At 44.5% G+C, this 288358-nt stretch overlaps 10 protein-coding genes, 1 long non-coding RNA gene and 1 pseudogene across 13 annotated transcripts; 4 read left to right on the plus strand and 8 right to left on the minus strand.

Moving 5' to 3' along the window:
- Nucleotides 1-24765: 24765 nt before the first annotated feature.
- Nucleotides 24766-88222, plus strand: LOC139377404 (dynein, axonemal, heavy polypeptide 9 like). Its single transcript, XM_071120433.1, has 85 exons — nt 24766-24873; nt 24966-25065; nt 25160-25371; nt 25454-25687; nt 25788-25955; nt 26054-26170; nt 27004-27141; nt 27289-27413; nt 27493-27688; nt 28149-28253; nt 28376-28567; nt 28869-29069; nt 29264-29599; nt 29728-29861; nt 29953-30073; nt 34811-34980; nt 35139-35361; nt 35554-35670; nt 35961-36047; nt 36244-36402; nt 36494-36577; nt 36741-36899; nt 37079-37324; nt 37584-37808; nt 38793-38884; nt 38967-39093; nt 40364-40546; nt 40658-40783; nt 40871-40978; nt 41097-41228; nt 41593-41753; nt 41901-42057; nt 42169-42314; nt 42401-42517; nt 42628-42766; nt 42839-42931; nt 44588-44782; nt 44857-44934; nt 45076-45208; nt 45359-45489; nt 45767-45915; nt 46003-46153; nt 46460-46591; nt 46736-46909; nt 47178-47382; nt 50147-50312; nt 50957-51059; nt 51136-51273; nt 51405-51506; nt 51615-51776; nt 53393-53586; nt 53813-53975; nt 54148-54271; nt 61343-61485; nt 61738-61899; nt 62006-62065; nt 62212-62385; nt 62575-62721; nt 62889-63002; nt 65593-65736; nt 65924-66106; nt 69672-69773; nt 69875-70009; nt 70125-70298; nt 70457-70589; nt 70897-70999; nt 71144-71266; nt 71354-71558; nt 71989-72153; nt 72251-72391; nt 72548-72718; nt 72791-72913; nt 73069-73262; nt 74104-74252; nt 74350-74477; nt 74638-74775; nt 74908-74997; nt 85804-85995; nt 86112-86231; nt 86333-86575; nt 86772-86954; nt 87282-87397; nt 87488-87600; nt 87755-87895; nt 87975-88222. Exons 1-85 carry the CDS (start codon nt 24781-24783, stop codon nt 88220-88222), a joined length of 12780 nt encoding a protein of 4259 aa, XP_070976534.1. The 5' UTR covers nt 24766-24780.
- LOC139377405 (cyclin-dependent kinase 5 activator 1-like) lies at nt 76824-77783 on the minus strand. The gene has a single exon (XM_071120434.1). The coding sequence runs from the start codon at nt 77781-77783 to the stop codon at nt 76824-76826; it is 960 nt and encodes a 319-aa protein (XP_070976535.1).
- LOC139377402 (cyclin-dependent kinase 5 activator 1-like) lies at nt 80225-81184 on the minus strand. Its single transcript, XM_071120431.1, has one exon. The coding sequence runs from the start codon at nt 81182-81184 to the stop codon at nt 80225-80227; it is 960 nt and encodes a 319-aa protein (XP_070976532.1).
- LOC139377403 (cyclin-dependent kinase 5 activator 1-like) lies at nt 83632-84588 on the minus strand. Its single transcript, XM_071120432.1, has one exon. It carries the CDS (start codon nt 84586-84588, stop codon nt 83632-83634), a length of 957 nt encoding a protein of 318 aa, XP_070976533.1.
- Nucleotides 88223-88521: 299 nt separating the features above from the next.
- On the minus strand, nt 88522-98550 carry LOC139376281 (mitogen-activated protein kinase kinase kinase 20-like). Its single transcript, XM_071118643.1, has 11 exons — nt 98226-98550; nt 96345-96432; nt 95358-95459; nt 95045-95110; nt 94829-94857; nt 94586-94723; nt 94399-94485; nt 92337-92411; nt 91429-91535; nt 90146-90284; nt 88522-89918 (listed from the first exon to the last, which is right to left on the minus strand). Exons 1-11 carry the CDS (start codon nt 98382-98384, stop codon nt 89061-89063), a joined length of 1848 nt encoding a protein of 615 aa, XP_070974744.1. The 5' UTR covers nt 98385-98550; the 3' UTR covers nt 88522-89060.
- Nucleotides 98551-98953: 403 nt separating this feature from the next.
- On the minus strand, nt 98954-141657 carry LOC139377406 (rap guanine nucleotide exchange factor 4-like). The gene is made up of 30 exons (XM_071120435.1): nt 141528-141657; nt 123191-123333; nt 122927-123015; nt 121331-121477; nt 111267-111339; nt 111110-111174; nt 110378-110484; nt 107636-107757; nt 107210-107393; nt 107001-107085; nt 106853-106913; nt 106694-106770; nt 106207-106353; nt 105558-105738; nt 105292-105370; nt 104445-104595; nt 104288-104376; nt 103783-103807; nt 103606-103684; nt 103351-103497; nt 102417-102514; nt 101762-101887; nt 101571-101647; nt 101345-101446; nt 101125-101215; nt 100969-101019; nt 100734-100821; nt 100554-100618; nt 100093-100147; nt 98954-99991 (listed from the first exon to the last, which is right to left on the minus strand). Exons 1-30 carry the CDS (start codon nt 141593-141595, stop codon nt 99864-99866), a joined length of 3000 nt encoding a protein of 999 aa, XP_070976536.1. The 5' UTR covers nt 141596-141657; the 3' UTR covers nt 98954-99863.
- A 5387-nt stretch (nt 141658-147044) lies between these two features.
- LOC139376282 (neurabin-1-like) lies at nt 147045-162552 on the plus strand. The gene is made up of 19 exons (XM_071118645.1): nt 147045-147431; nt 147755-149933; nt 152679-152811; nt 152978-153098; nt 153201-153305; nt 153430-153526; nt 157934-158071; nt 158300-158353; nt 158831-158931; nt 159065-159193; nt 159315-159411; nt 159491-159563; nt 159658-159794; nt 159873-160123; nt 160609-160677; nt 160851-161052; nt 161260-161370; nt 161644-161832; nt 162087-162552. Exons 2-19 carry the CDS (start codon nt 147903-147905, stop codon nt 162303-162305), a joined length of 4257 nt encoding a protein of 1418 aa, XP_070974746.1. The 5' UTR covers nt 147045-147431; nt 147755-147902; the 3' UTR covers nt 162306-162552.
- Nucleotides 162553-162633: 81 nt separating this feature from the next.
- Nucleotides 162634-180896, minus strand: LOC139376283 (integrin alpha-6-like). 2 transcript variants are annotated; one of them, XM_071118647.1, is made up of 25 exons: nt 180382-180849; nt 171954-172081; nt 171749-171828; nt 171384-171645; nt 170776-170907; nt 169975-170188; nt 169545-169738; nt 169225-169447; nt 169003-169092; nt 168853-168914; nt 168548-168717; nt 168170-168307; nt 167961-168076; nt 167717-167876; nt 167526-167609; nt 167368-167447; nt 167201-167278; nt 166951-167053; nt 166656-166832; nt 166411-166512; nt 166183-166293; nt 164945-165043; nt 164734-164859; nt 164540-164639; nt 162634-163788 (listed from the first exon to the last, which is right to left on the minus strand). In XM_071118647.1, exons 1-24 carry the CDS (start codon nt 180561-180563, stop codon nt 164565-164567), a joined length of 3186 nt encoding a protein of 1061 aa, XP_070974748.1. In that variant the 5' UTR covers nt 180564-180849; the 3' UTR covers nt 162634-163788; nt 164540-164564. The 2 variants fall into 2 exon arrangements, with proteins under 2 accessions (XP_070974748.1, XP_070974747.1); XM_071118646.1 differs by lacking the exon at nt 164540-164639 and having other exon boundaries at nt 180382-180896.
- Nucleotides 180897-199529: 18633 nt separating this feature from the next.
- LOC139377407 (uncharacterized) lies at nt 199530-210413 on the plus strand. The gene is made up of 3 exons (XR_011628003.1): nt 199530-199602; nt 207266-207387; nt 209509-210413. It is a non-coding gene; the product is annotated as an uncharacterized lncRNA (long non-coding RNA).
- Nucleotides 210414-237564: 27151 nt separating this feature from the next.
- Nucleotides 237565-245259, plus strand: LOC139377408 (electrogenic aspartate/glutamate antiporter SLC25A12, mitochondrial-like). The gene is made up of 18 exons (XM_071120436.1): nt 237565-237687; nt 238577-238630; nt 239345-239490; nt 240612-240727; nt 241320-241459; nt 241756-241902; nt 241989-242127; nt 242387-242480; nt 242563-242647; nt 242724-242808; nt 242942-243100; nt 243543-243595; nt 243748-243828; nt 243984-244124; nt 244229-244367; nt 244470-244628; nt 244717-244807; nt 244898-245259. Exons 1-18 carry the CDS (start codon nt 237676-237678, stop codon nt 245139-245141), a joined length of 2085 nt encoding a protein of 694 aa, XP_070976537.1. The 5' UTR covers nt 237565-237675; the 3' UTR covers nt 245142-245259.
- A 2610-nt stretch (nt 245260-247869) lies between these two features.
- LOC139376284 (dynein, cytoplasmic 1, intermediate chain 2a-like) lies at nt 247870-256235 on the minus strand. Of its 2 annotated transcripts, XM_071118648.1 has the most exons (16): nt 255966-256235; nt 252982-253099; nt 252684-252738; nt 252468-252530; nt 252081-252205; nt 251865-251969; nt 251617-251779; nt 251429-251528; nt 251097-251222; nt 250875-251021; nt 249256-249369; nt 249018-249151; nt 248786-248930; nt 248386-248526; nt 248185-248310; nt 247870-248088 (listed from the first exon to the last, which is right to left on the minus strand). In XM_071118648.1, exons 1-16 carry the CDS (start codon nt 256083-256085, stop codon nt 247975-247977), a joined length of 1896 nt encoding a protein of 631 aa, XP_070974749.1. In that variant the 5' UTR covers nt 256086-256235; the 3' UTR covers nt 247870-247974. The 2 variants fall into 2 exon arrangements, with proteins under 2 accessions (XP_070974749.1, XP_070974750.1); XM_071118649.1 differs by lacking the exon at nt 252468-252530.
- Nucleotides 256236-264009: 7774 nt separating this feature from the next.
- LOC139377064 (piggyBac transposable element-derived protein 4-like) lies at nt 264010-268953 on the minus strand (annotated as a pseudogene).
- Between the last annotated feature and the right edge of the window lie 19405 nt (nt 268954-288358).

The following is a 288358-nucleotide window of genomic DNA, read 5'->3' on the forward strand; positions in this document are numbered from 1 at the left end:
GTGAGCATTACAGAGGGCAAGCTGGAGCTGTAACCATCCATACCAACTATCACATCTACATGAAGTGCCCAGGGGCTGGGGGTTGGTTTGGGATTGGGGCAACGGAGATGACAGGCTGATAGAGAAAGAGCTCCACTGTCTGGTGAGGAGTGTAACTGCAGCTGTGCTCCGTAATAAAGGCCCCCACATAAACTCCATGCGCTCAATAATACAGTCAGTTCCATTTACATTACGAGTCTATTGTCACAGGCTTCACAACCCCTAAAACAGCAAGCCTAGGGGAAGGTGGTAATGGAGAACCACTTATGCATTGATTCACAGCATAGAACAACGCTGTCACTTTTTCTTGAAGAGGAAAACACTATCTGCAGTATTTGGTGCAACTGCACCTTTTGTCAGTGGGAAAGGTGCAACGTGTTCATGTCTCCCGATACAGGACTACTTCCAGGAAGCTGTCAGCAGGAACTCAGCGATTCGGGGGAGCGGTTCTCGACTCAACCCCGGCGAGTCTGCACTGTAATCACCCCTGCTCTCTAACCCCGTCCTGTGTAGTCAGGCAGGGCTCTCAAATATCACTGACTATACAAGAGGGAGACCTTTACAGGTACAAAGCACTGGTTTGATAAGGAACAGCTTACATTGACTTTCCTGCTTTTGTGTCCTCCCACAAAGACACACAAAGGCACACTCTAACCCCCTGTGTTTGAAGTGTCCCTTCCTTTGACCTGCCGGCTGAGTGAGAGGTGGAATGAAAGAGACGGAGAGGTGAAGAAGTTGAACGTGGATGTGACAGCGAAGAGGTTACACTGCAAATACACGAAAGAGGCCAGAATAACAGAGAAGAATGAGAGAGATAGTGCTACTGACAGCTTAATAAATTGATTGAACCAATGACTAAACTCTGTGGGCTCTATTTTTTGGCTGTCGCTAAGGCAGCGCAAGTGTCAAACACACGTTAGTTGGCGATTTTGTTATGTAAAAGACCCCTTGACTTTTTCCAAATGTTGTTACGTTATAGACTTATTCTAAAATTGATTAAATTAATATACACACAATACCCCAAAATGACAAAGCGAAAATAGTTTTTTTTTACATTTTTGATAATTTATTAAAATAAAAAAACAGAAATACCTTATTTACATAAGTATTCAGACCTCCAAGCCCCGGGACAGAATTGTGTCGAGGCACAGATCTGGGGATGGCTTCCAAAAAATGTCTGCACCAGTGTAGGTCCCCAAGAACACAGTGGCCTCAATCATTCTTAAATGGAAGAAGTCTGGAACCACCAAGACTCATCTAGAGCTGGCCGCCGGGCAAACTGAGCATTCGAGGGAGAAAGGCATTGGTCAGGGAGGTGACCAAGAACCCGATGGTCACTCTGACAGAGCTCCAAATTCCTCTGTGGAGATGGGAGAAACTTCCAGGACAACCATCTCTGCAGCACTCTACCAATCAGGCCTTTTAAGTTAGAGTGGCCAGACGGAAGCCACTCCTCAGTAAAAGGCACATGACAGCCCGCTTGGAGTTTGCCAAAAGGCACCTAAACAACTCAGACCATGAGAAACAACATTCTCTGGTCTGATGAAATCAAGATTGAACTTTTTGGTCTGAATGCCAAGTGTCACATCTGTAAGAAACCTGGCACCATCCTTACAGTGAAGCATACAGTGAAGGGATGTTTTTCAGCGACAGGTCCTGGAAGACTAGTCAGGATCGAGGGAAAGATGAACGGAACAATGTACAGAGAGATACTTAATGAAAACCTGCTCCAGAGCGCTCAGGACCTAAGACTAGGGTGAAGGTTCTACTTCCAGCAGGACAACGACTCTAAGCACACAGCCAAGACAATGCAGGAGTGGTTTCGGGACAAGTCTCTGAAAGTCCTTGAGTGGCCCAGCCAGAATCCGGACTTGAACCCAATCTAACATCTCTGGAGAGACCTGAAAATAGCTGTGCAGAGACGCTCCCCATCCAACCTGACAGAGCTTGGGAGGATCTGCAAAAAAATGGGAGAAACTCCCGAAATACAGGTGTGCCAAGCTTATAGCGTCGTACCCAAGAAGACTCGAAGCTGTAATCGCTGCCAACGGTGCTTCAACAAATTACTGAGTGAAGGGTCGTTTGCATGTAACAAAATGTAAAATGCAACAGTTTTTGCTTTGTCATTATGGGGTATTGTGTGTAGAATGATGAGGGAAAAACAATATATTTAATTAATATTTTAGAATAAAGCTGTAAGGTCACAAAATGTGGAAAAAGTTAAGAGGTCTGAATAATTTCCCGAATGCACTGTATATGAGTTAACATACACATGGCCACGTTCATAGTTGCATGTTCAAGTGACATTGTTTACATCATTACCTAGCAACCCACTACCACTACTACTTTCACAACTACTAGTCTTAGCACCTGTAACTCGTCATGGATGATTTTAAAGTTACTCTTGATTTGTTTTATCCACTAGCGTTTGAAGAATGCTCAAACAAGAAGAGGAAGAGGATATGAAAGAAATTAAACAAAGAAGAAGAGCAAGTAGACCAGCAACCTGAGCCTAGCGTTAACGTTAGACATGCAGAAATCTGTAGCACTGCTATAGATGACATAAAAAAGGAGAGAAATTAAAAACACGACATCAAGACAAACCAACTGGGCAGTGAAGTGGAATGTCTGTCAGAAAAGGGGATAAACATCAATCTGGCAACTGTTTCGAAACAGGTCATATTTTCTGGAATTCCTACGCCACCTTCGCTGGACTGTGCTCAGGCCTAAACCGCCTCTTAAATGGGCCTCCACGGAGCCGTTCTTGGCGCCTGATGAGAGATACTGTGTTTCTGAACGCAAACAATGTCTTTGCTGGTACAAATAAACAGCCAAGAAGGGACGGCAGGGACAGAACCAACCACCTCCCAGCTATAACACAGCAGAACCTAAAAATCCTCCGCAAGTCCAATGCCTTGAGCCCCGCCACCCCTAGATGATTACTGAATAAGGTGTAGTTTGATTTCCAGTTGCACTTTGGCCGAAGAGGCAACAAAGGAAATCGCAAACTGAAGCCAGACTCATTCGTAATAAAAGAGTACAAAGATGGATTGAGCTACGTAACACTGAGTTTCAATGAAAAAAACAAGAACCACAAAAGTCCAATTGAAAGGGACCAAGGGAACGGGCTTTGCCCCTTGGCATAGCTCGAAAAATAACTCAAATTTACCCAAACATTTTCTTTTCACCTTTATTTAACCAGGTCGGCTAGTTGAGAACAAGTTCTCATTTGCAACTGCGACCTGGCCAAAATAAAGCAAAGCAATGTGACACAGATAACAACACAGAGTTACACATGGAGTAAGCAATAAACAACCCAATAACACAATAAACAAGTCAATGACACAGTAGAAAAAAATAAAGTCTATATACAGTGTGTGCAAAAGGCATGAGTAGGTAAGGCAAAAAATAGGCCATAGGAGCAAATAATTACAATTTAGCAGATTAACACTGGAGTGATAAATGAGCAGATGATGATGTGCAAGTAGAGATACTGGTGTGCAAAATAGTAGAAAAGTAAATAAAATAAAAACAGTATGGGGATGAGGTAGGTAGATTGGGTGGGCTATTTACAGATGGACTATGTACAGCTGCAGCGTTCGGTTAGCTGCTCAGATAGTTGATGTTTAAAGTTGGTGAGGGAAATAAAAGTCTCCAACTTCAGCTAACTGGAAGGAAAGGTGGCCAAATGAGGTGTTGGCTTTGGGGATAATAAGTGAGATATACCTGCTGGAACGTGTACTACGGGTGGGTGTTGTTATCGTGACCAGTGAACTGAGATAAGGCAGAGCTTTACAGAGCATACAGGTCGCAGTGATGGGTGGTATAAGGTGATTTGGTAACAAAACGGATGGCACCGTGATAGACTGCATCCAGTTTGCTGAGTAGAGTGTTGGAAGCTATTTTGTAGATGACATGGCCGAAGTCGAGGATCGGTACAATATTCCGTTTTACGAGGGTAAGTTTGGTGGCGTGACTGAAGGAGGCTTTGTTGCGAAATAGAAAGACGATTCTAGATTTGATTTTGGATTGGAGATGTTTAATATGAGTCTGGAAGGAGAGTTTACAGTCTAGCCAGACACCAAGGTATTTATAGTTGTCCACATATTCTAGGTCGGAACCGTCCAGGGTGGTGATGCTAGTCGGGCAGGCGGGTGCGAGCAGCAAACGGTTGAAAAGAATGCACTTGGTTTTACTAGCGTTTAAGAGCAGTTGGAGGCCCCGGAAGGAGTGTTGTATGGCATTGAAGCTCGTTTGGAGGTTAGTTAGCACAGTGTCCCAGCCTTTTATATACACCCCAGACTAAAGCTCTCAGATGATTACAACTTGTGGTATACCATGGAGCCAATGTGACTCAACACCCTTTCATCAATGCTGCCTCGTCTGTGCAAGGTATAACATTTTGTTAAAATAGGTAGGCTGCTATACAGTATTAATTGCTCTCTCTCTCTGTCTCTGTCTCTCTGTCTCTGTCTCTCTGTCTGCGTATGAGGCTGGCTCATCCCGTTAGGTATACCAACCACTGCATCAGGACACCTACCATCCAGCAGGTCTGGATGCCAGAGGACGATGAGTGTAAGCGGGCACATGGCTGTTATTCCCGAGAAATGGTACCCATTAGACAGCTACTTCACTGAATGGAAATATGTAATTCAAAGAAATAGCTGTCGATGCTGTAACCCTACGAAAAAAATGTGTCATTGTGGTTTCTATAATGGTCTGCTGTATCAATGTCTTTGCTACAATGTTTTTGCGCTTGGGTAGTTTTGCTTTACATGGCCTTCAATACGAATAGAACTAACGACCATAGAACGCCTAAAATGTTACTTGTGTTAGTGCATCATGTTTTGTTGAAAAATTGATGGTTTGGGAAATAATCTAGATGTTTTATGCTGGTAACCTGTTGTATAAAAGCAATAATACACTTGAGTCCATGTGTTATGACATTTTTGCTTATATATATTAGAGGTCGACCGATTATGATTTTTCAACGCCAATACCGATTATTGGAGGACCAAAAAAGCCGATACCGATTAATAGGCCATTTAAAAAAAAGTATTTGTAATAATGACAATTACAACAATACTGAATTAACACTTATTTTAACTTAATATAATATATCAATAAAATCTATTTAGCCTCAAGTAGATAATGAAACATGTTCAATTTGGTTGAAATAATGCAAAAACAAAGTGTTGGAGAAGAAAGTAAAAGTGTAATATGTGCCATGTAAGAAAGCTAACGTTTCAGTTCCTTGCTCAGAACATGAGAAAGCTGGTGGTTCCTTTTAACATGAGTCTTCAATATTCCCAGGTAAGAAGTTTTAGGTTGTAGTTATTATAGGACTATTTCCCTCTATACCATTTGTATTTCATTAACCTTTGACTATTGGATGTTCTTATAGGCACTTTAGTATTGCCAGTGTAACAGTATAGCCTCCGTCCTTCTCCTCGCTCCTCCCTGGGCTCGAACCAGCAACACAACGACAACAGCCACCACATCGACAGAGTTACCCATGCAGAACAAGGGGAACAACCACTCCAAGGCTCAGAGGAGTGAAGTTTGAAACGCTATTAGCGCACGCTAACTAGCCAGCCATTTCACTTCGGTCACACCAGCCTCATCTCGGGAGTTGATAGGTTTGAAGTCATAAACAGTGCAATGCTTGACGCACAACGAAGATCTGCTGACAAAACGCACGAAAGTGCTGTTTGAATGGATGTTTACGCGCCTGCTTCAGCCTACCACTGCTCAGTCAGATACTTGTATGCTCAGTCAGATTATATGCAACACAGGACACGCAAGATAATATCTAGTAATATCATCAACCATGTGTAGTTAACTAGTGATTATGATTGATTGTTTTTTATAAGATAAGTTTAATGCTAGCTAGCAACTTACAGTGCATTGCGAAAGTATTCGGCCCCCTTGAACTTTGCAACCTTTTGCCACATTTCAGGCTTCAAACATAAAGATATAAAACTGTATTTTTTTGTGAAGAATCAACAACAAGTGGGACACAATCATGAAGTGGAACGATATTTCAAACTTTTTTAACAAATCAAAAACTTAAAAATTGGGCGTGCAAAATTATTCAGCCCCCTTAAGTTAATACTTTGTAGCGCCACCTTTTGCTGCGATTACAGCTGTAAGTCGCTTGGGGTATGTCTCTATCAGTTTTGCACATCGAGAGACTGACATTTTTTCCCATTCCTCCTTGCAAAACAGCTCGAGCTCAGTGAGGTTGGATGGAGAGCATTTGTGAACAGCAGTTTTCAGTTCTTTCCACAGATTCTCGATTGGATTCAGGTCTGGACTTTGACTTGGCCATTCTAACACCTGGATATGTTTATTTTTGAACCATTCCATTGTAGATTTTGCTTTATGTTTTGGATCATTGTCTTGTTGCAAGACAAATCTCCGTCCCAGTCTCAGGTCTTTTGCAGACTCCATCAGGTTTTCTTCCAGAATGGTCCTGCATTTGGCTCCATCCATCTTCCCATCAATTTTAACCATCTTCCCTGTCCCTGCTGAAGAAAAGCAGGCCCAAACCATGATGCTGCCACCACCATGTTTGACAGTGGGGATGGTGTGTTCAGGGTGATGAGCTGTGTTGCTTTTACGCCAAAACATAACATCTTGCATTGTTGTTGGTTTCATCTGACCAGAGCACCTTCTTCCACATGTTTGGTGTGGCTTGTGGCAAACTTTAAACAACACTTTTTATGGATATCTTTAAGAAATGGCTTTCTTCTTGCCACTCTTCCATAAAGGCCAGATTTGTGCAATATACGACTGATTGTTGTCCTATGGACAGAGTCTCCCACCTCAGCTGTAGATCTCTGCAGTTCATCCAGAGTGATCATGGGCCTCTTGGCTGCATCTCTGATCAGTCTTCTCCTTGTATGAGCTGAAGGTTTAGAGGGACGGCCAAGTCTTGGTAGATTTGCAGTGGTCTGATACTCCTTCCATTTCAATATTATCACTTGCACAGTGCTCCTTGGGATGTTTAAAACTTGGGAAATCTTTTTGTATCCAAATCCGGCTTTAAACTTCTTCACAACAGTATCTCGGACCTGCCTGGTGTGTTCCTTGTTCTTCATGATGCTCTCTGCGCTTTTAACGGACCTCTGAGACTATCACAGTGCAGGTGCATTTATACGGAGACTTGATTACACACAGTTGGATTGTATTTATCATCATTAGTCATTTAGGTCAACATTGGATCATTCAGAGATCCTCACTGAACTTCTGGAGAGAGTTTGCTGCACTGAAAGTAAAGGGGCTGAATAATTTTGCACGCCCAATTTTTCAGTTTTTGATTTGTTAAAAAGTTTGAAATATCCAATAAATGTCGTTCCACTTCATGATTGTGTCCCACTTGTTGTTGATTCTTCACAAAAAAATACAGTTTTATATCTGTATGTTTGAAGCCTGAAATGTTGCAAAAGGTCGCAAAGTTCAAGGGGGCCGAATACTTTCGCAATGCACTGTACCTTGGCTTACTGCATTTGTGTAACAGGCAGTCTCCTTGTGGAGTGCAACGAGAGAGAGGCAGGTCGTTATTGCGTTGGACTAGTTAACTATAAGGTTGCAAGGTTGGATCCCCCGAGCTGACAAGGTGAAAATCTGTCTTTCCCCTGAACGAGGCAGTTAACCCACCTTTCCTAGGCCGTCATTGAAAATAAGAATGTGTTCTTAACTGACTTGCCTAGTTAAATAAAGATTAAATAAAGGTGTAAAAAAAATACAGATTTCCGATTGTTATGAAAACTTGAAATCGCCCCTAATTAATCGGCCATTCCGATTAATCGGTCGACCTCTAATATATATACACATTCACTGAACTAAAATATAAAAGCAACATGCAGCAACTTCTATCTATAATGACACAAGGCGAGACCCAAATGCAGACACAGGAGCCAGATGGTTCGAGTCTGTGATACTTATTGAACCACGAGAGGCAGGCAAGAGGCAGGTCGAGGACAGGCAAGAGTTCATAACAAGGTTGGAGTCCAAACGCTACAGGGCGGTAGGAAGGCTAAAAGTCAGGGGCAGGCAAAAGGTCAGAACCGCGAGGACTAGAAAAGAGAGACTAGGAAAAATAGGAGCTTGGATAAACGCTTGTTGACTTGGCAAGACATGACAAACTGGCAACAGACAAACAGAGAACACAGGTATAAATACACTGAGGGTAATAGTTAGATGGATGATATTGGAGGGGGGGTAGAGACAATCACAAGGACAGATTAAACAGATCACCCCTCCCCCTAGGGGTGCCAAATAGCGTCCTATCTGGGTGCATACCTGGTTGACCGGGGTGCCGGCGGTGAAAGTCAGCAATGAGACCCGGGTCCAGGATGTCCTTAGCAGGGACCCAGCACCTCTCCTCCAGGCCATAACCTTCACAGTCAACCAGGTACTGGAAACACCTGTCCCGTGGTAGAACACTCAGGAGGCGTCTCACCGTGTAACAGAAGACAAACAGCAGTGGGACTAAGGACTCTATAAATGGGGAAGGGACCAATGAAACAGGAGGAAAGTTTGCGGGACTCCACCAGGAGAGGCAGGTCCCGTGTTGATAGCCATACCCTTTGCCCAAGATTATAGCGGGGAGCCGGAGTATGGCGGCGGTCCGCTTGTCGGCGATACCTGGAGATGGTCTTGAGAAGAACCATCCAAGCTCTTTTCCAGGTATGCCGACAGCGGCGGATGAACATCTGGGCAAAGGGTGTGTTAACTCCCTGTTCTTGCTCCGGAAAGAGAGGGAGCTGATACCCCATGGAGCACTCGAAAGGGGAGAGCCCAGTGGCCGAGCAGGGAAGAGGGTTCCGGGCATATTCCACCCAAACCAGTTGGTTGGTCGAGACGAGGCACCGTGGTGTCGTTTGCAGGTCTTGGTTCGCTACTCAGACTGGCCGTTGGACTGGGGATGAAATCCGGAGGACAGGCTAGCCTACGACCCAATAAGGGTGCAGAACACCTTCCAGAACCGTGACGAGAACTGATGTCCACCATCATAGTGGCCCACCCAAAGCGTTGATGGAGGAAGGACATGGTTCAACGGGAGCCCGGATGACCGGTAAGCCTGGAGGAATGAGCTCATTCCAGGACCTGGGACCAGGCCGAATCAGGGACGAACATCCGGTTATCCGGGCCCCCTCCAGGGTCCGGCTGGGACAGTTGTGCCTTGCGGACCAGGGTCTCAATACCCCAGACAACTGAAGCCACAAGGCATGGGGTTGGGAGGATGGTCTCAGAGTCAGAGAATCTGGCAGCGTAGCATCTAGGTTCACATTCTTAGACTCTTGGCAGTAGGAGATGGTGAAGTTGAACCTGGTGAATAACAGAACCCAATGGGCCTACCTAGAGTTAAGGCGCTTGGCTGTGCAGAGATATTCCAAATTCTTATGGTCGGTCGAAACCAAAAATTAATGTTCCACTCCTTCCAGCCAGTGCCTTCACTCCTCCAGTGCCATCTTGACTGCCAGAAGTTCCATGTTACTTACATCATAGTTTCTCTCAGCGAGGTTCAGACGATGGGACAGGAAGGCACAAGGATGGAGATTTTGGTCCTGGGCAGATCGCTGGGACAGGATGGCCCCCACTCCAATGTCAGAAGCATCGACCTCAACCACAAACTGACGGTACGGATCCGGATGGAGGAGGATGGGGGCCGTAGTGAACTGATGCTTCAGATCCACAAAAGCCCTGTTAACAGCTCGGGACCATGTGAACGGTACCTTGGGAGATGTGAATGCAGAGAGGGGAGCCGCCAGGGTGCTGTAGCCCCAGATGATGCATCGGTAGAAATGAGCAAATCCCAGGAAACATTGCAATTGCACTCTGGATGTGGGTTGGGGCCAATCCACCACCGCTCTCACTTTTTCAGGATCCATCTGGACATTTCCCTCAGCGATGACATTTCACCGAAAGGAGATAGTAGAGCAGTGAAACTCACACTTCTCAGATTTCACAAACAACTGGTTCTCTAGGAGGCGCTGAAGGACGTGTTCTTGGGCAGTCCAGGAGAACACAAGGATGTTGTCAAGGTAGACAAACACAAACGATTCATGCATGTCATGGAGCACATTGCCGACCAGGGCCTGGAAAACAGCGGGAGTGTTGGTGAGTCCAAACAGCATGACCAGATGTTCAGTGTTCACTGGCCGTGTTGAAAGCAGTCTTCCACTCATCCCCCTCGTGTATCCGAACAAGATGGTAGGCATTCCGAAGGATGGTAGCCCCCTGGAGAGTTTTGAAAGCAGAGGAGAGGTGTGGCAGGGGGTAACGATTCTTAATCATGATGTCAATGAGGCCCTGGTAGTCGATGAATGGAATTGTCCTTCTTTTCCACAAAGAAAACCCCTGCTCCAGCAAAGGGATGCAGAAGGACGAATGCTCCCAGCAGCCAGAGAGTCCTCATGTAAATGGCATGCTGTACTCTTCCATGGCCTTGGTCTCGTGGCCGGATAGGGGATATAGCCAACCTCGAGGCGGTGCGGTGACCGGGAGGAGGTCAATGGCACAATTGTAGGGGCGATGCAGAGGAAGAGAGGTAGCACAAGCCTTGTGGAATACCTCCGGAGATCATAGTACCCTGCAGGAATAATAGAGAAATCCAAGGCTTTACTTAAACCCAGAGGAGGATGTCTCGGGGGCAGCTGCCCCACTTTAAGGCAGTGGGAAAGACAGAACGGGCTCCAACCCAGGTTTGAACCCGTGGTCCAGTCAATAACGGGATTGTGCTTTTGGAGCCAAGAAAATCCCAATACAACAGGGATGTGAGGGGATTCAATTAAGAGCTTCTGTATAGACTCAATGTGATTGCGAGATACCTGTAAATGAATGGTAACTGTGCATGACTCTTTCAATGGAGCGGCCGTCCTGCGCTCTAGCGTCCATGGGAACGGAGAGGAGTTGAGTGGGATACCTAGTTCTGATACCAGGGTAGCGTCCATAAAACTCTCATCTGCCCCAGTCAATGAGCACCCAGGGAGACTTAGACTGGTCTCCCCACAGCAGGATCACAAAACGATTTGTAGGGGTAATGAGTCTGGCTCACCAGTGCCCTCCTTCCTACTAATGAGTCAGGTCTCTTTTACTAGGCTGGTGGCTATGTAATGACACAATACAGAAAACAGTTGGAGCTCAGCCTACATAAACATTCCCTAGGTGATAATCTAGCTCTGCCCAGTTGCATAGGCTCCAGTGTGTCCGACTCACCCATTGCTGATGATTCTCGAGGGAACTCAGGTGGCTTCGGATCTTCTCGGAAATGCAGCCTTTGGGAACTTCCAGATTCCTTAGGAGGTGAGCAAGCAGCAGCGGATGAACGAGTGTAACCGAGACCCGACCTCCTCTCACTCCTGTGTTCCCATAGACGCCATCAATTCTAATGGTAATGGTGATGAGGTCGAGGTCAACGGTGGCTCCCGAGCTGCTAGCTCATCTTTTATCTCCTCTGATAGTTTGTGAAGGAAGGTATCGAACAGGGCCTCTGGATTCCAGGCACTCTCAGTGGCCAATGTGCGGGGTCTGCCACACTATGGGAGTTCTGATGTCATTTTTGTGGTTTTCGGGCCGCGTCTCTCCCGATCACCGGAGAATCGAACACCTTCCTCACCTTCGCCATAATCTTCCTGATTACAGGAAATGGCGGATTGTTGCTCCCAAACAGCCGTAGCCCAGGAGAGCAGTAATAAGATACGCTATCTTTGACCGATCCGAAGGGAACGAAGATGGCTGTAGCTCAAAAATAAGGGAGCACTTGGAAAGAAATGCCCGGCAGGTTCCAGGATCCGGCAGGTTCCAGGATCCCCAGCATAGGAGATAAGCAGGGTTCTCTGGGAGAAGGGATAGGCTGAACAAACCCACCACTGGTAGGGGGGTTACTGAGCGACTGGGAGGTATCAGATGTGACATGCTGCCTGTGAGACAATTCACGGAACTGCTCCATTAACGTCTTGAACCCCTGGTCGTGGCGTTCCGCCAGAGATTGGAACCTTTCCATAAGGTTCTGAAGTAGCTCCTTGTGTCTTTTAATGGTGGCTCCCTGCAGGGAGACAGCGTGACGGAGCTAGTCCGAGTCTTATGGGTTGGCCATGGCCAGTTTGTACTATAAAAACACAAGGCGAGACCCAGACGCAGACACAGGAGGGAGATGGTTAGAGTCTCTGATACTTAATTGAACAACGAGGAGCAGGCAAGAGGCAGGTCGAGGACAGGCAAGAGTGCATAACAAGGTCAGGGAGGCAGGCAGGCTCGAGGTCAGGGGCAGGTAGAACGGTCAGGCAGGCCGGCTCAGTGTCAGGGCAGGAAAAAGGTCAGAACTGGGAGGACTAGAAAAGAGAGACTAGGAAAAAACAGGAGCTTGGAAAAACGCTGGTTGACTTGGCAAAACAAGACGAACTGGCGAATAGACAAACAGAGAACACAGGTATAAATCCACTGAGGGTAATTTGAGAGAAAAACGTTTTTTTTGTGTGTATGGAAAATCTCTGGGATCTTTTATTTTAGCTCAGGAAACATGGGAGCAACACTTTACATGTTGCGTTTATATTTTTGTTCAGTGTAGTATCAATCCACAATGGACTTGGATGAGAATATCCCCCGCCCCCCTCAATAACCGACAGAACTTGAGCCAACCACACGCAGTATTAAGCCATGGAACATTTGATTAGCCTATGAGTGATCAAGCCCTCGTTACACCTACAACTTATTTCTTCATCAAAACCCAGCCCTTTCGCGCCACCAGCTATTGTGCCCCTAATTCCCGCTGTTAACATAGCAACAACATTTCAGACACACCCCTAGACCCATAGCACTACCACCAGCTCTAGGATTTACCATTGGTTAGGTTTGTTAAAATAGAGCCCTCTATGTCTATCACTGAGAGTGACTGAGGACACACCAGGATGAAAGAGTAGCATAAATGAATAAATGCTATGCTAACAACATTCATTTAGCACTATAGGTGTGTAATATAAACATTCACGACAACATCTATCTGCATCCCTGTGGTGTACGGACAATGGAGTGGCAGTGTCATCACTCTGAGTTGAAAAGGCTGGAAACAGCCCTAGCCTGTTGATGCCAGTATGGGCTGGATGTTGCCAAGTTGAGGACATAGAACTGTGGTGTGAATGCCTGAAGGCATGGCACGGCATGATGGGACAGGTTGGGGACAGATGTGTGTGTCGGTCATTACTGTAATCGTTCCATTTACTCTGTTCACTCAGTGAGGGACGGCTGGTCAGCACCATCTGGACACACACACACACAAATATGCACAGCAGACACAAACACACACACACACAGGCATGCAAAAAAGGTTACACACATGCACATACACACACTCTCTCTCACACACACACACCATTTCCAAACCAGCTCTCTGCGGATAGGGGTGTCCAACTGGCTAGCCTCACCATGGCAACTTAGCCAGCAACAGGAGGAAAGCCTGCTTGGTGCATGTGTATGCCTGGGTGTGTGACCATCATTCTCCCTGTCTCCCTCCCTCAGTTCCTCCCGTAATCCCGCTCTCTCTGTATCTCTCCCTGTCACCATTTCTCTCTCTCTCTCTCTTTCCTTCTCTGAGTACCTCTTTCTCCCTTAGAGTATATTCCCAATGTAGGTTTTCCCTGGAGTGCCAAGGTGCGCTGATAAAAAATGGCCCTGGAGTGGACAGAGTAAACAGAAGTTCAAGGGAGCCATAGACCAAGTGTGTGAGAGACAGAGAAGGTGAAGGAGAGAGAGAGAGAGAAAATCCCAAAATGAATCTGCATATACATTTCTCCTCACTCTAAAGGAGGAGAGGAGTGGTGGAGTGAAGAGGAGAGGGAAGAATGCTAGGGAGGCCAGGGGCTCAGGGCTGAAGAGGAGCAGTCCACACGTGAGGCGCCACGTAGCCATGGCAACTGCGAAGAGAGAGCGTTGAGAGGGGTAGAGAGAAGAAGAGAGAAGAGGAGAGAGGAGAGAAAGGTGGCAGGCTAAGACTAACATCCACATGGAAATGATGGCCTGCCCAGCTCCGCTACTCTGCTCTGCTACTCACAGAGAGCAGCTAACCCACACATTGTTGGTTTTGGTCTTGAAGTCAAAATCAGCCTTGCTGGCCCGGTTTAGAAGGGCTATTGTGATGCTGTAGTGTGCGTGTGTGTAGTGGTGGTACCTTAAGCAGCCAGGTCACCCGTCACACAAGTCAGTGTTCAACGTCCATCCACGTCTGAAGACGTCGGGAGATGACGTGGAAACTGGCCACTAGGGGCAACAGTGGGCGTTGTCACATTAGGTGGTTTGGGTTTTGCTAGGGCGTTGTGGACATGGATGGCGGCTGTGCGTAAGCATCTGCCCCTGATTCCAAACGTTTGAAGTTGAAATCCAGCGATAGAACGTTATTTGTTTTAAGCCTATCCAAAAACCTTATCCCTTAAACCTTAAAAATGTGGAGTTAATGCCTTAACTTAACCTTAAACACTTCAAAATTTGACGCTTGCAACAACTTCTACATTTCACATTTGAGAAACATGGATGGGCACCTTATTCTGACGTGAAACTCTGAGAGCTAGTTGTCCTTAAGATAACGACGATGATGACGACGATGATGATGACGATGATGACCAAGGACGACTACGACGGACTTGATTTTCGGCGGCAGGCAGCCTAGCGGTTAGAGGGTTGTTGCTGGTTCGAATATCTGAGCCGACGATGTAAAAAAATAAATTGATGTCCACCTGAGCAATGCGCTTAACACTAATTTGCTCCGGGGGTGCAGAACTACTATGGCTGACCCTGTAACACAACAGATTTCACTGCACCTGTCTGGTGTATGTGACAATAGAAACATATTTTTCGATGAATCACGAGGCACTTGCTGAGTTTGGGGCTAGCAGATCCTCTATTGACACCACTGGTGATAACTGTTGAGAGAAGCCAAATGTGAGAGAAAAACGTTGGTCAAAGTTATTAATTATAGCCACAGCATATCTAAGTCCTTCATTCCTATCCTCTTTTGTTTTCCTCTGCTCCCTCTCTCTCCATCTCTCTGGACCCTGTCTCATCTGTATGCTGAGAGATAGCTAGCTATCTTTTTTCCCCCCCCTTCACCGTCCTCCCTCCATCCCCCTCCATCTCCTCTCTCTCTCCTCTCTCTCTTTCTCTCTTCTCTACAGTAGTCCCAGTGGAGACGGTGTGACATTGGGTGTGAGGTCAGAGGGATGGGCTGCAGTGGTCTGTCTCTCAGCACTGTGAAATGGCTTTAGCTAGAGCACAGCTCAGGGGACAGAGACTGGGCTACAACGCAGGCAGACAGAGAGACGCAGAGAATTTACATGTAACACACAAAAATATTTTTGGATAGCACATTGAATATGATGATGTGGTCATTGGTAAAACACAGAGCAGAGAGAAAGGCGCAGTTCTGATGTCATCAAAAGTATCAATTAATATATGTTTTATTGGTTTATAAAATATGGACGCAAGTTTTTGTACTTACCTGAACCTCTGTGAGTTGAGAGACTATAAACTGATCCAATAGAAGCTTGAACTATAAGGCCACATGTCCATCCAATAAAAGTTGTCCTTAACCAATATTTCACATTTTATCCAGAAATATATGGACATGAATCCTGATAAACACTGTGTTTCTGTGGAGACCCAGAGGTTCAAAACATTACATTGCTTTAGTACTAATGAGCTACATTTAGTCTGACTCAAATGCCAATGATCACTGATATCATCATCATCCCTAAATTGTCCAATCTGATATGTCATTATTATATCTGTGCATTACAGTTAGAGGCAACATGTTTGTTTTTTTAAAAGGTTAATCAGTATCGTGCTATTTTAAGTAACACAGTTATACATATGTCCAGTTTTGAGATGTTTTTACATAAATGCTGTATCATGTTTAATAGGATGTCATGGTTCTGGTAATTTTGGATTAGAGCGGATGTCACTTCTACCAAAAGTTATCCCACACTGCCCTCAAGTGGTGAGAAAGTGGATCTGTTAGTAGGTGTCACTATCAGGACAAGGGCTCCCCTGAAGGCTCCTGTTTCACCTGGCTGTGGCAGGTGAGATATGTCGCCTTCTGTTGCTATGGTGTAAGGTGACAGTCTCTCTAGGTGTGGTATAAGCTTACCTCCTCACCTGTCTTCAGAGCTGGGATAGAGGGGCCTCCGATCGGCTGACTACCGCATTCATTAGATAGATAGAGAGATATTCAGCTTTGTGCATGTCTATAGCAGCTTTTCCCAAATCTTGGAACAGGGTCCTGGCTGGAAGATTTGGTTTTGTTAACTTTAACATTCAGCTTCAAGGTGAGTTGATGTTGACCCTTGTTTTCTTCCTGTCAATGGGTTAGGTCCCACTCTATCCTTCTCCCTCTATTCTCCATGTCAGAATGCAAACCTCTGCTCTTTAAAACCAAATGTCCCTCGCCCCTTCTTCCAGCGCCATGGCCGAGGGCGGCAGCAGCACTAGTGGAGGGGTGCGTGTTCCCCAGGACACCAAGACAGGGGCTGCGTTGGCAGATGAGAGGGTTGACTTTCTCCGGGAGCAGGTAGGACTATCCCACTGGGCACACACTGGTTGAATCAACGTTGTTGCCACGTCATTTCAATTCAATTACTTAGGAGCAACGTGGAGTAGCAACGTTGGATTGAATTGACTGGGATATTAGCATCACAAACACAAAAAACACTGAACTCTATACTCTTTATATTCATCACATTATAGCAGGAATGATCTTTTAACATTTATTCAACGATGTCTGTCAGGAGAAGGCACGCGGAGGATTACATGTCGCGTTCAAAACCAAGGAGAACTTGGAACTCGGATATCTCAGACATCCGACTTCAGTGCACTCAAGACAACTTTGTACTCAGAAAAAAAAATAATAATTAAAAGGTCATCCAACTCGTAAACTACAGAATGTTTGTATGCATGGAAGAAGTGTGATTTATCAAACAATCCTACAAAGTAAGAAAAAACAACTTTTCCTCGACGGAAATGGTGCTGGTGTCAGAGGTTGAGTACAACCAAAATGTTTGATTTGGATCTCTCAGTTGTGGCTTGAGCAGAAGACAACAACAAAAAACACAGCTACAAAGAGAGAACCATTAGGACAAGTCAAGCTGCTTTAGCAATGTGAAAATATACTTCATATGAGTAGGCAACACTCACCAATAAGCCATCCATCCTCAACAGCTCCCTCTTGTGAGCGAAGGCCATCATTGCTGTTCTGCAGAAGGAACGAGTCGTGTTCCACCTGGCCACCGTACCACCACATTCATCAGCGTCTATTGCGCATCGCATAATCTTATCACCTGCACATTAAGTGGGTGGAAGCATTTTCTGTTCACATTGTTGAACTCGTTTTGGGATTGTGCTTTTATGGCCGTGTGGGTGCTGTCTATTGCTCTGTTAGTTTAGAGAACACACTGATCTAAAAAATAAAAAAATAAAAAAAACATAATTTCAATTTAAAGTTTTAATGTCATGTGCACAAATAGGCCTACAGTGAAACATGCCTTTTTTGCAAGCTCCAAACCCAACAATGCAGTGATCAATATCAATGTAGCACAATGACTAACACAAGGTAGAACAAAAACACGAGAAATATAAGAAGAACACGAGAAAGTAAGAAGCTACTCTATATAGAGGGTCAGTTCCAATACCATATTTACAATGTGCAGGGACACTGGAGTGATCGAGGTAGATATGTATACGTGTAAAGTGACTAGGCATCAGGATATACAGTTGAAGTCAGATGTTTACATACACCTTAGCCAAATATATTTAAACTCAGTTTTTCACAATTCCTGACATTTAATACTAGTAAAAATACCCTGTTTTGGGTCATTTAGGATCACCACTTTATTTTAAGAATATGAAATGTCTGAATAATAGCAGAGAGAATTATTTATTTGAGCTTTTATTCCCAGTGGGTCAGAAGTTTACATACACTCAATTAGTATTTGGTAGCATTGCCTTTCAATTGTTTAACTTGGGTCAAACGTTTTGGATAGCCTTCCACAAGCTTCCCACAATATGTTGGGTGAATTTTTTGCCCATTCCTCCTGTAACTGAGTCAGGTTTGTAGGCCTTCTTGCTCGCACACACTTTAACAGCTCTAACCACACATTTTCTATAGGATTGAGGTCAGGTTCTTTGTGATGTCCATTCCAATACCTTGACCTTAACTTCTTGGTGACGGGGCAGTATTTTCACGTCCGGATTAAATGGATGCGCAAATTCAACTGCCTGCTACTCATCCCCAGAAGATAATATATGCATATTATTAATAGATTTGGATATAAAACACTCTGAAGTTTCTAAAACTGTTTGAATCATGTCTGTGAGTATAACATAACTTATTTAGCAGGCAAAACCCTGAGGACAAAGCATTCAGATTTTATTTTATTGAGGTCACTCTCTTTTCAATGGGTTTTTCATTGGGGATCCAGATTTTTAAGGGACCTTCTTGCAGTTCCTACCGCTTCCACTGGATGTCACCAGTCTTTAGAAATTGGTTGAGGTTTTTCCTTTGTGTAATGAAGAAGTAGCCCTGTTCAGAACGAGGGTCACTTGTTGTATGCTGTTGGATAGAGGCGAGGGACCAGAAAGCTAGCTACAGTTTGTTTTTCTCCTGTATTGAACACAGAATATCCCGTCTTAAATTGTACCGATTATTTACGTAAAAAAATACCTAAAGTTGTATTACAAAAGTAGTTTGAAATATTTTGGCAAAGTTTACAGGTAACTTTTGAGATATTTTGTAGTCACGTTTGCGCAAGTTGGAACCGGTGTTTTTCTGGATCAAACAAGCCAAATAAATGGACATTTTGGATATATATCGACGGAATAAATAGAACAAAAGGACCTTTGTGATGTTTATGGGACATATTGGAGTGCCAACAAAAGAAGCTCGTCAAAGGTAAGGCATGATTTATATTTTATTTCTGCATTTGGTGTTGCGCCTGCAGGGTTGAAATATGCTTTTCTCCTTGTTTACGGAGGTGCTATCCTCAGATAATAGCATCGTTTGCTTTCGCCGACAATCCCTTTTGAAATCTGACATGTTGGCTGGATCCACAACAAGTGTAGCTTTAATTTGCTATCTTGCATGTGTGATTTAATCAAAGTTAGATTTTTATAGTAATTTATTTGAATTTGGCGCTCTGCATTTCCCTGGCTTTTGGCCAGGTAGGACACTAGCGTCCCACATTTCCCAGAGAGGTTAAGCCACAAATTTGGAGGTATGCTTGGGGTCCTTGTCCATTTGGAAGACCCATTTGCGACAAAGCTTTAACTTCCTGACTGACGTCTTGCTTCAATATAGCCACATTATCTTCTTTTCTCATGATGCCATCTATTTTGTGAAGTGCAAAATCAGATGAGGGGACATTTCTCCAAAAAGTATGATCTTTGTCCCCATGTGCAGTTGCAAACCGTAGTCTGGCTTTTTTAATGCCCTTTCAGGTTATGTCGATAAAGGACTTGTTTTACTGTGGATATAGATACTTTGTACTTGTTTCCTCCAGCATCTTCACGAGGTCCTTTGCTGTTGCTGTGGGATTGATTTGCACTTTTCGCACCAAAGTACGTTCATCTCTAGGAGACAGAAAGCGTTTCCTTCCTGAGCGGCATGACGGATGCGTTGTCCCATGGTGTTTATACTTGGGTACAGATAAACGTGGTACCTTCCTTCATTTGGAAATTGCTCCCAAGGATGAACCAGACTTGTGGAGGTCTGATTTCTTTTGATTTTCCCATGTCAACCAAAGAGGCACTGAGTTTGAAGGTAGGCCTTGAAATACATCCACAGGTGCACCTCCAATTGACTCAAATTATGTCAATTAGCCTATCAGAAGCTTCTAAAGCCATTATATTATTTTCTGGAATTTTCCAAGCTTTTTAAAGGCACAGTCAACATAGTGCATGTAAACGTCTGACCCACTGGAATTGTGATACAGTGAAATAATAAGTGAAATAATCTGTCTGTAAACAATTGTTGTAAAAATGACTTGTGTCATGCACAAAGTAGATGTACTTACTGACTTGCCAAAACTATAGTTTTTTTAACAAGAAATTTGTTTTAATGACTCCAACCTAAGTGTATGTAAACTTCCGACTTCAACTGTATGATAAACAGAGTAGCAGCAGCATAAAATTATGATTGTAAGTGTCTGTGCGTGTGAGTAGAGTCGGTATAGATTTGTGTGCATGTTATGTGTGTGTTGGAGTCCTGTGAGTGTGCATAGAGACAGTGTAGATGCGTGTGCATGTTATGTGTGTGTTGGAGTCCTGTGAGTGTGCATAGAGACAGTGTAGATGTGTGTGCATGTTATGTGTGTGTTGGAGTCCTGTGAGTGTGCATAGAGACAGTGTAGATGTGTGTGCATGTTATGTGTGTGTTGGAGTCCTGTGAGTGTGCATAGAGACAGTGTAGATGTGTGTGCATGTTATGTGTGTGTTGGAGTCCAGTGAGTGTGCATAGAGACAGTGTAGATGTGTGTGCATGTTATGTGTGTGTTGGAGTCCTGTGAGTGTGCATAGAGACAGTGTAGATGTGTGTGCATGTTATGTGTGTGTTGGAGTCCTGTGAGTGTGCATAGAGACAGTGTAGATGTGTGTGCATGTTATGTGTGTGTTGGAGTCCTGTGAGTGTGCATAGAGATAGTATAGATGTGTGTGCATGTTATGTGTGTGTTGGAGTCATGTGAGTGTGCATAGAGACAGTGTAGATGTGTGTGCATGTTATGTGTGTGTTGGAGTCCTGTGAGTGTGCATAGAGACAGTATAGATGTGTGTGCATGTTATGTGTGTGTTGGAGTCCTGTGAGTGTGCATAGAGACAGTATATATGCGTGTGCATGTTATGTGTGTGTTGGAGTCCTGTGAGTGTGCATAGAGACAGTGTAGATGTGTGTGCATGTTATGTGTGTGTTGGAGTCCTGTGAGTGTGCATAGAGACAGTGTAGATGTGTGTGCATGTTATGTGTGTGTTGGAGTCCTGTGAGTGTGCATAGAGACAGTGTAGATGTGTGTGCATGTTATGTGTGTGTTGGAGTCCTGTGAGTGTGCATAGAGACAGTATAGATGTGTGTGCATGTTATGTGTGTGTTGGATTCATGTGAGTGTGCATAGAGACAGTGTAGATGTGTGTGCATGTTATGTGTGTGTTGGAGTCCTGTGAGTGTGCATAGAGACAGTATAGATGTGTGTGCATGTTATGTGTGTGTTGGAGTCCTGTGAGTGTGCATAGAGACAGTATAGATGTGTGTGCATGTTATGTGTGTGTTGGAGTCCTGTGAGTGTGCATAGAGACAGTGTAGATGTGGGTGCATGTTATGTGTGTGTTGGAGTCCTGTGAGTGTGCATAGAGACAGTGTAGATGTGTGTGCATGTTATGTGTGTGTTGGAGTCCTGTGAGTGTGCATAGAGACAAAAATCAAATACAAGGGTTAACTCAAATAGTCAGTGTAGTCAGTCTTATGACTTGGGGATCGATGCTGTTCAGGAGCCTGTTGGTGTCAGAATTGATGCATAGGTTCGGCTTGCTGTGCGGAAGCAGAGAGAGCAGTCTAAGGCTTGGGTAACTGGAGAGGTGATAGCGGAGGTGATGTTAGGCTTTATGGTTATTTGGGGAGATCTGTTTTGCAGACAAAAAATGTTGCACGTCTCATCAGTCCAATAATTGCAGTAGACTTTAGCTCGCTTCAATACAAATATGTATGACATTATATCACAGCATACAACAGCCTGAGCGGTGTCCTATGTAGGGCTAAAGCAGAGAGCAGATACAAAGGTGATCAACAAATGACACGTCTAATGCACCATGTTTCCAGGCGTTTTGCGTTCTCCGGGTGAAGACTGACAAGTGGAATCGTTTCATTGGGGCGGAGGAGAACCAGAGGATTCTACTGGATTTCCTGGACCATGTCTGGAGTGACCGACTACTACTCTTCACTGGTCCTGGGGGGACACTACACGCTGGAGACGCACAGGTGAGCGACACACACACACACACACACGCACACACACACAGCTACACATTGTACTGCTGATATGAAAATGCTACCATACAGCCGTTACACCTTAGCTTCTGGAAAGCCCCGGCAGCCATTTTTCAACTAACCTTTTCTTTGGCAATACATTGACATTTTAGTAATTAAGCAGATGCTCTTATCCAGAGCGACAACACTTTCGTCATTCTTGATTCATAAGAAACTTGTCTCTTATAAACTTCTGTCCAGTTACAGGTGGAAGTAGAGAACATTCCGAAAAAATATTCAATCCACTTTTTGATCGAGAAAGACATCTCGCTTGCGTGTGTGGATATCTTTGATCTATTTTTTTTTTTTGCATGTGTCCACGGCAGCGACTAGCTCCTGCAAAGATGTTGGGAAATGCAACATGTTGGCGAGGGAACTCCTCACTTGGTGGGAAAAGTGCATTTAATATCTTTTTGAATATGACCGCATTTTTTGGAGTACCACCTGCAACTGAACAGGTTCGTAAAAAAGACAAGTTTCTTCCGAATCGACAACGAAGAAAGTATCGGCAAGAAAAGGTTAGTTGAAAAATGGCTGCCGGGGCTTTCCACTGGCTAAGGCAGCGTTTCCCAAACTCAGTCCTGGGGATCCCAAGGGGTGCACGTTTTTCTTTTCTTGTCTAGCACCACACAGCTGTTTCAAATAATCAAGCTTTGTCATGTCTTGACATGGGTTCAATACCCAGCTGGTTAGGCATCACACACAGTCTGTCTTTTTTCCTACATGAATCGTATAAATGTTCTGATGAATGATTATAGGCTATAGATGGGGTTATTGCAGTTGCTTTCACAATTAAGTAACGGAATCTAACAACCCAGCTAGCACATTTGGTTCCTTGGAAGTTGTGGGAATGTATGTTTTTGGTTTCACATTGGTTGTGGGAACGAAGCTTTACGTTTCCTGACTGGTAAAACTGAAGGTTTTTTAAACGTTCTGAGAACAAAAGTGAAAATGTAGCCTTTTCTGGGAAAGTTTATTTTTAGGTTACAGGAATGTTCTGAGAACGTTGTACTCTGGTTCCTAGGAGGTTTTATTAACGAAAATTGTAGGATATTTGGAGATTTTTGAATAACTTCCTTAACTTTCAATAACACTGCTAGCTTATTTTAGGTTTTAAAAAAATGACTCCAAGCACACATGGAAATTCATATCCTTAGGCATTAATCATGCAAACACATTTATCGTGACACAGCATCAGTGGGTTCTGAACCTATAATGTTCTGTTCTTTATTCATGTCCTTAGTCCAGTGCACCATTAGGACTGAGCTAGCGTGCCATATTTGTTTTCTCATGCAAAGCTGTTCATTTTAGTCTATTCAAACAGACCCTATTTCAAAGGAAACAAGCACTCATTAAGTTCAGGTGTGACCAAATACTTGGCGCTGCCTACACACCTGAACACACTGAACAAGAAAAAGGACGTTTTGTTGACTCTGAGAACGGAATGTACATGTTTTTAAATAACATTTTTAGAATGTTCACGGAAGGTTACAAAGGGAGGTTTTAAGGGAAAATAATTTTTTGGAACAATTGAGAACATTACTTTAAATAGAACAATGAGGAAAACCTGTTGGAAACCTTATGCTGAAGTTCTAAAATTCCTACAGAAAAACTTTCTTCATGTTCTTTGAACTACAGTATTTGAGAATATTCCCAATGTCAAACCAGTGGAGAACGTTCCTAGAACATTACCAAAATGTCAATGGATTGTAACCGTTTGAACTTTTAGGAGACATTCTGTTAAAGTAATGAAATACAAAGAAAAGAATGTTCTATCTTTTTTGGGCCAAGATCCTTAAATATGCTCAGAATGTTCCAAAGCCAAGCAACTATCCTGCACCATTCCTTGAAAGTTGTGGGAAAGTTGTATGCAAAATAACCACAGGACAACCACGCTGTAACCAAGCTCTTAAAAAAAATGTAAAAGCAAATGGTTCTCAGAACGTTGTGTGTTAGCTGGGAAGTACCTTGTTGAAATAAGGTTTGACTTATTTCTAGTGCTTTCAATACAAATAGAAAGCATTTCAACTATGTTTACATCTTTAAAGACGTCAGCCCCCTGGAAGACCAAGCTGATGTGCGTGCTGAAGAAGGGGGTCCTGAGGATCACCGTGCAGGGCTTCAGGACTCAGATGTGGCTGGGGGAGGTCTCCGGACACCCCATGGAGCACATGCCGCTCCTCATCTCCGAGGTAAGTAAAAGGGGAGAGGTGTTTGTTTGGGGTTGGGGTTGGGGGGAGAGGGTATGTGTGGACGTGCTGATACCCGTTCTTTATATCTAACTCTGAATTACCATGGGGGTAAGGTTCTGGTGTCAGTGTTATCTAACTCTCTGAACCACGGCGGTTGGCCTCGTGTGGTGTCTGAGGACATACACAGACACCTGGAGCAGCTGAGGAGCAAAGTGGTCACTCTGAGAGGCAGGGCAGAGGGACGCACCCTGCTGCCCCTACCACTGTGTGTGGAGAGATCTCAGCCGCAGGACATATTGCTCAGGTCAGTTGTGTGTGGGAATGTGGGGTGGAGCTGTGTGTGTGTGTGTGAGAGTGTGTGACTTCTCTCTCTCTCTCCCCCCTAGCTCTAATGGCTGGCCGATAGACCGGGCTCTGCTGTATTCCATAGAGACCCTGGTAATCCAGTGGTCCGGTCAGGTCTGGACCGTCCTGAAGAGGGATTCCAGCATGGTGCTGCAGCAGGGAGACCACCCGGGCCCCAGCGCGGAGCTCCACTTCTGGGCCTGTCAGAGAGGCAACCTGCTAGGCGTCCATTCACAGGTAGGCTGGAGTAGAGTCAGGTCAGTGTGTATGCTTGCGTTTGCTCAGAGTAAAAAAATCTAAATAATAATCTATGTTCCGTGCTGTCTCAGATCATGAACCCTAAGGTGGAACAGATCATGGAGATTCTGAGGAGGATCAAGAGCAGTTACTACGCCTCCTTCCACGACATCTGCCTCAAAGTCAACCAGGGTAGTGCGAGAGGCCTTGTTCCCATCACAAGCACCATCCTTCAAGTATCTCCTTTCCCTTAATCATCACCGACCACAATGTTTCTCTCCCACAGCGGTTTTAGAGGCTGAGGATATAGACCTCTACCTGAGACCACTGAGGAGACTGATCAGTTGTCTGGAGGAGGGGAGTTTTAACAAGCTAGAGATGCTGTTACCTCCTCTCTTCCACACGCTGTGTCTCATCTGGAGTCGCTCCCAATACTACTGCCGCCCTCCACGCATGGTGCTCCTACTGCAGGAGTTCTGCAATTTACTCATCGAGAAGGTGGGTGTGTGGTGTCTGCGCGTGTGTGTGTGCACGTGTTGTGTGTGTGTTACGTATAACGCCTCTCTGTTCGGGTCTCCAGGCGTTTGCGTATCTGATCCCAGAGGAGCTGTTTAAGATGGAACTGGAAGAAGGAGTGGAGAGGGTGCAGGTGACCATCAGTGTCCTGCGGAGCTTCAAGCGCCTGTTCCACACACACCGCCAGCGCATCCCTCAGTACTACCGCAGCGGGGAGACTGTCAAACAATGGGACTTCCCTTCCACACTGGTCTTCCACAGGGCTGACCACATACTGGACCGGCTGCTCATGATCGAGGTGTGTGTCTGGCACGAGTTTGCGTGTGGCTCCGGGCACAGGTAGTGTACTGTATAGGGATCCATCCATCCATCTATGCTTTAATGCATCTATCTACCAGGAGCTGTTTGCGTCTGCGCTGGTCTTCCTGAAGCTGGAGAAGGTTGAGCTGGGAGGGTCGAGGGGGAAGATCCTCAGTGAGATGGTGTTCAGTATGAACGAGGAGTTCCACGACAGCTGGAGAACTCTGAGGGAGAGCAAACACGACCCGCTGGACTACACTAAAGAGGTGAAGCTGGTGGCACCTCTGTTCGAACTTTTACAAATGCTTTATTTGACCATTGTCAAATGGCCACTAACATGACGTTTGTTTGCTGGTGTGTTTAGGACTTCCTAGTGGACTACAGGCGTTTCATGGAGCAGAACAGAGACTTTGACCAGAGGCTGGGGACCGTTCTTAACCTGGCCTTCCAACACTCTAAAGGCCTGGAGTCTGCATTCAAGGTGAGACACACCTGAAAATAACCCTACCCTCTGACCCTTTACCCTAACCATAGCCCTGAATCGTTACCCTAACCATAGCCTTGACCCTTTACCCTAACCATAGCCCTGAATCTTTACCCTAACCCTAACCATAGCCCTGAATCTTTACCCTAACCATAGCCCTGAATCTTTACCCTAACCATAGCCCTGAATCTTTACCCTAACCCTAACCATAGCCCTGAATCTTTACCCTAACCATAGCCCTGAATCTTTACCCTAACCATAGCCCTGAATCTTTACCCTAACCATAGCCCTGACCCTTTACCCTAACCATAGCCCTGAATCTTTACCCTAATCCTAACCATAGCCCTGAATCTTTACCCTAATCCTAAACATAGCCCTGAATCTTTACCCTAACCCTAACCATAGCCCTGAATCTTTACCCTAACCCTAACCATAGCCCTGACCCTTTACCCTAAACATAGACACCCCTGACCCTAACCATAGCCCTGACCCTTTACCCTAAACATAGCCCCTCAAACCCTAACCATAGCCCTGACCCTTTACCCTAAACACAGCCCCTCAAACCCTAACCATAGCTCTGACCCTTTACCCTAAACATAGCCCATCAAACCTAACCATAGCTCTGACCCTTTACCCTAAACATAGCCCATCAAACCCTAACCATAGCCCTGACCCGTTACCCTAAACATAGCCCCTCAAACCCTAACCCTGACCCTTTACCCTTAACATAGCCCATCAAACCCGAACCATAGCCCTGACTCAGTGGTTTCTGTTTGTTTGTGTGATTGTAAGAGCATAGTTTTCTACTCACTGTGCCTATGCTCCTCCAGCTCCTCCAGATCTTTGGCACCCTCTTAGAGAGACCCAGGATCAACCAGCTGTTCTCCCCAAACTACAGCACCCTGCTGGGCATGTTCAACACTGAGATAGACCACTGCCAGATTATACTGGACCAGCAGAGAGAGCGGGTGAGAGACCAGGGAGGGAGGGAGAGTGGTGGAGGGAGAGGAGAGAGGGAGGGAGGGAGAGAATGAGAGGAGAGAGAGGGAGTGAGAGGTTTTGAGAGTTTGCGGGTCTCTTCAGTCACACAGAGTTTCATTGTGGTTGTGTTCCAGTTGCGGTCGGGCTGTGTGGTCCTGAGTAAGAACATGCCACCGGTCGCTGGCAACCTGAAGTGGTCGCAGGAGCTACGAGACCGCATCCTGACTAACCGCAGCAACCTCAACCATCTCATACGCATGTAGGTCTGGTCTACACACATATACACACACACAGACACACTCGTTCTCTCTCTCATCCCGCCTCCCCCTCTGTCCCAGGCCACTGGGTTCTGCTGAGGCGGAGCAGGTTCTCCAGAAGTGTGAGAGGGTTCTAGAGGTTCTAGACCAGCACGATGAGGAGCTGTTCTCCGTGTGGACGGAGGGGTTGGAGGAACTGTGCAACACACACCTCCAGGAACCACTACTCACCTTGGATCAAGAGACAGGGCTGTTCCAGGTCAACTTCAGCCCTGCAGTAAGGTTCCCTAACCCCCTGACCCTTACCCTGTGGTAGGACCTCAAGACCCTAACACCTGACCCCTGACCCTAACTCCCAACCATGAACCCTAATTGTAACCTCTAGCTGTAAACCTCTATTCCTTGATCATTAACCTCCATCTATAATCATAACCCTAACCTTAACCACATTTCTCAACTCCCAAGCCCAAGTACTACTGCTGCCAGAGTAATGCTCTAGTCCAGGGGTAGACAACCATAGGCAACTGTAGGCCACCGATTGTTGTCAGAGCAGATGTTCGGGTGGCCAGAACATAATTATAATAAATTGTACACTGCAAATTGACCGTGACTAAGCCTAAAAAGAGATTGTATTTGAAAATAACAATAATTTCATACCTTGAATTACATTGAGAGGTGATCACTTCTCTTTTTTTAATTTGTGGGAATACTTGGGAACCTGACTCCTTCTCTTCTAGCTGACTTCAGTGCTGAGGGAGGTGAAGTATCTGAGCATGTTGAAGAACCACAGCATCCCTAAAGCTGCTCTACACCTCTACTCCAAACGAGAGACACTCTATATGGTGGGTCTGTCTCCTAAACACACACACACACACACACACACACACACACACACACACACACACACATACACACTGTGTTGTGTTAGCGTATTGTGATGTTGTACTGTATGTGTTTATTGCAGTACACCCAGACCTTGGCCCTGATAGCCCAGTGGTACAATCGGCTGCATAGCACCATCCTGGCTGTGGAGCTGGGATTGGTTAAGGAGGAGATGGGCGGGACCAGACGGCAGCTGAAGCCCGCTCTCCTAGAACTGACCTGGAGTAGGGATGACCTGTTGGACTACATCCAGACCACACGAGACCTGGTGCAGGTAACACACAAACACACACACACACCCATCTCTCTATCTCTCCTCCCGCTCTCCTCTCCTCACTATCCAGGATGTGTCCAGCAGGGTCCAGTCTAGTAAGGATAACATTGAGGGCTTCCAATCTCTATTTCTCCTCTTCATGCCTCTATCACTCCTCTCTTCATCCATTTATCCCTCTCATCTTCATCCCTCTCTCCTCCCTTCATCCATCTATCCTTCCCTTCTTATCCATTTATCCCTTTCCTCCCTTCGTCCATCTCTCCTCCCTTCATCCCTCTCTCCTCACCTCCCTTCCATATAGGACGTGTCCAGTAGAGTCCAGTCCAGTAAGGCTAATGTTGAGGCCATTCAGGCTCTGATGGGGAAGTTCAGTCACCAGGCCTTCATCACCAGGAAGACCAGGGGTTCTACCCTCCTCATCCTCACTGACATGGAGGAGAGCATCAGCAAACAGTACACACTCATCACCAACACAGGGGAGCAGATACACACACTGCTAAAGGTACACTCACTGAAGATACACACACACTGTACACATGCATAATCGTATAGAGACACAGACAAGTACACAAGAACACATCGCATGACATCCCTCTATTTCCCAATCCTCCCTCTATCTCTCTTTGTCTCTCCCTCTATCTTTCTCCCTCTCTCTCTCTCTCTCTCTCTCTCTCTCTCTCTCTCTCTCTCTCTCAGGAGAACCTTGCTCTGTTAGGAGTGTCAGCCCCAGACTGTGCCGAGTGGAGGTCCTACACTGACTATGTTGACCGCATGGTTTTAGCAGGGTTCTCCAGTGCGGTACGCTGTTCCCTACAATACCTGATCGAGAACACTGACCCCGCCCTTCGCATCGCACCGCTCTTCGAGGTCCAGCTGGTCCTCGACGCCAACGAGATGACCTTTGAACCCTCGCTGGACATCAGTCACCAGGGAAACTTCTATGACATCATCGACAAGATGGTGGGCGATATCACTAAGATGGCATCGTTCATACCTCGCGTGGCCAAGCATAAACAGATGGACAACTATCAGGTAGAATAGATCACACACACACACACACACACACACACACACACACACACACACACACACACACACTATCCAAATAATTTGATTAGCCTTTGAACCTTTCTCTTTTGGCCTTTGACCTCTCCCTCCAGTCTGACATAGACAGGATGGCCGACCTGTCAGAGCTGGGCCAGGTCATCAGAGGCCGTGCCCGATCGACCATTTCTAAGGTCAGAGAGTACCAGGTGTCATTTTCCAGCTACCGCTACCTCTGGACAGATGACAGGTGAGTGTGTGAATAAATGTTGTGATCAAATGTGTGTCCTTCACAATGAAGCTTATTGTGGATCCTAATAAAGTATTTGGAATGTGTGCAGGTCAGAGTTCATGAGACAGTTCCTGCTGTATGGTCATGTCCTGAGCACAGAGGAGGCTGAGCTCTACGCAGACTATGAACTGGCCAAGAACCCACCCACACTGGACAACTTTAAAGAACAGGTAAGAGGCAGCCCCAGAGAGCTACACAGCTTTTAAGAGTTCCTCTTAATTAGCAGTAGGGGAGAGTGAGATAAGCCATTCTTTTACATTCAGCATCACTCCGTCAAGGGAAATGTAGTATTATTTTTATCAAAGACATCTACATATATTTCAGGATGTTGTGTATCCTTGGAAATAATCAGAATTCATGTAAACATGACAGTTTTGAAAACATAGCTTGTCCAAAATAAAGTGGTATTTTGGCACAACTTACATAGGTTATAGGGTAAGTTGAGGCGAGGGACAGGGTATGTTGAGGCGGGGGACAGGGTAAGTTGAGGCGGGGGACAGGGTAAGTTGAGGCGGGGGACAGGGTAAGTTGAGGCGGGGGACAGGGTAAGTTGAGGCGAGGGACAGGGTAAGTTGAGGCGGGGGACAGGGTAAGTTGAGGCGAGGGACAGGGTAAGTTGAGGCGAGGGACAGGGTAAGTTGAGGCGAGGGACAGGGTAAGTTGAGGCGAGGGACAGGGTAAGTTGAGGCGAGGGACAGGGTAAGTTGAGGCGGGGGTACAGGGTAAGTTGAGGCGGGGGACAGGGTAAGTTGAGGCGGGGGACAGGGTAAGTTGAGGCGGGGGACAGGGTAAGTTGAGGCGAGGGACAGGGTAAGTTGAGGCGAGGGACAAGGTAAGTTGAGGTAAGTTGAGGCAGGGTAAGTTGAGGCGAGGGACAGGGTAAGTTGAGGCGAGGGACAGGGTAAGTTGAGGCGGGGGACAGGGTAAGTTGAGGCGAGGGACAGGGTAAGTTGAGGCGAGGGACAGGGTAAGTTGAGGCGAGGGACAGGGTAAGTTGAGGCGAGGGACAGGGTATGTTGAGGCGGGGGACAGGGTAAGTTGAGGCGAGGGACAGGGTAAGTTGAGGCGAGGGACAGGGTAAGTTGAGGCGAGGGACAGGGTAGGTTGAGGCGGGGGACAGGGTAAGTTGAGGCGAGGGACAGGGTAGGTTGAGGCGAGGGACAGGGTAGGTTGAGGCGGGGGACAGGGTAAGTTGAGGCGGGGGACAGGGTAAGTTGAGGCGAGGGACAGGGTAAGTTGAGGCGAGGGACAGGGTAAGTTGAGGCGAGGGACAGGGTAAGTTGAGCCACCTACACATTTCTATACTGAATGAAATATTACCACTACCTTTTTAAAACCGTTACGAGGTTTCCATCCAACCTTTTTATGCGAGTAAAGTACGTTAGATAAAAAATGTCATGACCAGCATGATGGAAACAGCTAAACTTTCCCAATCTTGACCAAACAAAAATATTCTAGACAAGGCGGGATCTTTTTGTTCCAGTAAAATGTGTTATGCAAGAAAAGCCAGAGGAAACGCTTTAATGCGCAAATATTATCGAAGTGAACTTGGACATGACGATATGTTGTGTGGTTCTTCTACTACGACTCGGGAAAGCATACGTAGCATTAGCATTAGGCTACAGATGAAATAAGTTATGGTGAACTTCAGAGGTTGGTGAATGTGCACGGTGATGAGCTTGATGTTCCTTTCCGATAAATGTTTAGGATCTTCGCTCATGAAGTGATGATTGATGCTTGGCTGCCATTTGACAAATAAAAATAATCTTGCTCTTTTGTCCATAATGTTCTCATAATTTAGGCTATACCCACCCTGTATCTGCAAGATGTTGGCTAGAGTGCATGTGGGAATTTAACCGTAAAAGGGATTGTTATGTGTATTACGTCATCACACACATCCACAAGTCAATTTGATAGAAACATCTCTGGTGGGAAAATGCATATCGTTTTTTTTAATGCAGATTTTTGAATATTCCCATGAAAATCTGTCGCCAATTGGATGGAAACCTAGCTTGTCTATCTTTATTTCCCAAACACAATTTTTGGTCTTTTAATCGTTTTGAGCATATTTTAACACGGGCTTAACATCTATTCAAATACTGTACTTTTTAAAAACACTTTTAACATAGGCCATGCCCTGTTGTTACCTCACATACCAGCAATAATGCCTTTCATTACGCTTGGGAAGAAAACACTTCAATTTGTTCAACTTGGCATTTACTCAACCATTGGCTCAACCTTTGGCTGAATTTAGCCCGTGGCCATTGGTTCAGCTCACCCCAAGTCAAACACGTTGGCTATATTAGCCCACAGCTACAAGGATGCACTTTCATGCTAGGTTTAGGACCTCATATTGAAGCTTATAGAGACCCCAACTGAGGTATATAACAGTAGAACAATCTTACAATTATCTACTTTGGTTTAGATACTAGCATCAAGAAACCTCTAGCACAATAATTGTTTTAATTTTTTTAATTTTTTACCTAACTTACTTACCACTTCCCTTACAGACTCCATGGTATGGTACCTCTTCCTAAATATTTGGTAATATGATTAATTTTGTGTATGGTTTCCTAGAAACAAGGGTGGATCAACTTATCCCACTATCCCCATACTCTACTTTCTTCTAGATCCATACATGTAATGTCTGTCTGAGTCTCTGTATGTGCGGGTCAGTAAACTGGAGGACAGGAGAGTGCTCTGTGTTCTAGATCAATCAGTGGGTGTGGTTCTATGTTCTAGATCAGTCTGTTTGAGTCTCTGTATGTGCGGGTCAGTAAGCTGGAGGACAGTAGAGTGCTCTGTGTTCTAGATCAGCCTGTTTGAGTCTCTGTTTGGTTCTGTTCTACAGTGCATTAAGAAAGAATTCAGACCACTTGACTTTTTCCACATTTTGTTACTTTACAGCCTTATTCTAAAATATATATTTTTAATGATATCAACAATCTACACACAATACCCCATAATGAAAAAGCTAAAACAGAGTTTTAGACATTTTTGCAAATGTATAATTTTAAAAAAAAACATATTTTCATAAGTATTCAGACCCTTTGCTATGAGACTTGAAATTGACCTCAGGTGCATCCTGTTTACATCTACAAGTTGATTGGAGTTAGCCAAAAAGCACCTAAAGGACTCTCAGACCATGAGAAACAAGATTCTCTGGTCTGATGAGACCAAGATTGAACTCTTTGGCCTGAATGCCAAGCATCACGCCTGGAGGAAACCTGGCACCATCCCTACGGTGAAGCATGGTGGTGGCAGTATCATGCTGTGGGGTTGTTTTTCAGGGACTGGGAGACTAGTCAGGATCGAGGGAAAGATGAACTGAGCAAAGTACAGAGAGATCCTTGATGAAAACCTGCCCAGAGCGCATAGGACCTCAGACTGGGGCGAATGTTCCCCTTCCAACAGGACAACAACCTTAAGCACACAGCCAAGGTACAAGTCTCTGAATGTCCTTGAGTGGCCCAGCCAGAGCCCAGACTTGAACCCAATCAAACATCTCTGGAGAGACCTGAAAATAGCTCCCCATCGAACCTGACAGAGCTTGAGAGGATCTGCAGAGAAGAATGCGAGAAACTCCCCAAATACAGGTGTGCCAAGCTTGTAGCGTCATACCCAAGAAGACTAAAGGCTGTAATCGCTGCCAAAGGTGCTTCAACAAAGTACTGAGTAAACGGTCTGAATACTTATGTAAATGTAATATTTCCGTTTTTATTACATTTGATAAATTTGCAAAAATGTCTAAATAACTGTTTTTGCTTTGCCATTGTGTATTGTTTGTAGATTGATGAGGGGGGGGAAAAACAATTTAAGCAATTTTATACGTTACGTAACAAAATGTGGAAAAAGTCAAGGTGGTCTGAATACTTTCCGAATGCACTGTGGATCAGCCTGTTTGAATCTTTGTTTGATTCTGTGTTTTAGATCAGCCTGTGAAGGATTCCTCACCAAATCCAGACTGAAATGACCATGATTTGGGGGATTTTCATGAAATGTAATCCATAGAAGAGTCCTTTGGAGAAAGGATTGTTGACATATGTATATTTGACATTTGTACCTAAAAGCAGAATTGAGAAATAATTTACATTTTTGCCTTACCCAGCCCTCCTTTAATAAGACTCCATGGTGTTTCATCTGTAGGAGCTATATATCACCAGCAGTGAATGTGAAAATGGATTCAAAATAGTTGACCTCTGCTGGTGATTTGTGGTTCTGACTAGCGGGATTACAGCTACGACCAGAAGGGACTTTTTTTCCGTAGCAGGCTAGTAGAATTTATGCAGCAGGTTAGGATAATTAACGCGGTATGTTAGGAGACAGGTTACGGTTAGGAAAAGGGTTAGGGTTTGCTAAAATACTCTCCTAACCTGTTATGAAAAGTAACTTCCAGTTGTAGCTGTGCTCCCTCTAGTCACAACCGTGATTTGCAGGATGTGGAATGATACAAGTAAAAGAGGGCAGTGATTGGTTACATGATCTACTATGCCAATTTCTGTATAAAATTGGCCATAACTTTAAAACTAGCAGAGATCCCACTCTGGGACTTTGATTTACCCGTAGAGTGTATGTTAAATAATATATTGAATTTTTGCATTCATAAATTCATGTTTAAAAAAAGCATCAAAGCCTCTTATGATACCAATGTTTTGCTTTGTAGAATCTACAGGTGAAACATCATGGAGTCTTAAAAGAGGCCTGAGTAAAGCCAAAATGTCAGAAATATGCCAACTTTGATGAATTAGTTCTCAATTATGCTTTTAGATGCATATGTCAACAATCGTTGTGCCAATTGTATGGATAACATTTCATGAAAATAACATTTCCCCCAAATCATAGTATTTTTTTTGTCTGGGTTTTTTGAGGAATCACTGTTTGAGTCTGTTTGGTACTTTCTGTTCTAGATCAGCCTGTTTGAGTCTCTATACGTTCGGGTCAGTAAGCTGGAGGACAGGAGAGTGTTCTGTGGCTGGCTGCAGCTGGACATCAAGCCCTTCAAACTGGCCCTGATGAACATCATCAAGAGGTGGAGCTGGATGTTCAAAGAGCACCTACTCAACCATGTCAATCAGAGGTGACACACACACACACACACACACACTTTTGTGATGTGCACTCAATTAAACACACACACATAAATCTAAACATACACACACACATCTATCTATTTACTGTCTCCCTCTTCTAATACACTGCATATCCCCTTTTCAACGTTCTCTCTCTCTCCCCCAGTGTGAGCGACCTGGCGATGTTTGTCCAGAACACATCTTGTGGTCTGTCTAATAAGGTCTCAGACGGGGACTACGCTGGTCTGGTGGACATTATGGGTCATCTGATGGCCATACGGGACAGACAGATCAGTGCCGATCAACACTTCAAACCACTCAAGTCCACCACTGATCTACTCAAGACCTATGGACAGCAGCTACCTGGAAGTGTCTATACACAGCTGGAGGTAGACTACAGACACACGCACACACACACACACACACACACACACACACACACACACACACACACACACACACACACACACACACACACACACACACACACACGCACGCACGCAAATGGAAGTACACACATCCCACCCATTGATCATCCTATGATGCCTATGATGCCTTATAATGCCTTATAACCTGTGTAGGAGCTGCCTGAGAAGTGGAAGAGTCTGAAAAAGGTCGCATTTACAGTGAAACACGAGGTGGCCCCACTGCAGTCCAACGAGGTCTCCGTCATACGTAGGAAGTGTGTCCGCTTTGAGGTGAGGCGCGCGCGTGTGTGTGGGTGTCCAGTGTGAGGCTGTGTGTGTGATGGGTGTAGTGTATCAGACACACACGATACCATCATGGAGGACCCTTGCAGAGAGCTTAGCATATGCTGTGCAAACTGATCCGTCTGCTTTTCTGAATTATAGATGTTAGATAAATCTACCCGACTCTCACCCGACCTGACCACCACTTATATGCATCTAGCTAAATGTACTGCACATTGTAGCCTAGTCTAGCTAAACTGTATGTTTGAAGAATTCTATGTACCTATATCATCTTACAGATCAAGCAGCATGAGTTCAGAGAGCAGTTTCGCTCGGAGGTCATCTTCAGAATAGACGTGGAGGAGCCTTATAAGCTGATTGACAAGGTTACCATCTCATATTCACGTAGTAGGAGGCTGAAGGAGGCAGGGGTTGAGGGGATTATGGGAGATGTAGTTTATTGAGTGGGGGAAAAGGCAGCCATTTCTTTACTTAGTCTATTGATATGCGAGGGCTGTTTGATATAGCTAGGTATGCACAAGAGTTTTTTAAACAACTGTGTATCTTGGCTTGTGTGTGTAGTCTAACCGTGTTGTAGCAGTGTTGGAGGCAGAGATGCGTAAGCTCCAGGACACAGCTGATCTGTTCGAGGTCAGTTTCCCTGACTACAAGCAGCTCCGCCAGTGTCGCTCTGACATCATCCTGGTCAAAGCCGTCTGGGACATGGTCATCTTCGTCAAGGTAAAAACCTCACTCTGATTGTAGCTGAAGTGAATGAGTTGTTTCTGTCTTTCTCTGATTGTCACTGTATTGTACGTGATGTGTAACCCAGACCAGTATAGAGGACTGGACTAAGACCCCGTGGAAAGAGATTAACGTGGAGCAGATGGACATGGAGCTGAGGAGATTTGCTAAGGTGCTACATCCGTCACACATGCACACACACACTTCCATCTGACAGATTTAAGGGAAATACCACACCTTTATCTGAGTGTATGCTATCTGATGCTATTATATTTGTTGTGTGTGTGTGACTATAATGCCTGTGTACATTGTATATCATGTGAATGTGTGTGTAGGAGATGAAGACCCTGGATAAGGAGGTGCGTGTGTGGGATGTGTATCTGGGTCTGGAGTCGACGGTGAAGAACCTGCTGACGTCTCTTAGAGCGGTCAATGAGCTGCAGAACCCTGCTGTCAGAGAGAGACACTGGCAACAACTCATGAACACCACAGGGGTACAACACTCTCTCTCTCGTTATATACTTCCCTCCGATTTGTTATCTCTCTCATGTTGTCCATCTCTTACCATCTACAGTCGGGGAGAGGTCAATGGCCACTGGTCAGGAACCTCACCGGGGTACCACACTCTCTCTCTCTCTCTCACTGACCTTTGACCTCTCACCTCTGACCCCAGGTGCGGTTTGTGATGTGGGAGGGGACCACTCTGGGAGACCTACTGGAGCTGCAGCTCCACAGAGTGGAGGACGAGGTCAAAAACATAGTGGACAAGGCAGTCAAAGAGATGGCCATAGAGAAGGTGCTAGCTGAGATTACTCAGACGTGGAGTGTGATGGCGTTGTCTTATGAGAAGCACCCAAGTATAGAAACTCCACTGCTCAAGTCGGACGAAAACCTGATTGAGACGCTGGAAGACAACCAGGTTCCTCTCTTCGCTCACTCAGTTCCACTCCAGGGAATACTCATTGAATTTAGCAACAACAACAAAAAGTGCAGTGCATGTCCTATTATTGTAGCCCGTTATCTCCTGAAGGGAAGAAAGTAAAACACTTCAGAGCAAAAACAACGGGAGAAAATTCCATAGATGTGAAAGGCCTCAAACTCCTTTGAAACCCCTTACTGTCTAACTACAGTACTATTTCATTGGCCTAATTCATATTTTCTTACCCGACCCCTCCTAGGTGCAGCTGCAAAACATCCTGATGAGTAAGTATGTGGAGTACTTCCAGGCGGAGGTGAGTGGCTGGCAGAGGAGGCTAATGGTGGCAGACCTGGTCATCTCCGCCTGGATGTCTGTCCAGAGGACCTGGGCCCACCTCAACAGCATCTTCACCAACAGCCACGACATACGCTCTCAACTAGCCCGCGATGCCGAGCGCTTCCAGGGCATACACTCCGACTTCCAGGTAGACATACTGCATAAAACGCAACACACTAATCCTTGTGAGTCTGTTGACACACACGTGCGTCAATCTAAGTAACGTGACACAAAAATTCCCATCAAAATCCATCGTTTTTTTGGTTGTTGTTGTTGTTGTATGGGCTGCGTCTCAATCCACCACGTCCGCTTATGTCGGCCTTCCGCATCAGCGGTGGAAGGTGGCCGAGATACAGCGGTGTTTGTCACACCATGAGACATCCCGAGCATTGTTCTTCTATCGTCCCGAAAAACGTCTGTAGCGTCCGCGGGGTTTTGGCCTATTATGACCACTCTATGGAAAGACGAGCCATTTTGCTATATGACCCCCAGAGGTGTCACAGGACTCGTCTGAAGGTAACTGAAGGTAACTCGTCTGAAGCAAATGGAAGTATGGAAGTCGATTTGTCCCCCTCCCCCCCGAAAAAAAATCCTGAGCTTTCTTATACCTTCTAGATATAGGACATTTCAAACTCTTTATTTTTTGACTTTTTTTGTGAATGTTTTATTCACTATGGGCTATAGTGTAATAAATGCCAAATTCTATATTTGATAAAATGCATTTTAAATATTTGTTGTATGCCTAAAGGGGTCCTAAAATTCAAAATCAAATATCTAAATGATCCATGGTGTGACCATCTTAAAACAATTCCATATGTTAGCTTAGTACACACACACACACACACACACACACACACACACACACACACACACACACACACACACACACACACACACACACACACACACACACACACACACACAGCAACAACAGACGGTCTCAACTAGCGCACAACACAGAGATGTCCCAGCAGGCATACACTCTGACTTCCAGGTAACACATGCACACTTCTGCACCCACACACTACCAGAACAAACGTTCCTCAAACACAAATCAACCATTCTGTTGTACAATGGTGACAGTGAATAAGACTTGTAATGACTTGATTCTGTATGTGATGTGATGAAACAGAACATGATGACAGAGGTTGTCCAGACCCGTAACGTGGTGGAGGTCACCAACCAACCTGGCTTCCTGGAGAAACTAGAGGCTCTGCAGCAAAGGTGTGTGTGTGTGTGCGTGAATGCAGTTGGATTTGCATGTGTGTGTGTGTGTCTGTACTAACTCTACTGTCTCTCCCCCCAGGCTGTCAGTGTGTGAGAAGGCCCTGGCTGAGTATCTGGAAACCAAAAGACTGACGTTCCCTCGGTTCTACTTTGTCTCTGCTACAGACCTACTGGAGATCGTCTCCAAGGGAACACAGCCCAAACAGGTGAACATCACTCACCTGCTTTTTAATTTGAATATACAGTATACTGCATGAAATACACTAGATGGCCAAAGTCATGGGCATTAATATGGAATTGGTCCCCCCTTTGCTACTATAACAGCCTCCACTCTTCTGGGAAGGCTTAGCCTCCACTCTTCTGGGAAGGCTTTCCACTACATGTTGGAACATTGCTGTGGGACTTGCTTCCATTCAGCCACAAGAGCGTTAGTAAAGTCGGGCACTGATGCTGGGCGATTTAGGCCTGGCTCGCAGTCTGCGTTCCAATTCATCCCAAAGGTATTGGATGGGGTTGAGGTCAGGGCTCTGTTCAGGCCAGTCAATTTCTTCCACACCAATCTTATACAAATCATTTCAGTATGGACCTTGTTTTGTTCACAAGGGCATTCTCATGGTGAAACAGGAAAGGGCATTCCCAAACTGTTGCCACAAAGTTGGAAGCATAGAATCATCTATAATGTTCAATATTGTATGCTGTAGAGTTAAAATTTCCCTTCATTGAAACTAAGGGGCCTAGCCCGGACCATGGAAAACAGCCCCAGACCATTATTCCTTTACAATTGGCACTATGCATTGGGGCAGGTAGTGTTCTACTGGCATCCGCCAAACCCAGATTTGTCTGTCAGACTGCCAGTTGAAGCGTTATTCATCACTCCAGAGAACCCGTTTCCACTGCTCCAGAGTCCGAGCGGTTTGGGGAGCTTTACACTACTCCAGCCAACGCTTGGCATTGCGCATGATGATCTTAGGCTTGTGTGCTTCCGCTCAGCCATGGGAACCTATTTCATGAAGCTCACGACTAACAGTTACTGTGCTGCCGTTGCTTCCAGAGGCCGTTTGGAACTAGGTAGTGAGTGTTGTAACGAAGACAGACGATTCTCACGTGCTACGCACTTCAGCACTCTTCGAGGGCTGAGCTATTGTTGCTCCTAGACATTTCCACTTCGCAATAACAGCACTTACAGTTGACTGGGACAGGTCTAGCAGGGACGAAATTTGACAAACTGACTTGAAACGGGGGTATCCTGTGACGGTGCAACGTTGAACGTCACTGAGCTCTTCAGTACGGGCCATTCTACTGCCAATGTTTCCCTATGGGGATGGCATGGCTGTGTGCTCGATTGTATACACCTGTCAGCAACGGGTGTGGCTGAAATGGCACAATCCACAAATTTGAAGGGGTGTCCACACACCTACTTTTTGCCATTTTGTGTACGATGATGATGGTGGTGGTGTGTTTTGATGTGTGACCCAGGTTACCAGGCACCTGTTGAAGCTGTTTGATAACGTGGCGGACCTTCGCTTCCGAGAGAAAGAGGGAGAGGAGGGAGAAAAGAAACAGGGAGAGGAGGATGAGGGGGAGGCAGTTGCCATAGGAATGTACAGTAGAGAAGGGGAGTACGTACCCTTCTCCGAACCCTGCATCTGCCAAGGACAGGTAGGAACACCTTTGTGTGTGTGTGTGTGTGTGTGTGTGTGTGTGTGTGTGTGTGTGTGTGTGTGTGTGTGTGTATATGTCTGACACGTATATATGTCTGTGTATCTGTAGGCAGAGTGCTGGCTGAGTGAACTTGAGCGGACTATGCGCTCTACTGTCCAGAGGGAGATCCAAGAAGCTGTCGCTGCTTATGAGGACAAACCCAGAGACCAGTGGCTGTTTGACTATCCAGCACAGGTGTGTGTGTGCGTCGTCCCCAAACTCACCACTGCACTCAAAAGCATTGCTGCCAAACAAAAATGTGTGTTGTCCTCCTCTGCCAAGGTTGGTCTGACTGGCAGCCAGGTGTGGTGGGCAACAGACGTGGGTATCGCCTTTGAGAGGGTGGAGGAGGGCTTTGAGACTGCCCTGAAGGACTACAACAGAAAGCAGGTACACACACACACACACACACGTCTGTGATATATCGCCCAGTTGAACTAAGTCTCTTATACACAAAATTGTTATTTTGTGGTTATGTGATGGTTATCTGATGGTTGTACGTTGGTAGATCACCCAGCTGAACTCCCTGATCCACATGCTCCTGGGAGACCTGACTCCAGGTGACAGACAGAAGATCATGACCTTGTGCACCATCGACGTGCACGCTCGCGACGTGGTCGCCAAACTCATAGCACAGAAGGTAATATAACCACTGCCCTCAGATCACAATTCACTTTTATAAAAGGTGAATAAACATAAAAATGACATAACCACTGCTCTGAGATCAGATTTACATGCTCTAATCATTTAACGTTTACATTTTAGTCATTTAGCAGACACTCTTATCCAGAGAGACTTAAAGGAGCAATTAGGGTTAAGTGCCTTGCTCAACGGCTCATTACTTTGTCAGCTCTGGGATTTGAACCAGCAACCTTTCAGTTACTGGCCCAACGCTCTAACCGCTAGGCTACCTGCCTCTTTCACAGGACTATGAAAGAGTCACTCTTAGATGCTGTTTAGGCTGGGTTAATAACAAATTGACTCTTGGGGGTTTGGTTTCCTAGGTGACAACGGGGCAGGCGTTTGCATGGCTGTCCCAGCTGCGCCATCGTTGGGATGACGTGACGAGACACTGTTACATCAACATCTGTGATGCTCAGTTCCAGTTCTCATATGAGTACCTGGGCAATACCAACCGACTGGTCATCACTCCACTCACTGACAGGTACTCACACATGCAGGCATCAACTCTTCATACACATGCTATAACACTCTAAACTAGTTTACCCACCTTTTGCGGGAAAAATGCATTTAAAGTATAAGGAGCGTTACTTTACCCACCTCTCTCTCTCTCTCTCTCTTTTCTCCCCAGGTGTTACATCACTCTGACCCAGTCTCTCCACCTGACGATGAGTGGCGCCCCCTCTGGTCCAGCAGGCACTGGGAAGACTGAAACCACCAAGGACCTGGGCCGCTCCTTAGGCATCATGGTCTATGTATTCAACTGCTCCGAACAGATGGACTACAAGGTAGGTATTCACAAACTGGTTTAGCCGCGTGGATACACTGTTTTTGGTTCTAACATAATCTGCGTTTGTGTGCTTCCGAATCCCCAGTTTCTTTCACCACCTCTTCTGTAGTCCATAGGGAACATCTATAAAGGCCTGGCCCAGACGGGTGTGTGGGGCTGTTTTGATGAGTTCAACAGGATCTCCGTGGAGGTGCTATCTGTGGTGGCAGTACAGGTCAAAACCATACAGGACGCCATCAGGAACAAGAGACAGAGGTGAGGGACTCCTAGCTAACTAATGGAATGAAACAAATCCAAGAGGCTTTGTGTCTTTCGCTAAGATTTGTGTTCCTGCTTGTCAGGTTCCATTTCCTGGGTGAGGAGATCGAGCTGAGGCCGACCGTAGGGATTTTTATCACTCTGAACCCAGGCTACGCTGGGAGAACTGAACTACCAGAGAACCTCAAGGCCTTGTTCAGGTGACACACACAACACACACACACACACACACACACACACACAGGCTGAATTGCAAATCGACCCACTCCATCTCTCCCTTCAGTCTGAATGTTCACACTCTCCAATCTAGGCCGTGTGCGATGGTGATTCCTGACTACGAGTTGATCTGTGAGATCATGCTGGTTGCTGAGGGATTCATCGATGCTCGCCTGCTCGCACGCAAGTTCATCAGCCTGTACACACTCTGCAAGGAGCTGCTCTCTAAACAGGTACAAACAAGCAAACAAACAAATACACAAAGAAACACTCTAATACTGTGTAATACTGCTTATGTGTTGTAGGACCACTATGACTGGGGCCTCAGGGCCATCAAGTCAGTGCTGGTGGTGGCTGGATCACTGAAGAGAGAAGACAGAAGCAGACCAGAAGAACAGGTAACACAGTGTTTATCAATCAGGGCGTCTTCCCCTAATGACCATACTATAGACGCTATATTGGTGTCCCTATATTCTTGTCTGTCTCTGTAGGTCTTCATGATGTCCCTATCTTTCTGTCTGGGTCTATAGGTCTTCATGATGTCCCTATCTTTCTGTCTGGGTCTATAGGTCTTCATGATGTCCCTATCTTTCTGTCTGTCTCTATAGGTCTTCATGATGTCCGTATCTTTCTGTCTGTCTCTATAGGTCTTCATGATGTCCCTATCTTTCTGTCTGTCTCTATAGGTCTTCATGATGTCCCTATCTTTCTGTCTGGGTCTATAGGTCTTCATGACGTCCCTATCTGTCTCTATAGATCCCGATACAGTATGTCCCTATATTCCTGTCTGTCTCTATAGATCCTGATACAGTATGTCCCTATATTCCTGTCTGTCTCTATAGATCATGATACAGTATGTCCCTATATGCCTGTTTGTCTCTATAGATCCTGATACAGTATTTTCCCTATATTCCTGTCTGTCTCTATAGATCCTGATACAGTATGTCCCTATATTCCTGTCTGCCTCTATAGATCCTGATACAGTATGTCCCTATATTCCTGTCTGTCTCTATAGATCCTGATACAGTATGTCCCTATATTCCTGTCTGTCTCTATAGGTATTCATGATGTCCCTATATTCCTGTCTGTCTCTATAGGTATTCATGATGTCCCTATATTCTTGTCTGTCTCTATAGGTATTCATGATGTCCCTATATTCTTGTCTGTCTCTATAGGTATTCATGGTGTCCCTATATTCCTGTCTGTCTCTATAGGTATTCATGATGTCCCTATATTCTTGTCTGTCTCTATAGGTATTCATGGTGTCCCTATATTCCTGTCTGTCTCTATAGGTATTCATGATGTCCCTATATTCCTGTCTGTCTCTATAGGTCTTCATGATGTCCCTATATTCTTGTCTGTCTCTATAGGTCTTCATGATGTCCCTATATTCTTGTCTGTCTCTATAGATCCTGATACAGTATGTCCCTATATTCCTGTCTGTCTCTATAGATCCTGATACAGTATGTCCCTATATTCCTGTCTGTCTGTATAGATCCTGATACAGTATGTCCCTATATTCCTGTTTGTCTGTATAGATCCTGATACAGTATGTCCCTATATTCCTGTCTGTCTCTATAGATCCTGATACAGTATGTCCCTATATTCCTGTCTGTCTCTATAGATCCTGATACAGTATGTCCCTATATTTCTGTCTGTCTCTATAGATCATGATACAGTATGTCCCTATATTCCTGTTTGTCTGTATAGATCCTGATACAGTATGCCCCTATATTCCTGTCTGTCTCTATAGATCCTGATACAGTATGTCCCTATATTCCTGTCTGTCTCTATAGATCCTGATACAGTATGTCCCTATATTCCTGTCTGTCTCTATAGATCCGGATACAGTATGTCCCTATATTCTTGTCTGTCTCTATAGATCCTGATACAGTATGTCCCTATATTCCTGTCTGTCTCTATAGATCCTGATACAGTATGTCCCTATATTCCTGTCTGCCTCTATAGATCCTGATATAGTATGTCCCTATATTCCTGTCTGTCTCTATAGATCCTGATACAGTATGTCCCTATATTCCTGTTTGTCACTATAGGTCCTGATGCGAGCATTGAGGGACTTTAACCTTCCCAAAATAGTGACCAGTGACGTCCCTATATTCCTGGGTCTGATCAGTGACCTGTTTCCCCAGCTGGATGTCCCCAGGAAGAGAGACCCAGAGCTGGAGACAGCTGTACGACAGTCAGTCAGCGAACTACACCTGCAGCCTGAGGAAAACTTTATACTCAAGGTATAGCAATGAAATGAAATGTACCGTCTGCACACTGTTTGCCTTAACTCCCCCCTCCCCCTTTTTCTCAATAGGTGACTCAGTTGGAGGAGCTGCTGGCTGTCAGACACTCCGTGTTTGTAGTAGGGGGACCTGGGACGGGGAAGAGCCAGGTAGACTCACTAACAAACACATTCACACAAATGAATCGAAGCCAACCGTATTCGAATGTCCTCCATGTAACTCCAAAGCATTTCGTACGTCAACGTTATGTCTTTGAGGTTTTTAACGTGTGGTCATTTGTGGTTGGACAGATTTTGAAGACCCTCCACAGAACGTATGCTAATCTGAGGATGAAGCCTGTGTGGCACGACATCAACCCTAAAGCTGTGACCACAGACGAACTGTTTGGCTATCTACACCCTGCTACCAGAGAATGGAAGGACGGTCTGTGGTCTGCACACACACACACACACACACACACACACACACACACACACACACACACACACACACACACACACACACACAGACAGTGTGGAGACTTGCTGTTCGGGTTTGGTCAATGTTGATTACATTTATTTTTTGTCGTATTAGGCCTGTTCTCCTCCACTATGAGGGAGCTGACACGACAGGTGGGCCATGACGGGCCCAAGTGGATTGTTCTGGATGGAGACATAGACCCCATGTGGATAGAATCCCTCAACACTGTCATGGATGACAACAAGGTACGTGTGTGTGTGTGTGTGTGTGTGTGTGTGTGTGTGTGTGTGTGTGTGTGTGTCTCTCTGTCTCGTTCCTTTCTCTTTCTCTCCATCTGTCGGTGCTGACCTATCTTTCTCCTGCTCTCTCACTGCCACCTCTCTCTCCCCGTGTCTTTCTTTTATGGTGCTGAATACTCTCTCCCCTCTCTTTCTCTCTCTCCCCCGATCTCTCTCTCTCTCTCTCTCTCTCTCTCTCTCTCTCTCTCTCTCTCTCTCTCTCTCTCTCTCGCTTTCGCTCTAGGTGTTAACCTTGGCCAGTAATGAGCGTATCAGTCTATCTTCCTCCATGCGCCTGCTTTTTGAGATCAGCCATTTGAGAGCGGCAACCCCAGCCACAGTCTCCCGCGCCGGGATACTATACGTCAATCCACAAGACCTGGGCTGGAGCTCGTCAGTACACACACCCATGCAGGGACACGCACTCACACACACACACACGTATGAATGCCCACTCTCACAATGTATTCTGGCCCTCAGGTACGTGACAAGTTGGATTGACACCAGGCTGGCCCAATCAGAGCGAGCCAACTTGACCATCCTGTTTGACAAGTATGTCCCCTACTGCCTGGAGCAGGTCCGCTGTAACCTCAAGACCATCACTCCTATACCTGAGAACAGCATGGTGCAGGTAACACACACGCTGCTGTCCAATCAGACACTGTGTTCTCTGTCTGCTGTCCAATCAGACACTGTGTTCTCTGTCTGCTGTCCAATCTGACACTGTGTTCTCTTTCCGCTGTCCAATCAGACACTGTGTTCTCTATCCGCTGTCCAATCAGACACTCTGTTCTCTGTCTGCTGTCCAATCAGACACTGTGTTCTCTGTCTGCTGTCCAATCAGACACTCTGTTCTCTGTCCACTGTCCAATCAGACACTGGGTTCTCTGTCTGCTGTCCAATCAGACACTGTGTTTTCTGTCCGTTGTCCAATCAGACGCTCTGTTCCTTGTTGGACTGCCTGCTGACAGAAGACAACACTCCTCCTGACTCTCCCAGGGAACTCTATGAGATCTACTTTGTCTTCGCCTGCGTCTGGGCCTTTGGAGGAGCTCTGTTCCAGGACCACGTGAGTGTTTGTGTTCCGTGTGTGTGTGTGTGTGTGTGTGTGTGTGTGTGTGTGTGTGTGTGTGTGTGTGTGTGTGTCAGTGCCAGCAACCCATGTAACTCTACCTCAGCTAATATTTCTCTGCTCATTCATTGTCTTTTCCAGTTGATCGACTATCGCGCCGAGTTCAGTCGCTGGTGGTCGAAAGAGATGAGAGCGGTGAAGTTCCCCTCGCAGGGCACAGTGTTCGACTACTTCATAGACTCCGACACTAAGAAGTTCAGTCCCTGGATTGAGAGGACCCCCCGGTTTGAGCTGGAGCCTGATGTCCCCTTACAGGTCTGTACTTGTTTTGGCTCCCTTTAGCGAAGTGTACTTATTCTAAGTCTCTCTGCATGAGAATGTGTTCTGACTGACTAAGTTTCACTGGTGTGCCTTTCGTAACTGCAGTATGTACATGTGTGTGTGTGCGTGTGAATTTGTGACGTGAGTGTATGTAATGTCTGCATGTCTATTTCTGTGTGTGTGTGTGTGTGTGTGTGTGTGTGTGTGTGTGTGTGTGTGTGTGTGTGTGTGTGTGTGTGTGTGTGTGTGTGTGTGTTTCCAGACGGTGCTAGTCCACTCGGCAGAGACCATCTGTCTGACGTACTTCATAGACCTTCTCCTGCAGAGAGGCAAGCCTGTGATGTTGGTGGGGAACGCTGGAGTAGGGAAGACCATCCTGGTCTCTGATAAAGTAGCCAAGCTACAGGAGGACTACATGGTGGCTAAAGTCCCCTTCAACTACTACACCACCTCGGCTATGCTACAGCGTGAGTCACCAGTGGCCATTGTTCGCCACTGTATGCCGTAGTTGGAGTTATACCGGCCTGGTTCCATTTCAATTACTAGACCCACTTATTGGAGGGCAACCCAGGGATGGAACCAAACCAATCTCTGCCCTCAAGAACTGATTCAGTATCAGCCCTCGTACTTCACTGGTGATTCTAGTGTGCCATATTTTAATGGATTTTATGTTTAAAAGCCCCTAGAGTTGATGTCCAAAAATCCAATTAGCATAAAACAAAAATCCCCATCAAAATACATCCGTTTAAGCATCGAGTCGATGGATTACATGCGCTGACCAACTGGCAAGTTTCTTCACTGCCATTTTCAACCTCTCCCTGTCTGAGTCTGTAATACCAACATGTTTCAAGCCGACCACCATAGTCCCTGTGCCCAAGAACACTAAGGTAACCTGCCTAAGTGACTACTGACCCGTAGCACTCACGTCTGTAGCCACGAAGGGCTTTGAAAGGCTGGTAATGGCTCACATCGACACCATTGTCCCACTCCAATTTACATACCGCCCCAACAGATCCACAGATCATGCAATCTCTATTGCACTCCACACTGCCCTTTCACACCTGGACAAATGGAACACCTATGTGAGAATGCTGTTCATTGACTACAGCTCAGCGTATAACACCATAGTGACCTCAAAGCTCATCACTAAGCTAAGGACCCTGGGACTGAACACCTCCCTCTGCAACTGGATTCTGAACTTCCTGATGGGCCGCCCTCGTGGTAAGGGTAGGTAACAACATATCTGCCACACTGATCCTTAACATGGGGGCCCCTCAGGGGTACGTGCTCAGTCCCCTCATGTACTAACTCCTTCACTCATAACTGCACGGCCAGGCACAACTCCAAAACCATCATTTAAGTTTGCTGATGACACAACAGTGGTAGGCCTGATCACCAACAGCAGCGAGACAGCATATAGGGAGGAGGTCAGAGACCTGGCCATGTGGTGCCAGGACAACAACCTCTCCCTCAACGTGATCAAGACGATTGTGGACTACAGGAAAAGGAGGACCGAGCACGCCCCCAATCTCATCGACTGGGCCGTAGTGGAGCAGGTTGAGAGCTTCAAGTTCCTTGGTTTCCACATAACCAACAAACTAACATGGTTCAAGCACACCAAGACAGTCATGAAGAGGGCATGACAAAACCTATTCCCCTACAGGAGACTGAAACGACTTGTCATGGGTCCCCAGATCCTCAAACGGTTCTGCAGCTGCACCATCGAGAGACTGACTGGTTCTTTCACTGCCTGGTATGGCTACTGCTCAGCCTCCAACCGTAAGGCACTACAGAGGGTAGTGCATATGGCGCGGTACATCACTGGGGCCAAGCTTCCTGCCATCCAGGATCTCTATACTAGGATGTGTCAGAGGAAGGTCCTAAAAATTGTCAAAGACTCCAGCCTCCCTAGTCATAGACTGTTCTCTCTGCTAGCGCAAGGCAAGCGGTACCGGAGCGCCAAGTCCAGGTCCAAGAGGCTTCTAAACAGTTTCTACCCCCAAGCCATAAGATTACTGAACATCTAATCAAATGGTTACCCTGACTACTTGAAACCTGGCACCATCCCTACGGTGAAGCATGGTGGTTGGTGGCTGTATCATATTGTGGGGATGTTTTTCAGCGGCAGGGACTGGGAGATTAGTCAGGATCGATGGAAAGATGAACCGAGCAAAGTGTAAGAGAGATCTTTGATGAAAACTTGCTCCAGAGCGCTCAGGACCTCAGACTTGGGCGAAGGTTCACCTGTCAACAGGACAACGACCCTAAGCACACAGCCAAGACAATGCAGGAGTGGCTTCAGGACAAGTCTCTGAATGTCCTTGAGTGGCCCAGCCAGAGCTCAGACTTGAGCCCGATCGAAAATCTCTGGAGAGACCTGAAAATAGCTGTGCAGCGATGCACCCATCCAACCTGACAGAGCTTGAGAGATTCTGCAGAGAAGAATGGGAGAAACTCCCCAAGTACAGGTGTGCCAAGCTTGTAGCGTAATACCCAAGAAGACTCGATGTTGTAATTGCTGCAAAGGTGCTTTAACAAAGTACTGAATAAAGGGTCTGAATACTTACTTAAATGTGATATTTCAGGTTTTTGCAAACATTTCTACAAACCTTTTTTTGCTTTGACGTTATGGGATATTGTGTGTAGATTGAGGTTGATAAAAAAAAAATATATATATATAATCCATTTAGAATAAGGCTGTAACGTAACAAAATGTGGAACAAGTCAGGAGGTCTGAATACTTTCCGAATGCACCGTACATGGAAGTAGTATGTGCCCCCCCAAAATACGAGTAAAAATAGATGATCATTTCTTATCTCTCAGATATAGGACAGACACTTCAAAACACTTCCTTTTGATACATTTTTTACTCTGATTTATCATGTATGAATGGAGTGACAGGTAGCCTGGTGGTTAGAGCGTTGGGTGGATCGAAAAAAATATATATATATGTTATTCATACGTTTCTATGGGCTAGAACCAGTAAGACCAAATTCAATGTTTAATCAAATATATGTTTTTATATATTTTGCTTGTTATACCTACAGTACAAGGGTCCTACCATTCAAAATCAAACAGCAGAAGTATCCATGGTCCGACCATTTTAAAACAATTCCGTATGTTAGCGTAGTAGAACGCCCACCTGAACGGCTATAATTCTGCTGCCTATAAGTGGCATAATGTGATGTGTGTGTGTGTGTGTGTGTGTGTGTGTGTGTGTGTGCACTGCAGGTGTGTTAGAGAAGCCTCTAGAGAAGAAGGCAGGGCGTAACTATGCTCCTCCTGGAACCAAGAAACTCATCTACTTCATAGATGACCTCAACATGCCTGAGGTGGATGTGTATGGTACTGTCCAGCCACACACACTCATACGCCAGCACCTGGACTACAGCCACTGGTGAGAGGACACACACATACATACACGCACGCACGCACACTCAAACATCATCATGTGCTGTTAAGGGAATTTTTGTCTATAATGACTAATTATGTATACATTTCAATCAGGATGTACTAATCAGAATACAATTATGGTACTGTATATGTACTAATCAAAATACTAAATATTACTGTATATGTATGAATTTTGTGGGAAGGCTTGAGAACACAGCCTTGGTACTGGAACGGAGGTGTGCGAACGTGGGCAAAAGTTGGAACAATGATGGTCTGTTCCTTTGTACAAATGAATGAACTATCTCCAGATGGCAGGGACGGACTATCTCCAGACTGTCTAGAATGCTTATCTACACTGACTGACCTTGGCTTTAGGCGAGGAGGGAAGGCTCGAGAACTATAGGGCCTTTCTACCAGTGTCAAGAATAGACGGAACATTAGAAAACGCCGACGTCATTTTCAGTTTATAACCTGTGGTAAAATGTGCATGCACCGAGTACTCTCTTGAATTAAACGCTGTTACCTGACTTTTAAGACCGGGGCTCTGTCCATTCTTATAAATTAAGGGTCTTCTGATATTCTGATTGGGAAATAATACAGAGGAATTTAGAATTCCTTCAACATGTGCGTGTTTATGTGGTCTTTCAGGTACGACAGACAGAGGCTGGTGCTGAAAGAGATCCATAACTGTCAGTACATCACCTGTATGAACCCTACAGCAGGGAGCTTCTCAGTCAACCCCAGACTACAGGTAACACACATATACAGTCGACTCTAGACAACAGCAACACACACACAGGCTAACCTCTCTCTCCTCGCTCTCTCAGAGGCATTTCTCAGTGTTTGCGGTTCATTTCCCTAGCGCTGAGGCGCTAGCCACCATCTTCACTAGCATCCTGTCAGCCCATTTCCTCCAGGGGGGCTTCAGCTATGGCGTCTCGCGCTCGGTAGGAACACTAATACAGGTATGCGTCAGTCTGTCTGTCTATCTGATTATCTGTCTGCCAAGTCTGTCTGTGTCTCTTTCAGTCTGTCTGTCTGTCAATCAATCTACTTTCCTCCTCCCTCCATCCATTTAGTCTTTCTCCTCCTGCAGGCAGCCATCTGTCTCCATCAGAAGGTCAGTCAGAACTTCCTCCCCACAGCCATACGCTTTCACTATATCTTCAACCTGAGGGACCTCTCCAACATCTTCCAGGTAGCACACACACACATTGAAAAAACATCATCGTCATCATCAATCTTCATCAATGTGCATTCATGCCTCTCTATCTCGCTCTTTATCTACGTCTCCCTCTCTGTGTAGGGTATTCTGTTTGCCCTGCCAGATTGTGTGCGTTACCCCATAGACCTTGTCCATCTGTGGCTCCATGAGTCGTCCCGGGTTTACTCTGACAAACTGATGGAGGAGAAGGATGTGGAACTCTTCAACAAGATTCTACTGGACACTGGCAAGAGATACTTTGAGGTGAGAGACATGTGGCAGCCATCTGATGGGGTTGTTACAAACAAGACTGCTTGACGTACGACTTGCTACTCTCTTTACTTCATTCACTCATATTTACATATTGTGTCTCTCTGAAATTGCTTATAGTAAAGTGATCCATATGGCCTTTACACATCCAGTGCATTCGGGAAGTATTCAGACCCCTTCACTTTTTCCACATTTTGTCACGTTACAGCCCTTTTCTAAAATAGTTTAACCTCGTAATGACTAAGTACTGAGTAAAGGGTCTGAATACGTACGTAAATGTGATATTTCAGTTAAATGTTTTATACATTTGCAAAAAAATCATAAAAAACTTTTTTTTTGCATTGTCATTATCAGTGGCGATTTTAGCATGTAAATCTTGGTGGAGCAAAAAAAGTGGGATGCATGCCAGCAAAGTCACTACACAATATATGAATTAAAACGGTGACAAACTGTGCCCACAAACTGTTCGGGCCTACATAAAGATGTCCCCGACAGCAGAGTCCCAACAGCAGTCCCAAAACCTTACCACTGCTACACCTGACAGCGAAACAGTTCATTCAGCCTCATTTACTGCCTTTAAAAAAACATAGCTGATATGGATGGCTTGCTTAAACAAACGTGGTTTCTACTGACAATTGAGATGTGCAAGCTATCAAATCAAATCAAATTTTATTTGTCACATACACATGGTTAGCAGATGTTAATGCGAGTGTAGTGAAATGCTTGTGCTTCTAGTTCCGACAATGCAGTAATAACCAACGAGTAATCTAACTAACAATTCCAAAACTACTACCTTATACACACACACAAGTGTAAAGGGATAAAGAATATGTACATAAAGATATATGAATGAGTGATGGTACAGAACGGCATAGGCAAGATGCAGTAGATGGTATCGAGTACAGTATATACATATGAGATGAGTATGTAAACAAAGTGGCATAGTTTAAAGTGGCTAGTGATACATGTATTACATAAAGATGCAGTAGATGATATAGAGTACAGTATATACGTAGACATATGAGATGAATAATGTAGGGTATGTAAACATTATATTAAGTAGCATTGTTTAAAGTGGCTAGTGATATATTTTACATCAAATCCCATTATTAAACAGCCACCACTCAATGTTAGTGGTGGCTGTTTAACAGTCTGATGGCCTTGAGATAGAAGCTGTTTTTCAGTCTCTCGGTTCCAGCTTTGATGCACCTGTACTGACCTCGCCTTCTGGATGATAGCGGGGTGAACAGGCAGTGGCTCGGGTGGTTGTTGTCCTTGATGATCTTTATGGCCTTCCTGTGACATCGGGTGGTGTAGGTGTCCTGGGGCTCTGCCCAAACTTCCCTGAATGGCAGGTCGCTGCTGGTCATTATGGGGTATTGTGTGTAGATTGATGAGGAGGGGAAACGATTTAATCCATTTTAGAATAAGGCTATAATGTAACAAAATGTGGAAAAGGTCAAGGGGTCTGAATACTTCCCGAATGCACTGTACACTTACTGTAAGTGATCTACTGTTCTGTTCAAGTTCTCCCTCTGGCTTTCTCTTTTTTCCTGCTCTCTCGCTCTCTCGCTCTCGCTCTCTCCCTCCTCTCCCCCCTCTCTGTGCAGGGTATAGATGAGTCTAGTTTCATCCACCAGCCCCTGGTGTACTGTCACTTTGCCCATGGGGTGGGGGAGCCCAGGTACCACCAGGCATCAGACTGGGAAAAGCTCCAGAAAACCCTGACTGATGCTCTGGAACACTACAACGAGCTGCATGCTGTCATGAACCTGGTGCTCTTTGAGGAGGCAATGCAGCATGTGTGAGAGTCACACACACACACTGCCCTGTCTGTCACAATCTCCACTCGCTCAGCCAATCACTAACCTCACTCTGCTCGGTGCGCCACTCACACACACACACACACACACACACACACACTTACTTTGCTTATTTTCCTGCTGTAGACTGCAGGGTAATGCACATACGATCTCTCATCACACTGAAATAAGCACACACTCACACCAAGTTGATATGTCTGTGTCCAGGTGTCGTATCAGTCGTATCCTGGAGGCCCCCCATGGTAATGCTCTGCTGGTGGGGGTGGGAGGCAGTGGGAAGCAGAGTCTGTGTCGCCTCGCTGCCTTCCTCAGTACCCTGGAGGTGTTCCAGATTACACTGAGGAAGGGCTACGGGATACATGACCTACGGGTACGGACTATCAACCAAATAATGGCTAAATACAACAGAATTTCTGGAAGGTTGAAAGCAAGAGCTCTAGATATCTAGATCCTGCTCATCTACACAAATCCCCCCCTTCCCTCATCTCTCTCACCCCCCCTCCCCCCCCCCCCTCCCTCTCTCCCTCGCTCTCTCTCTGTAGAGTGATATAGCAGCGCTGTACATCAAGGTGGGGGTGAAGAATATTGGGACAGTCTTCCTCCACACAGATGCCCAGATCCCAGACGAACGCTTCCTGGTCCTCATCAACGACATGCTGGCGTCAGGTACGCACCAACACCACATCTCAACCATTCAAAGACATGCCGGCATCTAACCTGGACTCAGGGGTAGACGTAACATAGTAAATGTAAATCCGGGACACAAAAATGATGACATGTTACCTTCCGTATGGTATGTATTCATTTCTGGATGTCCGTCATCCATTTAGTGTGATATGTAACGAATTGCAAACGTGCAATATTTAATTTATTTGTAAAATGCACGATATGTTCTGAATTCCATTTTGCTGTGTCTAATGTTAGCTATGTGGCTAGGCTCCTAACGTTAGCTAAGTGGCTCGGTGGCTAAGTTTAGCTAGGCTAGGGGTTAAAAGTTAAGGCCAGGGTTAAGGTTAGGTTGAAGGTAAGGGGAAGGGTAGCTACCATGCCAAGTAGTTGCAAAGTAGCTAAAAAGTAGTATGTAGTTGCAAAGTAACTAAAAAGTAGTAAGTAGTTGCTAATTAGCTAAAAGGAAGCCCGTGATGAGATTAGAACTCGCAACCTTTGGGTTGCTAGACATTCGCGTTATACGCAAACACATCCACCCCGACCAACCACCCTACTGTTTTTTGGCCTTAAATAACCTTCTGTCTTTTGTAACCACACCAAACGTAACATAACGTATCGTACTAATTTCAGTGTCCCGGATTTACGTTTACTATGTTATGTCTAATCTATAAGACCAGAATGAGGCATCAGGTACGCACCTACACCACACCACACCTCAACCATCAACGACATGCTGGCATCAGGTACGCACCAACACCACACCTCAACCATCAACAACATGCTGGCATCAGGTACGCACCAACACCACACCTCAACCATCAACAACATGCTGGCATCAGGTACGCACCAACACCACACCTCAACTCAACAACATGCTGGCATCAAACACGCACTAACAGCACACCTTAACCATCAACAACATGCTGGCATCAGGTACGCACCTACACCACACCACACTTCAACTATCAACAACATGCTGGCATCAGGTACGCACCAACACCACACCTCAACCATCAACGACATGCTGGCATCAGGTACGCACCTACACCACACCACACCACACCTCAACTATCAACAACATGCTGGCATCAGGTACGCACCAACACCACACCTCAACTCAACAACATGCTGGCATCAAACACGCACTAACAGCACATCTTAACCATCAACAACATGCTGGCATCAGGTACGCACCTACACCACACCACACCTCAACTATCAACAACATGCTGGCATCAGGTACGCACCTACACCACACCTCAACCATCAACGACATGCTGGCATCAGGTACGCACCAACACCACACCACACCTCAATCATCAACAACATGCTGGCAACAGGTACGCACCAACACCAACACCACACCTCAACCATCAACGACATGCTGGCAACAGGTACGCACCAACACCACACCTCAACCATCAACGACATGCTGGCATCAGGTACGCACCTACACCACACCACACCACACCTCAACCATCAATGACATGCTGGCATCAGATACGCACCAACACCACACCTCAACCATCAACGAAATGCTGGCATCAGGTACGCACCAGCACCACACCTCAATCATCAATGAAGTGCTGGCATCAGGTACGCACCGACACCAACACCGCAACTCAACCATCAACGACATGCTGGCATCAGGTACGCACCAACACCACACCTCAACTATCAATGACATGCTGGCATCAGGTACGCACCAGCACCAACACCACACCTCAACTATCAACGACATGCTGGCATCAGGTACGCACCAGCACCAACACCACACCTCAACCATTAACGACATGCTGGCATCAGGTACGCACCAACACCACACCTCAACTATCAATGACATGCTGGCATCAGGTACGCACCAGTACCAACACCACACCTCAACTATCAACGACATGCTGGCATCAGGTACGTACCAGCACCAACACCACACCTCAACTATCAACGACATGCTGGCATCAGGTACGCACCAGCACCAACACCACACCTCAACTATCAACGACATGCTGGCATCATGTACGCACCAACACCGCACCTCAACCATCAACGACATGCTGGCATCAGGTACGCACCAACACCAACACCACACCTCAACTATCAACGACATGCTGGCATCAGGTACGCACCAACACCAACACAGCAACTCAACCATCAACGACATGCTGCCATCAGGTACGCACCAACACCGCACCTCAACTATCAACGACATGCTGGCATCAGGTACGCACCAGCACCAACACCTCAACTATCAACGACATGCTGGCATCAGGTACGCACCAACACCACACCTCAACCATCAAGACATGCTGGCATCAGGTACGCACCAACACCACACCTCAACTATCAACGACATGCTGGCATCAGGTAGGCACCAACACCAACACCACACCTCAACTATCAACGATATGCTGGCATCAGGTATGCACCAACACCAACACCACACCTCAACCATCAACAACATGCTGCCATCAGGTACGCACCAACACCGCACCTCAACCATCAACGACATGCTGGCATCAGGTACGCACCAACACCACACCTCAACTATCAACGACATGCTGGCATCAGGTACGCACCAACACCAACACCACACCTCAACTATCAACGACATGCTGGCATCAGGTACGCACCAACACCAACACCGCACCTCAAACATCAACGACATGCTGGCATCAGGTACGCACCAACACCAACACCGCACCTCAACCATCAATGACATGCTGGCATCAGGTACACACCAACACCGCACCTCAACCATCAATGACATATTTGTATCAGGTACGCACCAACACCAACACCACACCTCAACCATCAACAACATGCTGCCATCAGGTACGCACCAACACCGCACCTCAACCATCAACGACATGCTGGCATCAGGTACGCACCAACACCACACCTCAACTATCAACGACATGCTGGCATCAGGTACGCACCAACACCAACACCACACCTCAACTATCAACGACATGCTGGCATCAGGTACGCACCAACACCAACACCGCACCTCAAACATCAACGACATGCTGGCATCAGGTACGCACCAACACCAACACCGCACCTCAACCATCAATGACATGCTGGCATCAGGTACACACCAACACCGCACCTCAACCATCAATGACATATTGGTATCAGGTACGCACCAACACCAACACCGCACCTCAATTATCAACGACATGCTGGCATCAGGTATGCACCAACACCAACACCGCAACTCAACCATCAACGACATGCTGGCATCAGGTACGCACCAGCACCAACACCTCAACTATCAACGACATGCTGGCATCAGGTACGCACCAACACCACACCTCAACCATCAACGACATGCTGGCATCAGGTACGCACCAACACCAACACCACACCTCAACCATCAACGACATGCTGGCATCAGGTACGCACCAACACCACACCTCAACTATCAACGACATGCTGGCATCAGGTATGCACCAACACCAACACCAAACCTCAACTATCAACGACATGCTGGCATCAGGTACGCACCAACACCAACACCACACCTCAACTATCAACGACATGCTGGCATCAGGTACGCACCAACACCAACACCACACCTCAACTATCAACGACATGCTGGCATCAGGTACGCACCAACACCAACACCACACCTCAACTATCAACGACATGCTGGCATCAGGTACGCACCAACACCAACACCACACCTCAACCATCAACAACATGCTGCCATCAGGTACGCACCAACACCGCACCTCAACCATCAACGACATGCTGGCATCAGGTACGCACCAACACCACACCTCAACTATCAACGACATGCTGGCATCAGGTACGCACCAACACCAACACCACACCTCAACTATCAACGACATGCTGGCATCAGGTACGCACCAGCACCAACACCAACACCGCACCTCAACCATCAACGACATGCTGGCATCAGGTACGCACCAACACCACACCTCAACTATCAACGACATGCTGGCATCAGGTACGCACCAACACCAACACCACACCTCAACTATCAACGACATGCTGGCATCAGGTACGCACCAGCACCAACACCAACACCGCACCTCAACCATCAATGACATGTTGGCATCAGGTATGCACCAACACCAACACCAAACCTCAACTATCAACGACATGCTGGCATCAGGTACGCACCAACACCAACACCACACCTCAACCATCAACGACATGCTGGCATCAGGTACACACCAACACCAACACCACACCTCAACTATCAACGACATGCTGGCATCAGGTACGCACCAACACCAACACCACACCTCAACTATCAACAACATGCTGGCATCAGGTACGCACCAACACCAACACCACACCTCAACTATCAACGACATGCTGGCATCAGGTACGCACCAACACCAACACCACACCTCAACTATCAACGACATGCTGGCATCAGGTACGCACCAACACCAACACCACACCTCAACCATCAACAACATGCTGCCATCAGGTACGCACCAACACCGCACCTCAACCATCAACGACATGCTGGCATCAGGTACGCACCAACACCACACCTCAACTATCAACGACATGCTGGCATCAGGTACGCACCAACACCAACACCACACCTCAACTATCAACGACATGCTGGCATCAGGTACACACCAACACCGCACCTCAACCATCAACGACATGCTGGCATCAGGTACGAACCAAAACCAACACCGCACCTCAACCATCAATGACATGCTGGCATCAGGTACGCACCAACACCGCACCTCAACCATCAATGACATGCTGGCATCAGGTACGCACCAACACCAACACCACACCTGAACTATCAACGACATGCTGGCATCAGGTAAACACCAACACCGCACCTCAACCATCAACGACATGCTGGCATCAGGTACGCACCAGCACCAACACCAACACCACACCTCAACTATCAACGACATGCTGGCATCAGGTACGCACCAACACCACACCTCAACTATCAACGACATGCTGGCATCAGGTACGCACCAACACCACACCTCAACTATCAACGACATGCTGGCATCAGGTACGCACCTACACCACACCTCAACTATCAATGACATGCTGGCATCAGGTACGCACCAGCACCAACACCACACCTCAACTATCAACGACATGCTGGCATCAGGTACGCACCAACACCACACCTCAACCATCAAGACATGCTGGCATCAGGTACGCACCAACACCGCACCTCAACCATCAACGACATGCTGGCATCAGGTACGCACCAACACCACACCTCAACTATCAACGACATGCTGGCATCAGGTACGTACCAGCACCAACACCACACCTCAACCATCAACAACATGCTGCCATCAGGTACGCACCAACACCGCACCTCAACTATTAACGACATGCTGGCATCAGGTACGCACCAACACCACACCTCAACTATCAACGACATGCTGGCATCAGGTACGCACCAACACCAACACCACACCTCAACTATCAACGACATGCTGGCATCAGGTACGCACCAACACCAACACCACACCTGAACTATCAACGACATGCTGGCATCAGGTACGCACCAACACCAACACCTGAACTATCAACGACATGCTGGCATCAGGTACGCACCAACACCAACACCACACCTCAACCATCAACAACATGCTGCCATCAGGTACACACCAACACCACACCTGAACTATCAACGACATGCTGGCATCAGGTACGCACCAACACCAACACCTGAACTATCAACGACATGCTGGCATCAGGTACGCACCAACACCAACACCACACCTCAACCATCAACAACATGCTGGCATCAGGTACGCACCAACACCAACACCTGAACTATCAACGACATGCTGGCATCAGGTACGCACCAACACCAACACCACACCTCAACTATCAACGACATGTTGGCATCAGGTACGCACCAACACCAACACCACACCTGAACTATCAACGACATGCTGGCATCAGGTACGCACCAACACCAACACCACACCTCAACCATCAACAACATGCTGCCATCAGGTACACACCAACACCGCACCTCAACCATCAACGACATGCTGGCATCAGGTACGCACCAACACCACACCTCAACTATCAACGACATGCTGGCATCAGGTACGCACCAGCACCAACACCACACCTCAACTATCAACGACATGCTGGCATCATGTACGCACCAACACCGCACCTCAACCATCAACGACATGCTGGCATCAGGTACGCACCAACACCAACACCACACCTCAACTATCAACGACATGCTGGCATCAGGTACGCACCAACACCAACACAGCAACTCAACCATCAACGACATGCTGGCATCAGGTACGCACCAACACCGCACCTCAACTATCAACGACATGCTGGCATCAGGTACGCACCAGCACCAACACCTCAACTATCAACGACATGCTGGCATCAGGTACGCACCAACACCACACCTCAACCATCAAGACATGCTGGCATCAGTACGCACCAACACCACACCTCAACTATCAACGACATGCTGGCATCAGGTACGCACCAACACCAACACCACACCTCAACTATCAACGACATGCTGGCATCAGGTATGCACCAACACCAACACCACACCTCAACCATCAACAACATGCTGCCATCAGGTACGCACCAACACCGCACCTCAACCATCAACGACATGCTGGCATCAGGTACGCACCAACACCACACCTCAACTATCAACGACATGCTGGCATCAGGTACGCACCAACACCAACACCACACCTCAACTATCAACGACATGCTGGCATCAGGTACGCACCAACACCAACACCGCACCTCAAACATCAACGACATGCTGGCATCAGGTACGCACCAACACCAACACCGCACCTCAACCAGTACGCACCAGCACCAACACCAACACCGCACCTCAACCATCAACGACATGCTGTAAGGAAATAGTGGACATGACCAACACCAACACCACACCTCAACTATCAACGACATGCTGGCATCAGGTACGCACCAACACCAACACCGCACCTCAACCATCAACGACATGCGGGTCATCATGCTAGTGTGTTAGTATGCTAGTGTGTGTGTTAGTATGCTAGTGTGTGCCCTATCTCCTAGGGGACATCCCAGACCTGTTCAGTGAGGAGGAAGTGGATATGATCGTGACGTCCATCCGTATGGAGCTAAGAGGACTGGGCCTGATTGACAACAGAGACAACTGCTGGGCCTTCTTCATCGAGAGGATACGGAGGCAGCTCAAGGTCTGTCTACTGGGCTCAATGAGATCAATCAATTAAAGTCCGCTCTATAACAGGAAATGTAATAGGTGGAAGGTGGAAACTGTGTGCTACGTTTACAACAAAGTATGCGCAATTTATTTCCTGAAGAGGGAAATGTCAACAGTGACAAATAGTTGATTTGTCTCTCTCCTCTTTTCCCTCTCCCGTCTCTCTCCTCTTTTCCCTCTCCCGTCTCCCCCCTCCCCTGTTCTTCTTCCCTCCATCTCGCTACAGGTGGTCCTGTGTTTTTCCCCGGTAGGGTTCACCCTGCGTACCCGTGCTCGTAAGTTCCCGGCCCTGGTCAACTGTACGGCCATAGACTGGTTCCACTCCTGGCCTCAGCTGGCCCTTCAGTCTGTCAGCACCACCTTCATAGAGAAGATACCGGATCTGGAGGTTAACACCAGTCCGACGACACATCACAATCACATAGACGGTGGATGATATATATGGAGAACAGTCATTTGTTTGCATATCCATGTTTTCTCTCTAACCTCTCTAGCCGGATGTCCGTGCGTCCATCAGTGAGTTTATCTCCTACGCCCACACCAGTGTTAACGAGGTGAGAGGCTGAGAAATAATTTAACTTTACAACATAAAGGACTTCATTTCAGTGACAGTTGAGTGGGTCGTCATAGTTATATAAATCAAGTGACAGATCATTTGAACATAATATTGAAAGTACTTTATTGTCTAAATGTGTTCCAGGTGAGTGTGAAGTACCAGCAGAATGAGAAGCACTTCAACTACACCACTCCCAAGAGCTTCCTAGAGTTTATGAAGCTGTACGGTAACCTACTGGGGACAAAACGTAGAGAGCTCACTCAGAAGATGGAGAGACTGGAGAACGGCTTGCAGAAACTACAGACCACGGCCTCACAGGTCAGTCAGACTCATAGTCCGTCCCCCCCCCCCCCCCCCACACACACACACACACACACAGGAACACACTTCGCCTCTTCCCTCTCTCCCTCTCTCTCTCTCTCTCTCTCTCTCTCTCTCTCTCTCTCTCTCTCTCTCTGAGCCATCTCTCTACCGACCCTCCATCCATATCTACTTCGCCCTTCTCAGGTGGAGGATCTTAAGGCTAAGTTAGCAGTCCAGGAAGTAGAGCTGTGGCAGAGGAACACAGACACAGAGGCTCTCATCTCTAAGATCGGCCAGCAGACAGACAAACTCAACCAGGAGAGGACTGTGGCAGACGCGGAGGAACAGAGGGTAAGAGTGAGCACGTGAGCCTTGATCAGTTTCAAGGAATCCTCAAAAAATCGAAATGGTGTTGGTAGTAATTATTAGGTAATTACCATTTTGTTGTGCCATTTCTAAGTTGAAATGTGCAATGTATAAGTGTTTAGTGTGTGGTGCTGTGTGTTGTTGTCCTTTAGGTAGGAACCATCCAGGCTGAGGTGACCACACAGCAACAGCAGAGTGAAGAGGACCTGGCGAAGGCTGAACCTGCCTTACAGGCAGCTGACGCAGCCCTCAACACACTCAACAGGGTAACACACAGCTCTACAGGCAGCTGACACAGCCCTCAACACACTCAACAGGGTAACACACAGCTCTACAGGCAGCTGACGCAGCCCTCAACTCACTCAACAGGGTAACACACAGCTCTACAGGCAGCTGACGCAGCCCTCAACACACTCAACAGGGTAACACACAGCTCTACAGGCAGCTGACACAGCCCTCAACACATTCAACAGGGTAACACACAGCTCTACAGGCAGCTGACGCAGCCCTCAACACACTCAACAGGGTAACACACAGCTCTACAGGCAGCTGACGCAGCCCTCAACACACTCAACAGGGTAACACACAGCTCTACAGGCAGCTGACGCAGCCATCAACACACTCAACAGGGTAACACACAGCTCTACATGCAGCTGACACAGCCCTCAACACACTCAACAGGGTAACACACAGCTCTACAGGCAGCTGACGCAGCCCTCAACACACTCAACAGGGTAACACACAGCTCTACAGGCAGCTGACGCAGCCCTCAACACACTCAACAGGGTAACACACAGCTCTACAGGCAGCTGACGCAGCCCTCAACAAACTCAACAGGGTAACACATAGCTCTACAGGCAGCTGACGCAGCCCTCAACACACTCAACAGGGTAACACACAGCTCTACAGGCAGCTGACGCAGCCCTCAACACACTCAACAGGGTAACACACATGTCTACATGCAGCTGACACAGCCCTCAACACACTCAACAGGGTAACACACAGCTCTACAGGCAGCTGACGCAGCCCTCAACACACTCAACAGGGTAACACACAGCTCTACAGGCAGCTGACGCAGCCCTCAACAAACTCAACAGGGTAACACATAGCTCTACAGGCAGCTGACGCAGCCCTCAACACACTCAACAGGGTAACACACAGCTCTACAGGCAGCTGACGCAGCCCTCAACACACTCAACAGGGTAACACACAGCTCTACAGGCAGCTGACACAGCCCTCAACACACGCAACAGGGTAACACACAGCTCTACAGGCAGCTGACGCAGCCCTCAACACACTCAACAGGGTAACACACAGCTCTACAGGCAGCTGACGCAGCCCTCAACACACTCAACAGGGTAACACACAGCCTTACAGGCAGCTGATGCAGCCCTCAACACACTCAACAGGGTAACACACAGCTCTATAGGCAGCTGACGCAGCCCTCAACACACTCAACAGGGTAACACACAGCTCTACAGGCAGCTGACGTAGCACTCAACACACTCAACAGGGTAACACACAGCTCTACAGGCAGCTGACGCAGCCCTCAACACACTCAACAGGGTAACACACAGCTCTACATGCAGCTAACGCAGCCCTCAACACACTCAACAAGGTAACACACAGCTCTACAGGCAGCTAACGCAGCCCTCAACACACTCAACAGGGTAACACACAGCTCTACAGGCAGCTGACGTAGCACTCAACACACTCAACAGGGTAACACACAGCTCTACAGGCAGCTGACGCAGCCCTCAACACACTCAACAGGGTAACACACAGCTCTACAGGCAGCTAACGCAGCCCTCAACACACTCAACAGGGTAACACACAGCTCTACAGGCAGCTAACGCAGCCCTCAACACACTCAACACACTGTTTGAAAAGACTGCCTGAAATGTCAGCCCGTTGTGTTGGAAGGGAGTATTGGCCTGCCTGGTGACATCACCAGGTAACTGAGTTAATAGACCAATAAGAAAGAGAATTCCAAACCTCTCTTCCAATAGCGGCTCATTTTCATTTTTCCCCTCCCCAGTTAGACCACTCCCTGACAGTCCTAGCAAAATTCTTATTGAGAAATTGCTCTTTGCTAATAAGCAATTTTTTTTACCATTTTAATTTAAAACAATAGCAATAAGGTACATAATTGCTACCCGTTAAAAAACTAAAAGCCGGCCTCCCGGGTGGCGCAGTGGTTAAGGGCGCTGTACTGCAGCGCCAGCTGTCCCTGGGTTCGCGCCCAGGCTCTGTCGTAACCGGCCACGACCGGGAGGTTCGTGGGGCGACTCACAATTGGCCTAGCGTCGTCCGGGTCAGTGACTCCTGTGGCGGGCCGGGCGCAGTGCGCGCTAACCAAGGTTGCCCGACACATTGGTGCGGCTGGCTTCCGGGTTGGATGCGCGCTGTGTTGCAGTGCGGCTGGTTGGGTTGTGTATCGGAGGATGCCTGACTTTCAACCTTTGTCTCTCCCGAGCCCGTACGGGAGTTGTAGCGATGAGACAAGATAGTAGCTACTACAACAATTGGATACCATGAAATTGGGGAGAAAAAGGGGTAAAAAAAATAATAAAATAAATAAAAAATAAACTAAAATCCTCAAGACGAAGGCCCTGAGGCCAATACGTAAAGCTTAAGATACTAGCAAGAGCAGTTTGCAGGTTTCTTCTTTTTTTCTCATGTTATTCAATTGTTACCATGCACCTGCAACAAAGATAGCTCAGATGTGCGAGTGCCTTTTGAATTTGACTTAATTGCTACCCATAAATGATTTGATATGGAGATATATTGGACCTTTAATACAGGATGTTTTTTTTTATATCATGCGATTCCTAATAATGTGTGTCCTCCCACTAGCTGAACCTGACAGAGTTGAAGACGTTCCCTAACCCCCCAGCCATAGTGACTAACGTGTCTGCTGCTGTCATGGTGCTACTGGCTCCTCATGGTAAATTACCCAAAGACCGCAGCTGGAAGGCAGCCAAAGTAGTCATGAGCAAGGTCAGTCTTGGTGTGTCTTGTCTTGTCTTGTCTGTGTGACCATGTGTGTAAGGAGCATATATCCCATAGGTGACAGTTTGTCTCTCTGGCCGTCCGTGTATCTGTTTCACTTTGTGTTAACGGCAGTGTTTCAGAGTGTTTCAGAGTGTTTCAGAGTGTGCACGCCCATGTGTGTGTCTATGCCCAGGTGGATGACTTCCTACAGGCGTTGGTGAACTTTGACAAGGAACACATCCCGGAATCGACAGTGAGGTGCGTGAGAGATGAGTACCTCAGTGACCCAGAGTTTAACCCTGAGTTTGTCAGACTCAAATCATCCGCCGCCGCCGGTCTCTGTGCCTGGGTCCTCAACATCATACGCTTCCACGAGGTACACTCCACACACACTAATACACAATACTGTATACACCCCACACACACTAATACACAATAATGTATACACCCCACACAGTAATACACAATACTGTATACACCCCACACACACTAATACACAATACTGTATACACCCCACACACACTAATACACAATACTGTATACACCCCACACACTAATACACAATGCTGTATACACTCCACACACACTAATACACAATACTGTATACACCCCACACAGTAATACACACTACTGTATACACCCCACACAGTAATACACAATGCTGAATACACCCCACACACTAATACACAATACTGTATACACCCCACACACTAATACACAATACTGTATACACCCCACACAGTAATACACACTACTGTATACACCCCACACAGTAATACACAATACTGTATACACCCCACACAGTAATACACAATACTGTATACACCCCACACAGTAATACACAATACTGTATACACCCCACACAGTAATACACAATACTGTATACACCCCACACAGTAATACACAATACTGTATACACCCCACACAGTAATACACAATGCTGAATACACCCCACACAGTAATACACAATGCTGTATACACTCCCCACACACTAATACACAATACTGTATACACCCCACACAGTAATACACAATGCTGTATACACCCCACACAGTAATACACAATACTGTATACACCCCACACAGTAATACACAATACTGTATACACCCCACACAGTAATACACAATGCTGAATACACCCCACACAGTAATACACAATGCTGTATACACTCCCCACACACTAATACACAATGCTGTATACACCCCACACAGTAATACACAATGCTGTATACACCCCACACAGTAATACACAATACTGTATACACCCCACACAGTAATACACAATACTGTATACACCACACACAGTAATGCACAATACTGTATACACCCCACACAGTAATACACAATGCTGAATACACCCCACACAGTAATACACAATGCTGTATACTATCCACACACACTAATACACAATGCTGTATACACCCCACACACTAATACACAATACTGTATACACTCCACACACTAATACACAATACTGTATACACTCCACACACACTAATACACAATACTGTATACACCCCACACACTAATACACAATACTGTATACACTCCACACACACTAATACACAATACTGTATACACCCCACACACACTAATACACAATGCTGTATACACTCCACACACACTAATACACAATGCTATATAAACCCTACACACACAAAATACTCAATACTGTATACACCCCACACACACTAATACACAATGGTGTATACACCCCACACACACGAAATACACAATACTGTATACACCCTACACACACTAATACACAATACTGTATACACCCCACACACACTAATACACAATGTTGTATACACCCCACACACACTAATACACAATACTGTATACACCCCACACACTAATACACAATGCTGTATACACTCCACACACACTAATACACAATGCTGTGTACACTCCACACTCCACACACACTAATACACAATACTGTATACACCCTACACACACTAATACACAATACTGTATACACCCTACACACACTAATACACCATACTTTATACACCCTACACACACTAATACACCATACTGTATACACCACACATACTCTAATACACCATACTCTGTATAGATGCACACACACAAACTGAACACGAACATTTGAAGTCAGAAGTTTACATACACCTTAGCCAAATAAATTTAAAATCAGTTTTTCACAATTCCTGACATTTAATCCTAGTAAAAATTCCCTATCTTAGGTCAGTTAGGATCACCACTTTATTTTAAGAATGTGAAATAATAGTAGAGAGAATAATAGTAGAATAATAGTAGAGAGAATGATTTATTTCAGCTTTTACTTCTTTCATCACATTCCCAGTGGGTCAGAAGTTTACATACACTCAATTAATATTTGGTAGCATTGCCTTTAAATTGTTTAACTTGGGTCAAACGTTTTGGGTAGCCTTCCACAAGCTGGAATGTTCTATAGGATTGAGGTCAGGGCTTTGTGATGGGCCAATACCTTGATTTTGTTGTCCTTAAATCATTTTGCCACAACTTTGGAAGTATGTAGTAGCTTGGGGTCATTGTCCATTTGGAAGACCCATTTGCGACCAAGCTTTGACTTCCTGACTGATGTCTTGAGATGTTGATTCAATATATCCACATCATTTTCTTTCCTCATGGTGCCATCTATTTTGTGAAGTGCACCAGTCCCTCCTGCAGCAAAACACGCCCACAACATGATGCGGCCACCCCAGTGCTTCACGGTTGGGATGGTGTTCTTCGGCTTGCAAGCCTCCCCCTTTTTCCTCCAAACATAACGATGGTCATTATGACCAAACAGTTCTATTTTTGTTTCATCAGACAAGTGGACATTTCTCCAAAAACTACAATCTTTGTCCCCATGTGCAGTTGCAAACCGTAGTCTGGCTTTTTTATGGCGGTTTTGGAGCAGTGGCTTCTTCCTTGCTGAGCGGCCTTTCAGGTTATGTCGATATAGGACTTGTTTAACTGTGGATATAGATACTTTTGTACCTGTTTCCTCCAGCATCTTCACAAGGTCCTTTGCTGTTGTTCTGGGATTGATTTGCATTTAGTACTTTCATCTCTAGGAGACAGAACACGTCTCCTTCCTGAGTGGTATGACGGCTGCATTGTCCCATGGTGTTTATACATGTGTACTGTTGTTTGTACAGATGAAAGTGGTACCTTCAGTCATTTGGAAATTGCTCCCAAGGATGAACCAGACATGTGGAGGTCTACAATTTTTTACAATTACAATTTCAAGGTCTTGGCTGGTTTCTTTTGATTTTCCCATGATGTCAAGCAAAGAGGCACTGAGTTTGAAGGTAGGCCTTGAAATACATCCTCAGGTACACCTCCAAGTGACCCAAATGATGTCAATTAGCCTATCAGAAGTTTCTAAAGCCAGGACATAATTTTCGGGAAGGCACAGTCAACTTAGTGTATGTAAACTTCTGACCCACTGGAATTGTGATACTGAGAATTATAAGTGAAATATTCTGTCTGTTAACAATTGACTTGTGAAATTACTTGTGTCACGCACAAAGTAGATGTTCTTACCGACTTGCCAAAACTATAGTTTGTTAACAAGATATTTGTGGAGTGGTTGAAAAACAAGTTTTAATGACTCCAACCTAAGTGTATGTCAACTTCCTTCTTCAGCTGTGACTGCATGTACAATGACCAAATGCAGTCTTACCTCTGGTTCATTTCATATGCAGCACCTGATCAACGCTATGGAAGAATACTGTTCTTTAGCGTGTCATCTTTTTCTCACATTGTTCTTTTTCCTTTCTCTCCTACTGCTATTCATAGATGTATGTAAGTATCTCTCTCACCTAATAGCCCGAGGTTGGCTACCACACCCACACGTCTTTTAAGACACTGTATTACCCTTGTGGATGTTTGCAACTTAAACTGATGTTATGGAATGTGTATATGTGAGCGTGCTTGTTTCCTCCCCAGGTGTTCTGTGAGGTGGAGGTGAAGAAGCTGTGTCTGTCTCAGGCTAATGCTGACCTGGCTGAGGCCGCAGACAAACTAGAAGCCATTAGGAAGAAACTAGCTGTGGGTCTCTCTCTCTCTCTCTCTCTCTCTCTCTCTCTCTCTCTCTCTCTCTCCCTCCCACATTTTCCCTTAACTGTGTGTGTGTGCGTGCGCGTGTGTAGGAGTTGGACTGTAGTCTGGACACCTTGACTGCTGCGTTTGAGAAGGCTACCTCTGAGAAGCTTCGCTGTCAGGACGAGGTCAACCACACCAACAAAACCATCGAACTGGCCAATCGCCTCGTCAAAGGACTCGAGGTGAGGAGATGGCTGACCAATAACAGCTCGGTTAGTTTGTCGTCATGCTACTTGGGAAAGTTTCCCAACATTAACAGTACGTTTTATGCACTGGTGGATAATGTGTGTGTTTCAGTCGGAGAATGTGCGTTGGGCCCACTCTGTAGCCGGGTACCATGAGCAGGAGGAGACTCTGTGTGGAGACATTCTGCTGACTGCAGCCTTCATCTCCTATGCCGGATCCTTCTCTAAGAAGTACCGCAGAGAACTACTGGAGAACCTCTGGATGCCCTTCCTACGTGGCCAGAAGGTCCTTCTCTCCTCTCATCTCTTACTCTCTCTCTCTCTCTTATGCTCCCCCTCTCCTATTCCCCTCCCCCTCTCAGATCCCCATCCCCATGACAGAGGGGTTAGATCCAGTGTGTATGCTAACACACCTCTCCTCCTCTCGTCTCCTCCCTTTCTCAGATCCCCATCCCCATGACGGAGGGGTTAGATCCAGTGTGTATGCTGACTGATGATGCTACCGTGGCTCAGTGGAACAATGAGGGGTTGCCGGGAGACAAGATGTCCACTCAGAACGCCACCATCCTCACCAACTGTGAGCGTAGAGAATGTTTTATACTTTCTACACCTTTATGTCCATGTTACAGATGTAAGATCTTAATTTGATCACACTGTGGCAGGAGAACATTCCTGCAATTTGAGGTTTAACAGGGCTTCTGAAGTTTGTAATTTCCACTTAGAAATTTCAGACTTGATTCTCCCTTACAGAAATGTCCATGAATTATGTTAACTCACATATCCTGTTGCCGCAGGATTATGCTGTAGCAAACTGGCTCAAATTAAGATCCTACATCTGTAAACGTATTGCAATTGTAACATGTTCCTCCTTTGTGTGCGCCCAGGTGAACGCTGGCCACTGCTTATTGACCCCCAACTGCAGGGCATCAAATGGATCAAGATTCGTTATGGCAACACCCTCAAGGTGGTCAGCCTGGGAGAGAAAGGGTGAGATTGCTCTCCTCTCCTCTGTGTCATCCCTCCATCATACTCTCCCCTCTCCTGAATGGATCTCCCTAATAGGTGTATCTGTTAAGCTTGCTCTCTCTTCAGGTATGTTTGATGTGTTCTACCTAAAGCCCATTTCCCCAGGTATGTGGATGTGATAGAGCAGGCTGTTGTGACTGGAGACACTGTCCTCATAGAGAATCTGGAGGAGTCCATCGACCCTGTCATAGACCCTCTACTGGGACGACACACGATCAAGAAGGGCAGGTAACACACACACACACACACACACCACATCATCATCAAAAAAGGCAGGTATAATGCGCACTCCTCCTCTCTCCCTCTCTCTCCCAGTTGTATAAAGGTGGGGGATAAAGAGTGTTTCTTCCACCCAGCGTTCAGGCTGATCCTCCACACTAAGCTGGCTAACCCCCACTATAAGCCTGAGATCCAGGCCCAGACCACCCTCATCAACTTCACTGTTACAAGAGACGGCCTGGAGGACCAGCTGCTGGCTCAGGTGGTCAATCTGGAGAGGCCCGACCTCGAGCACCTCAAGGTGGGATAGATGGCTATGTCCCCTGTCCTTCCTGGATCTCTCAGCCTCTTCCTTCTTGACCTCACATGGTCACAAAATGACACTTGAAGTTTGGTTGTGTTCGGTTCCTGCATAGTCGTGGTCTTGTATAGCTCAGACAGAGAGTAGGGTGTTTGTAACACCAGGGTCGTGGGTTTGATTCCCGGGGCCACCCACATGTTGCGAAATGATTTATTTTAGTAAAGTTTGTTTGTTGTGTTGCGGTTGTATTGTGGTTGTATAACGTTTGCATAACAGCTGTGTAACGGTTGTGTTGTGTTGTGGTTGTATAACAGTTGTATAGCGGTTGTGTTGTGGTTGTATAACGGTTGTGTTGTGGTTGCATAACGGTTGTGTTGTGGTTACATAACGGTTGTGTTGTGGTTGCATAACGGTTGTGTCGCGGTTGCAGAGTGACCTGACCAAGCAGCAGAACCTGTTCAAGATAGAGCTGAAGCTGTTGGAGGACGAGCTGCTGGGCCGTCTCTCTGCTGCTGAGAGCAACTTCCTAGGAGACAACGTCCTGGTGGAGAAACTAGAGACCACCAAACACACGGCCGCGGAGATCGAGATGAAGGTGAGACAGAGGTTTAAGGATAAAGGAAGAGAACTTAGACAGACTGCATAGCCAAATCGCTTGGTCCTGATTGCCAATATGCTGTTTTGGGACGTAGGTTCTGGAGGCGAAGGTGAACGAGGTGAAGATCAACGAGGCCCGAGAACACTACCGTCCCGTAGCAGTCAGATCCTCTCTGCTCTACTTCATCATGAACGACCTCAACAAGATCAACCCCATGTACCAGTTCAGCCTCAAGGTTACCAACAGCACTTTTTTATTTCATTTAACCTTTATTTCTACAGGTAAATCAAGACCTGTCCAAATGGACCAGTACAGACCAGTTAATGACCAGATTACAGCGTTCTAGCTTATCTAGGCTTGTCTTTGTCTTTCACTGTCTCCCTCCCTGTAGGCGTTTAATGTGGTGTTCCACAAGGCGGTGGAGCAGGCAGAGGTGTGTGAGGACGTGAGGAGCAGAGTCAACACTCTAATAGACGGCATCACCTACTCCACCTTCAACTACATCAGCAGAGGCCTGTTTGAGAGAGACAAACTCACCTTCACCGCTCAACTCGCCTTCCAGGTGTGTCTGTGGGGGGGGTCTCTCTGTGTGAGTCTGTGTGTTAGTTCTAATAGTGTGTTCCCTGTTCCCCAGTTGCTACTGATGAGTAAGGAGATAGACGTACGAGAACTAGACTTCCTGCTCCGCTTCAACATCGACCACAGCTACATCTGTCCTGTAGACTTCCTCTCCAACCAGGCCTGGAGCGCCATCAAGGTACACACACACACACACACACACACACACACACACACACACACACACACACACACACACACACACACACACACACACACACACACACACACAGTATCAAACACAAACACACACACACACACTTACAAACATGTATTTCCCCTCTTCTCCTCTAGACAATGAGTTTCACTGATGAGTTTCGTGGTTTGGACCGGGACATCGAGGGCTCCCCTAAACGCTGGAAAAAGGTGGTAGAGTCCGAGTGTCCGGAGAAAGAGAAGTTTCCTCAGGAGTGGAAAGCAAAAAGTTCCCTGCAGAAACTCATTATGATGAGAGCCCTGAGACCTGATAGGATGACTTACGCTGTCAGGTGACCGCACGCCAACAATACCCACCACCTCCAAACACACAGTGGATAGTTGAGGGACATACAATGTACCTTAGCTGGCCTCCTGTCCTTTTTACTCCTTACTGCCGCTTTCTCTCCCTCTCCTCTTCTCTACCTCTCCTCTCCCTCTCCTCTCCCTCTCCCTCCCTCTCCCTCTCCTCTTCTCTACCTCTCCTCTCCCTCTCCTCTCCCTCTCCTCTCCCTCTCCCTCTCCTCTTCTCTACCTCTTCTCTCCCTCTCCTCTCCCTCTCCTCTCCCTCTCCTCTCCTCTCCCTCTCCCTCTCCTCTTCTACCTCTCCTCTCCCTCTCCTCTCCCTCTCCTCTTCTCTACCTCTCCTCTCCCTCTCCTCTCCCTCTCCTCTCCTCTCCCTCTCCCTCTCCTCTTCTCTACCTCTCCTCTCCCTCTCCTCTCCCTCTTCCTCTCCTCTCCCTCTCCTATCCCTATCCTCTTCTCTACCTCCTATCCCTCTCCTCTCCCTCTTCCTCTCTCTCCTATCCCTCTCCTCTCCCTTTTATCTCCCTCTCCTATCCCTCTCCTCTTCTCTACCTCTCCTCTCCCTCTCCTCTCCCTCTCCTCTTCTCTAGCTCTCCTCTCCCTCTCCTCTCCTCTTCTCTACCTCTCCTCTCCCTCTCCTCTTCTCTCCCCTTCTCTACCCCTTCTCTACCTCTCCTCTCCCTCTCCTCTCCTCTTCTCTACCTCTCCTCTTCTCTCCCTCTCCTCTTCTCTCCCTCTCCTCAAATTATAATGAAATTATAATGACGATCATTCTCCCTCCCCATACCCCCCCTCTCACTCTATCTCCCTCTCTCTTTCTGTGTGTAGGAACTTTGTGGAGGAGAAGTTGGGGGTGAAGTATACAGAGAGGAGGAAGACCGAGTTTGCTAAGTCCTTCAGAGAGAGTGGACCCGCCTCGCCTGTCTTCTTCATCCTGTCTCCCGGAGTAGACCCTCTCAAAGACGTGGAGTCACTGGGTAACACTAAGACAACTGATTTTGTAATGTAAATATGACTGTAAATCTGAATGAACATGATACACACACTGAGAAACTCTTGTTCCCATGGTAACAGGCAGGAAGTTAGGATTCACCATAGACCTGGGGAAGCTCCACAATGTGTCTTTGGGTCAGGGCCAGGAGGCTGTGGCTGAGGTTGCCATGGAGATGGCTGCTAAGGAGGGACACTGGGTCATCCTACAGGTATGGCAATCTTGCTATATACTGTGCATAAGATATAGTTCAATCCTTCATTCATCATTGCATCCATCCATTCACTGTTTCATTAATCAATGTAGTCGTTTGTTCACGCAAACATCTGTTCATCCATCAATCAATCCATTCATTCATTTATCTCTGTCAGAATATCCACCTGGTGGCTCGCTGGCTGGGGTCGTTGGAGAAGCTTCTGGAACGCTGCTGTGAGGGCAGTCACCAGGACTACAGAGTGTTTATGAGTGCTGAGCCTGCCCCTACACCACAGGAGCACATCATCCCTCAGGTAAACACACACACACACACACACACACACACACACACACACACACACACACACACACAGACACATGCATTTATAATAACACTGTGTGTTTTCCTAATTGAAAAGTGTGTTTGTTCTCCTCTCCTGACTCAGGGCATCCTGGAGAATGCCATCAAGATCACTAACGAGCCTCCCACTGGCATGCATGCCAACCTCCACGCTGCTCTGGACAACTTTGACCAGGTAAAGGAATGTGTGTGTGCATGTCTGTCTGTCCATTGGTGTTAGGGATGGGCAATTGAAATCAAATGTTTGATTCTCGCTTCATAACAGCATCCAGTAATAGATCATTTACAGTTTGTTCACTATTTACTAATTGTTGTTTGTACATTTGTAAATGTTAGCAAGCTATACATAGTTATTTACTAAACTTTCAAATTGATTACTGGATCATTTATTAGATGTTAATATATACATTTATAATCCATTTAATAATCATTAGAAAAACTACAGCGGTGTTAAGTAACTAGGTAAAAATACTTTAAAGTACTACTTTGGAGTATCCGTACTTTACTTGAATATTTATATATTTTTTAAACTTTTACTTGACTACGATCCGAAAGAAAATATGTGTTTGTGACATTTCGAATGTCACGGATCCCTCCGGAACATTCACTACGCACACCTGACCCCTATTCCAAGTGATTCATATTTGAATAAGTGTGTCCTTGGTTTAACAGTGTCCTGTCGATTATTGTTACAATGTCCGTTGGTGCGTGTGAGTACCTGTGCTGTGTGTTTTTGGATTTCGTGCCATTGTGGATTGAAGAAATGATTACAGGTCTAGTCCCGTGTGTTAATCATTGTGAGAGTCTGTCATTTATTCAAGGTACTCCTGACTCTTTTGTTTTGGATTTCTAGCGTGTGTTTTGGAACGTGTTTGTTTGGTCTTCGTCCCCGAAGCGTTTACAACGCACGCTGTAATTTGGGTAAACTAAAACCCCTGTTACGCATTCCTGCGCCTGTCTCCCGACCCTTTATACCATCGCGACATCGATTGCTCAGGCAGGACAGCAAAACGGTCAAATTCATACACTTATTAAGAGAACTCATCACTACTGCCCCTGATCTGGTTTGTAAAATATTGTTAGACTGTGCCCCTGGCTTTCCATAAATAAATCAAAACAAGAACATCTGCATAATATAAGGAATTTGATATATAGACTTTGCTTTCCCTTTTGATACTTAAGTACATTTAAAACCAGATACCTTTAGACTTTTACTCAAGTCATATTTTACTGGGTGACTTTTACTTGAGTCATTTTCTATTAAGTATCTTTACTTTTACTCAAGTATGACAATTGGGTTCTTTTTCCACCACTCGTAAAGTATTATCTCCACCAAGATCTCAAAATCACAAGGAAAATATATATTTGTAAAATAATAAGGACACAACGTGATGTTTTTAAGAAATTATTTAAAGCATTTTATTTAAAAACAGTCATACTGTTTGTTCAAATTTATCAGAACCAATGGTCCTCAAACAAACCCCTGTCCCCCAGAACTGTCCCGTTTCGTGCTGAGGGGGAACATTGGTGTTCACTTCACTGTCTAAAGCACCAGGGTCGCAGCTTGTCTGTTCAACCATGATCTGAGCACTAGTCCAGTCACTCAAGGGTGTCTCCTTCCCTCCAGTGGTAGGAAGTACACATCTCCCAGAGTCAGAACAATAGGCTGGTGGGCTGCAGCCTCAGTGTGATGTGAGCACTAGTCCAGTCACTCAAAGGTGCCTCCAATCCTCCCGTAGTAGGAAGTGCACACATCAGACAGTCAGCTGGTATAGTAGATCGTAAGCTAAAGCCTCAGTTCTCCACACATTCATAGCTACCGATTTGTGTTCTCTTTCAAGTCAAATTTACCCTCACATTAACCCTTAAAATCTATGAATCATCTTTTCCCATCAAAGCTCACCCTCTTCCCCCCCGCCAACCAATCCTCCTCCCTCCCATTTTGAAATGTCAGACTGTAGTTGACACCCGCCCTCCCCTGGCCCCAATACCCTAGGTCCCTCACTGAGTACTGTACACACCGCTGAGCAGGCGGCTCTTCTTCTCCTCCTTCTGGCTCTCGTTCTTCAGGTCAGCAAACACCTGGCAGAAGAAGTTAGGGTCTGTGTTCATCTGGAGCATCTTGACACTCATCAGCTTGGTGATGGTCATGCAGCGGATCCAGAAGGTCTGCCTGCAGGTGTCCACCAGGAAGGGTTTCAGGGGGTAGGCGATCTCGTTGCCCATGTAGGAGCAGGTCGTATAGAGGCAGGTGAGCAGCACGGCATGTAGCTCGTGCAAGGTAGCCACCTCGTAGGAAACCGCCTCGCGGCACAGCATGTAGAGGAAGACCACAGCGGCCGGATTGATGCAGCTCTGGTTCTGATAGCAGTTGTCCAGCAGATAACGGTCCACCACCCGCAGCCACAGCACCGGGTCCATGGAAGACATGTCCTGGAGCCGGTAGCAGCGCCGGCACAGGAACTCACCCAGACAGCGCAGCAGCTCGCCGGTTGTAGCTTGGACCATCACCAGCCTCCTGGGAGTGTCAAGGTCCTGGACGGTCACCATCTGGGGTGTGTCGGGGGCCGTGTTTGAGTTGGATAAGGGGGCCGTCTCAACCGACGAGACGGAGTTGTTGGAGCTGTTGGAGATGGCTGGAGTGCCTTGGTCTTGGGTGGACAGCTTGTCACAGGACTGAGACTTCTCCAGGGTGAGGGTGGACAGGTTGGAGAAGGACTGAGACTTCTCCAGGTTCTCATTACTCAGATGGGCAATGTTGTTTTGGTTGGTGTTCTCGTGGGCCTGCACCTTCTTGGAGTTCTTCTTCTTCACAATCCACCTCCATGGTGAGTAGCGCTTCAGAGTCTTGTCTTTTGCGTTCTTACCGGTCTGGACTTCCATCAAGTGGCCCACAGTGTCCGGCCCATCCTTGAAGAGGACTGCCTTCTTGCGGAGTGAAATAGACATTGCGGATCCCATGGTCAATAGTGCCTGTGGAAAACAAAATGCTTCAATATTAGCAAAATGAAATGCATGGCATCAGTTCAGTTGGCCTAGCTAGCTCAGCTCTGGCTGTCTCTGAAATGGCAACCTATTCCCTATAAAGTGCACTGCTTTTGACCATGGCCCAAAGGGGTCTGGTGAAAAGCAGTGCTTTATATAGGAAACAGGGTTCCATTTGGGACAGATTCTAAATCACAGTATTAAGCATAGACATTAGTGCTCTGTGTTCATAAACATGAGCAATATAACATTCCAAAGCGAAACTAAAATATTACTCACTGATTTCAAGTTGATATGTGAAAAAGTTATAAAGATATTTCTACATTTACTTTGTTAATTGAAAGGTAAAGACGGGTTGTCCAGTGCTTTGAGTTCAAGGCTGTTATGGTTGTGAACATCAGAATTGTCCAAGGTTCTGAAATCGAGTTTCCACGTCGTAATAATGAAGTATGTCATAGAGGCGATTTTGAGAAAGATTATAAGTTTGATGTTGGCAAAAGTAAACAAATAAATAAAGTCTGATGTTCCCCGTGATAGAATTTGCCTCATATTTGATACAGCCTAGCTCAATAAATTGAAAACGAAATAACCTCTGAGTGTCTGTTACGTCACGGCGTTACATTTCTGTCCTCAGTGGCTGAATAACATGTATCTGGCGAGTGTTTTGCATGGATGTCAATGGTCTGTCAAATTATATTGGCAGCTCTGTCAGGCTCCCGCTTATCTCGTTCACCAGCAGACTATTCTTCCCCCTAAATTGTGCGTTAGTAAATTTACTTTAGCAATCTACTCCAATAATGCGCATTTAGCCTGGGGACGAATATGTGCGCGCCTATAATCGCTATTTGAAGTGGGGAGCATACAGACCTACTTCTATGTCAGGACTGACTGGAGGGCTAGCTTAAAATGCGCTATAAAAGTAGGCTAAATTGCATTTTCATGTAAAACGCAACATAAGAACCAACAGTAGCTGAAATAAAAAATTATGCAACTTAATTCAAACGTTTTTTTAAAGAATTTTAAAAATCATACAACAGTTGATCCTATACTAGACTAAGCTCGGTTTGAATATTCAAGTACCTCCCCATCCCTAATTGTTGTCCCAATATATTATCAATATCTCACAAACTCAAATCTCTCTCCCTGTGTGTGTCTGTCTGTAGGAGATATTGGGTCAGTGCAGTAGAGAGCAGGCGTTTAAGACCATCCTGTTCTCTGGGTAATACTAAGACAACTGATGTTGTAATGTAAATATCACTGTAAATCTACATGTACATGACACACACACTGAAAAGCTCTTGTTTCCATGGTTACTGGTACTTTACTTGAGAATGTATATATTTTTTAAACTTTTACTTCTACTTGACAACATTCAGAAAGAAAAGATGTGCTCCTTACATTTCCAATGCTCAGGCAGGACAGCAAAACGGTCAAATTCATACACTTATTAAGAGAACTCATCACTACTGCCCCTGATCTGGTTTGTAAAATATTGTTAGACTGTGCCCCTGGCTTTCCATAAATAAATCAAAACAAGAACATCTGCATAATATAAGGAATTTGATATATGGACTTTGCTTTCCCTTTTGATACTTAAGTACATTTAAAACCAGATACCTTTAGACTTTTACTCAAGTCATATTTTACTGGGTGACTTTTACTTGAGTCATTTTCTATTAAGTATCTTTACTTTTACTCAAGTATGACAATTGGGTTCTTTTTCCACCACTCGTAAAGTATTATCTCCACCAAGATCTCAAAATCACAAGGAAAATATATATTTGTAAAATAATAAGGACACAACGTGATGTTTTTAAGAAATTAATTAAAGCATTTTATTTAAAAACAGTCATACTGTTTGTTCAAATTTATCAGAACCAATGGTCCTCAAACAAACCCCTGTCCCCCAGAACTGTCCCGTTTCGTGCTGAGGGGGAACATTGGTGTTCACTTCACTGTCTAAAGCACCAGGGTCGCAGCTTGTCTGTTCAACCATGATCTGAGCACTAGTCCAGTCACTCAAGGGTGTCTCCTTCCCTCCAGTGGTAGGAAGTACACATCTCCCAGAGTCAGAACAATAGGCTGGTGGGCTGCAGCCTCAGTGTGATGTGAGCACTAGTCCAGTCACTCAAAGGTGCCTCCAATCCTCCCGTAGTAGGAAGTGCACACATCAGACAGTCAGCTGGTATAGTAGATCGTAAGCTAAAGCCTCAGTTCTCCACACATTCATAGCTACCGATTTGTGTTCTCTTTCAAGTCAAATTTACCCTCACATTAACCCTTAAAATCTATGAATCATCTTTTCCCATCAAAGCTCACCCTCTTCCCCCCCGCCAACCAATCCTCCTCCCTCCCATTTTGAAATGTCAGACTGTAGTTGACACCCGCCCTCCCCTGGCCCCAATACCCTAGGTCCCTCACTGAGTACTGTACACACCGCTGAGCAGGCGGCTCTTCTTCTCCTCCTTCTGGCTCTCGTTCTTCAGGTCAGCAAACACCTGGCAGAAGAAGTTAGGGTCTGTGTTCATCTGGAGCATCTTGACACTCATCAGCTTGGTGATGGTCATGCAGCGGATCCAGAAGGTCTGCCTGCAGGTGTCCACCAGGAAGGGTTTCAGGGGGTAGGCGATCTCGTTGCCCATGTAGGAGCAGGTCGTATAGAGGCAGGTGAGCAGCACGGCATGTAGCTCGTGCAAGGTAGCCACCTCGTAGGAAACCGCCTCGCGGCACAGCATGTAGAGGAAGACCACAGCGGCCGGATTGATGCAGCTCTGGTTCTGATAGCAGTTGTCCAGCAGATAACGGTCCACCACCCGCAGCCACAGCACCGGGTCCATGGAAGACATGTCCTGGAGCCGGTAGCAGCGCCGGCACAGGAACTCACCCAGACAGCGCAGCAGCTCGCCGGTTGTAGCTTGGACCATCACCAGCCTCCTGGGAGTGTCGAGGTCCTGGACGGTCACCATCTGGGGTGTGTCGGGGGCCGTGTTTGAGTTGGATAAGGGGGCCGTCTCAACCGACGAGACGGAGTTGTTGGAGCTGTTGGAGATGGCTGGAGTGCCTTGGTCTTGGGTGGACAGCTTGTCACAGGACTGAGACTTCTCCAGGGTGAGGGTGGACAGGTTGGAGAAGGACTGAGACTTCTCCAGGTTCTCATTACTCAGATGGGCAATGTTGTTTTGGTTGGTGTTCTCGTGGGCCTGCACCTTCTTGGAGTTCTTCTTCTTCACAATCCACCTCCATGGTGAGTAGCGCTTCAGAGTCTTGTCTTTTGCGTTCTTACCGGTCTGGACTTCCATCAAGTGGCCCACAGTGTCCGGCCCATCCTTGAAGAGGACTGCCTTCTTGCGGAGTGAAATAGACATTGCGGATCCCATGGTCAATAGTGCCTGTGGAAAACAAAATGCTTCAATATTAGCAAAATGAAATGCATGGCATCAGTTCAGTTGGCCTAGCTAGCTCAGCTCTGGCTGTCTCTGAAATGGCAACCTATTCCCTATAAAGTGCACTGCTTTTGACCATGGCCCAAAGGGGTCTGGTGAAAAGCAGTGCTTTATATAGGAAACAGGGTTCCATTTGGGACAGATTCTAAATCACAGTATTAAGCATAGACATTAGTGCTCTGTGTTCATAAACATGAGCAATATAACATTCCAAAGCGAAACTAAAATATTACTCACTGATTTCAAGTTGATATGTGAAAAAGTTATAAAGATATTTCTACATTTACTTTGTTAATTGAAAGGTAAAGACGGGTTGTCCAGTGCTTTGAGTTCAAGGCTGTTATGGTTGTGAACATCAGAATTGTCCAAGGTTCTGAAATCGAGTTTCCACGTCGTAATAAAGAAGTATGTCATAGAGGCGATTTTGAGAAAGATTATAAGTTTGATGTTGGCAAAAGTAAACAAATAAATAAAGTCTGATGTTCCCCGTGATAGAATTTGCCTCATATTTGATACAGCCTAGCTCAATAAATTGAAAACGAAATAACCTCTGAGTGTCTGTTACGTCACGGCGTTACATTTCTGTCCTCAGTGGCTGAATAACATGTATCTGGCGAGTGTTTTGCATGGATGTCAATGGTCTGTCAAATTATATTGGCAGCTCTGTCAGGCTCCCGCTTATCTCGTTCACCAGCAGACTATTCTTCCCCCTAAATTGTGCGTTAGTAAATTTACTTTAGCAATCTACTCCAATAATGCGCATTTAGCCTGGGGACGAATATGTGCGCGCCTATAATCGCTATTTGAAGTGGGGAGCATACAGACCTACTTCTATGTCAGGACTGACTGGAGGGCTAGCTTAAAATGCGCTATAAAAGTAGGCTAAATTGCATTTTCATGTAAAACGCAACATAAGAACCAACAGTAGCTGAAATAAAAAATTATGCAACTTAATTCAAACGTTTTTTTAAAGAATTTTAAAAATCATACAACAGTTGATCCTATACTAGACTAAGCTCGGTTTGAATATTCAAGTACCTCCCCATCCCTAATTGTTGTCCCAATATATTATCAATATCTCACAAACTCAAATCTCTCTCCCTGTGTGTGTCTGTCTGTAGGAGATATTGGGTCAGTGCAGTAGAGAGCAGGCGTTTAAGACCATCCTGTTCTCTGGGTAATACTAAGACAACTGATGTTGTAATGTAAATATCACTGTAAATCTACATGTACATGACACACACACTGAAAAGCTCTTGTTTCCATGGTTACTGGTACTTTACTTGAGAATGTATATATTTTTTAAACTTTTACTTCTACTTGACAACATTCAGAAAGAAAAGATGTGCTCCTTACATTTCCAATGCTCAGGCAGGACAGCAAAACGGTCAAATTCATACACTTATTAAGAGAACTCATCACTACTGCCCCTGATCTGGTTTGTAAAATATTGTTAGACTGTGCCCCTGGCTTTCCATAAATAAATCAAAACAAGAACATCTGCATAATATAAGGAATTTGATATATGGACTTTGCTTTCCCTTTTGATACTTAAGTACATTTAAAACCAGATACCTTTAGACTTTTACTCAAGTCATATTTTACTGGGTGACTTTCACTTTTACTTGAGTCATTTTCTATTAAGTATCTTTACTTTTACTCAAGTATGACAATTGGGTTCTTTTTCCACCACTCGTAAAGTATTATCTCCACCAAGATCTCAAAATGATAAAGAAAATATATATTTGTAAAATAATAAGGACACAACGTGATGTTTTTAAGAAATTATTTAAAGCATTTTATTTAAAAACAGTCATACTGTTCGTTCAAATTCATCAGAACCAATGGTCCTCAAACAAACCCCTGTCCCCCAGAACTGTCCCGTTCTTGCTGAGCGGGAACATTGGTTTTTACTTCAATGTCTAAAGCGCCAGGGTCGCAGCTTGTCTGTTCAACCATGATCTGAGCACTAGTCCAGTCACTCAAGGGTGTCTCCTTCCCTCCCGTGGTAGGAAGTACACATCTCCCAGAGTCAGAACAATAGGCTGATGGGCTGCAGCCTCAGTGTGATGTGAGCACTAGTCCAGTCACTCAAAGGTGCCTCCAATCCTCCCGTAGTAGGAAGTGCACACATCAGACAGTCAGCTGGTATAGTAGATCGTAAGCTAAAGCCTCAGTCCTCCACACATTCATAGCTACCGAGTTATGTTCTCTTTCAAGTCAAATTTACCCTCGCATTAACCCTTAAAATCTATAAATCATCTTTTCCCATCAAAGCTCACCCTCTTCCCCCCCCGCCAACCAATCCTCCTCCCTCCCATTTTGAATTGTCAGACTGTAGTTGACACCCGCCCTCCCCTGGCCCCTATACCCTAGGTCCCTCACTGAGTGCTGTACACACCGCTGAGCAGGCGGCTCTTCTCCTCCTTCTGGCTCTCGTTCTTCAGGTCAGCAAACACCTGGCAGAAGAAGTTAGGGTCTGTGTTCATCTGGAGCATCTTGACACTCATCAGCTTGGTGATGGTCATGCAGCGGATCCAGAAGGTCTGCCTGCAGGTGTCCACCAGGAAGGGTTTCAGGGGGTAGGCGATCTCGTTGCCCATGTAGGAGCAGGTCGTATAGAGGCAGGTGAGCAGCACGGCATGTAGCTCGTGCAAGGTAGCCACCTCGTAGGAAACCGCCTCGCGGCACAGCATGTAGAGGAAGACCACAGCGGCCGGATTGACGCAGCTCTGGTTCTGATAGCAGTTGTCCAGCAGATAACGGTCCACCACCCGCAGCCACAGCACCGGGTCCATGGAAGACATGTCCTGGAGACGGTAGCAGCGCCGGCACAGGAACTCACCCAGGCAGCGCAGCAGCTCGCCGGTTGTAGCGTGGACCATCACCAGCCTCCTGGGAGTGTCGAGGTCCTGGACGGTCACGTTCTGGGGCGTGTCGGGGGCCGTGTTTGAGTTGGATAAGGGGGCCGTCTCGACCGACGAGGCGGCGTTGTTGGAGCTGTTGGAGATGGCTGGAGTTCCTTGATCCTGGGTGGACAGCTTGTCACAGGACTGAGACTTCTCCAGGGTGAGGGTGGACAGGTTGGAGAAGGACTGAGACTTCTCCAGGTTCTCATTACTCAGATGGGCAATGTTGTTTTGGTTGGTTTTCTCATGGGCCTGCACCTTCTTGGAGCTCTTCTTCTTCACAATCCACCTCCATGGTGAGTAGCGCTTCAGAGTCTTGTCTTTTGCGTTCTTACCGGTCTGGACTTCCATCAAGTGGCCCACAGTGTCCGGCCCATCTTTGAAGAGGACTGCCTTCTTGCGGAGTGAAATAGACATTACGGTTCCCATGGTCAATAGTGCCTGTGGAAAACAAAATGCTTCAATATTAGCAAAATGAAATGCATGGCATCAGTTCAGTTGGCCTAGCTAGCTCAGCTCTGGCTGTTTCTGAAATGGCAACCTATTTCCTATAAAGTGCACTGCTTTTGACCATGGCCCAAAGGGGTCTGGTGAAAAGCAGTGCTTTATATAGGAAACAGGGTTCCATTTGGGACAGATTCTAAATCACAGTATTAAGCATAGACATTAGTGCTCTGTGTTCATAAACATGAGCAATATAACATTCCAAAGCGAAACTAAAATATTACTCACTGATTTCAAGTTGATATGTGAAAAAGTTATAAAGATATTTCTACATTTACTTTGTTAATTCAAAGGTAAAGACGGGTTGTCCAGTGCTTTGAGTTCAAGGCTGTTATGGTTGTGAACATCAGAATTGTCCAAGGTTCTGAAATCGAGTTTCCACGTCGAAATAAAGAAGTATGTCATAGAAGCGATTTTGTGAAAGATTATAAGTTTGATTTTGGCGAAAATAAATAAATAAACAAATAAATAAAGTCTGATGTTCCCCGTGATAGAATTTGCCTCATATTTGATACAGCCTAGCTCAATAAATTGAAAACGAAATAACCTCTGAGTGTCTGTTACGTCACGGCGTTACATTTCTGTCCTCAGTGGCTGAATAACATGTATCTGGCGAGTGTTTTGCATGGATGTCAATGGTCTGCCAAATTATATTGGCAGCTCTGTCAGGCTCCCGCTTATCTCGTTCACCAGCAGACTATTCTTCCCCCTAAATTGTGCGTTAGTAAATTTACTTTAGCAATCTACTCCAATAATGCGCATTTAGCCTGGGGACGAATATGTGCGCGCCTATAATCGCTATTTGAAGTGGGGAGCATACAGGCCTACTTCTATGTCAGGACTGACTGGAGGGCTAGCTTAAAATGCGCTATAAAAGTAGGCTAAATTGCATTTTCATGTAAAACGCAACATAAGAACCAGCAGTAGCTCAGATAATAGCTTGTACAGCTACATTTCAGTGTTTTTTTTTTAAGAAATAAAAAAATCATACAACAGTTGATCCAATACTAGACTAAGCTCGGTTAGAAAATTCAAGTACCTCCCCATCCCTAATTGCTGTCCCAATATATTATCAACATCTCACAAACTCAAATATCTCTCTCTCTTTCTCTCTCTCTCTATCACTCTCTCTCTCTCTAGGATATATTGGATCAGTGCAGTAGAGAGCAGGAGTTTAAGACCATCCTGTTCTCTCTGTGTTATTTTCATGCCTGTGTGGCTGAGAGGCGCAAGTTCGGTCCTCAGGGTTGGAACAGGAAATACCCCTTTAACACTGGAGACCTCACCATCTCTGTCAATGTGCTCTACAACTACCTGGAGGCCAACTCACAGGTCACCGTTTACCGTGTTATAGTGATCAGGATGGTGATAGTGATGATGATTGATGATGATGTTGAGTCATTGTTCATGTATGTGGCGTGTGTGTGTGTGTGTGTGTGTGTGTTCAGGTGCCGTGGGAGGACTTGCGCTATCTGTTTGGAGAGATCATGTACGGAGGTCACATCACAGACGACTGGGACAGAAGACTCTGTAGAACCTACCTGGAGGAATACATGCAGCCCAACCAGGTGTGTGTGTGTGTGTGTGTGTGTGTGTGTGTGCGTGTGTGCGTGTGTGGTTTGTGATTGTGATGATAATGTTACAAAGAAACCCACAACCTTTCCACCAGTCTGACAGGAAGTTGGCTCTGGCTCCGGGCTTTGTGGTTCCCTCCAACTTGGACTACCAGGGTTACCATGGTTACATAGATGAGATGCTGCCCCATGAGAGCCCGGTGCATTATGGGCTACACCCCAACGCAGAGATAGAGTTTCTGACGGTGACCTCTGATAACCTCTTCCACACACTGCTGGAGCTGCAGTCACCTGACTCTGTGATGGGAGAGGGGGCTTCACAGACCGTAGAGGAGAAGGTATATGAGAGACACACACACACACACACACATTTAAACACACACGCACACACACATTTAAACACGCACGCGCGCACACACACACACACACACACACACACACACACACACACACATATTCATACCAGACACACACATTTAAAAACACACACATACACTGGACCCCACACACACTCATCTCTCATCCTCTCTGCAGGTGAAGACCATCCTAGACGAGGTGTTGGAGAAGCTTCCAGAAGAGTACAACATGTCAGACATCACGTCTAAGACAGCTGAGAGATCACCATACATCCTGGTCTGCTTCCAGGAGTGTGAGCGTATGAACACGCTCGTCTACGAGATACGACGCTCACTGAAGGAGCTGGACCTGGGGCTGAAGGTGGGTTAGGGGCTATGTTTTTTAAAAATGTATTTATATTTAACCTTCATTTAACTAGGCAAGTCAGATAAGAACAAATTCTTATTCACAACCCGGACGACGCTGGGCAATTGTGTGCCGCAATAAGGACTCCCAATCACGGTGATACAGCCTGGATTCTAACCAGGTTATTGTAGTGATGCCTCTTGCACTGAGATGCAGTGCCTTAGACCGCTGCGCCACTCGGGAGCCCATGATCAGCTGGTAAATTAGACTAGGACTGATGGAAGACATAAGGGCGAATGGGTAGTTTTGGCTCATGACAGCGCTGTGTTCTTCTCCGTTCAGGGTGAGCTGGCGATCTCCTCAGAGATGGAGCAGATCCAGGCAGCTCTGTTCTTTGATAACGTCCCAGACACCTGGACCAAACTGGCCTACCCCTCCACTTACAGCCTTGCCCAGTGGTGAGTCATTGGGTGTACTCTCCCACTGCCCCAACGTGTACGTAAGATGATGTGTTGCTATGTGTGTGTGTGTGCATGTGTGTTTACCAGGTATAATGACGTGTTGCTGCGCTGTAGAGAGCTGGACAGCTGGACACAGGACCTGGCTCTTCCCACCGTCATCTGGCTGTCTGGACTCTTTAACCCACAGTCCTTCTTAACAGGCAACATACACACACACACACACACATCCCCCTAGAAACAACATACCCAACCACTTCTAATTATATTACCGACTTATGATGTGAATGTCAGTTGCCCCGTTGGTATTCTCTGTTCAGTGGAATGATTTCCTCAATTTCCCTCTCTCACCTCCAGCGGTGATGCAGTCTCTGGCTCGTAAGAACGAGTGGCCGTTAGATAAGATGAACCTGACTGTGGATGTGACTAAGAAATTTAAGGAAGAGTTCAACCAGCCAGCCAGAGAGGGAGTATACGTATACGGACTATACATGGAAGGTATACACTCGTCTCCCCTTCTCATGAACACCTACATCCTAGTTCATTTATCTTCACCCTTCCCCTCTTTCTCCCCCAGGTGCAAGATGGGACACTCAGGGTGGGGTGATCGCGGAGGCTCGTCTGAAGGAGTTAACCCCCTCCATGCCCGTCATCTCAGTCCGAGCAGTACCGAACGACAGACAGGAGACGCGTAACATCTACGAGTGTCCCCTGTACAAGACCAAGCTGAGAGGAACCACTTATGTCTGGACCTTCAGCCTCAAGACCAGAGAGAGACCAGCCAAGTGGGTACTGGCTGGGGTGGCCCTGCTGCTCAGTGTGTAGAGGTAAGGGTTAGGGGGTGAGGAGGGAGACCAGCCAAGTGGTTACTGGCTGGAAAGAAGCAAGGTCGTTTTTCCATTAGCTATTTGTAGGGTGTGTATTTTCTGTGAGAGAAGGTATTTTATGTAAAATACATGTGTTACTACATAATCCCTCAAACCAGGTTTGATGTTGCAATTGAAATATAAAATACATTTGTATTGTACTGTTTTAGCACCTGAAAGCTATATGAAAATGTATAAAGCATTTGGACATTTTATTCATATGACTTAAGTAAGAATATAAATAAAAATGAAAATCTGTACTTTTTCTGAATTTATTGAAAAACAATACAGTATAAGCTGCAAAATAGTTTCACACATTTGATCACAGTAAGAACCCATTAATTCAAAGCTTAGTATTTTGAACAAATCAACTGTATCGTCTAACAAGTGTACAAGTCGAAAAGCAGAAAACATTGGATGGTACCCTTTACCTAGGCCTAGCCTCAACTAATGAGTGGTGTTCAAGTGCTCTATGGTCTATGTAACACTTGTTAATATGGCACATCATTTACATGTCACTTTAAAAGCTTCAATGGGCACGATTTCCCCAAAAAAGCAGCTTCAGGCTAAGTTCATCATTACAACCATAGGATCCCATAGTTCTAACGATGAACTTGGTTAAACAATGAGCTTATTACGATGCTTTTGGGAAACCGGGCCCAGAACAACATGACAGTTAGCAGCAGGAAATCCACACTGCTCATAATTCTTCACTATTATGCCCCACAGTCCTCACACACAGGGGCGTGTATACATTTGGCTTCATTTAAAAAATACAATTGTGTTTGTGTGTTCCCCTAGTCACTGTCGTCGTCAGACCAGCCCAGGTCCATCATGTTCATGTCCAGCGTTGCGGCGGCCATATTGATTTTGGTTCCATGTCGCACGCTACAGGTCTTAGAAGAGTTCTGATTGGATGTGGTCCGCATGCTCACCTGTACCCCCGACCGCACCCCCTGACCTCTGACCCCTAACTCACTCCTGACCTTATGACTTATGACCCCAACATTAGCCATGTCACCCCTGACCCCTACCCCCCCAAGGTCACATATCTCCCCCATGTTCATATTCATATCCATGTCCCCTATCCTCTCTATCCCCCCAATCTCATCCAGAGAGAGCATATCCCCAAACCCAACCATACTCCCCCCACTCAGCTCCCTAAACATGGACTGTATCCTCCCTCCCTCCATACTCCCTCCCTCCACCACCCTCTCCTCCTTTGTTACCTCCCTCCATCCCTCTTGTCTCCCAGTCTCCCCCCATCCCCTCTCTTCCCTCTCAGTCTCCCCATCTATCTCTCCAATCCCACCCTGGAAGCCCTTTAGCATGATTTGTAGCCGACCCCCTTCCCCTAGCTCCAGCCGACTCCCTTCTATCCCTCCCTCCGTCCCCCTCTCCTTCTCTCTCTCCCCCCAGGTTACCTCTATCCCTCCATCCCCATCCGTCTCCCCAAGACTGCTTGAGAAGCCCCTAATCATGGACTGGAACCCCCCTATCCCCCTGTCTATCCCTCCCTCCACACCCCTCTCCCTCTCCCTCTCTCCGTTGCTGAGGGTTCTGATAAGGCAGGATATCTTGGCGCTGTTGGACTCCTGAGATTGAGAACGGAAGAACGACTCCGAGCTAATGCCTGATGCTATGGGGGAGAAGAACTGAAAGAGAGAAAGAGATGGTGACTAGGGGGGGACGGGGCAGTTGAACACAACCCAGATGTCATCCCTCACCACTCTTTATGAATTCATCGTTACTCTAGGGATGCGGGGCTTTGACACCATACAACATGACTGTTTCTAACATTTAAATCGCATAAGGTTGTAAAACAAATAGAAAACGAAGCGTCATGGTCTTTGAAACCCGGCCAAACATGTAGACTACTCACAGGGGTGACATTGGACCTCTCCATCAGTCTCTCCTCCCACAGTCTCAGCCTCAGCTCTCTCTCCTCCAGCTCCTTCTCTTTGCTACTCAGGTCTCTCTCCAGCCTCCGCAACCTCTCCAACGTGGCATCTATCTCACACCTACAGAGAGGAGAGCTACTGTTACTCGTATGCCCATGTCCCTTCACTTCCATTGATATCTGGTCATCAATGCTCATGTTGGAATCTGGGGGCAGTGGCTTAGTAAACTATTATCAAGGTAAGCAGTACGGGGATCTAGTTTCTGTTTTGGAAGCCCTGTAATCTGAAACCTAGCAGTTGTCTAGTACTGCCTGTTTATTCCAGCATGTGGCACTGTTTAGTCTATGATTTGAAGGGCCATAATGGAATGTTCTTCCTCCCTCTCGCTCACACACGCAAGCACCAGCAGCTCTCACAGCACCTAAATAAACACAGACATCTGACGCAAGGACATATCTCCCTCCCCCTAAACTTTTCCCTCTCTTTAAACTCCTCCCCCTCTTCAACCCCCAGTCCCACTTCTTACCTCTCTCTCCCTCTATCCCGACTTCTCTCCACCTCTTAAAGCCCTCAATGTTTCCCCTCCCTCGGTCACTAACCCTCCCTTTTCCCCTCGATTCCCCCTCCATCCCCCTCTCTCTCTCTCTCTCTCTCTCTCCCTCTCTCTCACCCAGATCTTTCCACCCATTCTCCATACCTCCCTCATAATTAATTAGCTTGCCACACTCATGTCAAACACAAACAGAATCTGTCACCCCCCCCCCCCCCCCACCCACCCTCCTCCTCCTCGTCTCTCTTCGGTCCCTCTTCCCTCCTGCTCAGTTTTTATATTTCAAGTGCGCTCTTTACATTTCTGCCTCTCTCTACACAGCGCCTCCTCCCCTGTTTTTCCCATACTTGGCTTCTAGCTGCCCCCCTATATGCTTCTTTTGTGAACTCTCTCTCTGGTGGAAACAGGCTAAGTAGAGGAATCTCCTACATGGATAGCTTCCAGAGTCTTATTATAGACTAAAGCCAACGAGCCAGCAGGGTCATGCATTCAGCTTCTCTCCTGAGACACACACACACACACACACACACTGGGGCCTCTTGTTAGGTTGTGAGTGTATACAGTGAGAGCTGCTCTTTGTCCCGTGTCTGGCTGCAGAAAGATGGAGCTTAAACAATCCAGACTGTGCTTACTGTACCACCTGCATATCACATACATTACACACACACACACACGTTTGAAACAGAGTCCCACACACACAAATGTTAATAGTACCTCCACTGGTCCTTGTTGTGTAGGAAGGAGTTACACTGTTCTGGTAGTCTGCTGTCTTTAGACATGGTCTCCAGAGTCCCCAACACCTGCTTAAACACTGGACGCTCCTAGAAAACACACACACACACACTTTTGATATCTTTCAGATATGCCTCAAATTGAATTGTAGTATGACCACTGTCAAGTTAGCACATTAGGACTTTATCGACAGTTCAGGCTTCTGTAACAGTTCATAATGAGCTAGCCTTGAGAGCACAGGGTCTTACGTTCAAGACCAGCTGCTGGGGTGTTCAACTCTGGCCCTGGAGAACTACACTGCTCTTTCCATGATATGGACTGTCCGTTTGAATCCAGGTGAAATCTATGATCCCTTATTGATGTCCCCTATTAAATTCACTTCAATCAGTGTAAATGAAGGGGAGGAGAAGGGTTAAAGAAGGATTTCTAAGCCTTGAGACAACTGAGACATGGATTGTGTATGTGTGCCATTCAGAGGGTGAATGGGCAAGGCAATAGATTTAAGTGCCTTTGAACAGGGTATGGTAGTAGATGTCAGGCGCACCAGTTTGAGTGTGTCAAGAACTGCAACATTGCTGGGTTTTTATGCTCAACAGTTTCCCTGTGTATCAATAATGGTCCACCACCCTAAGGACATCCAGCCAACTCAACATAACTGTGGGAAGCATTGGAGTCAACATGGGCCAGCATCCCTGTGGAACGCTTTCAACACCTTGTAGAGTCCATGCCCCGATGAATTGAAGCTGTTCTGAGGGCAAAAAGGGGTGGAATTCAATATTAGGAGGTTGTTCCTAATGTTTTATACACTCAGTGTATCGGGTGTGCAGGATTTGGAGTCTCCAGAGCCAGATATGGAGATTGTGTGGTAGCCCTGACCTTTGCCCTCTCACCTTTGGTTCGGCCTGCCAGCACTTCCTCATCAGGTCAGCGAAGCTAGGCGGACAACTGGTGGGGATGGTCAGCCTCTGGAACACACACACACACACACACATACACTCAGAGGAATCTTACATTCATAGGAACACACTCACAATATAAAGTAGGAAATGTGGCGGCTCCCCCATTTAAAATGTTGTCTTAGAGGGGACACAGTCCCTGATCAGCAGGGAGTTTAACCAGTGACCCATCAGTTACAGCATAATGCTAACTGTGCCATTACATTCCAGTAAGAGGCAGGGGGGTGGGGAGGGGCAGTACATAGTAACAGGTTATAGCAGCGTTTCCAGTACCCCCAGCAGTATATACCTTTTTTTTGTAACCCTGGAAAAAAGCACACCTGATTCAACTAGTCAAATAATCATCAAGCCCCCAAAGAGTTGAATGTGGTGTGTTTGTCAAGGACTACAATGAAACGGTCCACTGTTGGGGGTTACTGGAGGACCAGGGTTGGACCAGGGTTACAGGATACATCCACTGAGAAGGGCAGGGGGATATGGAAACAGTTTACTCTGGGGAGGGTTTAAAACGGAAATAAATCTCTCTCAGTAACGGTTAGTATAATAGTCACCCCCTCTCTGGTTATTTAGGGCCTACTATTGGACCTCATCCAAAAGCACGCTGGGATACTCAGGAGTCATGTTCTCAGATCTCTATGGGTGACAGGGCAGCACACTATTACTGGAATACAGACACAGTTCGAAGCCCCTTCCACACTTGCGCACGCACAAACACACAGTATAACCAGGGCTTCATTTGAGGAACATGATCTGGCACTTCTCAGTTTTGGACTGTTTTCATTCCGGGAACCTATTTGCTCGGATCTGGTACCTCTCCTGGCATGAAGAATCATTTTCGCTATTTGCAATGTTAAAAACTCCAATAAAAGCAACCAGTGTTAATTGGAGTTGCCTTCTCTGTAATTCTGCTGCCACCTAAAAAAAAACGTAATGTGAAAACATGCCTGATATTCCAAGAAGTGATTGGCGTTGGGTCGGCCCGGGTGGATGGTTCGAGCAACATGGTAGCCTAGAGACAGATCAAATCGTGGCCGTTGCGGTGGTGAGAGACAGAAGCGGGCCTGAATCTCTCACGCAACTAGAGTGAGATCCACTGAAATAATTCAGAATACAACACCAAGAGTAGGTCTATAATTTAGCCACAGCCGATCAATAGCTTATTAAAAGAAATATGAAAAGCCTGGCTGTGGATTGTGTGCAGCCCAATAACAAGGCATAGCCTACAGTCGGTAACACACTGCAAATCTGTCAGTGAACAGCATGCAGACAAAACAGGCCTTCCACAATATTTCAGATACAATTGTGGGAAAACACAGGTTGGAAAGCAAATGGCTCCTGCTGAAAAGAGAAGACTAATCTGTCTGTAGGCTAGCAAAATATTGTATCAACTTCCAAATAGGACTATTGAGTGAATAGCATTGTTTAACAGCAATGCTGTATCATAAAGGTCATTTGTTATCATGCGTTCCGGTAATTCAGAGCTCCCCAGCCACCCCCCCATACACTTTTAGTTACTGCACCTTCCGATTTACAAATTAAGCATGGAGTATAACCCGCCCAAACACACACACACACACACACACACACACACACACACACACACACACACACACACACACACACACACACACACACACACACACACACACACACACACACACACACACAGTAAAACTACAGGTCCTGGCCTAGCTCCACAGCAGAGTATCCATGCCTTACAAGAGCAGAGAGCTGACATCAACCCTAAAAATACCCCTTACCCTCCTCACAGCGGAAAGCATGAGAGAATCACGTTGTTACTCCAGCTCTGTGCGTGTTGCTCGTTCAGTGCTTGCGTGTTTGTTTTATGTTCGGTAGTGCATATGACCGACCGTCTTTTATTTTATGAGTGAAACTGAGCCCCTTTGAAGCTCTCAACTAATCCTAAATCAGAACAATGTGTCTTTGGGCATGTGTGTGTGTGTGTGTGTTTGTGTGTGAGAATGAGTGTGTGTACCTCTTGTTTCTCCACCACCAGCCAAGCCACCTGCAGCCCCTCGAAGCCTTTAAATGGAACCTCCCGTGTCAGCATCTCCCATAGTACCTGGTAACACACACACACACACACAATGATACAGGACATATTCTCCTGAAAAGCCACTTGACATAGAAAATATTAGATGCTTCCCCTCCCGCACACACACCACGCCGTAGGAGTAGGTATCACAGGTCTCTGACACAGGTAGGCTCTGTATGACTTCTGGGGCCATCCAGGGGAAGGTGCCCACCACTGTCATGTGGGTGGTGTGGGACTGGAACTTAGACGCTCCAAAATCACAGATCTGACAACAGACCGGGGAGAGAGACAGCATTGGGACACTTGGTTTCAAAATAATCAAGGATGGATGAGTGGAGCATACAATAATTGTTAGTTATCCCTACTGTACCTTGAGCACTTTGTCTGTCGTCAGCACCACTGTATTGAGACAGAAAGAGTTGAGTGAGTTCACAAGTGGGGGGGTTCTTCTTGTGATTTTTGTATGAAGCTGTAGCCATTAGTTCACGTCTCAAAATGATTAAGTAGCAGCAGTAGTGCGTGCAATGTTGGATGTCCTGGTGGGTAGATATACGTTTGGTTGCGGAGTGCGTGTGCATTTGGTTACCGTTTCGCGACTTGAGGTCTCTGTGAATGACTTTGACTGGGGCTTCCGAGTGAAGATAGTGCATTCCTATTGGACAGAAACATTAAACATCCTCAGCCACGAACCAATAACAGACCAGCAAACTGTTAACAACTCGGCTAAACAATGGCTACCAGTCTCCAAACAAGTCACTGATCCTCACACCAGATGAGAACATGCCCCCTATTGCCTTTAGGGAAGACAAAACTGTACCAAAGGGCTTAATTAGCATGCTAAGGTTTCTCTAGGTACGGGCAAACATAAAACATGGGTCGATCTATCTCTCTAGCCTTACCTTTAGCTATCTCCATGGCCCAGGTCATGATTTGCTCCATGTCCATCTCCTCACTCTGTTCACTGGAGAGGTACTCATACAGAGAACCTCCGCCCGCATACTCTGAAAGAGGAGATCACAACACACTGTAACCCAGGGTTCTCCGACTGGAGAGAACGTGATGTCATCGGCCTCTCTCTTTTTTGGTGGACCCTTCCTGTTATGTTCTCTATTGTTCCTCAAGCGAGATGGAGGCCGATGACATCACACCAGACCATCTCCTTGAAGATTGCAGTTGTTTAAAAACACATATATATATATATATATATATTTTATTCAAAACGTTTTATTATTTTTTTTACCCTTAAGTGTGTATATATTACTGTATTTACATTACTGTATTTATTACTGTGTATATATTACTGTATTTATACTTAGGATATTGTTTTTCGACAGGAAAAGCTAAATAATAACTGGAGTGTGTCTAACATAATGTCTCTAAAACCCAAGGACAGTTTACATTAAATATACAGCACCGTGTAGTGCATAATAAACACACACACACACACACACACACACACACACACACACACACACACACACACACACACACACACACACACACACACACACACACACACACACACAGAGACAGAGAGAGAGAGAGAACAGGGTTCTTTCTGCAGCCTCCTGTCACTACCAACCTGAACTCATTTATCACAACGACTTGAGAAACATCAAACACAGCTTAGCACATCAGGCTCATACACACACAGACACACACTGGGTAGTTTGTTCTGTAAGTCATATGGGCAGTGCTGTCACAGAGCTGATATCAACCATATGACCACATGGAGTGAACACACATAAAAACATCCTGGGTTAAGTTACAAATGTCCTGCCAGGAAACTCAGCACACACACACACTCAGTAGCCTAAATGTTGATCCTAGACCTGCGGTTCCATGTCCATCAGAATGTGTATAAGGAAACACACACACACACTGACCTGTGACGATGCCATAGTTGGGGGACTCCAGTACGGCGCCATAGAACTGAATAATGTTCTTATGACTGAGGCTACTCAGTATCTCAGCCTGGAGAGAGAGGGGGGGGGTGAAGAGTTGGTAGGGAGGAGAGAGAGTAAGAATGTATGCACAGTATTTAACTTACAGTAAGAGCACTACCCACCACTGCGACCTGTACGCTCTCGTTGGATGGCCCTCACTTCATACTCGTCGACAAACCCACTGGCTCCAGGTCATCTACAAGTCTTTGCTAGGTAAAGCCCCGCCTTATCTCAGCTCACTGGTCACCAGAGCATCACCCACCCGTAGCACGCAGTCCAGCAGGTATATTTCACTGGTCACCCCAAAAGCCAATTACTTCTTTGGCCGCCTTTCCTTCCAGTTCTCTGCTGCCAATGACTGGAACGAACTCACTGAAGCTGGAGACTCTTACCTCCCTCACTAACTTTAAGCACCAGCTGTCAGAGCAGGTCACAGATCACTGCACCTGTACATAGCCCATCTGTAAATAGCCCATCCAACTACCTCATCCCCCACACTGTATTTATTTATTTATCTTGCTCCTTTGCACCCCACTATCTCTCCTTGCACAGTCATCTTCTGCACATCTATCACTCATTTTTAATTGCTATATTGTAATTACTTTGCCACCATGGCCTATTTATTGCCTTACCTCCCTTATCCTGCCTCATTTGCACACACTATATATAGACTTTTCCTACTGTTATTGACTGTATGTTTGTTTATTCCATGTGTAACTCTGTGTTGTTGTTTGTGTCGCACTGCTTTGCTTTATCTTGGCCAGTTGTAAATGAGAACTTGTTCTCAACTAGCCTACCTGGTTAAATAAAGTTGAAATAATAAAAAATAAAATAAAAAGTAGAAGTCCTACTAAATGGCAGTGTCTAACTCTTAATTCTACGACATGCGTACTGTTACATTTTATTTAAGCAATCTGAGGGCTGTACAGAAAGGTCCCTTCTGCTCCGCGTCTGTGCAGTGTATGAACTTCTTCACACTAAAAAGGTTCGGGTCAGAGCACCTAGGAACACAACGACGACACGGCAAACACGCAATCAATCCACTCCCTAACAGGCCACGTCTCAAACACAAAACAACTTAGAAAATCAGCCCCTTACTGGATAGTCATGAAGGACGATCATGTGACACGATCCAGACGTTTTTTGTGTGTTTTTTTAAAATCAAACATCAACGCTAGAGTTTCTCATACATGTGTCTGTTTTTCAGGCACGCGTTTGTGCATGGGCATGTGATCGGCAGCACCCCAGCCAGCATATATATATATACTAACAGTTATTCAGCCCTCGAGGGAAGAAGTCAGTGACAGTGTCACTGCCAGGCCAGGTCGCTATAACATGGTTTTCTGCCGGGTCGGGAACCAATTTATACTGGGTCACAACTTCAGACTGGGATGTGGCAGGATAGAGTGTTTTGTTCATTGTGAGGGCCAACGGGGAAAAAGAAAAGGAGGGCCATGTCCATCACCCAGAATATGGTCAGGAATCACTGAACTTTAGTATTTACACAAGAGGGTAAAATACACACACCTAAGAGACAGCTAGCCCATACCTTATCTCACACAATGGGACTAGCCTGTGTTATAAACCAATACTGTACTCCACAATGAGAGGAAGAGGAGAGGTATGTTGAAACCAAGATCAACACACAGGCAACTGGAGAGAAAACAGGAGAGCTCTCAAATCAAAACGGCTGGCATGGAGGAAAGGCATACCAAATCGCTTGAGGGTGTGCGTGTGTGTGTGTGTGAGACTGTGCGTGTGTGTGTGTGTGTGTGTGTGTGTGTGTGTGTGTGTGTGTGACTGTGCGTGTGTGTGTCTTACCTCAGTCTCGATCTTCAGTAGTTTCTTCACAGCGACCTCTTTATCCTGAGATATCCAGTGTGCTCGGTAGACACTCCCAAAGCTGCCCCCTCCACAGTTCTCATAGAACCGCAGGTCCTCATGTTTTATCTGGACAAACGACGAACTCAGAGACGACATGGCATACTGGCGCGCACACACACTCGACGACAGCCGCTCTGAGTAAACAGAGCAAACTGAGATACGGAACGGAGAGAAAGAGAGAAAAGGTAGGAGGGAGAACACGTTTGATCACACACACCCGATAGCAGAATGGACTCTGGGAGCGAGAGAATGAAAAGAGAGACCGCAGAGAGCCTCTCTGTAAATGTAGTAAGAGCTCATTCACTCCCTCGGTCAGGCCAGGTGCTGAGGCGACACCCTGTGGTGAGACTACAGAACACACACACTTGGATCGAGAAAGAGAGCGAGAGATTAGAGTGTGTGAGTGTGCGTTAATCACATTCTGCTCGTCTGCCTGTTCTCTTCTTTCCCAGTGTATGTACGGGTGGATGCTCTGTGTGCGACCTCTTGCTGTCAGGTCAAATAAGGCTGCTGGCATCCAGAGAATGCATGGGATCATTGCTTCTATACAAAACACACACACACAGGTCAGACACACACGCGCACACACACACACGTCAGACACACACACAGGTCAGACACAGGTCAGACACAGGGCTAGAGAACGATTATTCTCTAGCCTGACAACCAACCCTATCTCTTACTCACTCAGCAACTAAAAACACACTCCCACCACATACACCAGGAATGAGGGGGACAGTCACATCACCAGTCTGGAATGACCATGGTGACACGGCCAAAAAGGAACGACATCATCAACTGGGGACAGAGAGGGTGACATCACTTTCACGGACAAAAACAGTGACCAAATCAGCAATAACCACCGCCAGTATCAAATGTTTTGATTATTATATTAGATAATTTTTTATTTAAAGATCAGACAGACTAGACACTCAACACACTGACATCATAATGAGGTCCTGAGGTAAAACAAGAGACACAAGTCAAATATACTGTATCTACATATACAAAAGTACATGACGAGAACACAACTGAGAAGGATGACTGATTAAACAGAAATAACAATATGCTACATGAGTTGTGCTTTAACGCAAGAATTTGAGGACAGATTTCAGAACGATGCTTAACAATGCTAGGGGTTTTGCTTCTCTATAACACTATGTAAAATATCTTGGTATTTGTGAAACTGGTACAATATACTTTCTTCATATTTTTCACATCTGCTTTCACATTATCAGTAAGGGATACTGATAATCACTCAAAAAGACCTCAAATCTATAGTTGTTCATTTTTAAATCAGATTTTTTTTTCAGTCACTTTAAGTACTTTCAGTTTTCTATCTAGATGTACAGTAACCTTACACTTAACAAGAGTCTCGGATCTCTAATCACCGCTCTTCTATGTGATGTCGCAAAGGCTGATGGTTCTGTGTGATGTCATAGAGGGCTAAGAATTCCATGTGATGTCAGAGGTCTGAGTTTTCCAGATGCAGTCATAGCAGCCCGATGAAGCCATGTCACAGTGATGAAGGTTACCTGTGATCTCTACATGTAACTACCGTGATGGTGGGCGGGCTCAGGTCCTGCGGGGCTCCAGCCTATAGGAGAGCGTTGTCAGGGTCCGCTGGTTGTCAATCACACACAGCTTTCTGACGTAACCCCTCACCTCCGCGTGGTTCTTATTGGGCTGACACACCTCAGGGTCTGAGAGGCAGAGAGAGGCAGAGAGAGTGTTGTATTATTAATGCCTATTGTTATGGGTCCAGTTGAAAGGATCACTTGTTAGTGATAGATCAGAGACTTACTGAACGGCTGACTCCTGCAGTGTCTCACTGCCCGGATGGTGTTTGCTATCATCCGCTGGAAATCACAACAACAAGCAGTGTTACATGTAGTGTTACATGTAGTGTTACATGTAGTGGCGTAACCACTACATAACAGCTAATTCCCTGCAATTCTACACATTTTACCATGGGGCAGAGAGGGAAATGTGCATTTTTATAACTAATCTCATGCTATTCTAGACAATTTTTCCAGGGTTTATATCGAGTTCGTATGCTTGTTTTTTGCATTGGGCCCCCACAGAACCACTGGGGAGGGGGGGGGGGGGGGGTAGGGGTGTGGTAAACCAGTGGTCACATGTCATATATAAGTTGCATTAATGTTTTATGAAGGTTGTTGATACTGAAAACCTAATTCTATGACTACAGCATTCAAGTGGAATGAAGAGTTTATAAGCATCTTATGAATGCCTGTGTATACTCACTATCTTCTCAAAGTTGACCATGTTGTCTATGAATGTCTTGTTGCCCTCGTGACTGAAAGTCATGTCTGGGAAGAGAACAGAAAAAGCACAGTTTGAAACAGAGGAGTTCACTTTCTCACCTCGATCTCCGTTTGAAAACGGTTGCCCGTTGCTTGCCTACTGATCGTAACCGGGGCTTACCTTTGAGGAGGAGGGGCATGAAGGGGATGATTGGCGGCTCGATTTTGGTGACGGTCAGCCGGTAGGCCCGGTGGTTCCTGGACGGGTCCTGTTAACACACACACACACACACACACACACACACACACACACACACACACACACACACACACACACACACCACGGTTCAAAAGGTCAATAACTTTATTGTCCACTTAGGGGTCAAATGGAAATTGTTCTTTGAAGAGCAACTCACCATCATGCTTTCAAATTCAGCGTAGAACTTCTTGAACTTGCTGGGGAGTTTCTGCCAACAGAAAGAGAAAGGTTTAATGGCTTTAGTTTTTAGTGGACGAATAGAGAAGCTGTAATTTGTCAGTAGTTTAACACTATAGTAGTAGTCATGGTTCACCTCCCAGGTCTGGGTGAGTCGGCTGACTGCAGGGTTGCTCATACCCATGATGATGGCAAAGAACGAGTTCAGATTCTTGAACTCCCGGCAGCTGGAGAAAGCAACATCAACAAGTTCAGTGAGAGACTGAAGCAGCGTTTCTGTACACTCAACTCTCCACGAAGCGCGCGCATCTACAGAACGAGTGAGTGTTTGACTGTTTCGCGTGCGCAACACTCACTGAGCAGCGATCTTGATGAACTTCTTGAGCAGCTGAACCCGTTTGCTGAGCTGACCACACAGACACACCTCTGTCACAACCCACAGCTGCACCTGGTTGAACCTGACCACGACCACACAATCCCACGAGGGTCAAATAACACACTGTAACATGTACCAACAACCTGCCTAGGGGAAAAAAATGTCATAGAAGTTACTTCGAAATCATGTTTGATTCAAAATCAGACCTGCGTAAGAAGAGGTCCAGGTTGGCGGTGGTTCTCCTGAAGCTCTGACGGCCAAACGTGTGGTACAACAGCTCATGCTGCAGCAGGGAGGAGACGGGACACATATTATAGAGTTCAGGTGTACAGAAAGAAATAGAGCAGGTTGGTTCTCTCGTCTCAGAAAGGGTGTGTGTGTGTGTGTGTGTGTCTACCTCGTGCACGCAGCTGAAGAGTTCCCAGTCATACAGGGTCATCTGGTAGGCCAGGTCTTTAGAACTCATCAGCTCAAAACTGGACATGGACCCCGCTGAGGGCCCCTCCTGGTCTGGGAGAGGGGTCTGACACACACAAACACACACACATTAGGTTATTGTCTACACGACACTAGGAAGTTAAGCAGGGTTCCCCAACTGGTGGCCCGCAGGCCCGAATTTGGCACGCCGCTGACTTTATTTGACCCCTCAAGTTCTGAGCAAATGATTGTATTTATTGTTGGACATAAAATACTGTTAAAAACACCAGCAAATCAGCTCCAAGTGATGTTCATTTTGTAAATCTGTTCCAAAGTATTCCCACGCATAATAGAGAAGTACTGTATATGTGATCGTATACAAGCAAGGATTGAAATGATTATGTTTTAGTCAAATATTACATCTGTTTGGGCTTCTTGCGGTCAATTTGCAGTCTACAAATGATTTGTAATTATGTTCTGGCCAAGTGACCATCCGCTCAAGAATAAAACTTTATTTTTTATTTATTTTTTAAAATCGGCCCACGGCTGAATCTAGTTGATGCTCCCTGATGTACAGTATGGTTGTGGCTCAAAGACAACATATTGCCATATTTATAGTCCCCATTCTCTCTCACCAGAGCATTCAGCTGGTCCCTGGGACAGGCGAACATACGCCCGTTGATGCTCAGAGTGGAGAATACGGACACATCATTGGGCTTCAGCATCTGCTTCTCTGTACAGGAGAACACACACGTTGGAATATAAAATGACAGTAATAAATGATACGTACACTGAACAAAAATATTAAACGCAACATGTAAAGTGTTGGTCCCATGTTTCGTGAGCTGGAATAAATGATCCCAGAAATGTTCCATAGATACAAAAACACATTTCTCTCAAATGCTGTGCAGTAATTTGTTTACATCCCAGTTAGTGAGCATTTCTACTTTGCCAGGATAATCAATCCATCTGACAGATGAGGCATATCAAGAATCTGATTAAACAGCATGATCATTACACAGGTGCACCTTGAGCTGTGGACAGCAACAGAACACTCTAAAATGTGCAGTTGTGTCACACAACACAATGCCACAGATGTCTCAAGTTTTCAGGGAGCGTGCAATTGGCATGCAGACTGTAGGAATGTCCACCAGAGTTGTTGCCAGAGAATGTAATGTTAATTTCTCTACCATAAGCTGCCTCCAACATCGTTTTAGAGAATTTGGCAGTATGTCCAACCTGCCTCACAACCGCAGACCATGTGTAACCACGCCAGCCCAGGGCCTCCACATCCGGCTTCTTCACTTGTGGAATGGTCTGAGTATTTTTTTTTCTGATTGGCCCACTGGCTCCCCAGCGGGTGGGCATATACCCTCCCAGGCCCACCCATGGCTGCGCCCCAGCCCAGTCATGTGAAATCCATAGATTTGGGCCCAATGAATTAATTTAAATTGACTGATTTCCTTCTATGAACTGTAACTCAGTAAAAAAAAATCGCTGAAATTGTTGCATGTTGCATTTATATTTTTTGTTCACTATGAATGAAGTTAGATGTGATTGGCTCCTCACCGCCTGCGGAGCTGAGGTGGACCAATAGTAGGTCATCGTTTGAGGCCAGTTTGTCAGCCACAGCACTGGTCACCTCTCTCCCTGTGGCTGCCACGGCAACCCGGATGGTGGTATAGGTATGGTCACTGCAGTACACCTTCAACAGGACTACACACACACACACACACACACACACACACACACACACACGTTTTTAACATGTTTTTAATAAAAATGTGCAGAAAGACGCATTCTTTTACACAAACACACACTCACTTTCGTCACAGTTCCTGATGGGTTGTTTCTTCGCTAGTCTCTCGTCTCCGTTGCTGAACTCTCTAAGAAGGACCTTCTGCTGAAACAGGCCACAGAGATAAAAACGACACATCACACACTTTTACAGACACACACACACACACACAGACACCACCAGCAAACATAGTCTGTGTGTACCTTTTTCAATTTGGCCTCTTCTGAACTGAAGAACAGAAACAAGAGAACAGACGTATTAATGCATTGTCTTGATATGGATGGGTTTGCCGACGTCACAAAAACAAAGCGCACGCTTCAATGGGGCAGGAACCTGTGTGTTGTCGTGATTGTCGTGATTCCTGGCAACAACGACAAGACGCTGCCACGTGGGGAATCGTAAGTGACTCATTTCAGCTCGTTTCAGCTTGTTCTTGATACCATGTCTTGTTTTGAGGTGTTTTGACTGATTTCATGTCAATGCTAATATGGCTAAAACTCGCTAGCTAGCTAACCAACAACTGTCACGATGCATTTGAGACAACACGTGCACATTGTGCAAATGTATTTCATTTTTCAATAAACATTTGGAGACTAAATATCGTTGACATGCTGTCAACAATCTAAGCCAACCCTGTCTGTTTTACGCACGCTTCGGTTTTGTTGCTAAACAAACAAGGTTTGGGGTTAGAGGTCAGGGTTTACATACTGTAGTTTGACGACCTTCTCCAAGTCGGGTACAAAGTCTTTCAGAGCTCTGAGGATCCGTGAGTCACTGGACACACTCCCATACAGCTCCTACAGAGAGAAATACACAGACTCAGACAACTCCTCAGGTGTGTGTGTGGGTGTGTGTGTGTGTGTACCTCCAGGAATGTGAGTGCTGCTTGCTCCTCCTGTAGATGGTGTGCGTGTACTGCCGCCCAGCGCAGGGCCAGATTGAGGACTCGTCTTTTAGAGGTCACAGCGTACTCCAACCTCTCCTGCTCCGAACCCGGGGGAGCCACCGCATGGTAGGTACACACAAGGTTAAAGATATAGCACAACTACAGTGAGTGTACCCACACATTAGAAACACCTTCCTAATATTGAGTTGCACCCCTCTCCCTTTGCCCTCAGAACAGTCTCAATTCTTCGGGGGCATGGAGTCTACAAGGGTGCTCGAAAGCGTTCCACAGGGATGCTAGCCGTGTTGACTCCAATGCTTGCCACAGCTGTGTCAAGTTGGCTGGATGTCCTTTGGGTGGTGGACCATTCTTGATACAGACAGGAAACTGTTGAGTGTGAAAAACACAACAGCGTTGCATTTCTTGACACAAACCGGTATACCTGGCACCTAATACCATATTTAACTAGGCAAGTTAGTTAAGAACAAATTCTTATTTACAATAACTACACCAGGCAAACCCGGACAACGCTGGGCCAATTGTGCGCCGCCCTATGGCACTCCCAATCACAGCCGGTTGTAATACAGCCTGGATTCGAAGCAGGGTGTCTGTAGTGACGCCTCAAGCACTGAGATGCAGCGCCTTAGACCGCTGCGCCACTCGGGAGCCCCGAGACAAAAGGGCAATGTATAACATTACTGTAACCTATATGTAGTCTACTGAATATGCCAAGAAGAGAAACGGGAGGGAAAGAGAAAGAGGGAGAAAACGAGAGGAGAGAAGAATGGAGTGAAAGAGAAGAGAGTTGGAAGGAGAAAAAGGATATTGTGCCATGAGCAGCTGGCAGAACTGGCTGTTAGGCATGAAGACACAGTGCATGAGGACAAAGTCATCTACCGCAGGATCTGAGAGGAGGGGAGGGGGGAGAGAAAAAGAGAGAAAGAGAAAAGAGGAAGAAAGGGAATAATATTAGAAAACAGATATTCATTCATATCCACCAACCCATCATCCAGTCCTGTACCGGCCCCTCAACCCTGGCAACTCACAGTGTATCTCTACCTTGTTGTGTGGAAGCTAGGTGTGTGTGTGTACCTGGGTCAGCGTGGTGTGTGTCCATCCTCATGGTCTCCAGGAAGTGGTCTAGGATCTTCTCAGGGGTTCCAGACATCACAGTGTACTTGATGTTTCCCAGAGTAGAGGCTCTGGGACTCTTCTCCAGGATCAGCACAGCCTGCTCATGCTCCTTCAGGCGCACTGTATTCGCCTCCACGTCCTAAAGTCAATGACAGTACGGTCCAGTATTGCACACTGTAGCAAACAGTACAGTCACAGAACAACTAGACCGGACGTATAAATCTGGAGCATCCAGTTGGCATTTCCACTCACCACCAAAAAGGTTGATGACTCATTTTCTCATCAATGAAACATTTGATCTCAATTGAGTTTTCTGTTCCCAAAACTGCAAACAGAGTGGACTACGTTTTGTAGTTTTGTACCCTTTGCCAAAGTCTCAAAACACTTAGTTGTTTAGGAGTGCAAGGGCGCATTTAGTTATTCCTAATGGAAATATGCAAAACACATAGAACACGCCATGAGGGTCTGACTAGCTCGTGCTTGGCTATGCCCAACGCCTTTCTTGTTCTGCCCACTATGATGAATTTGCTCCCACTGGAAACGACAGGCTGTGGTCTGTCTTGGGTTAGTTTATAAAACAAATATTTGGTACAGTATTAAACTCTACCCTGAGTATCCTGTTGAAGTCTTCCTTGTCCACTCGGAGGAAGTGACAGTTGTCTTCTCTGAGGACGATGGAGGCAGCTCGAGCGGAGTCTGTCACCAGTGCCAGCTTCCCAAAGTCATCTCCCTCGTGCAGGGTACACACCACACCCTGGTGAGAAACACACGTGGTTAAAAAACAGACGATTCAGACAGCTAGAGAAGTGCTCGCATGAATGAATATTCTGACCAATCGAACTGTGTGTGTGTGTGTGTGTGTGTGTGTAATCTGAGACCCTTAAACTAGTCATTCACTGTGACGACTTATGATGAGCAGAGTCAGTTTCCAAAACTGTGACACAGGTCTCCCCAGGGGTATACAAGCCAGCTGTTGTATGTAGCAGCATTATTGTTGGTCAGAACCAGTTTTCTAAGTATCATCTGGTGTAGGCCCATAAATCATGTGAAAATATTTCCATAGACAAAAATACATGAACACACACAAGTCCTACCTTGCCGTAGATGACCACATTGACAGAGCCCTTCTGGATGATGTACCAGGATGTGCCCTCCTCACCCTGGTTAAACACTGGAAGGAGAAGAGACAACTTAACGTGTGTCCCTAAAACACACACACACACACACAGTATGGACGTGAGAGCAGGACTTACACACGGTTCCTGCAGTGGCGTGGGACTCAAATATCAGAACACTGGCCAGCTCCCTCTTCACCTGCAAAATAAATAAAGACAGTTAATTTTAGCATTTGGGACTACTACTATGAGCTCGTCAGAGCAACATGGCTTTGCCTAGACTCACAGTGTTGGAGAGGTGGGATAAGGCCTTGATGTGAAGCAGCTCATCATAGATGATCTCCAGATCATCACCTGTCCTCTGACCAGGACTAGAGAGACAGAGAGAGAGAGGAGATTTACATTACATTTCAAATTCAATTTATTAGATCAAACGCATGTTTGAGTGTTTAGCGTGTGTGTGTGTGTGTGTGTGTGTCTGTGTGTGGTACTGACGGTTTGCGGAGGATCATGCGCAGCAGGGCGTCAGGTCCTATCTGGGCAAGGAAGAGGATGGTCTCAGGAAGCTCTTCCTCACTCTCTCTCTTCTCCTCCTCGCTAGGCAACGGTGTGTCCTCCTCCTCGTCGTCAAGGAAACGGTAGAACAGGTACTTGTCCTGGAAACCCAACTCTTGGTCCACTGGGGGGGAGGCACACACACACACACACACAAACGGTAAGTAAATCACTGACCCAACATAGTGGGAAAGCTGGAAAAAGTCCAAGGGGAGGGAACTAACTTTTTCATCCAATGGGTTTTGAGAAGGAGGTCGAGAAGAGAGGATGTGAGGAGGGAATGCAATTGAGATTCTCCCTACATGTCATGAACTGGTTAAATAACTTTGAAAGTGCTGTGTCCAGCAGAGGGCAGTGTAGTCTCACCGTGGTTCAGTACTCCCTCCTCCAGCAGAGCCTGCCACATCCCTACAGCATGAGAGCGAGTGTGTACACAGGTACTCTGCTGCACCAGCCAGTCTACCAGCTCTGTACCTACACAACACTGCCTGCAAGACAAACACACACACACACACAGCGTGACAATAAAGTAACACAAGCATGCATACTGTACTGTATGTATGTGCACAAGCACTTAAGGCCACTGCTAACCTAACGTAGCAGGTGTTTACTTTTTTCTTTCTTTAGGGGAAATGTAAGTTTGGTTGAAAATACGGTATCCCTGAAAACCAGAAACATCTGCTTTTTGCCATCACCGGGGGAGGGCGACTGCAGACTAGGTTCTAGCAGAACTAGGTTCTAGCAGAACTAGGTTCTAGCAGAACTCGGCAAGGCGTAAGCACACGACTGTGCTCGCATACTCCCTGTGTGTTAACAATAGCTAGCTAGCTGGGCCTTGCTACCAAACCTTTTACTTCAGTTTTATTATGCTTTTTGATTAAAAAGTTGTACAGGTCTTTAGGTCAGTTGGTTGGCTTGCTTGCTTGCTTTCTCTGCACGAGTAAGCCTATGCTGCTAGTCTAGCTAGCCAGCCAAGCAGCTGGCGCTAACAAACACTTAATTGAAAAATCCCATTCATAGTTCCCACCTTTACAGTTGACCAATCCCCAACGAAGAGGCTTAGACTTCAGCTACCAAACTTCAACTTGCCTCGTGTATTTTTTATGTGCGAGCGAACAATTGGAGAGAAAAAAAAAACAGCTGAACACCGAAATGAACAACAAAGGCACAAAATGTTGTTATAGTAGCACAGCGCCATGTTTCGACTAGAATCAGAATGGCGCTGGAAGGTATATTTTGTTGCGCTGACTGACTTTTTTTGTACATATAGCGATCACTAAACTTGATTTAGATGAAGGGGAAGAAGTGAACCTTTACTGTGGGGACAACGTCGCCAAATACGTTTCCTAATGAAGCTGGTGACGTAGGGGGTTATGCTCTCCTCCTTTCGATTTCACTGACTCCACTGTCCTGTCCACTTGGCAGGGATGTAAAAAGTACTAAGTTGTCATACTTGTGTAAAAGTAAAGATACCTTAAAAAAATGACTCACGTAAAATACTTCATTATGAAAAGTAAATGGAATTGCTAAAATGTACTTAAGTATCAAAAGTAAAATTATAAATCATTTCAAATTCCTTATATTAAGCAAACCAGACAGCCCAATTTTCTTTTTTTAAGTTAACGGCTAGCCAGGGTCACACTCCAACACATTTACAAATGAAGCATTTGTGTTTAGTGAGTCTGCCAGATCAGAGGCAGTAGGGATGACCAGGGATGTTCTCTTGATAAGTGTGTGAATTGGACTATTCAATGGAACTGGGGCAATAACCGTTTGGCCCTCTTCTATCAGAAAAAACCTCAATAAACTTCGGTATACTAAATGTATGTGTCGATAGGTGACAACTTGTCATCCCCATTTGTCAATTTACACAGTATCTGTGAGAAAATTATTTAGGTAAATGGCCAATCCTGAAAAGGAAACCACACTTTTTTGACTGGATCATTTCAACGAATCACCACCTCACGTTGATTTCTAAATAACGACAGGGGTTGACTTTCATTTGAATGATAGCTTAACCCTCAAAACCATGAATTCGAGCCACAATGGTCTGAAAATGACAGCTACGTTCCAAGTCCCACTACGAACTGGCGCGGACGACAAAAACACTTGTACTAAACCAAAGATATTGGCCGGTTTTAAGCAATTGATTTTGTAAGATCGCGATGACTATAAACTCTAATACTAACATCACCAATATGGGGTAGAAAGGATGTGTATTTCCTGTCATTCTTGTGTGGTAAAAACATTTGTAATGTAGTAACACGTTCTGTCCACCATAGGGAAATTAGTGTAATTACATAATTAAATATGTCAATATTTTTATATATAATGATAGCAATCACACACTTCCATCTATTTCTCCCTTCTTTAACCATGAAAATGCTCATAGGCACACTTAACCAGGCACTAAAGCGTCCATAGGGGCTGAAGTTTGACATCCCTACATTCACTTTTGCTTTGTGGCCGTAGTGGGAAAGGGGCTTCTCCCGCCATTCAATTCAGACCCGAGCCTTGGCTTCTGCAAGACGAATGCGACCAACTACACTACAACCACGAAGGCAGAAAAGTCAAGTAACGGACATGGAGTTCTGCTGGGACTTCCCCAACGCTGTCACCGAGAGGTTCGCCAGACGAACTGACTTTGTTTCAAAGTGAAGGTAGGCCTAAGTGCATTTTCCTTTACAATTTAAGGGTTAGGCTGCTGTTGAGGGTGAGGCTACTTCCTGAGAATAGAATCCCTTTCAATGCATTTGATTTATTTGTTTTGATGACACTGACGTTTTGAGTCGTTTTTTTGGTGCCACCTATCAGATGTAACGGTGGAAACCACATCGATCTATGGCTTGAGCGGAGCTGAGCAGTGTGCCCTTTTCTCGGCTGATATGAGATATACCACCATCAGAGCTATCGCTTGTGTATCTTGGTTACAATGGTATTTACATTTGGAGACCATTTTTGTCCATTTCGGGATAATAGTCTGTGTTACTCTGGTTGTTGGGGAACTTCATCAAGGTTTATTTGAGTAAATCTGGCTTTCATAACAGCCTGTGCTCACCCAGCCACCGACCTTGACCGCACGCCATTGAAACACACGCACACCCACACCTGTATGTCTTGAGGTGGTACTTCCTGTCTCTGATCATGTGGGGTGCTCTGGAGAGGATGGCGTTCCGCATCACCTTCCCCCCTCGCTGCAGCCTCTCTGACTGAACCTAGAGACGTCACACAGGAACACCATACTTCCGTCAGCACTAGCTAGACAGTAACAATCATAGTGAGAGTCTCAGCCTCCAGGTTTTAATCATTTAAAGGATGTGCTGAGAAATCCAGGGGGCTTTCATTTCATGCCCCTGGCAACAAAAGCCCCGCCCATCCCCCTCACATTTACTATATACCCGCTAAGACGTGAATCACAACCACCCAACCTATCGTAACACTCCCAGTTTCCATAGCAACCACACAACTGCTGTCTGCGATGGTGGAGCCATGAATGAAAGGTGAGAAAATAGGAGAAAAACCCAAATCACACCCACACAGAGAGCTACTTCTACCACAGCTCAGAACTACAAAAGAGGGCATCATAATTGGGCAGATGGTACCTTTTGTTCTGTGTACATGAATTACCTTTCATTAGCATAACTACAGAGGTAGCGGTGTGTGTGTGTGTGTGTGCCTGCTTGTTTGGTTGTGTGAACACTTTTAGAATACACACACACACACACTGCAGCTGAAAGTCTTACACTGTATACAGATTTTAAAAGACAGTAGTTTGGGTTTAGTTGAGCACGATAAGGGATATTACCGTCACGGTATAACATTGACACGGGCCCATCTTACCTTGTTGAGAGACTTGTTCATGAGGCTGAGAGTATTGGAACCTAGACTGTCTTTGTCTGCCAGCCCTGAGGGCGAAGGGAGACAGAGTTATCACCATGGTGATATGTGTAATATGCTATCTTTAGATTATACAGTCAACTGCATTGTAGTTACTCACGATCATTGTTGGATCCACTCTCCATGGCTCCATATGGAGGGGCCAGAAGTCCAGCCATACACTGACGGTACTTCTACAACACAACGCACGCAGGATTAGTCATCGTAATCGATAAACACACACACACACACTCACCTCGTCTGTCTGACCCTCCATTACCATTAATCTGAACAGGGCTCTAGAGCCTTACTCACCACTTCACAAAAACACATGTGTATGTACACGCTGTATGTATATGAATATGTTGTATGTATATGCTGAATGTATATGAATATGTTGTATGTGTATGAATAATGTTGTATGTGTATGCAGTACAGGACCTTAAGTTGTATTTTTCTTATTTTACATTTGCGTTGGCGTTCTCGTCTATTAGTGTTATGTATTTTGTCATGTTTTATGTTTCGTGTGGAACCCAGGAAGAGTAGCTACCGCCACTGCAACAGCTAATGGGGATCCAAATAAAATGGCAAAAAGCCACGCTCTGGTCATTAGATCAATATATGACCCTGAGTAGCTCCACCCCCCTTACCCACACATTCCATTAAGGCAGCCCCCCCCCCCCCCGATTCAGAGGGGTTGGGTTAAATGCGGAAGACACATTTCAGTTGAAGGCATTCAGTTGTACAACTGACTAGGTATCCCCCCCCGCCTTCCCTTTCCCCTTTCGAACGAGCACGCGCACGTACGCCGGCACACACAGCCTACAACCTTCCCTCAAAACAAAGCCCCGTTGTCACCTAGGGACCGTTTACATGTGGAACATCTCAGATGACCTAACAAACACACACATGCACGAGGCTGTATTCTAATCAGGGTCAATGAGTACAGCAAGGACGACAGAGTGCAGTGGAGTGTTTAGCAAGTGTGTGTCAGCGCCTAGGGCTGCTGCCGCCATTCATTTTTGTCAGTCGGTAACTGTCATGCAAATAACTGTCGGTCTCGCGGTAATCGCCCGTTAATTAACATAAAACACGTTTAGCATTTCAGGCCTTCCACACATAAACTATAAGCCACTGATGCAGACCTTTGGAACATCTAAACTTTAAAATGTGAAATAAATCCATGTAATATATCCAACACCGTCACAATAAATCCATGTAATATATCCAACACCGTCACAATAAATCCATGTAATATATCCAACACCGTCACAATAAATCCATGTAATATATCCAACACCGTCACAATAAATCCATGTAATATATCCAACACCGTCACAATAAATCCATGTAATATATCCAACACCGTCACAATAAATCCATGTAATATATCCAACACCGTCACAATAAATCCATGTAATATATCCAACACCGTCACAATAAATCCATGTAATATATCCAACACCGTCACAATAAATCCATGTAATATATCCAACACCGTCACAATAAATCCATTATTTATTTTAGGCAGGTCTAAAGAAACAACAACATGACATGAAGAAAAATCTTGCCTATTTCAGTAGAATAGCATAGCATATTCTGTCGTCCTTATGTTAGGCCATGATCTGGCTATGCCATATGGCTGTGGGCTACACTAGTTGATTTAGCAGACAAGATTTGCTTATATTTCCCATGGCATTATTTTACATATGCCAGGTTGGTAGCCTGGTTGTAAAGCGGATTCATGTGCTTAACTTTCAAATATAGCAGCATGAGAAAGCTGGGATCCTCTTTCATATAGTGGCCAGTCAACACTCAAATACATATTTTTGGTCACACACACCTAGCCATCAATCTACAGTTGAAGTCGGAAGTTTACATACACCTTAGCCAAATACATTGAAACTTAGTTTTTCATAATTCCTTAAATTTAAACCTAGTATAAATTCCCTGTCTCAGGTCAGTTAGGATCACCACTTTATGAATGTGAAATGTCAGAATAATAGTAGACAGAATAATACATTTCAGCTTTTATTTCTTTCATCACATTCCCAGTGGGTCACTCAATTAGTATTTGGTAGCTTTGCCTTTAAATTGTTTAACTTGGTTCAAACGTTTCGGGTAGCCTTCCACAAGCTTCCATAAGTTGGGTGAATTTTGTCCCATTCCTCCTGACAGAGCTGGTGTAACTGAGTCAGGTTTGTAGACCTTCTGGCTCACACATGCTTTTTCAGTTCTGCCCACAAATGTTCTATAGGATTGAGGTCAGGGCTTTGTGATGGCCACTCCAATACCTTGACTTTGTTGTTCTTAAGCCATTTTGTCACAACTTTGGGGTCATTGGGGTCAACAAGCTTGGGGTTATTGTCCATTTAGAAGAACCATTTGCAACCAAGCTTTAACTTCCTGACTGATGTCTTGAGATGTTGCTTCAATATATCCACATCATTTTCTTTTTTTATGAAGCCATCTATTTTGTGAAGTGCACCAGTCCCTCCTGTAGCAAAACACCCCCACAACATGATGCTGCCACCCCAGTGCTTCACGGTTGGGATAGTGTTCTTTGGCTTGCAAGCCTCCCCATTTATCCTCCAAACATAACAATGGTCATTATGGTCAAACCGTTCTATTTTTGTTTCATCAGACCAGAGGACATTTTTCCAAAAAGTATGATCTTTGTACCCATGTGCAGTTGCAAACCGTAGTCTGGCTTTTTTATGGCGGTTTTGGAGCAGTGGCTTTTTCCTTACTGTGCGGCCTTTCAGGTTATGTCAATATAGGACTCGTTTTACTGAGGATATAGATACTTTTGTACCCGTTTCCTCCAGCATCTTCACAAGGTCCTTTGCTGTTGTTCTGGGATTGATTTGCACTTTTCGCACTAAAGTACGTTCATCTCTAGGAGACAGAACGCATCTCCTTCCTGAGCGGTTTGACGGCTGCGTGGTCCCATGGTGTTTATACTTGTGTACTATTGTTTGTATAGATGAACGTGGTACCTTCAGGCATTTGGAAATTGCTCCCAAAGATTAACCAGACTTGGGGAGGTCTACAATTTCTTTTGAGGTCTTGGCTGATTTCTTTTGATTTTACCATGATGTCAAGCAAAGAGGCACTGAGTTTGAAGGTGGGCCTTGAAATACATCCATAGGTACACCCCCAATTGACTCAAATGATGTCAATTAGCCTATCAGAAGCTTCTAAAGCCATGACATTTTTTTCTGGAACTTCTGACCTACCTCATTTGTGATACTGTGAATTATATGTGAAATAATCTGTCTGTAAACAATTGTTGGAAAAATTACTTTTGTCATGCACACAGTAGATGCCCTAACAGACTTGCCCAAACTATAGATTGATAACAAGAAATTTGTGGAGTGGTTGAAAAATGAGTTTTAATGACTCCAACCTAAGTGTATGTAAACTTCCGACTTCAACTGTATCTATCTATCTCTCTATATCTAAACACACACAGTGTCACGACTTCTGCCGAAGTCAAGGTCTCTCCTTGTTCGGGCGGTGCTCGGCGATCGACGTCACCGGTCTTCTAGCCATCATTGATCCATTTTTCATTTTCCATTGGTTTTGTCTTGTCTTCCTATACACCTGGTTTCAATCCCGTTCATTACCTGTTGTGTATTTAACCCTCTGTTTCCCCTCATGTCTGTCAGAGATTGTTTATTGTTCAGTTTTTGTGTTGTTTGTATTGGTGCGCGACAGGTCCTCGTACTCCATTTTGTTTTATTATGATTCATTAGTGTTGGAGTTATGTTTTGTTTACAGTCATTAAACAACTACATTTCATTAAGTTTGATTCTCCTGCGCCTGACTTCCCTGCCACCTATACACACGACTCTGACACACACACACACACACACACACACACACACACACACACGTGTAAATAATGTGCATAGACAGTATATGAATATAAAAAGTGTGTACAGCAGTAGTTATATAGGATGATCCTTGGCTAGAATACAGCATATACATATGAAGTGGGTGGCTGAGGTCCTTGATGGTCTTCTCGGCCTTCCTGTGACACCGGGCGCTGTAGGTGTCCTGGAGGGCAGGCAGTGTGACCCCGTTAATGCGTTGGGCTGACCGCACTCTCTGGAGAGCCCTGCGGTTGTGGACGGTGCAGTTGCCGTACCAGGTGGTGATACAGCTCAACAGGATGCTCTCAATGGTGCATCTGTAGAAGTTCATGAGGGTCTTAGGGGCCAAGCAAGATTCCTTCTGCCTCTTTGTTGAAGAGGCACTGTTGCACCTTCTTCACCACACGGTCTGTGTGGATAGAATATTTCAGATTGTCAGTGATGTGCACACACAGGAACTTGAAGCTTTTCACCCTCTCCACTGCGGCCCCATCGATGTGAATGGGGGTGTGCTCCCTCTGCTGTCTCCTGAAGTCCACGATCAGCTCCTTCGTTTTGTTGATGTTGAGAGGTTGGTTTCCTGGCACCACTCCGCCAGGGCCCTCACCTCCTCCCTGTAGGTTATTTCGTCGTTGTTTGTAATCAGGCCTACCACTGTCGTGTGGTCTGCAAACTTGACGTTTGAGTTGGAGATGTGCGTGGCCACGCAGTCATGGGTGAACAGGAAGTACAGGACGGGGCTGAGCGCACACCTTTTTCCACACGCGATTGCACAATAACTGGGCTTATAAGAACACATTTCACAAGGCTCTGTAGGCTATGGGGTCTCCAACCCTGTTCCAGGGGTCATAGGCCTATAGGCTTGGAGTTATTTGGCCAATTCAGTTGTGAGAGAAATCTTATCAAAACATATAGGCCTATGGGCAAGGCTAACTGATGCACGTGACTATGATTTGAAAAAGTCGCAAAAAAAAATTGCATGTGCTTTTTCTTGCCTTAGACTTGCCATCATTCACAAGTGAAACTATAATTATTATTAATATTGTCATCATCATCATCATCATCATTTTAATCTTGTCTTTACATATACGTGTAAAATTTGTTTTGATTTAGAATGGGCCATCAAAAATATGTCACCCACAGTTCATTTTCATGCCAGTCAGGTCGGCTACTCTGGTTGTAAAGCGAAGCAATGTGTTTAATATTAGGAAAATTGAGAAATAAATATAGTTGGCCTAGCCTATAGAAAGTTGATGGAATCCTCCTCTTTTTAATATATATATATATATATGATTTATTTCACCTTTATTTAACCAGGTAGGCCAGTTGAGAACAAGTTCTCATTTACAACTGCAACCTGGCCAAGATAAAGCAAAGCAGTGCGACACAAACAACAGAGTTACACATGGAGTAAACAAACGTACAGTCAATAATACAGTAGAAAAAGTCAATATACAGTGTGTGCAAATGGCGTGAGGTGGTAAGGCAATAAATAGGCCGGTTAGCAAGTTTGTTGGGGACTAATGACCATCCGCGGCACCAGAGGACAGTTTTGGAGAAGCCTGGCTACTGTGACTCAACGGTCATGTGGAATTTGACTGCGGTCATGACTCGTGGCTGCCGGTGTGGAGGTAAGACGGTCACTGTAACAGCCCTATATCAGCCCCACTCGCTCTTGTGTTCATATCCATATTTCAAGACAAATATTGCAGATTGCTTGATTTCCTTAACCCTGCCTGATTGCGCAACACACACATGGATAAACTTACAAACGTTCTCCGGTATTATGTCATTCTGAACTCTAACGTCTCTTAAGTCATTACCAGGCAAGCCCATGCCTTCAGGAGTCTGCCAAAACACACACACACACAGGAAGAGAGGCCCTTTAACATTCAGGAACCTGCTGACACACACACACACACACACACACACACACACACACACACACAACAATCAGCTGATTAATCACATCTGCACCAAAATCATAACAGACTTTACCGGGTGTTTGTATTTTCTATCAAGTCATGAATGAATACACACACACACACACACACACACACACACACACACACACACACACACACACACACACACACACACACACACACACACACACACACACACACACACACACACACACACACGACTAAACTCACCCAGGGTCTTCTCTAAGCTCTACGGCTGGGAAGATCTCCTAAGAGGTGCCCACGGCTCCTGTAATCCACATCACACAGGACTACCCCAGAGGTCTCCTCTCACACACACACACACTCAGTCCTCTTTGAAACAGCGCTCCAGTTCTTAGCGTCTCTCTAAATGAGCCAAGCGCCCGACCAAGCAGAGGTTGCCACGACAATCACAGCTTTTCAGAGAGCGAGAGAAAGGGGGAGTGTGTGTGTGAGAGAGAGAGAGTGTGAGAGAGAGTGTGAGTGTGTGAGAGAGAGACGGAAGAACGATAGACAGAAAGCATTTGTTTCAGAGAATCCCAAAGAAACCAAAATGTTACTATAATGTCACTATTAGGCAAAGACCATTCAAATCAAATGTATTTGTCACATGTGCCGAATACCTTACCGTGAAATGCTTATTTACAAGCCCTTAGCCAACAACACAGTTTAAAATAAAACAGAGTTTAGAAAATATTTACCTAATAAACTAAAGTAACAAATAAAAGAAAACGACAATAACAACGCTATATACAGTCGAAGTCAGAAGTTTACATACACTTAGGTTGGAGTCATTAAAACTCATTTTTCAACCACTCCACAAATTTCTTGTTAACAAACTACAGTTTTGGCAAGTCGGTTAGGGCATCTACTTTGTGCATGACACAAGTAATTTTTCCAACAATTGTTTACAGACAGATTATTTCACATATAATTCACAGTATCACAAATCCAGTAGGTCAGAAGTTTACATGCACTATGTTGACTGTCCCTTTAAACAGCTTGGAAAATTCCAGAAAATTATGTCATGGCTTTAAAAGCTTCTGATAGGCTAATTGTTGATGTATTTCAAGGCCTACCTTCAAACTCAGTGCCTTGTGAAGATGCTGGAGGAAACGGGTACAAAAGTATCTATATCCACAGTAAAACGAGTTCTATATCGAAATAACCTGAAAGGGCGTTCAGCAAGGAAGAAGCCACTGCTCCAAAACCGCCATAAAAAAAAAAAGCCTACGGTTTGCAACTGCACATGGGGACAAAGATGGTACTTTTTTGGTAAAATGTCCTCTGTTCTGATGAAACAAAAAACACAAACAAAAATAGAACTGTTTGGCTATAATGACCATCATTATGTTTGGGGGAGGCTTACAAGCCGAAGAACGCCATCCCAACCATGAAGCACGGGGGTGGCAGCATCATGTTGTGGGGGTGCTTTGCTGCACGAGGGACTGGTGCACTTCACAAAATAGATGGCATCATGAGAAAATAAAATGATGTGGATATATTGAAGCAACATCTCAAGACATCAGTTAAAGTTTGGTCTGTAATGGGTCTTCCAAATGGACAATGACCTCAAGCATACCTCCAAAGTTATGGCAAAATGGCTTAAGGACAACAAAGTCAAGGTATTGGAGTGGCCATCACAAAGCCCTGACCTCAACCCTATAGAACATTTGTGGGCAGAACTGAAAAAACGTGTGCGAGCAAGGAGGCCTACAAACCTGACTCAGTTACACCAGCTCTGTCAGGAGGAATGGGCCAAAATTCACCCAACTTATTGTGGAAAGCTTGTGGAAGGCTACCTGAAATATTTGATCCAAGTTAAACAATTTAAAGGCAATGCTACCAAATACTAATTGAGTGTATGTAAAACTTCTGACCCACTGGGAATGTGATGAAAGAAATAAAACATTCTCTCTACTATTATTCTGACATTTCACATTCTTAAAATAAAGTGGTGATCCTAACTGAGATAGGGAATTTTACTAGGATTAAATGTCAGCAATTGTGAAAAACTGAGTTGAAATGTATTTGTCTAAGGTGTATATAAACTTGCGACTTCAAGTGTGTACTGAGTCAATGTGGGGTACAGGTTATTCGAGGTAATTTGTACATTTAGGTAGGGGTAAAGTGACTATGCATACTGCAGATAATAAACAGCGAGTAGCAGCAGTGTAAAAACAAAGGGAGGCCATTTGATTAATTGTTCAGCAGTCTTATGGCTTGGGGGTTGTAGCTGTTAAGGATCCTTTTGGTCCTAGACTTGGCACTCTGGTACCATTTCCCGCGCAGTAGCAGAGAGAACAGTTTGACTCGGATGACCATAGTCTTTGTACATTTTTTAGGCCTTCCTCTGACAACGCCTAGTATATAGGTCCTGGATGGCAGGAAGCTTGGCCGCGGTGATATACAGGGCTGTAAGCACTACCCTCTGCAGTGCCTTATGGTCGGATGCCAAGCAGTTGCCATACCAGGAGGTGATGCAACCGGTCAGGATGCTCTCGATGGTGCAGCTGTAGAACTGGGGAGCCATGCCAAATCTTTTCAGTCTCCTGAGGGGGAAAAGGCATTGTCGTTCCCGCTTCAAGAATGTCTTGGTGTGTTCGGACCATGATAGTTTGTTGGTGATGAGGACACTAAGGAACCTGAAACTCTCGACCCGCTCCACTACAGCCACATCGATGTGAATGGGGGAGTGTTACGGCCCTCCTTTTCCTGTAGTCCATGATCAGCTCCTTTGTCTTGCTCACGTTGAGAGAGAGAGGTTGTTGTCCTGGCACCACACTGCCAGGTCTCTGACCTCCTCTAGGCTATAGGCTGACTCATTATTGTCAGTGATCAGGCCTACCACTCTTGTGTCGTGTTGCAGTCGTGCTTGGCCACGCGGTGTTGGGTGAAAAGGGAGTACTGGAGGGCACTAAGCACACACCCCTGAGGGGCCCCCATGTTTAGGATCAACGTGGCAGATCATCTGTGGATCTGTTGGGCAAATTGGAGTGGCTCTAGGGTTTCCGGGATGACGGTGTTGATGTGAGCCATGACCAGCCTTTCAAAGAATTTCATGGCTACCGACATGAGTCGTATGGGGTGGCAGTCATTTAGGTAGGTTACCTTCGCTTTCTTGACTTGATCTTGGGCACAGGGACTATGGTGGTCTGCTTGAAACATGTAGGTATTACAGACTTGGTCAGGGAGTGGTTGAAAATATCAGTGAAGACACTTGCCAGTTAGTCCACGCATGCTCTGAGTACACATCCTGGTAACCATCTGGCTCTGCGGCCTTGTGAATTTTTACATGTTTAAAGGTCTTGCTCACATCGGCTACGGAGAGCATGATCGCACAATTGTCCGGAACAGCTGGTGCTTCGGTGTCGCTTGCCTCCGGCGCCATTATCTAGTGTGTAAATTCTAAGAAACATGTTCTCAAGTAAATAGCACTGAAAAAGTACTGTAACAAATATCAAATAATGATTACATTTTTCATTAAGTGAGTGGCTAACCTTTCCTCTGCCGCCTCTTATTCCACAAGACAGAAGTTGACACACCCTGGGGTGACTGTGTGGGGTTGAGAAGAATAGTATATGGGTTAAAAGTGGTGGCCCTGTCCAGCCATGTCTCTGGGCCCCTGTAGTAATACTATTGTATCATCTGTCAAATGGTGTGACTCAGTCAGTGTGACCTGGCCCTGGGGAGGTGTTATGACAGATCTAGCTTTCAGACACTTTGTGGTTTCCTCTCCTTTAACCAGCGTGATATGCTACTTCAAGACAATGGCAGCAGTAAGAGACTGGCACCAAGGCTAATATCTCACACCGTTACACTGTTTGAATCCTAATCTCTTCCTGTGTCAAACACACACACAAACACACACACACTTGACATAAGATCAAAACACTGAGGTTTTTATGTCCATTGTAAGAGCTAGCCTCAGACACGCTCTCTCTGATCTATCTCTAGACTCCTAAAATAGATGCCAGAGAAGAGAAAGAGCTGAGAGAGGGAGAGCTGAAGAAAGACAGCCAGGGGGAGAGTGCACTTAGCACAGAGACAAAAACACTCTTAGCCCACTAGTGCTATTATACTTCCTCCACATCCTACTCCTCCTCTCTCCCTATAACCTACTGGACACTTTAAAGACCCCCCCCCCATGCTCAAAAACACTCACACACATGATGACTGGTTCAGTTGGAGCATGTATCATCCTAATGCCCCCAGGCAGTGAAAATGACAGCAGGTTCCACAAGCTCACACAAACAGGACTGTACTGGAGGCCTGGTATTAACAGTGGACAGCCATCTTGTGGCCAGAGCATGAACCACTTCAGAATTTGAATTGTGTGTCTCTCTCTTCCTCTCTCTCACCTCCCATAGGCTCTTGAACTCTCTCTGTTCAATGCGGAGCAATTCGCTGGTCTCTCTGCTGACGATGGTGGCGTGGCGAGGAGTATTATCCAGAATCGACTCTCCAAACGCCGTCCCGATTCCCAGCGTGCAGATAGTGACAGCATCCTAGACACACACAGGCAGAACACACTCAATTTCATGAACTTATGTGATTCAGTTACATTCAACGCTATTCAAGTCAATAAATCTTTGTCCACAAAAGGGCAATTCATTTCTAGAGCAAGAACAAACATCAGCACTGAGGATAGCTAGACTGCATTTACACAGGTAGCCCCAATCTGATATTTTTGCCACTAATTGGTCTTTTGACCAATCAGATCAGATTTTTTGCCTATAATTGGGCAAAAGATCAGAACTATGTAAATGCAGCCTTGCACAGAGACAGAAGCTTGTTCAATCCAGACCCACTTCTTATCTAAGGCTGTGTTTACAGAGGCAAATTATTGGCAAAGAGCTGATCTGACTGGTCAAAAGACCAATTAGTGGAAAAATATCAGAATTGGAATGCCTGTGTAAACACAGCCTAAGGGTCAATGTTGTAAGGCTAGTAGTTCAAATCATACTAGTGGTTAGAACGTGTTGTTCTAGCATGGCCACATTTAACATGTTGTTCTTCTGTCCTTTCTAGCATGGCCACATTTAACATGTTGTTCTAGATTCCTGTCTAGCATGGCCACATTTAACATGTTGTTCTTCTGTCCTTTCTAGCATGGCCACATTTAACATGTTGTTCTAGATTCCTGTCTAGCATGGCCACATTTAACATGTTGTTCTATTACATGGCCACATTTAACATGTTTCATATATTCACTTGTGAAGGGTTCCATATTTTCATATATTCACTTGTGAAGGGTTCTTGGATGGATTTTCTCGTTAAGAACTCACCTCAGGGAAGACCATAATCTGACCACTCAGACAAGGTCACACACACACACAGTCACATGCAGACACACACAAGCGCAGGCACATGCACACACACACACACACAAGCACAGTCACATACTTACTTTCCTGCACGTGTGCACACACTCTCTCCCTCGTGTCTAATATGATAGGAGGGGACTTAACATCTTCCTACTGTCCCAAATGACATTTCAGAAACGGCCATCAGAACTAGGCCAGGCTATGCCCATAGACATGAACATGGCAAACGGGTACAGGGACTTGTAACTGGACATTTTGTTCCATCTCAAATTTTAACAACCAATCCTGCACGCTCTATATATTCTGTCTGTCCGTCGCTCGGTCTCACTATAGCATCTCTGAACCCTCCACACAGTAACTAGCTCAATCCTCAGAGGAGCGTTTGAGAGGCAGCAGCTTTGCTCAGAGCTAAAACCGGAGCGCGCTAGCTGCTAGCCCAGCGTGCATATTTTAACATGGGAGCATTGTAGGCAATGCACTTTGAAACATTCATCAAGGCTGTAATGGGACTACACAAGGTGCAACACGAGACTAACAGCACAGAGAACTCTGGAGGGAAAGCATAACTTTCGAGAGAGGAGGAACCCCGAATAGAGCTGTAGTCAAATGTATCAAGCATGCCTGATTTACCTGGTGGTTGGCTGTTTCCGACACCTTGACGTCCAGAGAGCCAGACAGAACAGCATACCAGCTGGTCCCGATGTCACCTTGGCGGAACACTGCACAGAGCATAGCACCATCACATAACAGCTTATAAAACGGTCAACAGTATAGTGACGAGTCATAGTAGAGCTGAAAGCCAATGAAGTACAGGGGAGGCCTTTACCCAGGGGTTCATACCACTGAGTGAGTGTGTCAGTGTGTGAGAGTGTGTGTGTGTGTGCGTATACTTCCAGGTGATGCCTTTCTCCAGGTATTCGTAGAAGGCACAGGAGCAGATCTGCAGCAGCAGGGAGGGGTGGAACCTCTGGAAGGCTTTTACCCCTTTAAGTCTGGTCAGAATAATATCCACATCCTCTCCAGAACGCTCCGCAGGCCTACAGAGAGAGATTGGGGGTGTAAGTGTGTGTGTGTGTGTGTGTGTGTGTGTGTGTGCTTTGTTCTGTGTTTCTCTGCTGTTCTGTTCTCTGTGACTGTGAATAGCTGTAGGCGTTTTGAGCTTGGGACCCCCTGCAGTGTGGATGTAAGAGCCCATTAATACTGCTATTTCTGAGACACTTAAACAAACACACACACACACACACACACACACACACACACACACCTCTGATGTAAGCTTAAAAGACACAGGTCTCTGATGTGTTGAAACACTGCTGAGACAATCATACAGAGAAACTCGGTGTCTGTTCACATCGCTTTCTCTCTCCCATCCCTCTTTCACCAGCTCTCTCTCACACACACACACACACACGTTTGGCCGTAGATGGTGAGCCACCATTCAAACCCTATGACCTACAGCTCTTCTCTGACACTGGTGACTCAATGGTGAGTGTGAGTAGCCTACTGAAGGGCAAATACATAGACCTGCTCATACAAATACTAGGCTTTCTATCTCTCCTCTTCATTTCCTCTCTCCTAGCCCTTGGTTATTTCATGCCTCAAATCTACCTTATTTTCTTTCCATCCATCCTTCTTCATACCAACTAGCTCTCACAGTCTCGCATCAGAATTAGACGTTCATCCATGTTTCTCTAACGTCAAATTTCAACATGTTTAAGGTTACGTTTAGGCATTGACTCCAAATGGTTAAGGTATGGGTTAAGGTTTGGGAAAGGCTTAAAATAATGATTTCAAAGACAACAAAATCGCTGGATTCAAACACGCAGCCTTTGGTGGAACCAGAGGTAGATGCTTACAGAAACCTTGACAGTAACAGCACTCACTGTTGCCCCTAATGGACGGTTTCCACATCATCTCCCGTCATCCTCAGACATAGATGGACGTTGAATACAGACTTGTATCACGGGTTACCTGCCTGCTCCATTCATAATTCTCCTTTTTTCCTCAGACCATTTCTGTACAATAACATTTGTCTGTTAGCGGGACAAGACCTGGCCGAAGACACATTCTGCCTGAAGGCCACAGCCCCGAGGTTGTTGTTATCTCTGATTCCTCATTGCTCCTCTCCTGTCCACTCTGACTCATCTCCCTGGTCCTCCTCCTTTTTCCTCCCCCTCCCCTTCATCCTCATCATTCCATATCTCTCTGCCACTGTAGGGTTAATCTGTTAGACAGGTAGAACGGTCAAAGCATCATACAAGAGCAACCCAACCTTTTGAATGCTCCTCTGCATTGACCCAGATGTCTAGAAGACAAAGAGAATACAGGTGACAGACAGGTCTACAGTGATCTCAGTTCCCCACCTCATTTTAAAGCTAAACCATTATGACACACACACACACCTCTGACTAAAGCTGAGCCACAGTGAGAGAAGGCTGACCTATTCCTGCAGTGGTACAGATGAGAGAGGACAGGAGAGACCAGAGAGCTCTAGAAGCTTCTCTTACTGTATACTACAGCACAAGAGTTCCAAAGTCTCTGTTCATTACCGTATCAAAATATATACTTTGGTTTTCCAAACTAATAGTTTTCTATTTTGATCATTTCAACCAAATATAGCTAGTGCCATTTAAATATTTTTTTACAAGCAGGAGCTGCACTTAAGAGGAAATGTGCAGTTCCAACAATCAAATGGCCTCCACGCCACTGTTTCGGTAAACAACTGAGCGATGGGGCTGGATAAATGTAACCACTCAAACTCAGACAGAGCTATGGATACAAGGACTGACCATGATTGATAATAATGCCAAATAAAAAAAACTGAAATAGACCCTTTACTCAGTACTTTGCTGAAGAACCATTGGCAGTGATTGCAACCTCGAGTCTTCTTGGCACACTTGTAATTGGGGAGTTTCTCCCATTCTTCTCTACAAATCATCTCAAGCTCTGTCAGGTTGGATGGGGAGCGTCGCTGCACAGCTATTTTCAGGATTCTCCAGAGATGTTCTATCGGGTTCAAGTCCGGGCTCTGGCTGGGCCTCTCAAGGACACTTGGAGACTTGTCCCGAAGCCAATCCTGCTTTGTCTTGGCTGTGTGCTTAGTGATGTCCTGTTAGAAGATAAATCTTCTCCCCGGTCTGAGGTCCTGAGCGCTCTGGAGTAGGTTTTCATCAAGGATCTGTCTGTACTTTTCTCTGTTTATCTTTCCCTCGATCCTGACTAGTCTACCTGCCACTGAAAAGCAACCCTACAGCATGATGCTGCCATCACCATGCTTCGCCATAGGGATAGTGCCAAGTTTCTCCAGACTTGACGCTTGGCATTCAGGCCAAATAGTTCAATCTTGGTTTTATCAGACCAGAGAATCTTGTTTCTCATGCTCGGAGAGTCGTTTAGGTGCCTTTTGGCAAACTCCAAGCGGGCTATCAAGTGCCTTTTACTGAGGAGTGGAAGGGTCTCCCATTTCCAGAGGAACTCTAGAGCTCTGTCAGAGTAACCATCGGGTTCTTGGTCACTTCCCTGACCAAGGCCCTTCTTCCCCGATTCCTCATTTTGGCCAGGCGGCCAGCTCTTGGAAGAGTCTTGGTTTTTCCAAACTTTTTACACTTAAGAATGAGGAGACCACTGTGTTCTTGGGGACCTTCAATGCTGCAGACATTTTTTGGTGCCCTTCTCCAGATCTGTGCAAGACAATCCTGTCTTGGAGCTTATATAGACAGGTGTGTGCCTTTCCAAATAATTTCTAATCAATTGAATTTACCACAGGTAGACTCCAATCAAGTTGTAGAAGCATCAAGGATGATCAATGGAAACAGGATGCACCTGAGCTCAATTTAAGTCTCATAGCAAAGGATCTGAATACTTATGTAAATAAGGTTTCTGTTTTAAATTTTTAATACATTGGCAAAAATGTCTAAAAACCTGTTTTTTCTTTGTCAGTATGACTATTGGATGTAGATTAATGAGGGGGGAGGAAACGATTTAATCTATTTTAGAATATGGCTGTAACGTAACAAAATGTGGAAAAAGTCAAGGGGTCTGAATACTTTCCGAATGCACTGTATAAGTTATATCCTTCATTGTAATGATGTGCGCTGAGAGTCAAGAAGCAAGTTCAGGGAGTGAGTGTTTTAATAAATAAACGCAACTAAATACAAAACACGAACAGACATGAAACTGAAACAACGACGCCTGGGGAAGGAACCAAAGGGAGTGAAATGTATAGGGAAAGTAATCAGGGAGGTAATGGAGTCCAGGTGAGTCTGTATACGCGCAGGTGCACGTAACGATGGTGACAGGTGTGTGCCATAACGAGCAGCCTGGCGACCTAGATGCCGGAGGGAGCACACGTGACATTCATGAATCAATGGGTATACAGTAGATCATTTATTTAACAGTCCAAAATGGATAAAGCAATCACAGATTGACCCTTTTTACTCTGAGATAAATATCATGTTTATCACCTCCATTGATGTTGTGTTGTGTTTTTGTCAAGCACTGTCACCTTCTGTATTACAGATCAGTTCTAATCTAATAAAGTGAAACTTAAAGCCTGTTAATAACTGAGGTCAGATCAGATTTCATGTAAAAGCCTACACTTATTATCATACACACACACACACACACACACACACACACACACACACGTGATGAGTGGGATGACGCATAACCGCATCACCTGCAGTCCCCACGGTTATATCTGTGTGGCGGGCAGGTTTAGGGTCATGAAATATTGTGTTGATGAAGGGCAGGTGGGTGGCGGGAGGGAGGGAGGGAGGGAGGGAGGGAGGGAGGGAGGGAGGGAGGGAGGGAGGGAGGGAGGGAGGGAGGGAGGGAGGGAGGGAGGGAGGGAGGGAGGGAGGGAGGGATGAATAAAGGGAAAACAATACCTTCTAAATCCATAACGGTATAATTATTGTGCAATCTATATCTATAGCCTACATTGAGGTTTTCCTTTCATTATTTTAGGCTATCTGGCATTAGTGTGTAACCCTCAAGGCCTAACTGTACTCATTAAATCCAATTAGCATGCTTAAAAAAATATATATGTAAAAAATCTAATAAATAGTGGCCATAGAAACATTTAAAAATCGGTCAATTTAAGCTAGAGATATGTTTTCCTGCATTGGATGCGTCTTAATCCACCTCATTCACCGATGTCGCATTTTCCGCATCTGCGGTCAAAGGTGACAGCGCTAGAGCAGTGTTTTGCCAAACCATGAGACATCCCAAAAATTGGTATTCTCACAAAATCGTCTGTAGTGTCAGAACAGTTTGGCCTTCAAATTGACCCTGTAACTGACAGTTAGACTTGGAGGTTATGTTGTTTGTTTGAATTGTTTACGTGTCTGCTGTGCAAGGGAAATAATAAGACAAGTCGAACAACGTAGCTAATACTGTTGTAACGGGGATCCTTATTGTAGCAACACACTTTTGGAGGGAAGGCAATACTGCGCTGCGTTAGCTAAGTTTTCATGTCATAAAGGTTGCAGCGTGTATGTTGGGATGAAGTGTGAATTCATGCCAGGAATAATAAGTGTGAAGTTTGATTTCCTCCCTTCTGTAATAAGCAGCCAATGAGGTATTTTTCCTTTATTCATGTGTTTAATATGATACTGTTATAGCGCCGGTTAAACTGTTATGTATGTAAGCACTTCAGAGTTATACCAAGCTAATAAGTCACTCGTAAGATAAGGAGGTTGTAAGAGTGTGCTTAACTGTATTTTTCATTTACTTTATAGTTCTCACGGAAGGTGATAATTCTGACTAAAACTACAGAATAAAGCCGCCAGTTAAAATCAAAGAACGGTTGTGCTTGTGGTTACTGAAGGGAGCTACAGACCCCTCCATTAAAAGATGAGACTGTCACGAACAAGAGTGTTCTCCATTTTGCTCTACAACCCCAAGCATCTTGGGACTGGTCTGAAGTCAGATATGGGGACCTGTATATACAGTACCAGTCAGAAGTTTTGCCACACCTACTCATTCAAGGGTTTTTCTTTATTTTTACTATATTGCAGAAAAATAGTGAATACTATGAAACTATGAAATAACACATATGGAATCATGTAGTAACCAAAAAAAAAGTATTAAACAAATCAAAATATATTTTATATTCTTCAAAGTAGCCACCCTTTGTCATAAAGGTTGCAGCGTGTAACACAATTGGTGACTGACTAAATACTTTTTGCCCCACTGTAATTTCATGTATAATTCACTGTATCACAATTCCAGTGGGTCAGAAGTTTACATATACTAAGTTGACTGTCCCTTTAAACAGCTTGGAAAATGCCAGAAAAGTATGTCATGGCTTTAGAAGCTTCTGATCATCATCATTTGAGTCAATTGGAGGTGTAACTGTGAATGTATTTCAAGGCCTACCTTCAAACTCAGTGCCTCTTTGCTTGACATCATGGGAAAATCAAAAGAAATCAGCCAAGATCTCAGAAAAGAAATTGTAGACCTCTACAAGTCTGGTTCAATTTCCAAACGCCTGAAGGTACCACGTTCATCTGCACAAACAATAGTACGCAAGTATAAACACCATAGGTCCACGCAGCCGTCATACCACTCAGGAAGGAGACGCATTCTGTCTCCTAGAGATGAACATACTATATCCACAGTAAAACGAATCCTATATAGACTTAACCTGAAAGGCCGCCCAGCAAGGAAGAAGCTACTGCTCCAAAACCGCCATAAAAAAAGCATCGGTTTGCAACTGCACATGGGGACAAAGTTAAGTGTAAGTTTGACCATCATTACCATCGTTATGTTTGGAGGAAAAATGGGGACTTGGACGTGAAGCACGGGGGTGGCAGCATCGTGTTGTGGGGGTGCTTTGCTGCACGAGGGAGTGGTGCACTTCACAAAATAGATGGCATATATTAAAGCAACATCTCAAGACATCAGTTAAGTTAAGTTAAAGCTTGGACGCAAATGGGTCTGTGGCAAAATTGTGGCAAAATGGCTTAAGGACAACAAAGTCAAGGTATTGGAGTGGCCATCACAAAGCCCTGGCCTCAAATCCTACAGACAATTTGTGGGCAGAGCTGAAAAAGCGTGTGCGAGCAAGGAGGCCTACAAACCTGACTCAGTTACACCAGCTCTGTCAGGAGGAATGGGCCAAAATTCAACTTATTGTGGGAAGCTTGTGGAAGGCTACCAGAACCGTTTGACCCAATTTACACTAAGTGTATGTAAACTGTTTAATAAATAAAAGCTGAAATAAATCACTCTACTATTATTCTGACATTTCACATTCTTAAAATAAAGCAGTGATCCTAACTGACCTAAGACAGGGAATGTTTACTAGGATTAAGGGTCAGGAATTGTGAAAAACTGAGTTGAAATATATGTCAAGTTCCGACTGTATGTCAAGTTCCGACTTCAACTGTATGTATATGCACACACACACACACACAGCAAAAAAATAAAACTTCCCTTTTTCAGGACCCTGTCTTTTAAAGAAAATTCGTAAAAATCTAAATAACTTCACAAATCTTCATTGTAAAGGGTTTAAACACTGTTTTACATGCATGTTCAATGAACCATAAACAATTAATGAACATGCACCTCTGAAACGATCGTTAACAGCTTACAGACGGTAGACAATTAAGGTCACAGTTATGAAAAGTTAGTAGAAATGCCTCTTTAGTGTCCTGACTCTGAAAAACACCAAAAGAAAGATGCCCAGGGTCCCTGCTCATCTGCATGAACATGCCTTAGGCATGCTGCAAGGAGGCATGAGGACTGCAGATGTGACCACGGCAATAAATTGCAATGTCGTAACAGTGAGATGCCAAAGACTGCGCTACAGGGAGACCACATGTAACATCTGCACAGGATCGGTACATCCGAACATCACACCTGCAGGACAGGTACAGGATTGCAACAACTACCCGAGTTACACAAAGAACGCACAATCCCTCCATCAGTGCTGAGACTGTCCACAATAGCCTGAGAGAGGACTGAGGACTTGTAGGCCTGTTGTAAGGCAGGCCCTCACCAGACATCACTGTCAACAACGTCACCTATGGGCACAAACCCACCGTTGCTGGACCAGACAGGACTGGCAAAAAGTGTTCTTCACTGACGAGTTGCAGTTTTGTCATCGAGGGAATGAGCGTTACACCGAGGTTCGATTTGGAGGTGGAGGGTCCGTCATGGTCTGGGGCGGTGTCACAGCATCATTGGACTGAGCTTGTTGTCATTGCAGGCAATCTCAACACTGTGGGTTACAGGGAAGACATCCTCCTCCCTCATGTGGTACCCTTCCGGCAGGCTCATCCTGACATGACCCTCCAGCATTACTGCTTGTTCTGTGCGTGATTTCCTGCAAGACAGAAATGTCAGTGTTCTGCCATGGCCAGTGAAGAGCCTGGATCTCAATCCCATTGAGCATGTCTGGGACCTGTTGGATCAGAGGGTGAGGGCTCCCATTCCCCTCAGAAATGTCCAGGAACTTGCAGGTGCCTTGGTGGAAGGGTGGGGTAACATCTCACAGCAAGAACTGGCAAAACTGGTGCAGTCTATGAGGAGGAGATGCACTGCAGTACTTAATGCAGCTGGTGGCCACACCAGATACCAACTGTTACATTTGATTTTGACCCCGCCTTTGTTCATGGACACACTATTCCATTTCTGTTAGTCACATGTCTGTGGAACTTGTTCAGTTGATGTCTCAGTTGTTGAATCTTTCTATGTTCATACAAATATTTACACATGTTAAGTTGCTGAAAATAAACGCAGTTGACAGTGAGAGGACGTTTCTTTTTTTTGCTGAGTTTATGTTTCCTGATCTTTCATATATTTCTCAGATATAGGACAGACACTTCAGAACAAACTTCCCTTAGATTTTTGGGGGGGACCATCTGTTACATGTAATAAATTGATTTTTCAAAGCGTTTGTATGGGCTAATAGCAATAAGGCCAAATTAAATGTATCAAATATTTTTTGATCCTTCAAGGGGTCATAAAATTCTAAATCAAATAGCTAAATGATCCTTGGTAGGGCCTTCTTAAAACAATTCCACATAGCTTAGTAGAACCCCCCCGGCTTAGATTGTAGAGGGTTTTAACTTAATAAGAGAAAAGCTGCAAAACGGAGTTTAAAATAAATAGAAGGGAGGGCCAGAAAATGTATGTTTTGAAAACATTTGGTGAAGTGGAAAAAGAGGATAGGCTAATAGCAGTAGCAGCTATGTTATGTGTGTGTTATGCTATGTTATGTGTATGTTATGTGTGATGTTGAACATAATAAATGGCTCTCTATCCACCGGATGTGTACCAAACTCACTAAAAGTGGCAGTAATAAAGCCTCTCTTGAAAAAGCCAAACCTTGACCCAGAAAATATACAAAACTATCGAATCTTTCATTCCTCTCAAACATTTTAGAAAAGGCTGTTGCTCAGCAACTCACTGCCTTCCTGAAGACAAACAATGTATACGAAATGCTTCAGTCTGGTTTTAGACCCCATCATAGCACTGAGACTGCACTTGTGAAGGTGGTAAATTGCCTTTTAATGGCATCAGACCGAGGCTCTGCATCTGTCCTCGTGCTCCTAGACCTTAGTGCTGCTTTTGATACCATTGATCACCGCATTCTTTTGGAGAGATTGGAAACACAAATTGATCTACACGGACAAGTTCTGGCCTGGTTTAGATCTTATCTGTCGGAAATATATCAGTTTGTCTTTGTGAATGGTTTGTCCTCTGACAAATCAACTGTAAATGTCGGTGTTCCTCAAGGTTCCGTTTTAGGACCACTATTGTTTTCACTATATATTTTACCTCTTGGGGATGTCATTCGAAAACATAATGTTAACTTTCACTGCTATGCGGCTGACACACAGCTGTACATTTCAATGAAACATGGTGAAGTCCCAAAATTGCCCTCGCTAGAAGCATGTGTTTCAGACATAAGGAAGTGGATGGCTGCAAACTTTCTACTTTTAAACTCGGACAAAACAGAGATGCTTGTTCTAGGTCCCAAGAAACAAAGAGATCTTCTGTTGAATCTGACAATCAATCTTAATGGTTCTACAGTCGTCTCAAATAAAACTGTGAAGGACCTCGGCATTACTCTGGACCCTGATCTCTCTTTTGAAGAACATATCAAGACTGTTTCAAGGACAGCTTTTTTCCAACTACGTAACATTGCAAAAATCTGAAACTTTCTGTCCAAAAATGATGCAGAAAAATGTATCCATGCTTTTGTCACTTCTAGGTTAGACTACTGCAATGCTCTACTTTCCGGCTACCCGGATAAAGCACTAAATAAACTTCAGTTAGTGCTAAATGCGGCTGCTAGAATCCTGACTAGAACCCCAAAAATGTATCATATTACTAATTTCAAGGTTTTACTGCTAACCTACAAAGCATTACATGGGCTTGCTCCTACCTATCTCTATGATTCGGTCCTGCCGTACATACCTACATGTACGCTACGGTCACAAGACGCAGGCCTCCTAATTGTCCCTAGAATTTCTAAGCAAACAGCTGGAGGCAGGGCTTTCTCCTATAGAGCTCCATTTTTATGGAATGGTCTGCCTACCCATGTGAGAGACACAAACTCGGTCTCAACCTTTAAGTCTTTACTGAAGACTCATCTCTTCAGTGGGTCATATGATTGAGTGTAATCTGGCCCAGGAGTGTGAAGGTGAACGGAAAGGCTCTGGAGCAACAAACTGCCCTTGCTGTCTCTGCCTGGCCGGTTCCCCTCTTTCCACTGGGATTCTCTGCCTCTAACCCTATTACAGGGGCTAAGTCACTGGCTTACTAGGGCTCTTTCATACCGTCCCTAGGAGGGGTGCGTCACTTGAGTGGGTTGAGTCATTGATGTGATCTTCCTGTCTGGGTTGGCGCCCCCCCTTGGGTTGTGCCGTGGCGGAGATCTTTGTGGGCTATACTCGGCCTTGTCTCAGGATGGTAAGTTGGTGGTTGAAGATATCCCTCTAGTAGTGTGGGGGCTGTGCTATGGCAAAGTGGGTGGGGTTATATCCTTCCTGTTTGGCCCTGTCCGGGGGTGTCATCGGATGGGGCCACAGTGTCTCCTGACCCCTCCTGTCTCAGCCTCCAGTATTTATGCTGCAGTAGTTTATGTGTCGGGGGGCTAGGGTCAGTTTGTTATATCTGGAGTACTTCTCCTGTCCTATCCGGTGTCCTGTGTGAATTTAAGTATGCTCTCTCTAATTCTCTCTTTCTTTCTCTCTCTCGGAGGACCTGAGCCCTAGGACCATGCCTCAGGACTACCTGACATGATGACTCCTTGCTGTCCCCAGTCCACCTGGCCGTGCTGCTGCTCCAGTTTTAACCGTTCTGCCTGTGATTATTATTATTTGACCATGCTGGTCATTTATGAACATTTGAACATCTTGGCCATGTTCTGTTATAATCTCCACCCGGCACAGCCAGAAGAGGACTGGCCACCCCACATAGCCTGGTTCCTCTCTAGGTGTCTTCCTAGGTTCTGGCCTTTCTAGGGAGTTTTTCCTAGCCACCGTGCTTCTACACCTGCATTGCTTGCTGTTTGGGGTTTTAGGCTGGGTTTCTGTACAGCACTTTGAGATATCAGCTGATGTACGAAGGGCTATAATAAATACATTCTATTTGGTGATTGTCAGGCGCTATACTGTAATGTCGTGTGTGTAGGTGGCAGGGAAGTCAGGCACAGGAGAATCGAACTTGGTAAAATGGAGTCGTTTCACAGACTTCACAAAACTCCAAAACCAAAATGACAAATAAATAAAAGTGGAGCCAAGAACCCGTCGCGCACCAATACATAATACACTCAAACTATCTCCGACAAGGACGTGATGGGAAACAGAGGGTTAAATACACAACATGTAATTGATGGGATTGGAACCAGCTGTGAAGGAAGACAAGACAAAGGCAATGGAAAATGAAAAATGGATCAGTGATGGCTAGAAGGTCGGTGACGTCGACCGCCGAACACCGCCCGAACAAGGAGAGGGACCGACATCGGCTGAAGTCGTGACATATACAAAGTCGACAGCCACAAGATAGGGACTTCATATAGGCCTACGGCACGTCAAGGGAACTGCCTACTGTTCAGATGGGTTCATTGTAAACCTGGACACTGACAGTAGGTCTATAACCTCTCACATAGCCTTAATATTAACTCCTGCAGGGCATTTCTTGCAGTAAAATTATACACCGAATGTAGGTAAAATTTTGACATGGGAACAGGAGTGGAGAAACTATATTTATTTATTTCGGGCATCTTGAGAGAATGCAAATGTGAAGTTGGATACCGTCTGTAGAGGTGTCTTCTTTATCGGCATCATAAGAGCTGATATTTTTTGTTGTGGTTGCAATACTATGCATCCAAGCCGAACTGAAATCTTATTAGAAACACGTTAGGTCATTTTCACAGCTTTCTATTTCCATACAACTGGTCAAACTGATGTTATTTGGACATTTTGCACGGATAATATTTCCCTTTTTGGGGGGATTGAGTTAGGACTATTGCATGTTATTCCCGGTCCCTACAGTAAACATCTTTGCACCGCGAAAGAAGCAGAGATGACAGAACTTGACCGTTGTGAACTAGACTGAAGCATTCATTCTATTGATTTATGACATTCTGATGAGAAAGGGTTTATTTAGTCTTGTAGGGCAACATATAATGAAAGAAGAGAAGCTGCATGTAGGCCTACCTAATTAGACAAGGTGACTAACAACTAGCCTACCAAAATGTCGGAAATTATTACAGTGCAATTCAGAAAGTATTCAGACCCCTTGACTTTTTCCACATTTTGTTACGTTACAGCCTTATTCTAAAATGGATTAAATAGTGTTTTGTTCTCATCAATATACACACACACAATACCCCATAATGACAAAGCAAAAACAGGTTTTTAGAAATGTTTGCAAATGTATTCAAAATAAAAAACAGAAACCTTAATTACATAAGCACTCAGACTATTTACTCAGTACTTTGTTGAAGCACCTTTGGCAGTGATTACAGCCTCAAAATTTCTTGGGTATCGCGCTGCAAGCTTGGCACACCTGTACAGTGCCTTGCGAAAGTATTCGGCCGCCTTGAACTTTGCGACCTTTTGCCACATTTCAGGCTTCAAACATAAAGATATAAAACTGTATTTTTTTGTGAAGAATCAACAACAAGTGGGACACAATCATGAAGTGGAACGACATTTATTGGATATTTCAAACTTTTTTAACAAATCAAAAACTGAAAAATTGGGCGTGCAAAATTATTCAGCCCCCTTAAGTTAATACTTTGTAGCGCCACCTTTTGCTGCGATTACAGCTGTAAGTCGCTTGGGGTATGTCTCTATCAGTTTTGCACATCGAGAGACTGACATTTTTTCCCATTCCTCCTTGCAAAACAGCTCGAGCTCAGTGAGGTTGGATGGAGAGCATTTGTGAACAGCAGTTTTCAGTTCTTTCCACAGATTCTCGATTGGATTCAGGTCTGGACTTTGACTTGGCCATTCTAACACCTGGATATGTTTATTTTTGAACCATTCCATTGTAGATTTTGCTTTATGTTTTGGATCATTGTCTTGTTGGAAGACAAATCTCCGTCCCAGTCTCAGGTCTTTTGCAGACTCCATCAGGTTTTCTTCCAGAATGGTCCTGTATTTGGCTCCATCCATCTTCCCATCAATTTTAACCATCTTCCCTGTCCCTGCTGAAGAAAAGCAGGCCCAAACCATGATGCTGCCACCACCATGTTTGACAGTGGGGATGGTGTGTTCAGCTGTGTTGCTTTTACGCCAAACATAACGTTTTGCATTGTTGCCAAAAAGTTCAATTTTGGTTTCATCTGACCAGAGCACCTTCTTCCACATGTTTGGTGTGTCTCCCAGGTGGCTTGTGGCAAACTTTAAAAAACACTTTTTATGGATATCTTTAAGAAATGGCTTTCTTCTTGCCAGTCTTCCATAAAGGCCAGATTTGTGCAATATACGACTGATTGTTGTCCTATGGACAGAGTCTCCCACCTCAGCTGTAGATCTCTGCAGTTCATCCAGAGAGATCATGGGCCTCTTGGCTGCATCTCTGATCAGTCTTCTCCTTGTATGAGCTGAAAGTTTAGAGGGACGGCCAGGTCTTGGTAGATTTGCAGTGGTCTGATACTCCTTCCATTTCAATATTATCGCTTGCACAGTGCTCCTTGGGATGTTTAAAGCTTGGGAAATATTTTTGTATCCAAATCCGGCTTTAAACTTCTCGACAACAGTATCTCGGACCTGCCTGGTGTGTTCCTTGTTCTTCATGATGCTCTCTGCGCTTTTAACGGACCTCTGAGACTATCACAGTGCAGGTGCATTTATACGGAGACTTGATTACACACAGGTGGATTGTATTTATCATCATTAGTCATTTAGGTCAACATTGGATCATTCAGAGATCCTCACTGAACTTCTGGAGAGAGTTTGCTGCACTGAAAGTAAAGGGGCTGAATAATTTTGCACGCCCAATTTTTCAGTTTTTGATTTGTTAAAAAAGTTTGAAATATCCAATAAATGTCGTTCCTCTTCATGATTGTGTCCCACTTGTTGTTGATTCTTCACAAAAAAATACAGTTTTATATCTTTATGTTTGAAGCCTGAAATGTGGCAAAAGGTCGCAAAGTTCAAGGGGGCCGAATACTTTCGCAAGGCACTGTATTTGGGGAGTTTCTCCCATCCTTCTCTGCAGATTCTCTCAAGCTCTGTCAGGTTGCATGGGGAACATCGGTGCACAGCTATTTTCAGGTCTCTCCAGAGATGTTCGATCGGGTTCAAGTCCAGGCTCTGGCCATTTAATCCATTTTAGAATAAGCCTGTAATATATCAAAATGTGGGAAAGGGGAAAGGGTCTGAATACTTTCGAATGCACTGTATAGCAGAAATATCTATATCAAGCAACAACAAAAAATCTGGCACCCCGTCAAAAAACATTTCCGCCGTCTCTGACTGTAGCCTACAGCACATTTTCTATATTAGCGGTTTAGGGCTGGGTGCAGGCATCAAATGTTCACTTGATCAGATATAGTCGGGCGGTTGTGGATGGGTTATTAGCAATTGCAGGAGAGTGTGGGTGAACAAACAGCTGACCAGCGCACCACTAACACACACACTTAAAGTAGCTGTCGGTAACAAACAGCTGATTTAGCATTGCTGCCTGGGCTTATTGATTTGTACATTGTGTGTGCCTGCGCATGTGTTTGCGCGTGCGTGCGTCCAGCGTGTCCACTGTAACCTTATCTCCACCACCAGGAGAGATGCAGATAGGCTGCATCTCAGCCTCCTAACATGGCTTCCTTTCCTTCATCTACACTGACCAAATCCCCTGTCAGCATTCCAAGGAAAGGATGGCACTTTCCTCTTAGGAGGACGGCTCATGATGCCCATTAGAAACATCTCTTCTTCTCACTGCATCACACAGAACGGAGAGAGCGAGAAAGAGAGAGCAATGAGCTCAAGTTGCCAATGGTTACCTGTGGATGTGTCATTATAATGAGGATAGATATAGGAATGGAATGTTGCGATGTGCGCGAGCACAGCACAGATTAAATGGGTTCTTTATTTTATCCTCCACCCATACAGATGGAATTTAAAACATCAAACATCAACATCAAAACACTCCCGAGCTTTCCTAATGGATAGTACAGTATTCTATACTCTGACCAGAGATCCTATTATACAGTGCCTACGGAAAGTATTCAGTATCCCTTGACTTTTTTCACATTTTGTTACGTTACAGCCTTATTCTAAAAGGTTTTTTTTTATACTCAGAAATCTACACACAATACTCCATAATGACAAAGCAGAAACAGGGTTTTCATTTATTTTGCACATTTCAAAAAAATATTAAAACAGAAACACCCTATTTACAGAAGTATTCAGAACCTTTGCTATGAGACTCGAAATTGAGCTCAGGTGCATCCTGTTTCCATTGATTATCCTTGAGATGTTTCTACAACTGGATTGGAGTCCACCTGTGGTAAATTAACTTAATTGGACATGATTTGGAAAGGCACACACCTGTCTATATAAGGTCCCATAGTTGACAGTGCATGCCAGAGCAAAAACCAAGCCATGAGGTCGAAGTAATTGTCCGTAGAGCTCCGAGACAGGATTGTGCTGAGGCACAGATCTGGGGAAGGGTACCAAAAGATTTCTGCAGAATTGAAGATCCCCAAGAACACAGTGGTTTGGAAACAACAAGACTCTTCCTAGAGCTGGTCGCCCAAGCCAAACTGAGCAATCGGGGGAGGAGGGCCTTGGTTAGGGAGTAGACCAAGAACCCAATAGTCACTCAAACAGAGCTCTAGAGTTCCTCTGGAAATGGGAGAACCTTCCAGAAGGACAACTATCTCTGTGGCACTCCACCAATCAGGCCTTTATGGTAGCGTGGCCAGACGGAAACCACTCCTCAGTAAAAGGCACATGACAGCCTGCTTGGAGTTTGCCAAAGGCACCTCAAGACTTTCAGACCATGAGAAAAAAAGATTCTATGGACTGATCAAACCAAGATGAAACTTTTTGACCTGATAGCCAAGCGTCACGTCTGGAGGAAACCAGCATGGTTTGTGACAGCATCATGCTATGGAGATGTTTTTCAGTGGCAGGGACTGGGAGAATTGTCAGGATCGAGGCAAAGACGAACGGCGCAAAGTACAAAGAGATCCTTGATGAAAATCTGCTCCAGAGCACTCAGGACCTCAGACTGGGTTCAATGTCCAACAGGACAACAACTCTCAGCACTCAGCCCAGACAACGCAAGTGTGGCTTCAGGACAATAGCTCTGCAGCAACGCTCCCCATCCAACCTGACAGAGAGGATTGAGAGGTTTGCTTCAACGAAGTACTGAGTAAAGGGTCTGAATACTTATGTAAATCTGATATTTTTTTTGCTGAAATTTCTAAACCTGGTTTTGCTTTGTCATTATGGGGTATTGTGTGTAGATTGAGGGGGGGACGATTTAATCAATTTTAGAATAAGGCTGTAACGTAACAAAATTTGGAAAAAATCAAAGGGTCTGAATACTTTCCGAGGGCACTGTATACCCTCAAAGTGCCAGAATGGTATGAAAATGACAGCCATTGTAGTCAGGGAGTAATCCAAACAAGTCTAATTAAAATGAATGGTGGCATAGGTGATTGCATTTCCTCATTTCTTTTTCTTTTAAGGGGTGAAAAGCATTTCCTAATTTTACTTAAAGGAAAATAAGATGTGATATTTCAGAAATTGTGTTGACAATATTTTGTCAACCTAAAATATTGTCATAATTATAAAGACAGTTTACAGAGGTGTTATACCCTTTTTCTGTATAAATAGCCTCTAAAATATGTGTAAAGACACTAAATGTCTGTTTTCTTGGAAAGCTGTGAGTGTTATAATTAAGCAATAAGGCACGAGGGGGGTGTGGTATATGGCCAATATACCACGGCTAAGGGCTGTTCTTAGGCACGATGCTAAAATGCTAAAACATGAGGTGATGGTGGCGGATGAATGGCATGACAATGGGCTTAAGGATCTCATGGTATCTCTATGCATTCAAATTGCCATCGATATAATGCAATTGTGTTCGTTGTCTCAAGCTTTTGCCTGCCCACACCACAACCCCACCTCCACCATCGGGCACTCCGTTCACAACGTTGACATCAGCAAACCGCTCACCCACACAACGCCATAAACACTTGTCTGCAATGCCAGTGGCCATCGAAGGGGAGAGTTTTCCCACTGAAGTCGTTTTACGAGGCTGAACTGCAGTCGGGTCAAGACCCTGATGAGGGCGACGAGCACGCAGAGGAGCTTCCCTGAGATGGTTTCTGACCATTTGTGTAGAAATTCTTCAGGTGTGCAAACCCACAGTTTCATCAGCTGTCCGGGTGGCTGGTCTCAGACGATCCCACAGGTGAAGAAGCCGGATGTGGAGGTCCTGGGCTGGCGTGGTTGACACATGGTCTGCGGTTGTGAGGCCAGTTGGACATACTGTCAAATTCTCATTTAATTGAAGGTGGATTATGGTACAGAAATTAACATGCAATTATCTGGCAACAGCTCTGATGGACATTCCTGCAGTCAGCATGCCACTTGCACGCTCCCTCAAAACTCAAAAAAATCTGTGGCATTGTGTTGTGTGACAAAACTGCACCGTTTAGAGTGTATTTTTATTGTCCAGAGCACAAGGTGCACCTGTGTAATGATCATACAGTTTAATCAGCGTCTTGATATGCCACACCTGTCAGGTGGATGAATTATCTTAGCAAAGGAGAACAGGGATGTAAACAAATTTGTGCATATAATTTGAGAGATTAGCTTTTTGTGCGAATGGAACATTTCTGGTAGATTTTATTTCAGCTCATGAAACAATGGGGCCATCAGTTTACATGTTGCGTTTATATTTGTTCCGTGTAGTAAACTTGCTAGCTAAAACTTGTTAGCTACTTCAGTGGATGTTGAACACATTTTTAGCAGTAAATGTGTTCAATTATAGCCACGGTATAAAAGGGATGACCAACTAGAGGGTCAATGCATTCTCCGGAAAATAATACAAATACCATGGAAGATTAGTGTGTTTGATGAGTGATTACCATTACATTTATTCCAGTCATTACTATGAGCCCATCCTCCCCAATTACGGTGCCACCCACCTCCTTTGGTGTGTGTGTTGAATGGCTGGCAGCAGACAGTCCACATAGGCAGCTGGCTGACAAATGACTCTTCAAAGAGGAGACTGGACTGGCTCGTGCTTGCTTCACGCCCGAAATAAACCAAGCCTATACACTATTCTTTGTAGGCTAATAAAATCTGCACATGCTACTGTGAAGTTCTGTCTAAATCTAATGCATAACCTGACTTATGCGTGTAGGCAGCGTTGGAAATAAAATGTGACAACGTTGCGGTGGTGAGGAGGATAAACCAGTGAACCAGAAGACCATCAACCTACAACGCCTTTGTCGACGACTACCAAAATGGGCAAACACACAAGGGTAACGTTAAAGCCACAACGAATAGTAGCCTAGAAATTGGCTTTGATTTGTACAGCGACCGAATAGATGAAGATGTCAATGACGTCTGATACGCAATAACACATCTCTCACTCACCCACGCATGCAGAGATGGCCGATTACGATTTGTCACGTTGACGCTGATGAATGAATCGAACACGAATTCGTTGGGGGGTGTTTTTCCAGGCGTTTAGACTGCCACGAGGATGCCATGGCCGAGAGGATGGGATGTTTTCTACGCACCTTTTATCCAGACAGCCGACCCATTCAGCCGAAGGAGACGAGTTGGGGGATGTTTCCACCGCGACCATCTTTCCCGAGAACTGGGATGTGATTGAGAAACAGGGAGATGCTACAGGAGGGCGGCTTCAGCGTGGTTATCGGTGCGGCGCCGTTAATAAACTGAGCTCGCGCTCGCGCACTGGCTCTCCTCTCATAGATTGAGGTTTGACAACATGCCCCTAGCCTTTTAGAAAAAAAAGGTTAGAAGTAGAACCGAAAAAGGGTCCTATGAATTTGATGTATAAATGGCAGCCCTAAAAGTTCTATATTAGAACCATTTGACCAGAACCCTAGTGCATCTTCTTCACTGAACCAAATAGAATCCCAAAGGGTTCTTCTTCACCTACTGAACCAAATGTGTTCCATATATTTATGAATTATGGCTAGGCTAGCCTACTACTATAACATAGTAATAGTACTAGCTAAGAAGACTCAAACCCAAACAGTTAAGGTACAGCCCACATCAATCTTGGTGCCAACCTTCAGAGGGTTTATGCCTTCTTCATGGAACAGCTGGCCTACTGTTATTGTATGGGATATTGTCTGGCTGGTTTCTGAGAGGAAAAAACAGAGGAGCCAAAACATGAGTCAATCTTATATCTGCAAGAATGAAGACTAAATCACATGTATAGGCCTACCGAGGCAATCTGGTTCAATTTGGGTCCCGAGACAAAACCAGTTGAGAACCATTGTTGTTATAAGCAGCAGCAGCAGAAAGAGGGATCCTCTGCCTCTGACTCCCCACTGAAATTAAAAAGATACAATGAGTTAATTGTGAACGTCAGGCTGCGACTGTAGCTCTATTTGGCATATTCAATCATTCAAATTAATATTTATTTCTAAGACCAGTTGCCTAGCTTGTAAAATGGCTAATTAGAGGTGGCTTTTTCCTCGCTAGCTAACAAATGGTAGCCTATGAAGTTCAAACAACTGTATTTATCTAGCTTATAGTTTGTCGTGTGATTATGGCTTCAGATTGTGTGCTTATTTGCAATTGTTTTCTTGAGTCATCATCGTGCTTGATAAACATGGCAGTTGTTTTTTGAATTATAGCTAGAACTCTGAGGTTCTATCTCTAGAGGATTTTAACATTTTCTGGAAAAGGTTTTGACATTTTCTAAGAGTGTACCCAACCCGTGCTCTCAAGAAACCCAGGGATTCTGCCCTCTCAATTCAATTCAAGGGGCTTTATTGGCATGGGAAAAACGTGTGTTAACATTGCCAAAGCAAATGAGGTAGATAATATGCAAATGTGAAATAAACAATAAAAATGAACAGTAAACATTACACATACAGAAGTTTCAAAACAATAAAGACATTACAAATGTCATATTATGTATATTTACAATGTCGTAACAACAACTCCCTATCCCAAGAGTTCTCAGCTATAAGCACTCCTTACCGGTGGGACCATGTGATCTACAATCCCGTGACAGGTTTAACATTTTGAAACATCAATAATCGTCACTTGTGATACAGTTTTCGAAACATATGGAACTTATCTTTCTCAGATAGAATAGTTCAAATTTAAAAAATATACACTTACTGCAGCGGGTTTACACAGATCTGTGCGGCTGTGTGCCTTCAGCCGACGAACTACACTCTTGCTACACTTCTTCCCCAGTTACGCTTAGTACACACAGGTGTTTGAGCACGCTAGATAGCTAGTTAGCACAGCACCTCTTGTCTTTTGTCTGTCTAACGTAAAACAAGTGCTGTAACATGAAGATATGGCCGTGTGGGAACACTATAGTTCATCTCGTACTGTAATATCTTGTGTACTATCTGTCATCTTCTCGTACTGCCGTATCTTGTGTACTATCTGTGTAGTATTCCTCGCTGAAAAATACGTTCCTTATGTTTCCAAAACCGTACAGCAAGCGTTGCATGTTCAAATCAAATTTTAACGTTAAGAACGAGCGTCGGGGCTCTTAACAAAACTCCCCCGGCCAGAAGATACCTTCATGAATAGACGCTAAAGGTAGTTAGTCAATGGGCTAACTCTTCCCAGTCAGCATTAACAAGACGAGTGAAAGTTATTTGCTGAATAATTGGCTATAATAAAAAAAATAAAAAATAAACATTTGGGTTGATAATTTAAAAAAATGTTTAGAAAATATTTTTCCTGAAATGTGTAAGAGATTTGTGAAGGATGCAGGTCCTTGACCAAACCTCTCCCTGTATGTGTTTATAATAGGCATAATGACTGGATGTTGTCTGCACGTATTCTCTCCTTTCAGACTAGAACTGAGGAAAGAAGAGGGAGAGAGGAGGAGGAGTAGAAAGAAAAATCAATCAACCATCAGATCGTTAGGGCCTCCCCAGTGGTCAAGAATCAATCACTCAACAGCATAATCAGCAGATATAATGACAAGTGAAGTGGAACAGACAATGTGTTTTTATGAACCGTATACTTTTGAAGATATTGCACACAGAACACTATTAAATAAAGGAATTTGGAGAAATAATGAATGGAACACAGAGTTATAGAAAGAGAATGAACAGAAATTAAAATCGAATTCTACACAAGCACACACACAGGTACACTCTAACACACACATGCATAATTTTGTTGATGTGTTGTTTGTATTTTGTTTTATTGTTTGTACATCATTGGATTTAACATGTGTGTGACTGTCCTTGTCTGTCAGTGTTTGTTACTTGTACTGTTTTGTGGAAGAGCAGCTGCTGCTTCTGCAAAAGCTTATGGGGATCCAAATGAACAATTAACCGTCATTCTATTTTGTGTCAAGCTTCTCTGAGTTCAGTGGAACAGGAGAGATACAGCTGTGATAGGCTGTCACCACGACAACTGGTGCCACTGCAGCAGGAGGAAGGGGGGGGGGAAACAGGAAGTGTTTGAGCTTCAGCAAGCGCTAAAAGATACTCCCTACAGGCACGTGGAGAGTGAGAGATTTTTTACATTCAAAAAATACCTTTATTGGCCCAGTAGTTGCGTCATTTCAGGCACAAATTTTACTTCCTTGTAACAGAACTAGAAAGAGAGGGAGAAAGAGGGAGGAGAGAAACAGTGAGGGAGAGAGACAGGGTGGTAATGGAGACGGGGAGAGAAAAGGGTGGGAAGAGGGGTAAAAGGAGATGAGAAGGATGGGAGAAAGAGAGGGAGGGAGAGCTCTCCACTGGCCTGCAGTGCAGTCTCCATGAGGGAGGGGAAGGAGAGAGAGGGGTTGTTGATGTCCACTTATGAAAGATGAAGAGAGGAGGGCGACAAGGGAAGTGCTGCTGTGTGCAGGGATGGGGGGAAAACACACACATGAACAGACTATGTTAGCTGGGATTCCCATACTAGTGAGAGGTATCAGAATCCCCGTAGGGTACCTGTTGAGTAAGAAGTGTGTGTGTGTGTGGTTAGAGTGCCAGCTGTCTGAAGAAGAGGTTTAACCCAGTGTAATTAATGTGTCCTCTTCAACATCACAGGAAGCCAAGGCTGCAGGACATTAATATGGCAGAGAGGGGGACTGTGTGAACTGCATACGTCACATGTGCATGTGTATGTGACAGACAGACTAGATGAGAGAGAGAGGAAGGTTGTATCCCAACCCCTACCCAATAAACACAAGATATTTAAGCAATATGTTAAATGACTTCACCTTGCCTTCTGATAGGCTGGGTGGAATTGTACCCTTTGTATTTACACCTTTAGGTATGCAATCATTTTAGATCTAGGAGTGCCTACACTCTTAGAAAAAGGTTCTGTCTAGAATCAAAAGGGTTTTTCAGATGACCCTTTTTCGGGTTCCAGCCAGGTGGAAACCTTTTGGGTTCCATTCATAACCCTTTCTACAGAGGGTTCTTCAAAGGGTTCTTCCATGGGGACAGCTGAAGAACCCTTTTGGAACCCTTTTTTTTATTTTAAAGCAGGTGCACTTCTAAACAGTAGATGGCAATGTTGTTGTACGTGTCGCAGAGCCATAGACCCCAGCAATGATAAGTGTTTGTGTGTTTGCCATAATAAGCCATAATAAATAGTGTTTTTGAATGTTCTGCTGATAAAATAATCTCAACTGTGTGACCCCTGGTGGATGTGATAAACTCTCAATATGGCCATCTATAGATATCCATCTGGGTCACAATTGGCTGCCAAAACTCAGCCTCACAGCTGACACGCACACACACTGCTGTTATTATTGTTGGCTTCCCCTCCTGGTTTGTCTGAGTTCAAAGTTGGCCTGGAAACAGGGCAGAAGGAAGCAAACTGGGGGCAGATTTGCAGAAGGTCATGAACCAATACGAATCGTCTTCGTTTCACTGTATCTTCCCATCCTATATCTCTCAATGGCAGTCTGAATGGGATTGTGGAGAACAATGCTTCTCTATCCCTCATTTTGAGTCTTTCTTTCTCCTCCTTAGTCTCCTCCACCTCCCTCTCTCTCACTCCTCTCCCCCACCTCACACTCTCTCACTTCGATTCCTCTCACTCCTTGCATTTACATTTGAGTCATTTAGCAAACTTTCTTATCCAGAGGGACTTCCATTCATCTTTAGATAGCTAAGTGAGACAACCGCATATCACAGTTGTGGGAAGTACATTTTTTCTCAAAGAACTTACCAGCAAAGTCAGTTCTCTCTCCCTCCTCTTCCTCTATCCTTCTCCCCCCCATTATCCCTCTCTGCCCCCCCCGCTGTACAGTAGTTGTATGATTGGGCGATATTTATATCATCTAGGTCCCAGTGCCACCTGGGAGAATGGTCCATATCCAGGTCACAACTCACCATAGCCCAGTCTGCTCTCTTCCACTCTTCTCTGCCAGCCAGGAGGAGAGGCAGGGCTGGTTGGCTACAGGTAAGCTGCTCCGTTTTAAGCTCCTTTTGTGAATGTTGAATATACTTTACTGTACAGTACTTTTCAATGTGGAAGTGGATAACACTTGGGGAACTAATATGCAGCCCGGCGGGAATTGATTTATTGATTGACTAATAGTTTGATTGATTGGCTAATAGCTGTCTCCACTTGAATTCTCCATGTGCTCAGCAGAAAAGCAATCAGCCAGGGTGCCTCTCTTTGTCTAATTAGTGGGACCAGCACATTATATATCGCGTTGTTCAGTTCATATCCCCTTAAGTCACCTCTGCCGCTAACAACATGGCTAAGAGTCTGGACAACCAGTTACTCTGTTGTGGGTATCAACCAACCAAACAGGACAAACAGCATACTGATGCATGCTTAGACTGAATACCCTATACAGGCCGCTGTGGTATACTACCAGTCATCAGAAGGGCTCCTCATTTGGGCTGCTATGGTTCATTATTAGCATAATCAAATCATTATTAGGCCTATCATTAACCACAAGAGACTATCTCCCTAGTGTGGGTTACATTCATTATCAGGACCCACCCTCTCTTTCTCTCTCTCTCTCTCTATGATTGTCAGTGTTCACACTGAGGTAGTTTACACAGGATTACAGTGCGATAATCCACTTTCAGTAGTTAGTGACATGAGCCGCCATCTGTCCTCTGTTAGCATACTGAGAGCACAGGCTTATGCCTGGCAAAATCCTTCTCAAAGACGTTTCTATGCGATGGAGACAGGACTGGAGAGGCAGAGAAATCTTGCAACCTGGACATGATATGAGAGCAGTCTTTCGTGCACGCGCACTTTCGCTTGATGGTCTCTGGCAGCGCGCCAGGTGGTAAGTAAAGGGCGCGCGCGTTGTCGGCGCAAGGTGTGGGGATTTGCAAAGTTTGGCATTTCGACAATGAACCCTGGACAATTCAATCGGCGTTTGTAAAGCCGTGGACGCAGGGATAATACTGGTTCATATAAATGCTGTTCAACTTGAATAGCGATGTGAATCAAATTGACCGGCTTTTGAATGCGTTGTTGTATTTCAGCTTTGCAAACAGGTAAGAACCAATAGGACCATATTATTTTCGGGTTATAAGATTGAAGTTAACGAACAGTACCCGACTGTAGGCTAATTATCGTTTTATTACTTTGTTTTACATGTTTTGTTATGATTGCTAGTAAGTAGTTAACCTCTTCCCCAGGCTAATTGCGCATGGGCAGAAGTGTCTGGTGAACAATATTATTAGTAGGTAGGCCTAGTTGGAAGTAGACTATGAAAAACAAACATTAAATAAACATTTGATATGAAATATAGAAGCACCACTGCCATTCCATGATTGTAATTTCCTCTGTTGTTAACTGACTCATGTCTCTCTCCTAGTGTGTTTTTCTGTAGACAGTGGACGGAGTCCTAAAGCTTAACTTGTTTGGAAACAGAGCGGTACCTTCTAACCCTATCGAATAAGGGAGACATGCAAACTTGACTCCTTCATTGAGCTTCATACCGCTCCACCAGCCTCCAGCCCCAGATGATGCGGACGAACAATAAAGGCCGGAGCGCCTCCCCCCACAGGAACGCCTACAAGTCTGACCTCCACTCCATCAAAAACTCCTTGGACACTGTGACCAGGCCGAGACCTACTTCCCTGGGCCTCTCTATCCCTTCACCTGGCCCCATGGCAGTCCCTCACACCAGGACCAGCAGTGCCAGTGGCCCTGGTGAGTGTTCTAGGGGTAGGACTCTCAGTCCTAGAGGGACCAAGATACGAGACAACATCTTCCTCCAGATGGACAGCCAACAGCACCTCATCCACCCCTTGTCTCAGGCCCTACCCAAATGCCCTCTCAGCTACAGCTCTGTCCGGAGCAGTATGTCCAGTGTAGAATCAACTATGCTAGATAAACCGTCCAAGGCCGAGGAGATAGACAGAGCGGCTCTAGCTCAAAAGTTCTCTGTGACCCGGAAGCTGTTTGAGACGGTCAGCGGGAATCAAAGTTTAAAGGTCAGCCCTGACAGAGATAGCAGGGGGTCTGTGGATGGGAGGGGGGAGGACAGGGACGTGGGGAGAGCAAGGAGCAGGTCAGAACGAGATGAGCTGACATCCACGTCAGAAAGTGAAGGAGAGGGGGAGAGGAGGAAAGAGAGGGAGGACAGAAAACCCATCAACGTACACACACACATTTCTCTATCCGACGTAGAACTCCACACACACACTTCATCACTGGACACCAGCTTGTCTACACACATTCACCCAGTTAATGGTCACTCCAGTGAGACTTTTTCCCCTGATGGCCCAAGTCCTACGGCTGACCCCTCAGACAGCAGCAGTGTGTGTGGTGGAAGTGTGTTAGATGGGAGTGTGTGTAAGGACTCTGTGTGCTCCCATGTATTCAACCCACCTAGCCCAGCACCCAGCACCCCCCACTCTCAGCCTCCATCCCATTCTTATGACTCTCCTAGTCCTCTCACCCCAGTCTCCCCCTGTTCTGACCAGACTGACTTCTATGGCCCTAGTAGTCCTAATGCTGACAACAGGACTTTGTCTGAGGGGAATGACCCTAGTGAGCTTTACATGACCCCTGGTGACCCTTTGACCCCCACAGAGGAGTCAGGGGCTAGGACTGTGAGGGCGGAGCTAGTGGAGGTGAAGAACGAGTCGTCTGAGAGCGAAGGGAACGAGGGAGAGGAGGATGAGGACACCTCAAAGGAAGAAGAGGATACCACAAAGAAAGAGGAAAGCAAGCGGGAGGAGAGCAATGTGAATAACCTGGTGGATAATGTGTTTAACCTGGTGGATAATGTGTTTAACCTGGTAGATAATGTGTTTGAAGAATCTAGAGTGGAGCCTAGAATGGTAGAACAGCGAATGGTTGAACCGACAGTGCAACCTAAAATGGTGGAACAGAGAACGGTTGAACCTCCAGTAGAAATAAGAATGGTTGAACCCTCGTTGAGAGAGTGTGTGGAGGGATTCCATGACAGTTCGGAGGTGAGAGAGAAGGAATCAGGGAGAGACATGTACCAGCAGGAGATAGAATGGAGGGAGGGGCAGATGGCGGGAGAAAGCAGACAGTTTAGCGAAGAGGGGATGACAGGAAAGAGTGAGATGGAGAAGGTAGGGACGGAAGAAAGAGATGAGCCAGGAGAGCAGGAGAAAGTTGAGGTGAGAGGAAGCATGTGTGATGAGAGCAGAGAGGAGGAAGGGAACAAGGAGGCCGGATTGGAGGCAAGAGAGAATAGAGGGATAGACTTCAGGGTAAAGGAGGAAGTGAGAGAGGAAGAGGAGAGGAAGTGCAGATGGAGAGTGGAGGTGAAGGATGAGGACGAAGGGAGCGGGTGTGCCGAGAGAGGAGAGGAGGAGAATGGATCTGCCATCATCCTTGAGATTGAGAATGAGGCCTTCGCGAAAGACAGGGAACGGGACTCCGCAAGATGTCTGACCCCAGATCCAGAGGAGCAGCTCTCTACTGAATATGATGAGATTCCCGGTCTTCCTCATGAGGATAATGAGGATTCTGCTAAGACAAGGAAGGTCAAATTCTCTACAGCACCAATCAAGGTAAACCCCCACCCACGCCACACCCAATCGCATTGTTAGAAGAACACCACAAAAACTCACTCACCCAATTGGGTTTGATAAAGGGGTACCAGATTTTGATTCAGAGAGTACGTATGGCTCAATCCCTTAGTTGTGGTAAAATGAAAAGCATGGGTAGAATCGCTGAAGGGTTTATGAATAGACGGAGAATAATTTGAACCGTACAGACATATTTATAACCCATCAGGTGGAGGAGACACAGGTAAGAGCTCATGCTCCGTCAGGTATTCAGTTCAGAACAGCTGTGATGTAAGAACAAGTCAACGTTTATTGGTTGTGTACACAGATTTGCAGATGTTATCACAGGGGCAGCTAAATGCTTGCGTTTCTACCTCCCAACAGTGCAGTAATAATACCTACTGTAGCAATACCAAACATTACACACGTCATCTGAAAAGAAAGGAATGAAGAAATGCAGTGCATTCGTGAAGTATTTAGATCTCTCGACTTTTCCCACATTTTATTACGTTACAGCCTTATTCTAAAATGGATTAAATAGTTGTTTCTCTCATTAATCTACACACAATACCTCCATAAAAACAGGTTTACAGAATTTTGCAAATGTACAACAACAAAATTACATAAGTATTCATAACTTTTACTCAGTGCTTTGTTGAAGCACCTTTGGCAGCAATTACAGCCTTGAGTCTTCTTGAGTATGACGCTACAAGCTTGGCACACCTGTATTTGGGAGGTTTCTCCCATTCCTCTCTGCAGATCCTCCCAAGCTCTGTCAGGTTGGATGGGGAGCGTCTCTGCACAGCTATTTTCAGGTGTCTCCAGAGATGTTAGATTGGGTTCAAGTCTGGGCTCTGGCTGGGCCACTCAAGGACATTCAGAGACTTGTCTCAAAGCAAATCCTGCATTGTCATGGCTGTGTGCTTAAGATCAAAGTCACGTTTGAGGGTGAACCTTCGCCCCCATGAGGTTGAAGGAACTGTCCGAGACAGGATTCGAGACAGGATTGTGTCTAGGCACAGATCTGGGGAAGGGTACCAAAACATTTCTGCAGAGTTGAAGGTCCCCAAGAACACAGTGGCCTCCATCATAAATGGAAGATGTTTGGAACCACCAAGACTCTTCCTAGAGCTGGCCGCCTGGCCAAACTGAGCAATCGATGGAGAAGGGCCTTGGTGAGGGAGGTGACCAAGAACCCGATGGTCTCTGACAGAGCTCCAGAATTCCTCTGTGGAGATGGAAGAACCTTCCAGAAGGACAACAATCTCTGCAGCACTCCACCAATCAGGCCTTTATAGTAGTTGCCAGATGGAAGCCACTCCTCAGTAAAAGGCACATGACAGCCCGCTTGGAGTTTGCCAAAAGGCACCTAAAGAACTCAGACCATGAGAAACAAGGTTCTCTTGTCTGATTTCAACCATTCTCTGTTCTACCAACTCTTTGGCCTGAATGCCAAGCATCATGTCTGGAGAAAACCTGGCACCGTCCCTACGGTGAAGCATGGTGGTGGCAGCATCATGCTGTGGGGATGTCCTTCAGCGGCAGGGACTGGGAGACTAGTCACAACAAGGGAAAGATGAACGGAGCAAAGTACAGAGTGATCCTTGTTGAAAACCTGCTCCAGAGCGCTCAGGACCTCAGACTGGGGCGAAGGTTCACCTTCCAACAGGACAACAACCCTAAGCACACAGCCAAGACAACAATGCAGGAGTGGCTTGGGGACAAGTCTCTGAATGTCCTTGGGTGACCCAGTCAGAGCCCGGACTTAACCACTATCGAACATCTCTGGAGAGACCTGAAACTAGCTGTGTAGTGACGCTCCCCATACAACCTGACAGAGTTGAGAGGATCTGCAGAGATTAATGGGAGAAAATACAGGTGTGCAAAGCTTGTAGCAAGAATTTACCAAGAGAGTGCAAAGGGTGTATTTTAAAATATATTTTGATTGAACTTTTTTTGGTTACTACATTATTCCACATGTGTTATTTCATAGGTTTGATGTCTTCACTATTGTTCCACAATGTAGAAAATAGTTTTTTTTAAATAAAGAAGAACCCTTGAATGAGTAGGTGTGTCCAAACTTTTGACTGGTACTGTATATAACAATGGTGTGTATGAACAGTATATGAATAGAAAAGGTGTGTACAGCAGTAGTTGTATAGCATGAGCCATGACTCGAATACAGTATAGAGCATCCAACTACCCTACTGTATGTGACTCCACATGAGTCTTTTCAGTGTGAGGGATTCCAGTCAGGATCTAAAATCTCCCAGACATCTCAGCCCCTGTAGCTGCCAAGTCTTCCGGGAGCCTTACTGAGTATGCCACTGTTGGCACACATTTCACCAGGTCAGTGTGTATTTAGGATTTAATTACTGGCAAATGAAGTCTCTTAACTGTTTTGAGGACCATATTGTCTAAGACGTTCCCTGCCACTGAGATTGAACATTGAACATTGAAGATTGTACATGGATTTGCAATGACTCAGCATTGCGTGTGTGTGTGCGTGACGCTTAGTGTGTTAAGACTAAGCGTCTGCTACAGCTTGTGTTTCCATCTCACACCCCAGTCATATTGGAGGATCTGACAACATAAACACTATGGTGTGGTATCAATAAGTCCAGCTGGCAGAGAGCGGGTAGACAATCTGGGGGACCCAGAAAACCAAAGACTGGCATACACACACACTAAACTTGTCAATGAAAGATGTAATTGTGTGTGTGTGTGTGTGTGTGTGTGTACTCTCAGGTGTTCCTTACCTACTCTAATGCGGACTATGACAGGCGTAACGATGACGTTGACCCTGTGTCTGCCTCTGCTGAGTATGAACTGGAGAAGAGAGTGGACAAGATGGACCTCTTCCCTGTGCATATAGAGAAGGGTTGGTCCCCTCTCTCCTCTGCTATCTCTTTCCCTCTATCCTTTACCTCTTCCATTCCTCTTTATATTCCTCTCTCCTTCCCTCTCACACCCTTTATCAGCCCATCTCTCTCTCTCCTTTTGTTTTTACACCTACTCTTTTTTTTGTCGAACTCCCCTGTCTGTAGGAGATGAGGGTCTAGGTATCAGTATAATAGGGATGGGGGTAGGGGCTGACCAGGGTCTGGAGAAGCTGGGCATCTTCGTTAAGACCATCACAGAGAACGGAGCTACACAACAGGATGGACGGTGAGAATCTGATCTAAGGTTAATGATGCCTTTCTAATGGTAAGATGCGAGTGTAATACTGTAAGCTGATCCTAGATCTGTGTATCTCTCTGTGTGTGTCAGTGTCCAGGTGAATGACCAGATAGTGGAGGTGGATGGGGTCAGTCTGGTCGGAGTCACACAGCTGTTTGCTGCCACTATGCTGAAGAAAACTATTGGCACTGTCAGGTGTGTGTGTGTGTGTGTGTATGTGTGTATATATATATATATATCACACACACACACGTTCCCTATGCCAATTTGTTGTACCACTTAACACAGGCTGAGGATTTGTCATTGTTTCTCACTGCAGGTTTTTGATAGGCCGGGAGAAGCAGGGGGAGGAGAGTGAGGTGGCTCGTCTGATCACTCAGAGTCTGGAGCAGGACAAGAGACCACCTACAGTGGAGGTAGGTGTGAGACTGTGTATACATGAGACTACAGTAGAGGTAGGTGTGACTGTGTATACATGGAGCAGGACAAGAGACCACCTACAGTGGAGGTAGGTGTGAGACTGTGTATACATACATACAGTGGAGGTAGGTGTGAGACTGTGAATACATGAAGCAGGACAAGAGACCACCTACAGTGGAGGTAGGTGTGAGACTGTGTATACATGGAGCAGGACAAGACCACCTACAGCGGAGGTAGGAGGTATACAGACTGTGTATACATGAGAGGACTGTGGAGGTAGGTGTGAGACTGTGTATACATGGAGCAGGACAAGAGACCACCTACAGTGGAGGTAGGTGTGAGACTGTGTATACATGGAGCAGGACAAGAGACCACCTACAGTGGAGGTAGGTGTGAGACTGTGTATACATGGAGCAGGACAAGAGACCACCTACAGTGGAGGTAGGTGTGAGACTGTGTATACAGACTGTGTATACATGGAGCAGGACAAGAGACCACCTACAGTGGAGGTAGGTGTGAGACTGTGTATACATGGAGCAGGACAAGAGACCACCTACAGTGGAGGTAGGTGTGAGACTGTGTATACAGACTGTGTATACATGGAGCAGGACAAGAGGCCACCTACAGTGGAGGTAGGTGTGAGACTGTGTATACATGGAGCAGGACAAGAGACCACCTACAGTGGAGGTAGGTGTGAGACTGTGTATACATGGAGCAGGACAAGAGACCACCTACAGTGGAGGTAGGTGTGAGACTGTGTATACATGGAGCAGGACAAGAGACCACCTACAGTGGAGGTAGGTGTGAGACTGTGTATACATGGAGCAGGACAAGAGACCACCTACAGTGGAGGTAGGTGTGAGACTGTGAATACATGAAGCAGGACAAGAGACCACCTACAGTGGAGGTAGGTGTGAGACTGTGTATACATGGAGCAGGACAAGAGGCCACCTACAGTGGAGGTAGGTGTGAGACTGTGTATACATGGAGCAGGACAAGAGACCACCTACAGCGGAGGTAGGTGTGAGACTGTGTATACAGACTGTGTATACATGGAGCAGGACAAGAGACCACCTACAGTGGAGGTAGGTGTGAGACTGTGTATACATGGAGCAGGACAAGAGACCACCTACAGTGGAGGTAGGTGTGAGACTGTGTATACATGGAGCAGGACAAGAGACCACCTACAGTGGAGGTAGGTGTGAGACTGTGTATACATGGAGCAGGACAAAAGACCACCTACAGTGGAGGTAGGTGTGAGACTGTGTATACAGACTGTGTATACATGGAGCAGGACAAGAGACCACCTACAGTGGAGGTAGGTGTGAGACTGTGTATACATGGAGCAGGACAAGAGACCACCTACAGTGGAGGTAGGTGTGAGACTGTGTATACAGACTGCGTATACATGGAGCAGGACAAGAGGCCACCTACAGTGGAGGTAGGTGTGAGACTGTGTATACATGGAGCAGGACAAGAGACCACCTACAGTGGAGGTAGGTGTGAGACTGTGTATACATGGAGCAGGACAAGAGACCACCTACAGTGGAGGTAGGTGTGAGACTGTGTATACATGGAGCAGGACAAGAGACCACCTACGGTGGAGGTAGGTGTGAGACTGTGTATACAGACTGTGTATACATGGAGCAGGACAAGAGACCACCTACAGTGGAGGTAGGTGTGAGACTGTGTATACATGGAGCAGGACAAGAGACCACCTACAGTGGAGGTAAGTGTGAGACTGTGTATACATGGAGCAGGACAAGAGACCACCTACAGTGGAGGTAGGTGTGAGACTGTGTATACAGTGCCTTCAGAAAGTATCCACCCCTTGACTTTTTCCACATTTTGTTGTTACAAAGTGGAATTCAAATGGATTTAATTTGTTTTGTTGTCCATGATCTACACAAAACACTAATACACTATATATACAAAAGTATGTGGACACCCCATCAAATTAGTGGGTTAGGCTATCTCAGCCACACCCGTTGCTGACAGGTGTATAAAATCGAGCACACAGCCAAGCAATCTCCATAGACAAACATTGGTTGTAGAATGGCCTTACTGAACAGCTTGGTGACTTTCAATGTGGCACCATCATAGGATGCCACCTTTCCAACAAGTCAGTTTGTCAAGTTTCAGGGTTTGGGCTAGGCCCCTAAGTTCCAGTGAAGGGCCATCTTAACACTACAGCATACATTGACATTCTAGACGATTCTGTGCTTCCAACTTTGTGGCAACAGTTTGGGGAAGGCCCTTTCCTGTTTCAGCATGACAATGCCCCCATGCACAAAGTGAGGTCCATACAGAAATGGTTTGTCAATTGGTGTGGAAGAACTTGACTGGCCTGCACAGAGCCCTGAGCTCAACCCCATTGAGCCAGGCTTAATCGCCCAACATCAGTGCCCGAACCTCACTAATGCTCTTGTGGAAAGCCTTCCCAGAAGAGTGGAGGCTGTTATAACAGCAAAGGGGGACCAACTCCATATTAATGCCCCTGATTTTGGAATTAGATTTTTGATGTGCAGGTGTCCACATTCTTTTGGTCATGTAGTGTACATCTTGATTAGATAAGTATCCAACCCCCTATGTCGATACATGTTAGAATCAACTTTTGCAGCGATTACAGCTGTGAATCTTTCTTGGTAAGTCTCTAAGAGCTTTGCACACCTGGGTTGTACAATATTTGCACATTATTCTTAAATTCTTCAAGCTCTGTCAAGTTTGTTATTGATCATTGCTAGACAGAAATGTTCAGCTGTTTTGCTAGACAGACAATTTAAGTCAACTTTAACTAGGCCACTCAAGAACATTGGTAAACAACTCCAGTGTATATTTGGCCTTGTCTTTGGGGTTATTGTCCTGCTGAAAGGTGAATTTGTCTCCCAGTGTCTGTTGGAAAGCAGACTGAACCAGGTTTTCTTTTATGATTTTTCCTCTGCTTGGCTCTTCTGTTTGTTTTTATCCAACAAAACTTGCTAGTCCTTGTCGATGACAAGCATACCCATAACATGATGCAGCCACCACCATGCTTGGAAATATGAAGAGTGGTATTTAGTGACGTGTTGGATTTGCCCCAAACATAACACTTCGTATTTTTTTAATGTTTTTTTCTTTAGTGCCTTATTAAAAACAGGATGCATGTTTTGGAAGACAACATCTGTACAGGCATCCTTCTTTTCATTATGTCATTTAGCTTAGTATTTTTGAGTAATTTACAATGCTGTTGATCCATCCTCCATTTTCTCCTATCACAGCCATTAAACTCTGTAACTGTTTTAAAGTCACCGTTGGCCTCAAGGGTGAAATCCCTGAGTGGTTTCCTTCCTTTCTGGCAGCTGAGTTAGGATGGCCGCCTGTATCTTTATAGTGACTGGGTGTATTGATACACCTGCCAAAGTGTAATTAATAACTTCACCATGCTCAAGGGGATATAGGTAAAATAATATATAGGTGTGTGTATATATATATATATATATATATATATATATATATATAAATATATATATATATATATATATATATATATAAATATATATATATATTTTATATTTATATATATTTTTTAATATATATATATATATATATATATATATATATATATATTATATATAAATATAAAAATAAATATATATATATATTTATATATATATATATATATATATATATATTTTATATATATATATATATATATATATAAATATTATATATATATATATATATATATATATAAATATATATATATATTTATTTTTATATTTATATATTTTTTTTAATATATATATATATATATATATATATATATATATATATATATATATATATATATATATATATATATATATATATATTATATATATATATATATATATATATATATATATATATATATTTTATATATATATATATATATCTACCAATAGGTACCCTTCTTTGTGAGGCATTGGAAAACCTCCCTGGACTTTGGTTGAATGTGTTTGAAATTCACTGCTCGACTGAGGGACCTTACAGATAATTGTGTGGAGTACAGAGATGAGGTAGTCATTGGAAAATTATGTTAAACACTATTATTGCACACAGTGAGTCCATGCAACTTATGTGACTTAAGTACATTTTTACTCCTATCCTTATTTAGGCTTGCCATGACAAAGGGATTGATTACATATTGACTCACGACATTTCAGAGTTTCATTTGCAAAAAAAATAAAAACATAATTCCACTTTGACATTATGGGGTGTTTTGTGAAGGCCAGTGACACGACATCTCAATTTAATCCATTTAAAATTCAGGCTGTAACAACAAAATGTGTAAAAAGTCAAGGGGTGTGAACACTTTCTGAAGGCCCTCTACATAAGCATTCCTTATTGGTTGTACCTGTGTGTGGGCGTTTTATGCATCTCAGTTGCTAAATGGAGGTGATGATGGCGCTCTGGGGCTGAGCACAGTGGATGAGAGAGAGGAAGATCTCCTTACAGAGGAGGAAGAGGAGGAAGACCTTACCAGCCTGGACTCAGCCCAGCTCTGCCTTAAATACAAACAGGTGTGTCAGTCAGATGTGTTGAAGTCCAGTATTTTGTGTGTGTGCGTTTCACTCTGGTGAAAACATACTCTGTTACCCCCTCAGAAAGCATTATGTTCCTGGTCCCAGAACAGATGCTAGTGTCTGGAGATCTGAGGGACTCTGATAGGCGTTAGTGTTAATAAGTGTTATTATGTTGCATTGTGTTGTGTGAAGTGTTTTTTCAAGTGTGTACTGGTCTCGCCTCAGCTCCAATTAAAGCTCAGGACCAGATCAGACCAACTCTGCCTAGCCCAGGAGAAGGTAGGTCACACTGACGAGACTGTCAAAACGCATGCTAACACACACACACACACACTTCCTCCCTCTCAGAACAGACTCATTTAGCTCTCTATGAGACGTCCCTGTCTACAGTCTGAGTTATTAGTACAGATGCCATGTTCCAATAACCTTGAAAATAGACTTTCTTTTTGTCCGTCTTCCCTGTGTTTTCACTGATCGTATCTGACATGACAGCATTGGTTAAAGCGATCTAATGTAGTAGGCCCTTTTTACCGGAGGCATTGTTCGATTTAGTGATTATTTAGGAAAAAGGAAGGCTGCGTCTGTCTTCAAGGTGTTGGAACGTGGCTGAAGTGGATTGTTTTTTTTCTGGGTGCTTAGTAGAGTGGGTAGGGGATGTGTCTCAGGGGAGTGTCTACTGTCTAGGGATGAGGGCTAGATGAATGGGGTTCATGGTATGTGGCTAGGGAACTGGTTACCCACCTGTTTGTCCTCCAGCTGAGGGTTTGTGAGGAGCAGCGGGCCTTGTGGGAGAGTCGTCAGGATGAGCTGGAGCAGAGTGTCCAGGAGGGAGAGGAGAAGGCTGACCAACTAGAGAAGTAATCATCAATTACACTGATCTACCAGTCACTCATTTAGTGTGATGGCGATGGAAAATGATGACGGCGGTGATATAAATGATGATGGTGATGATGATGATGGTGATGAGGGAGAATGTGATTGTTCTTCTAGGTACTGGCAGGAGGCCCAGGCTCTGTGCAGGATTGTGAACCAGCGATTGGCTGACACTCAGAGCCAATTCGACAGCCTAGAGGTCAAATACAGCAAGGCCAAGAGACTGCTGAGGGAATTCCAACACAGGTGAGCTCTGGGTAATGTAGTCCACTGTGAAAATGCCCCTGTGAGACAATTAGGAACTTTCACTGCCTGTTTAGAAAGTATATTTCTCTCCGTGTCTGATGCTCCTTCTGTCCCTGTGCAGAGAGAAGGAGAGTGAGAGGAGAGAGGAGGAGCTGCGGCGAGAGATGGAGGAGACCGAGAGGAGACACAGAGATACCGTGGATAGACTACAGAGACAGGTGAGACTGGAGGAGATGACGTAAACTATTGTGCACAGCTACTACCTGAGTGAGAAGTGTTTTCTTTTCCTCTGTTCAGATTGGTCCCCTGGAGCGAGGGGAGGCGGTCCCTGAGATTGACAACCAACCGCTGGACACCTCATTTACCTCAAGTAAGACACTGCCCCTCGGGTAGCATGTGTCTGTGTGTGCGAGCATGTGTGTATCTTTGTGTATTGAGCCTCTCAGACTGTGTGTTTGTATCAGGTGCAGACTGGAGCATTGCTGTGCCTGAAACGGGTCGGCTGGACACGAGCGCCCACAGGGCCAGAGCACAGCTCGCCCAGAAAACCAAGAGACACCCTCCCTCACGAGACAAACTCAGAGAGTCCTTCAGGAGACCGGTCAGATAAATATATATGTCACACACATACCCCACACACATTCCATTGACATACTGAATGTTCTATCACTCCCTGTAGGGTGAGGAAGACCAGATTCAGGCCTGTGACGGGAAGAGCCAATCTCTGACTGCGAGCACACCCCGAGAGGTGGGACGTTCATTCTCGGCAGGAGGTGACCGTGTCCACTCCAGCACCACCTCTCTGTCTGCCCTCACCCCCCAGTCCCATCCCCCATCCTCTCTCCTCACCCCCCAGCCAGACCAGTCTCCCTCGAATGAGGACAACTCCTCTGCCACACACAAATCAAAGAGAAGATTCCCTGACTTCAGGTAGGTTGCTCACCAGATCCCCGTGTAGTTGTAGTGTACAGCAAGCTCATTCTCAAACTAACCCCTAACCCCTTTCCCCTAGGCACTTCTGAGCAGATAAGATACACTATACATACAAAAGTATGTGGACACCCCTTCAAATGAGTGGATTAGGCTATTTCAGCCACACCCGTTGCTGACAGGTGTATAAAATCGAGCACACTGCCATGCAATCTCCATAGACAAATATTTGCAGTAGAATAGCCTTACTGAAGACCTCGGTGACTTTCAACGTGGCACCGTCATAGGATGCCACCTTTCCAACAAGTCAGTTTGTCAAATTTCTGCCCTGCCAGAGTTTCCCCAATCAACTGTAAGTGCTGTAATTGGGGGAATGAGATGTTCGACGTGCAGGTGTCCACATACTTTTGGTCATGTAGTGCATGTATGCGAAATGTGGTAATAGTTCCACCTTGTCCTCTAACCTCTGTTCTTCTGCCCTCTAGCAGCCTCCGCAAGTCTCTCAGCAGAGGCAGGAAGAGTGAGAAGGACGAGAGAAGGTCCCTGGACCACAGGTAAAACAAATTGTATACACACTACGGAACTAGCAGAGAAAACGGGGTCCAGTCAATACTATACACACACACCATGTACAGCAATTTCTATTTACACACACATGACATTTCGTCTTTCAAGTGTTTCTGCCGTCCCTCTATTTGACTGTTGTGTTGTCTTTCTCTGTCCCCAGGGGTTCGTGTGGTGACCTGGTAGATAACCCCAGCAGTGGTGTATCTCCCTCAGGCTCTGTCACTTCCATGCCCTCCTGCCTGCCCTTCTCCTGGTTCGGGGAGCGAGGGCGGGAGAGGCTGAAGAGGGAGAGAGAGAAGCTTAGGTCGGTCTCCAGCAGCAGTCTACCCTACATGACCACCGGGGGCAGTAGAGACTGCCAGGTGAGAGGGGAGGCGCGCATTCGCACACCTGGGCTTTCATCTCCGACTACCCTGGACTTCAAATTTCATTTTGGCTCAAAGCACTTGTCCAACTCAATAATGTATGTGGCTTATGAATTTTGCATGCTTATTTCACCTGGGGCCTTTCATTTTGTACTGTACTGTGCGGTTGGTTGTGTGTGAGTCACATGTCTTTGCTCATTCTAGAGACTGAGTGTTGCAGACGCAGGGAGTACCAGCTCTGCTCTCCTGTCAGGGATGCTATCAGATGTGTCTCTCTCTGGGCGCTCTCAAACTCTCACCTTCTCCTCCTCAGAGGTGCGTCTCTCTGTCTCTCACATGGTCTCCCTCTATTTCTCACTCCATCCTCTCTCCACTTCTCTCTGTCTTTATCGCCCTTCTCTCTCTGACCTGATTTCTGCTCTAGTTTTCTACCATTCCCTGATTGTTTTCTCCTCGGTTCATATGGCTGGATTGTGGTTTACTTCCCCCCCGAACGACACAGAATGTGATGGAATATTAAGGTGTTAGTTTGACACAAACCCAAAACAGTTAAAAACAATCTGTCCATCTGTCTGTCCCTCTCTGTAGACTCTGGACGGTGACTCTGTCCTAGTTGGTAACGATAATCAATGGCAAAGCCGACCCCTGGACCAATGGACCAATCAGCAGGTCTGTCTGTGGTTGATTGGCATTAGCATGGACCAATATGCAGCCAAGTTCACAGCCAATGGTGTGGATGGGCTGCAACTCCTCAATCTGGACAACAACAAACTCAAAGTAGGTTTGTTCTACAGGGAGTCGAGGGCTATGTCTTAATACTGTTAGACATCATCCTCTCCTCACCTTCTGTCTTCAGTGTTCTGATAAATGAAAGGACTGAATGGGCTTCCCTGATCAGTGACCAGCTAGGAAAGGGGGCTAATGAAGAGTATTGTGACGCGTCCCTTAGATGAATGATTTCATTCCATATGGATCAGCCCATAGTTTCACATAAAGTAAAGTCCCCCCCCCACCCCCCTTTCTTTCTCTAGGCTCTGGGGGTGTGCAGTCAGAGTGACCGTGCTGCTCTGAGGAGAAGGCTGAAGGAGATGAGGAAGACTCTGGAGAAGGAGAGAGTGAAGGGAATGGGGAGAGAGGAAAAGGAAATGGAGAAGAGGAGCAAGGAGAGTGAAGGAAAGGAGACGAGGGAGAAGGCGGGAAGGGAGGACAGATGTGGTGGTAAAAAGGTCAGAACAGAGTCACTCTGCTGAAGTCTGCACTCTGACCCCTAAACGATCTTCAATCACAACTTTTTATCTGAGAAGTCCTACTTCTATTAGGCTCACCGCGACTGGGGGAAATATACTTTATTTATTTTAAGTGTTTTGTTGCTATGTATAGACGTTTCTATATGCATGTTGTACAGCTGATGACATTTAAGCGCTATATTGTATTTTAAGCTGTGAATGTTTTCCATGCGTTAATAAATCATGTTTCAATCTTAGACTTAACTTCTGACTGTAAAGACCGAATTTTAACATTTAGGTTCAATTTCATTTCCATGAGGTAGTAAAAGTAACAGAAAAGATGGATGTGAATTTGTACAGGATGTAAAAACATTTATTTAGCAAATCACGGCAATTTTTCACACTTTTACTTTACATTGTCAACAGCTGTCACTGGACAAATCCTCCACGTTAAGTCATTGAATGGGCCCTGTTTAAATACTTCTTCAACAACAAAAAAAATGCAGAATTTCTTCACTTCCTTGAAAATGAACACTGATTTAACGTGACCGATTAGAAGAGCCACAATATGTAGTTTCCCCACTCACTCACTCTGCTTCACTGGTCCATCTCAACAATCGAACACTTAAACGTTCACAACGTTCTCTCTGAGCAGTTATGGATGGTGACGTTAGTACATGGATATAAATAATATAGAAAGATTGAATGGGAGGGCTGTTGATTAGCTGCTGCTATAACCTGACGAAAAATGGCCCCAGTTAAACATGAGAAATGTGTCTAACTGTCCTTACACCCAAATGGCTTTGAGATGATTTGTGATTTGAGGCATCCATCCTTCCATATCTTGGAGAAGAAAAAAAACTCCTGAAAAATGATTTGGCCAGTGGAGTACTTTGTAGGTAACATTCTCCTCATACAATAAATACACATTCTTCAAAATATACAAAACATATAAAACACTCTAGCCTGTTCCGTAAGTGTACATTTACAAAACAATGTCCAGAGCTTTGAAAGAGAGACAGCTGGGATTCTTGACCCAAAATGTTAAAGAACACACAAAAATCTTCTCTCTCTGTCCAGTGATCAACATGGATGTCACTATCAAGATAAAATTCAATCAGACAAGGTACTACTTAATTGATCCCCAAAAAGGGACAACTTGATGAAGTGTTATTTCACCTTATCTAACCTGCTGCTGTACTGTATCGTCGTCATCTGTCCTTAAAGTACACAAATAAAGCTTTTCTACAAATAGTTTTTTTTTTCCTACATTTTTTTTGGTGTCCACACTGTGGCGCGGGGGCCTTGGAATCGTCAGATCAATGTCTGTGGTAACGGGAGCTCCAGTGTTCCACCATTGTTAAGAGTAACTCTCGTTCTCACTCCAGCTCGTTATCCAGGCCTTCTTTTCCAGGCTTCCCAGTTGGTCTTTCTCCTCCTTTTGTATCCGCACCGCATTATAACTGGGAACGCTGTCGTCGTACTTGGAGCGTCTGAAAAACCCACACTGTTGGCGGCAACAAACACACACAAAAAACACAGCACATAGAAAATCAGTAACGAGCAGTTTGGAGCCTCTCAACAACATGAAAGGAATAGCTCACCCTCACATCAAACTATGAAAAGTCTTAAACAATGTTCGATTTTGGAGTGTGCTATCCCTTTAAGGGCAGAGATGTGAGTGAGGCTCTTGAACAGTAGGAGGCGATACAGAGCCATCGGTGGTCCGACATGCAGAAAGCTGTGATGTAGCAACGCCCCTATAAACCAAGGCTGAGAGAGAACCACTTCAGAGCCTTCAGACAGGAAGCGCTTGAAGTTCCAATGGCAACCACAGAAGCAGAAACCAGAGACGGAGAGAGATGAAGACGGCAAGGACCAACCCAGAAGGTCTTTGGAGCGATAGGAGAACAGTTCATATACATTGGCATAATGATTTTTCAACCAAAGTAAGCATTCATCCCACATGGCCATGCGTGTAAACCGTCCATAACTCAACAACAACAACAGTTCGAAAGAAGGCCATTTCCAAGCAGAAACTAGAAGTGCTTTTCTACAGCAACCTGTCAGCGGAGCCCTGTAACATTCCGTTCCATCCTCGTCATAGCCATTGCATTTGATTTCGTAGCTCTGAGCCCCTTTACTTTGCTCGTTCATTAGCGAAAGCGTTTCCCCCCTCCAGCGATAGTTAGTCTGCCACTGTCTCCGTCCATCCTCTGTGCCCCCGGGCATGTATAGGTGGGTATAGATGCGTTTACCCCAGAGACAGCGTCTCGCCCTCTTTTACGCGTCAGAAGATGTCAATCTCTCTTTGTCAGAGGGTGGCACATCCTCTTTCTTTTTCCCGAAGAAACCGCACTAAAGAGAAGCAATTGCATTAGTGTGTGTGTGTGTGTATTCATACTGTATATACTGTAAACAGTGACATTTATCCGGGCTCTTCTAGTCTTACCTTCCACAGCAGGAAGACCAGCAGGCCGAGCAGCAGCAGCCCTAACAAGATGGCTACCAGGATGATCCACCATGGGAGTCCTCCGTACTGAGCCACACGACGCTCTGGGAACACCGTCACTCTCACCTGAGAAAAGACAACATCAACAGAAAGTCAGCAGAAAGGGAAATGTGGGTTTTTGTGTGTTCGAAATGTGAAACTGGCCAAGTACCTGTGTCTCTGCGTTCCTCAGGACCATGTTTTTGGCTGCTCCGTCCACTCTGAGAGAGGCTTTCACTATCACGTCCAGATAGTTCAGCTTGGAGTACTCCTGTTGGGAATCACAGAGGGAGGTGAGAGTGGACAGGAAAACACGGTGCAGTCAAATAGCAGAGGGAGGTGCAGTCAAATAGCAGAGGGAGGTGCAGTCAAATAGCAGAGGGAGGTGAGCGTGGACAGGAACACACGGTGCAGTCAAATAGCAGAGGGAGGTGCAGTCAAATAGCAGAGGGAGGTGAGCGTGGACAGGAACACACGGTGCAGTCAAATAGCAGAGGGAGGTGCAGTCAAATAGCAGAGGTAGGTGCAGTCAAATAGCAGAGGTAGGTGCAGTCAAATAGCAGAGGGAGGTGCAGTCAAATAGCAGAGGGAGGTGCAGTCAAATAGCAGAGGGAGGTGCAGTCAAATAGCAGAGGGAGGTGCAGTCAAATAGCAGAGGGAGGTGAGCGTGGACAGGAACACGAGGTGCAGTCAAATAGCAGAGGGAGGTGAGCGTGGACAGGAACACGAGGTGCAGTCAAATAGCAGAGGGAGGTGAGCGTGGACAGGAACACGAGGTGCAATCAAATAGCAGAGGGAGGTGAGCGTGGACAGGAACACACGGTGCAGTCAAATAGCAGAGGGAGGTGCAGTCAAATAGCAGAGGGAGGTGAGTGTGGACAGGAACACGAGGTGCAGTCAAATAGCAGAGGGAGGTGCAGTCAAATAGCAGAGGGAGGTGCAGTCAAATAGCAGAGGGAGGTGCAGTCAAATAGCAGAGGGAGGTGCAGTCAAATAGCAGAGGGAGGTGAGCGTGGACAGGAACACGAGGTGCAGTCAAATAGCAGAGGGAGGTGCAGTCAAATAGCAGAGGGAGGTGCAGTCAAATAGCAGAGGGAGGTGCAGTCAAATAGCAGAGGGAGGTGAGCGTGGACAGGAACACGAGGTGCAGTCAAATAGCAGAGGGAGGTGCAGTCAAATAGCAGAGGGAGGTGCAGTCAAATAGCAGAGGGAGGTGCAGTCAAATAGCAGAGGGAGGTGCAGTCAAATAGCAGAGGGAGGTGCAGTCAAATAGCAGAGTGAGGTGAGCGTGGACAGGAACACGAGGTGCAGTCAAATAGCAGAGGGAGGTGCAGTCAAATAGCAGAGGGAGGTGCAGTCAAATAGCAGAGGGAGGTGCAGTCAAATAGCAGAGAGAGGTGCGTGTCTTACCTCCAGGAATGTGCTGTTCCAGAGGCGAGATCTGAGCAGGATGACTGCATTACTGTCCAGGCCCTGAAGAGGGCAGCGAATCTCCACACACTTTGCCCCGTCCTCACACGACTGTAACACACACACACACACACACACACACACACACACACACACTTTACAGTAGAGCTCGTATACGACTAATACCACATTTAAACGTTGAGCTACTGGGAGAGAAGGTTGTGTTACCAAAGTAGTGTATTTCCTCTTGTCAGTCAGCCGTGCGATGGTTCCCTCCTGAGATTTGTCTGTCTCCACTACGGCTCGTCTTCTCCGGGTGCTGCTTGGCTCCTAAACAGAGTGTGACAGAAGATCATTCGGAACAAACATTCCCTTGGTGAGAACAACAGAGGGTCTGGGACCGTCAGTTTGTTTGCTTTGGGACCAGAAAGGTCCAAGGAGATTGGAGTTTGACCACTGCAGTGTTTCCTAACCTCTTTGACGGCGAGTGAGTTGATCTCTCTCTCAGGGGAGCAGGTGATCTGTTCCAGACCCCTGGAGTCGATCTTCATGAGGTACAGGAGCCACTTCCCCTCCACCGTCTCCTTTGGCCAATTGACGATCAGGGCGGCGCTGCCGTATGTCTTCAGGGGCTTCCCCAGGTTAATCACCTGTCAATCAAAAGGCAGTCAAAGGTCAGGTGAGTTCAGTTTATAGTGAAATACAAATGCACCCGTTTGATAATGATGTCATTATTCAAACGGAAAAGAAGCAAACTAATAGGCTTACCCTGAACTCGTACTCGATGGGGCTGCCGATGTCTCCTTCGGAATGCATGGCGCTCTCACCTTTGACCTCTCCAGTAAAGTAGACCTGGGAGGGCTTGGCCACTCTGGGAAAACAAGAAACACAATGTGAACACAAACATCGTCATGCTCACGCTCCGATGCTGGGAGGTGCGACAACAGATTTGGTTCCCACGTGTAAAAGCACATGAAAGCACATTAAAGTAAGCAACTGGCAAATCATATCATTGTACCCTGTGAGGGACAGCAGCAGCTCGATCACCACTTTGGCCTTGGCCTTGACTCTGGCCACGTTTTGCTGGTCACTCGTTCTGAAAGGTCAGAGGTCAAATCAGCACCGTTGGTCAAATGTAGCTGTGCAGTATCTCATCGCAGAGGGAGGCGGGCAGCGTATACTCACGTCTCCAGCTTCAGGTCAATCTCCAGCTCTGTGGTGTTCAGAGAGATGCCTGCTGTGCTCAGGATGATGTAGAACGTCGCCTAAAACACACAGACGGATACGTCAGCGGGCGCACGCCCTTTTATCTGGTGATGGTGATCGGCCTCGTCGTCTCTCACCTCTGAGCCTCGCTTGAAGGGGTTCCCCAGCTCACAGTCTGCCTGAGAGCCGTTCGTATTGGTCACACAGATCACCTGCTTGTCCTGCAATCGACAAAACAGCCAGTCACAACTCGGTAACCGGTCTGAAGAACGAAAGAGGGGAAGGAGCGAGAGAGGGCGTGTGACAGAAGAGGAGAGGTGTCACTTACCGCGTTGGGTGCAGAGCGGGAGGCAGAGTAGGAGAGCGAGGGAGGGAAGGAGGCAACCAACGCCGCCTCATGGGCATCATCTCCATTCTGGTTGGTCACCGTGATCTCCAGGGCGATGTCCTTCTGGTCGCTAAGGGAGACTACCGGCACCCCATCCTCCCTGCAAAGACACCGGCAGATTATGTCAGCGTTGATTCCACTCACCCAGGTGTTGGTTAGTGACAGGTTAATGTGTTCTACTCACACAGGTAGTGGATGGAAGACGTCCTTGTTGGGCTCTCTGTAGCAGAAGCGATGCTGGAGCTGTACGTTGCTCTGACACACATTATCACTGCCACAGCCCTCCTTCAGGAAGCTCACCTACACACACAGGAAACAGCATGCCGATCAGACAGACTCACACTAGACCAGAGGGAACGGGCTTTAGAGCAGGCCACGGTTGTTATTGGTCACCTCAGCGCGGGCCGTGATAGGCTCGTTGGAGTCGAGGATGGGCGGGAGTTCTGGGAGCGCTCTTCTTTTCCTTTTGGAGTTCTTTATCTCCACGGTAACGTCGACAGGGATTCCCCTGAGCTTGTCCTTAATGTTCTCCTGTAGGTGACACACACAGAGTACAGATAAGAGATACGTGGTATATCACTGGTATATCACTGGTATATCACTGGTATATCACTGGCAAAGGATAGAGGAGACTGATTCTTGTCCATATTTTACCCGCAAGGTTGGTGAAAGACCGTCTTGAGATATCGATCTCTTCCTTCCCCTCTTGCTACCCGTTCCTCTTTCTTACCGTTAGCAGTGTCACGAGTCGTGCGAGTTGGGATCTAGTACCTGTAGTGTGAGTCTGGCGGTGACACACTCCTTCTTGCCCTGTCCACTGAGGATGAGAACACCGGTGGACTGGTAGTCGTTGACGTCGCTGGAGCGCGTGGAGAAGGTCACTCTGGGAGGGAGACCCTGCTTCCGACGCTCCGCCTCCGCCTCAAAGGAGTACGCCACCGCTGAGGAGGGGAGAGAGAACAAGAGAGAGGGAAAGAGAGAGCGGTAGAGAAAGAGAGGGACAGTTACCATTGCATACTGGTCTAAGTCCTAAAAAGCCGACTGAAGAAATCATAACACAGAAGGTGTTGTCTTACTCAGTCTGGGGCTGTAGGATTTGGGGTTGGCGGTGTAGGAGAAGCAGGCTTCTACCTCCAAGCTGGAAACACATCAAGTCATTTGTATTTATTAATATGGCTTAAATGGTTTCTCATTGTCCATATTCTGCAGTTAAACAGCACACTCACCAGATGCTGTTGCCACAGTTTTTCTTAGTCAGATCGATCTCCTTTGGCGTTGTCTTGACAACCTTCTGGATGCTAATGACCGGCCGAGTCCTGGAGTGACGTCACAGGGTCAAAGGTTTAAAGGTCAAGAAAGTGGCCCCCAAAAAATAAGGTATTAACAAATGGAATGTAGAAATGTACAAACAAAACATTGTGGGGTAGATGACTGATTGCCATGGTTACCTGTAGACGAACACAGAGTCGGAGAGAGATCCTACGGCCAGGTCAGGGTACGAGTTCCTGTCCAAGTCCATGTTACCAGCTAGAGAATAACCAAACAGCTTTGTCTCCGATGGCACCCCTGACAACACCTGCGCCGGTTTGATGTTGATGCCCTGAGCTGAGCCATGGTAGATGAACACCTTCCCTGACCCACTGTCATAATAGGGTGCTCCCACAGCGATGTCTGGCAGAGAGAGAGAGAGAGTCAGGATTACACACCGTCTACACACACACACACAAAGGCAAAGACAGATTTATCAACACACACACGCGCCCCTTACCCTGATAGCCGTCCAGGTTGAGATCTCCCAGGTTTTCTACGGCCAGTCCAAACATGGAGTCCCGAGGTCCGTCTATCCTGGTGGGCGTGACCTTACTCCAGTCTCCGGCCTTGTTAACGTAGACATAAATGGCTCCGCCTACCTCCCCGTCCTTCTCAAAAAACTGCGGGGCTCCCACCACGATGTCCTCCCACCTAGAGCCAGAGAGACCGAGAGGGAGCAAGAAATGACTCGGAGGAAGCAGAGAGAGATCGTCTCAGCACGGAACTAGTCGCCTCAACTCCAAGATCATCCGAGAGGCTCGAGCCAAATGACATCCTCCCACGTGGAGAGAAACTGCTTATGACGGGAAGGTGGACATGGGAAGGGCAGCGTATAGATTTGCCTCGTTGACGATCGAGAGAAAGAACGCGAGACAAGCGAGACGTACCCGTCGCCGGTCAGATCCACCACAGCGAGGTCGTAGCCGAACGACGAGGCCAGCCCCTCCCCTTCCAGGATGTGCTCTGGTGACAACATGGTGGACGCTTCGGTCTCCTTCTTTAGCAACACCACTGCCCCGCTGTGATTGGCTCTCGGGGCACCGGCGACCACGGTCAGCTGACCCTTCTTAGTGATGGCCTTCCCCGAGTCCAGAGAGAAGCCTGATAGGAGAGACACATTTAATCAATCAATCAATGAAAGAATTCGTCAGTCAGTGTACACCGACCCATTCCCAAAACATGAATGATCTCATCCATATGCCGCACTCGGGCCAAAGCTAGAACAGATTCACTGTTCTCTCTATCATGTGGACATGTTCAAGCCCAGTTGGTTGGAGGTTGAGGTGATTTATAGATCACCTCGACGTCATTGTAAATAAGAACGTGTTCTCAACTGACTTGTCTAGTTAAATAAAGGTTCAATAAAAATAAAAACATTTTAAAAATCGACATAACACCCAGCTCAGGCTGATCCTCATGACGAACGCAATGTTTCACCGTCCATGATGATAACTAGTGCACTAGAGTCATTCGATTGGTTATGGAGAGCATGATGTCATCGCGCAGGAAGTCATACAAACCTAAGTAGCTATTGGCCCGTTACGTCGGTCTCCATAGCAATCTGAGGAGGAAGTGACTTGTACACAAACTGTTTCAACACTGGAGCTGGACACGGTGGTGAAGAGCACACCTGGACCCACAAAGAGGAGAAAGAGGAACGAGGGATGAAAGAGTTTAGATGTACCTACCCAAGTAACTGTTAGCGGGCACGGGGACCAGGTCTGGGTCTAACCGGTTCTCATCGCCCACCTCATAGGGCCCGTCGTCATAGAAGCCCATCTCCAACAGAGTGTTGTTCTTCTGCTCTACTCTCACCACACCTGGAGGGATGGGGGGCGGGGGGGGGGGTGAGGGAAGTGAAGGGGAACATGGAGATGATAAGCCGAGGAGAAACATCTCAACACAAGCAAATAATGAATGGAAAAACAGTCACTTAAAAACATGAAACATCATGAGCTGAATTTTTTTTGGGGGGGGGAAGTTTTGTACACGATGACATGACCCTAATCTAAAAAAAAAATGTATCAGTGTGGTTTTGCTACCACTAGAGGTCACTGCGGTTCATAGATTCGAGCATCAGCTGACGAAAGAGGAAGGGGCCATGTAGACTGGGCTAATCTACCTAACCCTGACCCTGGCCTAACCCTGACCTTATCCCCTAACCCCGACCTCTAGCCCCTGAGCCGGACCTCATAGATCTGAAAGGATGAGATAGGTGTAAGCAACATGGTCCATCTACCCCTCTGGTAGGCCTTTCCCGTATTATCAGGCATACACACTCCCGCTCTCCACCCACCTTTCCAGTTGTACGCTCCAGGGGCACCAAATACCAGGTAGTGGTAGTCCCTAGTGAAGGTGGCAGACAGACCCTGTTGGCATGAACCAAACCTCTCATGGCCGCGTGCCCGCCCCTCACAGAACCTCCAGTTCCCTCCGTCCTCATCAGACTCGGTACCGATGGTCAGGTCCTGGCTCAGCACGTAACACCGCCCTGTGATGTCACGTGACTCCTGGGCTGTGTTTACAAACAGACGCCGCTGGTAGCGGTGGGCACACGTCTGGAGGGGGAGAGAGAGAGAGAGAGATTGGTTAACAGAGCTGTCAATCAGGTCAATAATTTAACCCACTCATGTATACACGCACGCACACACACACACTTACCACAATCTTTCCTCCCGGCCCCTGGCTGTTTACTGTTACACCCATCCATTGGTTCTCCTTACTCTCGGTGTTCACGTCCTCTGCACACACAGAAATCATCAAATCTTGATCAACTGCTGAATGTCTAGTGATTGCCTTATAAGGACTTGTGTGGACAGACAACGACCGAAAATGTGTGTGTGCGTGTGTTTAGAGGTGAGCTCACCATCGTTGTCGAACTGCACTCGGCTACAGCTGGAGGAAGTGGAAGCGGTGTCGCAGTTGTAGAGTCCTCCTGTGATCTTTGCCTTCTGACCTCTCAGAGCTTTAGCCCTTGGAGCACCAACCAGCAACCTGTAACACGCACCACAAGGTCATGTTTGAATACAGGAAACACAGACACACACAGACAGCAATATTACAACATGACTGGTACACACATTACTCCCTGTCCATGTCCGATCCACATTTTACAAAGCGGTCATCATTCAAACCACCACCATACACCCATTATTATAAGAGGAAGCTACAGTCGGTGAGTAGATCAGGGCCAATGTGGAGTCCTACACTTTGACACCTGCGATAATCTTAACCAGCCTGTCAGCAGCCCTCGGCACTCCCCCCTCACTTTCCCCCTGAGTCACACAGCATCTCCCTTTCAACAGAGAACATCAGAGAGTGTCTCACACACACACACACATGCACGCACTCAATCAAACTGCTGTTCCCATGATCTGCCCCCTCCCTCCCCAGCACCCCTCAGACAAAGAGTGCTTTCATGATTGGACAGAACTGCGACTCAGCGATAACATTCATCCACAAAGGGTGGGCACACACACAAGAAAAAGTGGAATGGAGACACACACATGCACACTCAAGAGTGGACATACACACACACACTCCAGGGACGGGCCACACTCACTGGATGTCTTTATGGAACCACAGACAAGAGGGGCTCTTAGAGAGGGGTCACAGCCACCACACCCCAGTACCCACGATGCATTACTCAAGGTTTCCCACAGCAGCATATTGAAGTTCCCCATCACTGAGGCTGTGTGTGTGTGTGTGTGTGTGTGTGTGTGTGTGTGTGTGTGTTCTTGATGACAATCGTCAGTCATGAAATGAACTGAAGCTTTGTAAGGAGTTCAATGCATAGAAATGCTTAATGTCTTGTCGTACAAATCACATGGCTTTAGCGCAGGCCTGTTTTACCTTGTATCTATTTATAAACCTTACTGTGATTATGGGATAGGCCATTTGTCATGTTCATGGATTTCAGTTTGCATTGATTGCTATGTGGGTCTCAATGCACTTGAACTTGACCTTGAAAAACTCTCATCCAAGGGTCTTTCATCAAAAGGTTTTTAAAAAAGCCATACTAGATTGATTTCTATGGTGTAAGTACTCGATTAGATTAAGAAAACCCCACCTGTTTTGAACACAACTCGTATTCATACCTACGTGGGTGAACAGAGATGTGTTTGGGGTCAAGGGGCCTTTAATGTGGTTAACTCATTAAGAGCGAGAAAGACAGAGATAGGAGAGAGATCACTCTGCTTGAACAGAGCTATGCTCAATCATGAGGCATCAAAGCCAAAGGAGCTGAATAATATTAAGAAATGCTATAGGTAGAAGGAAAATAGTGTGGAAATCTACCAAAAAACAATTTGGCAAAAACAAATTCAATCCCTTCTAGACAATTTCCTGGACAAAAGGTTTCATTGTAATAGTGAAGGTATAAACTTGGCAGTAGAAAATCTTAACAGTATATTTGACCTCTCAGCTTCCCTAACAAATCAAAACATTTCAAGCAGACAACCCAAGAAAATGAACAACAATGACAAATGGTTTAACGAAGAATGCAAATAAAACAATACAGAAATACACTACGGAAAAAGAAGGAACAGCAGGTCAGAAATCTGCTCAATGTAATTGAAGAATCCATAGACTCTAACCACTTCTGGGAAAATTGGAAAACACTAAACAAACAACATGAAGAGTTATCTATCCAAAACGGAAATCTATGGATAAACCACTTCTCCAATCCTTTTTGGCTCTATAACAAAAAACAAACAGCAAAAACATATACATGACCAAATACAAATCTTATAATCAACTATTAAAGACTCCTGTCTTTACGTTTTCTACCAGAACCCACTGGACTCTCCAATTACGTTGAATTAATAACTACATGACAAAATAAAAACCCTCCAACCCAAAAAAGGCCTGTAGTGTTGACGGTATCCTCAATGAAATGATCAGAAATACAGACCACATACTCCAATTGGCTATACTTAAACTCGTTAACATCCTCCTCAGCTCTGGCAACTTCCCCAATATGTGGAACGAAGGACTGACGTTGAGGACATGTCCTGCTAAACCTTGCTAATGCTTTTGTACGAAAACACCCGTCTTTAAAGCCTAGGCATTGGGCTTGAGCTAGTTTCTTTAACAAACTCATATAAGTTGGAAAAGTGTGCGTGCACATTAATAAGAGGCCTGCTATAACTGTTCTGTGTGTGTAGCATGACACCATGATGTCTGGTCTCTCAGCCAAGAGCTGACAGAAACTCACTGGTTCCTCTTAAGTTGACTGGGGACAAAACATTTTTGTTGATGATCTACTTCACTTGCTCGTACACATATGTTTCCCATGCCAATAAAGCCCCTCGAATTGAATTTGAATTGAGACAGGAAAAAGAGAGCGGGAGAGAGTCATGTGGGTGCTGACTCCTCTGGGCCTCAGTGCAGATTTCCCAGAGTGGAGAGAACATGTGGAGGGAGGGTGAGAATAGAAGGGTGTGAGTGAAAATAAATGAATGGAATCGTGCCCAAGTAATTAAACGACTGCTCCAACACTGATCTGAGAACAATGAGCATCCTTCGTGTTGCCCCCTGCTACACATACACTAACAGGAAGTCAGGAGAATAGGCGGAAGGAAGAGGCATCCCTTAGCCATGCCCACACGGTAGTTTGGTAAACCCTGTGGTTCCTTGGGTTCAGACTACACTCAAGGTACAAGTTGCCACTTAACCACAGGTCTAGGATCACATTACCCTCCTCAAAATCCTACCCTAAAACATTAGGGGATGAGAAAAGAGCTGACCCTGCATCAGTGGATAGGAACAACGTGGACCTACTCCTCAGACTACGCTGCGCGGCACATCATGGTTTATAACTACATAGATAAATTACCCAGGTATACACAGTGGCTGCAGTAAAAATATATGAATGTTTGAATGTTTGAATTGTACGTGGTCTCAATTGTTTATTGATGTCTGGGCAATGTAACGCGTGCGAGGCCCATTACCCAGTAGCCTGCCACTGGTAGTAAAACAGGGAGTGTGTGAGAGGGAGACAGGGAGTGTGAAGAGAGGGAGTGTGTATTGTTCTACTGATAATGGCTAACGACACAGCTGCTTCTCCAATCATTCACCACATGTACAGGAAGTAGAAAATAAAATCCACAGGAAGGACAAAGATAAACATTCAGTGTGTGTGTGCGCACACGTGCGCGTTAGGTTAAGGTTTAGGGGTAGGGTTTGGAAAAATAGGACTTTTTAATGCTTCAAGCATTTTTACTCCCCAAAAAATAAAGCTGTGTGTGTGTATGAACAAACAACACAGCAAAGGGAAACAGTAGAAACCGCCATTCTCTCTCTCTCTTTTCACAAAGACACAATGAGGCCAAACAGCCTACAGCCGAAAGAAACAGAGAAACACCAAATCGAGGAACTATATGCACCACCACATCTTGTTACCAAGCAACTGTGGATCAACATCAGTGAAACTTTCAGAACATTTCAGTTCTAAATGGATCCCAGAACATTTTACAGAACCCTAATGAATTCCAGAACTCTTGACATTTTAATGCCAAGTTCTCTATGCTCCTTGCCAGGACTGATATGAACCCAGGGTTGTGTTAATGAGAGTACGCCGTAACAAAGCACTTTGTGCTTCTTATTGGACAAGTTCAGGTAGTCCCTCCCTGTTTCAGTCCGTTTTCTTCCATTTGGTACCTAGTACCAGGTCGGTGTGGGAGACAGACAGCGTGGCTTGAGTAACTGACCGACTATGTGTATTTGGTGCCCAGCTGTAAAAGGTGATTTATGCTGTCAGCATTCCTCCAGACATCCCTCCACCACTCCTCAGCTTTGATGTTGGCTAACTTGAGCTAACCTGGATCAGCCTGCAGGCAGGAGAGAACGGGCAGACAAAGAGGTGTGTTTGGGGGAGAGGTGTGTGTGTGCGTGCGCGTGCACGTGATCATTTTTTCACATGCTGTTCATGTAATGTAGTCCAACAACAACAAAAAAATTTAGCAATAAAATATTGCATACATTTAGCACTTTTTTTCCCAGGATTCTGAACAAACCTTTGAACTCTAACCCTAACCTTCCCACTAAAATCAATCTCCTATCTATCCAGGATCTGAGAGATCAAAGATCTGTCGCACACAGGAACCTCACAGCTCTACACCCTAGACGTCTGTCTATAGAACATGCTGGAATGGATTCTCTCTCTCTCTCCCACACACGCGTTGTACCTCTCCCATACACTTTCACTAAGATGCTCTCTCTACTTCTACCTCAGTCTCTTTGTCACAGCCTTCCCTCCTTCCCTCCTCTCTCGTTCTCTCTGTGACACTTTAATACTTTCTCCCACACAGAGCGAAGCGCCAACTTTCTGCAGTTGTGACCGACTTTGGGACCTAATCCACATGCACACAACCCCTTGCTCTTCAGCATGTACGTGAGACACACAGACACACCTGACCCCACCCCCCATAGACCCGTGCCAAACAGATCCCTCCATTGCCTGCAGGTATCAACAAACAAAAAAACATGCACACAAAACACACACACCTGTGAGGCACGGGCTCAGTTTGGCGGAACGGGAGCAACCGTTCAGGCGTGGCACAGACGTATGACTCACCTTTCACACACACACACTCTAGATTCCCCGGAAACACCTCCCAGACAGCACAGACAGTCTGGAATCCTGATCTACTGAGGTAGGCAGGTAAGAAGTGTAGCCTCTGGCAGCATTACACACTGTGTATATCATGATGACGTATGGCTGCCAAGTTTAGTGTCCTGTACACTGAAGAATCCCTGCGCCCAAGGTCAGTCAACGGTTACCATTGTGGATTTCAACTCCTGCAGTGCAGTGTGTGCGTGTGTGTGTGTGTGTGTGTGTGTGTGTGTGTGTGTGTGTGTGTGTGTGTGTGTGTGTGTGTGTGTGTGTGTGTGTGTGTGTGTGTGTGTGTGTGTGCGTGCATGCGTGTCTGTGTACACAGTATGTGTGAGTTTGCGCGTGCGTACAGTTTGTTACCAACAATGTGCCGACTCACGCGGAAACAGTTACAAAAGACCAGGAAGGCCTCATAGCTTCTAATACACAGACTGCACTGCATCAGTCACCACTTTAACACCACAACCACACACACACACACACACACACACACACACACACACACACACACACACACACACACACACCTCTCACTGCTGAATAGGCACACACATACTCTGCGACACTGTACAGATGCGCCCACACACACACACAAAACACACTATCACTTGGCTGTTCATGCATACACTGATGTCTAAGGCCAGCATTTTGCCCATAATTTAGGTTAGGATTTGGGGACGTATGACTCAGACCTGCTGATTCAGTGTTAATGAGAGACATGTCCTGAGGGCATATGGAACAGAAACAGGCTTTTAGAGTCTGTGTTCCTGAAAGGTACAGTGGATTCGGAAAGTACTCAGACCCCTTGACTTTTTCCCACATTTTGTTAGGTTACAGGCTTATTTTCCCTCCTCAATCTACACGCAATACCCCATAATGACAAAGCAAAAACAGCTTTTTAGAAAATAAAAATAAAAACTGAAACATAACATTTATATAAGCATTCAGACCCTTTACTCAGTACTTTGTTGAAGAACCGTTGGCAGCGATTACAGCATCAAGTCTTCTTGGGTATGACACTACAAGCTTGGCACACCTGTATTTGGGGAGGTTCTCCCATTCTTCTTTGCAGATCCTCTCAAGCTCTGTCAGGTTGGATGGGGAGCGTCGCTGCACAGCTATTTTCAGGTCTCTCCAGAGATGTTTGATTGGGTTTAAGACCGGGCTCTGGCTGGGTCAGTCAAAGACATTCAGAGACTTGTCCCGAAGCCACTCCTGCGTTGTCTTGGCTGTGTGCTTAGAGTCGTTGTCCTGCTGGAAAGTGAACCTTCACCCTAATCTGAGGTCCTGAGCGCTCTGGAGCAAGTTCTCATCAAGGATCTCTCTGTACTTTGCTCCATTCATCTTTCACTCGATCCTGACTAGTCTCCCAGTCCCTGCCGCTGAAAAACATCCCCACAGCATGATAGTGCCACCACCATTCTTCACTGTAGGGATGGTGCCAGGTTTCTTCCAGACTTCACACTTTCTTGTTTCTCATGGTGCCTTTTGGCAAACTCCAAGCGGGCTATCATGTGCCTTTAACTGAGGAGTGGCTTCCGTCTGGCCACTCTACCATAAAGGCCTGATTGGTCGAGTGCTGCAGAGATGGTTGTTCTTCTGGAAGGTTCTCCCAACTCCACAGAGGAACTCTGGAGCTCTTTCAGAGTGACCATCAGGTTCTTGGTCACCTCCCTGACCAAGGCCCTTCTCCCCCGATTGCTCAGTTTGGCCGGGCGGCCAGCTCTAGGGAGAGTCTTGGTGGTTCCAAACTTCTTCCATTAAAGATTGATGGAGGCCACTGGGTTCTTGGGGACCTTCAATGCTTCAGAAAATGTTTGGTACCCTTCCCCAGATCTGTGCCTCGACACAATCCTGTCTCGGAGCTCTACGGACAATTCCTTTGACCTCATGGCTTGGTTTTTGCTCCGACATGCACTGTCAAATGTGGGACCTGATGTCGACAGGTGTGTGGCTTTCTAAATCATGTCCAATCAATTGAATTTACCACAGGATGATCAATGGAAACAGGATGCACCTGAGCTCAATTTTGAGTCTCATAGCAAATACTTATGAATACTTATGGAAATAAAAATCTGAACCTGTTCTCGCTTTGTTATTATAGGGTATTGTGTGTAGATTGATGAGGGGGAAAAACATTTTCTAATCCATTTTAGAATAAGGCTGTAATGTAACAAAATGTGGAAAAAGTCAAGGGTTCTGAATACTTTCCTAAAGCACTGTACATGGATTCAATTCAAAATAAATGTTTGATCCCTGTATAAACATCTGTCAGGTTTTCTACATGAGAGAACTCATTGAGGGAATCTCAGGGTATGAAATCTCAACTTTAATCTGAACTAGAACGTGTTTCTTTCTGTCTCTACCGCCTGACTGTTCACAGGGCTGACGACCACGTGCCTCTAATATAGACACAGACGAAAACTGGTACATCAAATTGTGTGTGTGTTCAGACAAGTTCAGGTCAGAACTAAGAAGGCCCATTACAGAAAGTTACAGACCTAAGACTCTATAATGACTTCAACCCATTACATTCAACACCTTGTTTAAAAGGGTAGAATCTATTCTAAACACAAATCCATTCCAATGACTCGTCGTCCATAACAACAGGTCTAGAATAAGTATAGTCATTGAGCACATGATGTATAGAATGGGGTCTGGGGTGCAGACAGCTGATCCTAAGTCAGTAGTTAACCAGAGTGTTGAGGGCAGATGGGGGATAGCCCTGCTGTGCTACAAGGAGCAGGGTGAAATTAGGCAGGAGATTAATGGTAAGACTACAGAAGGGTGTCACTTCTATTTCCCATGGTAGACAGCACTTGGCCAAAAGCAGTTATCTTCGAGGTCAACTAGACTGTCTGGAAATGTTACGGCTCAGCTGGTTTGAGGTTAAAGACAATGATGTACAGTATATGGCTATACTGCCTAGTTAAATAAAAGGTTCAATAATAAATAAATAAAATGTTTTTAAATATTTGCTTTTACACCATCTAACGCTACTGCGACCCTGACTAACACAATGGCACAGTCCCTGCAGCTTGCCACGCCCATAGCCTAGGGACAAGGCTAACTTTTACAGTATTTGACCCAAGCGACAATGACATTCGCCATCTACAGTCTAGGCTGGGTTTACTCTACTTTGAGGACACACGGCATGAGGTGCACATGACACGAGTGATGCAAATAATAATAGGATGCTGAGAACCATAAATACAATTATCCTAACAAGATCTGTGGCCAAGTGAAAATTCCCCCAAAGGTCTATTTCTACCCGGAGCTAGTATACATCTATAGAGCAGAGTAAGTGGTTTGGAATCATGAGACTTTTTTGGTTGTTGCCAAATTCATGACCTATTCATGACATTGGAGCCGCGCACGGACAGGAACGAGCCTGCAAAGGGCAGCAAAAGCTGTAAAACTCACCCATAATTAACCCGTTACAAAAACATGCCGATCTGAAACGTTAACGAAATGTCAAGACCAAAACAACCAGAAATCGGAGTTAATTAACAAATGAAAATGATTCCCGAATGAAGGGAACAATGATGTTGAGACGATAAACTTTTGCGATGAACCTGCGAGCCTTTGAAGTAATAACACTAGGCTACAGTAGCAACAACCTGTTAACTCCGCAACTTAAACGGAAAAATAAATACAAATAAAAAATAAGGAGACTTACATTCTTTTATCCAACGGATTTAATTGCCAATGCATAGCCAGAGAGAAGCCGAAAAGGCTCCCGGGCTCTCCTTTCTTTTCAATGACGTTTTCTGTGTCCAGGTTGAAAGCCGATACGTGCGTCCATTCCAGGTGAAGGAGAAGCGAAAGATATGAGATACATTGTATAAATCTCAACCCCATCGCGGCGAAAATGGTTTAATTCTATGTGACTGAAAACGAACACCGTTATTTCTCCCGGTAACGCAGCCTGTTTGTCCCGGGGTATGGAACTCACGAACGAGTGAAGTGATGTCTGACTTTATGCTGGCTCTCTCGGGCTTTGGGTGGGATGTTGCACACTTGAAGCTCGTACCGCGCCCCTCCTACATCCCCACTTTCCCTCCCTCCCTATCTGTTCTCTTACCTCAGGTGTTGAGCAACATACAGAAGAAGCAAGTCTACTTTCAACGTGAGAAAAAAGCTATACACTTGTAGTTGGGGAGTGGTTTACACAATTGTTACCCAGAGGAAAATGGAGGAGGGTCATGCTTTGAACATTTCAGCCAGGGGGAGGGTTTAGTATTTGTATAGGCCTAGGCTATACAAAGAGCAATTATAGGAGAAGCACAGGTTGAACCAGGGTCTGTAGTGACACCTCTAGCACTGAGATGCAGTGCCTTAGACCGCTGAGCCACTCGGGAGTCCCATTACACTTTGTAATGGTAGTGCTATTCCAATCATAAGCCCTGTCCTGCCCTGCTCTTGCTTATGTAAACCCTTTTGTGCTGCCTGACCAATGGCTGTGCTGTGTACGGTGGTAAGGTGGTACTTCAGGAAGTGAGTCGAAGGCTTCATCCTTAAAATAGTGTTTTATTTGTCCTGTATAATGTATAATGTATAATGTATGTATAATGGATTTGAATGAAAACAATATGTTTTTTTGTCGGCCAAAACGAAGCTATTTATAAAAGTTATTGATAATAAGCCATATCCAAGTCATTTACATAACTCACATCACTATAGAGCAGCAGCCACGGAGGTGGACAGCTCATTGGTGCTGAAAGTAGGCTAATTCGAGAAGGCCTAATTAATATAAACAGTCTTCGTTTGATTTTGACTTGAGGCTATTTACAACAAGAGGGCTTTGTGTTGGAGCCTATTTCTTCCTTTTCAAAAAAATAAGAGGTAGACTTACCTGTTTGATAGACTAAATGATAGTCTACCATCCATAGACTGTCAGCCAACTCCATCAGTCACCATGCACTCCTTAAATATCTCAGTGTCAGTAAATGGCTTGGTGTGTTAAGTTATAACCAGCAGGGCTCGAATTGAGGGGGTATGTTAGGGAATTGTTTTTTTTGTTAAAGAAAATGGCAAAAAGCATTGTTAGCTTAAGATTTTGAAACAAAATTGATGGACCTGATTATATAAAGAGATCTATAATAACGCTTTAGTCCGCAATGCTTTATGCTAGAAACAAGCTGTAAAATGCTGGGGAAAGACGTGGCTCTGATGCATATGGGATATATTTGGTTTGTCACTATGGCATTCAGAGGCTTCAGAGACTTTACATGGAAATTCTGTCACTTTTTAATTGAGGTTCAACATTTCAACAAGCTTTAATTTGATTGGTTTTTATTTAACCTTTATTTAACTAGGCAAGTCAGTTAAGAACAAATTCTTATTTAGAATGACGGCCTACCATAAGGCCTCCTGCGGGGACGGGGGCTGGGATTAAAAAAAGAGAGACCTAAAGACAACAACATAGCAAGACAGCAACACATGACAACACAGAAGCAACACAACATGACAACATGGTAGCAGCACAAAACATGGTACAAACATTATTGGGCACAGACAACAGCACAAAGGGCAAGAAGGTAGAGACAACACATCACACAAAGCAGCCACAACTGTCAGTAAGAGTGTCCATGATTGAGTTTTTGAATGAAGAGATTGAGATAAAAGACAACACAGTAACTCCAAATGAGTCAGGAGCGAGCCACCTAGCCGAAGAAGGAACAAAAATGAATGATTTAGGCTATATTATTATTATTTCAAGGCTATAGCCTGCCATTTAAAAAAGACATTGTGAATCATTTGTGACACGCTACAGGCTGGCAGGAGCTCTCAGCATTTCAACAACACTTCAATAACAGCACTTTAACGACATGCCTATACATTTCGCATTTAGGGTGTATAAAATAAACATTTCAAATAATAATTTCTTGCAATTCAACAATAATGAAATGGAAAATGCCTTATTAGACTATACAGTCCTTCAGTGCCTCTGAATTCCCTTTTAGAAACACGAGTTCGGCCAGCCTGTGGTTTGAGGATCATGCGGTGAGCTATACATGCCTAGTTTGTTCATTTAGCCTAGCAGATGCTCTTATATTCCCATGCCCCAATCCCAGTCAACACAAATCTATTTTGTAACAACAATATCATGGAATAAAATTGAATAATTTATAAAATGATAGTCCCCCCCCCCCCCCCCCAAATGAAAAAAAAGTGCATATGGGCCTACCTGATGATGTGCAGCTGCTGTGTTAAAAATGAAATGGCTTTTCTCCAATTCATTGACGATCAGGTACTTCAGTAGTAACTGGTTCCGTTGCGCTCAATTGTTACAGTTGATAGACAACTTGAGCTCTGTTCCCGACCTTAGACTATTCTCTTTAGTAACAGTAGTCTGTATCGAAATGAAAGCGTCCGATGCTGCAGCATGCGCTCATTCGTTGTCTTGCTCTGTTGTGGTATTAAAAAGAAAATTCTGCTCGTCTCCAGTCGTGTAAAAAGATGTGGAATTGCATGAAATGCATTTACAAAAGGCCATTTTTTTCTCTCAGAGCTCAAATGAGATGATAGATTCATTCAGTTATTTTATTACATTGGAGATCTTTTCACCCCTACCCTTGTCCATGGTGATCTGTGAATCCACAACCTTCAGGCTACTTGTAAGCCATGTAACGCTTACAAAATGAAGAACCGTTTCTAAAACGGTATATTTAAGGCTGTGGTCTGTCCTAGGAGTGAGGGTAAATGTTAGGCATGTTCTCTGATATCCACTTCATGTTTTCGTTATTATTGTGTTGTATAGGGGAGGGTCACTTGTTTTTTTAACTAGCGTTCAGGGAGGGTCAGGTAAAAATATTTTTTCTGAAGGGAGGGCCAACCATTTACATTTCAGATTTTCTCCATGTATCCCTCATTATAAATAACTCACAGTCCCTTTGTCGAATTATAATGAATATAACAAAATTTGAATTGTATGATTCCACAGTCAGAGGCAAGATATAGTCCTAACAACTGATACAGGATGTGATTTTTTTTCACACACACACCACATCTGTTTGCAAGGCCTCATCACCAGAGAGTCGCATCAGCATTTGAATAATCAGTGTCATACCAGGAAGGGTTGCCATGGCTCCATTCCCAGTATGGTAATACTGGATGTAAAGTGTGTGTCTGGAGTCAGCAGGTCAATAACACAACATGCACTCTCTCTCTCCCTCTCTCTCTCTCTCGCTCCCTCTCTCTCTCGCTCGCTCGCTCCCTCTCTCTCTCTCTCTCTCTCTCTCTCTCTCTCTCTCTCTCTCGCTCTCTCTCTCTCTGGGCCCTATGTGAAAGGATGGTGAGAGTGAGATTGAGAGTGAGAGAGAGGGAGCGAGAGAGAGAGGGAGCTCCCTCTCTCTCTCGCTCCCTCTCTCTCTCTCTCTCTCTCTCTCTCTCTCTCTCTCTCTCTCTCTCTCTCTCTCTCTCTCTCTCTCTCTCTCTCTCTCTCTCGCTCGCTCTCTCTCTGGGCCCTATGTGAAAGGATGGTGAGAGTGAGAGTGAGAGTGAGAGTGGGAGGCAGATGTTTTGCCTGTAGATAATACCACCAGACACACAGATAGATGGCACAGGTTTGATACTGGGCAAAGACAATCAGTCCACTTTTGACTGATATCTGATAGAGTGGATGACTAAAAGAGTTCAGGGGAAAATAGGCAGTTTGGGCACCAGGTTGGCACCAGCAAACCTGGCTAAAACATTCCAGATCTTCACGGCTCCTTGGAGAGGAAACACACACACACACACACATCCCATTCTATTTCCCTGTGATACCAGGTCTAGGCCCTGGTGTGTGATGCCAGGGGAACTTAGAGACAATGGCATGATGACTCACACTGCCTCATGGCTGGAGAGAGGCTGGTGGTCAGTTAACCCCAAAGAAATATACTGAGTAAACCAAACATTAATATTGAGTTGCACCCCCTTTCTGCATTCAGAACAGACTCAATTTGTTGGGTCATGGACTCTACAATGTGTCAAAAGTGTTCCACATGGCTGCCGGCCCATATTGACTCCAATGCTTCCCACAGTTGTGTCAAGTTGGCTGGATGTCCTTTGGGTGGTGGACCATTATTGATACATACAGGAAACTGTTGAGCGTGAAAAAACCAGCAGCGTTGCAGTTCTTCACACAAACCGGTGCACCTGGCACCTACTACCATACCCTGTTCAAAGGCACTTAAATCTTTTTGTCTTGCTCATTCACCCTCTGAATGGCACACATACACAATCCCATGTCTCGATTGTCTCAAGGCTTAAGAATCATTCTTTAACCTGTCTCCTCCCCTTCACCAACATTGATTGAAGTGGATTCAACCAGCAACATCAATAAGTTTTCAACCTGGAAAGAGCAGGTGTGTTTAATGTTTTGTATACTCGGTGTATATCTTAGAACTCAATGCAATGTATTGGATCTCAACGGTTTAACCACTTCTGACACATGCCTACTGATCAGCTACAGTTACAGACCAGGCCCACAAAGCACCGACGTCATTTCAATGTCCATTCCATGTTGGTTCAATGCAGCTGAATTGAAATGACATGGAAACAACGTTGTTTCATCCAGTGTGTGCCCAGTGTGGGAGTGGACCTGTCCTTGGTCTGATTTGTATTTCTCTAGGCCTACTATCTGTGGTGATAAGCAGACATACCAGACTCATTCAAAGGGCATGGGAAACACCCTCGTTTGGTATAAAAATGTCTGGGAGAACAAAGAGCGCGCTGAATTGCTTTTCCCATGCATGTTCGAAGAAAGCTTTCGCATATTGAGATCGGACTACCTTCTGAGGGGGTTTTCTACCACAGTGGTGACCTCAAGGATCGTAGACAGACTGGCGCCTCATACAAAAATCGACCCCTATAGCCCTGACCCCTTGTAGGCACTATTAACATATTTCTTATACCCTCAGATCCGGACAAGTGCATATGGGCATAGGGGTTAGCCTAGGGGTCAGCTAGTAATTGGGCAAGAGAAAGAGAGGGTGAGAGAGATACACACTAATAGAGCACGATCTCTCTTTGGCATTCTTTACTTCTATGGACATGGCATAAGCAGACAATGTGAGGCATTGAATGAAGGAAAGATCATTGTGTTGTTTAAAGTGCCATGATCTGACTCCTTGACGGTCATCTCAGGCATTGCAGTGGCATAACTGGTCTCTGTGTGCTCCGGCGTTGTGACTCACTCTCCTTATGAGTCAGAGTGGGAGAGACTGTACTTCTGCCCTTTGCTTTGAGGGCAGCACACACACACACAAGCGCACACACACAATCACACACACACACACACACACACACACACACACACACACACACACACACACACACACACACACACACACACACACACACACACACACACACACACACACACACACACACACACACACACACACACACACACACACACACACACACACACACACACACACACACACACAGGCACACACACACACAGGCACACACAGGCACACACACACACACACACACACACACACATACATTCGCTTTGAGGGCATTCCATGAAACACTGACCCAGTGCCTGTTCTGTCCTCAGAACACAGCAGCAGGACAACCCAGGCTTTGTCCTCGCCCCAGAGAGCAGACTGACTGTCCACATACCAGAGACAGAGAGAGGAGGAGTCGGAGAGGAGGGAGAGAGCGAGAAAGAGTGGGAGAGAATTATATAGTAACAGGGAGATAATTGGGGGAGAGAACGCTGAGGATCTAAATATCAGTTGATTTATGCTCTCCTACTGTAAGTACTGTAATTATCTGCTTTCCACGCCTTCCGTCTTCTCCACTCAAACTGCTGTAGGAAACTGAAAATGATTGCAAAAGTGAATCTAATATGAGCCACTGCTAATAGCATCTATAACAAAGTCGAAATAGTTTGAATTTCCTTCCTCCCCTCCTTGAATCAATCAATCACTGATCTGACCGGACTGGATCTTTGCGACCAGAGAGAGAGTGGCAGGGGTCATTTGCAGCCAGCTGCACCTTGTACAGTAATAATGTGACACCCTGTAGTAAAGAGGAAAGAACCAGGAGTCGATGGAACCACTGATAAGAAGCTGCATGTTATATAAAGTAAGTGATGTCATGCCCCTGGGTTGGGTCAGGCTGGTAGTATTCAATAAAAACAGCTCATTCTCAGGCCTGCTGTTCTGAGGCAGTGGGCCAGGTATGTGGATGTATGTGTGCGTGTTCGTCTGTCTCTGGTGAACTGACAGAAATCTAACTGGGGGAGAATCGGAGTAACAACTACAGCGAGACAGTGACAGAGAACTCACACCACTAACATATTGTTTATGGACGTAATACACCTCTAATGTAACACACACAGAGAGAGAGAGAGAGAGAGAGAGAGAGAGAGAGAGAGAGAGAGAAGATTTTCACCTCTCTCTCTCTAACGTTGAGTTCTAGTAGGAAATGTACTCGTTTTTATCTCTCCAGTCTATATGACACACTCCCCTCTCATCACTTCCTCCCTGCCCTGCAGTAGACAGAAAGGGAGGGCCAGTGACTATAAGAATACATTCGCTGAGGTTTCTTGTACGCTGTGAGGAGTATGGCAATCAGTGCGCACGCACACACACACACACACACTTAAACATGTGAAAACACGCCCAAGCACACAGTATCTCCATTCCCTACCCACGTGGCACTAGCACTCCAAGATCTCAAAGTTAAACCGTCTGCCTCATCCCCCAATCTCCACCTCTTCCAATCTTCTATTCCTCTACCTCATTTCCACTCCTTCCGCTCTGCCCTTCGCTGATAGTGAAGGACACACATTTTGTCTAGACACAAACACACCAATGGCCTTTATGTTTATTCATTTTTTCATTGTTTTTCATTGCTGTTGTTTCATATTTCCGTCTATCCATTTCCTAGAGGGACAATTCAAAAGTTATGCAAGATTATATGGAATTGAGAAACATACTGTATCTGTCCCAATAATTGTTTCTATACTCTCTCCGCTCCCTCATCCCCTACGGCCGCAGTGTGTGGAGTAAAAAACAGCCCCTGAGGCACATTCCACGCACACTCACTCACTCACTCACTCACTCACACACACACACACACACACACACACACACACACACACACACACACACACACACACACACACACACACACACACACACACACACACACACACACACACACACCTTTAGAAGGCCTGCCCCGACTCGCCCCAGCCCTGAGTGCACTTACCTGCAGCGCCACAAAGACAGAGCCGTGTGTTATCAAGGTCTGTCTTTGTATAAAACAGTAGGAAAAAGCTGCTGGAGGGCACCATTTTAACACAGTGAGCTGATTCAGCGTCACACATGTATGTATGCACACACACGCACGCACACACACACACACACACACACACACACACACACACACACACACACACACACACACACACACACACACACAGCTTGTCCATCCATCACCTCCTAGGCTATATTTCAATCAAATCCAATTTTATTGGTCACATACAGGTATTTAGTAGATGTTATTGTGTGTGTAGCGAAATGCGTGTGTTCTGAGCTCCAACAGTGCAGTAGTATCTAACAATTCATAACAATACACAAAAATCTAAAAGTAAAAGAATGGAATTAATTAACATATCAATATTACCGCCTGGGGGCGGCCCATCAGAAAGTCCAGGATCTAGTTGCAGAGCGAGGTGTTTAGTCCCCAGGGTCCTTAGCTTAGTGATGAGCTTTGTGGGCGCTGTGGTGTTGAAAGGGCAGTGTGGAGTGCGATTGAGATTGCGTCATCTGTGGATCTGTTGGGGTGGTATGCGATTTGTAGCGGGTCTAGGGTTTCTGGGATGATGGTGTTGATGTGAGCCATGACCAGCTTTCAAAGCACTTCATGGCTACCGAAGTGAGAGCTACAGGGTGGTAGTCATTGAGGCAGGTTCGCTTTCTTGGGCACAGGGACTATGGTGGTCTGCTTGAAACATATAGGTATTACAGACTCGGTCAGGGAGAAGTTTAAAATGTCAGTGAAGACTCTTGCCAGTTGGTCCACACATACTCTGAGTACCCGTCCTGGTAATCCATCTGGCCCCACGGCCTTGTGAATGTTGACCTGTTTAAAGGTCTTGCTCACATAGACTACAGAGAGCGTGACTATTGTTACATTATGAAATGACTAGCGTTCCATTATAAAGTTACTAGAGTTCTATTGTTAAAGTGACCAGTGATTCCATGCCTATGTAGATAGGGTAGCAACCTCTAAGGTGCAGGGTTGAGTAACCAGGTAGGTGCCGGCTATTGATAGCTATTTAACAATCTGAAGGCCTTGAGATAGAACCTGCTTTTTAGTCACCTTTGATGCACCTGTACTGACCCCGACTTCTGAATGATGGCAGGGTGAACAGGCCGTGGCTAGGGTGGTTGATGGCCTTGATGATATTTTTTGTCTTCCTGTAACATTGGGTACTGTAGGTGTCCAGTGTGCCCCCGGTGATGCGTTGGGCAGACCGTACCACCCTCTGGAGAGCCCTGCGGTTGCGAGTGGGGCAGTACCAGGTGGAGATACAGCCCAACAGGATGCTCTCAATTGTGCATCTGTAAAAGTTTGTGAGGGTCTTAGGGGCCAATCCGAATTTCTTCAGACTCCTGATGTTTAAGAGGTGCTGTTGCCCCTTCTTCACCACACTGTCTGTGTGGGTGGACCACCTTCTAGATTGTCAGTGATGTGTACGCCAAGGAACTTGAAGCTTTTCACCTTCTCCACTGCGGTCCCATCGATGTGGATAGTGGCGAGATCCCTCTGCTGTCTCCTGAAGTCCACGACTTCAGGAAAGTTGACGTTGACGTTGAGGGAGAGGTTATTTTCCTGGCACCACTTCGACAGGGCCCTCACCTCCTCCCGGTAGGCTGTCTCGTCATTGCTGGTGATCAGGCCTACCACTGTTGTGTCGTCTGCAAACTTGATGATTTAGTTGGAGGCGTGCGTGGCCATGCAGTCATAAGGTGAACAGGGAGTACAGGAGTGGGCTGAGCATGCACCCTTGTGGGGCCCCTGTATTGAGGATCAGCGTAGTGGAGGTGTTGTTTCCTATCTTCACCATCTGGGGGCGGACCGTCGGCAAGTCTAGGACCCAGTTGCACAGGGCGGGGTTCAGACCCAGGGCCTTGAGCTGAATGATGAGCTTGGAGGGTACTATGGTGTTGAAGGCTGAGCTGTAGTCAATGAACAGTATTCTTACATAGTATTACATAGGTATTCCTCTTGTCCAGATGGGATAGGACAGTGTGCAGTGCAATGGCAATTGCATCATCTGTGGAGCTATTGGGGCGGTATGCAAATTAAAGTGGGTCTAGGGTGTCAGGTATGGTGGAGGTGATATGATCCTTAACTAGTCTCTTAAAGCACTTAATGATGAAAGAAGTGAGTTCTACGGAGTGATAGTCATTTAGTTCAGTTGCCTTTGCTTTCTTCGGGTACAACGAACAATGGTGGACATCTTGAACAGAGGAGCCCCATCTGTTTAGCAATAAATAATAATTAGTTAATTGAGTTAATAAAGCTGCATACAAACATGGTCTCTTTTTTTTTGCTTTCTTGAGTAAGGCAGCTCCAAAATGCAGGTGTTTCAGCCTAGCTCAGTACTTTCTGTGGTGGTGAGGCAGCCAGCGAAAAATATGGAGCGTTGGGGTTGGTAATATTCTCTAGTTGCGCCGTGATTGGCTCAGTGTTCTGTCACTCATGGGGACACTACGTCACTGCAAAATCTATGGGGAGAGCTTGAAAATTCACGCCCCTTGGGTTCTGCCATAGAGTTACATTAGAAGTGCCCATCCAAGAAGGCTTAAGGTCATTGGCCACAGATAAAATGACGTCAAATCACATTATATTTACCGTAGCTTTGATTGGACTGTTCATGTCAGCATCATACTTTAAATTCTTAGATAGCAAGTTTGCAGTCATCATCATGAATTAAGTAGCACATCTACTGGCACATCCTTTTCCATCTTTGTCATATGAATTATTAAGAGAAATTATAAATAAAACGTACCGGTGTTCATCGGCCATTGGACATAAACATTACACAACAGGTTGGAAATCTCAAATTCAACAATGAGTGGTTTGGAAGGAATCAGTGGCTAACTGCAAGCATTGCAAAGCAATCACTAGCTTTCTATTTAGTGGAGTGGGTGTGTGGTCCAAGTCTGGGTTTAAGGGTCTCTTTTCCACGCTTAAAAGGATAAACATTCAAAATGGGCCATGCTGTCAATCTAGCATAAATTCTGCCACGTCGAAACAACTGGGAACTCGGAACTAGGAAATCTCAGACTTCAGTGACTTCAAGACAACTGGGAACTCTGAAAAAACGAGCTGCGGCTGGGAAAATACGTTTTGAACGGTCCAAGTCAGGAACTCGGGCCTCTTTCTAGAGCTACGACCTGAAGATCACTGATCATGATTCGACCTTGTTTTTTTGCAAGTTCCCAGTTGTCTTGAAAGCACCATGAATCCAAAGAATGCCAGACTTTGATGACAAAGTTTGATGACAAAATTTGCCACAAAATATGCCACGACCTGTTCAAGTGAGCACAGCACAACAAGGTGAGTCCAAAAATGTATTGTATAAATGATGTAATATGCCAGGGAGATATGTATACTGTTGCTAAGGAAGTAATACTACATGTAAGTGTACAGCATGTTGTGTAGTAAGCTGTCAGTAGCCCCTGTGCCTCAACCTAATAATATGCTCCCTTTTCCCCACATAATTTAGCCTACTGTTCTGACTTGGTGCTGCACATTTAGCCTATAGCCTGTTTTAGAGAAATGTCATCATTGAATATTGTAAGAGCTTTCGTTGTCTACTTATATGCCCCCTTTATTTATCATATGGTTCTGACTTGGTGTACAGGGATAATACTGTAAGAACAGCCCATGTTCTGAATTCTGTTGCTGTGCATTTCAAAAGTGCTGAACAAGTAGTTATTATGACTACGTCTGTCATCGCTCGCTCATTAATGTCTTAATCAAAATTACGGATTGACTCTTATACGCTCGTCATCCCCTTATGCCATAGTTTGTACATCTCAATTGTTAGTAGAAACCACATTTGTTTAACGAAGTCAGCTATGTTGCTTTTTAAAAGACAGTAAATTAGGCTGAATTAACTGTTTCACTGCCAGACAAGGCTCTGCTGACAGCCAGGTGTAGCAGTGGTAAGGTGTTGGGACTGCTGTTGGGACTCTGCTGTTGGGACAGCTTTATGTAGGCCCTAACAGTTTGTGGGCACCGTTTGTCACCGTTATAATGCAATTAATGTATTGTTTAGTGTTGTTTTGTGGCTTTGCTGGCATGCATTTTAAAAAATTTTTTTTTAGTTTGCCACACCAAGATTTACATGCTAAAATCGGCACTGGGGGGACAGCAGACTGGGATATGGAGAGATTGAATATTTCCGTAAACACGCATGCTCTGAGGACGTGTCTAGGGATGCCGTCTGGACCGGCAGCCTTGAGAGGTTTAACACGCTTAAATGTATTTTTTACATTTATTTTTATTTAATTTAATTTAATTTTTTAGGCGGTGGATCAGCTTTAATAATATTAGCTTAAATGTCTTACTCAAGTCGGCAACGGCGAAGGAGAGCCCACAGTCCTTGGGAGCGGGCCGTGTCAGTGGCACGGGCGAAGAAGGTGTTCAGCTTGTCGGTGTCTGCCACGTGTCTGGTTTTCCCTTTGTAATCCGTAATTGTCTGGAGTTCCTGCCACATACGTCTCTGAGCCGTTGAATTACGACTCCACTTTGTCTCTGTACTGACGTTTTGCCTGTTTGATTGCCTTACGGAGGGAATAACTACACTGTTTGTATTCAACCATATTCCCAGGCACCTTGCCGTGGTTAAATGCAGTGGTTCACACTTTCAGTTTCACAAGAATGCTGCCATCTATCCAAGGTTTTAGGTTTGGGTAGGTTTTAATAGTCACAGCGGGAACAACATCCCCTATACACTTCCTGATGAACTCAAGTCACCATGTCTGTGTATATGTCAATGTAATTCTCAGAGGCAACCCGGGACATATCCCAGTACGGTTGATCAAATCAACCTTGAAGCACGGCTTCCAGCGTTGAATAGGCTTTCGCACAGGTACTTCCTGTTTGAGTTGCTTCCTATAGGAGCAGAATGGAGTCATGATCTGATTTGCAGACGGTAGGGCATTGGAGGGCCTTGTAGCCATCCCGGAAGGGAGAGTAACAATGGTCAAGAGTTTTGGAAGCGCTAAGTACTACAGGCAATGTTTACATAGAACTTAGTGTTTTCCTCAAATTTCCTTTGGTAATATCCCCAGCTACAATATATCAGAGCCATGATTCCGTGAAACAGAGTATGTTACAGTCCCTGATGTCTCTCTGGAAGGAGATCCTTGCCCTGAGCTCGTCTACTTTATTGTCCAGGGACTGAACATTAGCGATTAATATACTCGGAAGCGGTGGATGGTGTGCACACCCCTTGAGTTGGACTAGAAGTCCACTCCGAATACCTCTTCTCCACCAGCAGCGTCTTGGAGCAGCCTCTAGGATAAGTTCAATTGCCTTGGGGGGGTACGAACAAAGGATCCAATTTGGGAAAGTCATATTTCTGGTCGGAATGCTGGAGAGTTACCACCACTCTGTAATCCCAGAGTTATTTCCGGCTGTATGTAATAACACAAAAAACTTTCTGGGCTAATAATGTAAGAAATAACACCCCTCCCCCCAAAATACTGCAAAGTTGCTTAGGAGCTAGAAGCAGAGCTGCCTAGCGCCATCTTCGTCAGCATAGAGTCTAGACACAGACAGTAGGGGTTAATACAGGGACAGACAGGATTGGTCCATACAGTCAATACTGCTGACTCAGCCCTCTACTATAGACATCTGACTCAACACACTGAGATAGCCACAGCAGATCATCAATATGTAGTGTGTGCATGCATACGCTGGGGTACCACAGAGTTAGGAAGATCATCTTTCTGATCAATGACTCAATTTCCCATAACTCTGAGGGGCTTTAGTAGAGCAGTGACCTCTGACCTCGTCTCTCCCTTGGGTACAGAGGATTAAACGGGGAGGCCATATTGGCATGTCTAAACGGGACAGGAGGAATACAGAAGGACACCAGTAGCAGTTCCCCATGTCGTTGTGTTGAACAGAACGACAGAGGACTTGTATTGGGAAAAGATGTATGCATAAATGTACCTTCATTATAAAACAGATCATTATTGATGAGGCATCTCCCAAGGGATGCCATTTGACTTACAATATTGATTTACAACATCCCAGTTCTCAATATAGGTTTAAATCCTATGACATAAACATGACATCATATGAAAGCAGTGGCAACATACAAAAGCAGTGTTTGACACACACACACACACACACACACACACACACACACACACACACACACACACTCATGCACACAAACACACACACTTCACGCACACACGCAAACACACACACTTCACGCACGCACGCAAACACACCCACACACACACAGCACCTACGTGAGCAAGCAGATCCTACTGATTAGTGGTGTATTGATTACAGTCATTAAGGAGTAATTGATGCCTCCTTGCTCTGTCACCCAGCATAACACTAACACCCTGAAGACAGGACAGCATGGTTAAACAGGACAACATGGTTGGTTGACTTCACTGTTTTACTTTACAGTCTTACGTAAGTCAACCAAAATGAGACAGGTTCAGAGGGGACAGTTACTGTGCTTCAGGGCTGAATGACTGTCTTGTCACAGCACAACATGCTATGCTCACTGCAAACTAGATAAAAAATGTAGCCTTTATGGAAAATTTTCAGAATCTACAGTGACTGTGAGAGCTTGTTGGTGTATGAGAGAGTGTACGGGAGTGTGTGTGTGTGCATGTGGTGTGTGTACATGAGTGTGTGTTTTGGGGATTATACAGGTACAGTTGAAGTCGGAAGTTACCATACACTTAGGTTGGAGTCATTAAAACTTGTTTTTCAACCACTCCACAAATGTCTTGTTAACAATCTATAGTTTTGGCAAGTCGGTTAGGATATCTACTTGTTGCATGACATAAGTCATTTTTCCAACAATTGTTTACAGACAGATTATTTCACTTGTAATTCACTGTATCACAATTCCAGTGCGTCAGAAGTTTGCAAACACTAAGTTGACTGTGCCTTTAAACAGCTTGGAAAATTCCAGAAAAATATGTCATGGCTTTAGAAGCTTCTGATAGGCTAAATTACATCATTTGAGTCAATTGGAGGTGTACCTGTGGATGTATTTCAAGACCTACCTTCAAACTCAGTGCCTCTTTGCTTGAGATCATGGAAAAATCAAAAGAAATCAGCCAAGACCTCAGAAAAAGAAATTGGAGACCTCCACAAGTCTGGTTCATCCTTGGGAGCAATTTCCAAACGCCTGAAGGTACTGCGTTCATCTGTACAAACAATAGTACGCAAGTATAAACACCATGGGACCACGCAGCCGTCATACCGCTCAGGAAGGAGAAGCATTCAGTCTCCTAGAGATGAACGTACTTTGGTGAGAAAAGTGCAAATCAATCCTAGAACAACAGCAAAGGACCTTGTGAAGATGCTGGAGGAAACAGGTACAAAAGTATCTATATCCACGAGTCCTATGTCGACATAACCTGAAAGGCCGCTCAGCAATTAAGAAGCCATTGCTCCAAAACCGTCATAAAAAAGCCAGACTACGGTTTGCAACTGCACATGGGGACAAAGATCATACTTTTTGGAAAAATGTCCTCTGGTCTGATGAAACAAAAATAGAACTGTTTGGCCATAATGACCATCGTTATGTTTGGAGGAAAAATGGGGAGGCTTGCAAGACGAAGAACACCATCCCAACCGTGAAACACGGGGGTGGCAGCATCATGTTGTGGGCTGTGCTTTGCTGCAGGAGGGACTGGTGCACTTCACAAAATAGATGACATCATGAGGTAGGAAAATTATGTGGATATATTGAAGCAACATATCAAGACATCAGTCAGTAAGATAAAGCTTGGTTGCAAATGGGTCTTCCAAATGGACAATGACCTCATGCATACTTCCAAAGCTGTGGCAAAATGGCTTAAGGTCAACAAAGTCAAGGTATTGGAGTGGCCATCATAAAGCCCTGACCTCAATCCTATAGAAAATGTGTGGGCAGAACTGAAAAAGCGTGTGCGAGCAAGGAGGCCTACAAACCTGACTCATTTACACCAGCTCTGTCAGGTGGAATGGGCCGAAATTCACCCAACTTATTGTGGGAAGCTTGTGGAAGGCTACTCCGAAACATTTGACCCAAGTTAAACAATTTAACTTTAAAGGCAATGCTATCAAATACTAATTAAGTGTATGTAAACTTATGACCCACTGGGAATGTGATGAAATAAATCATTCTCTCCACTATTATTCTGACATTTCACATTCTTAAAATAAAGTGGTGATCCTAACTGACCTAAGACAGGGAATTTTTACTAGGAATAAATGTCAGGAATTGTGAAAAATGGTGTTTAAATGTATTTGGCTAAGGTGTATGTAAACTTCAAACTTCAACTGTATGTTCCGGATCACTAAGAACAGAGAACGTGTAACAGGTCATCTGAGAAAGGGAAAGCAGGCATCATGCATTCCTCTACTGACAGATGCAGGTCATTGGTGGCTACATGTACCTGTCTCCACTAAATAATATAACTTATGAAACTTAACTGATATTCACTCCGATAACTGCCAGTCTGACACATTACCACAGGAACAAACTATGAAATTTCAGACCTGCATGTACTGATAAAGCACATTTAACTGCCTCTCTATTTCATTGATAAGATAATTGACAGTTCCTCTAATTCAGGAACAAGGAATTCCTAAAATCTTACTATATTACTCTCTCTCTCTCATATACAGGTTTTGCAACATATGATGCAAAATGCATCATACCGGCTATATTTCTGTATTTTGTAAGTTACATATCTTGAAAACTTGATTGCTGACATGCAAAATATTTTGGGGCAATATCAACAATGGATTAATGAAACAAATACCAAAAGATAGTTTTAGGGTTGAATTGTCCTTTAAGATAGTATGTGATTGATGCCGTAATTCAGGTAGTTACTGTCTCTGCCATCTCTCAGTCTCACACTCTGGTCTGGACCTGTTGAGTTGTGCGAGTGTTATTTATGCAAAAAATGTACTAACAACGTCCCAGCCCTTAGTAGGCACACACACGCAAACACACACACACACACACACACACAGCACTCATACACGCACGCACACACACGAAAACACACACACACACACATGCATACATACACACACACGCACGCAAACACACACACCAACATGCACACACATGCACACACACACACACGCAAACACACACGCACACACACACACGCACACACACACACACACACATTCAGACACTACACTGAAGGCTGCACACAATTGCTCAACAGGCTATGACTCAACAACTGGCAGTAGGAACAAAGAAATGTGCCCGCTTTGTGTGTGAGCATTCCCTCAGAGTGAGATATGTGGCAGAGGGGACCCATGGCACAGAAGTATTACTGCACAATGGTGCACACACACACACACACACACACACACACGCAGCTCATTTTTTGTTAACAATAGATTTCAGAGCACAGAAACCTTGAAGCGTGTGAAGGTTCTGAGCCTTTGGAATTTCCCCCATTCCCTATTCATCCTGGTACCACGGAGAGGGCTTCCTTCCCTGTGTTATTGTCCATGGAACTCCAGTGTCGGGCTCAACTACACACACACACACACACACACACACACACACACACACACACACACACACACACACACAGGTACACACACATTAAACACACACTCACTGTACTGTGAGGCTATTGTTGTTCAGAAGTACTTCCTCTGACAGAGCCAGACAGAGCCAGTCAAACGGACATCATTTATCAAAGTCTGGCTTAGATGTCTGTTTACACACTGGACTTCTAATACACAACCCTCATAATATATGGCTGTTTTCCTGTTTTAGGCTGCTCAATTGCAAGTGGATGTCTCTAGGAAAGGACTTGCCCTGAGGGTCCATTGAATGCCAAAAACAGCCTTTGAGACACATGTTTGACAACCAGCTCTAAAATGGTTGAAGGTGCACAATGCAGAAATCGCTCCGTCATTTCCTGGTTGCTAAACTTCTAACAGTTTGCCTAATTTCAGTTTATGTGACAAAACAAGCAAGTACAGTGTAGAGAATCATTGTACATTCTAAACCGCTGTGAAATATATTTTCCATAACCAAAAATATAGTATTTTCAGCTGTTTGAAACTGGTGTACAAAACTGAAAGTAAAAGACACAAAACGAAACTTAAGATCGGAAAGCATAGTAATAGCGCACATAGAACAGATCTACCGCTTCTTAGACTTGCTTTCAATGAGAAGGACAGATCTATGTGAATTTGGTTGGGACGCCTAAAAAGTTACATATTGCAGCTTTAATATGTTTCTGTTTATGGAGCAGTTGTATATACTATTATGACACATATTTTACAGCCCCTGTGGTGTGTGTGTCTGTCTGTGAGATGTGTGTGTCAGTCTGTGGTGTGTGTGTGTCTGTCTGTGAGATGTGTGTGTCTGTCTGTGGTGTGTGTGTCAGTGGAGGCTCCTCAGAGGAGGAAGGGGATGACCATCCTCCTCAATTTCATAAAAATTTAAATAGTGAAATATTTAAAAAGTTATCCTTTTTAGATAAAACTATACTAAATACATTCTAATGTCACCAAATAATTTATTAAAACATTGTTTTGCAATGAAGGTCTACAGTAGCCTCGGCAGCACTCTATAGGGTAACACCAACTAGCTTTTGTCCTCCTCTGGGTATATTGACTTCAATACAAAACCTAGGAGGCTCCTGGTTCTCAGCCTCTTCCATAGACTTACACTGTAATTATGACTTCCGGAGGAAGTCCTCCAACCTATCAGAACTCTTGCAGCATGAACTGACATGTTCAAAGGATCAGAGAATGAATCTAGTACTGAAAGCATAAGCTACAACTAGTTACGACTGCAGTGCATAAAATGTGGTGAGTAGTTGATTCAAAGAGAGAGAAAGACAATAGTTGAACAGTTTTGAACAAATTCATTTCTTCCTAAATTAAGAAGCAAGAGAGAGAAAGAGAGAGCGAGAAATAGAGAGAGATTGAGAGAAAGATAGAGATAGCTATAATTGGTAGTATTTTTTTAAACTTTAACTTTCACTTAGCTTGTTGAATGCAGTTAGCTAGTTTAGCCTACTCAAACACCCGGCTCAAAAGGAGAGGAATGCTATGTTAGCTAGCTGGCTATGGCTATCCAACACTGGAACTCTTCCAAGTCAAGGTAATCTTTTGGCAGTGGTGGAAAAAGTACCCGAGTGTCCTACTTGAGTAAAAGTGAAGATACCGTGATAAAAAATTACTCAAGTAAAATTGAAAGTCTGCTGCTAAGCATTCAAAATGTAACGAGTACTTTTGGGTGTCAGGGGAACTGTATGGAGTAAAAAGTACATTATTTTCTTCAGGAATGTAGTGAAGTGATAGTACAAGTTGTTAAAAATGTAAATAGTAAAGTAAAGTACAGATACCACAAAAAAACTACTTAAGTAGTACTTGAAAGTATTTTTACTTAAGTACTTTACACAACTGGCTTTTGGTTTTATTAAATTATTGCCACCGGGACCCGCCACTATAACTGCTAAACTGCTTTCTGACGGTACTCTACTGCATGATTGTAGCGGGTTTACTAATGTGTTTTTTCTAGTAGCTATGTTGACTATGAGACAACAATGTAGGCTGTGTGTAGCGGTTTGCAGTATGATTGTTTGGCTTGGAAAGTTTTATTTGCCTGCTCAAGGTCCGCAAGCGAAGGGAAAAGGTGAGATGAGGAGAGCGAGAAGGAATTATACTGTGTATACTAGCGAAGTGAGCAAAGTGATCAGGTTTTTTATGTGGCTGCAATGAAAGTGAACTTTGTTTGTGTGTGATCGGGGTGTATTCAATCCGCCGATTCTGCTGAAAAACGTATTTCTTAAACGGAAGCAAACGGAACAAAACGGGGATAAACATAACTGAAAATGTTCAATAGAAACTCTAATTTGCAACTGTTGGACTAATGATTACACCCTAGATCAGCTAGAGTGCAAGGCGGTATCGAATGTGTCAATGTCTGTCACTTTGATTACTCAAAATTCTTTCGACCTGTGCACCTACGTTGTAAACGTTCATTCATCGGCTAGGTTGTAGCAACCTCATGATGGGTACAGGGAAAATTTGTGCATTAACCTATCGATGTTACATTGAGCTGGGTGAATGGAATATGAATGACAGTCATCCAATATGCTGTAATAGGAATGAGGCCATGCTCATGAAATATAAATAATCAATTTTAAACGGCACCGACCGCCAGTGATGTCTGTCTGTGGTGTGTGTGTGTGTGTGTGTGTGTGTGTGTGTGTGTGTGTGTGTGTGTGTGTGTGTGTGTGTGTGTGTGTGTGTGTGTGTGTGTGTGTGTGTGTGTGTGTGTGTGTGTGTGTGTGTGTATGTGTCTGTCTGTGGTGTGCGTGCGTGCGTGTGATGTGTTCTGCTGGGTAATAGTATGCTTGTCCCAAATGTATTCCTCTCTCGCACACTTATCTGATCTTGCCCTAAGTCATGCCTCTCTACAGCTCCCACTGGAGGCTCAGCCCCCCCACACACACACATGGAGAAAGAGGGGGCCCAGTTTAAAGACTGTTCTCTTTTTAAGAAGTTGTCAAACCGGTTCTCCCCAGTCCACTCTGCAGAGAGACGAGGCATTGTCCAAGGATTGTGTTGTGCCTGAGAGGAACAGACAAAATAGTTAGGCAAAGAGAGTCTGAAAAGATCAAAGACATTAAGTGTGGCCTCAAACTATACACACACACACACACACACACAGACACAGACTGACACACACCTCCAGCAATACAGCTGAGACTTGTGGGTTTTTTAAACCTTAGGATGCAGGTCATATCTGACAGACAGAGCTACAACTTTACTTCACTTGCATTCTATTCTATTCTTTTTCATTTAGGCAGTTGGAGAAAAGCTTTGACAGGAAGAAGCATGTAAAAGATGGAAGATGAAAGTTAATATGCCTAGTTTCAGCGATTTAAAGTATCTGTCCAGTGTTGTAGATTTTAGATTACCTAAAATGAATTACAATATGAATTAAATAGATGTCCTTCCAAATTTTTTAAATTAATTCAAATTAAGCAGCTTTTCTCTTGGTCGTGCTCTTGGCCTGTTAGGAAACAACAGAGTGGTTTGGGCGTGTACTGGTAACAAAATATATATTTGACAGCTCAGCCAATGAGATGCACATACAGCTAGATATTGAAATTAGTTCCCAAGTGAAGGCACTGGGGCAGACTGCCTGAGCATGGCTGCACCAAGTCAAATAGTATGGATGGATTCAGGACGCACGATGGAACTACTTGAGCACTTTACTATAACAGCATAACACTGCCTTCAGAAAGTATTTATACCCCTTGACTTATTCCACATATTGTTGTATTACAGCCTGAATTCAAAATGGATTAATACGTTTTTTTCTTCACCCATCTACAGTACACACAATAACCCATAATGGCCAAGTGAAAACATGTTTGTAGACATTTTTGCACATTTATTGAAAATGAAATCCAGAAATATTTAATTGACATAAGTATTCACACCCCCGAGTCAATACATGCTAGAATTACCTTTAGCAGCGATTACAGCTGCGGTTTCCTTCCTCTCTGGCAACTGAGTTAGGAAGGACGCCTGTATCTTTGTAGTGACTGGGTTTATTGATACACCATCCAAATTGTAATTTATAACTTCACCATGCTCAAAGGGATTCAATGTCTGCTTGTTCTATTTTTACCCATCTACCAATAGCTGCTCTTCTTTGCGAGGCATTGGAAAACCTCCCTGGTCTTTGTGGATAAATCTGTGTTTGAAATTCACTGCTCGACTGAGGGACCTTACAGATAATTGTATGTATAGAGTACAGAGATGAGGTCATTCAAAAATCATGTTAAACACTATTATTGCACACAGAGTGAGTACATGCAATTTATTCAGCACATTCTTGTCCTGAACGTATTTAGGCGTGCCATACATTTTTTATTCGTAAACATTTCTAAAAACATAATTCCACTTTGATATTAATGGGTATTGGGTGTAGGCCATTGACACAAAATCTCAATTTAGTACATTTTTTATTCCGTCTGTAACACATCAAAATGTGGAAAAAGACTAGGGGTGTGAATACTTTCTGAAGGCACTGTAAATGCAGACTACTTCACTAGCGTGAGTTGTTTCTGAACTTTGCTTTGTCACTATATTCCGAATTTCTGTGTTGTTAGCTGCATAACTAGCTAGCTAGCTAGCTACTGCTGCTACCTACTGTATATCAGTCAACAACTTAACAAGGTTTCTCTTGACATAACACTTTTAGCTAGGCTAGAAACCAAAGGGTTTCAAATAGAAGGGAATGGCGAGATGGCTGTTGTCTGGAGGATCTGACTTGTTTTGTTGTTGGTTAGCCAGCTAGCCGCAATAGCTAATGTTAAAATGCTAACGTTAGCTGACTGCTTCCAAACAGCCAGCAGGCCACTCTTACAAATCACATATTTTGAAATAGAAATAACTGGCAAAATAGTTGTTGCATAGGCTTAGTCTTAATTGCTAACACCAGCTGTGGATTGATTGGCTTGCTAGCTAGCTTGATTGTGTGTAGTGAGTGTGCACTCCTGGGCCTGAGTCTCCTCTAGTCTCGAGAAGGATCCTTCTTCCCACCTGAGAATTTGTAAAAAAGTAAAAAGCTGATGGACCAATCACATTCGGGCCTGTTTTGGCAGAAGAGGATGATGTCATTATCCAAGCAAATTTCATGTGTTTTCTTAAAAGGTTTGTTTCAAAAACAAGTCTGAGATGGGGTTTTACTGAGTTTCTTCTCTAATTAATGCTCTGGCCACAACAAGTAAAGGACGAGTCAACAACATTATTTAGTTATGCGCAAACAGAATATGAGCTTTTAACTGGACAGTTACTTTAAGACAGGATCTTCCCTTCATTCTGGTCAGGCGATTCTACTTTACACGCAGCCCTACACATACATGCGCACAAAAACACACACAGACGCACACACACACACTGCCTGCATTCCTGAGGGTTAACTGTACATTAGCATCATGTGACAGTGAGAAATGTGCCTCAACGAGCACCAATTAGGCCCCGGTGTGTGTGTGTGCGTGCATGTGCGTGTGTGTGCCTATGCGCATATGTGTTTGTGTGTGGCTGAACATATGTGTGTGTATATGATATTTGTTTCCTCATCCACATACTTCCTTACTTGCTGTGTCCCCAACCCTTCTTAAATCTATCACTATGACTTGTTTTGCCAGGCGTAAATCTTCTCTGTCTCTAACCACACCCTGTAATAACCCCAGCCTCCTGTCTTAACACTAGAACCACTGCTCATGAATTTAATTGTTTTATTACTCTGCTATTTTTTAAGTCATGCCCCCTCCTTGACTTTTCCTATATAAGTCTACATAACACACTGCCGTTGCTAGAATTGTAATATCAAAAACAGAACTGGAGTTATCAACAGTTTAAGGAGGGCATGTACTTTTTTGAATGGTTTTGCTCATCCTTCTGACAGTAGAGCCTGCTCCGCTCCTTCTCCTGACAGTAGAGCCTGCTCCGCTCCTTCTCCTGGCAGTAGAGCCTGCTCCGCTCCTTCTCCTGGCAGTAGAGCCTGCTCCGCTCCTTCTCCTGACAGTAGAGCCTGCTCCGCTCCTTCTCCTGACAGTAGAGCCTGCTCCGCTCCTTCTCCTGACAGTAGAGCCTGCTCCGCTCCTTCTCCTCACAGTAGAGCCTGCTCCGCTCCTTCTCCTGGCAGTAGAGCCTGCTCCGCTCCTTCTCCTGACAGTAGAGCCTGCTCCGCTCCTTCTCCTGACAGTAGAGCCTGCTCCGCTCCTTCTCCTGACAGTAGAGCCTGCTCCGCTCCTTCTCCTGACAGTAGAGCCTGCTCCGCTCCTTCTCCTGACAGTAGAGCCTGCTCCGCTCCTTCTCCTGACATTAAAGTGCTGTGCCCAGTTGATAATCCCCCCCGATAATTGTCTCAAAACTGAACCTAAACTAGAGGCCTACCGAAATAAATGTCACACATATAACAACAGATGAGATAAATTAACTTGATGAGTGACTTGATGAGTGAGCGGAGGCGAATGATGCACAATTCTGTAATCCCCAATTGTGAATGAAGAACAGCAGTCCAAGTTTTATCAGCCTACACTAGTCTACTTGGAGCACACAGTGAGAGCGTGTGTAATTGACTAAATCTGAACGAAAACGGCACAGATGGTGGGGAAGAAATTAATCAGGACCTTTCTGATGATTATTCTTCTGATTCTGAGCCACAGCCTACACCTTCGAGGCCTATTGCACAAAAAAAGCTGAACCGGGCTACCACCATTTACATTTTTAAAATTGAACCTTTATTTAACTAGGCAAGTCAGTTTAAGAACAAATTCTTATTTACAATGACTTCCTACATCGGCCAAACCCGGACAACGCTAGGCCAATTGTGCGCCACCCTATGGGGCTCCCAATCACGGTCGGTTGTGATAACGCTGGATTCGAACCAGGGTGTCTGTAGTGACACCTCCAGCACTGAGATGCAGTGCCTTATACCTCTGAGGCACTCGGCACCAAATGAAGCAGTGAGACAGGAGCGAGGACGGGACAGCACCTTTTGGATAGAACAAGTCGGTGACAATGGTACAGGCTGATTATCAGCACAAAATGTTTGGGATAGCCTAGCCTACCTTTCTTTGGAGAAACCATGTCACGCGATCGTTTGTACAGAGCAGGAAACACTGACAATAATTGACTGCTGTCATATCGACACAGTGCATTCGGAAAGTATTCAGATGTAATGTATTAAAAATAAAAAACATAAATATTACATTTACATAAGTATTCAGACCCTTTACTCAGTACTTTGTTGTAGCACCTTTGGCAGTGACTACAGCCTTGAGTCTTCTTGGGTATGACGCTAAAAGCTTGGCATACCTGTATTTGGGGAGTTTCTTCCAATCTTCTCTGCAAGTTCTGCAAGTTCTGCCAGGTTGGATGGGGAGCGTCGCTGCCCAGCTATTTTCAGGTCTCTCCAGAGACGTTTGATCGGGTTCAAGTCTGGGCCACTCAAGGACATTCAGAGACTCGTCCCGAAGCCACTCCTGCGTTGTCTTGGCTGTGTGCTTAGGGTCATTCTCCTGTTGGAAGGTGAACATTCGCCCCAGTCTGAGGTCCTGAACGCTATGGAGCACGTTTTCATCTTTCCTTCAATCCTGACTAGTCTCCCATTCCCTGCCACTGAAAAACATCCCCACAGCATGATGCTGCCACCACCATGCTTCATCGTAGAGATATTGCCGGGTTTCCTCCAGACATGATGCTGCCACCACCATGCTTCACCATAGAGATGTTGCCGGGTTTCCTCCAGACATGATGCTGCCACCACCATGCTTCACCGTAGGGATGTTGCCGGGTTTCCTCCAGACATGATGCTGCCACCACCATGCTTCAACGTAGAGATGTTGCCGGGTTTCCTCCAGACATGATGCTGCCACCACCATGCTTCAACGTAGAGATGTTGCCGGGTTTCCTCCAGACATGATGCTGCCACCACCATGCTTCAACGTAGAGATGTTGCCGGGTTTCCTCCAGACATAACATTTGGCATTCAGGCAAAAGAGTTCAATCCTGGTTTCATCAGACCAGAGAATCTTTTTTGTCATGGTTTGAGAGTCCTTTAGGTGCCTTTTGGCAAACTCCAAGCAGGCTGTCATGTGCCTTTTACTGAGGAATGGCTTCCGTCTGGCCACTCTACCATAAAGGCCTGATTGGTGGAGTGCTGCAGAGATTGTTGTCCTTCTGGAAGGTTCTCCCATCTCCACAGAGGAACTATGGAGCTCTGTCAGAGTTACCATTGGGTTCTTGGTCACCCCAGTGACCAAGGCCCTTCTCCCCCGATTGCTCAGTTTGGCTGGGCAGCCAGCTCTAGGAAGTTCCAAACTTCTTCCATTTAAGAATGACGGAGGCCACCGTTCTTGGAGACCTTCAACTCTGCAGACATTTTTTGGTACCCTTCCACAGATCTGTGCCTCGACACAATCCTCCCTCGGAGCTCTACGGATAATTCCTTTGACCACACACAACCAAATAATTATTTTTGCGATATATGAAATGTATTAATTACACTGTTAGAATGCTGCAGTCAGAATGACTGTTCATTAGCTTGAAGGGGGTCAAATAAAAGTGTTTTAATCACATGCTTCGTAAACAAGTAAACAAGGTGCAGACTAACAGTGAAACACTTACTTACGGGCCCTTCCCAACAATGTAGAGAGAAAGAAAATAGAGAAATAATGAAAAGTAAAACATGTAATAATAAAAGTAATAATAGATACCCAATGAGAAAATGATAAGTTCTAGTATTAAAGCCCACATGCAGTCTTTTTTATTTTATTATTATTTACTTATTTTAAAATAATTGTGAAAATGCTATGCTATGTCTGATAAATCACTGTGTGTGTATATTTCATTAAAATTACTCCAAATTTTATTTCCCTGAGCCTCCTTTTGCTATTGAAATGTGGGCGTGTTGATACACATTTGTATATATTTAAATTCACAAACCTTATTGGCGGATAGGGTCATTTAGACTCTAGAGCCTACCCCGCTTACCCCTTAAAAGTAAGAAGATACATATGCAAATAAAAGATGGTCATTGGTCAGAATAATCCGATCAGATTGTTATGGCATCATCTTGGCCAAAAACTCCATCCCACCTGAACAGGCTGAAATTACAGGATTTATTTTCAAACAGCTCTTACACAAAAAATAGCATTATCATCATTTTCACAATTTCCGAGTGTTATATTGACCTCATAATGTAGAAACAGGAAAACACGTTTTTGACAGCAGTGCCACTTTAAGGAACTTACAGTAACTTACTTTCACTGAGTTTACTAATGACAATGCTCTCACTTCAAATGATCCCATGAAAAAGCCCGTGGTCTGGACACACCCCTTAGAGACGGGCTCTTTGCAGGCTAAATGTTATGGGTAGCAACAGTCAACCTGATTCCGCTGGTCTCCTCTTCATACACACACACACAAACACATGTTCACACAAACACACACACACTGGTCACCTCCTCATGTTTTTACAGGTAATGACCTGGATGCTCCCCTTGGCTGTGACTGTGCATGTGTGCCTTCCTGGAGCGAGTGTGTGTGTGTGAATGTGTTCTGACAGAGGGATGAGTGAATGTGTGTCGGTTGACTTGTCAGACCCTCACACCTGCCTCAACTTGCCCACAGGTTCTGCACTCTTAACATAGTCAGGTCAGGGAGGTGTGTTCTCGCTATGGTATGTTCTGACTTGGATGGAGAGCTTATCCCATCAACCGCCACACCCTACATCCTGTCTACAGCCTGTCTACATCTCTCTCTCTCAGGTTTTTAATCTGTACCTTCCCGCACAAGTCCCTTGGAATGTCCAGACACTGCCACGACCAAGGATTCCACGGGTCACCATGGAGACCAAGGATTCCTGAGGTCTAGGGCAGGGCAGTCCCAGGTAGGTGTGATTTCACAGGTTGACTAACACATACTCAGACACACATAAATCCTATGCACACTTGAACTGTGAGTGTCTGGTATATGTATTGTCTGCAACATTTGCTGATGAGTAGAGAACGATCTCTATCTCGAACGGACGGGGGGGATGGACAAGCTAATCCCAAGCAGACGGTCACACATGATGTTCATATCACCTGCATTCCTCACACCGCCTACCATGTGGGAGTGTGTGCGTTTCCGCATGTGAGCATATGTGGGTTTTTTTTACACTTAATCCTCCTTGTCCCCATTTGAACGAAAAGACTGTAGAGTTAAGTTAACCTGGTCCCACGGAAAGATAATGTATATAACTAACATCGTCCTAAATGCACAGTAACACAGCCTTTCCGCGTATTGTGGAACTGCTGTTGGTGAGCCGTTATAACTTCTCAAGGGTTGCGCTATTGTTCTTCGATGGACTGTGATGTTATGCCTTTCATAGACTCCTGTTATGTCTGTACCCTTACACAAGGCCATTGTGTTCTGGAACTGTTGCTTGTATCAAGTAACTGTTGTGTAAACAATATGATTGTATTATCACCTCCCACTCTATAAGGGACATGTAACCATTTATGCTTTGAGTTCTTCACCTATGAAATCAGAGATAGATCTCCCCCGCATAAATGGCCTCTGCCTTAATGTTTGGATCGAGTTTGCCACAGTAGAACATTGCATTTGAATTGGAATGTCTGTTCTATTTGGTCCTAATTCTATAGCTGGTGCCCCTCCATGTAGGGAGAACTGTGTGCCTCGTCCTGCCCAGAGCAGCTGTGTCTGCCCACTGAGACGGGGAACTTCCTCTGTTAATCCTCCCCCTGTCATTTGGAGCTTAGACACACGTGTCCAGGGTCTGTCATATGGATCATATGGAGCTTAGGCATGCAGTATGCAGAATGCCCAGAGCTTATGCACAACTGTACATTCATTCCAGGGTGTGAGAACAACATATGCTTACCCATACTACCGAGTGGGCCAGTGGAGTCGATGATGAGCTCATAACAACATGGTTGTACCCCAAGGTTGTGACCCAACTAAGGACAAAATCATAACCTAGTACTAGACTGTGACCCTAGACGAACTGGTCCTGACCCACCTTGAGTAAACACTTCTCCACACTTGAGCAATGACTGGCACGCCCCAAAGTTCTTGTGAATCTCTGGATCCTCGACTTCCTGGTGGGCCGCCCCCAGGTGGTGAGGGTAGGCAACAACACATCCACCACGTTGACCATCCTCCTGTACTCCCTGTTCACCCACGACTGCTTGGCCGCGCACGACTCCAACACCATCATTAAGTTTGCCGATGACACAACGGTGGTAGGTGGCCTGATCACCGACGATGATAAGACAGCCTATAGGGAGGAGGTCAGAGACCTGTCAGTGTGTTGCCAGGACAACAGCCCCTCCCTCAACGTCAGCAAATCAAAGGAGGTGATCATGGAATACAGGAAAAGGAGGGGCAAGTACGCCTCCATTCACATCGACAGGGCTGAAGTGGAGTGGGTCGGGAGCATCGACTAAATCAGTGTCCACATCGCTGAGGATCTGGGACCAAAAGGCTCCAGAACAGCTTCTACACCCAAGCCATAAGACTCGTGAACAGTTCATCAAATGGCCACACAGACTATTTGTATTGACTGCCTTTTATATTTTGCACTGACTCTCTTACACTGGCTCTATGCGAACTCACTACCCACACATGCTACACTGACACTCCAACACACCCACACTCACACAGACGCACTTTCCCACTCTTCACATACACTGCTGCTACCCTGTTTATTACCTATCCTGATTGCCGAGTCACCTTTTACCCCTACCCACATGTACAATTACCTCAACTACCTCGTACCCCTGCATATTGAATCAGTGCTGGTACTCCTTGTACATAGTCTCGTTGTTGTTACTTTGTGTTACTATCTCCTTTTTTATTCCTTACTTTCTAACTCTGCATGGTTGGGGAAGGGCTCGTAAAGTCAGCATTTCACAGTAAAGTCTACACCTGTTGTATTCGGAGTGTGTGACAAATTAAAGGTGATTTGAATCTCACAATGTGTGTTTGTCCTTCCCTTGGTTTACAGCCCCCTGAAACATGAAGAAAAAGGGGCCAGAGAGAAAACAGCACAGAGGAGAGAATCTGTTCCAACATGCAGAGCGAGAGAAAAACAGAGAGAAAGAAAGAATTCCACTAATCGCAATCCAAAACCTCACCCCGCCCCTCCTTTACCCTGCAGTTACTCCTCCCTCTCCCTCCCAAAACCCACCCTAACCCTTCCCTATTTCTCCCCAGAAAAATCAACGTTCCTCCCTCAGGTCATCCCAGCCAAACCCAACCCTACTCCTCCCTGTCCATCTCACCCTTTCTCTCTCACCTCTCTCCCCCTCACAGGTCGACACAAACACACAATTCTCCTCAAACACGATGGCTGAGCTTTGGCTCCTGGCCTCACCAGAGACGCATCATGTTGACGGGTTTATTCCCCTGGCGGGCCAGTGATTCTGAGCGCAACACCGTAGTGCTGCGTGTCACAGTCCAAACCTCGATCCACAAGTCTGCCAGATGCAGCACAGCAACCTTTTTATTTACCTAACTTATTCACAGGAACTGACTGTACAGGGACACGACTATTACTCTCTGAGAAATACAGCGAAGTAGAAAACCCCACCCTGTTGTCTTATCCAAACGAGATAACATACCGCACATTACTGAGGAAAACAGTTGACCAGAAGAAAATGTTGGAAATGAAAACGTTGTGGTGTGTGTTCTCCCCAAAAACCACATACTATGTTAAAGTTTGCCAAATTGTTCTGTTAAGGAAGTTTGTTTTTATTGTTGTGCTGTATGGTGTGTGATCTGAGGTAACATCTAGAATGGTGTGATGGTATGTACTGTCTATGCAGGTGTTATTGTGTGGCATAATATGTCCGTGTGATGTATCTGTATGCTGTATGTTTTTAGTTACATTTGCTGTGCTTGTAAAATTGAATTATTGAACCTCACATGACAGATTTATTGAATGTTGTGAAAACCAAGAAACAAATTGTTTAAAAAAAATACAAATAAAATAAAAAAATATGTTTGTTTTACACTGTTTCAACAAGCTTTACAAAATCTGACAAGGTAGGAAAAAAACATTAGTTGAGACAGGCAATGCTGAAACATCAGCAACATCTGATGTGTCTTAATATTATTTACACACTCATTCACTATACTTGTGCATCCTATATTTTCAGCAGAAGGGAACTCTGCTTCTCCTTAAGCCAGGCACTGCTTAGGTAATGTCATAATCTGATCTAAAGAATCCCAGATAACTGAGCATGGACCAGATTCCTACGATATAGAGATGAGTGAACCTGCACAGCGAGAACAAACAAGCAGAATAACTCCTTTATTTGATCCGGTCTTTCCCACAGGAAGAACACACCTATGTAGCTGGCACACTGACAGGAGCATAAGAACACACACACACACGCACTCATGACTGGCACACCAGAAGTGAATTGGTCAAATATTTATCTGCAGTAAGCCTGGGTACAATTCCCTCAAAGTGGAGCTAATGTACACAACATACTACACTCTCGGGATACTGTAAGGGTTGTCCATAGCAAGTCAAAGCAAAACTCTCACATCACATTCAGCTCACGTTCTCATTTGATAAAATATTGAATAGCAAATGAATGATCAATAGCATCATCCTCTGTGAGGTCTGACTGTACGACACTAGAGTAAAGGTTTATGCATCAGTGCTGACACATTTCCTGTTTTCCACACCTTAAACCGCCAAATTACTGTGTCATAGTCATCACTATCTTGCAGTGTGTGTTTTTTAATTTTACCTTTATTTAACTAGGCAAGTCAGTTAAGAACACATTCTTTATATATATATATATATATATATATATATTTTAAACCTTGGGACAACTGAGTCATGGATTGTGTATGTGTGCCATTCAGAGGGTGAATGGGCAAGATCAAATATTAAGTGCCTTTGAACAGGGTATGATAGTAGGTGCCAGGCGCACCGGTTTGTGTCAAGAACTGCAGCGCTGCTGAGGTTTTCACACTCAACAGTTTCCCATGTGTATGAAGAATGGTCCACCACCCAAAGGACATCCAGCCAACTTGACACAACTGTGAGAAGCATTGCAGTCAACATGGACCAGAATCCCTGTGGAACGCTTTCGACACCTTGTAGAGTCCATGGCCCGACTAATTGAGGCTGTTCTGTGGGGCAAAGGGAGGGGGGTGCAACTCAATATTAGGAAGGTCTACTTAATGTTTTGTACACTCAGTGTATATGTATGTGTATGGTAAGATGATCCCTGATCTGTTATTCAGCACTACAGTAAGCTCTGGTTGGATAGTCTCTGAACACACTTCTAATGCTTTATCAAAGCCACCTGGGACCAGAACAGAGAACAGAAGGATGAAGGATGCACCCACAGCCTCTCAACTATTCCAGGAATTTTCCCTGCAATAGATTCTTGGTGTTTCTGGGTAACTGTAAAGTTTGATTTGAAACATACGTTTGGCTTACACAACTTTGCTTTGATAATATAGTGGCAGTAAACTTCATGTTTGTGTTTCTTTTCCTAAACAACACACTGTAGCGACTAAGGGAACAGCCAGAGCTAGGTTTGAACCAGTGGCCCTGTGGAAATATGGTGAGTGCACGACCACATGCCAAGATCCTGACATGTTGGTAGAAGCTGTGGCACACACCCAGTTGTCAATGTCACTTCTTCACACTCAGTGGACTGAGCATAAATAGCAGTGCAGTGCCATCTACTGGCCAGTTACATGCCTTAACAGGTACAGTAGTCCTACACGCAGCCCCATGACTCAACACTGATGTGAAGGCAATGACCTGGAACTAGACAGGTGATGATCAATTCCTGGTGGGCATCCACCTTGTTGCTTTCACTGTGTTTACAGATCAAGGCAGATGAAGAAGAGGAAGCAACTTTAGACTATTGAGATGCAGCCCAGCCTAGTCTATGCCACACTTTCTGTTGCTGTTGTTGATCATGATTTACACACAGAGTGTACAAAACATTAAGAACACCTGCTTTTTCCATGACATAGACTGACCAGGTGAATCCAGGTGAAAGCTATGATCCCTTAATGATGTCACTTGTTAAATCCACTTCAATCAGTCTAGATGAAGGAGAGGAAACAGGTTAAAGAAGGATTTTTAAGCTTTGAGACATTGTGTATGTGTGCCATTCAGAGGGTGAATGGGCAAGACAAAATATGTAAGTGCTTTTGAACTGGGTATGGTAGTAGGTGCCAGGCACACCGGTTTGAGTGTGTCAAGAACTGCAACACTGGGTTTTTCCACGCTCAACAGTTTCCCGTGTGTATCGAGAATGGTCCATCACCCAAAGGACATCCAGCCAACTTGACACAACTGTGGGAAGCATTGGAGTCAACATGGGCCGGCATCCCTGTGGAACGCTTTCAACACCTTGTAGAGTCCATGACCAAACGAATGGAGGCTGTTCTTGGGGGTGAAAGAGGGTGCAACTCAATATTAAGAAGCTCTTGCTAATGTTTTGTATTTACAGTCGAGTAGGTGGTAAGACGATGTGTGTTGGGCACACACAGAGTGTAAATATACCCCCTGTCATCTCAGTCAGCTGTAATGGTTGTTTTGCTCACCTGTATGGGTGAGCACTGGCGCCATCGGTAATTATCAAGTGTGTACAGGGTGGCGAAGTGTTTGGCGGCTTGTAGCAGTATCACACGAAGACCGCCAGATGCCGCCGTCACCTCTTGCCCATCTGAAGGTGAGTTGGACCGGAGAGCGCGCTACAAATATCCAAAGCCTTCAACATTATTTGCGTGAAAAGGTTAACGTTGTCCATTCCTACCCCCCCCCCCCCCCCCCCTTCCCAAAAAAATGAATACATATAAAACATTTGTCAATACATGACTGTATTATTAGGGTTTTGAAGACAAGGGGCAAAAGGTCAAGGAGATTTTTCTTTGGCTTCTTGCCGACCCGTCTCCCGGTTCATGTCACACCAGACTATTCATACCACAGACCGTCTCATCCAGAGGAGCAGATTCATTCCGTTTTCCTGGATACCAGAAGATGACACCACTCAACCACATTCAGGCTACAGATGGACTAAAAACAGAAGAGCAATTCGGGCTATCACAATAACTTTGGGCAATCTGATCAATTTATGAATGGGAGGCAATCCATGGAGACTTGAACATTGGAGAACAACATTTTGAATAGAATTCTCCCTGGAGGACTTTTATTATCCTAGTAGGCAATTCTTCGCACAGGTTTGCATAGGGATATGGTGCCATAACTTTAGACTGTTGCCACAGCTATGCAATCAACTCCCTATAGCATGCACAAATCACAGGAATCTCCAACCTTACCGATTTCAACTGCTACAGGGGGCAATTTCTTCCCTAACCAACTGCATCAGCTCGAGTTTGAAGTCAATTCGTTTCTTCCCTGTGATGGTTATAATGGGAATAACTGTCACTACAGTCCCGAGATTTACGAGATTTATGAGTTTGGGTTTCCAAACTCTTATGATTGTTATGGATCATATACGGGCTCTTCCTCTCTCACCACGGACACAGGTGCGCAACGTGATTCATATCTATTGTATAATCTAACCTGTTTATTCCAGTGTGGATGTGCCCATGATCACTGAATTTCACCGTTTTCTGCTCCCAAGTTTGTATGCATCAATTACGCACAGGCACATCCAAACCTGACAGCTAATGGGCAATACACTCCTTTTTAGAAGATGAACATAAAGCTATTTGTTCTTTCTCACAGAAAGATGAGAAGGATCCAGATGTCAGAATGGTACATATTGATCATTAAATTACACTGTCTGCTCCAAAATGTGGATAAATCAATAACAAGCAATTAAGCACAATTATGCACATCCACACATGAGAGCAAGGCAGCAGTAAATGAAGTGGAGAGGGCAGAACAGTCAGACAGCCAAAGCCAAAACTCTCCTTTTATGACTAGCCTATACTTCCCATTTTAGTAGCCTATGATGTGGCAATTTCTGTACTTTTCAGAAACATTGTGTTGGTTCTTTATGCCAGGTTTTGTTTTAAACCTAGTGCACAGGCTGGCTATATTGTGTAAATCAATGATAGGCTTACCTCCCGTGAACAGACCAAATAACACAATATTTTAGTTCTGGGTTAACCAAGATTAATGACAGGCCTGCTAATGATCATACACATTTTCTCAGAGAAAGAGACAGAAGTCAGAATGGTAAAGGGAAATCCAAAGAAAGCCCGGACGCCTAGAACGATCTACTCCAGCCTGCAGCTGTGTGTGCTCCAGAGCAGATTCCGAATTAGGCCGTATCTGGCGCTACCTGAACGCGCGGATATCGCTGCGTCACTGGGACTCACACAAACACAGGTGCGCTATGTTAATTTTCTGAACATGATGGAGGATTTTAAATAGCATTATATTCATTAAGTTAAATATATTTCATACAGTTGAAGTCGGAAGTTTACATACACCTTAGCCAAGTACATTTAAACTCAGTTTTTCACAATTCCTAACATTTAATCAGAGTAAAAAAATCCCTGTTTTATGTCAGTTAGGATCACCACTTTATTGTAAGAATGTGAAATGTCAGAATAATAATAGCGATTTATTTCAGCTTTTATTTCTTTCATCACATTCCCAGTGGGTCTGACTTTTGTAACAGTATAAGTTTAAACCGTCCCCTCGCCCATAACCGGGCTCGAACTAGGGACCTTCTGCACACATCAACAACTGACACCCACGAAGCATCTTTACCCATCGCTCCACAAAAGCCGCGGCCCTTGCAGAGCAAGGGGAACTACTACTTCAAGGTCTCAGAGCAAGTGACGTCACTGATTGAAACGCTATTTAGCGCCCACGCTAACAAAGCTAGCCGTTTCACATCCGTTACACATACACTCAATTCATATTTGGTAGCATTGCCTTTAAATTGTTTAACTTGGGTCAAACGTTTCGGAGTAGCCTTCCAAAAGCTTCCCACAATAAGTCGGGTGAATTTTGGCCCATTCCTCCTGACAGAGCTGATGTAACTGAGTCAGGTTTGTAGGCCTCCTTGCTCGCACATGCTTTTTCAGTTCTGCCCACAAATTTTCTATGGGATTGAGGTCAGGGCTTTGTGATGGCCACTCCAATACCTTGACTTTGTTGTCCTGAAGTCATTTTGCCACAACTTTGGAAGTATGCTTGGAGTCAAGCTTTAACCAAGCTTTAACATGTCTGATGTCTTGAGATGTTGCTTCAATATATCCACATAATTTCCCTTCCTCATGACGCCATCTATTGTGTGAAGTGCACCAGTCCCTCCTGCAGCAAAGCACCCCCACAACATGATGCCGCCGCCCCCATGCTTCACGGTTGGGATGGTGTTCTTCGGCTTGCACGTCCTCCCCCTTTTTCCTCCAAACATAACGATGGTAATTATGGTCAAACAGTTCTATTTTTGTTTAATCAGACCAGAGGACATTTCTCCAAAAAGTATGATTTTTGTCCCCATCTGCAGTTGCAAACCGTAGTCTGGCTTTTTTATGGCAGTTTTGGAGCAGTGGCCTTTCAGGTTATGTCGATATAGGACTCGTTTTACTGTGGATATAGATACTTTTGTACCTGTTCCCTCCAGCATCTTCACAAGGTCATTTGCTGTTGTTCTGGGATTGATTTGCACTTTTCACACACCAAAGTACGTTAATCTCTGGGAGACAGAACGCATGTCCTTCCTGAGCGGTATGATGGCTGCGTGGTCCCATGGTGTTTACACTTGCATACTATTGTTTGTACAGATGAACGTGGTACCTTCAGGCGTTTGGAAATTGCTCCCAACGATGAACCAGACCTGTGGAGGTCTACAATTTTTTTCTGAGGTCTTGGCTAATTTCTTTTGATTTTCCCATGATGTCAGCTTCTCGGCCTTTTGGCTAAGATCAAGAGCAAGATCGACTGCATTTTGCGCGGGATCCTTAAGGTGGTGGGATGTCGTCGTCGGCCACGTCACAGTCAGCGGCTGCTGGACTGAAGAATAGCTTCGTTTTAATTGGACAGGAAAGGAAATGGAGAGAGTTCGTTTTGGAAAGGAAGTTCTGTTTGGACCTCTACGCCTGACAGCAGATGATGTGCACTGCCTGCAACAGAACACACCCGAGAAGTTCTACGATGTGTCTTTCTACATCATCACCCGGCTGGAGGAAGTAAGAGGGCTCTTCCGTGCGAACGCGACAGCACCCGCCCTTGTGGATTTTAAAGTTGAGTCCATGTGCAGGCACAATATGAGGGTGCTAATGGTGCATATGTTCAACCCATGGGTCACTGAAGAAACTTTAGTGTGCTACCTCAGCCGGTATGTGACCATCTTGCCAGGAGTGAGAGACATTAAGGACGCCCTAGGCATCTGGACAGGGAAGAGGCAGTTTCGTGTGCTGCTAAAGGAGGACGAGAGCGGCCATGATGGATACCGCCATCCTCCTGCTTCGTTTTCCATCGGTGCAGACAGGGGCTACCTCATGTATGCTGGACAGCCTCGTTTCTGCAGGAAGTGTAGCACGTACGGGCACCTTGCGGATGCAGACAAGGTGCAGAAACTGTGGGACTATTGGACATACAATGAGGGATTGCACCGTGCCCAAGCGCTGCAGTTTGTGCAGCTCAGAGGACCACCTGTTCTGTCACTGCCAGAAGGCAGTCCCCTCTTACGCCAGAGCGGTGAGCGGGAAAAGAGCGCAGAGCGGGAAAAGACCAGATGAGGGAGAAGGCATGGAACTACGGGCTATTGAGGAGGTTGTGGATGAGCTAGTGATGGAGAGAGAACTGCGAGAGTCAGAGGAGAGCGGGAGTGAGACGCCATCATCATCTCACGAGGAGAGAGGAGAAGCGGACAGCAGTTGGAATAAGCAAGTGGAGGAGGAGAAGGGAGAGCCCACCGCGCCCGCGGCTACCGAGAGCTGGACAACGGTGAGAGAGGAGAAAGTGCTCGGTGAAAAGGAAGCAGATGATCCCTGTTTCCCCACTCATCCGCATGGAGGCGACGGAGAAGTCCGTTTTGGGGGGGAATCGCTTCAGTTGTTTTGAAAGCGGGAAGTCTGAGGAGAAAAGCGAGGGAAACCTGGGCAGCGCAGAGGAGACTCTGCTATCCCTGTCAGGCGCGGCCTCCATCGAGAGCAGCGGTCTGGCACCCAGTGGGGTTCCAGCACCCACACAGATGGAGGGGGAGCATGAGGAGGAGGACAGTGTTTTCCCGACCCCTATCTTGGTGGACAGTCCTCCGACTGGAGACCATCGTTTCCCAGACAGGCCGCCTAATGAGTTAATGTACTTAAAGTGAGTTAGGAAAATAATGTCCTATTTAGATAGTTGTCTTTTCCCCTCTTTACCTCATGTCGTCTATTATTAACCTAGCTAGCATCAATGTTAGAGGGCTTAGGAACCCAGTTAAAAGGGCGACTGTTTTTTCCCATTTGTCCTCCATTCGCTTCTCTGTGTGTTTTTTTACAAGAAGCACATTTAAAAGATCAAAATGACGTGGAGAGGTTTACGCGGGAATGGGTTCAGGGAGAGTCGAGGTGGAGTGTCGGAGGGGTGCATTCTACAGGGGTTGGTGTTCTATGTGGGAATAGGGATTTAAAAATAGTAGGAAGTTTTTCGGCAGTACACGGGAGGGTTTTAATAGTAGATATCGATTGGAAGGGTAAATGTTTTAGATGTATTAATGTATATGCACCATCGACACCCAAGGAAAGGAGGGAAATGCTTAACGCTATTTTTATGACAAACACACAGGTGTTTATGGGGGGAGATTTTAATGTGTCATATGACCGAGGTAATCTAGGTGGGCATCTTGTAAAAAGTCTTATAGGTAAATATAATTTGGTTGATATTTATAGAATGGCGCATGCGGATGATCCCGGTTTCACTTGGGGAAACAGCAGGGGCTCGAGGAGCCGAATAGATTATCTGTTTGTATCTGTTTGTTCCGCGTGCGTTACACCGGTTTTTTATTCGGACCACAGTTGTCTGTCTGTGACAGTAGAATTAAAAACAATTGAATTTGGAAAAGGGTATTGGAAAATTAATAACGGCATTTTACATGACAAAACTTTTGGGACAAGATCCAGGTCTTTTTTCCAGGGCTGTGTAGCTATGAAACCTTTTTATTCCACTGTCATAGAGTGGTGGAAGAGCACAAAATTAAGAATCAAGAGTTTTATTCAGAATTTTTGCAAAGACAAAGTACGTAATAACCACACAGAATTTTATAAATTGCAGAATGAACTAAAAGATCTACACATCCAAGGAAATGTAAATGGTGGTGGATTAGATAAAGACAAATTGGGTATCCTGCTGAAAAAGCAACACACATTATTTGAAAAGAAAGCTCGAGACTTCATTTTTAAAAGTCAGCAAAATAAATGGGAAAATGATGAGAAGTGCTCGGCATATTTTTTCAAGCAAATTAAATCACGGGGAAAGAGGAGGACTATTTCGGCTTTATTGGACCAAGATGGGGAGATGGTTGAGGATGGAGATGGCATGCTTGGTGTCGCTACACACCACTTTTCTCAGCTATTTCAAAAACAAACAATTGATTATGAGAAAGGGACTACATTTTTAAAATGCGTGGATGTGCATATACCTTTGGATATTAGAGACCAATTAGAAGGGGAATTGAAATTAGATGAAATTTATATGGCACTGAAGAGCATGAAAGATAACAAAGTACCAGGAGTGGATGGGCTCTCTAAAGAGTTTTACATAGTTTTTTGGGATATAATTGGATGTCATCTGTTGGAAGTGTTTAGAGGTATATTTGGTTTAGAGCATATGGGAGTTTTGATGTGTGAGGGGGTAATCTCTCTACTGTATAAAAAGGGAGACCCCAAGACATTAGCAAATTGGAGACCTTTAACAATGTTGTGTGTTGACTATAAATTATTAAGCAAAGCCGTAACTAATCGCCTATCTTCTGCCATGGCATACGTTGTTGGTTTAGACCAAACATGTGGTGTGGTGGGGAGAAGATTAACCTGGAACTTGCAATTGCACAGAGGCAGACGTTCAAGCCTATTTAGAGGAAAGGCACCTGCCAGCTATTACTGTGAATTTGGACCAGGAAAAAGCCTTTGACATGGTAAACCATGAGTTTTTGTTTAGAATTATGGAAAAATGTGGGTTTGGAAATAACTTTATGAAATGGGTAAAAATTCTGTATAGTAATGTGGGTAGCAGGGTAAATATTAATGGGAATATTGGAAATGTTATCAAGCAATTACGAGGTGTCAGACAGGGTGATCTGCTCTATTGTATGTTTTATATATTGAACCTTTCGCATGCGCAATTAGGAAAAATTATAACATCAAAGGCATCATTTTACCTGGAGGTGATATGCTAAAAAATATTGCAATATGCGGACGACACAGTTTTATATTTACGAGACGACCTGAGCTTGAAAGAGTCTATCAAAGTCATTGATGAATTCTCTGTTGCATCTGGATCGAAGATAAACAAGAATAAAACAGAAATAAAATATTTGGGACAGTGGAAATGGAGAACGGATCAGTTATGTGGTTTGACTGTGTGCACAGGACCAATGGTAGTGCTCGGCATATCTTTCGGAAATGAAATTAAAGATGACATGTTTAATTGGAAAGAAAAACTATTATCAATTAATAAAAGATTGGGACTGTGGAAAGTCAGGCGACTATCTTTTAGTGGGAAGGTGGTAGTGCTGAAGACGGACATTCTGCCTTCATTACTTCACCTTGCATATGTGTTTCCCATGCCGGTGTCACTAAGAAAAACATTCATACGGGTACTGTTTAATTTCTTTTGGGGGGGATATGAGTACATCCGTAGAGATCGGATGTACCAGCCTATAGAGGCTGGTGGAAGGGATTTCCCTCATATTCCTCTCAAGCTAGATGCGATGTTCTACTCAAACATTTGTTGTCTTTTGTCGTCTTCTGTACACAAATGTCACATTTTAATAAAATTCTGGCTGTCTGTACCGTTAAGGTTCATGGTGAAGTGGGATAATAGTAAGCCAAAAGCTGAAATTATCCCGTTACATTTTAAGAAAATAGTGGAGTGGGCAAGGAAAACCCCTGTCTGCAAAGTAAAGGAAAATGTAATCAACCACAGATTGCTATACGCAAAATTAATAGAAAATTGTCGTCCTAGAGACGGATTACCAATATCGCCTTCCACCTGGATACGGACACAATTAAAAGGGTTAGACAACAGACTGAAAGATTTTAATTGGCTTGTTTTACACAGACGTCTTCCAGTCCGTTCAAATTTATACGATCATAATTTGACCCTAAATAAATTCTGTCCCAGGGACAATTGTTTCGCAATCGAAACAATTCCACATGTTTTATGGGAATGTTATTTTGCTCAATCAGTTTGGGGAAAAAGTCCCCCAAAAAAATGAGATTTTAAAAAACATTGATTATGAAGGGGTTGCCAAACTTGAAATAAAAAATGTAGAAAGGGTGCAATTATTAGCATTAGTGACTCTGGTGTCCCTTATCAAGACCAAACTTTGGGAGGCCAGATGTGGTGCAGTTAATGACACCCTCAAGTGGTCACCGACGGGATTGATTCAATTTATAAAACAGGAAGTTAGGAATAGAATACAATTCGAAATAGATAGAGATGGAAAGGGATTTACCCGTCATTGTAAATGTGTTTATAACCGATATATAATTGTATTACATAGGTACAATTGAAATGTAAACTAAGCCTTTGTAGATATTTGATATACACTGAGGTTTATCCAGAGTGCATATTGGCATATGTATATATTTTTATTTATAGAATTGTTTGTATTGTTTTTGGAGATTGTTAGAGGCATGTTAAGCTTGAATATAGGCCAATAATACTGGTCAGGTTCTGCAGAACAGCATTTTTTTTAGGAGTTTTGATATTCTTATATGGTTACGGTACTTTTTGATACTGTTTGTAAGTATCCATGTTATGTACAACGTTATGCACTAAATTTGTAATTGTATTTGAATGTGAAATGAAAATAAAAATGATTTCCCCCCCCCAAAAAAAAATACCACTGTAGGGACAGTAGATTACACAAAACAACAGAGGTATCCTGTGTGTGTGTATCTGATAGTGTTTCCTATAACACACAGTGGAGCCCCAGGTTTACAGGCAGCGATAGCCTCGTCTCTACACTTCTTGGCTGTCTCTGCTAGCTTTTGCCCAACCTCGTCCACACAACCTATCAGGAATGTCTAGGAGGTGTCACCATGGTAACCCTCCAGATAGACCTGATGAATGGGGGAGGGGGATCAGGAATGTGGATTGTGCATAAGAGGGATAAAACTCAAGGTCAAATCAACGTTGATAATGTCTCCATCTTGTAGTTGCCGGGTGTCAGGTATGCCATGGCAGACCACGTTATTGACGAGGTGCAGACTGATTTGGGGAAACCCCCATATCTCAGGAGGGGAAGGGTATACGTTGTGACGAATCGTCTCCTGGTGGACGATGAAATCTATCTCCTCTGTCGTCATGCCAACCTGGGGTCAGAGATGAAAACAAGGATGTTATTAACTTGGAATGTCTTACTCTATCTCACTATATCACAGGAACACCTGCGTCCAGCCAGCAACAGTATTTGTCTGGCTAGCTGGCAGGCTCTCGTCAGGCCCTGGATCTGATCCTGGTCTTTGATCTCTAGATAGACAGGCCTTCCTGGCTGGCCAGACTATCTGTCGCCCCCACCTCCCGCTAGCACAGCAGGCTGCTAGCTTGCACACGGTGTCGCTTCCGCCTGCTATGCACCAGAGAAAACCCGTGCCCGAAAGGCGGGGGCGAAGGAAATAGTCTACGGGTCGCCCCCCACTAACACAGTAGGAGGGATGCTGGGGCGAGACAGTAGCTGTGTTCGAATACCCATACTACATATTTAATGAGTATAAAACTACATACTATTAGTTAATTTTAGTATACTGTAAACGTAAGGTATCCTTTCAGTTGAGCGTCCTCGCGCTTCGTCTAAAGTTGATGTTGTTGCTATGCAACCTCTTGCTAGCTTGTTAGCGTAACAAATTACTAGCTAACGTTAATTCATTATTCTGCGCTCTGGTACTCAGACGAGAGTGCTCTGAAATCGGAGTAGATAGCCAGAGCGCATTTTGGAAAGCACGCGAGTGTCCAGCTAAGCTAACAATGGTGGGATTAATCAAGTCAATAAACGTATAGTTAGTTAGATAACATATAGTTAATACTGGCAAATGTAATGTAAAGGTAGTCAACTATAACGTTAGGTAGCTAGCTAACAACATACTGCTGTAATGATACGCTATGTGGTTCGTAAGGACAGGGTAGCTAACAAATTGCCAGCCAACATAACTGTAAAAGGTAACTTATTTGAAAAGTCATTACTTTATTACATTGCTCAATATTTTCTTAACATTTGTCATAATTAGTTAAAGCAATGAATTTGTATCCGCTCGTACTTCGACTGCATATTTCCTCCATTTCATTCAAATCTGGAAACAATGTGAAGCCACACCCATTTCCTGGTGAATTGCATTATGGGCCCTAAAATACGGAAATAGCGTCCTCTGCGTTTATATTTAATATTTTGGAGAATTTAGTATGACATAGGTGCATGTCGCCACCTTCTGAATTGGCTATGTATCAGCCTACTATTCCGTAGTTTGAATTCAACACAAAAAAATTGCCCTGCCAACCATCCTTGCACCCATTAAAACCTCAACATCATTCCACTACTTTGGCCTCATCTGTACTTCAGTGTTGCAGTGTCATTACAGCCTGGGGTTCGATCCCAGGCTATGTCATTATCGGCTGTGACCGGGAGTCCCATAGGGCGGTGCACAATTGTCCGGGTGAGGAGAGGGTTTGGCCAGGAGGGCTTTACTTTGCTCATCGTCCTCTAGGGACTCCTTGTGGTGTTTCCTCTGACACATTGGATCTGACACATTGGATCGACTGGCTTCCGGATTAAGTGAGCGGTTGTTAAGAAGCGCTGTTTTGCGGGTCATGTTCCGGAGGACGCGTGACTCGACCTTCGCCTCTCCCTAGCTTGAGGATAAACATTTTAAAAAATGCAAATGCTAACTGACTTCTGCAGTAAAATCATGTCCACCTAAGTACTACCTTTTCCACCGATACTACACATTCCTTTGTCACATGTCCTCCTGCACACTTCTAGGAATCTCCCTCCTACACACTGCTGCCACATGACCATACGCTTGACACCTTAAACACTAATGGATTTGGGATAAAAGGTATCACAGGATAACTGACACATCCTGACTTCATCAGAAGTCAGTAGTATAGTGTGTTCTCTGTTTCACCACGCTCTCTCTGCGTCACACCAAATGATGAGCGTCACAGACAATCGTCACAGGGAATCTTCAACTTCAGTTGATCCTCTTCAACACCTCACCATTCCAGTTATCACTCCTTGCAATGGCGCCCTGCTCGGGAAAGGAAAAAAAGTCACAATTCTTGTCCCCAGTCAAGTGGTGTGTGGCACACGCTCCCTCTGGATGACAAAGACGCAACAAATCTACACGATTTCACTACGAGTCACTTTCACGGATCCAACATTCCCCAGTCTCTTCTTTACCCAACCTGACACCACATATGGATCAGCCAGAAGGCAAGGATCCATTCTCTCCAAAAAACTGCACCTGCCACCGCAGATAATTCACTGCAGTTAACTCACCGCAGTTAACTCACTCTTGTTCAATTTCCTTCTGTAGCTCTTCCAATTTCCTTCTGTAGGTCTTCTGTGTGATCCACCATTTCATATTTACTTATATGTTCCACTTTTATCCTTTTTTTCCTACCCGCCATCTTACCCCCACCTCATCTGTGGGCCTCAACTCTTTCTCAAAATCCATTGGATGAGAAAGCCAGAGGCCACTCATGGATTGGATTTGCATAGATTCAATTAACATAAAATTCTGTTCAAGACAAGCAAGCACACATATTTTCTTCAGGAAATGTCCTTGTCTGGTTCAGTGTAGGCTATTTTTCAGTCCATGTCCCAGTCGAAGTTAATTTCTTAAACAATCAAATGTTAAATGTCATAATATTTTCTGAGCTTCATCATCACCTTTTTATAGTGTATCAAAGCATACTTCTTGGTTTTACGACCAGGGCCGGATTAAGAAATCATAGGCCCCTCATCTTGGCAATAGCCAATCTCAAGATGAGCTAAAGATTGAGAGTTATTGAGAAAAAAATGTTTTTATTGGTTTTACAGACAGATTAGGCTTCTCTTGTCAGCAGTAGGCATTTGCTTTGCAAACTGTACTGTTTTTTTTATCTGCAAAAGGCAAACAGACATCCGCAACCAACCATAGATATATAATTCATAGATGGCAGTTCCCATTCAAGTCAGAACTGGCATACATTGCTAGTGTACCCATGAGTTCAACAGTGACATTGCCAGGGTAAGAGGTTACAAAACCTTACTATGGATTATATGTCTATTGCCACAAGGAACAAGCTGTAGCCTATATTTGGCGTGCATACTGCCCAAACTGCAGCCTTCCCGAATCTAGGCATACAGGTAACTGCAAAAATAAAGGAACCACTTGAGTAAACAAGGGATACAAAGTATATGTTATGGTGTGGGGTGCATTCTCCTGGCATGGTTTAGGTCCACTTGTACAATCTATGCTAAGAAGCATTAAAGCTGTTATGTCAGCTTGTGGTGGCACAACACCCTTTTAAAATTCTATATGTTGGTGTTTCCTTAATTTTGGCAGATACCTGTATATACTTGGGATAAGTCTTAATCCACTGTTATTTTTTTCTATAAACCTTCGATCGTCTGTGGCTAAATTATCCTCTCTGATATACAGTGCCTTGCGAAAGTATTCGGCCCCCTTGAACTTTGCGACCTTTTGCCACATTTCAGGCTTCAAACATAAAGATATAAAACTGTATTTTTTTGTGAAGAATCAACAACAAGTGGGACACAATCATGAAGTGGAACGACATTTATTGGATATTTCAAACTTTTTTAACAAATCAAAAACTGAAAAATTGGGCGTGCAAGTAACTAGGAATTCGGGGCACCAAGGAAAATATTCTGATTAAAGTTATAATTTTCTAATATAACTTTTCAGATATTTTATATCTGATCAATTAGTCTTCGAATGAATTAATTATTTACTTTACCTCACGTTAGTCTCATTCCAAATGTTGTAAATTGTTGGTTATCTGCACGGACTCAGTCTTCACTGAGTCATCCATACATCAATTGCTTTAAATAATTTATTTACTAACTAAGTCATTCACAGAAATGCATAAACAAACAAACAAAGTAAATATGGTTACAAGAAATGATAGGAGAATGTGCCCTAGTGGGCTAAACCGGCATGGCGGCTTGTTAGACAAAAGGGGAGTGGGGGTCAGCTGAGAAGACACTACAGAGTTGATAATTATAACAATTGAAATGCTAATCCTTTGCACATGAACGCTCACTCATTCGGGAATAATTGCAATCAATCAATATATTTACGCTCAGTGTGTCGTCTTGATCATGTTGAAAAGTTAGTGTCTGTTGGAGAGTTTCCGTTCTCTCTCTCTCGTGGGTAGTTCAGAGTGACATTCATTCATGCTGTTGTGGAATGTATGTCTCGGCGGTTGTCGTTCTTCGCGTTCAATGATACCGAATTCCTAGCTACAGACTAGTAATTAATATCAAAGACTTGTTCTTATTCTGTCGGTATCGATAGTCTAAGAGTTTAACCACGTGGTATGGTTAAAAGATTCAGCAATGGTATGCAACCTGTCCTTTCGTAATGGAGAAAAACATGGTCTAGTGAGAATTTCTCAAAGTTGGGGTTTTAGGTAGGAGTTGCAGAAAAGGGCCTGTCCCAGGATGCCCGACCATAACTGTGCTTGTCACGGTCGTCCTCCTCTTCATCTGAAGAGGAGAGGCGAAAAGGATCAGAGGACCAATATGCGGCGTGGTAAGTGTCCATGGTAAATCTTTAATAAAGAAAGTACTGACACTGCATACAAAACAATAAACAAATGACGACCGTGAAGCTACAAATTAGACCTGTGCTGACACAAGCCACTAACATAGACAATCACCCACAAACAAACAGTGCAACCCAGGCTACCTAAGTATGATTCTCAATCAGAGACAACTAATGACACCTGCCTCTGATTGAGAACCATACTAGGCCGAAACATAGAAATGCCCCAAAACATAGAAAAACAAACATAGACTGCCCACCCAACTCACGCCCTGACCATACTAAATAAATACAAAACAAAGGAAATAAAGGTCAGAACGTGACAATGCTCATGGGCGGTCCTCTGATTTAGTTAAATTCAAAAGGGAATTGGAGTTTCCTTCATTAAAAAGTCCAAAATCACATTACACAATTTTACAAACAGTATCATTCTGACTCATTCATCTTATACAACAATTAAGATGTAAACCTCATATCTGAGGCTATTAATAAATAAACAGCGTTATGGTAATGTGGCCGCACCGTCTCCCATGAGCCTCACCAAAATGTAAAAAACGGACCAGTTCGTAGCTGGATTCTTCACCAATCTTTTATACCTTCTCCGGAACATAAATGTTTTTCGGACCTCAAGTGGAAGAAATTCCTTTGTTCTCTATGAAACTTCACTCTCTATACTGTGTCTCTATACTGTGTGGCCATGAGGCAGGATCTTCCTGGAATGTATGACCTCTCTGACCATAGCAGCCTAGTTGAAGGAGGCAGGGAGAGGGGGATGGGGCTTGCTTTACCCAAAGAAGGCAACGTCATGACAATACTGTATGTATAATATATACAGTATATATTTCTGTAATTAAAAAACTAAATGTTTTGCTGCCTCTTAGGCCACCCATGAGCCTGTGCCCAGGGTCTTCAGCCCCGGGAAACCTCTGCATTAATCCGTCCCTGCATTCATCGGCCCAGCTTACGACCCACCAGCCTTAATATGTCTGATCTCAGCTAAGCAGGGACGGGCCTGGTTAGTACTTGGAGACCACCTGGAAATGCCAGAAGCTGTAAGCTTTTTGTCCAGTAGGGTGTACTCATCTGTTGTATTATCAAGGAGCAACCAATTAATCTTTTATTCATCAAATCAAATTTGATTTATCACATGCTCCGAATACAACTGGACCTTACAGTGAAATGTTTACTTACAAGCTCTTTCCCAATGATGCAGCGTTAGAAGAAGAAGAAAAAAACTACAAAAACATGAGAAATAAAACACAAGAATGACGCAATACCAAGCATTAGGAACACCTTCTCATATTGAGTTGGACCTCTCCATTTTGCCCTCATAACAGCCTTAATTTGTCGGGGCAGGGACTCTATAAGATGTTGAAAGTGTTCCACAGGAATGCTGGCCCATGTTGACTCCAATGAATAGCTGGATGTTCTTTGGATGGTGGACCATTCTTGATACACACTGGAAACTGTTGAGCGTGAAAACCCCAGCAGCGTTGCAGTTCTTCACATAAACTAGTGCGCCTGGCATCTACTACCAAACCCTGTTCAAAGGCACTTAAATCTTTTGTCTTTCCAATTCACATTCTGAATGGTATAAGCTAGAGGTCGACCGATTATGATTTTTCAACGCCGATACCGATTATTGGAGGACCAAAAAAGCCGATACCGATTAATCGGACAATTTTTTTAAATGTATTTGTAATAATGACAATTACAACAATAATGAATGAACACTTATTTTAACTTAATACTGTATAATACATCATTAAAATCAATTTAGCCTCAAGTAAATAATGAAGCATGTTCAATTTGGTTTAAATCATGCAAAAACATGTGAGAAGAAAGTAAAAGTGCAATATGTGCTATGTAAGAAAGCTAACGTTTCAGTTCCTTGCTCAGAACATGAGAACATATGAAAGCTGGTGGTTCCTTTTAACATGAGTCTTCAATATTCCCTGGTAAGAAGTTTTAGGTTGTAGTTATTATAAGAATTATAGGACTATTTCCCTCTATACCATTTGTATTTCATTAACCTTTGACTATTGGATGTTCTTATAGGCACTTTAGTATTTCCAGTGTAACAGTTTAGCTTCTGTCCCTCTCCTCGCTCCTCCCTGGGCTCGAACCAGCAACACAATGACAACAGCCACCATCGAAGCAGCTTTACCCATGCAGAGCAAGGGAAACAACCACCACAAGGCTCAGAGCGAGTGATGTTTGAAATGCTATTAGCGCGCGCTAACTAGCTAGCCATTTCACTTCGGTTACACCAGCCTCATCTCGGGAGTTGATAGGCTTGAAGTCATAAACAGCGCAATGCTTGACGCACAACGAAGAGCTGCTGACAAAACGCACAAAAGTGCTGTTTGAACGAATGTTTACACCTCTGCCTACCACCGCTCAGTCAGATACTTAGACACTTGTATGCTTGTATGCTCAGTCAGATTATATGCAACGCAGGACACGCTAGATAATATCTAGTAATATCATCAACCATGTGTAGTTAACTAGTGATTATGATTGATTGTTTTTTATAAGATAAGTTTAATGCTAGCTAGCAACTTACCTTGGCTTACTGCATTTGTGTAACGGGCAGTCTCCTTGTGGAGTGCAACGAGAGAGAGGCAGGTCGTTATTGCGTTGGACTAGTTAACTGTAAGGTTGCAAGATTGAATCCCCAGAGCTGACAAGGTGAAAATCTGTCGTTCTGCCCCTGAACAAGGCAGTTAACCCACCGTTCCTAGGCCGTCAACTGACTTGCCTAGTTAAATAAAGGTATAAAAAAATACAAATTAAAACATTTTTTTTAAATCGTCAAATCGGATCCCAAAAATACCGATTTCCGATTGTTATGAAAACTTGAAATCGGTCCTAATTAATCAGATTAATCGGTCGACCTCTAGTATAAGTCATGTCTCAATTGTCTCAAGGCTTAAAAATCCTTCTTTAACTTGTCTCCTCCCCTTCATCTACAGTGATCGAAGTGGATTTACAAGTGACATCAATAAGGGATCATGGCTTTCACCTGGATTCACCTGGTCAGTCTAAGTGATGGAAAGAGCAGGTGTTCTTAATGTTTTGTGTACAAGGTGTACCAATACCATAACAATATGCAGGGATACGTGGTAATTGATGTAGATATTCACATGTACGCAGGGTTAAAGGATAGTAGCAGCAGTGTATATGGTGGGATATAGTCTACAGATATACAGATATTCCAGGACTCCGGGTGGCCATTGATTAGCAATTCGACAGTCTAATTGCCTGTTGGTCTGAGACTTGATGCTCTAATACTGCTTGCCTGACGGTAGCACAGAGAACAGTCCATGGCTTGGGTGGCTGAAATATGTGGCAATTTTCTGGACCTTCCTTAGACATTGCCTGGTATTAAGATCCTGGATGTGCTTCCCCTGCTTTTTCCTGTAGTCCACGATCAGCTCCATGGCCTTGCTGACATTGAGGGAGAGATTGTTGTCCTGGCAGTGTCTCAGACCTACTCCACATAGGCTGGCTCATCACTGTTGGTGATTGGCCTACCTGCGTCGTATCATCAGCAAACTTAATGATGGTGTGTTGGAGTCATGCATGCCCACGTAGTTGTGGGTGAACAGGGAGTACAGGAGGAGACTAAGCACACACCCCTGTCGGGCTTCCGTGTTGAGGGTCAGCGTGGCGGAGGTGTTCTTGCCTATCCTCACCCCATAGGTGCAGCTCGTCAGAAAGTCCAGGATGCAGTTTCAGAGGGAGGTGACCAGTCCCAGGGTCCCGAGCTCAAGTGTGTGCATGCTTAGTCCCCTCTTGTACTATCTGTTCACCCACAACTGCGTGCGCAAGACTCCAACACCATTGTTAAGTTTGCCGACGATGAGATGGTGGTAGACCTTATCATTGATGATGAGACAGCCTATAGGGAGGAGGGCAGAGACCTGGCAGTGTGGTGCCAGGACAACAACCTCTCCCTCAATGTCAGCAAGACAAAGGAGCTGATGGTGAACTACAGGAAAATGGAGGGCCGAGCACGCCCCAATTCACATCGATTGGGCTGTAGTGGAGCGGGTCGAGAGCTTCAAGTTCCTCTGTGTCCACATCACTAAGGATCTATCATGGTCAAAACACACCAACACAGTCGTGAAGAGGGCACTACAATGCCTCAGGAATCTGAAAGGAATTGGCAAGACCCCTCAGATCCTCAAAAAGTGATATAGTTGCACCATTGGGAGCATCTTGACCGGCTGCATCACCGCTTGGTATGGCAACTGCTTGACGTCCAACCAAACGCAAGGTGCTAAAAAGGGTCCAATACATCACAGGGAACGAGCTCCCTGCCATCCAGGAACACACACACACACACACACATATATATATATATATATATACAGAATAAATGTTTGCTGTTATCCTTTTTATCTCACTCTTAACAACTTAGTAGTTAGTAGTTACTGTATTTCTGACTGTGCTATTCTTTCTTTTTGCAACATGAAATCGCTATCAGTTAGCATGTGGAACATTCAGGGCCTAAACTCATAAACATTGGACTGTCTCCATTTTGGTTTGGTCAGGGTGTGATTTGGGTGGGCATTCTATATTCTGTTTTCTATGTTTTTTGTATTTCTTTGTTTTGGCCGGGTATGGTTCTCAATCAGGGACAGCTGTCTATCGTCTCTGACTGGGAATCATACTTAGGCAGCCTTTTTTTGCTTTTTTCAAAAGCAAGCAGCTGACACTAATTGTGAAGTCCATAAACACAAACAACTTCTAGCAAAATTTTAGAAAAATAAAAAATAAATCTAAACTAGAGGAATTAGCGATACAGAATGTTGACATATGAACAACCCATTTTAAAACACTATGGAACACCATTCAAATTGATGCAAACGCAGAACAATGCCAAATTCATGAAGTTGGATGGATTAGAAAAATCTATAAAGGACAATCAAAATCCATTGGACTCCCCAATTACTGACCAATAAGAAACTTCAGGCCCTCAAATTTAAAAAAGCATGTGGACCTGATGGCATCCTAAATGAGATGCTCAAGTTCACTAGTGCAAAATTTCAATTGGCTATATTAAAACTGTTTAATTTGATCCTGAGTGTAGGTTATTTCCCTGACATCTAGAATCAATGACTCATAACCCAAATCTTTAAGAACGGAGACAAATTTGTCCCCAACAATTACAGAGGCATTTGTGTGAACAGTAACCTGGGGAAGGTTTTCTGTAGTATTATAAATGTAAGAGTTCTAAACTTCCTTAATTAATAAGCACAATGTTTTGAGTAAAAGCTAAATTGGATTTATACTAAAACATCGCCCGACCTATCATATTTACACCCTACACACCCTGATAGATAAAAATGTCCGCCAAAATAATACCAACATGTATGCTTTCTTTATCGACCTCCAAAAAGCATTTGATTCTATTTGGCATACAGGACTGTTCTACAAAGTTATTGGAAGTGGTGTAGGGGGTAAAATATATTAAATAATTAAATAAATGTATACTGGCAATACGTGCAGCATCAAAATTGGCAAGAAAATAACAGGGGCGGGGCCTTTGCCAGGGTTGCAATCTGAGCCCTGCACTCTTCAATATTTACATAAACGAATTGGCCACTATTCTAGTAAAAAACCTCAGCCCCTGGTGTTAGTCTCCACAATTCAGAGTTTAAATGCCTGCTCTTCGCAGATGACCCATGCCTGCTGTCACCCACAGCACCTGGGCCCTGGCAATAAACCCCAAAAATACTAAAATAATTTAGGGCATGAAGATGCTGAAGGAATGTTAGAAGAGACACATAGTCTACGAGTCCTAATAAGGACAGACATACCAGAGAACACACCAAGCTAAACATAAGGGGCCCATAGGATAAGATGGGCATGTATTATTTTTGGGACATGAAGAGGTCCTGCCACCATTATAACTTAACTGAAAGCAGATATGTGCGTTATTGGGCGTGAACAAGCAGGAAGCACAGATAGAAAGATAATGGTGGCAGATGGATTGAGGGAAGTAACTTCATTTGCATGTGAGATGGACTCATATGTTGTATGTGTATAAATACAGAGCCAGAGCTTAGGGAAGGGAGTTGTTCTGCGGACCAGCTCGGCTTCTGATACTGTATGTTTGTATTAAAAGCCTATATTGAATTCACAAGTTCTTGTAAGTGTTATATTTTGAAACGATTCTCCACGACAAAAACTACAAACAATGCATGCAGGACAGAATTAGGCCAATATCCACTAGTAAAAAAATATTTAAAAAAGAGCAATTAAGTTTTGGAAACATCTAAAATACAGTGACCCCCTCTCATACATTACCAAGCCATGCAATGCCAAGAGCTGAGCAAAGAAAAGAGTCCCCTCATCCAGCTGAGTTCACAAACCTGTTCTGCTAACACACTGAAGTCTCAGGGCCAGAACATCCAGACCACAAGGGGTCAAAATGAGAGAGAGAGAGAGAGAGAGAGAGAGAGAGAGAGAGAGAGAGTCCGTTCCAGAACAATCAGAATTAACCAAATTACATCAAAGTCAAAACAAGTCTACATTACTTATTGGGAAACACAAGCACAAAGCAAAATGCAGTGCTATCTGGCCCTAAAATGACAGTGCACCGTGGCAAACTATTTAAACATGGTTCTTGATCAAAACCTTAGAAAAACCTTGACAAAGTACAGGCTCAGCGAGCACAGCCTTGCCATTGAGAAGGGTAGACACATGAAAACATGGCTCCCTCTAGAGGAAAGGCTGTGCAACCACGGCACCACAGCAGAACCTGAGACAGCTGCATTTCCTGACAAAATGTAAAAAAAATATATAAAACAATTAGAGAGTGTAATTTCCCTAAATGTGAAACTTTTATTCAAGGTTTCAAATACCTCTCTGATGAGGACAGGCTACCTGTCCTGTTAGGGGAGGACGCAGAGAGCTGTGGGTTGGCAGTGCACTACATTGCTGCCTGCAATAAAATGAGAGAGAGAGAGAGAGAGAGAGAGAGAGAGAGATGGAGAGAGAGAGAGAGAGAGAGAGAGATAGAGAGAGAGAGAGAGAGAGAGAGAGAGAGAGAGAGTCCGTTTTAAACTGATGTCAGATCAGCGGAAAGGGGGAAAGTTTACACACAGTGTTTCAAATTTGGTTATGATTTTTATTCAACCTGGTGAACAATTGGATGTGAAAAACTTGGAATTTGAAATGAGGCCCTATAGACAATCTAGGAAACAGAATATTTAGTTGGATTATTGCTTCAGGATTTCCAGTCTACCAGGTTGTGTAAGTTTCAGTCTCAGAGAGAACCTACAGGCCATTAAATTATTGGTTGACGTCGGGCTGGGCCCAAGCCCGTAGACGGCCCAAGAGGCAAAAAAATAAAATAAACAAAAATAAAAACATTTCAATGTATAATTGTTTTTTTTATCCAACTACAGGAGCCCGCTCTCAATGTTCAAAATACAGCAGAGTGCAAAATTTAGCAACAGATGATCAATAGCTTATAAAAAATAACTGTGGAATAAATTTTATCACAAGCACATACATGTATCTGCCAAAATGAAGGAAACACCCAAATAAAGTGTCTTAAAATGGTGTTGCGCCACCACGAGCTGCCAGAACAGCTTCAAAGTGCCTTGGCATAGATTCTACAAGTAGACATAAACCATGCAGAGGAAAATGCATCCCACACCATAACATATACTTTGTATCCCTTGTTTACTCAAGTGTTTCCTTTATTTTGGCAGTTACCTGTATGCCTACAGTCAGGAAGGCTGCAGTTTGGGCAGTATGCACGCCAAATATAGGCTACAGCTTGTTCCTTGTGGCCATAGATTTATAATCCATAAAAGGGTTTTGTAACCTCTTACCCTGGCAATTTGACTGTTAAACTAATGGGTACACTAGCAATGGATGCCAGTCCTGATTTGAATGGAAAGTGCCATCTATGGATTATATTTCTATGGTTGATTGGGGCTGTCGGTTTTCGTATTGCAGATTTATTTATATTTGTATGTACAGTTTAGAAATCAGAAGACTAATATGTCTGTGGAACTAATAGAAACCATTTTTTTCTCAACACCTCCCAATTTGTAGCTAACAGCAGCACTATTTTTCAAAGTAGCTCATTTTGAGATAGGCTATTGCCAAGATGAGGGGCCTATGATTTCTTAATCCGGTCCTGGCTGAGTAAAGCCAAGAAGTATGCTTTGATACAGTATAAAAAGACGATGATGCTCAGGAATAGACTGTATTTTCCTCTTAAGACATTTAATATTTTATTGTTCAATAAATTCACTTCGACTTGGACTGATACATGAAAATAAGTAATGATACATGAAATAAAAAAGCGAGCTCTGGTGCAATTTGAGACGATTGCATCAAACCCACTAGTCTAGTGTAGTGTGTCCATCTGTCTTTTTGTGCTAAAGGTTGGGCCGTGTCGTGTGTTAATTTAGCTGTAGTAATCGCGTGACAACATTCCACGGTTTGAGCAGTCCATGGGTGATGTAATGATACGTTTATTGCACGGGTTTGAAATGTGAGCATGAAATTAGACCACTACCTCACTGACCGCTATTCAGATCAATTGCTCAATTAACCTGGTCACACCAAAAGAAATGTAGTTTGGGAAAACGAATAATAAACCAGGTGTATTCCAGGTGTATTCTGCATGCATAGCCCCATAGGCATACAGGTAACTGCCACAAATAAAGGAAAAGCTTGAGTAAACAAGGGATACAAAGTATATGTTATGATGTGGGGTGCATTCTCTTGGCATGGTTTATGTCTACTTGTAGACTCTATGCCAAGGCACTTTTGAAGCTGTTCTGGCATCTCGTGGTGATACAACACCCCTTTACAGTTTTGTTTTACAATCGCTAACATCCTTTTCTACAATCTGTAGTCACATTTTCAAAACTCTAAACACAATTAGCACAATATCTGTCTGTTGTGGACCATATCATTAATGCAATTTAGGTTGTTTTCCCAGAATATGCAACAGGTTTCTAAAATGCTTACATTTTCTTAACATACAAGCTTACGCAATGCCAAAATTACGGATCTTTCTTGTCTTAATTACAAATGCTTGAACACAGCATGCCAGAAATGAAGACATAGTGTTCAAAACCTTAAATATAATATAAAGCCTCTACTTCTGCAACAACAGCAGCTCAAAAGCTATATTGAAACAGCTGATAAGCATTTTTGAATGAACAGATAATTGAAACATTGAGAAAAAGCTGATTTACTGTAAGTTGTGTAAAATAGACCAACCACAGCTGATTCTAATCTCAATCGAAGACATAGCCAGATGTTGAAGTTCTTTACATGGACATACACAGTAAAAAGGGGACTCTTTGGATTTATTAGCTGGACCAGGGAGAGGAGTAACTGGACCAGGGAGAGGAGTAGTTGGACCAGGCAGAGGAGTAGCTGGACCAGGGAGAGGGGTAGTTGGACCAGGGAGAGGAGTAGCTGGACCAGGGAGAGGGGTAGTTCGACCAGGGAGAGGAGTAGCTGGACCAGGCAGAGGAGTAACTTTGAGGAATGTTTTTCTACCTGGAGGTGGAAAGTGTATGATCATCGGCCACATGACCAAATGTCCCTCCTGGATGCAATGGAAGCCGGCTGCAGAGACATCTCAGCTGAAGACTGTCAGGGGTGGATAAGGCATGACAAGCGTTTCTATCCAAGGTGCATAGCGAGAGACGACATAAGATGTGACGTGGACGAGACTGCTGAAGATGATATAGATTAGAGCAGGACTGCATTTTTGTGTTTTTTCCCCTTCTGTGCCTTGTTTTTACTGTAATTGTGTTTTATTTTGTACACATTTGGAACCAAAGGCCATGTATGTTGGATGTGTTGTTGATCACTGGCAGCAATTTCATGTTGCTAATAAAGCTTTTACGGCAGCAACTCCGTCACTTACAATTTTCTTTTTGTACTGTACATTCTATGAAGTAAATATGACTCATTCACTTTTAGATAGTATGTTGCCAAAAAATGCACACATTAGACACTCAACCCAAAAAATGCACACATTAGACACTCAACCCCAAAAATGCACACATTAGACACTCAACCCAAAAAATGCACACATTAGAAACTCAACCCCAAAAATGCACACATTAGACACTCAACCCCAAAAATGTAGAGTGGTTTACAGTAAAAGGAAACTGAATTATAAAAAACTATGGATTTTATATTGTCTATTGTATGCAGGTAGAACTGAAACATGAAAAGTAATGCAGTTTTCGTAATGCCATAAACTGTTAGTATTTTGAAAGTCATTGTGCTATGATTGACTATATGTTCCTCTTGGATAGAAAACATGCGCCAGTGTTGTGACAGAATGATTAGATATTGAGTCGGGTTTGCCGTGTTTTGAGAGTTAGTGTTTGTAGAGAGAGTTGTTTTTTGCATTTTTAAATGTATTTAATGAACAAAATGTGGTTCTGAGCAGAAAATGAACTATTTGGCTAATTGTGTGATGTTGATGTGTTGATGTGTTGCTGTGTTATGAGTTTAGAAAAAGCATCTTAAAGTATAGCTAAACACTTGTTAGCAATTGTAAAATCAAAAATCAAATAAAAACTAAGACACTTTATGTTGGTGTTTCCTTCGTTTTGGCAGATAAATGTGCTTTTTGATCACCTGTTGCTAAATTATGCTCTCTGGTGCATTTTGAATATTGAGAGCAGGCTCCTGTAGTTGTATTTAAAAAAATATATACATGAAAAAAATTGCTATTATTGGATTACTGCTTCGGGGTTTCCAGTCTACCAGGTTGAGTGAGTTTCAGTCTCAGAGAGAGCCTACAGGTCTTTAAATAATTGGTTGATGTGTAACCTATAGGTGCATGCAGAATAGACCTGGTTTATTATTCGTTTTCCCAAACTCAAAATGATGTGTGGCCAGGTTAATTGGTCAAATGATCTGGATTGTGGTCAGTGAGTTGGTCTGTTTTCAGGCTCCGATTTCAAACCTGTGCAAAAAGACGTATCCTTACAACATCTACGGAATGCTCAAACCGTGGAATGTTGGCACACGATTACTACAGCTAACACACCTTTTTTTTAACAAAAAAAGACAGATGGGACACACTGCACTAGACTAGCGGGTTTGTTGCAATCGTCTCAAATTGCACCGGAGCTCGCTTTTTTTAATTTCATTTATTTGGAATTCTCCAGTGAAAGCGTTTGCGCCAGCGACTATACGTGACGTCAAAACCAGTATGACGTTCGAGGTGACTTCGGCATTGCTTGCTTTACGTTTATAGAAATAGTTTTTAATGTAGTCTACGTGCTTTATCTGTTTCGTTGTACATATTTTCTGGGATCATTTGACTGCGCTAACGCCCGGTCTCTGGCCTTGAATGAACAGCCACAAACCAGTTGGCGATAGGGCTAGCAGCTGTATCTTTTGATTATCATTGCAATACTACAGCTAACTGGCAATATTGTGCAATGATGACAGCCGCATCACTCAACTACCCACTCGTCTGATCTATTCTTTGCGGTTTTAAACCCAACGAGTCATTGGAATGGTTTGTGTCTTCATCTGAGTAGATAGATATAAGAATAGCAACACAACTTGGAAACAGTTAACTACTTTCGTTAGTTAGAAACACTTTTTCATGGTCAACTCGCCTACACAGTAAAAGCTGTGTGATTTTTTCTCCATTAGCATTCGTTTTGACAAGTAATTGTCGGTCTCGTATTATCGCAATCTTTCAAGTCCTCTGCCTGCTTTTGAAATATTTTAATTTCTTATTTCTAATTGCAAGGACACAACCTCAAGGCATTCCAGTTTTATCCAATTGTCACCAGCTAGATAATATGTATTACTGATAACGTTAGTTGTCATCAACCAAAACTGCTGATCTGTTTGCGTTCAGCTATATAAATACGTTCACTGTGTTTTCGCTGCACAACGTCATATGATGCGTTAATACAGCGTTTCCCAAACTCGGTGTACGTTTTATTTATTTCCTTAACACTACACAGCTGATTCAAATGATCAAAGCTAGATGATTCGTTGATTATTTCAATCAGCTGTGTGGCAAGAACCAAAACGTGCACCGAGTTTGGGAAACGTTACCCTAACGTTACACTATTATTCGTAATGCTTGGCAGGTGCAATCCACCAAACGAGCGGACCCGAACGAGCTGAAGGTTATTTTTCAGAAGGTAAGAACATCTCTGGTTGTCCTTCACGTCTGCTGTAGAATTCATTTCAGTGTGGAAATATTTTGGGCTAGAGTGAACTAATTAGAGGTCTAACATCATTTAGCTTGCGGGTGTCTTGTGAGGCTTGATTTGGGCAGAAGTTCGCTGGAGTTGAATACCGGAATCTCACAATGTTCTGCTGCTTGAACTCCTGATATTATTAGCTCAAAAGTATTGTGGAGCGCCTACACCTAAATATAAACCCACAATGAGTACCGACACCCATTTCAGTCCAAGTCGAGCACCGCACACACACACTACACACTTAATTCAATGGTTACTTATTTTGACTATTTTCTACATTGTAGATAATAGTGAAGACAAACTATGAAATGACACATGGAATCATGTAGTAACCCGGAAATATTTTTGATTTATCAGAGTAGCCACCCTTTGCACAATCTTGGCATTCTCTCAACTAGCTTAATTTATATTTAGAGTGATGGCCTATTTTATTGATTGTTCATGGCTTGTTTGTAGATATTTCATTTATTCACTGCCTTAACAAAATCAATGACACATTACCTCATCACACTCAACCACCTTAGCATGCCAGTGTGATGGGTGAGGTCAAGGACCCTTTCTGTCCTAATCCACCTTTAGTGTGTCAGTGTTTAGCAGGAAACCCAAAGTGACACTGTCTATTTCTGTTTTAACCCCCCCCCCCCCCCCCAGCATGCCAGTGTTGTGGATGCAGATGGCGAGAAGTTGATGACCCCAGGGGACTTTGTGCAGAAGTACCTGGGCCTGCACACACAGATCCACCACAACCCCAAAACAGTCCAGCTCATCGCCGGTGTAGCCGACACAACCAAGGACGGGTGAAGAGCTGCCTGCGTTAACCCTCTCTCTCTCACACTATCTTTCTCTCTCCCTTATCCTGTCTCCACCAAGTACATGGTTAACAGTTGATTATGCTTAGACTGCTGTCTCCCTCATTCTATTTGTCTCCTGTCGTGCTCCCTCTCCACATCAACCATGGGAGATTGTTTTCATTGTGCAGAAGGCTCCTGCAGTAATGAATGATAGAGGTTTCATACCCACACATATACAATGGTGATGCTTAGATCAGTTCATTAGGATGTTATTTGGTCTAAGAACAGAAGCTGCCTTAATGGGTGCTCATAGATTAGATTATACACACACACTGCACAAGCCCTTTCAATACACTTAATCCACTCTTATGAGATAGGCTTAAATAGTTAATGATTCTGAAAACATTTACTCCTTCAAGGTCAAATGTCTCAAAGTAACAGGTGTGCCTTTTTTAAGGGTTAGGATTCAGCGCTCTCACCGCCGCGGCCCGGGTTTGATTCCTGGTCAGGGAACTAATGTTTTGAGTGGCAGGTAGCCTAGTGGTTAGAGCATTGGGCCAGTAACCAAAAGGTTGCTGGATCGAATCCCCGAGCTGACAAGGTAAAAATCTGTCGTTCTGCCCCCGAACAAGGCCTACCGGGGAACTGTGGGGTACCTGCCAACATTGTAAATAAGAATTTGTTCTTAACTTGATTGCCTAGCTAAATAAAGGTTAAAAAAATAAAAACGTAAAGAGTAAAAATGCTAAGTGAAGTTTGTAACCTAGGTCAGTCATGTAATGGATACAAGTGTGTGTGTGTGTGTGTGTCTTGCAGGGGGATGACGCACATGTCTGTCATTCAGCGCTGTTTAAAAGTACCAACCTACAAGCAGCGAGTCTTTTCACTTTAAGTCTCTAGAGAAATGACCTGAAATCCATTACAATTGGTTTACACTTTGAAATGCATGGAGTCATTTTGAAGAAGTAGTGCATGGCCTAATTTCTCCCTACATCACTGCTGACATTATGTTTCAGTAAAAACTGAACCTTTCTCCCTCTGATTGGATCTGTATCTGAAGCGTTGTTCTTCATGGCATCGCGCATATTGTTTTAATGTTGCTTCTCTCTTTCTCTCTCAACACACAGGCTGATCTCATTCCAGGAGTTCTTGGCATTTGAGTCAGCGCTGTGTGTTCCGGACGCTCTCTTTATCGTAGTCTTCCAGTTGTTTAACAAGACCGGCACTGGAGACATCTCCTTTGGTACGTACGTGACTGTGTGTGTGTTGGGGTGGTGGCGTTACCTGCTTTCAACTGTTTCCAGCCCCCAAAAGAATGCACATATGTGACGTAGTACGCAATTTTCGGGGGCCACTTTTGGCTCGTGAGCAGCGCTTCTTTCAGAACTACTGGCTAAAAAGTAGACAAGTACCAGAGAATCTTTATTTTTATATTTTTTTAATAGGATTATTCTTTGAGACTTGGCACACTAATATGCTCTCTTATATACACTCACATTCAAACACTTTTTAGTGTGCGTGCGCGCACGCATATGGCACGCCTAATTAAAGGGAACCATTTATGGTTTGTTAGTACAGTCACTCAGGCTGAAGGCCACTGTTTTAATCTGATGTCTGAATATAGGTTAACGCTGGTCTGTCATAGACTGAGCAGAACCGCTTATTGTCCCGGTGTTCACAGATGCACAGAAAGAAAGTGCGAGATGATGCGAAGCCGTTTTTAAAATGGCACAACTAATATGGCCGCCGTTCCTCCCCGTCACATAACGTTGCATTGAATGGGAATGTCCATTCTGCTCATTCTAATTCTATGGTTCTGTCCATCCCTCAAACAGAGAATGTGCGGGACATCTTCAGCCAGACCACTGTGCACCACCACATCCCCTTTAACTGGGACTGTGAGTTCATCTGCCTGCACTTTGGACACGACCGCAAGAAATGCCTCGGCTACCTGGAGTTCACCCAGTTTCTACAGGTATACACACACACTCAGTCATGCATGCACACGCTCCATGGCGCTCACGCGGTGAAGTATTGCGCGTGTGAAATTCCAATAGCATAACAACACGGCATGAACGTGTATAATCTGCCCTGTGGCAAATGTGTAGAAAATGTAGCTTTATAAAACGGCCCCGTTTTGTCTCGGCCAAGAGGAGGGCATCTAAAACTATGCCAGTGGCCTCGCCCGCTACCACAGCCCACGTGAACATTGCCACCACTGTTGAAAAATATCCTAGGGGAAGCACTGCACACGCTCTTCTCTACCTACAGGAGTTGCAGTTGGAGCATGCGCGCCAGGCCTTTGCCCAGAAGGACAAGAACAAGAGCGGCACCATCTCAGCCATGGACTTCAGTGACATCATGGCCACAATCCGACACCACATGCTTACACTGTTTGTGGAGGAAAACCTGGTTTCGGTAAGAGCGAGTGTGGGATAAGAGAGTGTGTGTGTGGAGAGGGCGTCCCTGTTCTAACGCCTTCCTCTGTGCGATTGTCCTCCCAGGCTGCGGGGGGCAGCACCTCTCACATGGTCAGCTTCTCCTACTTCAACGCCTTCAACGCTCTGCTCAACAACATGGAGCTGATCCGCAAGATCTATAGCACGCTGGCCGGGACCCGCAAGGACACACAGGTCACTCAAGGTAACATGCGTGCACCTTGACCTATACAGGCCCTTGCGAATACCCACACACACATTCCCATCGTATACCCCCCCCCACACACACACACACACACACACTGGTCAGAAGTGCTCCAGACGTGTGAGAGGAGTAGCGTGATCCCACTTTGCCAGTCGTCTGTCAGCAGAGGAACTGTCATTGGCAAGCTCTCTCAATCTCTCTGCAGTATGTGTGGATGCACAGCGTGTGTTATGCAGACTATTAACCCATCTCTCTCTAGAGGAGTTTGCCCATGCTGCGAACAAGTTTGGCCAGGTCTCTCCCATGGAGATTGACATCCTGTACCAGCTATCAGGCCTACACTCTCACTCTGGGTAAACATGCACTGCTCTAAAAGCCTCGTACTGTATACACACCTGTTCAGAGTGTTGTGGTAATGACGCGGTGTTGTCTCAGGCGCCTGAACTTTGCTGACATTGAGAGGATAGCCCCGCTGGAGGAGGGAGCGCTGCCCTATCACCTGGCCGAGTTACAGAAACGGGTAAGAGACGTGCATTTGTGTGTGACTGCGCGCGAGTGAGTGTGCATGGGAGTCAAACTCTCCTCTCTCTGTGTAGCAGAGCCAGGATGATGGTTCCAGGTCCGTACTGCTGCAGGCCGCAGAGTCGGCCTACCGGTTCAGCTTGGGCTCCATTGCTGGAGGTAAGGGACTGGGGTTGGTGTGATGTAAGGAATACTTTCATGGAATATATCCCCCCCCCACCCACCAAATAAAAAGTGACTTGGTTAAAAAAATAAGTTTTGCCTAGTTTCAATAGCACACTGTGTCTCCTAGCTATGGGAGCTACGGCAGTGTATCCGATAGACCTGGTGAAGACCAGGATGCAGAACCAGAGGAGTACAAGCTCGTTCGTAGGAGAACTGATGTACAAGAACAGCTTTGACTGTGCCAAGAAGGTGCTGCGCTACGAAGGATTCTTTGGATTCTACAGAGGTACGGACGGACACTGTGCATTCTTGGTTGCTCTCCTGCTCGCTTTTCCTTCCCTCTTGGCTGCTGTCTTCCTCCCCTCTTGGCTGCTGTCTTCCTCCCCTCTTGGCTGCTGTTTTCCTCCCGTCCCTATTATTTTTTTTCCTTCGTCCGCTTTAAAAAAAAATTGCCTGCTATTTTGCCTTTCTGCACTGCCCTATCATTTCTGCTGTCTCTTCTGTTGATGGGAAAAAGGACTGCGAGACTGCCATGTATTGTTGGCTCACCCACACTGCATCACTCAACCGGCCTCCATCCATTCACTTCTTCCTTTGTTCTTTAATTCTTACATTTTCCTTCATTACTCGTACTCTTTTTCTCCTCCCTTTCTCCCCTAAGAAACTGTTGTCGTCATGAGACGTGGTTCATGTCATATGTGGACTCAATCTCCCATGCTGCCCTGCAGGTCTTCTTCCCCAGCTCATAGGCGTGGCTCCAGAGAAGGCAATCAAACTTACGGTGAGTCTCACTCCTCCCCCTCCACTCAGCCAATCACGATGGACGTGCAACTTAAGATAACGCAACACGTATTTTGTTGAAGACATGCCTGACTATTCTCTCTGTAGTACTTATTTGCTCATTTATCTCCTCGCTCTCTGTTCTCCCTGTAGATTAATGACTTTGTGAGAGATAAGTTCACTGGTAAAGACGACACCATTCCCTTCGCTGCTGAGGTGCTGGCCGGAGCCTGTGTGAGTATGACCCGATGACCAAACCTGTTCCTGTCAAACTTCCCAACTCTAAACGCGTCCCATTATGTTCTACCTGAATGGGAAGCTGTGGTAGCCTCCCCTCCCTCCATGTCTTTCGCACTCATTTCACCTTGTGTGTGTCTCTCTCTCTGCAGGCAGGCGGTTCCCAAGTGGTCTTTACGAACCCGCTGGAGATTGTCAAGATCAGACTGCAGGTGGCAGGAGAGATCACGACAGGACCCAGAATTGGCGCCCTCAGTGTCATCCGAGACCTTGGCTTGTTCGGCCTCTACAAGGTAGGCGTGTGTGGCCATTACGTCTGGTGCCATTGTTCTTGTATTTTGGTAAACGAAAGCCCTTTTCATTGACTGTAATGTCTTTTATTTACTTGTGTATGTAGGGTGCTAAAGCATGTTTATTGCGAGACATCCCGTTCTCAGCCATCTTCTTCCCAGTGTATGCCCACACCAAGGCTCAGTTTGCCGACGAGCAGGGTAGACTAGGCCCGTTACTGCTGCTAGCATCTGGAGCCATCGGAGGTACACACGCTTCAGACCTATTCACATTTTCTATTCTACTTGATTTGATTATCAAAAACAGTCATGGCCTCAAGTGACACCCTATCTAACTCCATTTCCCAGGCATCCCTGCTGCCTTCCTGGTGACACCTGCTGATGTCATCAAGACACGCCTGCAGGTAGCAGCAAGGGCAGGACATACCACCTACACTGGAGTCATGGACTGTTTCAGGAAAATCACGCAGGAGGAGGGATTCGGAGCACTGTGGAAGGGAGCTGGAGGTGTGTGTTGTGGTGTTTGTCTGTCTGTCAAAGTGACTACACATAGGAATTCACTTTCTCTGTCTCGCTCTCTTCCCCCCCCCCCCAGCTCGTATATGTCGATCCTCTCCTCAGTTTGGAGTGACTCTGGTGACCTATGAGCTTCTACAGAGGTGGTTATATGTGGACTTCGGAGGACAGTGAGTACACACGCGTGCACACACTGTTATAACCCAAGATACCACTGTTAGTTAAGCTCCAATGTCTCGTTTCCTTCGATCTTTCTCCAGTCGTCCGGCGGGGTCTGAGCCCACTCCTAAATCTCGTGTCTCTGAGCTTCCTCCGGTCAGTGCTGACCATGTGGGAGGTTACCGTCTGGCTGCAGCCACCTTCGCTGGTGTGGAGAACAAGTTTGGCCTCCACCTGCCCAAGTTCAAGTCCTCTGGAGTGCTCTCCATTCACCCTGACCCCGTTGACCCCTCTTCTGCCCCCCCTCAAGAGGAGGCTGCCGCCCCCCTAAAGACTAGCCTCTAACTGCCTGCCACCACTCCACTAAGGGCTATGCACTTAGACAGACATGTATACTGATCAACACACACATTTTGAGGGGCCATGTACACCGATATGCACACACGTACAGTCCTAGGGGCCATGTGCATAAACACCAACACCCCAGGGTCTACTCTAGTGCTCTAACCCTGGTTCTGGAGACATGACTGTAGGTCCATTGTTGAAGCAGGCATTAACCTGAACACTACTGTTGGATCTCCAGTGGCTCTCCTTTATTTTCTTTCCATTCTGCTTTTCATATGAAATCAGTGGTTTGAAAGGAGCCTTCTCTCTATTCCTTTGCTCTCTCGCTCCCATTCCTCTCCATCTCTCTGGTGGCTCCTCTTCTCATGAATAACTGATTATAATTATTTGGGGGGCTACTATGATTGGACAGTGTGTGTAAGGCTTTACTCTGAGTGGGCCTTGCACAGGAAGTTGCTGTACAGAGATGACACAGCTGGAAAGGAACATTACTGATGTTAGAGCAATATTAATGTAACATTGGAGAACAATGTTATGGTAATGTTAGTGCAACGTTTCGGTTACAGAAATGTTGCGGTAATGTTAAAAAGCAACGTGACTCATGTTGGAGTTACGTTAGATTGACGTTGGAGCCTTCATCTCTTGAGAATCACTCTTACTGATATACAGACCTTTTCAAACTGTTTGAGGAGAATCATCGGCAAAGGATTAGGTAGCTTAAATTAATTCGGTGTATTTTATTGAAATAAACAATGATTTAATTTCATATCAAGGAGAATGAACATCAAAATGGCCAAGCTAAAGCTAACCAATAGTTTTGGTGGAAAACTAGATAAAATGTAATTAGATACACAACATATCTATACAGAGTTTGGTAAACTCCAAAGAATTATATTGGACAATGTTGTGACAAAAGTCTTGTTGGAATACTAACTAGAATTCGGTACCCAACGTGGAGGATAGTTTCAGAAGGCACTGTACATGGAGTTTGGCAAAGTGTTCAGACCCCTTATGTTATAGCCTTATTCTAAAATTGTTAAATAGTCACCCCCCCCCCTCTCAATCTACACACAATACCTCCATGACAAAGCAAAAAGTAACTTGTAGAAATGTTTGCTAATTTATTAATGGAAATATTACATTTACATAAGTATTCAGACCCTTTACTCAGTACTTTGTAGAAGCACCTTTGGCAGCGACTACAGCATCAAGTCTTGGGTATCACGCTACAAGTTTGGCACATCTGTATTCAGAGTTTATTCCATTTTTCTCTGCAGATCCTCTCAAGCTCTGTCAGGTTGGATGGGGAGCACAGCTATTTTCAGGTCTCTCCAGAGATGCACTGGCTGGGCCACTCAAGGACCTTCAGAGACTTTTCCCGAAGCCACTTCTGCGTTGTCTTGGTTGTGTGCTTAGGGTTGTTGTCCTGTTGGATGGTGAACCTTCGCCTCAGTCTGAGGTCCCTGAGTGCTCTGGAGCAGGTTTTCGTCAAGGATCTCTTTGTACTTTGCTCTGTTAATCTTTCCCTTGATCTTCCTGTCATTGAAAAACATCCCAACAGGATGATGCTGCCACCCCCATGCTTCAACGTAAGGGATGTTGCCAAGTTTCCTCCAGACATGGTGCGTGGCATTCAGGCCAAAGAGCTCAATCTTGGTTTTATCAGACCAGAGAATCTGCTCCCCCCAATTGCTCAGTTTGGCCGGGTGGCCAGCTCTAGGAAGAGTCTTGGTGGTTCCAAACATCCATTTAAGAATGACGGAGGCCACTGTGTTTTTGGGGACCTTCAATGCTGCAGACATTTTTTGGGACACTTTCCCCAGATCTGTACCTCAATACAATCCTGTCTCGGCGCTCTACGGACAATTCCTTCGACCTCCATGGCTTGGTTTTTGCTCTGACATGCACTGTCAACCGTGGGACCTTATATAGACAGGTGTGTGCCTTTCCAAATAATTTTCCAATCAATTGAATTTACCACAGGTGGACTTCAAGTTGTAGAAGCATCTCAAGGATGATAAATGGAAACAGGATGCACCTGAGCTCAATTTTGAGTCTCATAGGAAAGGGTCTGAATACTAATGTAATTAAGGTATTTCTGTTTTATTTTTGCAACAATCTAAACCTGTTTTTGCTTGTGTAGATTGCTGATGATTTGCATTTATTTAATACATCTTAAAATAATGCTGTAACAAAATGTGGATAAAGTCAAGGGGTCTGAATACTTCCCGGAAGCACTGTACTGTATCTATGGCTCTGCTTGGGTCCACATCTTCGTATGAGGGAAGACTTCATTATTCATGCTTTCAGGAAGGAGACCGAAACTGTTTTCCTATGAAGAGACCTACAGGTACATTACATTTTCAAAGAAAAAGTAATAACTTTGGTTCATAACTTGCCATGAAGAATATTTTTTGTTAATTTAAAAAGCCTTTTTGTCTTGGATATTAGTAAAGCTATCTGCAGAAATATGTGCAACCGAATGTGATATAAAAGCATGGATAAATAAAATTGTTGCTAAAATCTGAGGACATGGCTATCCTTGTCTATGAAGGTTGGAATGTGCATAGCGTGGGTGGTGATCTTCACCATCAGTTAAACACACATCGTCAGCCCATAGGGAACATACATACGTCTGGAAAATGTACAAATACAAAGTAGTGAAAAGGGTACGTTTTGCACATTTAGAAAAGGACTGGAGTTGGAGGAGCTGTGGACAGAACTGTCGACGTTCTAGAACCCTGAGGCATAGACATCACGCCTGCTCCAACCAGAGGGAGGATTTGGAAGCAACAGGGGCGTGGTCCCCAAAGTAACCCTGTTACCATGGTGATCAGGCGAGTAGGCGCTGCGCGGCGAGCTCGTCTCCTTCGTCTCGGTTCTCGTTGATCTCCACGAGCGTGCGCACAAAACGGGTCCACTCATCTGCCTTGGGCACACAGATTTGCTGTGGAAACGAGAGAATATACACACACATGGGTTACACACAGGTATCACATGTACAGTATATCAAGAGCTGTAGTATAAGGGATGAATCTCTTGCCTCTCCTACGTCGTAGACCAGCACCTGCCCGTCTGAGTCTCCTGTAGCGATTTCTCTCCCTGAGTGAGCCCACCGCACACGGTTCAGAGCAGGAGACCCATCCACAACCACACTGGCACTGGGCACCTAGGACACGCACAATGTTGCATTGTTCATATGCATATCTGTTGTTTTGCACCGTGCGTCGAAATGTGTGTGTACCTCTGTGTCGTTGTTGAGGTTCCACAGGTCCAGCCGTCCTGATCCATCCACACAGGCGAAGAGGGCGGGGTGAATGGGAGACCACATGACATCATACACATAGTCACAGCTGTCCTCAAACAAATACAGAGGACGGGTACTCTACAGAGAGACAATTGGGAGAAAGGGTAAGTGTGTGTCGCCGCAAAGCACAGTAACCGGTGCCAGTAACAACGCCCGGGACACAGAACGAACCATTCCTGCCCCCACTGCTGCACATCACGGCTCAACCTGCCCAGCCACCCCCGGGCCCATGGCCAGCCAGACCCACACAACAACCGGGACCCGTGACACCTGAAGGGAGATCATACTCTACTACGAGGGCTCCCAGAAGAAGATGTGTGTGTGTTGTGTGTGTTACCTTGGTGGTCCACAGCTTAACGGTCCAGTCGAAGGAAGCAGAGATGAAGAGATGGGAGAAATCCACGGGACCCCCGGCACTGTGACAGCTCAGTCCAGTGACTGGACCGTGGTGTCCCTCAAACACATCACTGATGCCTGCCTTACTGTAGCCCACACACACACACACACACACACATATATTGGCGTTGGCCACAAAGTGATGTCCACAAAGCAAAGTTCTGAACACACACCTCCCGTGGCGGCAGGCGGTATAGACTGATCCATCTTCACTCCCAACCACAAAGTTGTTGACATCGCCCAGAGGGAACGCCATGGAGGTCACCGATACTGCCTTAGACTGCTTAAACACCAGCTCCAGACTGTCCTGTATCTCTCACACACACACACACACACACACACACAGCATTAAGACTGCCAAAACACTAACTTCGCAATGTCCTAGAACACAAACGCACACTGCAGTCGTACCTGTGGTTGAGACAGCATGTCTAGGTTCCAAGAGCACATCTTTCCGTCAGTAGAGATGCTGATGAGGTTGTGAGCGTTTTGGGTCCCAACCATGTTCACACAGTACACCGGGTGCTGAATATCACAGGACACCGTTAGAAATGGGTGATGTTTCCATGTAGCTAACATGACACAGTCCAGTCTATATTTAGCTGATAGTAGCTTGTACCCGTAAAAGAATATCTAAACATTTTCACAATTTGAAAGCTATTGAGCACTCAATGTTGACTACGTGGCCAAAAGTATATGAACATCTCCTTCCAAAATCATGGGCATTAGTATGGAGTTGATCCACCCTTTACTGCTGTAACAGCTTCCACTCTTCTGGGAAGGCTTTCCACTAGATGTTGGAACATCACGGCGGGGACTTGCTTCCATTCAGCCACAAAAGCATTAGTGAGGTTGGGCACTGATGTTTGGCGATTAGGCTCGCAGTCTGCGTTCCAGTTCATCCCAAAGGTGTTCGATGGGGTTGAGGTCAGGGCTCTGTGCAGACCAGTTAAGTTCTTCCACACCAATATCTGTCCACTTTAGTTGTGATACAAACCTTATCAAAACATATAGGCCTATGGGCTAGGCTACATGAGGTGTGTGACTATGATTAAACAAAAGGCATTGTTTCTTGCCTTAAACTGGACATCATTCACAAGTGATAGGCTAATATTGTCACCCATAAGACTATTCTTGATTTAATCTCGTCTTTGCATGTACTAAATAATATGTGTGTGAAATTCGCTTTGATTTAGAATGGACCATTATATTGTCTCAACATGGGCAGGGGGAAAAAACGTAATCTCTACACTTAAATAGGGAATGGAGGAAGCTTTTCCTGTGGTTAATTGTCATGCCAGGTAGGCTATACTCCTGTTGTAAAGATAAGCAATGTGCTTAATATTAGGAAAGTTGAGAGAAAAATATAATAGGCATTTCCTATAGAAAACTAGAATCCTCCTCTTTTTAATAGAGGCCATTACTCTCTTTTTTTAGCCTATAGAAATGTGTGCAACATGAGCTCATGGGTTCTCATGAAGTGTTTGATTTGATTTTCGAATACATTTGCATTGATGTCAGAGTGATTAGAGGGACAATAGAGGGCTGAGTACCAGGCAGTTAGCACGTTTGGGAGGCTACTAATGACCATCAGAGCTTGGAGAAGCCTAATTACTGTGACTAAATTGTCATGTGTAATTTGACTGCCTTCATGATTCGTGACCGCTGGTGTAGCAGTAATACGGTCACCATAACAGCCCTCGTTGCAAACGAGGACAGGCGATTTTTACACGCTATGTCCTTCAGCACTGACTGGTCCCGTTCTGTGAGCTTGTGTGGCTTACTACTTTGCAGCTGAGCCGTTGTTGCTCCTAGACGTTTCCACTTCACAATAACAGCACTTACAGTTGACCGGGGCAACTCTAGCAGGGCAAAAATTTGATGAACTGACTGAAGGTGCCATGTTGAAAGTCACTGAGTTCTTCAGTAAGGTTATTCTACTGCCAATGTTTGTCTATGGAGATTGCACGGCGGTGTGCTTGATTTTATACACCTGTCAGCAACGTTCCTTTGTAGTGTATATGAGTTACCGTGTGAGCGGATGCAGACAGGGGAGTTCTCTGTACAGATGTTCTTTTGTTGTTCCTGTTGTCCCATAGGACAATCTGGCCTGAGTAAGTCCCACCCACAATCAGGTTAGGATGGAACCTGGCGAACGCCGCTGACATCACCGCAGACTGGGGAAGAGACACAGAGAAGAGAATTATATTCACAGAGAGGTTGTGTGTGTGTGTGTGTGTGTGTGTGTGTACCTGGCAGTGGAAGGTGTATTCAGGTGTGGTCTTCTTATACTTCATATTCCAGACCAGAGCCACTCCGTCCGGCTCATGAGGAGCATCTTCATTGTTGTTGTAGGAGGCCACCAGCAGCTCAGGGTACTGAAACAAACAGCAGACAGCAGTCAACAGTCAAACAGCAGTCAAAAGTCAAACAACAGTCAAACAGCAGTCAACAGGGGTAAAACAGAAGTGTATCAGGAATCAAATACACAGATTTGCACGACTCTAACAGAGTCCAACACAAGAGATTATGTAACTCTTTAAAAGATAGGCCCTAATCCGAATCATCACACACACACTCCTACCTGAGGAGACCAGTCCAGACAGGTGACCACTCTGTTCTTGGACCAGCGCTCGTCAGAGAACACCCTACTCAGAGACATCTTAGCCCCCGCCTGCATCTCACTGGAAAGGAAGAAAGAAATATTGAAAGAAAGAGAGAGAGAAATAAGAACATACACTCTCTATAGTTGTGTGTTCAGGTGTGTCTCACCCCTCCTTGTCCTCCAGGTCTCGGCCACTGTAGTCGAAGCAGACGTCCACTCGCTCAGAGAGAACCCTCTCTACAATCCTGCTCCCTCGATCGAAGAAGGCCATGAACTCCTCAGAGTTGAGCAGGTGCATCTTCTCCTCTTCAGTCAGCTCCTTGGGAGGGACTACACACACACACACATGAATATCGGAAGTGGTGTAGGCAGGTATAGTCAACTTACAGAGGCAGGAGGGTAAAGTCAATCTCACCTTCTTCCTGCTTCTCCTCCTCATCAGCTTTCTCCTCCTGGGAGTCCTCTGCTGGCTTGGGATCGACCATCTCCTCCTCTTCTTCCTCCTCCTCCTCCTCCTCTGCTACACACGCATGCACACACACCCACAACATCATGCTCTCAACAACACAACGTACATTGAAACATTAAAAGTGTGTAGAATTTCCGCTAACCCATAAAACACAAAGTTTACCTGGTTTAGCCTGGGTGTGTGTTTGTGTATCGGCGGGGGTCTGTGTCTCCTTGGAGTAGGACACCATCTCTTTTGGAGGGAAATCCACCTGGGTCACCTTTGCCATGCCAAGCCTAAAACCTCGCCTGGACAGGAGACACACATAGTCAGAGAGACACATACAAACTTAAAAACACAGCCACACCATTATACAAACACTCACACTCCACATCCAAACACACCATTACAAAGACGAACACTCTACATGTGCTAGCAGACAGCAATGTGTATGATGCTAACAAGGGCCATTCAGGCCTACCAAAGAAATGACCAAGAGGAACAGAAGAGAGGAGCAAAACCACAGCCCAAGTAGGGGAATGTGTCTTATAGAGTAAGAAAGAGGTGAACCCCAGTAGTTCAGAGTCAGAGTACAGCTGCAGAGTAGAGGGGTCAGGATCCCAGGGTAATGTCCTGATACAGCCACAACACACCACCAGGGGGCAGCAGAGAGAGAGCAGGAAGAGAGCGTGAGTAACACAGAAGAAAGAGAGAAAGCTGGTAGGTTAATAATATACACTGAGCATACAAGTACTTAATCACAAATACACAAACACACATACAGACCTCGAGTTTCCATCTCCAGAGTCCTGGCTTCCAGACTCGCTGCCCACTGACTTGGCTGAGGGAGACATAAGGGTAGTGACTAGATAGTGAAACAGAGGCTGGGGGGGGGGGGGGGGGAATCAAAGAATGAGTGTGTGAATGAGAGAGTCAGTTGGTTAGTAGTAAATGACGGGAGAGAAGAAAAGAGAACAAAAAGTAGGGGACAAGTGGCACGCTGAGGCTTCATGCAAAAATGCTTGATAAAAAACAAGAGTGTGTACGTGTACGTGAGTGTGTGTGTGTACGTGTGTGTCTTTACTGTTGGGCATATCAGGGGTGATCCCCATGCTCTGCAGCAGAGCCTCAGCCTCTCTCCTCTTCTTCTCCAGGTCAGAAGAGTCATCTGCTGCAGCCCCTTCCCGTTTTGAGTCAGACCCCTACAGGGGGAGAGAGTGGAAGTGGGGAAGAGGGAGAATGGGTAGAAAAGGAGAGGCAGCGTGAGAGGGATCCGTTGAATTGGAGAGACAGGGAAAAAGATAACGTAATAAATACAATATAACCATGTATAAATACTGCATAGGCTATTACATGACACTAATAATAATATACTATTTATTTGACTTGTATTTATTCAGGGGAGCCCAATTGAGACCAGGGTCTCATTCTCAATAGTGCCCTGAGAACAAACAATTCACAAATCAACATGATGATACAATAAAACAGCAACAACAAAAAAGAGCGACAAGATACAGAAGATACAGTACGTTTCACAACACAAAAATGACTACAATCAACCAAAAAAAAAATGTGCAAACGTCAGTGGATTCATTCCTCATCAGCGTTCTAAAGTGCCCTATTGTCACCAGGGATTCAAGACGTAACGTGGATTGTAAAATTATTCCAAACATAGGGGGTGTTAAAACTAAATGCTGATTGTCCTAGGTTGGTAGAGACACGAGGGACTTCAAGTGTTAACTAACCCTGTAAGCGGGCTTGGGGACTCTTGTTTTTATACATTACCAGAGAAGTGAGACATGTTAGAAGCTTGCGCAGCAGAGCTTATGTAAATAAAAAGGGGGAAATTAAGTGATCTACGGGAATTTAGAGAGGTCCAGCTGACCTTCTGATCAAGGACGCGGCGGTGATTATTAAACCTGTCAACTGTGATTTAAAGTGATGTGCGCTACACTGCACCCAAGGGTTTTAGAGTAGCGGCTGCTGCATTCGGATGAATGGTGTCACCATAATCAAGAACTGGCCGGAAGGTTGCCTGTACAACCTGCTTCCTGCTGTTTAAGGAGAGGCATGATCTAAACTCAGCAAAAAAAGAAACGTCCCTTTTTCAGGACCCTGTCTTTCAAAGATAATTTGTAAAAACCCAAATAACTTCACAGATCTTTTTCCCATGCTTGTTCAATGAACCTTAAACAACTAATGAACATGCACCTATGGAATGGTCGCTAAGACACTAACAGCTTACAGACGGTAGTCAATTAAGGTCACAGTTATGAAAACTTAGGACACTAAAGAGGCCTTTCTACTGACTCTGAAAAACACCAAAAGAAAGATGCCCAGAGTCCCTGCTCATCTGCGTAAACGTGTCTTAGGCATGCTGCAAGGAGGCATGAGGACTGCAGATGTGGCCAGGGCATTAAATTGCAATGTCCGTACTGTGAGACGCCTAAGACAGCGCTACAGGGAGACAGGACGGATCATCCTCGCAGTGGCAGACCCAGTGTAACAACACCTGCACAGGATCGGTACATCCGAACCTCACACCTGCAGGACATGTACAGGATGGCAACAACAACTACCCGAGTTACACCAGGAACGCACAATCCCTCCATCAGTGCTCAGACTGTCCGCAATAGGCTGAGAGAGGCTGGACTGAGGGGTGGTAGGCCTGTTGTAAGGCAGGTCCTCATCAGACATCACTGGCAACAACGTCGCCTATGGGCACAAACCCACCGTCACTGGACCAGACAGGACTGGCAAAAAGTGCTCTTCACTGACGAGTCGCGGTTTTGTCTCACCAGGGGTGATGGTCGGATTTGCGTTTATCGTCGAAGGAATGAGCGTTACACCAAGGCCTGTACTCTGGAGCGAGATCGATTTGGAGGTGGAGGGTCCGTCATGGTCTGGAGCGGTGTGCCACAGCATCATTGGACTGAGCTTGTTGTCATTGCAGGCAATCTCAACACTGTGCATTACAGGGAAAACATCCTCCTCCCTCATGTGGTACACTTCCTGCAGGCTCATCCTGACATGATCCTCCAGCATGACAATGCCACCAGACATACTGCTCGTTCTGTGAGTGTGAGCCATGTTCTGTGAGCCATGTTCTGCCATGGCCAGCGAAGAGCCCAGATCTCAATCCCATTGAGCACGTCTGGGACCTGTTGGATCGGAGGGTGAGGGCTAGGGCCATTCCCCCCAGAAATGTCTGGGAACTTGCAGGTGCCTTGGTGGAAGAGTGGGGTAACATCTCACAACAAGAACTGGCAAATCTGGTGCAGTCCATGAGGAGGAGATGCACTGCAGTACTTAATGCAGCTGGTGGCCACACCGGATACTGACTGTTACTTTTGATTTTGACCCCCCCCCCCCCTTTGTTCATGGACACATTATTCCATTTCTGTTAGTCACATGTTTGTGGAACTTGTTCAGTTTATGTCTCAGTTGTTGAATCTTGTTATGTTCATACAAATATTTACACATGTTAGGTTTGCTGAAAATAAACGCAGTTGACAGTGAGAGGACGTTTCTTTTTTTGATGAGTTTATCTCTATAAAAGAAGTCTACTTTAAATCTCAGCTTCTTAACTACCCACTAGGTACAAACGTCAATTCAACGTCTGTTTCACATTGGTTCAAAGTCATTTCATTGAAATGACATTGATTCAACCAATGTGTGCGCCCAGTGGGTATCTAGCTCATCCATATGTTTTTTTAACATAACATTTGTGGAAATCCAAATACCCAGATATTTATAGGCGGCTACCTGCTCGACGAGAGAACCATCCAATGCATAAATGTGTAAACCATCTGAAATATTCCTATGAGAATTAGAAAACAACACACATTTAGTTTTTGGAGCAATAACTAACCATTTGAAATCAACAAGGGCTTTCTGGAAGGCGACTAAATCGGACTGAATCTCTAGCATAGCCTGGTCAGCAGTATGGGCAATAGAATACATACATTTAATCTGCATACAGATGAATGTTACAGGGATGTGAGCCCCCACAACTCCTCCGCATCAAGCCAGCCATTAGCATGTTCTACTTCTCTTCTCTCTACTTACATCCTTCTTCTTGTTCTTCTCCTCCTCCTTTCTCTTCTTTTCCTCTCTGATTTGGGCCAGGCGTTGTTTCTTCCTCTCCAGCTCTGCTTTCAGCTCACTCTTATCCTGTTTATCCGCCATGCTACAAGAGAGAGGGAACAAGAGAAGTCAATATGAGTTTTGAAGATCTAACTGCTAGCGTGTGTGTGTGTGATGGTAGCTGCTGGTGGTATCACACTGTAATCATGTGAACACAATGGGATAACTGTTCATGACAATGTGTCCTTTATCTGAGTGTGACATGGAAAATAATATGCTACGCCTATGTTTAGCTGGGTTGTTATGTTGAACAAACGATTTCGGTCAGATCTTATCATGGGCACAGCGCGGGATAGAAATAACCCATACATTTCATATTGATTAATGTAAGGCCTACTTTTTGTCTGTTGATTCATGCAGCAGATAGAATCATGAAATTACAACATTAATCAACGGTTTGTTATTAACAGTTCACTGAACACCAAATTAATTAGGTGGTTTATTGGAAACGGGTTGAGTGGGACGTTGAATGATTGGTCACATCACATCTCAGTATGACCATCTGATTCTGCGAGAGCAGGAGCTTGGTCTCTGGCAAACAGTCATCATCTATATCCTGTTCGATGCCAAGCTAGCCAGCAACAGAGCACACTGACTGCATCGAAAGACGCCGCTACATTGTACAATAGTAATCTATTTATCCACAAGGCAATGATCTCCTTGGCATTGTTGCAAGGGAAGGGCGTTAGCTAAATAGCTAACGTTACAGCTAACAGGTGATACATCTGAAAGTGACACTGACAGTTAACCGTAGCAGGGTTGGGTAGGTTACTTTCTAAATGTAATCTGTTACGGTTACTAGTTACCTGTCCAAAACTGTAATCAGTAACGTAGCTTTTGGATTACCAGTAACGTAATCTCATTACATTCAGTTACTTTTAGATTACTTTCCCCTTAAGAGGCATTAGAAAAATACAAAAAATGTATGTTACCAATTGAACGACATCTATTGCAGGATAGGACTTAGAAATCTGGAAGTATAGATTAGCCAAATGGCTTTACCTTAACATAACCCTAAAACTAAGGACTTATTAGCCAGCCCTACTCTGTTGTTTATGATTTTGTTGTCATGGAGGACTGATTGGGCTCATTGAATCGAGATGAAAAATAAATGCTGCGCTCATGGAAAGGCATGTTTTGAGCACTACTAAAAAGTGCTATTTACATGTGAAAAAAAGTTTTTTTGCTATAGGCCTACTGTTGAACTTTTGTTGGTGACACTTTGATATTTTGATAATATACAGCTGTTTAAAGGGCAAATCCACAGATGAAACAAATACAAAACGGCTGCCTGGAGAAATGTAACCACTCTCAGATTAATAGACAGAGTTATGGATGCAAGGACTGACCATCCATGATATCAACACTATTGTTTTAACCATGTTATGAGGCTATACAGTGTTTGTTTACATTTACAAACATTGGAGAAAAACAAGTTGACATTTTGGGTTCTTGTGGAGTTGAACTAAGTTCATGAGGCATTTATAAGTTATATTCTTCAAGAATGCTGAAAACTGTTGTCCTAATTAAAGAAGCAATAAAACGGGCCTTCTTTAGACTAGTTGAGTATCTGGAACGTCAGCATTTGTGGGTTCGATTACAGGCTCAAAATGTCCAGAAACAAAGTACTTTCTTCTGAAACTTAAATTTTCACATGGAATACCCTTCAATTCTCAGAACAAAAATAGACTGAGGAGTTTCAGAAGAAAGTACTTTGTTTCTGGACATTATATATTGTAATGACCTGACTAGATCATAAAGGAACAATTGTCCAGACAGAGGATTGAGTTTACGAATTGACGGTTTATTAAACCAACTTTATGTAACAGGATAGACTTTATTTCCGTCCCCTCGTCCCGACCTGGGCGCGAACCACACAGACAACAGCTCTGCACACAGACAACAGTCACCCTCGAAGCATTGTTAACCATCGCTCCACAAAAGCCGCGGCCCTTGCAGAGCAAGGGGAACCACTACATCAAGGTCTCAGAGCAAGTGACATCACCGATTGAAACGCCACTAGCGCACACCACTAGCTAGCAATTTCACATTGGCTACACTCACCCCCCTTTTGACCTCCTCCTCTTTGACCTCCTCCTCCACAGCAACCAGTGATCCGGGTCACGGCACCAATGTAACAGTATAGACTTTACATCCGTCCCCTCGCCCCGACCTGGGCGCGAACCAGGGACGCTCTGCACACAGACAACAGTCATCCTTGAAGCATCGTTACCCATCGCTCTACAAAAGCCGCGGCTCTTGCAAAGCAAGGGGAACCACTACTTCAAGGTCTCAGAGCAAGTGACGTCACCGATTGAAACGCCACTAGCGCGCACCACCGCTAACTAGCTAGCAATTTCACATCGGCTACATTTACACAGGCTACTGTTTGGCCGTAGCCCACAAGCAAATCTTGACCTTCTCTTGTGAAGCCCATAGGTAAGAGAGAGAACAAAGGCTAAACCTGGTCTTAACTTCCAATGCTCCACCCCCCTGCCCAACCCCCCTCCACGCCTCTCCGCCAATCGCCAGGATGTGCGGCATCAGAACATTCCAGGCATTCCCGTGATTGGCAGATAGCAGGTTGATTGGCATGTCGGACCCCGTGAACACTGGGTACTGGTAAGTACAACACAACCACCTACTAGCCTAACACATAAGACACAGCTGTCTGTGCGGGTCGCTACTATATATGTATAATTTCCAAAAATGAATGCAACTACCGATTTCCCCTTTAAATCTATCAAAAGTGTGCGAGTTTGAGCCAATGGATTATTTATTTTTTATCAGCATGAATTAGATTGTGCAATAAAATACTCATTTTTAGGCTGGGATCCGCACTATGCTGCTGTTGCAAGATCGCATTTTTCACTGGCTGTCCACTGGTTTCAAAACCAACAATTGATAGGCAGTTTAAACTTCTTGAATTCATCCATTATTGGTTTCAAATACACATTTAGATTTGTGAACAGCCATCCACATCAACCACAATCCGTAAGGCGCAAATAGTTAAATGAGAGAGCAGCAGTGTGATTCACATAAATGCGCTATGTAGATATCAATAATAAGTGATATCCTTATTGCCGTGGACTACACCACCATTGTCATCCTTACCTCCAAGCGTCCATTCAAATTGGATAATCTTAGGATGCCAACATCAATCGCACCATTGGAAGATATAGCTTGGACAGTAGCCTATAAAAGCCTATTCCTGCACTTTTCCCGCGATCCATCAAATACATTAGTTGTGTCATTATAGTGGTCTCTGAGTTATGGTCAGACTCGCTCACGTTGAACACATTTAAAACTGCCTTTTTTTCAATGCTGATTTGAATGTCATTGAGAAAACAGAGAAGTGTCAAATATTTTTTTCCTTTCTGAATTTAAAATGTATCCTCAAAGTAATAATGTACTTTTTCAAAAGTATCTGTAATCTGATTACAATATATTTGCTGGTAACGTAACGGATTACAATTACAGTTTTTTGTATCCCATTACTCCCCAACCCTGCTAGCAAACTAGCTAAATGCGAACAAACAGTCAGTATGTTTTAAGGTGATCATCAAACATGATCAACTCGCGTATCACGTTTTTAAACTAATAAAACATGAAAGTAGCTAGTATTGCATACACTTTATATAAACAATGCTGTAAATGAACTCAAAATCGCGTGGTTACAGTAGATCGCTAGCTAACAGTACAGTACTAGGTAGGTGGAACTGACAGCTCCCCAGGCCCAAACAATGATGATGAATGGATGATGTCAACATATTGTAACGACCCTGGGTCGTTACTAATAAGTAAGGAATACTTTCCACACAGAAGCTAATCCAAGGTCAATTTTGTGTTTATCCCATCCTGGTTAAATTTGGAATTCGGGTGGATAATCTGATTCTAGATCTGTGAACAACTTCAACACATATTAGTGCTACCCTAGGATCATAACCAAACACTAACCGTAACCATTTTTAAGGGACGTCCCAAAGACCCATGTTAGCAATAACCATTTAGCTACAAGGATGGAAAAATTGCATTTGAATAGCCTCATGTACCGCTAGATGGAGCCAATGGTTAATATAAAATAGCAGAATGACCCTGGCTTTTTCTCATCAAGGAGTTAAGAGAGTCATTCCCTGTAAACCCTGGCTCTCATCAACATTAAACGTCTGGGATAAACATTATATTCCAAGGTAGATCAGGTTACAGACATCTGTACTTTGGGGTCATCATGCTCTCTTTCTGATGTTACATGTCTTTGAGTTTGTGTACATTTGTTATAACACGTGATTGATATGTAAAATAAGGAATTAGTGGATACACATTGGACCTCAACTGTTGTTCAGTTCATTGCTTTGTACTTCTGCTAGAATGGCTAAACTGTTATATCATGAGAACTGTTGAGCAAGTACATGAGCTATTTGTTTACAGTTAAGGGTAGTGGGTTGGGGTAAGAGTTAAAGGTTGAAATTATGTTGGTTTGAAAGCGTTGTACTTTGATCTTGCGCTCAAGCGTGGCCAGATACTGATGACCCCACGTTCCCTATTCACTTGCTCACTGCAGCTGCTTTTCAAAATGGCTGCCACCGCTCTCTATGCCTTTCTTATAGACTGGCGGACATTTGATGCTCTTGGAATGCCCTGGCTCTGGTTCTCATCACACGGCAGCAAGCAGTCGTCTAGGATCTCTCTCTCTCTCTCTCTCTCTCTCTCTCTCTCTCTCTCTCTCTCTCTCTCTCTCTCTCTCTCTCTCTCTCTCTCTCTCTCTCTCTCTTGATCTCTCAACATTAGTGAACTAAATTTCTATAGGGAATGACTGTCATGTTTATACAGCATAAACTGTAATGTTCTTTCGGGCTCTTTGTGTGTGGATGGGAAGAGAAAGAGCGTGTGCGCTTCTGTTCAATCTACTGTATTTATTCAATCTTCCTCTGTAACAATGACTGTAAAGGGTTATCATTCTGTTACCATGGAAACTCATCTCATGATTTAAAAATCAGGTTACCATGACTGAGCAGGTGCATATCGGTTGTGTGTGTGTGTGTGTGTGTGTGTGTGTGTGTGTGTGTCTGTGCCTCACTCACTTTCTCCACCAAATATAACCCGTTTCATGATGTAACTTGCAACTGAAACAAGTGGTCAAATACCCGCCCCCCCCAACATACACACTCTCTCCCACAAACTTAAAAAACAAGCTCTCATTCAGAGAAAAAAAAACATGAAATATTCACACGTTTCATTCAAGCCTGCAGATATGTATTCATAGATAGAAAACAGTGAGTTCAGTGATTGTGAATCTTATGCTTTTCCTCTACTCCCAGACCTACTGTATGCTCTCACACACTAACACACACCACCACAAGAGTGAGTCTTTACTTAGGCAGGTGTGTGTGTGTGCATGTGTGTGATGATCCTTTCTCTATGGTAACTTTGTGCTGTCAGAATCAGAAACGGCCCGTCTGTTTTTGTTACAGAGACAGACCTCGGCAGCGGAACCCACTGTGAGTTTCTTATTGTTCAGTCAGTGCCATTGACCTGGGATTCAGTCATTCACCCAGTAAACAACACAAACAAGTCCAAAGATAATAATGTGTGTGCATGTGTCCCTGTGTGCGTGAATTCCACAGTGATGTCACAAAGGCTTCACCACAACATAACATATAGGCCTAGCTGCAGGCTGATGCATTGCACCAGATTTGGAACAAAGCATTTTCTCCATCGAGATCATATCATTGTCTTCCTGCTACATTCATGTTCGCCTCTTTCATTTTATAGGATGCCTTAGAACATGTTCCAATACAACAAAACTCATGTTTTCAACTCACCATGTGTGGTAGCAGAATTCAAGTATCGACACACACACACACACACACACAGGCATTTTGCTACACCCCGCAATAACATCTGCTAAACACGTGTATGTGACCAATAAAATTTGATTTGACACACACACACACACACACACACACACACAAAGCGATTGAATATATATAAATTGTGTAATACACATGGTAAGAATCATGTAAGAAACAATACATTCTAGCTATTCATTAAAATACTGCTTTATCTCTGACAGCCTGTGTAGCTAAACAAATGCTAACATCTGAAAATGCATTTATGCCTTAATACTTAATGTGTAGCCTATACTTAAAGGCATTCATCTATCTCTATGTATAAAATAATAAGGAAAACCTATTGTGGTCATATTGAATTTAGTTTTTAGCCTATACTATTTAATTATATATTCTGTATGTGGGAGGAGGAGAGAAACTTGTGACTTTCGGCCATTTTTGGGGTGTCGCTTCATTGTTTCGCATCATCACATCCACAGCACGAGCTAGGTGTGCGCCAATCATAGATATAGGTTTAGAAGAACTTTTGTCCCACACATTTTTGGGTGGTGCACTTTTGTTAGCTGATCAACTCATATCTTTATATTTATATAATATGACCAATATAAATTGTCATTTAAATACACATAATTCAACATATGGCACAGAATATTCAGATAATGGCTATACATACATTCTCCGAACGTTCTAACTGGAATTCTATATTCCACCATGGAGCATTGCTTTGAGCATATCAGTTCTACTAATTGTAATTCTTTGCTGCTAACCTCGCGATAGCCACTTCAATGACTGGAGCGTTACCGTTCTCTTAGCAGCAGGATATTATGCTGGCACCACGATCACAGATTTCTTTGTTTTCAAAATAAGAGTTCCCCTACAAAGACATGCCAGACTTTGGGAATATAGATTTTTTTAAAGCACTAGAGCAGTACAACTGTTTTTCAAAGCATTGCAACCACCTTTTAAAAAAAATATTTTATTACATTTTTAATATTGTATTATTTATACCATAATTTATTTTGAAAGTTTACACAAATACTGGTAGGTTGAAAGCTACGGTGTAGGCTATATATATATATATATATGATACAATATCGAAATTGGGGGGAAAAAGGGGGTCAAATACACAAAGAAATACACTTTTAATATATATATAATTTCTTTGTTTATTTTACCCCCTTTTTCTCCCCAATTTCGAAACATGACATGCCTAACAGCGCTTCTTAACACCTGTCCACTTAACCTGGTTGCCAGCCGCACCAATGTGTCGGAGGAAACACCGTTCAACTGACGACTGAGCTCAGCCTGCAAGCGCCCGGCCCACTACAAGGAGTCGCTCGAGTTGCTAGAGCGTGATGAGCCAAGTAAAGCCCCCCGGCCAAACCCTCGCCTTACCCGGACGATGCTGGGACAATTGTGCGTCGCCCTATGGGACTCCCGATCACGGCTGGTTGTGATACAGACCGTAGCGCCACTCGGGACGCCAAGAAATAACAAATATATTGTCATGACTGTCCTGTCAGAATCCAAATAGGTCAGATCAGGTTTGCAATTAATGACTTCAACCAGACCCCCTCTCACCCGCAGAGGGGGGAGGAAAGAACTGGTGGGGGTTAACAACTCACACCCTGTTGTTAATCAGGGACAGAACATTCAGCTCTCTCTCTTCAATGTTCACAAGAGGAATGTATTTTGTTTCCACAGACTTTTCCCGCTGAAACTCTAACACATTCTAATGCAACTACTGGAACAATATTTCTAACATAGAATGTGGGGAATGGTCAGAGGGGATCTAAAGAACACTAATGTTGTTTTGTTTGTTATTTTGTGATGTCATTAAAATGTTATAAAGGAAATACTCTAACTTGCAAAGTATACCAATAACATGTACAAAGTTCCATCCTATGCATGAAATATGACACATTATGAAAGTGGTTTTGTTAAGAGAGGGTTGATTTTAGGAGCCATAAGAGATAATTGTTTTACATAAACTTTGCACAGTGACATGTCCCGGCCCCGAGAAGTGGTGTAAATTACTTAAGTAAAAATACTTTAAAGCACTACTTAACCCTCCCGTTGTCCTCCTATTATGCCTAGCACACAGTGTCCCCCCCGGGTCACCCTGTCCCGTCTTGGCTAAAGGCCCAGTGGGCACAAGTTTGACAGTATGCGTGTGAACAGCCTTTGCAGATGTATTTCTTACACCTGCAGCACGCGGTGTAGGTCTTGGCGTCCTTCTTGGGTGGGCAGAGCTGACACCTCTTCCTCTTACTCGCCACCGGCGGGGCGGCTGGGGCGGCGGCGGCCGGGCCAGCGGCTTGCTCCCGGGCTGGCGGACGAGCCTCGGCGGTGGCACTCTGTAGGACTTTGACAAGTGCGGACGCGGCTTGGGTGCGGGGGAGACGCTGCCTTCTTTGTATCAAGGGCTTCACGAGTGCCTTTCCGAGCTGCTCCAGGAACACCCTCCTCTTGTTCCGCTTCCCAGGCATCCAGTCGGGCTTGATCTCTCGCCATATGACAAAGGCGTTGTAGGAGGACACGTCGAGGATGTTGTGGAAGATGACCAGGGGCCAGCGGGCGGTCATCCGTCTGCAGCTGTAGGTCCCGACCACCTTGTCTAGGTTGTCCACGCCGCCCTTGTTGCAGTTGTAGTCTAGGATGAGGGCCGGCTTCCGGTCGCGGCGATCGCTAACGTCGGGCTCCGCGTGCAGCGTGCTCAGAAGTAGCACGTTCTTATTTCTCTTTGCCAGGTAGGACACTAGAGTGGCGGTGGGCGTGAAGGCGAACCTGGAGGACAGGACCTGTCTGCCCTTTGACTGGAGCAGCGCGGGCGGGAGCTCGGCCTTGTTCTTTCTCACCGTGCCCACCATGGTGAGGTTCCTCTCGAGGAGCCGCTGGCCCAGTTCGTAGGAGGTGAAGAAATTGTCACACGTGACGTTGTGACCGCCCGGCAGTCCCTCGGTCAGATCGAGGACGACGCGGGCGCCCTGGTTCTTCTCGGGGCCTCCGCCGGCCGCCTTGCCGGTGTAGACTTGCATCTTCCAAGCGTAGCTGGACTTGGCGTCGCAGGCCACCCACGACTTGATGCCGTATTTGGCCAGCTTGCTGGGAATGTACTGTCGGAAAGGACAGCGTCCTTTCGGTGGGGAGAAGGGAGGGGAGAGGAGATTAGCAGCGTCATCGTTAAAGCGGGGGCACTGCGTTTATGTTACACAAATCAAATCAAATCAAATTTATTTATATAGCCCTTCGTACATCAGCTGATATCTCAAAGTGCTGTACAGAAACCCAGCCTAAAACCCCAAACAGCAAGCGATGCAGGTGTAGAAGCACGGAGCCGCCGCCGCCGCCGCCGCCGCCGCTACTGCGGATTGCTACTACTGCCCACGCTACTAGTGCTACCTCTCTATGCTACACGCACATACACAGATACATAGACGGTACCTCTGAACGGGACCAGTTGTTCGTCCACCGTCACGTCGGGCCCCGGGTTGTAGAGGGCCGGCAGCCGCTCCTCCCACAGGTCCCATACCTCTCTTATGGCCGCCAGTCTGTCGGTGGCGAGTCTGGCGGGTCTCGACTGGCGGTCGTCGAATCGCAGCAGCCTCGAGTACTTGTGAAACACCTTGAGCGGCATGGTGGCGCGGAACACGGTCCTGCCGCTCTCGGCGTCCCACAGGCTGGCCGCGGCCTCGCCTCGGGACCTGTAGACGCCGGCTAGGATCAGCAGCCCTACGTAGGCGCGCAGGTCGGTGGAGTCCATGGGTCGCCAGCCGTCGCCGTATTTTCTCACCCCCTGCAGATTTGTCATGTCCACAATGATCCTTTCTATCGCCGGTGTGACAAACAGCCGGAAGGCGGACTCGATGTCGAGCGCTCGCGGCGTAGGCCGTGGGGCCCGGCGTCACGACGGAGCCGGGGCGGCGGATGGCGCGGGGCCGGTCCGGGCCGCGATAGGCCACGGAGGACCATTTGATTTTGCCGTTCTTTGACAGCAACGTCTCCCTTTGGGCTCGGGCGGCTGCCGCCGCGTCCTCTCTGTCTCGCTCTGGCTCTCTGGCTCTGTCTCGATCTGGCTCTCTGTCTCGCTCTCGCTCTCTGTCTGGCTCTGTGTCTCGCTCTCGGGCAGCGGCCGTGTCTCCCTCTCGCTCTTCCTCCGAAGAGGAGCACGACCGTGAGGCCGAGTCGTCGTCGTAGTCGTCTGCATCACGCTCGGGGTTGTATTCCTCACCGTCTTCATCTTCCGAAACGTCCTCCTCTTCGGATTCCAAGTAGTCTTCCTCGTCTTCTTGGTCGACACTGGAGGATATCTGTTCCAGGACCTGAGCCGCGCTCAAACAAGGACTGCGAGGCGTCGTAGGCGGAGGGCTCGCACTCGGCGGGGTCGTATTCCTCCTCATCATCGTCCTCATTATAGTCCTCATCTTCTTCTGCTTCTTCTTCTTCTTCTTCTTCTTCTTCTTCTTCTTCCTGACAATATTAGTAGCCTCTGTACGGCCGGCTTACAGTCGTAGGCGGAGGGCTCACGCTCGGCGGGGTCGTATTCCTCCTCGTCGTTGTCCTCGTCTTCTTCTTCTTCTTCCTTCTTCTTCTTCTTCTTCTTCCTGACAATATTAGTAGCCTCTCTACGGCGGCCTTACAGTGGCCACGTGAATGGGACGAGGCACGCGAACGGACGAGGCGCGCGGTCGGCCCTGCCTGCTCCTTCGGACCCTTCGGCCCATCCGGTACGCTTGGCTGGGCTCCCCGTGTGATTGCAACGAGGTCTTGCACTGAGTTCTTGTGGACAAGTGGTGCCAGGGTCACTCTGACCCGGCCCAGACACAGGGGAACAACTCGTAACACAGGGCCAGGGTCACTCTGACCCAGACCAGACAGTGGTAGGAGGGTTACAACATAAACCTTGCTAACGCTGCCGGGGTCACTCTGACCCACACAGACAGGGGGGAATCAACTCGTAACGCTGGCCGGGGTCACTATGACCCGGCCCAGACAGGGGTAGGGTATTGTAACAACAACCATACCCAAAAGGCACAATTTCCACAACCAAAGGAAGGCAGTGTAGCAGGGGGGCGTTTTTAGAATCAATACCCAAACACACAAGGGGCCCAAGGGCAGTATGGGGGGCAGCCTGTCACTTCGCACACAGGGCCCTTGCCCGGAATGTGGCGGGTGTCAATTTTGGGGCAGGACCTTTGACTAGTGTCCACCAGATGGTAGTGTTGGGTCACTATGACCCAGCCCAGACAGTGGTAGGAGGGTTACGACATACACCTTGATAAGGCTGCCAGGGTCACTCTGACCCACACAGACACGGGGAATCAACTCGTAACTCTGCCCGGGGTCACTCTGACGTCACTATGATCCCGCCCACACAGGGGCGGGAGGGTTACAACATACACCTTGCTGTTTGACTAGTATCCACCAGGTGGTAGTGTTGGGTCACTATGACCCGGCCCAGACAGGGGTAGGAGGGTTACAACATACACCTTGCTAAGGCTGCCAGGGTCACTCTGACCCACACAGACACGGGTGATCAACTCGTAACCCTGCCCGGGGTCACTCTGACCCACACAGACACGGGGGATCAACTCGTAACCCTGCCCGGGGTCACTCTGACCCGCCGAGACAACAGGAGGGTTATGTATCAGACCTCAGAATAAGACCCAGATGCAGACAGTTCGAAGTAACACAAGTATATTACAAAAACAGGGGGCAGGCAAATGACAGGTCAAGGGCAGGCAGAGGTCAGTAATCCAGAGCAGAGTCCGAAAGTTATAGAACGGCAGGCAGGCTCAGGGTCAGGGCAGGCAGAGGTCAGTAATCCAGGGCAGTGTCACAAGGTACAGAACGACTGGCAGGGTCAGGGCAGGCAGAATGGTAAAAACCGGGAAAACTAGAAAACAGGGACTAGAGAGAAAAACAGGAGTACGGTAAAAACTCTGGTAGGCTTGACGAGACAAGACAAACTGGCAACAGACAAACAGAAAACACAGGTATAAATGCATAGGGGTAATGGGGGAAATGGGCAACACCTGGAGCGGGGAGGAGACAAGCACAAGACACGTGAAACAGATCAGTGTGTGACACAATAGGGTCTCTACAAACCAAATATGTATAGTTTCGGAGGGGGATTGTGTCGTACATACCCAGAGGCACTTCATTCTCCACCCCTTCCTTAGCCCCTGATGAAATGCACTGTAATAGACTGTACATGGGATACATATTGTCTTGTAGAGAGAACCTTTCTACCCATCTCAGCTAAAGTGAGGTGGGAAATAGGGATTCATATTTTCCCGAAAACCAACCAAGTTTCAATAGCGGGAATAATTAATATATTTATCCAGAGAGTCCCGGGAATAACCACAAAAATCAGAAGTACCCATTTAAAGGTTTAAAACCAAGATATGGTCACTATTCCATGGTTCTCCCAAAATAAGATTGTCGCTGCGACACATTGTAAAGATTTCACAGCAAGTCAAACGGACATTTAGTAATGATCAACTAACTTTGATCGCCAATGACATGGTTGTGCATTGTGAAACAGGCCGTTCTTAAATTCGAAGCGTTATCATGATCCTCAATTCATTCATCGCATTTCAGCAGTAGGCCTAGTCTAATCTCTCATGGACGGATTAACGTGTAAATGGTGAGGAGCTGTCAAAAGGGTCATGTAGAATTATGTGATTACGAGCTAGAGTTGTTCCTGGTTTTGGGTTCTCTTCATTTATTATTTGAACGGATCAGGAATAGGCGAAGGTGGTGCTGTACTTATTGTACTTCCTGGGAAACACTAAAGATGGACCATTCGTTCCACATGAACATTTTCATTAAATGCAATGTTTCGCCAAACAATTGTCTCATGCAAGAATTCCCAAACTGGGGTACGCATACCCCTGGCCTTTTGGGGTATGCCAAATAAAAAAGTGATTCACAATTTTTTTTTTAATAATAAATAACTACAAAATATATATATATATTTGTATTTATTTATTATTATTTATTATTCATTGCTGTGAATTATTAATTTATTTCACACAAATCCTCACCTTCTGACCCATTCCACACATCTGCTGTTTGTCATGTAGACTAAGAGGGTGTATCTTTACTATAAAATATCTTTCTAGTCTTTGTATGTCAGAGCTCTCAGCCCAACTCGACCAGCCTCATTATTGCAGAGCACTCACTCTATTCACTTGTGTGTGTGGTGTGACCTGCTCCTTATTAATACGTTTTGAATAAAGTAATATCCTGATTGGTGATTGATCTTGTCTCCTCATTATTGATTAGAATCTCAACTACATTTTTGCGACGAGAATGGGATTTGCAACTTCACCTGCTGACTGCTCCTGAAGATCTAGATAAACTGTGCACAGGGGATCTGAAATTGGGATCTCAGGGAAACCACAATCATGAAAGAGCAGCTGGGCCCTCCTAAGATCTGAGAGGAAGTGGGCGCCGGTGGATGCCAGATCCCGAACATAGTACTGAGAGAGTTGAGCTTGGACAATCTACCAATAGGTTAAGAAGCACCTTTTGAGGGTACGCTCAGAGCAAGGTCTTCCTCAGAGGGTGACTAGCAGGACTGAGTTGAGTTGATAAGAGTGTTCTTAACTCTTACTTCTACCCCCTCCTTTTTTGAAAATTCTGTTAAAAATCGCGCAACTTTTCAGCGTCCTGCTACTCATGCCAGGAATATAGTATATGCATATGATTAGTATGTGTGGATAGAAAACACTCTGAAGTTTACAAAACTGGTTAAATCACGGCTGTGACTATAACAGATCGTGTGTTTCATTGAAAAACGCAAGAAAAACTGCTCTCTGAAAGCAAAAAATAATTTCCATAAGTCACTTCCACCAGTTGTTAAAAGAGAACAGAATTTAATGGGAATCTGCCTGCAATTCATACAAATTCCGCACGATGGCGCCATTGTCCTAATTTTCAATTGAATTAATTGTTGGAAAATCCATCCATCTGACCTCCATTTTCCCAGTCTTCACCCGGATGCAGTTGTGGGAGATATCAGATGGCATTGTTTTTGCAAGTGAAGACCTATTGAAGAGACATCGCCCTGTAATCATTTTGATAGATTATAAACGTTTACTAATACCTAAAGTTGGATTACAAAAGGATTTCGAAGTGTTTTGTGAAAGTTTATCGTCAACTTTTTTAATTTTAAAAAATTACGCAGCGTTTAAAAACGATGATTTTTTCTGAATGACACAACTTCCATACAAAGCTATTTTGGGTATATATGGACCGATTTAAACGAAAAAAAGACCCAATAGTGATGTTTATGGGGCATATAGGAGTGCCAAGAAAGAAGCTTGTCTAAGGTAATGAATGTTTTCTATTTTATTTCTGCGTTTTGGGTAGCGCCGGCTAGCGCAAAATCTGTTGTTTACGTGTCGAGCTGGCATTTTGGGGGGTGCATGCTATCAGATAATAGCTTCTGATGCTTTCGCCGAAAAGCATTTTAAAAATCTGACTTGCTGGCTAGGTTCACAACGAGTGTAGCTTTAATTCAATACCCTGCTTGTGAATTTTGATCAAAGATTGAGTTGTAACGAGTACATTTAGCATTTAGCGTAGCGCATTTGCATTTCCAGGGGCATACTTGGGACGTCTGCGTGTCAAGTATTCTCAAGAAGTTAAGTGAGGTATCCTTGGACATAATTGTTAATTAGCCAGTTACGGGCAACCAAAAGTCCAGATCCGTGATACTGGGTTGATCACAGTAGGACTGGTGAGGTTAATGTGTAGAGCAAGGGACTAAAGCGTGACGCCTTACAAGGGCACCTGGCTTGGTGAAGTTCAAATTATAACGTGCAATGTTTTGATGAAATGTTTTGATAAATGAGGTAAACAGGTATGCCCTGGGTTAGTATTTTTTTATGCTATTGTGAGTGTTTGGTTATTCCTGGTACTTCTCCTGAGGTGGAGGTCAAATATACGAGGAAAGATTGGATTTTTGGGACAGTGTTACGCAATTAGATAGAAGACATGGGTACTCTGTTGGTAGTTCTGCACATTTGGATAGACATAAGAGAATCTATACCACAGTAATCGCAGTAGGCAATATCCTAGTGTGGAGACTACACCCCATTTTACGACCACCAATTAGAAAATATTTTGGTATGGGTTTCCCTGCTCATATAGACAGGGATTGAAATCTCAAAAAAGCGTTAACCGGTTTTCCTCTTGTTTGTCTCATTCCCCTGTGTGTCCTGTGTTTGTGAATGTAACATGAGAGTTGTGTGAGTGTAGAAATGAGTGTTCATCTGAAGTTTGGATAATAACATATAGAAATATGTATAATAAGCTGATTTAAATGGGGTTAATACGTTTCGATATAACGTTATCTTGGGGATCTGTCCATCACTGCCCATCATTGAATATCACAGGGTATTGAGCGCGGGATGTTATTTTAGATAGTAGCGGCAAGTCTATAATTTCTGGAAGTCTAGAAAACCATTGAGGTGTCACGTCCTGACCTTAGTTCCTTTTTATGTCTCTATTTTGGTTTGGTCAGGGTGTGAGTTGGGGTGGGCATTCTATGTTTTCCATTCTATGTTTTGTTCTGTGTGTTGTATTTCTATGTGTATGGCCTGGTATGGCTCCCAATCAGAGGCAGCTGTCAGTCGTTGTCTCTGATTGAGTACCATACTTAGGTAGCCTGTTCCTACCTGTGTTTGTGGGTAGTTGTTTTCTGTTTTGTACCTTGCAGAACTGGTCGTGTGTTGTTTGTGTCGTCGTATTTATTAAATGTATTATGAATACTTACCATGCTGCACCTTGGTCCTCCACTCCTTCCAACAGCCGTTACATGAGGATACGTGTGGAGCATTATTCCCATGACCGGCTGGGCAGTGTCCGGGAAACCACATTTTTTGGGGGGTCCTGCTGGGAGTATGTTTGAAGAGCTGCTTCTTAGCGATGGAGAGTACATGGAGTGGTGGATGTGAGTACCTAAGATTTCTAATGTTATATATTGATTCTGTGAATATATGAAAATTTGACAAATTTGTGTGTGTATATAATCAGATTTGATGAAGTCATAATGGAACGAATAGTGATAATATACCAACTTGCGCACCCATACGTGAACATACGTAAAGGGTGTACAAAGTATTCTGAGGTTGAGTGGTCTGTTTTTAAAGATAGAGATTGATTGGCGTATGTCAACTTTTGGTTAAAGTATGGGAAATTGACTTACCCTAACTGGTGTAACTATAAAATGCTTATGGGACTTTCTTTTTGCAGTATGAGAGGAGTTGCTATATTTATCGAATAAACCCTATTTCCACACAGTTACAGCGAATTAAGATGGAATCTCAACGTAACTTGTAACGTGGTACATAGCCAAATTAATCTTTGCAAAGAAACACCTGGATGAATTTTAAGGCTATTTTCTGTTAATTGTGTTTTTATGTGCCAGATGTTAAGAATTCAAACCATTATAATTGGGTTATTTGTGGGATTTAATTGTCATTTCAATAGGCATAGGTTCTATGTTACTGACTAAAATCTGGGATTCTGATTGTATTTCAACTATTGGTATGTTTTGCTTAGATATAGAAGCCAGTGTTTGTTTTTAAGATGTCAACTGGATGTTTTAGAAGCTTGCTTAGTTCAAATTGAAACACTAATTTATTCAACATGAATGGAGAAACCTACTGAGAATTTTGTTCCTTTCAATCACTAAATTGAATATTAATAATATGGATATGAATTGAATATATATACTTGTCAGCAACACCCAGTGTTTGTTTTATTACCTGTGGTCTAATCAGAAGGGACTGTTACCTAAATCTAAGGCATTATAATAATAACGGATAGGCAATTGCGATAGAGCTGTGACCATGATCTTAATTGATAACTAAACATGGGTATTAATTATTGCATGATAAAACAAGGCTACAACAGCAAGTTGTGGGCAGAAAGAGGCTCTAGTATTGTGAACTATTTTGATGTTTTTTGTGGATTTGGCACATTGCGTGTTAATCTTAAAATAATAGACATTTAAGTGTAAAGCAGACAGAGAAGAGAAAGTTGTCAAGTTTGTTTAACCTTAACATATACTGGTAAGAAAAAAAAATAAAAAATGATTTGATTTAAGAATAGAAGAGTTTCCATGTTAGTCTGTGGGTGTACGTGATTGGTGCTCGCTGAAATTTAGTGGACTGTAAGGGACGAAGTGGGTTAAGTTTGGTGTAGAGATGACTAAGTTGAATGCGGAGATGTTCTTTGACAATTTCTAATTGTTATTACTCAATTCTATAGTTTTGGTAACACCAGTGATTTATTAAGCAACCAGTTCATGTAGTAATCTGTTTCCATTACGTGGAACAGTGTCAAGTAATTGAAGTGGATTGCAGTTAGATTTGACTATTACGCTGATGAGACAGCACCAACTTTTTGAAGGTTCTAGATTTGTTAAACAGTTATATATTTACTGAATCACTGCAACAGGTTGCAATAAGATTACGGGAAAGGGGTTCTGGGTTTGTTTACTCTGTGATTTTAAGTCTACCAAATGGTTTGCAAATTCCCACACAACACACCTGTTATGAATATTTGTTAGTGTTTTTAACTTAAGGTATAGGGGGCAGCATTTTCACTTTTGGATAAATAGCGTCCCTTATTTCAAATTCCTGCTACTCATGCCAAGAATATAAGATATGCGTATCAGTAGTAGATTTGGATAGAAAACACTCTGAAGTTTCTAAAACCTTTTGAATCATGTCTAACAGAACTTATGTAGCTGGCAAAACCCCGAGGACTAACCATTCAGATTTTTTTTTTTTTTAGGTCTCTGTCTGTTCAGTGAGTTCTCATTGGGAAACGATATTTCTTAGGCACTGTTTTTCAGTTCCTTCCACCTCCACTGGATGTCACCAGTCTTTGGAATTTGGTTGAGGTTATTTCTTTGTGCAATGAAGTACGGCCATCTAGGAAATGGGTAACACTGAGAGTTGCGCAAGACTTGAAAAGTAGCGTTAGTTTCCTCTCGTCCTCTATTGAAAATAGATAGACCCGTCTTCGATTTGACTGATTATTAATGTTTAAAAATACCTAAAGTTGTATTACAAAAGTAGTTTGAAATGTTTTGGCAAAGTTTACAGGTAACTTTTGAAATATTTTGTAGTGACTTCGCGGAATTTGGAAGCTGTTTCTTTGGGGGGGATCAAACGCGCCAAATAAATGGACATTTTGGATATATGGACGGAATTAATCAAACAAAAGGACCAATTGTGATGTTTATGGGACATATTGGAGTGCCAACAAAATAAGTTTGTCAAAGGTAAGGCATGTTTTGTATTTTATGTGTTTTGTGTAGCGCCTGCAGGGTTGAAATATGCTCTTCTCTTTGTTTACTGCTGTGCTATCATCAGATAATAGCTTCTTATGCTTTCGCCGAAAAGCCTTTTTAAAATCTGACATGTTGGCTGGATTCATGAGTCTAGCTTTGATTTAGTATCCTACATATGTGATTTAATGAATTTGATTTTTATATAATTTTATTTGAATTTGCCACGCTGCATTTTCCCTGGCTTTTGGCCAAGTGGGACGCAAGTGTCCCCTATACCATAAGAAGTTAATAACATGTCTGATGGCTATATTGTGAGTGGCCTATTTCATTTGGTGTTAGTGGGTTTTTTCATTGGTTAGAGCCGTGGTATCTTAAAGTTTTTATTTTCTGAGTTTAAATTAAACACGTGAATTATTTTGATAAATGTACTGAGAAATTACTGTAAACCTGGGATATGAAATGTTTGACTGCTTTTAAATAATTAGTCTAATATAGAAATGAACACTTATTTGAAGGACCTCTGTCCTGACTTTCTAGTGTTGATTGATCGCCCTCTATCAGGATCAGACGCAGACAGCTAGAGTCATAGATGTTTATTGATCCAAATAGAGGGCAGGAAAAATACAGGTCAAAGGCAGGCAGATGTCTGTAATCCAGGGCAGAGTCAATATGGTACAGAACAGCAGGCAGGCTTGGGTCAGGACAGGCAGAGGTTCATAAATGGGTCAATCAGGCAGGTACAGAATGGCAGGATGATCAGAACCGGGGAAACTAGGAAACAACTTGAGAAAGCAGGGAGACGGAAAACAAGTTGGTAAGACCTGACAAGATGAACTGGCAACAAACAGGACACCGGTATAAATACACTGGAGATAATGAGGAAGATGGGTGACACCTGGAGAGGGGTGGAGACGAGCACAAAGACGGTGAAACAGATCAGGGTGTGACAGCCCTCACTGGAAAGCTGAAAGATATTGGGTGATTTAAAGGTAATACGTAATTTTGTAATACTGATAATTATGAAAAAGTTTATAGTTCATATCCCTATTTGTGATTTGGACCATGGGAGAAAGAGGGCGTTGCCCTTGAATAAGGGGAGGTTGTCTCAAGTCTATTTTCCTACGGCCGTTCCTACGGGGTAAACTGTTTCTTTACGGTGTTATTGAGGGTAGTGATTCTAATTCGATTTGGTATTTTAAATTGTTTTATTTTTATTTGACCAGTAGTGTTTTTTACACATTAATCGTCGTGTCAAAATGGGGGAATTACCAGTCCGCTGAGGGTTTTTGGATTTAAGTTTTAAACCCATTGATTGATATATATAGAAGTGTATCGGGTAATATATGAAGGAGTGTATTGTTGTGTGGCTTGTTCTATTTCTTCAGTATAAATCTCACCAGATTGCGTCTGCTGGATGATCGAGATTCCTCCCTAAGGATTAGAAGTCTAACTTCCTGATCCTGTGACTCTGCTGTGAGGTTGACAGTGTAATAGGGGAGCCAATTTGAAAAAGTTGTTTCAACAGCATGTGTTTTGTTTGTTTTAGGATTTTCTATCAAGAACCTTGGTAAAAGTAATCATTTGTCATACACTCGATGCTTGTCTGGATTTCCTGACTCAGAAATGCACTGAACTGTTCTGATCTGTCCTCTCTCGAGGTTATGGTGAAGGTGAGTACAGATAATTCAGCCAAGAACATTGTGGACCTCAACCCTTCTAACCGGCTGAAGAAATGGCCTTCAATACGGCCCTGTCTTGCACCACTTCTACCGAGAGACCTGAGTCTGAGCCAGCAACCTGTACACAGCATCCAATCGAAGCTCTCAACTGCCTTTTTCTCTCAGGGGTGCACGTGGAGTGAGCATGGAGAGATCCGTTCCAAAACTTCTCTCATGTTGCTGGTGTCATGACGTTGGCCTGGGGGTAGGTTTATGACAGTCATAAATACCCCCCCCCCCCTTTCTCTCTCTACCCTACTGAGGTTACATTTGCAAAACCCTTGGTTAACAAATTAACTATATTCTGGTAATCCGAACAATTGAACATATTCGGTGGTACTTAATGACTATGCTGTCAGTTCGGTTGTCATCTGAGACATTCACATCAATGTTAAGATGACAAACTCTACAGTGGAAAGTCTACACATCAGTTATCGGATTCACATGGAATTGTTCAATTTAAATGTTTGAATATGAAATTATTCGTGATGGGATGAAATGTCATTTTAGCTTCTAAAATGTGAGATTTGGGTTTTCATGCGACCGGGCTCTGCTCAATCAGTGGCCCACCCCTGTAAAGGGACATGGGCTATAAAACCTTTCAAACATGCCCTCCTCTCCTTTCCTATATAAGCCCTTGACGACAATATAACCTCCTGTTCCGAGGACGTGAGGACGACGGTCCGATGTCAGAAATGGTTCAGATAATAACTACAGAACAAAGCCAACATCAGCGTGTGCTTTGGTTGCGACTGGTATGAACTTTGAACTCTTATTCACTACACAAGTGATACCTCCTAGCCTTTGAGTTAGCAACAGCAGATGCAAACGAGGGTTAAGATTGAACAGAGTATCCCGTCTATCACCCAATGACGTTACTACAACGTATCCAATTGACAACCAGAGACATTCTTCAAAGGACTCAGTTGGGCAACACGGCCCCACGGCAACACCAACCTACCGAAGCACAGCTCAGAGTAAATATTTATTGCATTTTCCTTTTCCAAATGGGCGGTAATTTAGAATGCATAAGATGCTGTATTTACAATAGCGCAGCTTCTTCCCTTTGTTCCTCAGTCTTCCCGCTCTTTCACTCAAACCCAGCCCCTTTTCTTTTGTGTAACAAGCTGTCATATCTGTTCCGCCCGCTAGGGACGTTTTCCTTCATGACATAATTTGTAATCAAGTTAGGATTTAATTCTGTGTGATTAGTTAGGTATTTAGTAAGTAAATAATTAAACCCAATTTTTGTATTGCTGATTCAACTTGTTAGCCAGGGTTCGTGCAGATAACTAAGAATTCACAACTTTCAGATGTGACTGAATTAAGATGACGATTAATATTGACTGCTATTGATGTAAAATATTACTAAGTCTTTAAGAGTTTATTCGGGAAGATAACAGCTCTATAAATATTATTTAGTGGTGCCCGACTCTCTAGTTAATTACATTTACATGATTAGCTCAATCAGGTAATATTAATTATTTTATAGAATAGCATATCATATAATCCCGCATAGCCAAAGACACGACACTGGTTGGCAAATGGACAAGACATAATAGGTGGTAAAGTTGGTGGCGGCCCAGGGGAGACATTGAAATTGGAACTTATCATGGGCCATCCACTTTGAACTGTAAAGCTATCTGAAGAAAATTAAGCAAAGATGGAGTGCCGGGAAGGAAGGGATTGGTCAACTGTGCCCGTAATTTATTTAGACTATCAGGTTGATTGTGGCGGTCTACACACTGCTACATTCATAGTAATTTAGACTAAGAATGCATTAAGATACTGATCTGTAATTATAACCTTGATGAGAATGTTAATACTAGAATGATGGATAATTATACTGTATGGTAATATAAATGTACAGTCTGTCAGTGACATGTGCTAAATTAAGGGATTTAACTTTGAGTGACAGGACCAATGTGAATTACTGAAGAATGTAATTCTAAATTGGGGAGTTCTTCTGTCCAGTGTCTGTTCTTTTGCCAATCTTTTCTTTTTATTGGCCAGTCTGAGATATGGCTTTTTATATGCAACTCTGCCTAGAAGGCCACATCCCCGAGTTGCCTCTTCACTGTTGACATTGAGACAAGTGTTTTGCAGGTGCTATTTAATAAAGCTGCCAGTTGAGGACTTGTGAGGTGTCTTTCTCAAACTAGACACTCTAATGTACTTGGCCTCTTGCTCAGTTATGCCCCGGGGCCTCCCACTCCTCTTTCTATTCTGGCTAGAGCCAGTTTGTCTGTTCTGTGAAGGGAGTAGTACACATCATTGTACGAGCTCTTCAGTTTCTTGGCAGTTTCTCGCATAGAATAGCCTTCATCTCTCAGAACAAAAATAGACTGAGTTTCAGAAAAGTTATTTGTTTTTGGCCATTTTGAACCTGTAATTGAATCCACAAACGCTGATGTTCCAGATACTCAACTAGTCTAAAGGCCAGCTTTATTGCTTCTTTAACCAGGACAACCATTTTCAGCTGTGCTAACATAATTGCAAAAGGGTTTTCTAATGATCAATTAGCCTTTTACAATGATCAACTTGGAATAGCTAACACAATGTGCCATTGGAACACGAGTGATGGTTGCTGATAATGGGCCTCTGTACGCCTATGTAAATATTCCATAAAAAAATCAGTCATCTCCAGCTACAATAGTAATTTACAACATTAACAATGTCTACATTGTATTTCTGATCAATTTGTTATTTTAATGGACAAAAATTGATTTTCTTTCAAAAACAAGGGAATTTCTAAGTGACCCCAAACTTTTGAACGGTAGTGTATATCCATGACCAAATGACATTTTTATTGATAATACTCAGGAACTATAGCAGTTTTATGCTAATGGAACATAGGCGTTGCCTTATAAATAGTGGGATCATAATGCTTTTACTGGGTCATGTTCATTAGGCACTAAACGGAAGACATTTTACTTAAACTGTTAGTCTACCTGGATTTGTCCAACAAGATATGACAATTTTAGTTTCTACAGATGATGCTTTAGGAATGGAAATAATTATTTCCACCATGTTGACCCATTGGAGTATGCTCAGTATCAACATGATTTTGTTTCGTACTGATAAAATGTATTCAGATTTAGATATTTTTATATATGAAGGATAATTTAACTAAATGAACCAACAGATGGTAATTTACAATGATAATATAATAGTGCAAGGAAGTTTTTTTTAATGCTTAAATTAAGTTTAATTCCTTATTTGGTTTTCTACATGTGTATTAATGCATTTTTAAACCTTGTAATTTTCTTTGAAGTAGAGATGAGTCTCAAAATGGGGGATTGTGATAGAAAATGTTCAAGATTATGTTTAATACTGTTTATGCATCAATTGGTTGTTTTATGCAATATAATCGGGTTCTTAGAGCTGTCATTTGTGTCTGTGTGAACTGAGGAGCTTCTGAAGCTTGGGCTGGCAACTGATTAAGTGATGGCTAGGTGATAAAACCAGCCACATTCCAGTCTATGATTAGTGGTGCATGTGAGAGAGATGTCCCCGGTCTGACTGATCCTGCATTTCATAGACTGAATTGGTGTCTGTAAGGTACCAGGGACAATATCTTTTATGAGTAGCTGATAAGAAGAACCTTGTCTTGGGGGCCAAACCCTGGTTTCCATGCATGAGAACAGTCTTTACAGCATATACCGTCTGCTGTGAAATATTAATTTATTTCGTACAATGGGTTAAAAGGTTAGGATTTGTATGTCAAAGCTCTCAGCCCAACACTCAAGAGTGTAGGGTCGACCAGCCTCATTATTGTAGAGCACTCACTCTATTCACGTGTGTGTTGTGACCTGCTCCTTATTAATACGTTTTGAATAAAGTAATATCCTGATTGGTGATTGACCTTGACTCTCCTTATTATTGATTATAATTTCCATGACTCATATTTTTTAAATCAGCTCTTGATGTAATTTACAGACATGAATCCTAAATGCAGGTAACATTTTCTTTTGTTAATCTCTGCAGGTTTCTCATCTGATTTCTTGGAGCCTGGTGGAGCTGGATGCCACCATAGAGCCCCACAGTATAAAACCATGTAATTCTCTCTCAGACAAGGTGAGTTTTATCAATATATTCACCTCAATTTACTCTGAATTTGAAATGCTAAATTAGCAACAGAGAAGACCTCAGCAAGACTGCAAAGTCAAACTATAAGTCTGGCCATGTGGAGAAGTGCAGCTATAGTGAGGGGCAACTTACCGGTCTGGTCAGGGCGAGCATGAGGGATAGTTTATCCTGTGTCGGTGAGTGTCGCTATTAAGTTACGTTTGAGCGTCTTAGCAATACAATGTGTTCAATCCAGTTTAGTGTGAACCCCTTTTTACTCCATCCAACACAGGATCAATGTTCTCCAGTGTAACCTACTTCATATAGCCACCCAGAAGAAAGGCACACTTCAGGTTGACTTGGTTTTCATCTGCAGTAAAAGATATCAAACAGCGATGACAGGCATTGACAGGACGTTCACTGCTCTCAGAATATCTCTCTCGGACTTAATACACAAAGTGATCGTATAGTATAAATGCGTTGTGTTTAGAAAATAACAAAAATACAGTAAGACATACCTTCAGTAAAAGATGTCAAACAGTGACGACAGGACGGTCACAGCCACACGTTCACTGATTAGGTAGGACATGAGATATCATTACTGTTGGTCCTATCTAAAAGATATGTGCCCTCCATTATGAAGTGAAATCAATCCATAAAGAGCACAAGTTCAACCCTTTTTATATAAACCTTTTAAGGTAACTTTCATTAATGTGATGACTGTTTATAGAATCATTGCCTACTATGTTCAATTGTTACCAGATTCAATTAATCATGTAACAATTCAGTCATTTGGAATTTGGGGCACCACGGAAGAAGTTTAACGAGTTACCATCTCCCGAAATAAACTCTAGAAGATATATAAGTTATGTATTGATAAGTCACTTATTAATCATTACTTCTGAACAGTCGTAACCTTCCTGTATCTGCAAGAACCCCAGCCCTTTCTGATTATTCAGTACTACACAAATGTATTTAATTATTTATTTACTAACTAAACAATAACAGAGTACACATACACTTACAATGGAGAGTGGGTGGGGAAAGAGAGCTAGAGAAAGAGACATTTATCGTGGATACATTGTATAACTATTCTCATAAATCAAATACCTTGCACATGAACCACCGCCCATCTGGGTAAGAAATGTAATGTATTTATGTGTAGATGTCTTTGTCCATCTCTGTTGCAACCAATCAATCCTTCTATGGGAAGGGCTTGGTGTAAGGCTCTGGTTGTCCACCAGAGGTCACTATGTCCGTAGTTGTCTTGGTCTTGTAGTGGAGTGTTTTCAGAGCAGCTACTTAGATGCACTCATGATTGTCTGAGGTGAACTTCTTGCCTCTTTTCTTGAGTCACGTTACACACACACACAGCTGCAGACTGTCAAATGTTCTGGTCTAGTGAATTTCTCGTCATCTCGTTTTGAGTTTCAGAGTTTCCAACCATTTCAACTTGTAGCCACAGCTGCACGCTTTATGGTCGGAGTTTCATCCATTTGTAACGTTTAGCTCATCCTTCACGTCTACTGGTCTGCATGTTAATTCTTAGCAGTCCTTTTAAGCACTCTGGTTGAAAAGGCCAGTACTATCACACTGACATGTTCTTCTGACCTCATTCGGGGAGTGGCTTAGTTAATGAGCAACGGACATGAGAACTATGATCTTGTTAGAAAACAAAAATCACATTTATCTTTACAAAAACAGTTATCATTCTTCATATTGTATTGACATCATGTTGGATGGAAACATAATAGCCAAAGGGGGTTTCCTTCCTAAGTTACAGTATTTGGTTCATACAGTTTTTAAAAACGTCCCAAAATGACAAGTAGGATGACGTGATTATTCCTTAGATCCCCACTGATCATTTTTAACGTTCCGGTCTTAGAAATATTGTTCCAAAGTTCACTCTTGGGATGTTAGTTTTTGGGTGGCAATATCTCTGCAACAAAGACATTCCAATATTGATACTAGAGAGCAGGAGAGGGTTCTCTGATGCATAAGATTTACGATTGGCGTGAGGTGTTGTAACGGCTTTCTTCCTGTGAAGGAGAGGTGGACCAAAACGCAGCGTGGTTAGGGTTAAACATCTTTAATAAAGACTAATACCGAGAGAACACTACAAATGTGAAAACCGAAAACAGTCCTGTGTGGTGAAACAGACACGGAAATAATCACACTCAAAAACCCAACACAAAACAGGCTACCTAAATATGGTTCCCAATCCGAGACAATGACGAACGCCTGCCTCTGATTGAGAACCATATCAGGCCAAACACAGAAACGGACAAACTAGACACACAACAGAATGCTCACGTCCTGACCAACACTAAAACTAGAAAAACACACAAGAACTATGGTCAGAACGTGACAGGTGTCATAAAACTGAGGCCTTGGCTCCTCGACCACGAGTGTCATGACAGTAGTACGACAATAACATTCACTTAATATTTCATTAAAGAAGCAATAGTTAGTGTGACATTACAGTGCACTGACTGACACTTCTAATTAGCTCGTCATTAACATGGCTAGCTAAGACAGCAAACACTTGGTTAACTTGCTGAAATAGGCTTGAAATATATTAACGGCAACATAAATATTTACATATTCACATTCACTATTGACTTTGGGATATATGAACCAGTTTTCAAAAGACACTAGTGCTATACAGTTCATGTACAGAGGAAGGAAACACTAACCTGCTCTCAGAATATTTCTCTCAGACTGAAGAACAGGTTGACTAACTTTCCAAATAAACGAGAAGCACTCAAAACCCACTCGTTGTTCTTTCAAGGAAAATAATTAAAGTCTGAAGACTTCTCATATTGCCAACCTTACTACAATGGCAGTAAATATTTGTATGAATTCGGTAACACAAAATGAAAGGAAACTTTATTAATAATCACACCTTTTTCGGACGTGAATGGTTTCACCCACTACTCTGCTCACGAACTGCGGTGTTCTGTGACATTTCCATTGTGCGTAGCGCAATGAAGACCAGGACATGGAAGTATGCTCACGGTAAGTTTTATTTTAACATCGGATCGGACGCGTTTCCCCACCTCCCACAGCAGACTGCAAGATTTCTCAGACTGTCAACACAATAGAGCCTCCCCTCAGGTAGGTTAACCTCCACTAACTCCCTAAGGTAAATATATCAGGCATGCAAAAGTGACACTGCACACTGAATTATTTTGTTATGGCACTGCAACAAGAGAATTATTCTAACAAAAGGCACTACAAACAATATGGTGAAAAGCACTACAATCGTGCTCTGGTGCTTCACATCATATGGGACCCACCCTTGGCCCTGCTCTACTCTTGTAACACTACTGCTATGTGCTGAAATAGGGAGGGGGAATGCCAGACAACATATAGAAAGTGTTGGCAGTTGATGTTATTCTTCAATAACAGACCCCAAAGAAAAATATTTATTCAAAGAGAATAAATCAGTTTTTGCAAAGTGGATGGTAGATTTGAATTCTTCCCTGTTCTCGTTGTTTCTCCACTGAACAAAGAGACAGGATGTAGTTTATACCAAAACCTAGCCTGTGGTTGACCAATTAGAATTCCTTGCAGTAAAATTGGGCCAATGGCCAAATACCAAGTATCCCGTTTCATGCTCAATATATAGACAATTTGGACCAATGAGAACTTGCCACATGTAGCTATGAGTCCTGGACTGGAACCCTTACCCAGATTCTAAACCGATGTTGAACTGAAAAACAACTAGTTCCATTGATCTTTAGTTATCTGTGTTGTGTTTTTATCTTTAAATATTCTTACACTTCCCCCTCAGTCATTTAAAAAATAAATATGCTTAAAATGTATTATCGAAAACATGAAACTAGACAGTATAAAAACCGCAGTAAGCAGAAAATCATTTACATTAAACACCTTGCATTTCTATAAAACACAAAGGGCATATTGTACTTGCCGTTGCAATGATAAATATATTTAAAATAAAGTTATCAAAAGGTGTGATACCACATCTGAGAGAGCATGGTTTGTTACAGCACAGAGGAGTCACCAAGGGCACATTGACCACAATCATAAGGCTCGGAGTGATGATGATGACCCTTACGATTCCTACCACATCCTGTATTAGGAGGAAACTCACAAAATTTCAAACATCTTTAACTTGTCTACGAGACAATAATATTCAATCATCCAATTGGCTAGGTAATCATTCAGAGTCCTTTTGAGAGTATGTTCTGACAGCCTGCGGATAGTGAGGAATTCTTCTTCTGTTCCACTGTTTGTTAATGACGTCTCTAAAGAACACTTCACTGGTGATCTTGTATCGTTTCAGGTACAGGCCTTGTGTCAGGGGATATTGCTGAATCTTCAGATGGTAGATTCTCATAACCTGTAACGGAGGGGTGGAAAAAAGCAAACGTCCTGGTTCCAAGAAATGTATATTTCACTTATCTCCCTAAGTAAGAATGTCCCGATTTTTCAGAAAAACGTGGACATTTCACCTAGATATCCCTAATTTGAAGACTGCGGTGTAAAACGTAGAAGCTTTATCAGGTTCTGATCGGCTTACTATGCTTCTTCCCCTGAGATTGGCCAGCGATTGCTAGCCAATCAGTTCTTTATCCTCCAGGCTCCACTTTGTCATCAAAATAGACAACCTTGCAATGAGCGACATGTATCAATCGTGATGTGACTTTCAATGCTGACCTCGTAAAGGGCAAAACTTGATAAGGACCTTCCCATTTTGTCCCTAATGTGTCTGTTACGTTTTTTTTATATTTTTTTTACCATCGCCCACTGTCCTGGCACTATGTCATGTCCCCCATCGGGAGTTATTGCCCACGCCTCTTGTCTGTCTGCTTCCCCCTACTGCATTATAAAGTTGTATGCAATAGTTAAGCATTGTGTCACTTATAACGTGTACGTCTGCCTTTCTCAAATTTTAATGTGCCTGGTAGTGACATGGGTCGACCTGTGACTACCTCAAATGGACTCAACCCTGTGGGTTTTATGAGTGGCCCGTATACTACAAGACCGTAGGCAATGCATCTCCGCTCAATAATACCTTGTGATATTACTGTGATGGGCAGTGACTAGCGGAACCCCTCGAACATTCCGCTGAAAAGGCAGCGCGCAAAATTATTTATTTTTTGAAATATGTAACTTTCATACATTCACAAGTGCAATACACCAAATTAAGAAACTTCTTGTTAATCTACCCATCGTGTCCGATTTCAAAAAGGCTTTACAGTGAAAGCACAACATGATTATGTTAGGTCATAGCCTAGTCACAAACGCATACATCCATTTTCCAGCCAAAGAGAATTTATCCCTAACCTTTGATCTTCATCAGATGACACTCATACATGTATTGTGTAACATGAACTCCTATGTTTTGTTCGAGAAAGTGCATATTTATATCCAAAAATCTGTTTACATTGGCGTGTTACGTTCAGTAATGTTTTGCTTCCAAAACATCCGGTGATTTTGCAGAGAGCCACATCAATTTACAGAAAGTCATCATAAACTTTAAGATACAAGTGTAATGCACATAATTAGAGACTTCTCCTTAACCAGTTGAGTCTATGGGGGCGCTATTTCATTATTGGATAAAAAAACGTTCCCGTTTTAAGCGCAATATTTTGTCACGAAAGAAAACACTGAAGTTTCAGAATCTGCAAAGATATTGTCTGTGAGTGCCCCAGAACTCATTCTACAGGCGAAACCAAGATGAAACGTCAAACAGGAAATGAGCAGAATTTCTGAAGCTCTGTTTTCTAATGTCTCCTTATATGGCTGTGAATGCGACAGGAATAAGCTTAGACCTTCTGCCGTTCCCCCAAGATGTCGGCAGCAATGTGACGTATTTGTAGGCATATCATTGGAAGATTGACCATAAGAGACTACATTTTCCAAGTGTCCGCCTGGTGTCCTGCGTTGAAATTGGTGCGCAATGCCAGGTGCAAGTATTTTTCCATTTGATAGAGAGGAGAAACCAGGCTTCCACGAACGATATCAACGAAGAGATATGTGAAAAACACCTTGAGGATTGATTCTAAACCACGTTTGCCATGTTTTCAGTCGATATTATGGAGTTAATTTGGAAAAAAGTTTGCGTTTTGAGGACTGAATTTTCGTTTTTTTTTTTGGTAGCCAAATGTGATGTACAAAACGGAGCTATTTCTAATACACAAATAATCTTTTTGGAAAAACTGAGCATTTGCTATCTGAGAGTCTCCTCATTGAAAACATCCGAAGTTCTTCAAAGGTAAATTATTTTATTTGAAGGCTTTTCTTGTTTTTTGTTGAAATGCTGGATGCTAACGCTAAATGCTACGCTAGCTAGCTACTGTTACACAAATGATTGTTTTCCTATGGTTGAGAAGCATATTTTGAAAATCTGAGATGACAGTGTTTACAAAAGGCTAAGCTTGAGAGATGGCATATTTATTTCATTTCATTTGCAATTTTCATGAATAGTTAACATTGCGTTATGGTAATGAGCTTGAGTCTGTATTCACGCTCCCGGATCCGGGATGGCTAAGTGCTAGAGGTTAATGCAACAGCTGTGTCAGATCTCAAAAAAACTTTACGGAAAAAGCAAACCATGCAATCTGAGTACGGTGCTCAGACAAGAAATCAAGCCATACAGATGTCCGCCATGTTGGAGTCAACAGAAGTCAGAAATAGCGTTAAATATTCACTTACCTTTTGTTGATCTTCATCAGAATGCACTCCCATGAATCCCAGCTCTACAATAAATGTTTGATTTGTTCGATTTAGTCCATCATTCATGTCCAAATATCTCCTTTTGTTAGCGCGTTCAGTTCAAAATCATGACGCGCGGGCAGGTCCAGGCAAAAGTTCAGAAAAGTCAAATTAGTCGTTTGATTCTATGCATCGTTTGACATTTTTTTCAATCTTTAGGATGTTTTTTTTTTAATCATAAATCTTCAATAATGTTCCAACTGGAGAATTTCTTTGTCTTCAGAAATGCAATGGAACACAAGCTAACTCTCACGTGAACACGCGTGACCAGCTCATGGCACTCTGGCAGACCTCTGACTCATTCAACTCCCATCCTTCACAGTAGAAGCATCAACCAACGTTCTAAAGACTGACATCTAGTGGAAGCCTTAGGAAGTGCAATTTGACCCCATAGACACTGTATATTCGATAGGCAATGAGTTGGAAAAACTACAAACCTCAGATTTCCCACTTCCTGGTAGGATTTCTCAGGTTTCTGCCAGCCATATGAGTTCTGTTATACTCACAGGCATTAAAACTGTTTTAGAAACTTCAGTGTTTTCTATCCAGTTCTACTAATAATATGCATATATTAGCAACTGGGCTTGAGTAGCAGGCAGTTTACTCTGGGCATGCTTTCCATCCAAACATGAAAATGCTGCCCCCTATCCCAGGATTTAACAGGATAACTGTTAAATAGAAACGTATTATCCAAATTTCAATCAGATTACTATGCAAATTTCAATCTCTTATCTAAATTTCTAATTATCTCATCACATTCACACTACTGTTCACAAAACGCACTAATCAATTAGTTGTTTTCTACAATATTTGTTATAACCTGCAGGAATATTTACAACTCAGTTAGTTCCTGGGATACCATAACTCATACATTTACATCTTACTATACTAACCCAGGGCATTACCTATATTTTATTTACATACTATATTTTCACTGATTTCACTAGTCGTAGGCATCCCTTTTTCTGAACCCCACACCCTAGACTTTTAACCAGTCCTATTCTCACTAGTCATAAGCGTCTCTTTTTGTCAGAAGGAGAGTGTAGCTGGTGCATGAAGTCAGGCGCAGGAGAGCAGAATGAGTGAGCAAAGTACTTTACTCAACAAGGTAACAATTACACTTGACCAAAACAAGACGGTAAAGATAACGCACGGGTGAACACAGCACCCGTCAAAAAAACAGCCATCAAAATAAACCTAACTGAACATGTAATAATCCCGCACAACACCGTGGGGGAAACGGAGGGTTTAAATACAGGAACAAATAATTGTGAAATGGAAAACAGGTGTGTGAAAACAAAGACAAAACCAAAGGAAAAAGAAAAGTGGATCGGCAAGTGGCTGGTAGACCGCCGAGCGCCGCCCGAACAAGGAGAGGCACCGACATCCGCGGAGGTTGTGACACTTTTTCAGAACCCCGTGTCCTAGTCCCTTTTGCCAGTACCCCTTAGGTCAGCAATCAAAATAATTGTTTCCAAGAAATATCAGTCTCACTCTTTATCTGTCTGTGTTCGGGATCCCGTATTCACCCGCCAACGCCCCTCTCCTTGAACCTTAGGCAGGTATCAGCTTCTCCTCAGTGGAGTGTGAGTTTCCTCGAGTCACTTTGGTGTAACCCCT

The sequence above is a fragment of the Oncorhynchus clarkii genome, chromosome 20 (genome assembly GCF_045791955.1).
Source record: "Oncorhynchus clarkii lewisi isolate Uvic-CL-2024 chromosome 20, UVic_Ocla_1.0, whole genome shotgun sequence".
Classification (NCBI taxonomy): Eukaryota; Metazoa; Chordata; class Actinopteri; order Salmoniformes; family Salmonidae; genus Oncorhynchus; species Oncorhynchus clarkii.

Excerpts from the sequence above, each read along its gene's own strand:
- LOC139376283 (XM_071118646.1), bottom strand. The coding sequence starts at position 180,563 with ATGGGGTTGAGATTTATACAATGTATCTCATATCTTTCGCTTCTCCTT. Across the intron at positions 170,189-170,775 it reads GCCCGCTAACAGTTACTTGG|GCTTCTCTCTGGACTCGGGG; the intron begins GTAGGTACATCT and ends CTCTCCTATCAG. Across the intron at positions 167,054-167,200 it reads CTGCTGCTGTCCCTCACAGG|AGTGGCCAAGCCCTCCCAGG; the intron begins GTACAATGATAT and ends TTGTTTTCCCAG.
- LOC139377404 (XM_071120433.1), top strand. The coding sequence starts at position 24,781 with ATGGTGCTGCAGCAGGGAGACCACCCGGGCCCCAGCGCGGAGCTCCAC. Across the intron at positions 29,600-29,727 it reads AACAGATGGACAACTATCAG|TCTGACATAGACAGGATGGC; the intron begins GTAGAATAGATC and ends CTCTCCCTCCAG. Across the intron at positions 41,229-41,592 it reads CCAAACTCATAGCACAGAAG|GTGACAACGGGGCAGGCGTT; the intron begins GTAATATAACCA and ends TTGGTTTCCTAG.
- LOC139377405 (XM_071120434.1), bottom strand. The coding sequence starts at position 77,783 with ATGGGATCCGCAATGTCTATTTCACTCCGCAAGAAGGCAGTCCTCTTC.
- LOC139377408 (XM_071120436.1), top strand. Across the intron at positions 240,728-241,319 it reads CACTGGAGACATCTCCTTTG|AGAATGTGCGGGACATCTTC; the intron begins GTACGTACGTGA and ends TCCCTCAAACAG. Across the intron at positions 241,460-241,755 it reads AGTTCACCCAGTTTCTACAG|GAGTTGCAGTTGGAGCATGC; the intron begins GTATACACACAC and ends CTCTACCTACAG.
- LOC139377403 (XM_071120432.1), bottom strand. The coding sequence starts at position 84,588 with ATGGGAACCGTAATGTCTATTTCACTCCGCAAGAAGGCAGTCCTCTTC.
- LOC139376284 (XM_071118648.1), bottom strand. The coding sequence starts at position 256,085 with ATGGCGGATAAACAGGATAAGAGTGAGCTGAAAGCAGAGCTGGAGAGG. Across the intron at positions 252,206-252,467 it reads TCTGACTCTGAACTACTGGG|GCGAGGTTTTAGGCTTGGCA; the intron begins GTTCACCTCTTT and ends TCTCCTGTCCAG. Across the intron at positions 251,022-251,096 it reads AATACACCTTCCACTGCCAG|TCTGCGGTGATGTCAGCGGC; the intron begins GTACACACACAC and ends TCTCTTCCCCAG.
- LOC139376282 (XM_071118645.1), top strand. The coding sequence starts at position 147,903 with ATGATGCGGACGAACAATAAAGGCCGGAGCGCCTCCCCCCACAGGAAC. Across the intron at positions 153,306-153,429 it reads AAAACTATTGGCACTGTCAG|GTTTTTGATAGGCCGGGAGA; the intron begins GTGTGTGTGTGT and ends TTCTCACTGCAG. Across the intron at positions 153,527-157,933 it reads AGAGACCACCTACAGTGGAG|TTGCTAAATGGAGGTGATGA; the intron begins GTAGGTGTGAGA and ends TATGCATCTCAG.
- LOC139377406 (XM_071120435.1), bottom strand. The coding sequence starts at position 141,595 with ATGGTCGCGGTGGAAACATCCCCCAACTCGTCTCCTTCGGCTGAATGG. Across the intron at positions 105,371-105,557 it reads CACACACCACGCTGACCCAG|ATCCTGCGGTAGATGACTTT; the intron begins GTACACACACAC and ends CCCTCCTCTCAG. Across the intron at positions 100,148-100,553 it reads TGGTCAACTTTGAGAAGATA|CGGATGATAGCAAACACCAT; the intron begins GTGAGTATACAC and ends TGTGATTTCCAG.
- LOC139377402 (XM_071120431.1), bottom strand. The coding sequence starts at position 81,184 with ATGGGATCCGCAATGTCTATTTCACTCCGCAAGAAGGCAGTCCTCTTC.
- LOC139376281 (XM_071118643.1), bottom strand. The coding sequence starts at position 98,384 with ATGTCGTCTCTGAGTTCGTCGTTTGTCCAGATAAAACATGAGGACCTG. Across the intron at positions 94,858-95,044 it reads AGACCTCAAGTCGCGAAACG|TGGTGCTGACGACAGACAAA; the intron begins GTAACCAAATGC and ends GTCTCAATACAG. Across the intron at positions 91,536-92,336 it reads GCTGGCAGGCCGAACCAAAG|GAGCGTCCAGTGTTTAAGCA; the intron begins GTGAGAGGGCAA and ends TGTGTTTTCTAG.